At 40.2% G+C, this 288,358-nt stretch overlaps 3 protein-coding genes, 1 long non-coding RNA gene and 2 other non-coding genes across 7 annotated transcripts; 3 read left to right on the top strand and 3 right to left on the bottom strand.

Moving 5' to 3' along the window:
• Window positions 1-35,780: 35,780 nt before the first annotated feature.
• LOC121950823 lies at window positions 35,781-35,921 on the bottom strand. Its single transcript, XR_006106352.1, has one exon. It is a non-coding gene; the product is annotated as a U4 spliceosomal RNA (small nuclear RNA).
• Window positions 35,922-38,079: 2,158 nt separating this feature from the next.
• LOC121950824 lies at window positions 38,080-38,220 on the bottom strand. The gene has a single exon (XR_006106353.1). It is a non-coding gene; the product is annotated as a U4 spliceosomal RNA (small nuclear RNA).
• A 10,447-nt stretch (window positions 38,221-48,667) lies between these two features.
• On the top strand, window positions 48,668-200,434 carry plxnb2b (plexin b2b). Of its 2 annotated transcripts, XM_042496046.1 has the most exons (37): window positions 48,668-49,356; window positions 78,813-78,999; window positions 139,864-140,990; window positions 142,534-142,722; window positions 143,498-143,623; window positions 145,900-146,000; window positions 148,398-148,524; window positions 149,086-149,245; window positions 150,865-150,976; window positions 151,515-151,626; window positions 152,807-152,908; window positions 153,953-154,048; window positions 154,698-154,785; window positions 155,612-155,790; window positions 157,747-157,895; window positions 161,469-161,580; window positions 162,355-162,491; window positions 162,931-163,113; window positions 165,165-165,258; window positions 169,314-169,511; window positions 172,781-172,960; window positions 175,414-175,550; window positions 178,050-178,150; window positions 178,521-178,750; window positions 180,587-180,768; window positions 185,250-185,316; window positions 185,701-185,847; window positions 187,697-187,853; window positions 188,815-188,915; window positions 191,013-191,097; window positions 191,497-191,648; window positions 191,937-192,097; window positions 194,277-194,424; window positions 194,600-194,664; window positions 194,825-194,900; window positions 196,805-196,879; window positions 197,446-200,434. In XM_042496046.1, the coding sequence occupies exons 3-37, from the start codon at window positions 139,866-139,868 to the stop codon at window positions 197,548-197,550; spliced, it is 5,559 nt and encodes a 1,852-aa protein (XP_042351980.1). In that variant the 5' UTR covers window positions 48,668-49,356; window positions 78,813-78,999; window positions 139,864-139,865; the 3' UTR covers window positions 197,551-200,434. The 2 variants fall into 2 exon arrangements, with proteins under 2 accessions (XP_042351980.1, XP_042351981.1); XM_042496047.1 differs by lacking the exon at window positions 78,813-78,999.
• A 3,823-nt stretch (window positions 200,435-204,257) lies between these two features.
• tubgcp6 (tubulin, gamma complex associated protein 6) lies at window positions 204,258-239,858 on the top strand. The gene is made up of 25 exons (XM_042495406.1): window positions 204,258-204,558; window positions 205,169-205,974; window positions 206,156-206,319; window positions 207,525-207,738; window positions 208,747-208,905; window positions 209,334-209,455; window positions 209,611-209,674; window positions 209,776-209,885; window positions 212,486-212,577; window positions 214,983-215,122; window positions 218,685-218,834; window positions 219,420-219,501; window positions 219,998-220,086; window positions 221,281-221,396; window positions 223,524-223,662; window positions 223,775-223,873; window positions 223,985-225,857; window positions 226,587-226,748; window positions 229,324-229,492; window positions 230,292-230,433; window positions 232,857-233,051; window positions 233,642-233,774; window positions 235,035-235,248; window positions 237,268-237,461; window positions 239,048-239,858. The coding sequence occupies exons 2-25, from the start codon at window positions 205,189-205,191 to the stop codon at window positions 239,137-239,139; spliced, it is 5,700 nt and encodes a 1,899-aa protein (XP_042351340.1). The 5' UTR covers window positions 204,258-204,558; window positions 205,169-205,188; the 3' UTR covers window positions 239,140-239,858.
• On the bottom strand, window positions 239,620-273,224 carry appl2 (adaptor protein, phosphotyrosine interaction, PH domain and leucine zipper containing 2). The gene is made up of 21 exons (XM_042495408.1): window positions 273,105-273,224; window positions 270,964-271,062; window positions 269,881-269,940; window positions 268,727-268,798; window positions 267,693-267,780; window positions 266,318-266,359; window positions 266,156-266,214; window positions 265,578-265,724; window positions 264,950-265,032; window positions 264,452-264,604; window positions 262,320-262,508; window positions 262,173-262,215; window positions 261,870-261,926; window positions 258,492-258,586; window positions 256,477-256,632; window positions 256,211-256,263; window positions 255,847-256,021; window positions 254,340-254,376; window positions 253,295-253,450; window positions 242,763-242,810; window positions 239,620-242,317 (listed from the first exon to the last, which is right to left on the bottom strand). Exons 1-21 carry the CDS (start codon window positions 273,159-273,161, stop codon window positions 242,189-242,191), a joined length of 1,998 nt encoding a protein of 665 aa, XP_042351342.1. The 5' UTR covers window positions 273,162-273,224; the 3' UTR covers window positions 239,620-242,188.
• A 6,319-nt stretch (window positions 273,225-279,543) lies between these two features.
• Window positions 279,544-286,519, top strand: LOC121950682. Its single transcript, XR_006106335.1, has 3 exons — window positions 279,544-279,606; window positions 284,317-284,341; window positions 286,489-286,519. It is a non-coding gene; the product is annotated as an uncharacterized LOC121950682 (long non-coding RNA).
• Window positions 286,520-288,358: the final 1,839 nt, after the last annotated feature.

Raw genomic sequence — 288,358 nt, 5'->3', positions numbered from 1 at the left:
TTGCTGATTGATATGTTTTTGGTATGTTAAAGTGTGGCTTATTGGCTGTAATTCATACTGCATCATTTACTTAATTCAAATGTTTGTATATAGTCAATACGACACAAAAAACACACCTTTCAATATGTCAATAATGACCCATCATTACTGAAAAAGACTCAAATTTTTATGTTCTCAAATGTAAAGTAGATAAAAAAGTAAATCTTATCTTTAAATTTTAAACTAGCATGATTTACTGAACATACAACAAACTGTCCTGAAGGAACTATCGCACTCGGGAATTTTATGTAGACCTAATTTAATCATTTTAAGATAATATGATTGAGTATAAAGAAGCAAAGAGAGTCACAGATATAGAAGGAATCACATTTGTTTAAAATCACTTGATGGAATGGATGGAGAACAATGCATCATGCACCTAAAATGAAATTGCGCTGAACAAAAGTTGTCTCAATTGGTTAGTTTGAAGGCACATAAAAAATGTCCTACCTTTAAAAAAAATCTATCAGTTTATGTTTAAAATATTTTCACTGCTTTACTTCTCTGTGAGTCAAACCTTTCCAAAGGGGAACTGCAGCTGTTATCTCAAAGCCACCAGACTCTATTTACAAAAACAGTACATTGAGAACACAGGACTCTCTGGTCTCCTGCTGCCGTGGTCATTTAGTGTATAAGGTAAAGCAGCTAACAGTATTTCAAATACAGAATACACCCAGACTGATTTTGATTAAGTGGGACTTTTTTTAAGTGGCTAAAATATGTTTTGCTACAGTCCCCAGTCACAGCAGAGGAATGCTTAGCTTCTGTCACAGTAGATTTGCTTTATCAAAGGCACTAGCAACAAGCAAAGTACATAAAAAACACAAGACATAAGATAGGTCTAACCACTGTCTTTAACTTTTTATCTTTAAACAGTACAGCAAAGGTTGAAAATTACGACAGAAATTGACAAGCTTGTTGATTTCACATATCTCCATAATTCAAAACAATTGCTACTTGTTGGAGGTGCTATGAGAACGTCATAGTGATTTGGTCTATGTGTACCAAATGATTCAGCTCCTACATGTGAGAGTCAACAGCACTGTAACCATAGGCATAAAATTGTAGAGTAGAATAGACATTCCCAGTCAGATCAACAAACCATGATGGTTATTGCAGTGGACATTTTTATGTGTGTAATTGCAACCATTGTAGAGGGCTAAATTCTGTAAAAAAATATCTGTACAAACAAACCTATTTGCACTAAGTCTGGAACTGGCTGAGATTTTGCAGTAACAACCAAACAAGCAGTGGAGTAGTATGTTTTCAAATAAGCAGTGTCCTTCTTTTACAATATTACCATATTTCCCTGTTTGATTTGTTGCTTTTAATTTCATGTTTGTTGAAACATGATGAACTGTATGTATGATGTACCTGCATCTGAAAAGGAAGAGTTCAAGCCACTGCTCAGTGGCAGAGAGAGACAGCGGGGATAAACAGCGCGCAGATCATCATTTTTTTTCACATGAATTATTGAATTGAATGAATTATTCTGTGAATTAAGGGTGTACTTTGACCAACCAGAGTAGGCGATTGTTGGAACAGTGAAAAGGTTAACCAAGACAGTTTTGATGAGTTTTTTTTTGTTTCTGTCAAGTCTGAATACAGTGTGTGTATGATGACTGAGCAAGGCCATCAAGCTAACGCTCTGTGAAAGAGAGAAGCTTGAATTAATGTGTGTTTGTATTTTCTGTTTTCATAAGGAAAATATGTGTACAAATAGGCAGAAATGGAGTTATCAAACTAGTGAGTGTGACACACTTTACATACTTTACTATTTAAGACGTGAGCTCACCGTGAGCCAGAGTCATAAGAGTGACTATTTTGATCAAAGATTTCACTTCCTCCACAGTTATCTGAACTGTGGCTGACGACTTTAAAATTCTCGTGTTAATCATTTCTACCAACCAAATCTATCATTTCAGATAGATCAAATGGTCCCTGAAGCAAAATCTTATCAAATGGAGGTCTGTGACCTAATATGTATCAATTTAGGGGTCCTTAACACAAAAAAAGTTGAGAACCACTAGTCACCATAGCAACTAACAGCAATCACTAGTCATTTGATATGGTCAAATGACCATAGCAAAGAGTTTAATGTTGTTTCTATTTGTTCTATCAGTGTGACCGTCACACTAATACAACAGCATGAATAACACCAGATTAAACAGCCACATCAGTTTGTTATAAAAATCTAATTTAAATAAATTATTCTACTAATTTTCTCATTAAATGGCCCCTGTCAGTTAACTGACATAACAACCAGATCGACAAGCACATATTACATTCAGTTCCAAAGCAGCGCACACTTGCTTTTCACATGTAGCTACATAAGGTTCAGTAATTTTCTTGTTCATACAGATGTAACACATTCAAGAATAATGAGAGTTGTTTTAATTTTCTCTCTTATTCTCAGTGAATCCCAAGACCACGTTATCTGCCTTTGTTATGGAATTCTTTGTTTAATTATGAACCACTGATTAAAATTCCTCTCCCATCACAATACTGAAGCACACAGAAGCACAAAAGCACACACATACACACACACACATACAGACATGATTGCAGAATCTGACATTTCAATATCGATCCCTAGCTTCAGCAAAGAGATGAAGGATCATGGCCACAGGATAGCAGCTCATCAAGGTGAACTCTTGATAAATGAGAGTGACAAATGCTGTGACATAAATGTTAAAGGTCATGTGTGACATTGGGCACACAGTGCACCCCTCCAACTAGGAGAGTGAGCCATGTCGTTATCTCCGCTTCCAGCTCAAAGGAGCGACCAGCAGGGCAACGGCCAGCTAAATGTCACATCTGCCCTGACAATGCATGCCGACGGAGCGTGCTGACAGCTCTGCAAAGCCACAGGCTGCTGCTGCTTTGCCTTTCCATTATAAAGTACCCATCTCAGTACTGGCACACAATAGTTACTGTCATAATGTCACCTGAGTGCCTCGCCTTCAGCAGACAATGGGCACCATCACCATTCCTTGGATGGGAATGTGTGTCCAAGTGTGTTTGGAAAGATAACAGAGTGTCACCTGGACCTTTTCTCAGCGGACCAAGAGCCTCCTTCTCCCTCAGCCTTTCTCCTCTTTGTCCTTTTCTTTTAAATGCTAGAAATCCGTCTTTGCTCAGAGTTTTATGTAAGGACGTCCTGCCTCTTCTACTTCATTATTTCTCGGACTGTGAGAACAGCTATTATAAGCTGTGAAAAGAGGGGAACATGAGCACTGCTACCTTACTCTGAATGACAGATTTCAAGCTGTATGTGAGACCTGTGACTACACGGTGGTAAAGATTGAAAAACACTTGTCATTGCTTTTACTTTATGGCAGATTGATGGAAGATTGCTGCTGATTTCTACAGGCTGTTGTGGGATAAATGTGTTTTTCACACATATTTGTATCTATATAACTGGCATCATTCACCACACACATTTCTTTCTGAATTACAGGGAGGAGATTTTAAAGCCACAGGGGGAAAAGGAGAAGAAAAAAAGGAATATGACAGTTATTGAGAGATTATGCGTCATCATTGACATTTGCAGAACATTTTTATCGAGCTGTATTCATTATCTGGTGAATTACTCCCTTTTTAGCACCTAATCAGCCCGCCGCAGATTAGCTTCAGCTCATGTAAAATTTATTTCATGCTTCAGCTTCCATGGAAGCAGGGTATAAAAAACGACTCAGACCAGGGAATGTGCCACAGGCATGTAAATAAATGACACTTGGGATAGCTTGAATTTTTATGTTGGAGTGCCATTGAACATAATATGCAATTATTTAGAGATTCTATAGCATACCGTACTATTTCATCGAGTACCCTTGATGCACTTCAAAAAGTCTATAAAGATACAGGAGTGAAAAACATTTCACAGGATGTCAAAACATTGCGTCCCTTCAGCCTGTTTGGTATTCTTTCTGTTCCATGTTACCCAGACAAGTTGCACTGTGGCCGACCTTTAACTGGTGAGAGAATTAAGCTATCCACCAAGCCTATTATATGGAGAACAGCACCTTATTAATATGTTAATACCTGCCAATTCTTCCCCGCTTCACATTTAAGAGAGGAACAGCTTGACCTTTGCTGACAACCTGCCAACAAAGTCAAGCTGGCCTAATTTAAGAAAGTTGTTTAATGTCAATTGCCCTTTGATCCAGGGGAGCAGTAAAAACTTGGGGTAATACACTGATGATTGAGAAACAACTGGGAGTGACCTGTAAAACTGCTATGATATGGAGGTAGCGATAAAATGAATCCACAGCTGTCTGCCTGAAACTGTTATAGTATTATTGTGTACTATCAAACTGGCAGTATATAAAGAAATGATTTAAATCATCCCATGTGGTAATTTGATGAATTTGAATGATACGCCAATAAAAATAATTAAACATCTTAAACTCTGAAACTGTCTCAATTGACAAACTAGTTTAGTTTTGTGGAGAGTGAGTAAAAAGATTGCAGAAATGAACCTTTCATTAATCATTTATGGTAAGAATAGCACATACGTACACAGAATTGCTTTGGACCATAATAAAAACCAAAATTTTCGAATCGGACAATGTGACAATCGGCTCCCACTAATGTTTTATTATGCCTCCTCCCCGGCTTTAGCCAAGGCTGGAGGCATTATGTTTCATCCGACTGTCTGTCCGTCTAGCCCATTCTTGTGAACATGTTTCCTCAAGAACACCTCAAGGGAATTAGCTCAAATTTGACACCAACATTCACTTGGACACAACAATGAGCTGATCAGATTCTGGTGGTCATAGGTAAAAGGTGAAGGTCACTGTGACTTTGTCAGTCTCATTCTTGTGAATGCGAGATCTCAAGAAAACCTTGCAGGGATTCCTTTAAATTTGACAAAAACGCCCACTTGGACTCAGGAATGAACTGATAAGAATCTGGTGGTTGAATGGCAAAGGTCAGGGTCACAGTGACCTCATTTTGGTCATAACTCAAAAACTTTGGGTGTCCACCTTGAAACTGTGCTGGTTGTATAGATCTTCTGTGCTGTCAGGGGAAGATGTATGTGAAGCATCCATGTTTTCACAGACATGGATATAAACTTTAAGTGCAACTTGATCAGTGCTGGGAGGCACAGAGCCCTGTGGTGGTATATCTAGTTCATTGGTTTTTCATACAAACCAAATCCAAGAGAGACAGTAAGATTTGTTAGGGTCGGAACTTTGTGAATCCAAGTTATTTTGCCAATTGCAATTAAAAAATGGATGAGAGATCATCTTGCGATGGGACAACTCCAGCTGCGATACAGTGTTTGTAGCTTAAAATGAATGTGGGTCAGTGATGGGGGTCCATTCCCTTCTTTCAACCACCAGACCTCTGGCCCACTTGCTTGGACCACACCTACGTTCGAACTCAGCCTTTATTTTAATCTCAGCTACGCGTCTGTATAGTTCCATGGCTGCCTCTTTCATGGTTGTGAAGCTGACAAAATCTGTTTATAGACAGACAAAAATCTCTGACAGAGGTGTGAAAAACCACTTCTATGGTAGTTCCCGATAATATGTCTCCAAGACCACATTTTGCTATGATGACGCACACAGTGTATACACATACATACAATACCAGCTGTTGTGATGTTTTCACGACAACTACTGGAACCCAACCCTACATATCATATCTAGTATATCTAGAAAAAAAATATTCAGAGGATAAAAGTGTAGAAAATCTCTCTAGACCTAAATATGTTGAAAGCCATTATGTTGTACAGTATCTGCTTTTTGGGTAAGGTCACACATACAAACAGTGGTCTTGTAGTCCTCATTTTAACAACTAGATCAATACGAATACAACAGGGGAAAAAAATCCTTTCAGCAGAATACAGCGCAGCTGTCTTTAGAACGTTTAAGGATGTCATTATCATTGCCAAAGGCATTATCGTGTTTGGATATAGAAGAACACAATTTGGCAAACAATAATAGCACTCTCAGGACACCAAATAGACTTCATTGATCCACAGGCAAGACTTAATTACATTTGATTTTTCCCCTGTGTCTTCATGAAGCCCATCATTTATCTCCAGTGAGTACAGCAAAGAACAGTGACAGTGACCCTTCGTCCATGGTGATTTATGTCATGGCTTCACTGATGCTGTGGGATTTAGTAGTGATATTGGCAGCCAGAGTTCCCAGTGTTTGACCTCATAGAAAACTGTGCAATGGGATGAATTGGTGCCATTGGAGTACTGTTAGTAAAGTTAGCCTACATGCTAAATGTAGTGAAGAAAAAAATTCATGCTGAATTACTAAAAAAAAGCATAGAAATATTATTATAGTAAATTACCATGTTGTTTCATTTTACCTTTACTAATCAGTAGCAATTCTGGGTGTAATGATTCTCCAAGTTCAAGGTTCTGTTCAGACCTTGTTATTTTAAGAGGTCGTGGCCCAGGTGCTAGCAAATAGTGGACATTTGTGTGTGTCGCTGTTTCCGTCTTGTTTTACTGTTAATACAGACACTGTAGTGGTTGCAAGGAGCAGTTAACGTATTGTTTTTCCACATTGATAAAAGAAATAAGTTTATTTCTATGAGCTGATTACATCGATCTCATCCATGCTTGTTGAGTTATGTTGGAGGAGAACATCCTTATTCTTAATCCTACCCGCTTAGCTCTTACTTGTCGACTGTTTCTCCAACTGACCGAGAGAGCCGTCATTGGGCACAACACCAGACCTCGTTTAAAAGGCAATTTAGAGGTCTGAAACCAGGATAAGACGTGCGCTTTAAACAGAGGATTTTGGGGCAATCATTGAAAATTGCATCTTGAATGTTACACTCAGACCATCCCTGAAACAAGGAGACAAAGAATGGATGGATGTGATTTCATCATACTGCACATAAATTATATATTTTTCTTCATTCAGGGTTAAGATGACCTTTTCTACAAAGAAATTCATTGCAATATTAAAAGTTAACTATACTACTCCACTCCTGTCTGCAAAGTGCTGCTCAGGTCATCATCACCTGCCTGAAATTTCTTTCTTGTGGCTGCACGGCTAAATTTACTTAATAGTGGCGGATTTGGTTAAATTACGGAGCCTGAGACTCCAGTTTGAGCTCTGTGATTTAGACATTAGCAGCACAGAAGGGCCAGGCTTCCTGCAAAGACTCAATATCTGTAAATGATTTGAATGACTCAAAGGTCATCTTCCACAGTCTGGGTACATTCACTCTAGAGGGCGAGCGATGACTCATGCTCGGGAGTTTAATTTAGTTGACCGAATTCCGGTGGTTTTAGAAATGAGGAGTGAAGAAAAATTTTGTTTAATGTTACCATCGTCTGATAAAGCAATATATGAACTAAAAACCTCAAATGACACCACATCCACACAACGTCACTGTCTTTGTTTTTTAAAGACTCCTCAGTGAACCTGCAGCAGGTCGTAAATGCACTCACATTTCTGGGAACAGAAATGGTATTGAAATTGCAATTTATAAGCGAGTTCATTATACTGGACTGAGGCGCCTTTCACACCAGCCATGGCATGAAAAGAATGGTAGTTTATGCCACTGAGAATTCTCTGTTTGTGTCAAAGCTCATAGTTACTGACATTGGTGTTTAGATAAAGTAATAAACAGAGACAGGACTGCTGTGCCAAACTAATAGACGGTCTCAGTTTGGTAGGGTGGCTGGCAAACAGGACTCCATCTTCTCTCGTTTTTCACAATCTCCATTGTGTGCTTTGGCAGATATGGAGTATGAACACTGTTCCAACGACTGGCACAATTTCATTACACCACACAGCTGAATGTGCACACTGGTGTAAAGTTTAGACCTAACATACTCAGGGGTGAAACAAGTTTTAAGCCTTTTTAATTTAATATACTTTGACCTGGAGAGGCATTGTGAAATGTACGGCCTTCATTGACCTCTATCAGCTACTACTGGGGCCTGCATTAATATCATCAGAACTTCTCTGTGAAGATGGCCTATAGTTAACATTAAGAAGAGACAAGTTCTAAGAGAAACCTTTAGATCTTTAGAGATGAAAGAACAATATTTATTTGTTTTGAGCTCTCTGTGTTAAGAGAGTGAGGGAGTATCCTTCATAATTGAAATGTTTTTGTGGAGTAAAAGGCGTGTACTAAAACTCCAGCAAGGCTTGTTCGAAAAACATGTTGACCATTAAGTGCTCGACAAGACAAAAGCTTGCATCTGGCAATGTTAAGCTGCAGGTATTGATTTATATCTTTATCAGCTGCTAAATATATTGTGGATAATTTTGACATATTGGGCATAAGGATAATATTTGTAAATGACAAACATTTAGTTGAAATTTAGTCGTGGTTGATCTGACCAAAATACATGGCTAATCCTTTTTTTCTGATCTATACTTGCATTGTTATTTAACTTAGACATGTTAGTCCCATAATGACTGAGACCCCTTTTTCCACCAAATTAGCTCTTGTTCTTCTCTGTTTACATTCAGGATTCTTGAAGCCAGTGTGCTATCTGGTGAACCAACTGATTTTTCCACCAGTTTTGGTCTGAATTATTGTAATAAAGGATGTGTCATCATTGCACAAGGCACAACGGAAGTATATTTTAGTAGCAAGATTTCACTGATTACCTCCAAAGCTTTTGTTCTGTTACTCTAGGTATTTGTTTTTATCGAAAAACAAGCTTTGACCAACTATTAATGAGACTACTGCATGCTCTTTTTTTATCGATGACTTCTCACTTAACTTAACGTCACTTCAGGTCAAAACCTGCTATTTTGTGTCTCCAACTTTTTGGATTCCAAACCCATTTTTTTTTCAGTCAGAATGCTCTGAACGTTTCCAAATTAAGCGTGAGTACTGGAACCCAGTCCATGATACTGGAAACGGGGTAAGAGTGCCAATGTTAGGAAGCCAGCACATGATTTAGGGCTGCACAGAAAAAGTGCAGTTGCGAGTTATCGAGCAGAAGCGCTAACTTTAACTAACAGTGGTACAAGTAGTATTGATGACAGAGCATAATTCCTGTGATACTCGAGAAGCGACCCTATATACATATAAAAGAAGTCGACCAATTTTTTAAATTCTATTTATTTAAAAGTAAATGAGATAATTATATAATATAAAATAATAACTCAAAGATCGCCCATACCTACATTTATAACAGTTAGTTTGATGTTGAGTTATGGTTTGAAATATTTTAGTCATATCTTTAAAAATTCAACATTGGCCAACCTCTAATATTTACATATATTATATATTTTTATATAATAATATAAAATTGTTAAAAGGAGTGGCAATTTGTGGCTTGGGTGTTGCTATTAGGAACAATGACAAAATCGGGAGAGTGTATCTTTCAGTAATGTATTACACGAAGATTTAGCTCATGTTAAACTGCCTTGCTAGGAGCGCAACGGGAACATTTCTGTCACCCAGATTCAATTTGCTTTGCTGGATTCCTGGTTGACAAAACAATTAGTGCAGCTGCGCCACAGAGAAGTGCAGCGCTGCTGCTGCTGACATGACACTGATGAGGCATGGAAAGAGACACTGCCACTCCACAGGTTTAGCTTTGTCATTCACACAACAGCCTCATTAGCTCACCGACACTGCGTGTTTCCACTGAAAAATGGCCATTTAAAGCATTTCTACGAGGTTAAATTATAATAGAACTGTGCCATCAGGAGGTTATGCACGTTTGAAATGAATGGGATCTCAGCCCTAAATAAAACAATATATGACTTAAGTTTGAGTCAGGGGAAAAATGACAGAAATGCATTTACCCCTGCACCTATTTTTTCTTCAGTTATCTCAGATTTATCTAAATAATACCAATGATTAATGAAGCCATGAAGCAGTAATCCTACAAATCACTAGCATTAATTTTTAAAAATAAATCAACATCTGGAGGAAAAATGGGTTAATTGCAATGCTTCTCTGAAACGAAGTTCCAACCACTTTCACACATAAGCCCTGAGTGTGAAGCAGGACAATAAACACGTTCATAAATCAACCAATGAATATTTGTCTTCGTGTAATGATTACAACCTTTCAGAGATGGCTATTCTGGTCAAAAACAGCCTCCAGAAGTGGTTTGAGCCGTCAGTTTTCAGTCCATGTTGAATGTTTCTCGGATGCATTTACGCCTTTTTTAAGATCAGGTAGCTATCCAGTCTGCCTAATTTGCATGAAACAACTGAATGTAAATGGGTTTTTTGTCAGGGCTAATTGTTCCAGCTACTAATTTACATTTTAAAATCCAGTCACAAAAGTTAATCTTTTGCTTCACAGAGCAAAGCTTTGGCCTTATGGGATCCTGACACTTAAAAATCACACCAATCGATCAAAGACTGCCTGTTAAAACTAACCCAAAACATTCCCAATTTGAATTTAAATGCAGGTTGGTCAGAGACTGAAAACACATAAGCCTTTAAATTACTCCAGCAGCACTAGTCGTGTTGTCCACCGGATGTCCTTTAAAAACTCTGGCTGTTCACTTAATTTCCCAAAAGGCTTTAACAGCAGACAAGAAGCGAAACTCCCCAGTGATGGAGGCTGCCATTTGAAATGGTATTTGTTGTCCTCCTCAAGACCCATTTAAGATGTCAGCTCAAGAGCCTCAGTTGAAATCACAAAGGGAGAAGGTGATGAAGTAAGAAAGAGACCAGAGGAGTGCAACAGAGCTGCAGAATAGACACTGGCTATTGTACTGTGCTGAGGGTTTATCTCCTTAGAACCTGAATTGCTGGGAAGAACTAAAGTGTGGCCTCTACTTTCTCTGCTTAGATGAATGGTCACTTCTAACATTTAACATGAAGTAATCCTTATAAATTACAATTAATGTCTCTTAAATGCTGCCATTTTTTTCTTCATTTAACGTATACACAGATACATTTGAAAACAGCTTTTTCTATGCGTTTTCAACTTTTGTCCGTGTGCAAACAACACAGATTTGCATAAGAAATAGGTTTTTTTTTTTTCAATCTGTTCAGATCCAAAAATCCATTTGTGGTGGCAGATGGTTAAGTTGTGGCAACCCGCCACATATAAATGAATGTGTGGGGAAGCCTGGTCACACATGAGCAAATGCAGGTGAATGACCATAGCCTGCGATACTCGTGCTCAGTGTATGCAATGCAGGGTGTGACGCACACAAAAGTTAGTCTAATGTTACCTTGCTAATAAAAACTGTGAAATATGATTTCATTGGTACATTTTTTATTTTCTTATGTTCCAGGCCTGTTTCCAGAGATACTGCCAGCCAGACAGCATTGATTATCTGGGTCAGTTGGCATTTTTCATGGCCAATATCTTACAATATTGGCTGGTTAGATAAAGCAACAATTACTGTGTCCTTCACACATGATTCTGTGCTAATGGTCAGGGCTACTACATTGCCTGTCAAAGTTCACCAGATTTGATGATGCAAATTTGCTTTGCCACTGGAAGCGAAAGTTTCATTTGGCCCTTCACTCACACTGAATAGAAGTGAACGGGAAGCGAATATTCATCAATGTTAATTTTGGTAATGTGTGAACTTAGGTTGGGGGTGGGGGTGGGGGCTAGGCCTGAAACACAAAAGGTGTATAATCAGCAATTTAATATTGTCCCAAATAACTGCACTTTTTACCCATTTGAGTTATTATAGTCCCATTTGTTTAAGGACATTTTTTTGCCTTTTTTAAAAACTATATTTGCAAAACATTTTTAATAGACAAAGCTGGAAAGTACTAAGAGACTAACACATTGTTGGTTTTGGTCTTTCCTTGACCATTTGAAAAATAGATAATAACACAGGCCTTATCCTTTAAATAAACACAGTTGGATAAGACATGAGCTCAAGTGATGCCAAACAGCGTTGTGTTGTTTAAAGTCCTTGTGTGTGTCAGCTGCCACTCCACACTCTGATGCCGCTGTTCCTTCTAGCCAGTCAAAGGGGATTAGTGAGTCTGTCAAATGCCTTTGATCAACAAACAGGCTTGAAAGGGACAAGACACTCTATCTTGAATGAGCTACCAGGACAATGACAAAGCTAGTGCCAAAGCAGTCAGCTCCCTCTACTACATGCTTATCATTTGCTGTCACAGATAACATACCATTACAAGGTCACAGCACCGAGTCACTGCAGTGTGCTCGGTTGTAAATACTGAGCTTTTGAATTAGAAAGCTCCAGCTGACATTTACTCTTAAATAAAGTTGCTTTTTTAAAAATATCAGGACAAGACAGAACCTTTAACAATTATTATTTAGAACAGTTACAAGTAAAACTTTTACTGTTTTGTTGTAATGGACACTTTACTACTGAATATCTGACAATGTATCTGATAAAATTTATCCCAATTAAACTACTCGCAAAGGCTCTCAGATAAGATTGATGTGTTAAGGCTCCAAATCAGTGTCTAGTAAATGCAATAATATCTTCACACTTACACCTGCTTAAAAGATTGTAAACCTGAACAGTATGTTGCCATGAAATTCAAAGAGCATTTGAGAGACATCTATTACCATGGGACTTCAGGAGACTGTTCCTATTAAGCTGCTTTGGGAGTTTTTAGAAAATAAAAATAGACGCCTCTGTAACCTCAGTATTGCTGATAGGTTTAGAGAGTTGTTCTGATTTTGTCCTCAGAGGAAAAATGGCCAGAAGGGAAATTTACAGCCCCTTGAGAGTCAGCCTTACTGATCCTGCTTTAAGCTTTTATCTTGGGCTTGCCCTCGTGCGTTTACTTTTCTCAGAGTAATGTCGTCTGTAAAGTCAGAATAAAATGATTTGTTGTATCAAAACAGAAATGACACAGTGGCTAAAGAAGTGCAATTTTCTTTCTCTTTTTTTCTGAAATAAATCTGGGTTTAAATTGAAGTATGGTCAAATCAAAGCTCATTAAAGCTGCACTAAACTGATGACTGTCTGCTTAATGTTCAGCTGTAACCACAGACATATCCTTCAGCTCCCCCAGCTGAGAGACAAAAGGACAGAGGCTGACCTTTAACCTCTGCATATGTGACATCATTACTGCAGACAGGAGAGTCCTGCCCACAGGCGTGGACATTGACGTGTGAGGGTGCATTTGTGTCATTGTGTGTGGGCGCATGCATTTGTAGGAAAAACCTCCCTGTCCAAGCGGGGACACATTATGTCCATCATTATCTAACACGGATGAAAGCATTGCTCGTGGAGGACACAGTCTGTCTTGTTTTGCCTGAGTAACTGCTTAGACCAACCACAACAAATGTCGCGCCTCAGAGAACATCTGAGCAACTAGAACTCATTACCAGGTACGGGTCATGAAGGGCAGCTGAGTTAATGAAGAGTTTCGGGGGGTTTTGTTTTCTTTTTTAATCAGGTAAAGCCTGCAAATAAGAGGTCAAAATGTTTCTGACTTTGTTTAAGGCTCTCTTGACTGATGACTGAAAAGAGGTATATACCCCGAGACATTCCCCAGTAACGCATGCCCCCCTCGTGACGCACCTATATATGTGTGCTTGAGAAATGGCTACTTTGAAAGTAATTTTATTTTTGTGGATTTTTTTTATGCTTTATTTTATGCTTTTTTAATGTGTTATTTTTTTATTTATTTTACAATATAATTACTTAGTTATTTAAGTAAGTAATTCAATGCTGAAAAGATGGTATTTTTTTTATAAAACTGAGCTGTCTATGCAGTAGAGAGATGCACATACTTATAACATTGATGTAACATGACCAGAGACAACAGAAGAAAAGTGGTATGTCATTTGCTTTTGCTCCAAAGATAGAAAACATAAAACTATGACAATGCACTTTGCCATACTTTACCAAAAAATCTTACGTCTGTGGTTGACTAATGTGAGCTTGTCTGTTCACATTGACTCAAAAAAACAATTTGGTAGCCAGCTGATAATAAATTATCTCAAATTATGGATAAACTGTGCACTAAAATGGTTCCGAAGACATTTTGGGTGAGAAATAGGACTTGCAGTAACAGAATCTTGGTTTATATTTGATCAGCACTGCTTAGTTTTAAAGCTTAAACTCAGTTTTTGTCAGCCTCTGTTTTTACAATACATTAGGCAGTATGGCACCTACTGCCTGTTGTATCACAGCCAAACAGTGCACTAAATTATGTTTCTGAAAACAGACAAGAAATGGGCAATACAGTACAAGAATCTCAGTTTACATTTGATCAGCTGCCTTTTTTTCCGTTTGAGTATGGTTTGAGAGGGAGAGTGGGGCGGGTTTCTCTCCAAATCCGTCTCAATACTATTTGTGTCCCTGGTGACTAACATGCAAAAATGTGAAGGTACAATTTGTAGTTTGAGCAGCAAGCCTAAAGCCAGTGAAATGCGTCATTCACACATGGCAAGAAATGCATAGAATATTTGTTAGGCTGCTTCTGTAAATCCCATGTTTGCCAATAAAAAAAAAAATGGAAAAAAAAGAGCTCAATGTGATAGGCATCAGATATCAATACATCTCTGAAGAAGAGGAGAGAAAACATCATAACACTTATTTTAAACAGCTACTTTTCTCGCAGCACCATTCACAAAAATCTTCCCTATGCGTTATCTGTGACATTTCCAAACAAGTTAAAATAAATTAAATATCAGATATTGTTATTTTACCATCTTCCTGGAGGTGAAATAAGCAGGGTCACCAAGCATCCCAGTCTCATCAGTGAACAATGAAACCAGAGGAAAAAAAGTTTTGTCAGCCAACAAAAAAAAGAAGCAGCCACAGGTGTTGTAATTTTAAAATCAATATCCAAGCAGGAAAAATGAGGCACAGAGAAATTGATGTATAAAACGAGGCATCGTGGATGATCACTGGTTTGCTTTTCATGCATTTCTGAAAGGATTGTCCCTTAAAGTAATGACTTTGCAAATCCCACTTTTGGGGCATGTTTTGGAGGAGATGAGTGGAAATAAAATGATTGGCAGCAGAGGAGAGGAGGAGGAGGAGGAGGAGAGGCCAGTAGGCAAGTGCATGTTGTGTCACATCAGTGAACTAGCTGCAGACTGTAGGGCCTGTCTGCTGTAGCTGAGAGGAGTGTGTTCACAGTTCAAACACACTTCAGGGAAGCCTAAAATCCATTGACTAAGCACAGGAGTTGTGCCATTGGCTGTATTTTTTGGATACTGATAACAACTTGACAGCTGACAGAAGCTGCAATGATGAATGACAGCACATTTAAGCAACTGATTACAAACCCCGGACTTTCATGCAGGAGTCCAGTGTTCGCTTCCCGTCTGATTTTGTTTTTTTCTGCACTTTACCATGTGGCTGCTTTTCCTAACCCTAATCCCCTAATGACAGCATGTGCGTTTGTTGACGTTCTGGCACTGGTTGCCGTGTGCTCTTTCTGCCTATACATAACCACGTGCAGCCTAATCCCACCATGTGCTTGAGTTAACATCACAGTAGGGGCATCCCAGAACGTAAATAGCAGCCGCAGAAGGATACCTAGAGCATATTATGTGGATGCGGACGTCCTCTGCAAATCAGCAGTGTGTGACGACTTGGGATGCAAATGCGTTGAAACATTATATGGACAAAAGTGACTCTATTCAGTGGCATTCTTAGGATTTAAGAGGATAAGTTGACTTTCTTTGACTGCTTGTTGTGTGAGGGCCAAGTAAGAGCTGGGGTAGCTGACCTGCACTTCTGCAGTGAGCATTAATACAGTGCCGGTAATTTATATCATGAAGAAATTGTCAGACAAAGGGGAGTAAATGAAATAATCTGTACATTGAAGGAGACGGACAGCTTTAACAACATGGAGCATTCATTCAGCTCTCACTTGGCAAGTTGTGACAGCTGTTATATTCATTGTGGTAAGAAGCTGTTACAATGTCTACTGCGTTTCCCAATGAATCCTGATGTAAACTCTGTTATTTTCTCCTTCTGAGGATTCCTCCAGCCAAAATCGTTATAACACTTATTTAAATGACACTCGCTGGCAAGGCCATCTTTAGCTTGGCTGTGCCAGAGGTCTTCCAAGGGGCTCCATTAGTAGACTCCTCATAACTGTGTTTACTTTGGTTCTGATGCATATGGGGGATGCAACTTTCCCAATGCTCTTGTCTCTCCATCACATGCTGAATAAATTATCCACAAGTGATCACATTCCAGTAGTATAATTATCACTGTCCAACACCAACACCTCAGCAGTTTCTTAGCAACTGCTATTGGCACATTTTCTGCTTTCCTCAACAGCAGTATTTTCCATCTAGTTGAAACCAGACTCATTGCTCGTGCAATTTATGAAATAATGCCATAGGGATTATTCTCAATACAAATGTACATACCGTACCATACTGTAATCAAAGCTATTTTATTGATTTAACAGTTACTCCTATTCTAATGTCATAACAAACATTTCTGCTCTCTCTCTGTTCAACACATCTCTGGAAACGTTGGCTCTTGATGTGAGAGAATAAAAAAAAAAGAAAGAGATACAACAGCTCGGTGCACACTGGTTGGGGAGATGAAAAACCTCTGGACTGTGCTTGTTCATTATTCATCCACCCTTTAGAGCTGGCTTTAGAACTGCATGTCAGCATGGATGGCAGGCAAGCACTGCAGGCCACAGGCTGACGGAGTCAGCCTTGGTCTTAGTCAATGAGCTTGTGGCTCAGACGGCTGTGTGGACGGCTGCCAAAACAAACAGGAGGGAGAACAGAGCAGGGACATTGTTGAGGTTTTGTTTGGGAAGGTTTCAGATCAGTGGATTGCCACTTGGAGAAGTTAGCCTGTAGGCCTAGAAATTAAACTGAAGGCCCAAAACAGTAGGAAGTCACCTTTTCATCTTTGAATTCCCTTCACGTCTCAAGAAATGTGAAGATTAAGCGAATTAAACTGAAACAGCAGCTTTGTTAGAGAAGTAATTCTTGCACACAATATGCCAACAAACTGTTGTGTGACTGGGGGATTAACTCAATGCTGGAAAGCTATACAAAGAGAGACTGAAAATACCAGAAACAAAAAGTATTTTGTGTTTATTTTTTGGCGTACTATGTAACCATATTGTTTATTATTTAATTTATTGGCTGAAATTAATTAACAGTATCTGTTGGGAGTTTAACGGCTCAGAAACTGAGACCTCAGTGCCACTGTGACCATTGTAGGTGCAGCCAGGTTAGTTCTTCTTACATTACATGGCAGAGCTCTCAGGGTAGCTTCAAACTTTTCATTTACAACAGCATCACCTAAATTTGTTGATTAGCAGTGTGAGACAAAAACAGATTGAAAGGCAGTCCTCCTCCTCCCCACAGCTTTCAGGCAGCCTCCCACTGCAGATTCAGATTGTGCCAGAGTATTAACTAATACTGTGAAGTGTTTATCAGTGCGTAAAAGCAACAATACTCAGTCGTAGAGAAAACAGAATGATATGATATGGTAAATAGTTTGAGCCCCCAAAAATGTGCTTTCACAAGTGCATTTTAGTTAGTCCCTTGTGCCTGAAATCTGCAATTAACAGGACTTAACAGGTCAGAGTTTTATGATGCAGCTACACTGACATTTGTGTTTAATTTTTGTTTTTTATTGACACTATGCCAGTATTTGTGTGCCTTAACTGTTACAGTAAGAATTATGGCCATTGAATATTCAGGTTATTTGAAATAAATTTAAACAACAACAACAACAAAATGCAGGTGGGCACTCAAAAATAGTGACACCAATTCAGAGTCTGACCAATTGTCTCCCTTTCTGTTTCTGAGTGATGGCACTGAGTAATGGCCAGCCAAGTGTTTTTGCGTGACATATGATGTCACAGTGAAGTTGACCTTTGACCTTGTGGATATAAAATGTCATCACTTTATCATAATATTCTTTTAGATATTTTTGTTCAATTTTATCATAATTAGGATATGAATTTCTGAGTTTGTGGCCAAAAACATGTTTTGTGTGGTCACAGTAACCTTTGACCAACAAATTCTCTAATAAATTAATTGTTATGTCGAAGTGGATGTTTGTGTCAAATTTAAAGAAATCCCTCAAGGTATTCATGAAATTTAAAAATCATGAGAAATAGATAACGCAAGGTCACAATGACCTTGACCATGACCACCGAAATCTAAGTAGTTCATTGTTGAGTAAACATTTGTGCCAAATTAAAAAAAAAAAAAAAAAAAAAAAAGAATGACACAGACAATTTCACAGTGACCTTGACATTTGACCTAAGACCACCAAAATCGTTTCAGTTTATCCTCAAGTCCAGGTGAAGTTTGTGCTACATTTGAAGAAATTTCGTCATGGCATTCTTTTTTTTTTTTAATCATACTTTTTATTGTAGTTTCCTTTTAGGGCTAAAGTAACAGATCAAATCAAATAGTTACAAGCATTGTGCATTTCTCAGATTGTAACAAGAAGAAGTAATAAAATGTAAGGGAAAAGAAAAAATAAAAACAGACACAAAAAAGACAAACGCAGGTAAAAAAAAAAAAAATAGATTAAATGAATAGATAATAGTAATAATAATGATGATAGTAGTAATCATAGTCAAAATAAATAAATAGGTAAGTAAAATTTAACCAAAGAAATGAAAAGAAGAAGAAAAAGTAAATAAATGAGTGACGTTAAAAGATCTATAAGCATGTACACATAAATAGTAAAAGAGAATAAATAAATAAATAAAATAAAAATAATAATAATGACAGCAATAATAATAATAATAAATATAAGAAGGAGAGAAAGAAAAAAAAAAACTCAGGAGGTCTATATGAGCTATATGCAAAATGCAACAGAGACAAAAGGATATAATGTTTAACAATAAACCCCCACCCACCCCACCCACCCCCCACCCTAACCTGAATCAGTTCCATCTGTCTGAACCTTTGGGCTCCAACTTAATGTGATGGCTCCGAGAAAAAAAAAAAAAAAAGGGAAAAAAAGGAAAAGGATGAATGAAATAGAATAAGTTGAACTAAGCGCTAATACGCTGGAATGTGTCAGGAACGGCTATTTCTGAGAAAGAGTCGTTGTATATGTATATGAGACGCTCATAAGAAGCTGTTTCTGCCAGAGTGTTAAACCATTCTTGATAAGTAGGAAGGTCATTATCTTTCCAATGTCTCAGTATTACCCTTTTAGCGGTAGTAATAGCAACTTCTAGCCACTTCAAATGTTTGACCCTAACTTCTTTGATATTTTTGGTGACATTCAGGAGACACAAGCTTGGATTAATGGTTATCGAAGTTCCCAGGTTGTTACTGATTTTCTCCATAATCTTTTGCCAAAAGGCAGTCAGCGAGGAGCAGCTAAAAAACATGTGCACTATGTCGCCTGGACTGGAGTTACATCTCCAGCAGGGCCATCGCTTTTTAACTTTGCTGGGGTAAAATAGATCCTATTGAAGATTTTATATTGAGTCAGTTTTGATCTGGCGTCTCTCATAGGGAGGAGCATCTTCTCTACTAGTGTGTCCCAGTCATTATCGTTAAAGGTAGTCCCTAGATCTCTTTCCCACGTTGCTTTTAATCCTCCGGTGTTTAAACTGTATTTGCTCGTCATGGCATTCTTGAGATATCACGTTCAGGAGAATGGGACAGACAGACGGATGTTTTAATGTTTAATGTCTAGCTTGCTTGCCCAATTGTCGCACTTGTTTTTAGCAGTCAGTTAGCTACAAAACTTTTGTTAGACATCAATAAAACATTACCACCAGTGCAATAACTAAACATTGTATCAGTCTTTGGTTTGTGTTTTGTCAGTCAGTTCAGCTCTGCAATATTCACCCTGAAAGTGCTACATTATGTTCTGTGTTGAAATTGCAGGTACAGATAGAAATACATAAAGTTTCTTGTAAAAGTTCCCTGCAGTTAAAAAGGAAAATTGCTCCTTGAGAGTTAAGGTGATCACACATTACAACACACTTGGGTGATCATCTTGGCTGCCCTACAGGGAGGCGGCGAATAGGTGGTGATGTGCTCTAAATTTAACAGTTAGCAATTTGTCTCCGGAGGAGGCCATTTATCGCACCCGATGACTTTAACACGGTTGTCTCAGCATGGACTGGTGTTTGAATGAAATCCAGATTGTGTGGAAGCCGCCTCCTTCACTTCTTCATGTTCTATCTATAATCAAGTGTCTAGCTGCTCTTTGGAGGAAGCATTCAAACAGTAGCTGACGGCTCAATCGACACAACAGCCAATCTCCTGTTCCTGCCTCTCTTTCACATCGGATATTAAAGTTGAAGGTCTGCTCAGTCCTGTTTTCTTATCAGTGCACCATGGAAACTCGGCTTTATCGCTGTTCATGCTTATACTGACTTTTAAGAAGTCACTCAGATACACATGTGTGTGATACCAAACAATTCATCTCCTCCTGGTAAATTGCTTTTTCACAATCTGATGCAAAGCTGTTTGAGATTTTGACTGATTTCCTGTTAAGCTCTTCACCGCCAGTCCTGTTTACACAAAAGAATGACAGAGATGTCCGAGTCAGACATTACAAATGCTTTTTTTAACTGAAACCACTTGTGTCGCCTGCTTTTATCTAATACTGAATTTGACATTGATAGTTCATATTTCGCTTTGATCTGCACTGAATTGATGTTAATAATTAAATAAAATAATGTGTATTATATATAACAATTCTTGTATTATAACACTTCAATCCTAAGCATTCACCCATACACTCACCAACTTCAGTTTTTTGTAGAGCATGACAAAGTCGCAATATATGGTTTACTGTTCAAGGTTGTTCAAAGGCCAATGGCTGCATGGGATTGTTCAAAGATTCATAGGGTTGACATCCAGATTTTTAGTCAATATTCATATGCTATGCAGCTTTTTTTCTATAGCATTTCTCTTCATTGTATTTAATGCCTGTATTTCTGCTCAACTGCAGACAGGACAAGACTTACTTGGGAGGGCTCCACAACACCCACAGTGAAAATGGACTATGAGTGTTTTACAGAGGAAATCCTACTTGGAACAACATTTCCCAAAGACTGGGCCTGCTGCGATGGATCAACCTCAGGTAAGCAAGTTGGGTGGCAGTGGTTTCCACCTGGTTGGTGGTAAAAGGAAAACAGGAGGAACAGAATATTTGTGATGATGTCATAAAATATTCAAGCTTCATTTGAAAACCTCAATAGAAGCTTTAAATGTAAAAAAAATTAGATGCTCACTATAGTCAGTGCCTGAAATAAACTTTTTGACTCATTTGACCAAGATTCCTGGTAGATGAAAAACTCCACCGGCCATGCATATTTTTTACCGGCCAAAATAATAAATTGCCTTTTTTTCTTCCACAGAAAAAGTACAGCTAATGCACTGCTGTTGACAATGTCAGGGGCAAAAAAACCCAAAAAACATTTTGGTTCATACTATGGGGCCCTTTGTGTTATTGTTTCATAACCCTCATCAGTATGAGTGCAACACTACCCAGCAGCAGACTGGCAACAAAAGACATTTTAGCAAATCAGCTGATGTCCCTTACCATAAACAGAGCTGCAGAACTAGTAGCGCTTGAGACGTCAGGTTTCGAAGCACCAGTGCGAGTGTGTGTTTGCATGTGTGACACAGGAGCAACTTCAGAGCAGCAGAGTTTTGGTGTCGTTTAGAGGCGTGCAAGGCCTCTAAACGACACCAAAACGCAGCACAGACTCTCAGCATAGTTTATTCATAGACTAGTTTGTTAAAATGACACTAAAGAATAAACCTGAATCCTAACTGGCCCAGTGTCCAAAGGAAAGAACAGTGTGTTCTTTTAGAAGATGTAAATGAAGTTAATCTCTTCTTGTCTGTTCAAAGTGCTGACTTTACAATTGCCACATTTTAGGATGCTAATTTGTAATTGATCTAGATGATTTGGCACAACTCAGGCTGTCTCTCTCAGTAAATGGGATTCTCTTGAGAAGCTTCTTCAGCGTTTAATTAAAGGCTGAGCAATTAAACTTTTCAAACTCAATCACAGAAAAAAGCTGATGGACTAAACACGACCACCAGTAAAAATAGTTTCACTGTTTCACTATATATTACACTAATCCTTAAGAGTTTGTTTCAAAAATACATAAAAACCTCGACAACTGACCACATGCAAAGCATTCATTGATGGATTTTAGTTATAAATTAAATAAATTTTAGTTATATTATTACAGTGATAACATGCAGGTTATGTTATTTGTCATGATTGAACACCAAAGACGCATTTTAATGTGCCAAAGGACCCATTTTAGAGCAGATTCCCAGAAAATACATCATCAGTAATATACAAACAGAAGTATGGCCAGATGGTGTTGTTGTTTCACAGTTTGCATCTCTTACTGTTCATACTATTACCAACTGGTTTAATTTGATCCATAGGCTTTACTCAGCACGAGCATTTGTTACATAAGCATTCAGATGGGTCTGCTATGCTCCATACTTTCTGGTTGGCATTAAAGTCTCTGTCTCCACAAAAACGTAGAATCATTTCAGTGTACAGTTCCTAAACTTTGAGCAGGTTTCATTGAGATAGTTTTCTGTATTTTATCGAGTCTTAATCAAATTTTGATTTTTCTAGGGCTGCAACAAACAATTTTTTCATTGGAGATTAATCTGTCAATAATTTCCTAAATTACTCGTTTATCAAATTAGTTTCTTATGTATGGAAATCAAGAACCAGTTCTAGTTGATAACGGCTTTCAAACTGTCAGAAGCATTAGAAATTGTATGCTTACCTCTCCTTTTATCAATGCTGGCATGTTTTTCTGACAGTTACGCATTGCAAACCAAATTATGTTCAAACTCGTATGTCTGTGCTGCTGAAAACTTGCAACCAGAAGGAGTCATGGCAGAGGAGAAAAACCTGCATTAAGCTTTGCTTTATTTTACAAAGAAAGACGACAACAGTGTTTTTTGTAAAGTCTGTAAAATAGTCATTTTAAGTATGGGTAGAAACGCCAGCAATATGCTGAAACATCAATCTCCACAACATGGACTGAAATTCTGGGTATGCTGTGTATTTAACACTCTTGGGGGTGAGTGCCACAGCTTTTTAGTCAGTGTCCTAAATTAACTTTTTGACTCATAGGCCAAGGTCAGTTGCCTTTTTTAGGCAAATTATTTTCTTATCAACAGTCTAGTCAGGTCTTTTACCTTGACATGACTGCTGTCTTCCTGCAGTCTTCCTCAGAAGAGTCACATAATGTTGTTGTGACATGTCCTGTCAGCTGTTTTATACAGGTTTGGTCATCCTGTCAGGTTTGACAGTACGTCCATGCCCCTTGTTGTTCTGAAGTTTCTTGAGGACAACATCCCAGGTGTGGGACAACATGTATGCCCCCTTGTTATTTTTTTTTTTTTTTCTGTTTTGGTACAAACCCACCCAAACAGTGGGTGGCCCGCTGAAATTTACTCACCAAACAAAAAAATGCAGCTGCCTTTGGCACTCTGCGGAAGTTCATTCCAGACCCAGTTTCTAGTTGCACATTTGTTACCAAGGCTAAATATTAATGTTATAATAATGCTAGCACTACGTGGGCAGGTTTAGCAGATTATTATCAATTATCAAATTAGTTTGTATTGTGTTTTACAGTGGCAGTGTTAGAAAGGCATTTCCATTTGTCGAACAAGATTTCGCTTCAAATTCATTCAAAGAAACCTCTTTTTTTTGTCATTTTCTCTGGTCCCTGTCAGAGCCTAGCTTCTGAGATAATGTTTGCCCTCTGTGTTTAGTAGGTGGAATGAGAACCTGTCTGACAGGAGATTTGTCATGGATGTTGACCATGTACTGACGCTCCATCACTCCCGGGTCTCTGCGTGGGTGTCTGTGACCTACCAGACCCGGACGCAGACCCAGATCAGCCTGCTCTTTGGAAAATAATCACCACGCTCACCGGAACAGGTTGAAGGTTTGGACAGAAATCCAATAATAAACTCTGCCATGTCCTTCTTCCTACATTCTGGTTCCTGCATTGACATTCCCCATATGTCAATAGATCCACTTTCTGATAGAGCTGACTTAGTGGTGTTGACACTGAAGAGCTTTGTACAGGAAATGTCAAAATCGGCTGGTTGCATTGACTGGCCTTCGGCCCCCACTGTTCACATTGACACAAACAACAATTCTTTTGTTAGCAAAAGATCATAACATGCTGAGTCAGTCAGCAGAGTTAAATGGGAAAACTGTTGGAGACTTTGGAATTTCTATGGAGTGTTATTTTTAACTAATTTTATACAAGTGAAAGCAAGCTCCATTTACAGACAGGGCTGGTTCATGACATGTTCAGGATGAGTTCAAGTAAAACTGTCAGTATAACATGCCTGATATTTGCAGCGGGATGTCTTGCAGATTGCATCTGATCCGTGAAATTTAATATGAGCCTCTTAAGCAATTCAACTACTCTTGGGGCTACACAGGCTAATAAGACACCAACTGGCAACAGCAAGGACTGTGATTGGTCAGTTTTAGCTCTGTGTGTTTTTTTTTCCGGCAAGTTTCTGATACTTGTAGAGATTGTTTATGGTGAAGAGAGGGAGTAGTAATCGAGTCATTTTCAGTAACACATCAAACAAAGCTGCAATTGCAAACCTGCTCGCTGTGATTGCTGCTCTTTTTCACAGTAAACAAAAGAACGTAAACAAGGCGGCAGTCTCCTATTCAGTGACGAGACAAAGCAAGCCTTCCCATCATTGCTCTATATCATGAAATGAATGAAAAAAAATGAAAGCCATTACTGTGCAGAATATAATTAAAGTAGGATACGGCCCAGAGATGAACAATACATCCATCTGGTGTACAGTATTAATGGGTGAAATCTGACACCGCAGTGTAAATCAAAAGTGCCTTGCAGAAATCAAAGTGCATGTCTACTAAATCTATGTATAATACAAAAAAGAAGACAGACATCAGTTAATGACAAAGAAATGACAGATAAAAAACAGCATAGAGAAAAAAAAGTAAATACACGATGCTTCATCTCAAAAGTGCCAATTACTATTGGTGACCAAGATGATACAGGCCCAAAAAAAGTGACAGAAAAACATTCTTTCCTTTTTTGGTTTGTGGAACATGTGATTTCAGAATAAACACTATGACAGCCCTGAGACCTACTGGACCCCAAGGAGATCCATTTATTTGCCACCAGAGGAGCATATATGATTATGTCCTCTAAATTTGATTTGTACGGAAGGAGAGATGGATAGCTCTTTAGATGGTTTCCTAATTATGTTTCATGGGGGGGCAACACAGCATCAGTGGGAATGTACTTGCCTTGCTGTATTTAGCATTCTGTTTCAGTATGAATTATGCATACCATATAAATGTTAAAGTGGATTAAGTGCCAAGATTAACACAAATTAAATTAAGTGAAAAAATGTGTGGCGTGTAGTGGAACACTTGTCATCCTAATCTTAGACCAAATGCTGCCAGTATCAATATTAATTATTGTTTTTTGTTGTGTCAGCCTCCTATTAGATTTACTTCTCAGGTAGAAAGCATTGTCAATGCAAAGTGCACCAAAAATAACTCATTTTGAAAAAATGTTCAAGTAAAAGCTTTCTTTACTTGCCTAAAATAGATTTTAATCCACTGAAAAATAAATGACCGTACATCTGAAAAGTGACAAGTACCAACTTCAGTACCGCTGAAGTTATTTTATGTTCACAGTTTATGAGTTGTGACACTTCACTGCTTCTCTAGTAATAATGTTACTTTTATTTTGAGCATATTTTTATTTTACATGCTGTAACTGCTAGGGATGAGCCAAATACTCGTATGAAACAAGTAGCAGGCACAGATAATGTACTTTTTACGACTACAAGGATCATCGAGTGGCCTAAAATGTGTCAATATCTGTATTTGTGATGAAAGACAATCCTCATTCGGGGAGTTGAGTTCAATCCAACTCCTGTTAAAAATGATCTGAAGCTCATCCTGAAATTGCTTTGTAAGTTGTATTATAATAAATACCAAATATAGCAATTTCTGATCAATCCATATCACTTTCCAGCTTAAAATAACAACTTCTAATCAGGTCCAATCCATTTTTCTCATGCCCAATAAAGAAACTGATGAAAATGTAGTTGGTTGAACAGATACAGAAACATATAGGAGTGTACTTGTGCAGCCCTGACTACGAGTAATCACACAAATATCTAATGTTTTTGGTGAAAATGATTTAATGCTTTGTCTTCTTACAAGTCTTAAAATCAAATAAACTTGTGAATACCAAATGTCTGTAATAACAAATAGTTTTATTCGACGATAACAAAGGCGAATACATGACTGCAGTCACTTACTACAACTGGGGGGAGTAATTTAGCTAATGAGCAAAATATTCCGAAATGTCCATTTAAAGTAAATAGCATGTTTTAGGAATCATACAGTTAAGCTAATTTATTTTTACTGTCCCATCTGAAAAGTTAAGGACGATTTCAGCAGAAATAAACCAAAACTATATACAGTAGATAGGCGCAACTAGTTTTCAAATTGGTGCAACATGACCAGAGAAAACAGAAAAAGGGCTGTGACATTTACTTTATGTCAAGAGGAAGAAAATGTGAAACTACCAGAATACAGTGGGCCACAGAGGGCCAATAAGAGATGAGTGAGCCTCACTCTCAATCTAGACACACAAAGTAGGGATACTTTGTGTGTCTATTGTTAGGGACATACGAAAATATGGAAGTAGAATCTGTAGTCTGAGCAACAGCCTGAAAGCCAGCAAACATCATCTGGATAATGTGAAACTCATCCACCAGCGCATTTGAGCTGATAGGTGAGCAGAGGGATCTGGGCACTGGTAGTCAGATGGTTATGATACAAAGCCAGTTGAAAATCACCAAAGTATGCCTTAAATTTTGTACTGAGAATCTGAGTGACGAAGCACAATACACATATATTTTGAGTAAAATGTAGTATTGGAAGCTCTCTAAAGAATATCACAAAAAGTGCAACATGTCCAATGACGAACCCTTGCTTGCAATATTCGGGCCTGTTTCTTGTGAAAGAAAACAAGCGCATCCTTGGCCAAGACAGTCTGTTCACCACTTACCCCGCAGTGTAAAACACTCTCTGCAGGCACGGTGGTGGCAGGAATAGCAACGCGCTGCTTGGCAAGGACATTGAGTCTCTTGAAACAGCTTTCCTTCCTTTGCCACTAATGAAGTTCATTTTAGTTGGGAATGGCTTTTTAAGTAAACTCCAATATTTAGCTCTGTCTCTGTAGCACAGTAGCCTTTCATTAAAACAGTGCTAATAAATCGCAGCAGTGCTTAGGAACTTGAAGAAGTTTCCTAAACATCTGCACCATTAACACCACCAATCAAGCCTGTTTAAACAGACTATATTTAGAAATGTATGTTTAAAGTATGGCTTAGTTTTTACTTGGCCAAAGTCACTTGTGCAAACTTTGTATTATCTATTTTTAAAAATAAAATTTAAAAAAACATCAGGATGCGTGCCTGATAAATTGATTACTCATACATTGTGTGAATTCAGAACTTTTTCACCCTTGAAAATTCTGGAGTTTAGGAGAGTAGGTACCTCACACTCCAAGTTGTTTAACACCCCAATGTTTCTCAAAAAAAAAAAACGATGGTGTTAGATTAGTGCAAGCAACACCAGAGCCCATTTTTAGCTGGCTCTAACAAGTGGCGAGAGGAGAACAGATGAGACACAGCATGAGGGGCCATGACACAGTGGAGTCAGACGTAGTGCTTTAATAAAATCCCACCTGATGTCCCAACCTCAAAAGCCTATACCTTGTTAAATTTTCCCGGCTGAGCCCCAAGAAAAGTGGCCCATGTCTCACTTTATACTTTTCTATCACTCAATTATTGCAGAGCTTCTCAGCAGTGCTGTGACAAAATACCATCCAGGACACAGCACTTACAAAAAAGCCCTTTAAAGTCCCCCTCCAGTGTATTTCAGCATTTTTAGGAGGGAATTTCTTCAATGAAACAATGAAATCAGTAGAATTTGGTAAAGGTCAAGGTTACAGTGACCCTCTCATTCTCGTGAATCAGATATCTCATGAACGCCTTGAGGGAATGTTTTTCAAATTTCACACAAACGTTGACTTGGACTTAAGAGTAAACTGATTCGAATTTGGAGGTCAAAGGTCACTGTGACCTCATAAGCATGTTTTTGGCCTACAGTGTAAGCTGTAGGTCATACATCATCTTTCAAGCTTACGCAGGTGCTCTGTCCAAAATATAATAAATATTGATGTGAACTAACTGTTCAACTCATCTTGTATTTTACAATAATTGTAGCAATATAGCCTCAGCTATACCAGTTTCAGGACATTTTGAAGGTTTTCACAGTGCACAAGCACCTGCCTCTGACAGATTTGGCCGCTGGGAAGTGTAAAACTTTCAGCCCAGACACAAAGGACATCTCTATGCAGCAACAACAGAAAAGTCATGTTTGAGAAAGAAAATATGAAAAGAATCACAGTCCTGCTCAGTATCAGAATCAGCTTTATTGGCCAAGTATCCTTACACAAACAAGGAGTTTGACTTCAGTTAGTTTTGCTCTCAATGTACAGGAAATTAAACATTAAATATAAAAGGAAAAGAAAAAAGAAAATAAGAAAAAAGCTAATATGTACAACTCTGTGTGCATAATAGTGCAGTTACAAGTAGAGTAGTTTGGCATCTGTGCTGGGAGATGAGGTGAGAGCGACCGAATCTGGTGGACGGTGCACCTCCTAAATGTGCTTTTCTGATGGCGGACCTGGGCAACATGTCTGTCCATGCTGCTGTGCGCTGTTGCTGGCATGCAGTGGTGCGTCTCCTTGTTGCAGCAGCAAGTCAAGCTGCGCCTCGCCTCTTAAATAACCGACAGCTGCAGCAGGAGGAGACAGTAAAGAAAGCGAGAGAGAGAGAGAGTGAGTCGGTGTGATTTGTTAATTCTTGTCTAATTTGTGGCCTGTTAATCAGTAAATAATTTAAATTTATGGCTGTATCTCTGTTATCCAGGCTGTTGTAGCTGCAATCTGATTGCCATGGTATTTGTTACATCTCATTATTACTACAACGTCTTTTTCTGTTTGAAAAAATAATGTTAACCGACAGGAATTAACACTAACTGGAGGGGGGCTTTAAATTGTGAACATAATTAACATCCCACAGAAGGACCCTCTTGCAGCGGAGTTGTATGTTCATGTGTTCAACTAAAATATAATTAAACCTTGCAACATTTTCTAAAGCATTTCTACTGAAACACCACACCTCAGCAGACTGCCATTTCAAATTCAGTAAATACTCCACCCTTTTAACATTGCAGCACTCACTGTAGAGCACATTTTTTTTCTTATGAGCCATTAATAATGAAATCACATAATAATACCGGACCAGTAACTAGTGTGCCACTTTAGACAATTACCCATGTATTAGTCGTCCTTGTGGAAGCTTCTTGTCTTTGATGGGCACAAGCAATTATACTACACAATAAAACATTCAAATTGGCTTGATATGATCTTAGTCTTTGTCTTTATCAATGGATGTGCCCATTTAGACAGAGAAATGTTGCTCATTTCCTCTGACTAATTGCTTTGAGGAAGCTTGGACCTGCTATGCCGTTATAATAGGATTTCAGAGGAGCCATTTTCTAATGGATTAAAGGGCTGGTTGGTATAACTCACTGCCTTCAGTACATGCTTCTCCTTAAGTCTGTCTCATTTAAGAAGGTCAAGATACCTTAGAGAGGCTGGGACCCAGGGAAAAAACTATTTTATACTATCTAACCACTGGAGGTTTTACTTCATCCCCTGGTAAAAGTGGGTATATTCTAGAAGTGCTGGCTCTCTAATTTCTGCAAAGCTGTGGTATTACATGAAGATAAACAACGTGTGTCAGACTCGACGATTCACTGCATATAACTGGAAGTCTCTGCAGCCTTTATGGAGGATTACAAAGAATTACACCATTAGCGAGGTTGAGTGGGGGGGGTCAACATTTGGTCACACAGTAATTTCCAATCAAATCAGAATTCTTTGTGAAGTTTACTTATGATTAAAGTGGATATATAGGCACACTTGTTAAAACTACACACTATCCCAGCTCGGCCTGAGAGCAGGCAATAATCTTGTCAAAGAAATCCAATTAAAAGCACCTGGATCCTGAGGAAACAGGGGAGACTGGTACCTTTTAAAAAGCTATTTCTGAGAGCCGCAGGCTACTGGGGGCTACCAGTGCTCTGCTCCTAATAGTGTGAAAGGGCTGGGGTTCCCTTCTCTAACAAACAAAACACACACTGACACGTGTATAACTGAACATGCAAGCACGCCAATAGATAGGGACATTAGGACATTTTACAAAAACATAAAATAGAAGACTTCTGCGATGGACGTCGCAGTTGCATTGCTGTTGAATATCCTTTGTCAGCCTGCTGAGCTAATTAGACCGATTATCCCAGTTTTACAGGATACAAGAAAAGAAAAGAAAAAAGTGACTGAATTGGACCATGAGGAGTGTCTGTAAAGTCCCTACAATGGTCCATAATTAAGCAAGATAAAATGTACTGTATCGTGTTTGATTCTTGTAGTGAAACCACACTACTTCACTTATCATGACAAGGAATTTTTTTTCTTTTGTGAAGTTGGAAGAAATCGAAACTGCCAACAGAAAAAAATAAAATGTTGCTGGCTCTGTGCTGCTTATGTGTACCTAAAATCTCAGTAAGACTTGGATGCATGCGATAATGCCTTTTGATCGGGAAATGCCATTTTTACAGACATTTTACAACTTCGGTGCAACATTAATCTTTATGATGGCAGAGTAAAACAATCTAGTGTTCAAGCACAATTTTCAGGAAAATTAAGGGCGCGTCAACACGGGTGATTAGGAACAGAGATAACCACAAGAAATTGTTATAGCACTCTGCAGTGCTGTTGGCAATGCAATCATAGATCCATCCTCAGAGACGGTTTCAACAGTAGAAAACTTTTTTAACTTTTTTTAACATTCATCAGTCAGGGCCAGTGGTCACAAGGAAAATTTAGACTTCAGCTGATTTGGTTTTGTTCTTCGTTTTGACTTTAACAGATTACAGGATTGTCTGTAGCCATTTGTAAACATGCTCACCAGCAAAACTGAAAGCAAAAGCCAATCCCACTTCACTCTTGTGTGGTTTGAGGCATGCACTCTATGGTCTGGCACCTGGTTGCTATCTTAAAGCCCTGACCTCACATGAGTGCTGTGGGGGTGCACACCCTTAAACTTCCTGAACACAGAAAATATCAGGCCCCGAAGAGAGCAGCTCAGCCTTGCAGCCAATTTTTCCCAGAGGCCACTTGCAGTATTGCAACAAAAAATCCCCTGCAGTCCAGAGAGGATTTTCCCCATACACCAAAACTGTCGACAGGATACCTAGAGGGACAAACAAGATCCATAATGACTCTTTATAATATGAGGGTTTTTTTTTATCCATTGGGGTTTTATATTATCAAAACTTTCCAGGAGCCAAGAAAAGCTATTTAAAAAGTCTATGATGTCATCACAATATAAAGTCTGTGAGTTGAGCGGGAATTCATCGGTGGCTTCAGTGAGAGAAGCACCACTGGGCATATTCAGTGGGCAGAAATAAACCCTAAAGCTACAAGCTTCTTTGGCATATGCCCCAGGTGAGCCGCTCCATTGGAATGAACAGACACCATCTTGGCATTTGGTATCATTAAAATCTGTAGAAAATAGAAAACACAGGTGGAGGGCAGTCTAGAAAAATCCACCGCCAGACACTTCTAGATAACTGAGAGGGGTTACTTTTCTATGAGTCGACACATTGTATTTTTATTTTTTAAATAGGAAAATCCTGCATATTATATCTTTAATACGTGTACTTGGTAACTAGAATTGACTTTTGACTATACTTGTGTCCATCTGACAAAAATTCTATTTCATAGCAATGTTATATTCTTTTTCTTTATGACCTACCATCAAATATCTAATTCTCACGGTGTTTCAAGTTGTCACGGCAGAGTATTAGGTTAAGTTTAAATAATGGGGAAGCTTTCGGCTGTTTCTTCTGTGCAGAGCTGCCAAGCATTGAGTAAAACATACTGATCGTAACAGGTTATGCCTCTTTTATTCGGAAACATGATGGACTATCCTTTGACACCCCCTTCCAATCAAAAGAAGGGGAAGTGGAGCAAAGAAAGATTAAATAAAAAGTGGAGGAGACCAATCACCTCTGCCTGAAGGGTTTTGAAAGTAATTGAGGCTGAAATACAATCACGATGCGGCACAGTGTCAGGGTGTCACAGGAGGCAGCTAATTGGGGGCAACCCCTCGTACACCATCCAGTGATTTAGAGGAAGATGGCATTAGAGGATTGGAACAAGTTTAATTGGGTGTGTTGAATAACTTGATAACTTTTGAGGTTTCTGATCATTCGTGTGATCTCTACATTTCTGGTTATCTCCCGAGAATAATAGGCTAATTCTTCTGATCAGCTCTGAGGAAAGAGGCAGAGCACTCACATAAAGGTGATGCAACAAGGATGTCCATAATTGGCCGCAAATCAAAGCATCTCCTTTAGATTTGCACCTGCTTTTTTTAAAAAACACAGGATAGGCTGTGATGTCTCAGTCTTTGAAGAGAAGCCGGTTTTCCATTTGGAGCATCGAGTTGTAACTGGATTTGTGACAAACAGGATCAAAACAAAAGACCCACTGCAAAGCAGATTGCAAATTAGCTTTCTGAACAAAAGATCTAAAGAAACTGATTAACACTACTTTTTGTTTACTCTGATCTTGAAAATTGTCTTCATTTGTAATGTTCATTCTAATAACTTTCCATACCAGTTGTAGGGAAGGCGTGAAAGCAAGGCAGTTAACTGCATAATTTACAAATGTGGTGTTATTATTTCTGAGTGCTTTGTCGACTCTACCGGTGACATTTTATTAACAACCATAGTTTTCTCCCTGGTCTATAGTATTTGGTATATAAACCTGTCTGAGTGTATTCTACATCTTGTACACAGTATAAGGGGAAATTACTTTCTATGACGTGATGGTGTCTTCCGCCACGACTGTCAAACCTGGAAACTAAAACCAGTTCACAGGAATGAAAATATTCTCACACATTTCCCACAAGAACTGAGAGACAGAGTGAGCGAGAGAGAGAGGATACGCTGGTTTCCATAGCAATTGTCAGCACTGTCACATGGTTACCTAGGAACTAGTCCTAGGATGCTGTGCAATTTATTTGTTTATGTTTGGCAAGTCTCCAGCTGTCGCTTACATAGAACAAAGCCATATCTCTCCATTTCATTTATGACAGATAAAGAGCCGTCAGTGAAATATGAAAGATCGGAGTTTGATAGATGTCAAATGTGCTACAAAGGACCAAAAACTCCAGCTCATCTCACAAAATTTGTCTGAGTAGCATAAGTATATATCAACATATAAAAGCACTGGGTCATATTCAGGTCAAGAGGACAACAACACAGGCAACATCAGTTTGTCTCGGGCTGGTCAGTGCTCAGTGGATGTATGTAACGGAGAGCAAAAGCAAGTGCATCATGGGGTCATACTGAATAAAGATTAAATGCTAAAGCCGCGACTAATTTATGTTGATGTGAATCACTCTTCAAAGCCTTAGTTTCACCTTTGATAAAGATAACCAAATGCTCCATTTGTCTGAAAGATCCATGATCCATTTTTTTCTCTTCACAATTTGATTACCAGGGTGGAGGAAAGATCAATTACAAGCAGCTGCATCTCAATAATCACATTAAAAAGTATTTAAACCTCAGATTTATAATAGATATTAGACTACACCCAGTAAAGTCATGCAAGATACTTTTGGGAAAATACATGATTGTTTAGAACAGCCTGGTCTCACTCCTAGAGCATCACAATATGCCATTTGGACACTGCCAAAATGCCCCCAGGCACTGTTTAGCATCTATCTGTGTTCAGACAGCTGGGCTTCCCAAAAACAAAGACGTAAACCCATCTTCACCATTATTAAACGTTCAGGGCGATGGATGTAGTTTGAAGACCGTGAAAGGGTTGGGCAGGTCCAGCAAACATTTGACTTTGACTCAGGAGAAAGGTTTTGTAGCACTCGAAGCCTGGTGTTTTTCAGCTACAGACCACTGCCTTTCCGGCTGTGCTTGTTGAACTCAGTTGGGTGATTTTTATTTTATTTTTAAGCAACATCCGAGTTCTTTTCCAAACCATAATTAAGCAGTTATGTTGCCAAAACCTAACTTCTGACCCCTTCTTAATGTCGTGTTTGTGCCACTCAAAGGCAGGTGTTTTTTTAAGGACTTTCACCATCTTTTCCTAACCATAAGAAAGTGGCTCTGTTGCCTAAACCGTACCTCCCCTTCTTACCAGCACGTACTGCGTTAAGGTACGATGCAAAAGGCTTCTCTCTGACTTAAACCTAAGTGGAAAAATTCATGAGGAGGGATGAGCTTGCTTTGGTTAAGAAACATGTCTTCATAGTGCAAGACATTTTAACTTTGAGACTGTCAATGAAAACACACTCAAAACTGATTTAGTCTACAGAGACTGGTCATGATATTACAATGTCTCCAATTATAATGACTTATATGAATTTAGAAAGCTGTAACATAGTAGAACATAATATGACTAAAGGGCATTATGAGACTTGAATGCTTGAATGAGTTGTATCACAATATAATTTTAGAAAGAGCACATGACCGAGAACAAATCTACAGCTTGTATTTTGTGAGGGAGAGCTAAGATTTTGAAGGTAGAAATGACAGCCACATGACGAGTATGGACAGTGTGAGAGAGTGAGAACATTAGGTGAGCTTGCATGACGGCGAGAGTGTTAGAGGGTGTTCACGGGGTGACAGGGGCGTCGAGCTCATCTGCCTAATGAAAAGACCGACTTGATTAAACCCTCAGCCCCTGTGACTGCCTAACATCCACACTCCTTCTAATCAGAGATCACTGCAATTACTGTTCTCTACAGGGTGGTAAAACATGACTGCACAAATGTGTCTTTCACTTAAAAAGAAAATCTCATCACAGGAGACTGTTTAGCATCAACTCTTTCATGATGCTGCTGTCACCCTCTAGAGCTCCCGTTTTATGTATTATGAATATTTCTACCATATATCATGCACTTTCTATCATATATTGCAGATATTTCTTTTATTTATCACTCGGAAAGAAAACAAGATGACTTATGTTTAAAGATTTAAAATGTGCCTTCCTCTACTTCAAAGTCAATTTTCTATCTTCTCACATCCTGTTACAGAGTGCCCTCTGCTGTTGTAACAAGTACATTGCACCTTGACCAGGGTGGTGTGAGAAAATTAATAAATAACATTTCCTGTCACATAGAAGTAACTAAAAACATATACAAACATCAGCTGTCTTTAAAATGTACATCTCAAAGGTGGAAGGAGACAGAAGAAGTAGCTGCTTTGCCTATTTAGAAAAAAATGAAATATTTACTTCAAACTCTACATGACATTAAATTTAACGCTTAAATAAACTACTATAGTAACCCCTATAAGGGTACTATAGCGCCTGCAGACAGAACACAAACTGTCAGCACAAATGTCCCCTATAGAGACACAAGGTAATACTAAGTGATGCTAACTAAAGATGATGTAATGCACATGAGTAAAAATATGCTGCATAATGCCATCAAAATGTATTTGGAATAAACAGTAGCAACTGTAATCTGTATTTTAAAGTCTTAACAGTTTATGAGCCAGGGAACAAGAGAAAGGTGCATTTGTCAAATGTATAAATCCTTTAGTTGATATCATCTACTTATTCAGGTGTAGTCATCCTGCTTTGCGATCTACGTATTATTCCGATATCTTGTCTGTAATATTTTTTTGATTTTCTTTTACATATTATCAGTCTCCTTAGAGACCGTCAAAAATTGCCAATGCCGACTATATTTCAAGTCGTCATGGCGGGGTATTGGGTTAAGTTTTCAACCAGCAATAATCGCGCCTCGGATAAACCTCATGGGCTACGATACTGCCACTGCGCAAGGATGCCCGGACTCAGTCAAGGACTGACTTGTGTGTGCGGTCCGCACATCTCTCTGTTACGGTTTCAGCAGTGGGTGCGGTTTCAGGTATACGACTATTATGATACATTTATACGAATGCGTCTAAGTATATATACCATGTTACCACCGGAGAAAGGTGATAGAAACTGTATTAATACATCTGCACAGCTGTGAACAGCACGTATGGAAAATACAGGACGGAAAATATAAAGCACAGAAAGACAACACGGGCGTTTTTAGCCTATATTTAATGTGTTTGGACGTAACTTTGCCGTCAAATAATGTTATTACTTGTAATCGATATGAATTACGTCAGGGACAAACGGGGCAAAATAAAAAGTCACCTATAGCGTTAAATAAATACACAATAGTGGGAGAAGTTATGAGCGGAAATGACGTGTCCTGTGGTGCGTCTTTGTTTTAGGCTCTCCTCCACTGAATTTAACAGCAGATGAAATTACACCAGGACATACTGAAAATATACCAACTATCACGACAACAACGCTCCAAAAGAACACACACACCATACCAGTTATTATGTTGAAATACACACTACAGACAACATATAAAAATACTGCAGTGTACTCCCGGACCGCCGGACTACACTTTACACGCTGTATGTCGGTCTTTCCGAAGAGCATCAAAATTTACCGATTATATTTCAAATCTGCACATCCCTCTGTTGTAACACAGACCTACATACTGTAGACTAACTGTGAAGGACCAGTAAGCCTAAATCAAGGTTTTTTTTATTTCCTTTTTTCTTTGTTGTACTTTAGATATATAGATTCATTGGCCTGCATAGGCATGTTCTTCATTATTGTCTTAGATCAGCTAAAATATGAACTTAAATTGAGCTCAACTGTTACTGTCACGCTAGTTTGTGTGAGTTAAGGTATATTTCATGTTTAGGTCAGAGTAACTTGTAGTTTTAGTTGTGAAGATGGGACCAACAATTCGTGTTTTGGGACAGCTTTGGGCTGGACGAGATTTAAGACACTTTCCACAGAAGGTTAGAACAAAATGTGGCTGTCAGAGCAGCTCCTCTGTCTTTAGGTTTAGGCCTATTGAAATATAATTTTCGCCCACTTTTGCCTAAATATGTTTCATACAATTGATCAGATGTATAGTATCACCTTGTAGACTTCCTGTATACAACAGTGTGTGTATATGGGGAAAGTGGGGAAGAGTGCAAATGAAAACAAAGATAATCTCAAGGTGAGGTTTCCAATAAATAGGCCCATCTAATAAGCAGGCCTATGTATGAGTAGGAATATCTCGAACAAAAAGTAAAAACAAAGACTAAAAGTCTGCAGTATTGTCTAAACATGTAGAGAAATTTAAATTTTGATATGAGGCGATAGGAAGACTTACATCTGTAATTATGCAACACCACTGACCTCTTGTGGATCAATGTAAGAACTACAGAGATATGACTCGTGATCATGATTCATCTCTGTTGAAAAATCAATTTTGAATGATCAGTCTCTTCGGAGACCGTCACAAATCTCCATAACTAACTATGTTATAAACTTGTCATGGCGGGGTACTGAGTTAAGTTTCCATGCATAATATAAATAAAATAAAATAAAATAAATAAATAAAAGTAGTGATCAGACAAGCTCTACTTGAGGTCGCCAGAGTGGCAGCTTAGTTTTGGCATACCAAAATATGATAAATGCCCGCTGTAGCCTCAGTATGTTTCATAAAATTGATCAAAAGTACAGAAGACTTCCTGTTAAAAAAAAAAAAAATCATGCACGATGTAACATAAGATGTGATAAACTTAATTTATTCTGAGGGAAATTTTGTGCCACAGTTGCAGTACAAAGAGAGCAAAAGTGCCAATGTATAAAGGGCAAAAAAAAAATCAAAGATAATAAGGTGAGGTTAACTACTAATATCTAATAGAAAGGTGTATGTGTGGATTTCTAGAGCAAAAGTGAAGACAATGTATGGTTGTTTGAACCTATACAAGCATAATGGTGATATTATTTAGCAATCCCTTCCTTATATTTTATACAGAAAATATTTGATTCCATTCAGACGGCTACAACATTCCTATCATCTACTTAAATTCAGTCCAGATTGTAGTTATGTGAAGTATGTGTTATCTGCATATTATTTTCACATCGTGATCAGTCTCCTTAGAGACCGTCAAAAATTGCCATTGCCGACTATATTTCAAGTCGTCAAGGCGGGGTATTGGGTAAAGTTTTCAACTAGCAATAATCGCGCCTCGGATAAACCTCATAGGCTACGATACTGCCACTGCGCAAAGCTGAAGATGTTAGGTTAAAGACAAGGGAGTCATTCCGCAACATGCGTTATTTAGTCACGGTCCTGTAAAATTACTTCGAGACGATCACGTTATTTTTTTGCGCACAAACAACGACGTGTATTCATACTACCAAATCTGCTGCTTATGTGGGATCCCTGTTTTAAGTTTTTTTATTCATTAAAAAAAAAATTCACCCTGCCGCAATGCATTATGGGACTTACTGTCCCACATTCTCATGTTTTATGTCGAATTCGCCCCGCCGTACAGTTTTCCTTCAATAAAAGGCACTAAAACACTTCATGGCGTACAAAGAGTGACCATATAAATCCACATCAGACAAAAGTAAGAATTTTTTTTAACATTTAAGATATCGGACTGTAAAAGCCGACAGTCTACGGTGGCCCGTTTGACTGAATCCGTAATCGCGAAATCCTGTTTGAGAGCGCTGACACAAAAACATTCTCGGTATAAAATAACGTGTTGCAGTGTTACAACAGACAGCGATTCCTTTTTGGATATACATAAACGGTAGCGTAAATTCAAACACTTATTTCGTGTAACATCACTTCAAACAACAAAATCAAACGACTTCCTGCTCGCCATGGCTCCAACCCGTCCTTCGCCAAAGCAATGCTACTAAAACACCACCAGATGTCAGTATAGACGAGATAAATCTGCTCTGTATTTTTTGCCTGTGCAGGCCTGTTGATGTAAAACAACCGAATTTATTGTTACCCGTTTCCGAAAAAAACACACAATGTTAACAAATGTATGCATATGAATACAGCATGTCAACAAAAGCTATCGTTGCCACGTGTATTTAAGCACGTTCAGCAGAGTAGGCCTACCTACGTAACTTTGACAATTGAGATAATGCTTTGACACTGTTAATAACCAATCAAATACGTTTAAAGTGATTAAAAGAGATAATAATGCAACAAAAATGACTCTTTATTTGAACATAGTATGATTTGTACTGATGCTTGACCGTGTCATGCTGGCTGCCCCCTCCAATAAACCTGAACAAGCAACAGCAAGAGCCTGAACTTTTCTCACCTGGTCGCCGCTACATCTTCAGTCTAATGAAGTTAAACTTCCAATAGGAAGAATGACCGCGTTGATTCATAAGAGTTAAGTCCAAAACGGTCAGTAATTAATCCGCACAGGGCTTTCAGGGGGACATGTAGCCCAACATCCACCTTCTCAGTACCAGCTGGAAAAGATGCTCTGCGGTGATGTTGACCTGAAGTTGTGTAACAGGATGAAAAATGGTCGGACCGGAAACTGGTCGCGCTACTCTTCGGTGTTTTATTCATCTATTTTTTTTTTAGACGCGTGCTATTATGTGTTATCCGTCATATCACTGCGTTAACAAAACTTACTGAAGCCCTTTACTTTTAAGTACTTGGTCTCTTAACTATGGGGGAATAGTTTTTAAAAAATGCAGAGGAAGCCTGAATGGGTTAATCTGCACTCTTAGTAGCTGCGACTCAGGGGTTTCACCATTTTTTTTACCTGCTACTCATTCCCACTTACAACACATTACTAAATGTTACTGTGCCAGGGATAAAGTCATGTGATTTGTGACACCTTTCAATTGATTATTTAAGAAAAACGCCTAAAATCCTTAAGAGTACTTTGAGAGATACTTTTAGTACTTTTTCTCTTTAAAGAAAATATGTTGCCTTCAAACACATTAAAGATGCCAGCCTCACTATGATGACATGTTCAGGCACATGGGACAGTTAGTGAGGTAAAATGGGACAGTCATGTTTGTTTTTAAATGGTTAAATCGTTTAATCAGTTAAGTCATTGATTCATTAAATCATATCTAACAATTAATTTTTTTTAAAAAGCTGGTCCAATTTCTCTGCCACACGTTTTCTGTTCTTTTTCCGCCTATTTCTTTGGTGCCATATTGTTTACAAGTGATGTGTGTGCTTGTATGTGTGTATCAGTTATAGCTAATTCAGTGGTGGCTGACATGAACTCTCTGCATTATGTTTCATATATTTTCCAAATGTTTAAACATCTGTAACATGACAGGGTAGCGCACAATAGTATAACTCCACCTCCTGGGTTCACTTATAAAATGTCCAATTTTAGCTTTATTTTTTTCCCTCATCTTTCCTGAATGCATTAAGTACTCACTCAAAACCCTCTCCAATAAAAAGTCAGGTGTAAAATGAAAATATTTTGATTATAAGCGAAACAGTTAATACAGTTCAACACCCTGTATTATTTTTGTTGTTATGGCAATAATTACAATTAGTAATGAAAATGTTGGTGATTACATAGGGGTTACATAAGTTTTGATAAAAGTTTGACAGTAACTAGCGCTAGTCAGGTTTACATCGCCTGTTTTAAAATTATGTTTTAATATGACTTTTTTTGTGATCTCTATTATCCAGTTTAAAACATTTGTGAGAAAAGTAATCAAAAAGTAATCATATGTAACATGTTAACATGTTACATTTTTTCAGGTTCAAGGATAGCTAGAATCTGTTACCTATAACATAAAAAAAAGCCTCCCAACACTGTCACAGAGTCGCATGTTTCACAGATGCAAGAGAAAATAAATAAAGCAAAGTAAACACTTGGAATTTTGCCAAGATTAACAAAGAGTCTGGATTTTGGGATTAACAATAAAGTTTTAATGAAGGTCTAAAAGTGTTGTTTGAAGACGGATATAATAACTCAGTAACAGAAAGAGGGGCTAGACCATTCATTAATTTTTGAAATAACAAGCCTGATTTATCGGTTCATAAATCCTCCAGGAGCCATCCACCATGAGAAAGGATACTTAAATGCGCGATGTCTGATACTGTACGTGTATTCTGATTAGGCCATAAGCCCTTAGTAATGGTATGCATTCTGCACACTGTGTTTATGATATGACACAAACTGTAATTTCACTGTGTGGATATTAGAAGCTCTTTCACTTGTTGTGAAGCTTCAGTGGGATAATGCAGGTGCTTTTGGGTGCTCAGCAGATAAGCATTGGCGTGCCAGGTGTTAAAGCTGCCTGGGCTGACACATTAGACAGGGATTTGCTCCTGCCAGAATGTCAGGCCAATGAGGTTCATAGAGGTAGGCTTGGATCACTGTCAGGGACAGGTAAGTACGCAGATAAGGGGATTACACCATGTTTGCGGCAAGTAATCTCAAATGAATCCCGCCAGCCTCTGTTTCATCCTCACCTGGAAAGACTAAATTTCTTTTTTCTCAACCCATGAAACACATTACATGAACAGAGTTAAATTTGCAAGATGATCCCTTTAACCTGGCTTAAAAGGCATTTGCAGGGACATTGGGTTGTGGTCATTTAACAACTGTGACAGTAATAATCTCCTCTAATTCTCTGAGGCACCTGATTACTTTTTGTATTAGTATTTTCTTCTTTATCACCAGCTCTGCCCAGTCAAGCGACATGTGAGGTTTTGTAATCACCTGGGCCAAGCCATAAATGAGATCTGGTTTGGTGGTCCCTCACTGCAAGGCTTAAACTTGACCTGTTGCACAAATAGGACTCTGTGAGAGCAGTTGAAGTCCCTTTGGGCCGTGGCTCTCCCCACTGGTTGGCTGAGAGATGAAAATAGAGTGTAACAGATGGCTTAGCTGTTTCCGCTATTCAGCACAGGCTGCTGGGCAGCCCACATAATACCATGCCATCCAAAAGGGGCTCAGTGGGCAGCCCATAGTCTTCGACATGCTGCAAGCTATTTTCCCCCAGAACCATCAATCACAGGCCTTAAAAAAAAAAAAAAAAAAGAAAGAAGAAAAAAAAAAGAAGACAGAGAGAGAGAGAGAAAAAATCAATGTCATACTCTGGTCACGATCTAACCTATCTTACACTATGTGGAGCAGCTCTGAGTAGGTTAAGACAGTTTTGGTTTGGGGGAAATGTAAGCTTGTCAGTAAAGTCTGTAGGCTGTGTTTGTGCCAACTAGGCTGATCCAGCTTAGACCACACAGTGCAGCTTTCTCCCTATAATCACACTTTCACAGACCTTGTCAAGGACACACAACCTCTTTGAATTACTGATATTACGGGCTCAATAGGGAATGGATATGGCGCAAGCAAGCATGTGTGTATTTGTTTACCCACACAGACTGTATGTGTAATCTGGGCTACATCACATCAGCCTGGTTAAGGGCATTTATTGATGCTGAGAGTCCCTCTGTTCCCTCTCAGAGAGGGGCCACCTGGACAATACAGGATGAGCTGGGCAAACTGTGATTAGATTCTGTTATGAGCTGGGAGAGGAAAACAATGACATTTTTCTTGGGTAAACTGACAGCTCAGCCAGTGCAAGGGAACATCTGATAAGAGAAGACAAATGTCGCTCATGGTGCCTTTTAGTTTCTCCCCAAACCTCAAGGTCAAACACACAGTGATACATTAGTATTTTAGTTTCACTCTTCAGTGCCACACAGCAATATATACATCTAAATTGTTGGTAATATAGTCTGCACTTCACCAGCATCTTCAAACATCAATCTTCTTATTCAAATATTCTGTATTTCTTCCTCTCTGACACACACATGCTTGCAGACTGTTCACACCAACCCACGCACTGCTGCCACCCCGCTATTCCCAGTTTGTGGTTATTCCCAGACTGAGTCAGAATGGCACCATAAGCCTGTCTGTCCGTTTTATGCCAAACCTGATGTCTCCTTGTCACACATGCCTTTGCGGAGGATTTGAGCCTCGCTTACAGTGGCCATTGCTCGGCCGCTCACACATCCCTCCCCCCTGTGTAATTACTTATAAGTCATATTGACAGCTGGAGGCTCACTTAGCTAGGTCAGGAAGCCAGTCAAATCAAAGTGTGCCTTACGCTGTAAATAACCTCCCTCTGTCTCCCGTTGAGTCTTTCTTCACACCTTTATCATTCACCACCATGACAGTTTCCTGTGTCTGTGAGCGGCTCCATCTGTTATCTCTGCATCTTTAGGTTTGCCACTACAGTATATCTGGCAACCCTCACCTTGTGATACAATAAATAACAAGACTGATAGATACTGACAACACAGATGCATAACAAGAGCACAGCCAAGGGTATAATTGTGAGATATGATTCATGCAACCATTTTTTAAATTTCTTTCTCCTAAACAGGTGATGAGATGCTATTTATGATCAACCTTCCCAGTGCTGACTTTAGCCACCTGTACTAGAAGTGAATGTAGGGATGGGACTGTTATGCATTTTTGTATGAAAGCCAAGACCAACTGGTGTATGTTATTTACCAAATGTCATATGATCAACACAGCTTCATCTGTGAAAGTCTTATGTTGCTTAGTGAGGAATTAATGCTTTGAGACTGCATACACCATCTGATATCTGTGAAAATGACCCAAATAGCTCCAAAACTTCCACTGTACTTTCCTTCTTGAAGATCTAGTTTAAATTTAAAGGGGTTATTTGGCAGAAATGAAATATAATATAATAAGAATGTTTTCTTAAGTGCATAATCACTTAAAAATATTTTTTGTTTTTTGTGTTCTCACTGTTACCATAGAGTGAACCATTTATATCTACATAGGGAGTGTGTTTGCTATGTTGCACCACCAAAGGAACTAGCACTGGCTTTTAACTGGGCAATTTGCGTTTTGTTTCAGCTACTGTAGTTAATAGCCCATTCGCATGGAGCAGCATCAGAAAAGCACAGATTTCTCATGGGAAACTGCTTTATTCAGTGTTTTTAACAGTGTTTTGTTTTGGAAAGGAAGAGAACTCTCCAGAAAATATAGCTTTTAGTTAATCATGAACAATAAACATTGAAGGAAATCTAACCGGTAGATGTTTCAGGTGAATGCAATCTGCAGTCCTCATTGATAGATGCCATTTAATCCCACTAAATCTTACACACTGTTCCTTTAAGTGTAATACTCCTGTATATCATCTTTTGCACTGGCTTTGGGAATGTTGTTGATGAGGCTCAGATATGCCTCAGTGTCTTAACAGACTTGCTAATGATGCATGTCTTTCTAACTAGGTACTTACCTTACACACAATTCCTTATTACACTCAAATGTAGCCGTAACCAACTAAGTTTTCATAAGTCATTAACGACAAAGTTAACTCCTCCTGAAGGTAGCAGGCTGGTGTATAAACAAACATAGTTACTGTAATGTCTTTAAGAACTTAGAATTATTGGCAAACACTGTACAATAATAAACCCTTAGAAACGCCTTTATAACTGCATACAATTATATCGTAGCATGAAGAATAGGTGTGTTACCCTCCTGTTAGTTGATGAAGCAATACAAACTGCCACCAACTGAGGGCAGTCTATCCACATGGCACACAGCCTCTGAACTATGAACCTTGAATGTGATATGACCACTACATCATTATGGACAACTGAAATGCTGTGTCATAAATTAGGTGGTATAATGTGTTGATAGTCAAAACATTTTACAGTCTGGACCTGCTGAGGGACACTGTATGACAAATGGTGCTGTTTGACACCGGCGCGATAACAGATCATCACTATTCAAGCAACATAAAGGCGAGCTGCAGAAAGGTATAGGCACATTGATCAAAATGTCATCACATTCAGGCTATCTGGTAGAACAAAGTGAACTTCTTTAGTGAATTTAGAGAGCCTTGACTCGGCCTCTCCTGGCTACCGACATCCCCTGGGCTAGCATGTTCCAAGCCTCCGCATCCTCATTACTCTTTAGACAAACAGGTTTAGACATATTGAACTCAGACCCAAAACAACCCAGCTCTACCCTGCCACGTTCCACTCGCCCAGCTCTGTTTGTGATTGGGAAGTGTTTGTCTCTCTCACTCTATCTCTGGGTGTCTGTTTGCCCGACACTTGTCTGGCTTGGCCTACTTTCTCCTTGATCTCATCAGTCAGTGCGAGGACCTGCGAAGGCCATCTACCCATCTTTCTCTGTGAATCTCTGCCAGCTCCGTGCCTGTGTCAGCAGTTAGGGACTGACTCACACCCACGCAGTCTCCAGTCTTCGCTCCAGGGCCCACTGGGCAAAGGCAGCACATCTCCCCAAACAGACAGCCTCATTTGCATTCCCATAAATCACTCACAAAACTGACACCCAGCCACACAACAAGGCATGACACAGAGCCACGAAACTCAGGGTGCCAAATTGCAGTGTTACACGATATAAGGCTCTAAGGCAAAAAATAAGCTATTCATATAACCTCTTGGGCGATGATAGAGCCAATCAAGCTTGAGTACACACATATGGCCCATATCTGTAATCAAAGCAACTTTTAGCCCCTTGTTGTATGAATGAGTCAAAAAAATCAGTGAATCTCTTACTAAAAAAAGACCTTAACATATGGCTAATCAAAGCCTGTTACACATTCAGACAGCAGTGAAAGATTGTTGTACTTTCTAAAACTTAGCCTGACTAAAGAGCTTCAAAATTATACTTCTTGTGATTAACGATTCAGCCGACAAGGTGCAGTGAATGCACCAATAATTTGTGTTATAATGACTACTAATACAGCTCTTGTAAGGACGTAGTGAAATGGGGCTCAGTGAAATATAAATAAATGAGGAGTGGTTGCTCTTGAAAATATTTTTAAACCAAGCAATGTCCCCAAATTCCCTTCTCACATTAATTTGTATTCGTTTGCAAGCAATATCAATGGTTTATTTATGTTTAATTTAGCTGTTTATGCGACAGCGAAAGTGCAGTTAACGTCATTAAATTCAGCCACTTAAAATGTAACAGATTTGTTGCGCGTAGAATTCATAGTGACAGCTAATTCGCAATTATTGTCCCTATGTGGGCTTTTAGTTAAATTGCACAGTTTAAAATGAAACTTGATTTTAAAAGTACAGGAAAACAGAACAATATAATTCACATTATATTGTACATTATCATAAGAGCACAAGCACTGGAACATAAAAGTAAAGTAACAATAGTGATACCACTATTAGTTGAGATCACACTAAATCAAAGTTAAAGGATCTGTTTGTTTGTTTTTTCAAGAATTTTGGGGTTGGTTTTATTGGTTTAAAAACAGCTTCCTGCTGCTAAAGCTTCCGATTGTTGGTCAAGCTTAAAAGATAAGAAAAAATCCATTAAAAAAAGAAATTCTCTGGAGATTTTACAGACCTCTCTGTTAACAGTTTTCACTGCTGTTTCCTTCCAAAAGCTACATTTGATAAAGTAGTCCAAAGAGATGTCTGTTTATTGTCCTGCGTATACACGAGAATGTCTCCTAATAGATACATGGTGCAGGGTACTCTCAAATGTTTTTTAAGGTTTTGAGTGCCTTCAGTAAAATGGCTGTAGCTACAACTGGACACTGTGGTCATGTTGACAGCTCTGTTTGTGGTTACATATCGTTGGTTTTTAATGACAAATTCTGATATTTAAGATTATTAATTATGTTATTATATTGAAGATTGGTTAATACCCCTCCCATCCCACTCCTCCAATCAGTCAGTATTGTGTCCTTGTCTTTGCAGGGAGCACTTCGGAACAGATATCACCTGCATGGAAGGAGAATACGGACCAGATAAAGTGCCCTCTCATAGTCATAGTGAAGTATGGAAAGAGAAAAATTCCCTCAATTCTTTGAAAATCCTACCATGATGGACCACAACCCCAAAGGAGGCTTTGTCTGGTCAGTATAAAGAGGCAACACACTAGTCTTTTACCTTAAATTGAAGTGTGTGTAATATTGCTTTACTTTTACCTGGAATCATATTGAGTTTGCTTGCATGGGCATGCTATTAATATTCCCTGTATACATCATGCTTTCTTTCAGATTACACCAGCCAATATATTTGGGTTTCTCATAAATGGAACATGGTGTTTACATGCTAAAACACATAACCGGGATACTCCAAAAACCTGATCATAAACAGTTGTTCATGTACATGTAAGTGTGTCTTAAAAATGTGCCTATTTTCAGGCAATAAAATGGAAGTGAACTAAAGGTATTATCAGTGGTTTAGTTAAGGGTATATGCAAGTATATGGTGTGTATCCACCTCTTTTCTGGTTGTATAGTATAGCATATACCATATACATATAGTATACCCACGAAAAAAGCCACTGAAATACATAGAGGAGTGTATCTACGACCTACCCACCCACCGAATAGTACCCTCAGCTTATCAGCTACCACTATACCACTGGGTAATGATGTCAAATATTAATTAGCTGAGATGGGGAAAATTTGGTCTCATGACCCTCTCAGTATTTCTCAACTCCTGCACCTCTAAAGGTCTTTCTCGCTGAAGACATTTTGACTTATCACAGTAGGAAAAACAGAAAACAGTAAAATTACATGGCTGCTATTTGACTGCTTCAGTTTCAGGATCATGGTATAGTGCGTGCTGATTCACTGCCATGATGATTTACTGGAACATTTGTATACGACAGAGCCATTTTTAATGTTTTTAGAGGGCTGAGATTATGTAAGTGTTTTTCCAAATATGACAGGTCAAAATGGTCAAAAAATGTATTCCGTTATTCAAGTTCAAGTCTCAAGCTTACAGAGGGAATTAGATAAACATAAAACAGGAAAAGTTATTTTGGTGACAAAGGTCTCAGCAACATATATTTCTACTGTCTGTCTTATAAAGAAAAGCAACAGTGTAGAACCGTATGCGAAGTGTAATTTAAACAAAGACAAAGATCCACATTTGTACAATTACGCTGGGGAACATTACCAACAGCCTTAGAGGCTGGTAGGTTCAACAACACTCCAGAGGAGGACAGATTTTGTTTTTTTGTGTAACAACACAGGAGATATTGAAAATGAGTTTCATTTCTTTTTTTGTTGTCCCACCTATGAAGACATAAGGGATGTACTTGTCATTAAAATGACCACCGTTTATGTGATTGGATGGCAATGAAAATTTTGAGTTAAAATTTGAGTTTTAGAAGGGGAACCTTTTTTTGTGGTATACTTCATTTGCCGGGCTTGCAATAGAGGACAGTATTTTGTTTGAGGACTGAGCATTAGCCAAAATAACATGATTGATAACTGCAACACTATTGTAATGGTTTCTTGTAAACTCACGAAAGTTAGGCACATATTTGTGTGCTTGACACAAAATTTAAAAAAAATCAGTCAATCAGAATATTACTAAAGCACCTACAAAACCCCCCCCAAAACAAAACATACTTTTTGTATGATTTGTTATTTTCATGATTTGGGTGGAATGGCCCTTTAATTTTTCCATATATGTATCTTATCACGGATCAACAAGTTAACACACCTTGTTTTGTTGAACTGCATCCTCATATTTCGTGGGATTTTTTTAAAAAAAAAAAAACAACACCTTTTTGTAACATGACTTGACAGAATTATGTAACTATAATCTAAGGCAGTGCTTAAGTGATACTAAAACCATTATGTCTGCACATTTCCTTATTCCTCATATTGCCTGGAATGACCTGGAAGAACCGCCCCCACAGACCCCATGTTGGTTCCGGACCACACTTTGGGAACCACAGCGCGGGGCTGCTCCACCGCTCCCACCGCCCGCGGAAATATCTCAGTGCGTCGGCGAACAGACGACACAACTTGTTTCCCTTTTCCTCCACTCTCCTCGTATCGGCTACTACTTGCTGTCTCCTCGCACATACAGTTGCATCGCCGGCGGTGAATGTAGAGTGGGAGGGGGAATCATTCCTCTCCGTACCCGGTCGCTGTTGGTTCTCCTTCAGTGCGCGCTTCTCTCTCTCTCCCTCCCTCCCTTCCAAAGCTTTTCCTCTCCTCCCTCGGTACAACCTCCCGGGTTTTCAAACGCGATGACAGTCAAGGCGTGAGCGGATCCCACAGGTGTGTTGCTGCTGCCAACTGAGCCGCGGTTCCTGGAGACACACACCTGGAAATTACCATGTGACTCGGCACCTGGGCGTGGAGAAAGTCCCTGATATTCAAGCCACTGAGTCTTTTGTTGAGGAGTTGCCCGGGTCGCCTTTCAACAGGAATCCAAGTAGCTCGTGTTTTCTACGGAATAGTGCCTTTCTGAAACCTCTCACAGGACGTGCGAGGAGAGTAAAATGTGAACTTGAGTCTTTGTTTTTTCTTTTTTCTTTTTCTTTTTTTAACTATTTGACCAGAGGGCTCTACGATATCTGGACTGTTCCTGGTTGTGCAACTACTCTCTTCGCTGTTTTTCCTCCAAGGTGAGTTCCGGGAAACCGGTTGTATCCCAGACTAACAATTTCAAACCTCGTTGCAAATGAGCACTAAGTTTTGATAGTGTATTATACAGCTTATCGATTAGACATGGGGCGTAAAACCATAGAATTTGCCCGTATGAACGCTGCTCTTTTATATGTCACTGCTGTATTTATCGTGTACCACCGGAGCATAGTGTAAACTACGAACGAATGCATCGCAATAATCATGAAATGTGTCGGAGATACTTCTTTTAAAGAGGCTGAAATAACACCTGAAGCACTGCTCTTGTGCAGGAGTTGTGAAATGTGTCTTTAGTTGTAGCCATGTCTGGCTGCAAAGTTGTTCTACTGTTCAACTCAACAGCTGTGTGTTTGCAGAAAACAGCCCCCTGTGGACATGCTCTTCCCTAAACCATTTCATGTCAGGAGCATTGCATCTGCGCAGAAGCCGTGTGTCCCCGCACATAGGCAATTTCAGTGAGAAATGAGCACGTGAACTGTGTTCCTCACCTCTGGACAGTGGGCTGTACATCAACAGCTGAGGGAGGACACGAGAAGTAGTCAGCATTGCCTCTTGTTTGCTTTGCTTCTTCCCTCTCTTTCTTGTGGAGAACAAGAAGACAGAAGCACTATTCATGTCCCTGTTGAGTCTCCTGTCAGTCTGTATCTCTCAGTCCCTGGCGCGGCCCTCATCTGACCACTGTACTGCCTTGTTGTCTTTCTAAATCACCCTTTTATACCCACAGCCGTCTTCCGCCCCAGACCTACTGTACATAGGATGCTCCATCTCCTGGGGATTATTCCTATTAGATAACATTATACAAGCGGTCTCATGGTGGGGATGGATTAGTGCGGGCAGGGGGCACGTGGAGACAGGAAAAGAGGCTGCTGGTGGCAGTGATGGCGGCTGGAAGGGGGTTAGAGCAGGGGGTCAACCTCGAGTCTCCTGACTGAGCAGGGATGGTTTTCCAATAGATGCCATCTGCTCACATGGACACACACAAGCAAGTGAAGCTGCTTTCTTTCCCCTTTTTCCACCATCTCTCTCTCTCTCTCTCTCTCTCTCTCTCTCTCTCTCTCTCTCTCTGTGCCCCACAATGCTTCATTCAGGGTTTATCTCTCCCACTCTGAATAAATAGAGACACCTTATCTGCGCAGAGGAGAGTGGTGATAAATGTTTTCTCCTGCTCCCCGCAAGGGTGAAAAAGACAAGCGTACCACACTTCTTCATCATAGATGCTCTTTTCAGGGCAAGTGAATAGAAGACATTTCTCATTCAGGTCATGTCAGTGTTTGAGGATTCTGCAAAACAATCCCCAAAGCCGAATGCAAAGTCATACTCTGTAATACAGGGGAAACAGAAAATAACAAACAAAGCAGGCTTTTCCATGAATTCCCCTTCTTCTGGTAATAGGCCACTGGCTCTGGAAATGAAACTTTGCGGTGAGATGCACTGTGAGTATTTTTGGATCTGGCAAAATAGCCTCTGACCAACTGAGAAACGGAGGTGGTGAGCACTCAGCTGTTAAGCTCCTGCATGTTTTGGGTGAGCTCAAGTTCATCATGCCCTTTTTTTTCTGCTGTTGCATGATTTTCTCAGATAGTTTAAACCGTGTCTCCTGGAAGCAAGCCCTGCGTTTCAGAGAGCGCTGCAATATTTTTGAGGTCAAATGAATTTGAACTCATCCCCAGTCTCTTTTGTTTCCTTTGCATTGGATTACTGACTTCTGTCATTTTCATTTTGAAAATAAAACCATAATCCTCGTAAGCAACAAGCAATCCCTTGCCTCCTGTCTGCAGCCTGTAAACAGAAAAACGGCACTAAATGAGCTGATACATGAATAGTGTATGCTGTTAGTTCATCACAAGTGGTTAATTCTAAATGACTACTTACATTTTTTTCTCCTTTCAAAAACATGATATAATCTAAATCATCACATTGCAATGTCAGTTAGCCCTACCTTCACTTTGAATACTGACTGTTGGACAGTGTTTGACCAACATGTCCCTTCTGTGGAGTGGACTTTGTAAACTTCTTGGTCATAAAATAGGTGTGACACACACAAAAGAGACACAAACAGAACACCTGCATTCACAGATAAGTTGTCTTCATATTTATTAGTGCGTAAAAACACACACGTTTCAGCTCCAAGCCATCGTGATCCATGCCACAACCGTGCACCGTGTTCAAGATTTGGAGTTGCTATTTTTCACCATTTGCACATGAGAAAGCCCCATATGCGTTACCTTGTTCCTCTTGCTTATCTAAAGTACACATAGACTTCAGGGGAGTGTGGGCAGATGCGTGAAGGGCGTGTCAGCTTGGCATTAGACGGCTGAAGAATCTGGGGAATAGAGATTTCCCTCAGATTGGAGATAGGGCTTGTCTTTTTATGTCTCGAGGATTATCCTATGATGAAGGGACGTCATGGTGAGGTGGATTTCTGATCTAATTTCGCTGGATTTTACAGCTGCCACCCTTGCCCTTGGTCTTCACCGCCTTAACTACAACAGCATTCCTTTTCTTTATCCGCCCTCTTGCTCCGATGTGGCATTGTTTGTGTTTCACATGCCGAACCCTCCCCGCTCAACACTTCTCCCCATCTGTGCGCTTGAGATCGGCGATAACAAAGCGGAAGTACGACAGACCTATGAGGTGTGATCATGCTAATTCTCATGCTTACTCCCTCAGCAGCAGGCTATGAAGATGGGCTCTGTGGAAGGAGGTAGCAGCCAACCTGCCACCAGCTTTAAATTCACTGCAATCCAGTGCTTAACCTGCTCTGTCTGCAGGCGTCCAAGCCAAGCAATTCTGCCGCACATATTATGGTTAAGTTCAGCTCAGCAGGGTGTACTTTTGCCTCTTTAAAACAACCTTGACAAGTTCTAAACCCACACTGTCTTTCATCCCATGTCCATGACCGACCACACCAAGCACTCAACCCGTTGTGGCTATACTTTCTTCTCCACACCTCTGCCAACTCATGCTGGTTTTTCCCCCCTGCTGCTGCCCTCACTTCTACCTTTAACCATTGTGACTCTTCTCCTACACTGTCAAAGCTTGGAGCATGAGTAAGAGGAACATGATGAATATTGTAAACATGCTCACTCTCTTGAAAGAGATAAATGATTCACGTGGGGAGGGAGCTGCCTTAATTGCTCGGTTGAGAGGTTGTGGGCAGGATGTTCTGCACAAGAACGGAGACATCCTAATATATATTTTTTTTAAAGAGCACGATTGAGAGAGAGAGAGAGAGAGAGAGAGAGGCGTGATATGAGGTTTAGAGAGGTAGGCGGCTACTTGGAAAAAAAAGAAAAAGTTAGCCCAGAGGAAAACGTGATCTCCATTGCCGTTCAAAAGGCGTTCTGTGTTGTTTGCTGTCAGCAGACGCGAGGTTGCACAGCCGAGGACAAAACACTCGTGATGGATACACAATACAGACATCTGCCTCACTCCTTTCTCACCTACTTCCCCATGGCGGCCGAACTGACAGGATGACACAGACGCACAGTATCGCAGAAGCTTTTGATGCTACCTGCTCACTGGAGGCATGTCGACCAAGCTCAGGCCACTGGCGAAAGTTCACACCCAGCCAGCCTTTTCAGCCAGACTGCACAGGAGCAGGTATCTGAAAACTAATCAGCAATGATGAGTGAGGGGTCACCTTGATTCCTATCCTGGGAAATCTCAGTCAGATGCTTTCTTCTCAAGGCTTATATTGGCAGTGGAAAAGAGAGCCGAAAGCTAATTTATTTTTTGCTTTGGTAATTGAGTCTGGCACGTATTGCTATCAAAATGCTATCCATTTAAACACTTCAGAGGGAAGTTGGTCGTGCCTGCTTCAATCAGTGTAATGTGACGGGCTGACGTTTAGTCCGGCTCCTTTGCTTTATGATGAAAAGACGATTCACAGATCTCTCAGACTTTAACATATCGAAGATGAGTCGACGCTTTATTTCTGTGCAAATTGAGGGTGCCTGTGCAGGATTTGGCAGCGTGCTGATATATCTCTCTCAGAGAGATTTGAGTTTTGAAATGGACTTAGGCTTACTGTAGCTGAGGAATAATGGAAACTGTGTGGAGCCACTTATTCCACCTGTAATGCATTTTCACTGCGCTTTTTGTTCGTGGCTGAGAGTTGCTCCATGTTTAGTGCCATTTAATCCTAGCTAAGGCACCAGAGGGTGCAATTCATTTTTATCCAAGTCATTTCACAGTTAATCCTCAAACTGACCAATTTACTCCTGCCAAGATCATTTCTAATTATCACCTCTGCTTTACAGCTAATGTGATGTCCAGCTGGTTTATGTTAATGTGGTCGTTCCAATCAAGTATTGGCCCTCTTTTTTAAAATTTTTTATTTGCTTGAACGCTGGGCCATTAATTATGTAGTACTGAATGTGAGCCTCAGCCAGGACTGGCGGGTGACAGATGCATGAAGGGTCAGCGCACTGGCGGCAGCTGGAGATGAAGGTCACACCAACCTGAGAGCGCAAAGGGGGAAGATAATGTGGCAAACAGAGGAAGACATAGAGGGATGGTCTGTGAGAGTGTCACTTCATAGAAGAGATGAATTATCCTCAGTGATTTAGGTTGTGACTCAGTTTGACTCTGGACAGTCTTATTTTTAATAGATGGTGCTTTAAAAAATACACACACCTCATTGTGTCTCAACCACACACTGCTCCTTTGTTTACAAGGAGAATTAATGGAGAGAAAAAAATTAAGATCTTTGGCACTAGAATTTCTATCTTGCAAGCAACTGCTGTTTATTTATGTGCTTTATTTATACATTTTTTACTCATTTAAACCAGGAAGTTCTAGATGAGTTGCCTAATATTTGCATGTTAGAGCCCCTAATTCTGCATGGAATGAAATCTAGAATCCCATCAAAACAAAACACTTTTGTTGCATTTGCTCCTTGTTGCATTTCTAAATATTTCTGAAATTTGTTTGTCTGTGTCTATTTACATTTGAATTTGACCTTTGAAATTGTTTAGAAAAAAAGTATCTAAAATGAATGGAGCAATGTGTAAAATTTAGGGGGATTTGGTGGAATCTAGTGGTGAGGATTGCACTTTACAACCAGTTGAAACTTCTGCCAGTTAGACTTCCTTTGGTGTTCATTGTTCAGGAGGTTTCATCCGTGAGCTGAATTGTCTGCAGAGGTCTCTTCCTTTGGAACACAAATAGACCGTGTGATTAAAACTGTTGAAACGCTGAATAAAGCCGTTTCACGATACATATCAGCGTTTCCTCTATGCTGTTTGGCATGTCAGTGCCTGCTAATGTGTGCTCACCTATCTTTTCTGAGATGTGTGTCTGATGTGTGACCTTTTTTCTGATCCGAACGTTCAGGAGATTATTACCGGGAGTGAAATTATCAACAGAGGTTTGTGCTTCTCCATAACACATGTGATTTAAACCATCTAAAACACAGAATAAACCAGTTTCATGTTAAAAAATCAGTGTTACTCTGACCCTTTTTGGCCTTTTGGAGATGGGCTAGCCCAGCACCTGCTAATGTGCGCTCATCTTCTCTGATAATTTAAGATCAAGACTTTAAGGAGTTTTTTTCTAATTACGGTGGCTGATGCGTAAACATGGATGGCCCTATCTAGAGCCAGTGTTTGGCTTGTCTGTTCTGGGCTATTGTAGAAACGTGGTGGTGCAGCATCTCCGTAGACAAGGACGCGCTCAATAAATGTCTCATTCAAAGGTAACAACGCAAAGAATTTCATTTCTCCCGGTGGATCCCCCTAAATCATACACACTGGACCTTTAATAATGTTTTAAAAACAATAACGAAATCTGTAGGCAGAAGCTGCTCTGAAATAGAAATGGCACCATAAGATCTTGAGGAAACATATGCTGTCCTTATTATCTTTGGCATCTGCTGAAACCTGCTGGCAGCTGGAAATGGACACGGGGGTGTGAAGCGCTGCTGGAGGTTGGGTGTCTGTCTCTCGCTTGTCCGTTTCAATCAAAATTAGAATGCAGGCAAGGCTTTGCGAGGGAAAAGAGGAGATGTTCTTCATACATACCTGTGCCTGTGAACCTTGCAGGTCCTTTTTAGCACTCAAGTACTGTTGGTCATTATGTCTTTAAAATTAAATCTGAATTGAATGAGAGGTTTTGTTTTTAAGATGTTTCTCCTTCAGCTGCACGTTACACAAACAGGGAGTTTGTGCATCTATTCCTCTTCTGTGCTGTTATTGCATCAAGCTGGGGTAACACAGTGTATAGGCAAGGCTTTCTATACTATAGTCCATAATAAAATGGCATAATGAAAATGAAATCATTTCTCCGTCAGAGTCATGTCCTTGTCTCTGTTAAATGAGGTGGGTATCGTGGCCTTTCAGTAGCCTATGATCCAAGAGGGACCTATTAAAATCTGTTCATACAGCAATTGTTAAAGTTACACAGAATCTAGTTAAATGCCACTGGCTCTGTTGCTTCTCATCTGTAAACTGACAGACCATTTTAGTGTGGCAGTGGTCTCGGCAGCAGTAATAACACTGCCAAAGATACTGCCTTAACCTTAGAGGCTGACATTTTGTATTGACCACCGATCGCTAAAATTTGTGGTTGCTAATGTCTGAGGTGGGATTTTCTAAGGTAACAGTGAGGTTTTTACAGATACATTTGAGGATTTTTTTTCTTTTTCTTTTTTTATTGATCCCCATTGGGAAATGAGTTGCCCTGTGCAGCAGCAGAGGGATTCATCAGGGAAAACGACGAGGAGAATATAAGCAGGAAAACAAATAAAATCTAAAAACAGCAAAAATAGGCATAAACGGAAAATATGTAATAAAGCTGTGAAAATGATGCAGTGTGGTGCTTTGTCAAATTTTGACTCAATCCCATACGCCTCTACCACTTATCCCTCCGTTTTGCACGTTGACGTCTCGGGGAAGGGTGTCCTGATTCTTGTTGGGTTAGAGGTGTAGGATGAAGTTTTAGAGCTATATGGCTCTCCCAATGGAGGCTCCCAGTGGAGGTCCGAGTGCTGTGAGAAATCGTCCGCATGGTGGTATCACAAGTAACAAAAAGAAACCTTAATTAAAAAATATTAAATACAATACAATAACCATCGTATCGTTTAGTTTAATGTGGTTTAATGTAATATGGTCCTTTTCTTTATAACAAGCATAAGAATTGCCGGTAATATGCCGATGTTTCAGTAGCTTACTAGCTAGCTAAATGTTACATTGTTTTTGCTGATATGTGCATGACAATCCTGCATTTCGAATGATTTCCCTGCCTTATCCCCCCTTCTTTTGATGCAATATGATGCCTGAAATATACAGTAACAACAGTCCAGTAGTGACGTTGCTGCACTTGTTACTGCTCCTTTAATATCAGTGCAGACTAGCACTATTTTATTTTATTAAATTTTTTAAAAACAATTAATAATAATTTGTATTTTTGTAGATAAAGCTTTTTTGTTTATTTACTTTACATTTTACTTAGAGAACACAGAAACCAAAGTGATGAATAAATGTCAACTGGGCACAAAGCACTTAAAGCACTTAAAGATAAACAAAAATTATAATAAGAATGAGGATAATGATACAGGGGATCTTTATACATATATACATACATACATACATACATACATACACATGAACACACATGAACACACATGCACGCATACATTCTTTTACCTACATACGCATACTCACGTGCACATTCATTTATGTACACATTCTAATCATAAAAGAAGCTTTTTTAAAATGTGTTTTGGCCCTCTGTCCATGCACAAACTGTGCTAAATGTCACTAAAATTGAAGCTTTCGTAAAAATCTTTTTAGGGTAAAGACTTTCAGAAAGTCAGTTTTCAGTGTAGACAGGAAAAATAAACAGAGTTTTTGGCTTGTAACCTCAGCGTGTGGGCCATTATCTCCTTTGTGACGTGTCACAAAAGAGGCGTCATTTCAAGCAATGGCGGATGTGACTGAAATAGTGCTGATTCCAACCTTGCTAACAGCACTTTATACAAGTTACACATTAATGTACAGTTACATCTTCCAATATACTGAGGAACGGAGGCATCGAGAAGTGCTACGGAGGTCACTGCTCCGAGTAGCCTTCCTGTAATTGCTTTTTTCAGGCTGATGATTGGCCAACTTCCTCTTCTTCTCTGCATGGTTTTAGAGTTAGGATAATATCCCTGCCTCTTTGTTTGGCATGCTCTTGACAGCGTGATGATTGTGTTTTTGCTCTTTTCATTTTGGATGGGGACTTTTTTTTTCAGTGCTTGTGTGGATGGGATTTTTTTGAGAACCAAGTAGAGAAAAACCCTATTCACAAACATTTCTGTGTCCATGTAGACTAGGCCTCAAGTTGTGAATGAATTGTGAGTGTCCATGCTTTTCTGTGGCCATCATCAGTGTCATTGTGATAATAGCATTAATGCCATAATTGCGTCTATTTTAGGTATAAAATCATAACAGACCACTGCTGACATATCAGGGTCTTGATGGGCTATCCCTTTTCACAGGGAAATATTTCAACTTCTGCTCCTTGTAACTCTGTTCTGATGGTCAAATGGGCACTAAAAAATGACAAATGAAAAATAAGATAGGATTGGGCCTTTGTTGCACACCTCTTTGGAAAACAGGCTCATGCAGGCCATTAGCATGAGTCAGGCCTGTACTTTGGCAGTGACCTTGTTGAGTTAGGGCACTGTGGCTGACTGAAGGCAGTAGGAGTGTTCACCTCCCTGGCTTGGTTGTGATCTAACAGGAATGTAAGCTATGCCTGATCAGCCAACCATGACCCTTGTGCTAGAGCAGTGTGGAAGTATTCAGTGCCCTTGTGTTAATAACTTCCTGTTTATGTAAACATCTCCATCTCTGAACATACTGTCTAGTTCCCTTTATCAGCATAACAGAATGTCTCTTCATCCATTCTTTTGCGCTCCATAACTCCTGTTGAATCTTTTTTTTTCTTTTTTTAAAACTTTATTCTTTGTCTTTTTCTTACTCAGTGTGTCTCTAGTCTAGGTGGATATTAATCCTGGTGTTTCTAACCTGCCTGGGGCTCAGAGCTGTCTCCTGAAATGCAGATCTGTGGAGGTGTCATCATAGCTCTATGTCTTGGGTGTCTTCGCTTGCCCCCCAGCCTCGCTCTCCTATTCACGCAGCCGTGATGACATGCATTATTCCTCACTGACTCATCTGGGCAGCCTCAAAGCTGCCCAGTTTTGGTATCCCCTCTCAACTTTATATGCAAAAAAGGGAAGCTGTTAGATGTATTTTATGCTGGTGTCTGCAAATCATGTAGACATGGTATCTGCATTTTTTCCTTCCGTCTCCCTCCGCTTCCCTAATCTGTACACAGTGGGTCCAGCATGTGATGGTCACGGAGATAACTTGCGCTTCTCACATGGATTATTTTGGTCCTGTGACACTCTGTTTCCCAGTGTTCCCCTTTTCACAGATCTGTGTTTACACTCAGTTTTCAGCCTCTAACTACAGCAAATGACAGGCTTAGGAGAAATGACATCAGAGTCGCAGCCACATGCCCCTGTAAGAATGCCTAAATATTTACAGGCCCTCATAACACATGCTAGCCTACCACTCAGCCTCCCATTTGTACGGGCTGTAAGTTTTTAAACTCAGCCCTGTGGTCGCTTCCTTCTGCTGAAGCTACGTCTCTTCTACGTCCTGTTTGGGCTGGTCCCACGTCATTGATCCCTCCGTGGAGCTGGGCTCTTTAATTACAGTCATTAGCCGGAGTAGATCTGCTGCTGGGGTTAGAGAACCTTATTACCAAGACCTTGTCTCTTTCCTCCCCACACTGCGAAAAGCCTAATGCTGCTCGCTAGTGCATTTTCTGAAAACAAGCTGCAGTTACAATGTTTACAGAAAACAGGCTGCCAAATTGGATCCCCAAATCACACAAGTCTCACCAGGAGACATTTTCCCCTTCTACTTTCATCCTCTTTCAATTGGATATGGAGGAGAAGTGTGCAGCTTTCCAATAACAGATTGGAGCAAAGTGGGGTGTAAGAGGCCATGTCAGTGTGGCGCTGCTTGTTTACTGGTGGACCGGTGCCGACTGGTGGCGTGACCAGACCGGAGAAGCCATTTATCCACCACTCCAGACCTCCATTAAGATCTCTCTGTAGTCCTCCCTGTTGAGATGTACAGTACACTTCCACTGACACGTCTCTCCTCCTCCGCCTCCCTTAGCCAGTGTTTTTATTTTTAACCAAGTTCTGTTCTGTTTCACTTCCAGCCTCTGTTTTTGTCTGCCGTCAGGATGTCATCACACATTCCTCTGTGTCTGTTGTTTAATTAGTCATATGGAGTTGCTCTCCTCTTTGGGTAATGGAAAAAATTACCTTACATCTTGGTCCCATCGGGTCCTTACATGTCTCTCCACCTTCCGACTTGAAAACAAAACATTATCCCCCCCTGAGCAGTGTGCTAAAACCACACATCTGTTTTGCACATAAGATCTAAGCAAAACAGGTCCTAATTAACAAAAACAAGGGAGATTAAATATGGTCTAATTCCAAGTGATAGTCTTTTTTTCTGTATGGGAAATCTGATTAGACCGGATTAAAGTGACCTGTTATTTTGTTTATGTCTGCAGTGTTGTGATGCACAGGATCTTTGCCAGGCCTGACCACACCTTAAAGTCCTGGTTATAGTGTCCATCCAGTATTGATATTGTGGCTTCACAGCGTGTGACAACAAAGCTGGCTGTTTTTATATTATCTGTAGGATTAGTTTTTGAGATGGCAGAGATGGTGATGTGTCCTTTCTATTAATGTCACAAGAATCGATGCTTCAATACCAAGTTGATGAATCCTGTTAATGTCACTGTACTTGTTTTCCTCCAGTAACGCAGGTAGTGTAACATAGATGCAATTTTTCAGGACCAATTAGGGCGGCATATACGCCGACAAGTGCTCTAGTCTGCAGTTAAATGCCAAAGTAAGAATAAAAACACCTACCAGCATGGAAAAACAATAACACGTAGACGATGTTGTTAATAGGCTAATAGTAAGACAATTGTCAAGAAATAGTCAAAACTGAACATAATTTAATCTATAAGGGTAAACATTGCCAGAAAAAATATTCTGTATATTATACAGCCATTTAAAATAAATAATCACATTTTTCAATGACAAAATCCTAATTCAATACTGCTGAAATGTGTACAAAACATGACAACAACTCACTAAATAAAACTCAACCTTTATATCGAAAACAATATTCTTTTTTTTTTTATTATTATTTTTTGGGCCATTTTGCCTTATTGATAGGACAGCTTAAGACAGACAGGAAAGGTAGGAGAGAGAGGGGGAATGACATGTAGCAGAGCGCCACAGGCCGCTGCAGAAACCTCAGCCACTCTACCAGGTGAGCTAGTCACACTGAAAACTATATTCTTCAGGAAAACAGGTCTTTAGCTCAGAGATGTGCCCGATTATTACAATGGTATTTTCATTATAAGAAGGCAATCACACGAAATAATAATAATTTAAATGATAAGTTCAAGTGAGTGGTATTTCTGATGCTGACTTGCAAGTGTAGCAATGTTCAAGCGACTGGTCATAATCACGCAAATCCCTTAGGCATATCATGAGGGATTAATAATAACATTTTAAATTAGATTTAAATGTTTTCTTTAAAGGAGTGAATTTTTATTCTTTTAATTTATTTTTTTTATTTAGATTTATTAAATTTATTTATTTATTTATTTATTTTTTACCGTGGTATCGGATTGGATTTTGAGAATCTTGTAATTTCATTGGTATTACTATGAACTACCAGACTTCTGGGATTGTGACATGCCTAGTCCTTACTCTATAAAGCTTGGGCATTAAGCAGCAAGACCTGGCTACAGATTTCTTTTTAAAAACTAGGTTAAGCCTTGGAAAAACTGATGTGGTGCAAAAACATGTTCGGTCACGCTGTCCAGTTCCTCATGCTGTGGATCACCATTAAAGAAGTGGTGTTGAAAGGTTCCTGGGTTAAAGTGAGCTTTCAGGTGCCACAGCCTCACGACAGAATATAGTCCTACCTTTGTATAATGGCATGCACGTCATGTTGGCTGATGTTGACATTGGTAACGGTACCCGAGCTATGCGAGGCCCTATATTTCAGAGCATTATTAGCAACAGCAGACCACCCGTGGAGCTCAGACGAATAAAAATCCCATTTCCTCTCTGTCCATTGGTGGCATTAAGAGCTGAGGATTGTGCTGTTGCCTGAGTGCCAATGAAAAAGCCACTCAGTGTGTGAGCAGTTAAAGCTCTCTCAGCGCAGCGAGGGTGAGGCCTTCCTTCTGTATGCATCACCCCAGCCAGCTTGATCGATTCACTGTTTGCTCTGTCTTGTCTGAGTGTGAGCTCACACTGGACCACTCCGCCCACAGAAAATAATTCGGACTTCTCTACCAGCACAACCTGCTTCCCACCAGGCTTCCCCAGCACGCACAGATACACAAACGTACATATGTACAGTGAGTCCGCACACAGTCTGTCTTTCAGCCTGAGGGAGCTGGACAGCCCAGGCGCGAATCCATAAATTCCTCATAACACAATCTGTTGGCTGATCAATAATTCAATTCTATCTGTGAGCAAGCATGTCTGGATCCAATCTCACCTGCACCTCCCTCGGCCTTCTCTTAACAAGGTGGGTGTTGTGTCCTTGAGCCGGGCTCGGCTTATGTCTGTGCGGTTCTGCGCGTCCTTGTGTGTGCTGATTAGTTTGGTTAGTTCTCAGGCAGCGCTCGTTCGAGTCCATCGTCGTGTATCCACTTCCCCTGTGCATGTCTGTGCACGCGTGAGAGCCCCTGGCCATCATGGATTACAGAGCGCTCATTATTTCAACTGTGTACATCTCCTGTGTCTTCATAGCAGTGTGTGAATGTGAAAGTGTCCGTCTGCAGATGGGAAACTTGATGTGTGCGTCTGAGCTTATGCGTGATCTGTCTCTCCCTCCAGGCGGCTAGACGAATCAAAGGCATGGATCTCATTAAAAGGTATAGAGCCTGTGGAGAGGTCAGGGGCTAAGTTCTCTGATTAGTGGGCTCCAGCGGTCTGCCTTGGTGTTGCCAATGGGTGGGGGGGCTCCTCTCATCGGCATGCCTCTCATCCCTCTCCAGCCCACACCTGGGGGGCAGCGTGCCCAACACTCTTTCTCACCGCAGGCCTCAGTTTCATCTGACAGGGTCAAGGACAACACACACGGGCACGGACATACCCCGAGTCCCTGTTGTCTGGCTCTCTGTATTTCCCCTCCTTTCTATCACGACCTAATGGGCTGCCTACTTCCCGCTCTGTTTTTATCCCTCTTTGAGTGTTTTATCAAAGGCCACATTCAGTTTCCATCCCAGTGACAGCCTCTCTCACTGCATATCAAGCTGCAGCAATCACCCGACGAGCAACTTTCTGGGTCGTTAGTAACTCGTTCCAGGGCCCGGGCTCCTATCAAAGCCAGCGACCATGAACCAGGGATGACTTTCAGCCAAGGGCAAAGTGTGTGACTGTGAGTTAGAGAGACAGGACGCTTCTGAAGGTTGCCTGACTTTGGACAGTTTCTCCCTTTTCCTCTGAATGGTCTTTTTCTTTACTCTCGCTGTCTTGTCCCCTGTGTGCCTCTCAGTTTAATGCCCTTCCAGATAAAACAACGCCAGTAAACTTCCTCTTTGTTTCTCTCTCTCCTTTTCCAGCTGATAACCACGCTATCTAAAAGTAGGCCCTGGCAGCACTCCCTGTCTATTCACTCCCCCCTCCCCCCTCCCCCGGTATGTTAGGGTGCATTGTATGTAATCTGTAGATGGGGGGGAAAGGGTGTGTGTTTTTTTTATTTTCCTTTTCTTTCCCGCCAGAGGAGGAGGCAGCGGGAGCAATTGCGAGTGGAGGGGACTGGGCGCGTATCTGCTGACTGTCACTTCCATTAAGTGTGCTGTCCTCAACTGCCTCCCCTATATGCCCAGACCAAGCTCTCAGTAAGCCAAGGTCCCCTTTTGTTCAGTGTCCAACCTTTCTAATCCACAAACCCTTCAGTCCACAGATATGCTGTGGTAATTACAGGGTACTTTTTTTCTGTAAACTTTTCCTACACAAGGATTTAGGTCGTTTTTGAGGTTTATTTTTGTTGCTATACAGAGTTTGTCAGAGTCGAGGTTTTTTTATATATATGTTGGTGTAAGGTTTTGGCATCAACTTCCCACGAGAGCAGAGAGGGATGAAATCACAATAGTCCACACACTGCTTCACAGCTTCCGCTGCTTCGCTCCGTTCCCAGTCTCTGTCCCTCTCAGGCTCAATCAATTAATAAAGCTTGACATTTATTGGAGAAAACAAATAAAAACGCTCGGTTTGGGGATTGTCTCGTGTGCAAACCACTCTCCCATTTTTCTGTTTGTTTACATATCATTGAACGTCCTGATCCCCCGACAACAGCACTGCCAAAAACATAGGCCTCAAAGGAATTCAGTTTAACGCTGTGCAAGTGCCTTTTCTAAAGGGCAGTGCTGCGCCTCTGGTTGTCGAAGTCTGTTTAGCAGAATAATCAGTGCTTTAATTAACAAAAGTCAGTTCAGAATATCAATTATAGTTTTCCTTTATCTGCAGTCATGTCACACCGAGAAACAATTATGAGTGATTGTGAGTTTCTATTCTCTCTCACTGGTGATAATTAGTTACTTTGCTTATAAATTACACTTTTCCCCCCCGTAAATAACTTCCCGTCCTGCCCTCCGCTCTCATTTCTTGTCTGTTTTTATATTAATGAGTGGCCTTAAGGTCCCCCTGTTCTCAAATCATGAGTTTGCGAGTCTTTGAGTGTGTTTTGTTGAAGAGAGAGGGCAGTGTGTTTTCATTCAGAGAGCCTTAGGGCCCCACTAACATTTTCTCTCAGTCTCATCCCAGTCCAGACACGCTTCTCGCTCTGGTATGACAAACATCTCTGAGGCGCTCGCTCAAACTGAGCATGGATGGCGCACAATCACCTCTACGCACACACACTTCATTCAGTCACACTTTCAGTCTGACTCCTTTTCTCCCTACTTTCTGTTTATCTTTCTCCCATTGTCAAACACCCTCACACAAACACTCTCTTGGCGAGTCGAAGAAAACCAGGCTCTGGGGTTCCTCTTCTTCGCTGGCTGAGGTAATGACATGGTTGTGGCCCTCACCGCGGTGGCTGTGAAACAACAGCACCGCTTCACAACCGCACCTTTTCTGTCTGTTTATGCGGGTTGATGGAGTGTGTGTTGTCATTTGGAGGTGTGCCATCACCCGTAGCCTCCCAAAGCAGGCAATGAACAATGTTTTTGTTTCACCTCATCTCTTTTTCATTTCATCCTTATTTCTTTTCCGTCTGATTGAAACAATCCTTGTGTTTTCACTTCTTCCCTATGTTTGGAAATAATTTGTCATGCTTGATTGTCACTGAGACATGACCGGAGTTTGGATCTCTTCCAGTTACTGCAGAGTTTTTTTGTTGCATTTGCCGGTTGGCCCGTCCAAAGTGGGAAAAAGGTGCAGTGCAGCCAATTATAGCAATGGGTTTTGTGCGCAGTAAGCGTAGCGTGGTGGTAGTGGGTGTGATGGGTTTTTAATGGGACTGAGCCACAGTCACAGATGTAAAGGCTTGTTGTTGTTGGTGATTGTAATGGTCAGTATGAGAGGTGGGCTTGCAGAGAACCGTCCACTTCAGTCTGTATCTGATTGTTAAGATCAAGTACCACTCAAAGCCAGATTGTTTCCCACCACTATTTTAAATTACTTTTGCTGTTCCACAGATTTTTAATTTAAATGAGAGTGAGATTGCAGATATTTTTTTCCCAAAGCCCAAATCAAGATAAACGCTAGGGATTCATGATGTGGATGTTTTTTTTAACAAGTACAGATAATTAACTGCTTATCACAGCTGAAACCAATAACATGACAGATTATTTCACATTTTTGTATTTTAAAAAGAACTGTATAACCTGTAGTTTATACACACCTGAGGGTAAAAAAGGCTAAAAAGTAGTTAGAAAATATGGGTGATTTAATTTTCCATAGCCCTGATCTAACCAAATCCGAAATCACTTTTTTTTTTAACAAAACCAAAACAAAGAACAATTCTGACTCTTCAAGTGGTCATTTATGTTTTTCTCTTAAGGTATATCAAAAAAAGTTCCCAAACATACTTTGTTTTTTATAGTGCATTATGCCAAAGAAATGAAGTTAAATGCTTCGACATAATCTGTCAAAACAGACGTGTCAACGAGTTATACACAAGTAATTAAAGCAGAAGAACTCTCTCCTCTTCCGTGCAGAGACACTAGGAGACTAACCTTACTGCTGCTGGTGGCTGAGCTTTACACTGGGGACATTTAGTTAAAGTCTGCCCACACACAGTTAGTGACAGGGTTTACTGTAGCATGACATGGCTAGCGTTACCTAACCATTATGTATGGGTTTTTACGAACGAGTTGAGCCTTTTTGGTGTGAGTTTGTTGGCATCCTTTAAAGGCTGTTGGATGTGAGCTGCTGCAACTCTGTTAGCTTGAGCTACAGCTCTAGACACGATCCTTCAGTGCTGTGTCGAGAACTAGCAGTGACAGAGGTCGCAGTGTCGCCTCAAATCGCCCGTGTCTTGGCCAAAAAATTGTACAACCACAGACTACAACCCATGGCCAACAAGCATGTACGTTTTGTGCCTCTGTGAGAGGAAATACCTGACCACACCAGCAGATGGCAGTATTCTGTAAATGTCTTTCAAAAGGCTAACCCGAAGACGCTAGTTTGCCATCCAGCACATTAACAACACAATCCAGTGTTGAAAAAATAAAGCATATTTACCGTGCACCAGAGAACAACACAAACATCAGGAAACATTTCTGCTTTAGAGCTTCTTTCGATTTCACACCCTCTTGTTTTTAGTTGTTTGTTTACATTCGTAATTTTCATTTCTCTTCTCATGCCCTGAGCCGCCAATCAGAGTGATTCCATTCACTGACGGGCTTTGCTGTCACCAATGCCAATTCAACATGAATGCAGAAATGCAGAAAAAAAGCTGGCTAGTGCGGACGAGGACCAGTGGTGTGGGACTCACCGCAGCGACTAGGGTGACAGACTCTGACATACGGCCCACCATTGACCAACCTCTGAGCAATGGCTTGTTGTGTGAGGGTCTTAACAGCAACTGGAAGTTTACTGACCTGGTGGGGAGTCAGGGATCAGACCCTCAGAGCAATTATGTTGTTTTCTTCTGAAACTTTTCAAAATACTTCAACACAGCTGATGACACATAAGAGGTGTACTGCCACCTAGTATATCGGGTTTGTAGATGCTGCCCTTTGTTAAGTCATTTAAAGCAGTCTGGTTTTGTATATCACTATTTATTGGCTACAATTATCTGAATAATACATAATATAACTTTCCCATTATTGGCTGATTATTTATCCACCTGAAAAAAAACCCTTGTTGTTGGGGTTAACTGCATGTGCCTCAGGTTGTTTTGCTGACAAACTGTCTTAGTTTTATCTAAGCACTAAGTAGAAAAAGAGAATTAAACCAGCCTGAGTTTTCATTTCCCAAACTCATAATTGATGCACTTCTTGTTTGCTTATTCACAGTGGGGGTTGAAAGCAAAACTCATCCCCTAAAAAGTCTTCTTAGGATGCTATCTCTTGAGTAATGAAACTGTCCCTGCCTTTGGACCCGGTATGTGATTCTGCTTTTGGTTACAGGCTGTACCGTAAATGATATGGCTGGGGCCATTAGCTAGATCTTTGTCTGCTCCTACTGCTGGCCCATCCTGATAGCTTAAGTGTTTTCTGCTTATTAACCATCCTGTCATATGCTCTTTTGTAAGGACGCACATTAATCTGAATGCATGCAAGTACACATTCTTTACAGCAGCACACATTGAATCACAAGAGGCTTGATCAGCTAAGAAATGAATGAGAGAATGCCACTAGTTTTTGCTTAGCTCAGTGTAGACTATCGAAGGAGTGATTTGTATTCGTGCTGCTTTACGGTCCCCCTGCCCTGTTTGCAGTAGCCAATCTGGACAGGGAGGTTGTTATCAGAGGGCCTGAATGAAACAGCTGCCTAGCACTCTTCACCACAGCTTCGTTCAAGTCCTTCCATGCCTTTTTCAAAATGTCGTGTTCTGCCTGTTGTGTCAGACACACTGCTCGCTAATGGCTCCTGGCTCTGATCCAACCTTATCCCGCATTCTGAACCTGGCACTGGTTGCATCAGGGCCCCTCTCACAACTAGGAGACTTACCTGGATCATGCCAGCCTGCAGCCAGCCTCTGCTGGGGAAACTGTTTTCCACAGTGGCTGAGGTATTTGGAGGATAAGCCCTACCCCGCAGACAGCTCCAAGAGGGCATGGCTAGCACCTGCCACTGCTAACACGCTAATATTTAGCGACGAGAGGGTTTCAGCAAAGCCCTGTGGGTAAGCCACACCAGATTTTTCACTTCACAAACGAGCCTAGTCACATTGAAATGGCTTTTCCTCTTGTTTTGGCTCTGCCCTCTCCCTGCCCTTGACTCGGGGAGCTGCTATTGAAATCAAGTGCACGTACAGACTTGTCAGCTCCATGTAGCCACTAGCAGCTAGCCTAAGTACATCACCCTTATCTGTGATGTCACTTGCTTCCTCCCCTGTCCATGCTTGTCTGAGCTGGGTCATAAGCCACCCGCCCCTCTCTCTTTAGACCTGTCTGTTTGGCTGTAATGCAGCCTAAGCCTTTTGTTGAGAAGGGCATTAGCCTATATTTGTGGGCATGGGCGCTTTGTCATCCCGACCTGGGAATGGCTGCTCCAGATGGGTGATTAGTCACTACTGTGTGTATGTGTCTTTAGGAAACTGTGAGAGAGCTGCCGGTGACCTAAGATCGGTGTGATTACAAGAAGATGAGAGCGGGAGCATAAATGAAGATAAAACATGGGCACTTGTATTTCTTTTTGTCATGTGCTTCTGTACGTGTATTCATGCATGGGCGTGTGGCTCTGTGTTTATCATCTAATAGCCCTCATCCCCTCCTCTCCCCTGTACTCACATCCCCAATGCAATCTCATCTCTAGCTCTGACTCGGCTAGCTGGGCTTCCATCAGCGATTTTGAGTGCAGCTCTCATGCCTGTAGGCAACCGTAATGATAGCTTTTGCAAAAAAAAAAAAAAAAAAAAAGCACAGCTGTTTGCTCACAAAGTATGAGAATGAAAAGTGGAGAGGAGGAGGATGAGGAGGAAGAAGAAGAGGCTGAAAGTGTCACCAGCCCTCTTTTGTACAGCTGCAGTCTCATACAATTTCACAGAGCAGACCTAACAAAAGCAAGAACACGTGCACTATGAAAGATTAATTGGTTGCTGTTAGCTCTAACTCTCATCATCACCTGCAGAAGCGAAGGTAGGGAATACAGAAAAGGAGTGTGTTGCCTGGTGTTGGCGAGGATAACAAGGCACCAGGGGGAAAGGCGTTTTTCTCTTTCTGGCCGCTGGCTGACAAAAAGTTTCCGAAGTCGAGCACAACCAAAGTTAGAAATTGAAGCTGAGATGCTGTTGTTTCGTGCTCACCTGGTCTAGTTAGCACGCTGACGGCTCATCAGCTGGCACTGATTGCACTCTGGACATGGTTAACAGCCCATTTAGAGGTTGTGTGTGTGCATGGATGTGTGCATACAAGCGAGCAAGCGTGTAACGTGTGTGTGTGTGTGTGTGTATGTGTGTGGTACACCACTGTCCAGACACATCTGCCTGGCTTTAATTAGTTTTGCCTGGCACAGGGACCCAACAGTCTCTCTGGTGTTTAATAACAGCCTCGACAGTGGGCATTTATCAAGGTCTGAATACAGCTGAAGGATTGCGCATTCATTTGGCCAAAATCTCTTTAAAGTTATTATGTTCGTTTTATTTTCTGAAGGTGGTTGCAAATAAGCTCCCCCTTCACGCTGGGGCATATTGAAACACAGATCCTCTCTGCTGCTCATATTTTGGCTCCCTCTACTTTCATTTCCTCCCCCCGTACTCTCTCTTCTCACTTTTCCTTTTCTTGTCAGTCATTGTATTAATATGCCATGTGTCTGACCCAAATTTCCAGGCCCTTGAATGCTACCAGGGCTCTTGTCCCCCTCTGCTCCATTTGATCAGATCCATCGTAGTGAGAAGCATCCCAGGCAGAGAGACCGAGGCCATGTTTCGTCAATCAGAATCAGTAAGCGATCCTCGGGTGCAAACGGACCCACTCCTAAATGCCTCCTCCTTCAAAGTGTCTCTGTCCTCGTGTCTCCTGACTGCAGTTCTAATCAGTGCAGGATTTTCGCTGGTGAACCAATATGAGCTGACAGACACCCTCCCTTCCCTTAACCTATCTTCTCCCTCTTCTTCTCTTCCTTCCCCTCACATCTGTGAATGTTACCTGACGAGTCTCATTTGTCAACCCCCCTCCCCGACCCATCTCTTTCCGTCTGCTTGCCCCAGCCACCTGATCCCTCCCTCCTGTTGTGTCCGCCAGTGCCAGCAGAGCTGAAGAGTCTGCTGTATGTGTGTGTTTGAGTGGGCAGGGGGGTCTAAAGAAACTAAACTGAGCAGAGCCAAGGTGCATACAGGTGCAGCTCCTCTTGCCGCCCGAGGGATAGCTGTCAAAGTCTCTTCATTTCGACCGTCTCCCTTCATTTCATCCCCACTGTGGCCTTTATATGTCTTAACTCAGGTCTAGCTAAGCAGTCTTTTAGGGCAGGGTTGCCCCAAGAGGCGCAGTAACTACAGGGAGCATCCCTCCGGCTGTTGCTCCAGCTGTTGCTCCATGCTTTTTGTATTGTATGGATATTGTTTTTGTTATTATCTCTGACTTACTACAAGGACAATTTCCCCATAAGGGATAATAAAGATTTCTACAACTACTGTGATATATTGCATGCCAGAAGGGCCTAAAAAAGATAGTGAGGAATTCAAAAGCAGCAGGAGCAGCAGCTAACGTTGCCCCCAAGCTCCTCTTGCAAACTGAGTGAATGCAAATGGACTTTTTTAAATAAAGCAGAGTTCCCTAGCCATAATAGTCTGCATGCCTTGCACAATGCAGCACAGCCCCATATCCCCTCATTCAATTCTACAGCAACGTCCTTTTTGGGTGGGAATGGCTGTCTGACTCCTTCCTCTGTCAGCCCACTAGAGGAGATTGCTTTGATTTTGGGGGCCGACTTGACCAGATTAAATAGAGTCGGTCCGGGCCGCGTGGACGGGTGGCTCCCAGCCATCGTCTCATTTGTGTTTCTCATTGTCGCCTGCAGCTCCCCTCCATTTTTGTTCTCTCCCCTTCCCTTTGTTTGCCTCACGCTTCCGCTCAGTATCTGGCCAACGATTGATAAGACCCAATCCCTGACAATGCTTGGCGCGCTGCACAGGATCGGTGGTGATGGTGCTCATGCATTGTGGCAAGTGTGTGTGTGTGTGTGTGTGTGTGTGTGTGTGTGTGTGTGTGTGTCTGTTCAGGCTTTAGGAGGGAGATGGGATGCGGCTCACGTCATTGTTTATCTACCTTTCCACTTCCAGATGGCGCTCAGCAGAAAGAATGTGCTTCTTGACACTCTCTCGTTCTCCCTTCCCTCACTTCTTCCCTTCCTCCATCTCTCCTGTGGCTCACTCCGGTATATGGACTTGGTTTCAGGTCCAGAACACGCAGCATGAGTTGAGGGGGAAGGTGGTGAGAGAGCCAGGAAGGCAGACTGGGACTTGAGAGGGAGCCCTGGAAAAGTCAGGTGGTAGACTCTGAGCCATGTGTGTGTTGAGACATAGTGTGTGAACATATGTGCTAGTGATTGTACCTCCGAGACTACTGCGCTTTTTCTCTTCATGAGTATTTGTGAATCTGAATCACAATGCACGAGTGCGCCAGTGCGACAACACATTTGAAACACTTGACACATTTTTTCTTCGAGGTCATTGAATCATAAAAATCTCGTCTCGGGCAACAATTGAATCGGCCGGCCCTGGTCTTCTCGGCCGTCTGGATTGATGGACGGTCAATTCCGGCAGCGGGAGATAATCACAGCGTGTCAGCCTCCACCAATCCAAACTCTTATCTGTGTCTGCCCACTGCCAGCATGCCACAAATGACCACGGGGACATGCATTTCTCTTTATTGTTCCAAAGCCCCGAGGGAAGCAAGGTGTTTTCGTGCGTGCTGAACTTAGCTTTTGCAGGCTGCATCCTCCGCTGGATGAACACATTCACCTGAAGTGCACCTTCACCACAGGGGTACTTCAATAAAACTCGCCTCCCTGTTTTTGAAAGTGCATACACTTATGATAAGGCAGTGGATGTTTTTTTTTTTTCATTTTCCTGGCTGCCTTTTTAGATGAATTATGCTCTGTCTGAAGTGTCTGGCGATAAGCCTTTTTCCGTTACTCGAGAATCTTCCACCGTAACATGTCAATGGTATCAGGTTGTCCCATGGCACTGAGGTTTTTTTGTTATCTTTTACTTTAAAATGCCTTCACCATCAAATGTGATCAAATAAGATAACTCTCCTGAGTGTTAAGCACAACATCGGACTTTGGCAAAAGTTGCATTGTTTTCTTGCATCCGCTCCGCTGGCTAAAGGTCTTTGCGAGGCTATTTTTCCCAGCTGTGCTAATTGTGGCCTAATGGCGTGCTGTTATAGCAAAGTGTGGTAAAAAGCAGCCGGTTTGCGAGGCGGCTTGCTGCCTTTCCTGTGCGGGCTGATTACGCTGTCTAGTTAATGCACCCTCCTCGGATACAAATGGAGGGTGGTTATTGCATCAGGAGAGACAGTCAGCCTGTCAAAATCGCCCTCTCTAACAGACAAGAGAGGCAGATAAAGAGAGATGGAGTAGAGTGAGAGAGAATATATTCTGGAGAGCCAATTTCACTGAGGGGATAGAAGCGTGGTAGTGCAATTATGAAATATAGCTTTCTGTTTCAATAATGACCTTTTCTCCACAGGCTATATATAGGCCAGCGTAAATGATTCAGAGGACAGTCCATAGTGTCGTGTAGATGATGGCCTATGGATTCCTTCGGAGAGCAACAACAGTTCTCCGTGAAAAACTGTTTCTCAGTGTTGAGCGAAAATGGTGGAAATGACAGCTAGATACCGGAGTGAAGCAGTGAAGGGCATTCCACTAGTACGCTTTCCTCAAGTTGTCGTCCTTATGTTAGTCACTTCCAGTTCCTATACTTGGTGTGTTAGTGTATGAGTGCAAGCCTGTGTGTTTGTGTGTGTGTGTGTGTGTGTGTGTGTGTGTGTGTGTGCTGCTCTACAGAAGGAAAAAGGGCACTCTGGTGTGGTCTGTTTTTCTTTCACTGCAATTAATCACCCAGAGCATCACATGATTGTTTCAGCCCCAAGATTAATTTTCATATTAAAAAACTCCTTCAGCACAAGTTTTTTGCTGCAAGTCACACACGAAAGCCCAGCGAAACATGGCCTCAGCACTGCCTGCCAGTTGTGCCAAACACCCACTACAGCTCTGCTTACTATGCATCTGTCTGGATAGATACTCAAGAGGTGGTGCAAGCCAGCCAGCCGCTCTCCCTGCAGATCAGCCAAAGCTGGGGAAAAAAACTGGGGTCAGGAACTGAGGAACTCCTTTCTGACCTGCTAATATAAAAAACAGACACTGGTGGAATTTCAAAGCTGCTGTAAACCAGAAAACATGTCTGACTGAGTTAAAAGCACACAGGAACCTGAAATATTTATGCTTAACCACTTAGCAGCAGCAATTACACATGCTCATATGTATTAGCATGTTTACATGCATATTAACCAGTCTACACTCAGAGTCATTAAGAGCTGGGTATCATGTTTAAGAGTGTGCTTTGTACCCAGCAGTAGTACATCAATTTACAGTCATTCTAAATAAGCATAGTGAATCTCTTTTGCATTTATGCAGACATTGCGTCCATGCAACCCTTAACTGTGGTGCCACATTATCCCCTAAAGTCTATATTTGGGCTGCAACAAATAATTTATTGAATAATCAGTTTAATGCTTCAGCAGTGTTGACAAATACACTTTGCAAGTGCCCAAAGAGCAGAAGAACATCTTCAGTTTCACTATTTAAAAAAAATTGCAAAATTAATCAAATTTTTTTTCAAGCTGCAAATATTCTGTCATGAAATATATCAATAATGTATGTAAATAAATGTAATTAAATGACTTGCCTAACAATTTTTATTGTCTGTATTTGGACACTGATCTATAAAATGAAAAATTTACCCGTAATATTTATGTATGTAGTTTATTGGATAGGGACAATGTAAATTAACAAAGTACAACTTCAGCCTGTTACAAACAAGCCATGGTAACTGATGTTTCACATAAAGAGAATAATATATATAACTATAGCAGTTTTCTCATATGAACTCTGGACAATGTTCGACAAATCAGGTCCCTATATTGTTTGAAGTTTTTCTGGCACATATGGAGCACACAATCGGGTTGTCCTGAATAGTATTTTTGGAGGCTTTGAAGCTTCAGTGGTAGATACCTGCGGATATTTGAAGCATCAAACTGACACGACACGTAGAAACAATCATATTTCTATATGCTAATCAACCCACTGAACCTGATCCCTTTTTGGTACTTAACGCTGCTGAGGGTGTGTGTGAGACAGAGAGTGATGGAGAGGTGGCAAAAAAGGTGGAAAGTGGACTATTGCATGCAGTGTTTTTGTAAGTTAATAACAACTCTATGTGTCAGGCTGTATCACTAGATGCAAAGCGAGTGCTTTACTGCAGTTGCCAAATTGATAACCATCAGCAATCTATCTTACCTGTTCCTTTTTCTCATTGAAAAACCAATTTAATTTCTTGAAGCAGGGGTTAGTGACTACACTGAGAACAATGGCCTCTCATGTGTCCAGCACTGGCCAACTCCTTTTAATTTCTTCCACCAGTTTACTGGTAAAAAAACAAATAAAAAAATGCAGCTTTCGAATACTGATTTTGACATCTATTATCATGGCATAGATTTAGGTTTCGAAGTTTGTTAAATCCATTCTCACCTATGGGAAATACCCTGTTTGGTTTAGGCAAGGGGAGCTCCTGGCTAGAGCATGTAGGAGGCAGGACATGATGTGGATTACATTGTTGTCACAAAGATGCTAAGTAATTTGGTCATAAACAATCATATGTCTTGCAGTTTCTTAAATTTGTCTGATGAATTTGGCATTGGCCCTTATCGAGCGTTCACAAATCTCTCTTGTTTGATATTTTCATCGTCGTCTTCATGTAAACAGCACCCTGGGATGTCTTTTTTCTCACAGTTTTGCACAAATTGTCCGTTAGAAATGTCAACAATACTCCGTTTAGTTTAGGCATGGGGTGGTGCCTGAGCAGAGCGTGCAGGAGGCAGGACATGTTGCAGATTACACTGTGGTCTTGTAGCTGGTTTGTAATGTGGCCGTAAACAAAAGTATCTCTTGTCGTTCCTTAAATTTTTGTGACCATTTTGGTGTCTGCCTTTATTGGCTGAAGTCCCCGAAACTTGTCGTCTCTCCAGTTCGTCATTGTCTTTGCTGACTTTGCGTAAATGACTCCTCTTCTTTACCCTCAGATTTTTCTTTTGTAATGTTTTTGTGCAAGCTGCATGATTGAAACGTCATCAACACGCCTCCTAGCTTGCTGTCAGTTCTCTGGACAATGACCTGCTTTATTCACACATGGGTTCAGTAAGATATTACACGGACTTTGTACTAGGGAGCTTGCAGGATAAAGTTTGTTTAATGTCTAATTCAACTGATAAGGACATTTGCGTTCTCAGATACAGCTTCTCCGGGTAATGGCTATATAATTTCAACTTTGCAGTGCATGTGTGAAAGCGGTTCATATTTCTTAATATAGCAGTTTATGTTTCTTTTACTCCTAATATGCTTGTCCTGATTATTTACGGTGTGACTCTGGACTGTGACTCTGAAGCTCTCTCTTGTAGCAATTCACAGTCTAATTAGTTTGGATTGAGAGAATTGTTAAAAAAAAAATTCAGTAAATGAAATGAAACCTGTTTATTTTCCAGCCCTAAAAACACTCACATATGCACGTAGCCACACACACACACACACACAAACTGCACTGCACCCAGGAGTAGGAGAGGGGAGGCCCCCCTGCGGTGCCAGTGTACAGCCATGCCCCACTTCACACTTATTATCATGATTGCCTGCAAAAGGTGGCAGGACGCTGAGTCCATTCACTCTGTCAGACGGCTTCATAAAGCAGCTGCCGATGGTTCCCAGTGGGCCCTCATCAGTGGCAGGGAGCAGCAAAGCGCCTTAGGACTTAGCTCTCTGAAGTGACAATAGTTTTCCTGCCGACAGAGGGAGAAAGGAGAGCGAAGGGAGGGCAGAAAAACAAGATGGCCGCCCAGCAATAGGCATCTGTTGAATGCCTCATAGGGAGGTCATCGAAGAAGTAATGAGGTGAAACGCGGCAGTGGAGCAGTAGCTGTCAGTCAGTTTGGACATTGTTGGGTTATAATGAGTGCCTGTTGTGAGTGGTAGGCACCTACACGACTAGACAGCCTGGTTGAGTGTATACCACCTTTAGCCTCCTCCTCTGTCTGCCTCTCCTCCAGTAATCTCCTTCATCCTTCACTCTTTTTTCCCCTCCTCATTGAGAACTAGGCAAGTAATGCTACCCATGGACCATTTCCCGAGCATAATCCAACATCTGTCTTGCACACGTCTCTTGCTTTGGCACTAAAACCTTCACCCCCCCCCCCCCCCCCCCCCCCCCCTTTCCATCTTCCACCCCCCTCTGGTAGCCGTCACAGCCGCTGAACGATTTCCTCTCACTGGGAGGCTCCTCCGAGTCACTGTGGCAGTGTCAAACGAGGCTCCTATTTAAGCTCATTAAATGTTTCCAAGAGAATAGGAAATCAATGGTGCATACCGGTGCGCGAGAACTTTTCTCTTAATTTAATTTCCCCTCCTCCTTATCTGTTTGCACATCTCTCTCTTTCTTTTTCTCCTATCGTTCTTGCTTCTCCCCAGCCTGTCGTTCTCCTTTAAGTGGTGGTGGTGGTGGGTGTTGGGGGGGGGGCAGAAACGGTTGCCTTCAGAAACCATTTCGGACTCGTATTCGTGACAGGCACCATGGTGCGAGGTTGTCCAGACTTTTCAGTGTTGTTTAGCCCCTCACCGCATGGAGGACAATCGACTTCAAAGTTTTGCTCACACTGACCTCAGCCCCGGAGTTCCCGCTTTTGTTTCGGGCCATGCTGTTAAGGGAACAGGTTTCAACCAGAACAGAATGTTGCTTTGAAAACATGTAGGAAAGTAAAGCGTGGGGATGTTTTGGGTTGAGATGACCCCGGTTTTAAAAAACACTCCCACCTCAAGCTTCTTTGACTTTCAACCAACTTCCCCCTGTTTTGTCCATTTCTGTCTTTTTCTCATCAGAGGTTGTTGTTAGATCACGATGTCTGCATGTGTAAGCTTGGGACCACATGTCTGGCAGGGCTTTGTGCTGTGTGAAACTATGCCTGGGGGCTGGGCCCACACCTTCTCTGGAGCTCCTGTAATTGCTCTTTTGGGGCCACGTCTCTGGCTCTGAGCCCGTCTCCATCACTCTCACTCTGTCTTTTTCCCTCGCTCTTTGGCCTCCTCCCTTCTTTTTTTGCCCTCACTCTGACCCTCCTCTTTCTCTTCTCTCCCTGCATGGCTCATTATGGCTGATCCCCACCTGCCCAATCTGGGAATTCTCCCTCCACACACACACACATATAGAGCCACTCAGCAGTTTTCCGAGCTGCCTGTCGCTTGGATGGTTTGTGGTGCTATCTGCTATAAAACAGCTTTGCTAATACGGTTTGGCCGAGAAATGGAAACAATAGTGCCGTCACATTTTTTCCCCTCCAACTGGTGCATACAGACAGTTTCTCATCTCTGTTCTGGCTGTCAGAGCACCATTTTTCATAAAAACCCTGCCCCTTCAACCCCGACTCCTGCCTTTGTGTACACTATCCTCAGCCTCAGGCTCGTAACCACAGGCTTGGTCTTTTCCATTTCCATTCCAGCCCTCCTTCCAAGCTGTCACCCAGCAGCTCCACCATGCCTGTTCCCAGGCTAGGGGGCTTACTTTGAAGGATAATGGATCTGGCCAGTTGCAGCTGCTCAGTAGCAGGGCACTATCATAGGAGTTATCTAAGGGCCTGAGTGGCCTGTGATGAATGGCTGGGAGCTGTGTGTCTCCACCGATCAATAAGCCACTAGCACACAGATGAGCTAGATGCCCCCTCGCTCTCTGTTCCCCCCTCATCCACACATATATCTCCCTCTCATAATCTCTCACTATGTTTGTGAACTTTTCCCTCCAATTCATGGCCCTGGATTGGACCATTGATCTTTTATCCTTGGCTTGTTTTAAAGAAAGGGCCAGTATCTCCTCTCCACCCAAGCATGCAAGGTTTCTGACAGCACTTATTGCTACACTGGTGGCACGGCGCACAAACATTACTTTAGCCTGATCGAAGCCCCGTAATCGGAGAGGGAGAGTACGAAGCTGCTGCTGCTACTGCTGCTACCCCCACCCTGGAGCACCGTCCATCACAAGGCTGATGCAAGCGGAGGTCCCATGTGGATATACACACTTGCAATGCAGACAAACACGCGCATACACCAAACAGTCTTTCTGTCAGGGCTCATTGAGCGCAACCTGTCCCAAAGCACCCAAACAGCCCCACCCAATCTGAATAGAAATAGGATGCTGTCAGTTTACTCTCTCCTTTGTCTCATTGTTGTGCACACATGTATGTGAGGTCTCTTCACACCACCAAAGCGTGTAAATCTGTATTTCTACTGCAGAACAACAGGTGTGTCATTGCTACTGTATGTGTTGGTTTTTGATCTGTTTTTTTTTTCACTCTGCCGGCGAGGGATTTGCGATGAGAAGAGCGGACTGGAAATTTCACTCCCTCTCTCTCTCTCTCTCTCGCTCTGTCTCCCCTCCAGGGACTTTCAGTAGTCTGTATCTTCCTCTCTTCCTCCTCGTCTCTCGCCTCTCCTCCCACTTCGCTCCTCTCCTCTCTCCCTCTAGCTCTGATCTTCTCTCTGATCCACCGTTGTCTCTGTCACAAAGAGCAGATTCTCAGCCTGGTAATTGCATGTCTGCTGGCCACCACACCTGTTGCTGTCAGCGCAGCGGTGTGGGAGAGAGGGGAGAGCTGCGCCCTCTGGCCTTTATGGCTCTCACCCCCTCACCGCCACCTTTGCTGCTGGGTGTAAACCCACAGGGAGGCGGGAGTGTAATACGGCAAGTGTGTGCATGTGTGGCATCGGGTGCTCCCACAGTTGATTGTATTTATCTTTAACCTTGAGCTTCATCTCAAGCACGTGTCTGTGCAAATGCATGTGTGTGTCTTTTGAAACCTGGCCAGTGCTGACTCCCTCTCTCTCTCTCTCTCTCTCTCTCTCTTTCTCTCTCCCTAATCCTCTCCTCCCCCTCTCCTCTCTCCCCTTATCCAGAGCCCGGGCCCTTAATGAAGCTGGGGGTCAGCAGCAGTGTGCGGCTAATTGGCCAAGTTTGCCCGGGGCTCTGGCTGCCTGTGATTGAAGTGTCCAGTGAGGGCCCACTGTGCAGCCGCCGCTGCACCCTGCTCTGTTCCACTCCAACAGCCAAGACGCTCGCTGCACCCCTGTCTGCCTCTCCCTAGTGAGTAGCACCCGAGGTCATTCTATTTTCACTTACACTCCCAATACTTTGTCCACTTTTCTTTCTCCTTGTATTATTTTCACGCAACAAAGAGTCCTCAGGCTCTTACTTTTTTTAGGAATCGCTTGTCCCGCGTGTCATCCCATGTTTCTTCTTATAAACATTATCTCTTGTGCCTCATTTTTCAAAGCTTCTTTCTGTCTCCTCTTTGCAGATCTGTATTTTTCTTTTTTTTTTTTTTAGTGCTAGACTTTCATTCCTACACTTGGTCCCAGCATTTTCTCACTTTCCTTGGCTTGTACCACCCTCGCACTCTTTCTCCTCACTTGCCACAGTGGGATTCGGGCAATTACTACGGTCCCCCATTGGCCAGCAGCCCAAAAAAAAAAGCAACTTCCAGCCCCGATTTCTCTCACGATGGGCCCAACAGTCCCAGCCTTGGCCAAGCTGTATCACACTGTTCTGAGTTAACAGGAGAGGTTGCAGGCGATGGCGTAGGAGGGGTGGGGGGGCCTCTAATTAGTTGAGCCTCCACTTTCTACTCGTTAAGGCAGTCCTGGCTCCCATTGTTTGGCTGTCAGTGCAAGAGTAGAGGTAGCAGGGCGATAGTGAGCTCTGGGGAGAGGGCCGAGCAGATAGGGTGCACAGAGCACAGGGAAGGGGGTGAGGTAATAACTTTGCTACCCAGCAGATAGCTGACCGTCTCACCTGGGGGGATACAAGGGTCAACCCCCAAGTGCCACCAGTGAAAACACTTTTGTTATTGTGCTCATAGAAGTGTAACATTACTGGCTAGTAAATGGTCAACACTGTGTGTTTGTGTGTCAGGAAACAATGGTCCAATTATAAGTCAAGTCTTGGCCAACTAGTTAGGATAAGTTATATTCTGTCAAAACTTTTATTTGCACACCATTAGGTTTCTATACTTGTTTATCAAGGGCTGCAAGTAATTAAATTTGCTCTGATGCTCATTAAATGAAGATCCCCTGCAATTAACTGCTGCTATAATAGTTTTATACAGACAGCTGTAATAGCTTGTTCTGTTCATACTTGACTCAAGAGGGGAAAACCGACTATGTTTCACCATGATTCACTCTGTCGATGAGATCAATTTAAAGGTGAGGAGTAGGGATGTCAATTCATTTTGCTTTCAAAAGAGTGCCCCGGGAATGAGTTCGAAAACCCAGAAATGAGTTAACATTTTAGCACTCCCAGTTCCCTCTTCTTAAAGTCTTTGGTTAGATGCCTGAAATTAGGTCTGTGGTCAAAATAAGCTAAAGAGACTTCCAGGTTTTGTTCTATGACATAAAATATGTCAGTTATATCCCACTTGTGAATGTTGTAGCGGTTGATAACATGAGACTAAATGAGAATACAGAAAGTCATCAAGCCAAACATGACTTCACAGCCTCGTTGTGCTAGGGATGTTAAGTCATGCGATTGTGGTATAATTCATCTATAGCCTAACATTAGCATTTATTTCCTCCTGATTGCATTTACGCTTCTAAAATCATAAGTGGTGTTCATTTGTGAGGACTATCATGCTGGACAAAATGTGTAAGTATAATAAATGTGTGTTTGCCACACAGCTTATTTTCTGCAATAATCCAAAATCAAAAGAAAAAATCCCATGGAATAAGTAATAACTAGATACCAGATGTCAAGATGATGCCTTTTCATTCCAGTGAAGTTTATTTCCTGGTGCATGTGGCAAAACGTTTTTAACTCCCATGTTTACTTCCGTGGTATGCAGCCCTCTGAATATGTGCAGTAGTGTTTCTCCCACTGGTCCCTCCTGCACGTTCCTGCTCAGCTCATAGGCTACATTTTAATGACGTCACAGATTAACAAATGTAGAACCTCAATGGCTGCTTCCAGCAGATCCAGGTGGTGCACAGTGCATTAAACAGAAGAGTTGAAAAATTAACCTATAGACCCACATGCATAACTGGTCAAAAGTATTCTCTGTAGTTAATTGATTAACAGTTGATTGTTGACTTCCCTAGTAGGGAATGTGTAACTGCACGAAATTTACTTTATTTAGGTTCACCCACTTCCTCCGAAACTGTTTCTGTGGTGTCCTTTAAAACCCAAAGCACCCGCAGAGCCTCCGGACTTGCTGGTTTCTTAGTGTGCCACACTCATCCATCTGTAAAGGGCTTAGCATGACAGACAACTCCTTTTCTCACTCATCTTCTCCATAATCAGCCGCTTGCTTAGGTCATAACTCTTGTGTTCCACTTTCCATCATATTTCCTCCAGTGCTACATGCCTGCCAGCCTGCCCGCTGGTGTTAAAGATATACAAAATATAGCTCATTTGAAATGGAGGCTTCCCCAGGTGGTTGTTCTAGCTGTGCTAAATTAATAGAAGCTGGGTGGGGAGATGCTTTCTTTTCTCAAAGTACTTAAGCTACACTTGTGACCCAAAACACAGCACATTAAAAATTCACACGTCTTATTTTTAGAGTTTTCCTGACTGTTTTTATCCGTTTGTTGTTCCCACGCTTCATCCCACCTCCCAGAAGATGGTGTAAATGTCATGGTAATGACATGCTTTTTGGTATCCACGAGGATTAGGAGGTGTCAATCATTTCTCCCTTGAGGCTTTGCCTTGGCACAACCCCGGAGCAGGAAGGTACTTGGGGATGAATGAATTTGGATGCACAAGAGCAAACAAATCTCTTGTTTTTGTTGTCATATTTTACAGCTTTTTTTGCACGACACTGACCTTTTTATCTGGTGCGTTACTCTCCATACTTTGAACGTTAATCAATGCAGTCACCTATACAAATTTGCGCTCCACAGACTTGTTTAGTTTACCTTTTTAAACATGTTTCTTTGAAGCATATTGTGAAAAGAGGTAAACAAAACCAGTTAATGGATAGCGATACCTTTGACACATCATTTTTCAAAGATTAAGCCCAGACAAAATATTGTTTTTGAAAAGGCTCATTTGTTTAGAATATTACTGATGGAGACACCCTCACTGTGGCACTTTTAAAAGTTGAGTCAGGTTAATCTAATGAGGAGAAAAAGGTTCAACATCAAAAGCCTCTTATATTATATTTAAAATTAGCCAGAATTTAACTATGACTCCCCAGATATGAGAGTGAATAATTCATTTTTCATACTAAATCAAAGAGCAGATCCTAACATCTGTGATCAATGGAAACTCTGAAACTGTCAATGTGTCATGTAATCTAAAGCTCATAACTATGATAAGGTCATTGCAGGAGAAAATGCACATGTTAAAAAAAACCTCATGCTCATGCTGGGTTTGTTATTTTTCTCATGAGTGTAGTTTTCTCTGCGGTGATAGATGCATAATTCAATCCCAGATTTTAAAAATTCATCATCACCAAAGCAAGGTTTTGCTGTGCCGGCATTAAAACTAACACCTTCAGAATGTGTAAAGGCAGTTAAAAATGCCGCTCGCCCCCTCCAGACACACCTGCCAGATGATAAACTTAAATTACCGCAGGCCAACACAGAAACAAGGCCCTCATTGCCGCCCCATGTTTGGTTTGTGCTCATCGAACATGGCAAATGCCACGTCCTTGCGGTACCAAAATAATATGAAACACCTTGTTCCTGACTCATCACCCCTTCCTCCCCCGAGCTCCCCCAACTCCAACATGGTACTGCAGCCCTCCAGTTTTCCATCGCCCCCTGTGAATATCCAAGCTGTCGAGGCTGACTGGGCCGAACATTTTCTTGCCAGGGCACAGTTGGAACAGATCCGGCCTCCGGGCCACATATACCGCTCCACTCCAGCCCCTGCAAACAAAGCCTTCCCTGCGCAACTGTCATCTAAATGCTAAGCGCTTTGGATCGCTACGGTAGATTCCTTTTGTACATACTTAATCGTTTTTTTGAGACTGCTTGTCCTTTTGGAACGTGATAGCTTTACATGCTTTGCAGCTTGCTGAGCATGAGCTGCTGTTTGAGCAGAGTCATTGAATTTACTCTGAATTACCAATAGAGAAAGAGTCTTTTGTTAATCAACAAGGTGTATGATTGCAGAAATGTGTATAGACGATGCAGGTGCTTTTTGTGTGGTTCCCCTATTTTAGGATTATGGGCTTTTCTTTACTCAGAGGCATACTTTTTTTTAAGCAACCAAGTGTTGTAATGGTTATCTTTTAAATGATGGTATAAGACCTGTCTGCCAAGTTAATCGCCCATCTGCACCCTTGGGGGGGGGGGGAGAGAAATGTGGTTGTCGGGCTTTACGGGAACATAAGCTAAACAGCCAGGCCCACTTTAAGGGGAGGTGCGTTGAGAGACAGACTCCAGACGAGCCTCTCAAACAGTTTCATATCAAATCCACAGACATACAAATCTCCACAATGATCTGCCAAGTTCCTGCAGAATTCACTGAAGCAGGGCTAGCAGAATTTCACACCCCCGCCTGAGCCCCCTCTCCCCCTCTCCCCTTCTCTCAGCCATCACTGGATGATGCTTGGCAGCAGAGGGTGATGGGAAACATCTGCGAAAGTCTGTGTGTGTGTGTGTGTGTGTGTGTGTGTGTGTGTGTGTGTGTGTGTGTGTTGATGGTTGAATACACTCACCAGATAAAGAATTGTGTTTTTAATTCTATTTTGGAAGCATCTTTTATATGGAGGCATACGTGTCAATTATTCCTAACATGAATCTCACAGAGGAATGAATGAAATATGAATGTAGATACAACATGCAAACTGTTTTAGTAGTTAAAGGCTCCAGGGCTGATGTTTTTCAAATCGATTCTGCAGCCCTGTTGGCAGATAAACGAGCAGGAGCAAGTGAAAAAAAATAGATGATAATGCACTTCCTTTGCTGCTAAATTACTTCCTGTGGCTGGCAAAAGGGAAGTAAAGGCAGCCTCCTATTGGCTTCCTATTTTTACCCAGTTTTCCTTGCACTAACAATGTTGTGTTTGCATGCTGACTATTATATTGTCAGGAAAAAACGAGGAGACAATGATTCAGCAGGTCCTCCGGATGCTTCTCTGCAGCTGCCAGAGATGTGACTGCTCAGAGTCACTGAAGTCTCTTTTATTTGGGTGTGCTCAGCAATATAAATAATGAAATGGAGCCAGTAATTGGTGGTTCTTGGTAATTAGGACCAAGCTGTCAGCAAGCAAAGTTGCAGTCTGATGGCGTTGCAGCAAGGGCAGTAATTACTATTATCTAGGGGTGGTTGTTGACACAACAATAATCCCATTCTTAACCAGGATAGGGGGGCTTATGTTTACTGTCCCCATTTTTGAGAGATCCATCCACAATAATGCAGCTGACATAAATCGCTAAGTATTTGTATTTATGTCCGTCAAGTAGCTAACACCAAACCATTACTGTAAACAGAGAGGCAGACCCCCTGGCCCTGAATTTTCTGCTTGGTGACTGTGTGAAGAGCTTGTCCATATTTTTCATTAGTCAAACAGTTAGACTTTTTCCCTGCAAGCGGTGTGACGCCCAACCATAAACAGCATTATCAACCATCTCAGCAGGTTTTCTAATACCCCTGTAATCCTGTCATTTCATTCATGGATACCGCCTGGGTTATTCTGGGCCTGGAGCATATCTGCCCGCCTGTCTCTGCTCCTCTGTGTGAGAGATTGGATTCCCCAACTCCCCTCCTGCTCCGTCTTGCCACACGCACTCGCACAGGCACACATGTTTTTGCCCGAGTGTTCGCTCATCTCTTGTCAGATCCCCAAAGTGTAAATGGGATGGTCAGACCTGATGATATATAGGGTATAGAGGACAATGGCACCGTATGCCGTGTAGGGGATGATTCCTAGTTGTGGATAATAACTTGCCCCTTGCCGAAGTGAAATTCTGCTCATCTGGCTCAAGACTTACAAGCACAGCGTTTGCCCCGTGAGATGAAGAAAGTGAATTGCCTCAAAAGCAGAGCACCAGGTGACACTTCCCCTCCTGCTATCATGCAGAGTAATGAACCTGCCGGCGCCTCGCATGACTTTATGCAAGAAAGTGTGGAGCGTGATTATTGGGTGAGTGGAAGGGAGCAGCTCTGGGACGTGAGGGGTGAGTAAAGGGTAGACGAGTTGCTTGTTTTCACCCATACAGTAGCACACAAAACGCAAATTGCATCTGCTTTGAATTAAACATGTGGCACCTCGTTGCGTGAGGCGTGATGGACATTTAAACATATTGCAAGGCTGAGAAAATGGCTCTTTCAGTAGGTTATTTATGGTGAAGACATTGTATTCATTTGATTATAATAAAACATCCATTACACTCTGAGTGAACGGTGTGGGGAGGTGAGGTAGGGAGAGTGCCGCTCAATGTAATAACAATTGTGCGTGTGCCCTAAATGAGCCAATGAAAGAGCAGGTTCCTGTAGATATTAGTTCCCTTTGTTGGGGTGCTCAGATCTGGTGATATGCTTTGTGAGGAGTAATAAAGAAATATATCTGTTTTTATTGTGCCTTGGCGACAGAGTTATGTTTAGAGCTAGTATAAAGAGCTGGAACATGGCGTAAAATGATATTATGGCCCATTAGGTGGGGGCCCGAGCTAAGCGTCGCTAGCAGTAACCGAGGACTGGGGGTAATGGGGCCGCGGCGTATTGTCTGTGATCTGCTCTTTCACTTCTCGCTGATTGAATCGTCTACATCACTGGCACTCCATCTCCTGGGGAACTGGAGTAGACGAGGTGATTTTGGCTGAAGACATCACTCAGTCAAACTTGGGAGATAAGAGAATTGGGTGGGGGAATTGGAAGGAGGGCAAAATGTAAAGCAAAGGTGACGTTCAGGAATTATTGTGAGATTGTTGTGCAGAGCGAGCTGATCCCAAGGTGTATAGATGTTTCATTTTGGAACAGAAATAATCTTGTTCTTTATTGCTGCGCATAGGGTCTCTTGCAGCAAAACAACAATAAACATGGTTTACTTTAGTTGGATTTCTGACTGAAAACAAAGGAAAATATATCTATTCTCCAGCTCGCCTCTCAGTCTTTTCAGCTTGCTTATACTGCAGCACAGCTTTAACCAATGCTCACAAGGTTCTTAGTCTCCTGACCTGGCATCTCTGTCTCTCTGGTCTGAATCTCTACAGAGCTGGCCCTCTATTGCTCTGGATTTTCCCCGTGGATATCAGTGGAAGGGGTTAGAATCATATGAAGGTGCTGTTCAGTCTGGCAGAACCTTTAACGTGCCCTTCCCTTAGGACCCACTCCACATACTGTAAGCGGTCTGCAATGGTTGAGAAGCAATAAATTAGCATACCTAGCTTGAGGCCTGTCTACACCCAGGACCCTGCCTGTAAACTCAGCTTCACCTCTACTCCTTGACAACCTACACCCTTCTAGTGTTGAATAGGCGAGACATTGTGTTGAGCGGCATAGTTTATCTGCTCTCCTGCGCGGCCGCATGGGAGCTTCGGGAAGTAATCTGAACCAAGCAGGCAAAAAAATTCCAGGCATCCTGAATGGAACCAGATGTGTGTTTTTGTTCACTCTGTCTTATTCGTGCTCTTGGTTACTTGCACATAAGAAACATAGGTGAATGTGCCTCTGGGTTTATACTCACACACACATGCGTACAATAACAAAAACCCTGCAGGGCAGTCTGGCTTTCATAACAGAAGCAGATGATATGATAAGGAACAGGATCGGCCAGAAATGGCCACTGCAGGCTTGTTTATGTTAGTGTGGCCCTTCCTCCCTCACATAGATTACCAGTCTGATTGTGCTGCTGCTACATGCTTGTACATCGCGGGTTGTGTTGACCTTGATGTGAGTAAAACACACATCCTCATGAGCATTTTTGAGACAGTTTGACTCATTTGAACTGTCTAATTCTTTCTTGCATTTTTTATTTGCTTGTGATAATCATCTAAAGTGAAAGATAGTTAACCTTAGAGAATGTATGGTGCAGAAATAATAATAATAGGCTATATTCATGCTATTTATTTAAAAATTTGAAATTGATATAGAGAATACTGGACATGCCATTGCCAGCAACTGTTGTGTAATGTTTCATGGAAACACTCAGGATGTTATACAAGGGAGGAATAGATACCAGACTAATACATTGTTTAAAGCCAGAGAAAAAGTTATTATCAGAAGTTGGTGCAAAGTTCAAAAATAATTTTCTGGAAAGGAAATTTCCTGAATGGAAACCTTTGCCTATATTTTTAAGAGGTCCAACAAATGGTCCTTTTTCATGATAGATGTTTTAGACAGGTCTTAGAAGAAAAAAGCACCATTGTAACCAAAATATTAGTGACTACATCTACATGCACACTGATATTCCACCTTCCTTATTATGACTATGACATAGTTTGGAATTTGACTTTGGTCATGTAGACAGCAAATTCTGAATTTGGCCTTTTTTGAAGTGAGCGTTTTCCTGATTAAGAAATGTTGGATATGCCGATATTATTCACATTTAAAATAGCAGTTTTTGACATGTATCGAGTACATTAAAAATCTTTATCTCGATTGGGGTTTGTAATCCAGTTTGTGACACACAGCCTCTTGCCTGTTGGAATAGAATAGATAAACTTGTTTGTTACTTTACTTTGTTCACTTTTCCATATTTTGACATGATAAACAACATGTTAGTTGGAGTATGCACGGCTGAATGTAAGTGTGGATATTTGTGAAATATTCATTTTTATTAGTCATGTTAACAGCTTTGTAGGATTTCTTTTTTCATAATAAGGGCAAAAACAGGAATATCTTGTTCATGTAACTGGAGTCAGTGATGGCTCTGCTCTGTTACCCAGCAAGCTATGCCAGTGAGCCATCATGCACAAAACCAGGTTACTGGAACTGGAACACCTTAATTATTAATGTTATTAAGTTATTAATTACCCCCGCCCTAATATGCCAATATGTCTGCCAAGAAAAGCAGGTATTTACATGTCTGATTGGCCTTTGACAAGAAATTGTTGTATGTTGTCTTGGATCAAGTGTTGGTTGTGTCAATTTGAAGACCATAAAAATTAAAGTGTGAAGAAATAGTTAAAATCACCAGCTGCTTTCTGGCAGCACACCCACATTGCCTAAGTGTTAACCCTGAAGCCATGGCTAAAGCACTTAGATGGTTCCGGCAGCAACACACAAAGGCTTTTCAAATCTATTCCACGTCCAAAGACTTGTTCCTCCTTCTTCTTGGCTCAGCTATACCATCAAAGGAAGTGGTGTTCGTCGGCCGGGGTTATTGCTGGCAGGAATGTGTGACTAAGTGTTTGCGTGCTTGTTGCCCGAACATGTAGGCCCATATCAGCCATCACCACAGGAAATGACCAGCCGTTTGCTTTGAAGTCCCGGCAGAGTTTTTCATTATTCCTCCTATCTCCAGAGACACGAGGCAACAGACCCACCGCCCCCCTCTTTACAATGCTGATGTTCTGCACTCACCCTCCTCTGCTCCCCACACAGAGCCTTGCCACCAAACGCTTGTTAGAATGCAGAACAAGCATTTATTAGCATAGAGTATGGGAGTGCTGGCCGCCACAGGGCACAATCCCCACCACTACCCCCTTCACTTCTACACACCACACTTGCCTGAAAAGGCTGAGAGGGCACGTGTAATTGCATTTTCTTCCCCCTGTGCAGAAACTCAAAACCAAGATACGGGGAAATTCTAAGATTCCCCAACCCCTAGCCCCATCCTTCCACTTCCTCTTTTCTCGGTTATTCCCACTTGCCTCACCGCTCACCTCCACCCCCCTTCAAACCTCCTCTTCCTCTCCTTACGCTCCTAGCATGTCGAAATGTGTGGCGTGCGGAGATGAAATTAATTGGATCACAGTGTAGAAGTGTTCAGCCCCCCATGGCGTAACGCTGTGTGAGGCAGGATTGGCATGCGCTCGCCAGAGCTTGCTGCTAGACCAGAAGTTGCTCCGCAGCCAGTATGTGCCAATCTGGAGCCTCGCTCTCTACACACATGGAATCGAACACACTATGCTATACATTACTCTCTCTCTCTCTCTCACTCACACACACACACACACACACACACACTCATACAAAAAACAGTTGTCTTTTCTCCCGTGGTTCATACAATATATATGCACAACTTTCTGAGCAGGGCGGCAGATGTGTTGTTTATCTGCCAATAGGGCGCATGCCAAAGCAGCATGCCTGGGCTGGGTGTGGTTGAAATCTGGGTTAGGAAATCCCTTGTCGAGGTTATTACATGCAGTAATGCTAATGAGGCTTTTGCTCCAGTAATGGCATTACCAAATGGAAATGCTAACCCACATGTTCCAATCGAGCATCACAATTTACAATGACAAAATCCTACTGACTGAATATCTAGTCTACGAGCACAAGGACAATCTGGATCATGTGGATGTTAATGCAGGATTTTATGAGATACAAAACTCAACTCTAGGCTACAATTAGAAACACTTCAATGTTTTTTACCACTTCCTAAAGGTGGTATATTTATTGGGACCTTCACTAATATGATACTTGAGTGTCTGTGCTGATACCATACCTTATTGAAAATAAACCTTTTTTTTTTTTTTTTTACCCTTTTTTCATTTAACAACTGTCTAAGCAGCCCCTAAGTTGCTTTAAGTTTACGCTATATGACTGTTGTTGCATGTTGTTCCCCGTCTCTCTAAACTAGCCTTAATTTTCATCTTTCTGCCGTCAAATAACCAATAAAGGCATGAAGGTTTCCTGGTTAACATAAACAAATATTAGATTACCGAATAAATAAACAAGGAGACTTAACATCTGACCAACTGTAAGGACTAACGTATGGACACATTGTGGTCAGAGCTCAAAAGAATGGAGGTTGAATACTCATCCCTACTCAATCCCGCTCTTCTTTTATGTGTGCGGAGTCTGTCTTGTGTTGTTATAAATGCTTCCTCTGTTCAAAGGTTGCTATTTGCCCCCTTGCTGTGTGATCAGTGCTGTGTGTCTGTGGCTTTTTGACTTCTCTGTTTGGCCTTCTCCCTCTGTCCTACTGGCTGGCTTTGTCTGATTTATGACAGTCTGGAGCTAATGGTACAGAACCAGGATTTGTGTCTGTGGTGTTGTGACTGGACCGGTGCCGGCTCATTGGCCTCCTCACTTTTCTCCCTCTGTCTCTCCTGCTCTCTCTCACCTGCTCCCTGTGGATGAGGTGAGCGACAAGAGTGAGATGGCCGGTGAGTGACTCGGCTGTTGATCAGCATCCCCGCGCTCCGACTCATTCGTCTTCGCCCTCCCTCCCTTCTTTTCTTTCCGCCAGAGAAACCAGGCTGCTGGCTGGCGGGGGAGCCGACTCACCTTCAGACAAGGCCAGCAAACCTTGCCTCACCTTTCATCCCTTTTTCATCTCTCACACTCCCCCGGCCCTTCCTCGTGCACACTTGCATATACTCATTTTCCGCTCGCTCTCTGCCCCTGTGTGTCGGCACTGAAGACCAGGGCCAGGCTGCGAAGCAGGCAGGGGGCCTTGTATGTGGAACTGTGTTAATTAGCACGGGAATCTGGAGACGAAAACCACGTTATCTACCGCCGCAACCCTCCCCCTTCCTCTAGACCCCCCTCTTTTGCCTCCTCTCTCCCTCTCTACATGTCTCTGGAGGTTGCTTCCATCATGCCGCTTGCGTCGCCAGGTTTGTGAAGGATGTCGCTGCCAGCTGTCTTTTTCATGGACGGCTGCCAACCTCTCCCCGTATCTTCCGTCCGTCGTCATATCCTCGTTTATTCCCATCTCTCTCTCCTTCCTCTCCACCTCCCGTCGTTTATCTGTTAATGAACTCTGTGTCTTGAGCCTGTTTCTGTTTTCCAGCCTTGTCTCAGGGAGAGTATGTTTTTTTATTCTTTTTAGGCGAGGACAGGGTCTTATGGAGCCCTCATTGGCACATTGGCGCAGCGGTGCCAAGGTCGGGCAGGGCGGAGAGCGCCCAGGTCGTCAGACAGTCTGTGGCCACTGCTCCATGCCAGCTCTGCAATCTGTGTGTTAAGTGCAAAACAGACACTCCATTTCCCTCTCGGCCTGGCGACGTTTGCCTTCTTCAGCTGGCCCGATAAAGGTCAGAAGAGCATGGGCAGACAAAGAGAGCTTTATATCCCATCTGAACAATGAGAATCCCAATCGATCGGCAGATTCTGCGCCACCTTCCTCTCTTTCTGCCAAGCCCAGCAACATATTTTCAGCGTGGAGGCAGTCTTGCTATGGTGCCTTTGCCCCTGATTGAGTTCTTTGCACTGTGGGTGAATTGTTGCACATTCCAATTGTGAGTTTTGATAGAAAGAGATAGCAAAAGACAGAAGCAGAGCACCAGGCAGAGTCAATTATAGCACATGTGTCTGAGCCGTTTAATGTAGACTGTTGAAAGCATGGCTGACATAGCATGGCTGCATTTTTCTAGAAAGTTTTGTCTGTCTGTGTGGTTTCTTGTCCATCTGTGTGTGTGAATCCATTTGTGTGCCTGTCTTGTGTTTTAGTTGCTCAGTAGCTCTGCCTCCCCTGGTGTGCGAGTGCTGTTAAGCTCTCCTGCACTTTATTTGACCCTGGCCTCCAATGAGGTGTCATAGCAAACCAAGTGTAAAACAGATGTACGCCAAATAAAGACATGAAATCCCTCCTACACACAGTGCATGTACAGCGAGTCAGTCATTCCTTTTGTTCGCATAGTATAACTTTTGCTCCAGAGAATTTTGGCTTCATAAATTAAGCTCACTTGGCCTTTGATTATATCAATTAATCTGCACTGGCGGTGCTTGAGGAAGGACACACGGGGCAAGGCTAATTGTGCCTTTAAACCAGTTGCATACAAAGAATTTCCATGTCATTAGTCACTCTGTTACAAAACTGAGAAGGGCTTTCCTGCTCTGTTTCTCCAGAACTATTTCTTTGTTGTTTTGTTTATCTAGTTTTTTTTCTATTATATGCTTTTATTTTTCCTTCATTACCCAAATAAGCATCCCGATAGTATTCCACCCATGGTTATATAGGCTTTAGAGAAATACCCTCTCATCGATGAACCACTTTGATACCCTTGTAAGAGTGAGCTGATTCCACCATCAGGGGAATTAAAGCTGCTTTTGTACACTGAAGCTCCTCGGTGCCATGCAGAGCTGTGATAGTGCCTTCTCTCAGGAATGGGGACAGAGAGGTGGGAGGCAGCTTCTCTCTGATCTTCTGCCTCTCTCAGAACCATCTGTCTGGTTGCTGGCCCGACATTCGGCGCTGCTTCATATTAGCACTTACAAATATATACATTTCTCACATCGAGCTTTTGAGAGAAAGTCGTACCCCTTACTGAGTGATGCTCGCCAGGAGATGGGAAGCGAGAGCAGATTGGGAAGACAGGCAGAGTTTGTGGGAGCAATGCCTGCCCTTGCTTCATTGACGGGAGGGGTGGAAAGTGAGGGAGGGAGAGGTTGCACACGATTGGATGGATGATGGGAGGAGAGCTGCGGATTGGCTGTGTGATCAGGGTTTGTAATATATCCCAGACTGGCTAATGGAATATGTTTGTTTCCAGCAGCTTGATATCACAGCAAGCAACATTAACTCTGAGAACAGCCTGGTATATGTGCACATTTGTCATTTCTACTCTTGCACTGATGGAATATTTCCCTTAAGCATGCATTAGCAACAGGTTTTAACACAGCAACAATGTGAAAAAAAAGCCCTTGATACCCTCACTGAACATGCAAAGGCACGCATTTAATTTTTATTTATACCCAGTTTGCCAAATCATTTATGCTGTAGGAGATGGTGTTGCTCTGTTAGTCACAGATAGATGTTTAAGAAGTTTGTGTGTGTGTGTGTGTGTGTGTGTGTGTGTGTGTGTGTGTGGGTGGGTAGGTGGGGGGCAAACGCAAAGTGATATTCACAGATGCTAATAAGCTACATACAGTGTGGCACTCTTCCTGTCAGTTGTCAGTGCTAGGTAAGCTTCTGAGTCGTACAGCAGGATGATTTGGTGTTAAGTCTGTCTGCTCCTCTTTTTTTGGGGGAGATATCTTGGGGTGAGCAGCTTTTATCCAAGGCTTCCATTTCTCTTTAGAAGCTGGTGACTGACTCTCCCGCCCCTCCTCCTCGGTTCCTCGCTGCTGTGAAATGGAATTGCTTTCTCGTTCGTTAAAGATTTTCTTGTCGCTGCCTTGTACTACTCCAGGAGTGAGATCACTTGAAATGGCTGAAAGTTCTCAAAAACCACTGGAGAATTATGGTGTGGCAGCAGCGGCGGCATGGGGGCGGATTGGGGGAAGCCAACATAAATAAAGAAAATTGCTTTTTTTTCCCTATTTTTCTGAATTAAATCTGTTTTGGGGACTTTTTTTTGACAACACACAAATTAATTCCGGCAAGTTGTCGCTTTACATTAAAGCATGAAGTGGCCTGCTGGTGTAAGGGAACGCAATCCCTCTTGTGGTTGCCATGGAAGCAGGTGCGTTGTATCATTGGGTACCAGCCGTGATGGTTCTGCCAAAACCGCTGCCCACCTATATCCTATAGGCTTTTCCGGGGGTGAGTGGTTTCCCTTTCAGACCATCCAGTCTTCTACATAAGAACATTTTGCCCATTTTGAAATTGTCCTGGTATTTATAAAACACTGTTCCCATGTGTGGCTTACCCCAATCCTTTCATGTGATCTCTCCCTCACACTTTAAGAATCAAACAGCAGAGGATAATCTGCATGTGCTCCGAATAATCCTGCTCTGTTTAAATTATGTTTCTCTAAACAGTTGTTTGCAGCAAATAAGCCTTGTGAACTTTTTTCACACACACACACCCTCTCTCCATTCCTTCCTTTGCTCATCCACTCACTCCTTTCTCCCTCACTCAAACTCTCATCATCAGTTCCATCTGCCCCCAAAACAACACGTCTCACACCCATGCCCCGGCACCCACAGTGCTGGCGTACCAGTGCAGCGTTGCTCGGGGTGTTGTGCAGCGCCAATCTTAATCACATTGGGTGAGCACACCTGTGAAAACAGATGTCCACCGGGGCTGGCATGCTGTTCCTCTTTAGGGTGGAGCGTCTGGCTTTCCGCCACTCCTCCCCCTCCTCCTCCCTCCCCCCACCTCCGCACAGAGTTCCTCAGGTCCCCAGCAGGCAGCTCTGGCCCCGACACCCAGACAGGAAGGGCACACGGCGGCATCAGGCAGGGGGCAGGAAGCACCGGTCCCCAGGCTTTACCCCCTGCACTGTTTATTTTAATATTAGTCCTGCTTACAAATGATAATGAGACAGTAGGATCAAAGACGCAGAGCTTTTCTTACTCCCAGTAGGCCGGCCGCGTTGATATATTGTGAAGCACAAAATCAATTCTAAAGGCATTTGAAGCAGCTATGATCCTAAATCAATTTTTAGCCCTTTTTATGAGAGAATTTGATAAAGACCAGGTGTTGACCTTTTAAAAAATGAACCTCCCAGATAACGAATGGTCTCAGTCATAAGAACGGGGCTTACACAGTTATTTGCCTTATAGAAATGTATTAGTGCGGCATGCTAATTCCTCTATACGATTAAGTGCTTTATTGCAGCATTAGCCAACACAATGTTGTGTTTTGTATAATTACATCCTTATCTGATAGAAGGCATCTTTTGAAGCCTTTTGTCTAGAGGCGTTTGGAATAATGTATGCCGTTAAAATCGGTTCGCCAGATAACTACTGGTGTTAATGAGTTAACCAGACAGAATGATCTGTATTAGTGAATTTTAAAAAGGCAATAAACGCATCACTAGCCTTAGCACAAAGGGGATTATGTGATTTCTATCCAGCTGTGCTTTCCCATTCGCCGGTCTACCACCTCATCCATTTCACACTGCCAAGTCCTCCCGGCTGCCCAGTTTTATAGAGGTACCCAAGTGCCCCTCCTATGGAGACAGAGAGGTGGCCAAAACTAGGCAGAATCTCACCTGCTACTGCCCACCCACATGAGCCAGTGCATTAAAGGGTCGGTTCACCCAAATTACAAAAAAAACCTTCTCACTTAAATTTCATGGTTTCCAGCCATGCAGAAAGTTTTTATTTTGTGTATCTGGGTTTCCACCGGAGCACAGTGGAGGTGAAGGGAAGTTTGTGTGTGGTGCTCACAGCAGTGAAAAATTACTTTTAAAAAAATCAGCAGCAGTATGTCTTTGCAAAAACAGTGTCTCCATTACTCTGGATAATCCACAAAACCTGACTGTGAGAAGCTTCCATCGGAATTACTTTCTACCAAAGAAGTAGTCCCGTTAGCCCGATCAGATGGGATTTATATCTATGGGCAGTGTGGTGATATCAGTGTTACTGGTGCCAGTGTTTTTAATGTGCTCTGGAGCACATGTCCATGATTTTTCACCTCTTGCCAAGTAATAATTAAAGCCCCAATTAACTACTGTCTTCTGGCAAACTCGCTGGTCCTCCCATAAGTCCTGTCTGGGAAAACACTGCATTTTGAAGGTGTATCTCTGAATTTCTAAACATAAAGCTGCGTTCAGTGCACAGATTGTATTATAAAGATTGAGAACGTCATTTTAGGTAGCTCATATCACCCTGATGTGTGTTGAAGTGTTTGTTATTCTGATAATTTTGGTTTTATGAGTTATTAGATGCTATTAAAAGGGGGTGTGGCTTCCAACAGCCAATCAGTGTGCTTGTGATTAATGGTGCTGCGCATGATTGGTCGAATGGGTGTATGGGAGGGACCACGATTCCCTGAAGATTGCTGCTGCGTGGATTCTGACTCAAAAAGATGTCACCAGCGCAAGATTGCAGCAGCCTTATGTGGAATATTTTAACTTCATTTTTGTAGAGTGGGAGGAAGTGGAAGTGTGTTGTAATCATTGGTTCAGGGTGACAACAGAAGTAGAAAAACATTATGCAAACCTGATAGATTACTCAATAACATCTGTTAACTCATACAATCAAAACTAAAAATAAACATTACAAGGCAGACTTTGTAGATGTAATGAAGGGCCCACAATGTGGTTTTATGTATAAATCTGTGAATCTGTGGTGGTGTACCAAATTTTACATGCAGCGAGCTTCGTACATGTACACTATTGCATGTGTCAGTTTCTTTCTTATAGTAAAAACATGACATTCAGATTGAGACATTTAAGGCCTGGGTTCACACAGCATTTTTTTTTGCTGTTGTTTGTTTTGTTTCTTTCAGAAAAGCAGTGACAGGGTGCTGTGGAGTGCTTCAAAAAAAAAAAGGACTCCCAGTTTTATTTTTGATAACATTTCATTGACACAGGGTTGACTACACAGCTAACAAGCTTGTAAAAGATATCACCATATCAGTACAGAGATAAAAGCACACCACTCACCAGCAATATTCATTGTCCAGCAGATCTGCTCCAACAAATGAGCTTTTCTCTCTCTGTTATTATAGTTTTTGCTCGACATATCATAGCTCGGGTAGACATGGCGAGAATATTTTTTTCTTCTATTTTCTTGGTTACCAGGGTGAAGAGTCGGGCCTCATCTTATATATAACTGGTGGCCTAATAAGGAGCGACACAAAAAAGGGCTAAAGGGTGTACTACTCTAAAAATTGATGCTAGGTGCAACGCCTTTTCGTTTTTTTCTTTTTTTGTGCCACAATAGTGTGCCACCATATGCGCTCTTCTCATCAACAACTGAAAAAAAAATGCTATAGGTTTGCAACTGTTGACTGCTGAAAAATTATTTTATTGCAAATAATACTTGATGAAGGTGATATGACTTTCCCTGCAGCTTGTTGTCTTTTACAAAACCAGCTCCTGGAGTTTGCCATTGGCTCAAACGCTGTCTGAAAAGAATTTTATGACCCTCCCAGTAATATTATTAGTGTGAACACCACAAATCAAATTCCCTTTCCCTCCCTTCTATTGTTATAGAGGCAGAAATTAGAAATAAAAACAGAGCTATTTGCATGGCTTGGCACCACTATGGCTAAGTGAGAAAATGTTTTTTTAATGATACGTGAGAACTGACCCTTTAATAATAATTTTTGCATTAAGACACGTGGCAGACCCAGACCCATCCATCCCTGTTCCAGCCTCTGCCTGCCACTCCATCCTCTCGTCCATCCAGCATCGATCCAGGCTCTTATCTCCACTCTGATCCCTGTGTTATTTCGGGAGCATAGGGATTGCTTAATGATCTATTGACCCGATCTACCGATCTGTACAGTCGACCACAATGGACCATCTACTAAAGAGGAGCCTGCGGGGCACGCGCTCCTCTCTTGTGTACTCCCACTCAACTCTTGCCCTCCCACCTCCTCTGCAACCCGTCACCGTGCTCTCTGGTTCCTCGTGTAACCCCGGAGAGAGATTAGGTCTTAATGTGCTTTAAGCATCTGACTGTAAAGTGGTCCATGTATTTTTGCTATCTAAAAGTGCTGTTTCTACGCTGACTGCTGATGACTCGGCTCTGCTAAATCCTCTCACTATGTTTTCATTTAACTTAATGTCTGTGTGCATATGAGTTGCTGACAATGATTTGTTTAGCTACTCATGTCTGGTGTGTTTGAAACGAGATTGCCTCATTTGAACTGTGACTTTTATGCGTTCTGCAGCAGGCTTAGTCTTTGATTGAATCAAAACAAGGCACTAGAATATGATAGAGTGTGATATGGGGTCTTATTCAGCTTAGTTTCCCCCGTGCTCAACATTAGCTTCTAGTACTGACAACAGTAAACAGAGAGAGCAGACCGAGGGAGGGTATATAGATAGCCTGATGTGTGTAGGTATATCCTTACAAATGTAAAGAAACCACTTAAACACTTGCGACACATCAGATTGGATCTTGCCCCGCGTCTGGTTTGCACTGTGACACCTTGTGAGGGGCGACTGCGGTTGTTGTGACACGTTAAGCTCGTCGTGGGTGAGATCATCTGGGATTTGCAAGACACTAATAAATGACTGTGCTGTGTTAGATGCATTTGTATGGTTTGGCTGTCGCTTTTGTTATTGTTTTTGTCATGCTCGCAGCACAGCTTAGAGATGGAAAGGGGCGGCTGGTCAGTCCGCCTGCCTGTCCGTGACAGCTTCTGGACAGTTCTCCATTAAATTTGGTATGGATTTCACGGCACCAAGAGAATGATTTATAATAATTTTTGCTAATCTTTCATCTTTCGCCACCATCTGGTAAAACTGCCTCCCTGAAACAGCATTTGAGGTAATGATTAGGTATTTTAAAAAGCTGTATTTGCTTACAAATGAATGCAGTGGATTGGCTTTTTAATTTATTTTTATGCTTACATGTGGGCAATAGCTGTGGCCAAAGGCATTATGTTTTCAGGTTGTTCATCTGTCCGTCAGCTCATATGCTACACATAGAAAAACACTTTTCTGGCCATTAATCAGCATCATATCTCTGAAGCAGAAGGAGAGACATTTGGTCTGATACTGAATTGGTGACAGTAACCACTTTGAAACTGTCCTGATTGTATAGATCTTTTATGATGCTGGGTTGAAGATGGATGTGAGGCATCAATGTTTTCACAGACATGGATGTAAACTTAAACTGCTCTAGTCTGCATCTTTTTACTGAAGGTGTTGCTAAGCGAAAGGTTGTCGGGTCACCTGTAGCATTCCGACTTATCTTCTGGTACATTTAACGTTGTTTAATCACTTCTTGTTTACTCTTTGTTCTCCAGCTTTGTTGCTAGGTGCACACGAGACACAGTGTGACAGCGTGCAAAATAAACAGTGAAAGTTGTTCGGTCAAGGGCGATCTAATTGCATGGGTTCAACACTCATACTGTTCTGCTAATTTGCGTGCATGAATTATTTATGTGCACACTTTATTAATTTCTGTGCTAAATCCTGAGCACAAACTGCCAAAAATCTTTCCCCTAAAACCTGACAATTTAAGCTGCTCTCTGAGGATGAGCCACCAGTGGAATAACAGTGCTTTTTAAAGTGAGGTCACTTGGACTCAGGTGGGGAATTTCTATTAAAGTGGACTACCAAATGTGTTAAAGAATGAGGTAATTCATTTATGAGAAGTGTGTTAATTCCCCAGTAAAAATAGTGAAAGTCAGTATTTTTTCAGTTAGATTCACTTCATTCCTATCCTGATTGCTGTCTTGTTTCATCATTTCGTTAAGCTCCCCGTGTTTTTAAACAATATTTTATTGCATTTTTAGAGCTAGCTCCTCATTTTTATTAATATGACCTGTGACTCATCAGGCGTGTTAACAATTAAGTGATGGTATACACACCTTTGCATGGGGCCATGTTAATTATAGCTGAAATTGACTGGTAACTGGAAACTTCAGGTCATTTCACTGCAATTTGTGAACAGCATTAATTGGTATAACAGGTATTCTGAGATGTTTCAATGATATGAAATATGCCAGCAACATCCTGCAATTAATAATAATAACCAGCTTTGTATCTAAACAATGTTGGTAGTTTTTGTAAATGAACAGTCTCACCAAAGCCCAGATCTTGCTACTCATCTCCCAGCAAACTTTCTGTTTTTTTTTTGTTTGTTTTTTTTTTAAATTTGCATGTGTGTCCATTGTCTGTGTCCCCTCTCTTCGTACAGATGTTTTGGCATGTCAATGACCACAATGCAGGCAAAACTTTTCATGGGATCTTTTTTTCCATAGCAGTTTGTGGAGTTTGAGTTGCAAGGGAGATAATTGATCAGTTCATCCGATCACATCTGATCAGATCAGATTGCTGGATGAGAGCAGCAGCTGCTGCAGAGGTGAGTGAATGCAAATGTTTGGACCTAGCACCAAGAACGGTTAAATTTCACTTTCACTGCACCTGGTGAACTACTGCGCCGTCTGCACCCAGAGTACGCTCTGCACTCACAGAGTGAGGTGCAGTGCACAACCCAATGGATGTTTTAATGTTGTTGTCACAAAGACATGTGTGAGGAACCCTGGGCTAAAAATACTGACATCAAATGGTAAATCTCAGCAGTAATGATAAAATATGAACCAAGATTATGTCACTGTGTTGCTTTTTTTCTTTTGCTTCAAACTTTATCAGAAACACATTTCAGGTTCCAGTTTAACTGTTATTCTGTTAAAGCTGTTATAGCTTGCATTATGTCATCCACTAGTGGGAGCATTTATTGATCAGGAGCAGTGCAGTGCATTCTGTAGTTGTAGTTTTTTTTTTTTTTTTTTCTCTGGTAATAGTAACAATTTCGAAAATCTTTGCATCTTTCTAATTCATAGATAGCACGGTTTTATGAAAAAAGTCATACTTCCAGTAGTAAAATACTTCTTTGAGTGTATGAACTCAAACTGAAACATATTTATACAGCATCAGTGGTGCTGCTCTGACATTCAAGGTGTGCCCTGTCCTGCAGAGCAGACACGTTCAATGCAGATCGCAAACAGAGGCATCTGTGGGTTTGACCGGTCGCACAGATTCCATGATGTGATTGCGAATGGTGACACACACACACTGTATGTGGCATTATGAAATTAATGTGGCTACGATCGATATCGGACAACTTTCAAGCAGCTCAATTTTACACTTGCTGCAGGGAACAGATGGTACTCGCTGATAGTGTAGCTGGAGGTGGATCCATGGCGGAGAAGATACAGAGAGGGGAGACCAGATCCTCCGGAGCACAGGAGGAAGGAGAAAAGAGGTTAAGGAGCTGTGTAATACTTATTCACATAACCTGCATGGATGAATAATTCCCTAATCAGATTTACGTAATGAATAGTTAATTGCACACCAGCTCCAACTGCCTACATACACAACACATGACCCCCTCGGAGCTCAAGATTCATTTATACACAAACAGCTGCAGCACAGTCGCCGCGTACAATGATCTCTCTACTCTTGCACTGTTATCATTAACATCAATGCGTTATGTAGCTGGAGGGCATAAATTTGTGTTCACACTGTGTTTTGAAGGGAAAACATTCCAGTGGCACTCAAATATTAAAATGCACCCACAGGCACACTAATGCCTCAGCAGCTGAGTGTGTTGCGTTGGATCTCTGCTTTCTAAGGCTGAGAGGAGACCTGTTGAAAAATATTCAGGGTGAAGAAACCTGTCAGGTCTATAATTGATAGGCCTTGGCATTGCATTGATAGGACCTGGGATCTATGTGAAATAGGCCTCTCTATCTACGCCTCGTAAATCTCTCAGTCATGTCAGGTTGAATCTCCTCAAACTACATGTCCTGAGGGAATGGGCGAATATGCGTCCCAGTGTTGAAAAGCTTGTTATTGGAGCCCGTTCCTGCTCTGGGAATCCTTTTGGGCCCCTGTGATTACAGTGCCTCAGCCAGGTTGTGTTTGTGTGCATGCCTGTCACCAAGTGTGTGTGTTTCTGTTTCAGAGTATGTGCTCCACCAAGTTTTTATGTGGGTGCTGTTAACTCGTATGACTCGCTTAGAGCTGAAAGTAAGGCTGAGCGAGGGATCAGAATTCTTAAAACAAGTCCGGGCACATCTGGTTGTGATTGGCAGGAGAAAAAAGGGTCCTTGTGTTCTGGGAACTGGCAGCAAAAGCCTGACCCAACCCAGTATAACCCAGCCCAGTACAGTACAGAATCAGCCAAGACTGGGGAGAAAAAAATACCAACAGCAGGACTGCTCCCCTTCACCCCTCCCTACTTATCCTGACTCTTGGCCAATTCTCATAATCCCACAGCAAAGCCCCTGGCAACGTTTTTTCTTTTCTATATAAACACTGTTCGCCCATTCTTTCCATTTCAATATAAGGAAGTCAGGGCTGCCATGAGCCAGGTAGACCCAGAGCTCCATTACGTTTGGCGGCAACTCTTGTGTCTGGGATAATGATGCCCCGGGGGGTGAGTGTGTGCCTGAATGTCTGTTTGCTCATCTTGCCACCTTAGTAGAAGTAGGAGGCGGGAAAATTGCTATGGGCAGGCGGTCTATTGAAAGGCATTTCATGGCGGGTGCTAAAATGGGTTATTCTTCCATCTGTTTGATTTTCAAGTTAAAGGCAGGGAGGGCTCAGCGCAGTTTTGTGCGTAAAGGATGGCACACCACAGATTGAGTGTGACAGAAAAGACCCCTCCTCCCGCTTTCAGCCAAGCGTAACCGAGAACAGTGGCAATTAAAAAGTGATGCCAGCGTTTACAGCGGCCCGCCTCGAGCCATTGTTTGCCCTGCCTACTCTCATCGCGCTCATTATTTGGACCGGCGTTTTTACCTGTGGCACGTCAATGTGGTGCTGGTTCAGGAGATAGCCTGGCCGGTGTCTCCCTGGTGGCTGCAGCTGAAAACGAGCCCTGTCACCTCACCTGAATCCAGCTCTAATTCAAATGGAGCGTGTGCGTTTAGCCTTCTGAACCTCCAGCCCTCTGCTTGGACACAGAGGCAGTTAAACTCCAGCTACAGAGAGAATATCATGGCTTCTGTTATTGTGCCTTTAGTGCCGCAGGGACTATTTGCCGTCCTTATTAAGCAGGCTGACTGGTGACTGGGCAACAAGCCTGGGTGTGTGGGTACTCTCCGTGTACGTGACACTGCTCAGTTTCGGGTGTGTGTGGAGGCAGGCAGGACGCCTGAGGCGGAGCACTGAAGCCAGAGCACTACTGGTGTTTCCACACATGCCACAGATTCAGTGACCCTCACCAGCATAATGACTTCGGGGTTAATTCCCCGGGAGTGGCCCGGCGCTCAGAGAGAAGAGATGAGAAGAAGCGTGGCGAGGAGGGCGATACAGCAGGCCACGGCTGTACAATGTGCTGCGGCTCTTATTCTTCCATGTAACACAGAGTGATCTGTTTCTACCCCATCCTTTCTGATGGGATTTTGCAAGCTGCCAATAATCCACTGGCATTGTGAGAGGCATCTCTCTCCCTCCCTCTTGCTGTCTCTCTGTTTCTCATTCTCATGGATTTCTAAAGCTAAAAATAATTTCACCACAAATGGGTAAAAAGCTAAGCAGGAGGGGGGTTTGTTTTTCTTTTTTTTCCTTTTTTATCCCTAAATCATGGTTGAAATGTTTGAGGGAGGGTTTTACTGGCGCAGAGCACGAAGTGGAATTACATAGTGACAATCTCTTACTCCATCTCTGAGGCGCTGTAAGACGAGGCAGAAATGCCCATTTCCCCGCCGCATTAAGTGATTTGCAGGGCAGCATTTGAGTAGGATTGTTCATGGGGAGCACATGAGGAATCATCCATTTGCATGACATTTTCTTTCTAAAGAAGGAGAGAGATGTTAAGTGCCGTTACCGTTTTCCTCTAGACACTGTCGGGGAAAATTGTTCTCATAAATAATGTTTTCAAATGAAACGGTGTACACAGGAATGTCCCTGAATAATACCTCCAAGGCCCGTTTGCCCCGCTCGTATCTTTAGTGTATTTACTTTCCGTTGCTGTAAATCATTAGTGCTGCATAGCTGTGCGAACCCTGTCCATTAGTATTCAAAGTGCACTGTAATGAGATGTTGAGGGGGGGAGAAAGTAGAAATGGAACACGGCGTGAAAACTCTCCGTTGGATTTGGACCTTTTGATTTTCGGAAAGTCTCTCCAAATCCCACTTCCTATCTGCGGCGGCTGCAGTTAGTCTTTTGTGTGTATTTGTGTTGTGAATTGATGAGAAGGCTGCCAGTTCGATCCGGAGGGAGCGAGTGTACGTGTAAGCATGTGTGCGATGGCCGCGCGCCCCGTTGTTACATAATGATGAGATATTGAGTGTGTGACCTGGTACCACTTTATCTCGCCCTGCACAGATTGCATTCCATAATCTAATGAGACAGATATTCTTTAATGGAAATCCCGGACAGGGTCATGATTGCCATGATAAAACTTAAGGTCACACTTCACATTGTACAAAGCAGACTCCCATACATAAGCAGGGTAGTTATTGCTATGGAGAACATACTGTAATCATATGCCTCATCATATTCTTTCTCTGCTTGTTAATAAACAAGCTGAAAATTGTTGGTGTGACAGCAAAAACGCTGTCACAAAGTAATTACTAGTAAATCAGTGCATTATGAATGCATGGGGGATGGAGAGTCAAGGATCAGCGCAGACAATATGCAGAAAGTGGCTGCTTTAATTCATTAAAACTGGTTGTACAAATGAGGTCAGCACAATTTCTGGTGCAGTCTGGTTCTTGAAATATGGGCTTCAAATAATTCAGACATCACATAGACATAAAATGCAAGCTGTGTTTGTGCAGTGTGCGTAACATGGACGTGCAGAGGCAACCTTATGGAAAGTCTCACCAGACTTGGAAGTTTGCTGCAGCTGCCTGAAGATTAAAAGCCTTAATGCTGTAAGGAAGTCTTGGACATTTGGCCGGGGCCTTTGCTAGCTTTGGCACCATGTGAGATTTTTCAGCCCAAACAAAACAAAACAAAAAAAAAAAAAAAAAAAAAAAAAAAAAACAAGAGACATGATAAGTAAATCATTTTTCCTACACAAAATCTTTGTCTGCCAGTAATTCCGACATGAAGATTCTGTCAACATCACAAGTGTGTGTGGGAAACCTTCTTTTCAATTTGACTTTTTTTTATTTCAGAATGAAAGTGTTACTTGCGAAGCAGAGATGGTTGAAGAGGGGAGGCAAACAACATCATAAGTAAAGCAAATGTCAGCACAAAATGCTGCATCAGTTCGGACTAAATCCCTCCTATGGATCAACAGAGAGACGGAGATGCTGCGACAACAATACTATCAAGAGAAAAAAGTCTCGCCACCAGACGGTGAATCATCTTAATTGACGATCAACTATATAAACTGTGGGCCCTAATTATGCCTGAGTGAAAATAGATCGAGACAAACCGTGAAAGCGATACAGCTGGAGAGAGACAAGAAGAATGATTGCAGAGGGAGAATTACCATGGAGATTTGCCCTGCATTTCTTTGGCGCCTCTGCCATTGGAGGGCTGCTTTTGGTTTCAGGGGAGAGAAAGTTTTGGTTTCTAGAGTTAGAAGCTTTACACACACACACACACTCCCACTTTCCTCTGTTTTTCCTCTGTATTTCTCTCTTTGTCCCCGCCTTGCATGCCTCTGCTTGCTGGAGGGTTTGCATGCTTCATGCCATAGAGGGAACCCAGCTGCACAGATGTGTTGCCTGGCTTGCAGTTTTTAGCATTTGCCTGGAGCAGCTACCCCTCCAGGACCACCGGCCCTGATGAAGAGCTGTGGAGGCTTCATTTGGCAGCTTCTCATTCGACATGGGGCTTCTGTCCCCAGACATCGTCTCCCCCCTCCCCTCCCACCACCTCTCTCATCCTGAGTGCTCCTTTGAAACAAGGGAAGCTGCCAGGAGGGGGAATCCATCATCACTTTGGCCCAGGGCGGTACGTTTAACGTTAGCGCCCAAATGGAAAAACGTGCACAGCACAACAAGAGCGCGGGTGATGTAGGGACCTTCCCCTCTGCCCGTCCATTGAAAAACTAGGAGAGGAGTACTCAGCCCACCCTTTCGTTCTGATTATCCATCACCCTGGAGCTTGTTGAAAAATCATTTACTGTACGCGAAGGTGATTGACGACACAAAAACGGAGTCTGCATGCCTGTCTCATCAGTCCACCCCCACAGACATAATACTCTCCCTCAGAGGACAAACTCACACACACACTAGCACACTCCCAACACAATCTGAAATTGTTTCTAGAGATGTGACACTTAAAGTTCAAAAGAGGCTGCAGGGCTGTTGTAGGCAGAAAACATCACAGTTCTCAATAGTTAACACGCCTGGAGAAATGTTTCTCTTGTCACTCTTTGTCTGATTCGCTCTTAGAAATCCTCACCTAACACACAGTGGAAAAGTTGACCTGCTTGGTTCAGTGCAACGGCATCCATCACAGGGGAAAGGAATCAGACCAACGCTAAAGATAAATGGTTTCTTTTTTCTATATTTTTGTGAAGTGAAAACTAACCCACTGCCTTGGACCTAATACTGAGAAGAAATTTAGTCCAAGGCAAAAAAAAAAAGCTTTTTTAGTGGGGGGCATGTCGTCTAATCTGACCTTGGGAGTAGGCTTGCCTACTCGTTTACTGGTGGGTTTATAAAATGTTATGCGAATTAAGTGGAAACTTGTGGAGAATCCTTTCTAATCCACCGTTCCTCCTGATCAAAGGGAGCTCTGAGTTGAACTTACTTTTCTTCCCTACTGTTTCTTTTTCCCATCACAGCCCACACTGTAGATTCTTTCAAATATGCACTTTGCCCTGGCCTTGTCTGATGGTTTGAAATGCATCGTTCTGAGAAATTGGAGAGAGGGGGGGAGTAAGATAGGGTGAGAGAAATTGGACTTGGACTATCTTTTGTGTAGTAGGCGCTTTCCCTGCAAGTGTAATTGGTTGGAATGGTGAATTGAAAGAACCCATAGTCGGTCATGTGTGGGGGTTAGAAATGTGCAGACTCAATTGACTTCCAAGACTTTCTATATTCGTATCCTTACGGTGATGATGTCTCCTAAATTGCCAAGAACTATTGTTTCCCTCTTCTCATTAAGCACAGACACCCAATTTGCTGTAATTTGCAAGAATTACCAATTATTCTAACCAATCTTGCTCTCACAACTGGTAATTTGCGGTTGTCATCTGTGTGTCAACCTCTGCTCGGCTTTCTTCAGCTGATCCAGGCTTCATCTAAATAAATAATAAGGTATACGACAAGTGTGGTGGACAGTAACTAAGTATAATATCACATCAATATCACAAAGTCTGCCAAGATACAATTTAGATTTGATTCACTTCAAGTTTGATTGATATGAGATGATATCATATGATCATTTAACACAATCTGTTACAGAAGAAGCTGCCCCCCTTTCTGTTTTGCTTTTGGCCACTAATACACATTAGACAGCACATGGGATCATTTCTCTAAAATGTCAGAGCTATCTGTATCAAAGCACTGAAGGCAAACTTCTCCCAACAGCCATAAAACATGGATTAACAACAAGAACATTTAACGAAAGTATAAAATTCTGCTATATAGTAACTGTCAAGGTGATCACACAGTATTAGCTTGAGCACTTTTACATTGCACAAATTAGCCCAGTGGCTTGAAGAGTTTAGCTCAACAATTTACACATATTATTTATACTTGTTCTTAAAGTCACTGCACCTCCCAACAGAAAAGCTCAGTTAAATTTCAGACTGCATGCACATTTATTCACTATCTATATCTTTATTCATTATCTTACATTGTTGAGAAAGAGCAGCTAGCACTGCTGTAGCAGGAATCACGCAATGATACCCCCGTCTATGCAGGTACATTGTCGTTAAACACATGACGTCATGTGTACATATAACATGTGCTTTATCTTTTGATCTTTATTTTCTCTGAAATCCAAAATATTTCCAAACTGCTGTTTTACTTCAGAGTAAATGGCATTATCCTGATCATCATTGTCTTGGCTGCTTGTCATCTTCGTGTTGCTATTTAACAGTGACACAGAATTTCAAAGTAAAGAAGTATCCTAAAGATGATGATATGGATCGATGTTTTCTCTTTGCGTCGATCAAATTGTATAGCTGGTCATTAAATCAATGTTGTGAGAGTTTCTGACCAACATATCATACAGCTCGGGATAGACAGTAACTAAAGGAGCCGCAGTGATGACACCAGCGTCTTTCTCAGAAGTTCAGAGATTTTCTACAAGCGCTCAGAGCTGGCACTCAAAAAAGCACTCTTAAAAAGATGCTGGGCATGGCACATTTTCTCTGCCTCATGCAGCCACACTCTTTCCTCATTGGAAACAGTTGAAGACAGATGCTGTTAGTCAATAGACAGAAAATTAATGTGCAACTAGTCTGATAATTTTTGTAATTTTACCAAAACCTTACACATTTGCTGGTTCCAGATTCTCAATTGTGAGAATTTTCTTTGAATTTAGAATTTTCTGTCGCCGATGCAAAAACATGAATGGCCCTATCCAGAGCCAGTGTTTGATTTGTCTGTTCTGGGCTACTGTAGAAGCAACATGGTGGACTCTGTGGGAGAGGACCTTCTCTGTATGTAGATATAAACAGCTCACTCTGAGGTAACGAAAACAAAACAGTTCTTTTTTTTCGGTGATTATACACTATTGAAAACATAGTTATGAATATTATATTCCATTTCTGACAATAAATCCTACCAAAATTCTATAACCTGGACCTTTAAATACAGAACTTGTAATGGAGTATATTTACATTGTGATATTGGAACTTTTCTTAAGTAAAGTATCTAAACACTTCTTCTCACCACTGACAACAAAGACTAATTAGGAGTCAATGCGATGACGTCCACATTTTTTTTTTAAAAGGCATTAACGAAGCCAAACAACAGTCCAAGAAAAATAAAACAAAACAAGCCTTTTGAAGTGTGATATGTTGCTAGCTGGCCTACCATCTGTTTGAGCTTATCAAAAAACTATTGACACGAGCATTTTTACTGTGATGTTTTAGTCAGAGGCCTGAGTCTCGGAGGATTGTGTAAGCAGAAGGCACTGCACTGCAATCAACATTCTCAATAAGCTCCGACTTGCTTGATGCAAACTTGGAATGCTCCACTCTGTCACTGCCAGCGAGGAGGAAAAACAACAACAGTAGTATCTGTTGTGGATGAGGGAGGCCCTGCAGCCCACTCATTGTGATATGCTATCTTAGATGTGATATGAGAGACGCACACTCGGCTTTATTGAGTCTATGTGTAAGCTCTCCAGAAAAGCAAGACACAAGTCGATGCAACATTTGGTTAGAGGGATTGGAAAGATGAGAAAAGGAAGAAAAAAGAGAGGGGGGAGTCTCTGAGAAATGAAGATGTTTGATCATTTTTATTTTAAATAACAGTGCCAGAAGGGATTTTGAAAGCATATGAGTGTGTGGTGAATCAAGTGTTGACACCTGCAAGGTAATACCAGTTTCTTTTGAAAGAAATGGTTGGATTTGTGCCTGTGTCTGGAGCTCTCCCTCTGTGTTGGATTTTGAAACTACAGTATATATGCATATATGTATATAGGTATATGTGTGTGTGTGTATGTGTTTGTGTGTGTAAGATTATATATATATATATATATATATAATCTTCCACCAAACTGCATTTACCCTAGAACAAATCTAATAGGGCTAATGACTGATATTTTACCTTAAAACGCTACTCCCTTTACGAGTCATAGGAGACAAGAAGTAATTGATATGGATTTTAATTTGCTAGACCCAGCCTCTTAACATGCATTAAAAGTGCTGAAGTGGAATAGTCTATGGAAGCTGTCATTGCCCTTTCCACAGCGATGACAGTGCGTTTAGGTCTGTTGGACAATTTATTTGCCCTATAAGAGAATTTCCTCCACGCTATCTGCTCTAGCAGGTCAGGTGGAGCCTCCATGCACCACATTAAACGATAGGGAAGTAAACCTCTGCAGAATAAACGTGAAGCTTCTTCTTCTAGGCATCGTCTGTCTGGAGTGATTAGTTTGAAAGAGAAATCAGGGTGATGAGTATCCGCTCAGCTGTAAAACCCTGTAGACTTTGAACAATTTCCTCCTCCTTGAGCTGCTTATACCAAAACAGAGGTGATTAATTCTACTTCAGTCTTGCCTGTAACCTTCCAATTTCTGACCTCAAATTTGTTTGCAAGGTTTTACTCCTCTGAGGACCATTTTCCAGTCTTTTACTCTTGGTCTTTGAATAACATGAGGAGGCCCTGTACTAAGCCCTGCAGAGCTCCCAAAAACACATGCACTCCACTCTGATTATTCTATCCACAAAGGTCCACCGACATTGATTATTCCACAGCTTTTTGCTCCCGTCTCTAAGTGGGAGTCAAGTAAACTTTTCCCCAGTTGTTTTCCAGCATGAATTAAAAAGGCAAGGAAGTCTTGTCTTTCTTGTGTTATCTCAGCATTTCTGTGGCAGTAGCTCTCCCAGGCAGCCATGACAGGATATTGATGGGCCCGGTCCCCTCCGTTTCCCCTTTTGCTAAACCATCATTCCCCCCAACCCGGCTCACACCTCCTCTGCCCCTATCCCAGGCTGCACACCCTTCCTCTCTGCAGGACAAAGAGTTGAAACCCCTGGCGGAGAGGAGCTGTCTGGCTCAATGTCAGCTGTCCTCCTCCTCCCTCTCGAGACTGCAGAGTTCAGATGTTAGAAGGGGTGATTGAAAATAAAACCAAACTCAAACAGAGGGATGCAGCTTTTCTGTGTGCGCGGGCTGTTAACATAAGTGAGTGGCTGTCATGCATTTTGTTAGCATCAACACTTTTCTTTGGGCAGCCCTGCGGAAAAGGATTGCTTGTCGCAGGGAGGAGATAGTTGTCAGGGCCGTGTTCTTGCCCCGAGGATGGAGACTAGCAGGAGTCCTTCTGCCTGCCTGCTTCATCTCTAAAAAGATTCAGGATGGAGGGAGGTGCAGGGGGGTGAGGATGATGGCAGCTTCTGGAGCAGACTGCTTCCTGCAGATCTGAGCGGCGAAGTGGAAAAAAGGCACTCTTTATCAAAGCTTCACTTCAGACAGCACTTGGCGACTAGTCATTTTTACAGAGGACCCCGTGGCCCGCACAGGGGAAAACGGCCACATCAATGTTCAAGGGGCAGCAGAGTTAACGGGCCAGGCGGGAAGAGAGGAGAGAGTGCACTCCATCAGCGCTTGAGGAGATGTCTTTGTTAGCAGGTGCTACTAAATTGGACTCCCATTCTTCTGTGACTGATGGAAAATCCGTCTACTAATCACCTAATGCAAAGAGGAAATCAACAACATTAGGACCTTGTAGACCAGAACATTGTTATATCGCCTCTTCTATCTTTCTCATGCTCCTAAAGAGTAACTAAACTCTAAATCCACTTTTTTTCTTTTGTAAATATGTGTCGGTAAGTTCCTGTCCACTGTGAAAACATGTTGTATACCATGCCTGCTACAAGAAAATAGCCATTTTTACACCGAAATCCTGCAACATTACCAGGGCAAAAACAATTCATGATGCTAGCTTTGCTTTTTTCGCAAAACCGAACAGAGCTGTCAAAATATTGCATGAGAGGCATTTGTGTGACGTCTAACACAACCATCCTCTATCCCCTATCATGATGCACCAAGGCAGTAGCCATTGCATAGGGCAACACACACACACACACACACACACATATATAAATATAATTACAATTTCTTTATTTTATAACCTGTTTTACCTCTGCTGCTGACTTAAATGTGAGACAGCACAACATTGTTGCCTTGAACAGGTGGTGTAAAAGTGTAAAATCACTCCCACCTCTGCTATATAAAAATATAGAAATCAACTGTAGTAGTAGTTCATACATTTAGTGTTTGGGGCAGTTGTATTGTTTAATTATCAATGGAGCATGCTCAAGCTAACATGAGGTGTTAAATTGCTCCCTAAAAAAACAATCTGTTTCTCACAATTACAATATCTTAAATGATAAGTTGACCGTGTATGTAATGTCATAAATCAAACAACTCTGGGTCCCGTATCACCCGCTGTGACTGCATCTCAAGCCCTAGTAAAGCCTGAAACAAGCCCTTCTGATCCACGCTATGCTCTGCTTCGCCACCAGAGAACCAGAGGGAAAGCGGGAGGTCGACGGGGTCTGTGCCAGCTGCTGCGGGCCCCATGTGGGCTTTTCTCTAGTGTCCACATACCCCTGTATGTGGAGCTGTGGGCTTTGTCTTGTTTGTTTTTTCGGTAATTTCGTGCACCTGCTCTCCGAATATTTGTTCACTATGACTGTACTATGTTTCATGCTTGAGCCAATCATAGCACAGTAGGGCGGGACCTCTAGACTTTTATACCATCCATTTTAGCATTAACCAGTAGACATCCCTTAACCCTAACTTTATATTTCATTGTTGCTTATTAAGTCATGAATAATATCAGAAATTAATATATTTTCGAACAAAGTTTTCAGGAGCTTTGTGTTCAGGTTATGCTCAACAGCCTAGTAGTTCATGTGACATTTCGTAAAATATATAGGCACATGAAAAACCTGCCATCACTGAAATGGATATGGTGCAATAATCTTTTAACAGCTCACACTTTCAGACAATATGTCCTTGAAGGCATTAATAGTGTTAAGTGATGTGAAGGGGTAAAAAGAGATCTTGAGAGAAATAGTTCAAATCCTGCCTTCCTTTCCCACCATCTCTCACCTGGCCAATCGCTGCTGAAGTGGGCGTTCATGTCGGATTTTCTGTTTTTGAAAAGCTACAAAAATAGTCTGACACAGATATCGTAATTCTAACACCAGAAAAGCAACAGGGGCAGGAGTTTCAGACACTATACGACAATCTGGCAAGCACTTCAGTTGAAGCGTGACACTTTTAATCTCCCTGAGCTTTTCTATGATTGTCTCCGTACCATCACTCATCTTCCCCCCTTTAATTTTACATATTTCTGTCTCGCCACCCGTTCCTGTCCTGTCTTCATCCCCCCTGCTTGCTTTGATGCTCTTCCCCCATTTTTATCTCTTTTCCCTGCCTCATTCCCTCGGGCCCCATCTGTCTGAACTCTGTCCATTTCCACTGCTGACCTCATAAAGACGAAAGTAAGAGGATTCCACTCTCTACGGTGTCAAACGAAATCATGCTGCAGCCCCTATATAGGATAAAGAGCTTAGATATTAAACATATTACAGCTTAAAAAAAACACATACTGTATGTGACGTCCACCCTTTGGTCACAAGCTTTTTCTTGATTTATTCTTTCCTCCCCTGTGTCAATGTGACTCTCATCTAGAAAATACAAAAGCTCATGTGTCTCTGTCACCACAGACTCTGTCAGATCATTTATTTATTCATGAGGAAGCACAGCATTTTAGATAGATTAAAAAAAAAAAAACCTTCCTACGAATAAATGTGTGTCCTGCAAATGTATGTGTGAGATAGTCTTTTCTGCAAAGAGGCTGATGGGAGTTTTTTTTTTTTCTTTTGGTTTTGTTTGTTTTCCGATACAGCAATTTAATGAAAAACTCAAAGACCAGACCGGTAATCCCTGACAACAGCCACGCGATCCCCGATTTGTGATGTTGAGCATGCTGCATTGTAAACAAATCCAGGCAGCATACCGAGGCAGCAAACATGGAAAAGATCTATTAAGCTGTGCAAGGTCATTGCCCTTGAGAACATCGCTGTGTCGCCCCCTCGCTGCTTGAACAACTGTCCACTTACAATCAAATGAAATAGACAGAGATAGAAAGAATTTTCTGTTCGCTGTGAAAAGATAATCATAGGTGATTTTTTTCTTTTTATGGACAGAGAAGTAAAATTCTTATTCGTACAGAACAAGAGCTAAATTCTGGTACTTTCTGCGGCTGTCAAGAACTTATTGTTGCAGCTCAGGATTGGATTTAGCTGAAAACAATTCGTCTCTGCCATCATGACCCTCGGGTGAACCGTGTTTGTGGAGAAAACGCTTCTTCGCCCAAAGTGTGTAGCACAGATTATTTTCAGCAGCGGCGATGTCATTACGGGGTTCGGTTTGATTTGTTTTGTTAATGTTTCCCTCGGCCAAGGGAACACGAGCCAGCGCCTGTTTCTCCCGGTATGTTAAAGACTCCTGAGTGCATGTGTCCCGCCAGAGAAGCCCAATGTGTCTGTTAGCGGTCTGACACTCTGACTCACTGAGAATCTGATACTCCTAAAGGAATGACTGTGGTTACCCTGTCTAGTTTCCTGCCGCACATTCACATCACACAAACACTCTGTACTCTCTCACACCCTCTCTTCCATTTAACCTACCAATCCCCCTTTATTCATTTCCAACGCTCCTGTCACACATCAGCCCCCATCCTTCTCTGCACTTTAATTTTAACATCCTTCCCCTAGCATTCAGAGTTTGTAATCAATGTTATTTATTGTGATAGAGTTTAACTTGGCCTAATCGACACAACCCACCCACCCAGAGAGAGACTCTAAACGTGCCTGTCTCTATTAAGTGCCTCCTAATGAAAATTCAGAGTGTAAGTTGATGATCAGAGCGACTCAATGGGCATACCGCAGCGAAATGTTGATGAGGTTTTTTAAAGCAGGCTGGCATTGATTTGATCTGAGATGCAGGGGCTGCATAACTGGTGTACATACCAGTTATCGATCGGGCCATGAGAAAACATGGGAGATATTTAGGTTCTTGTGCTGCAGCATACAGCAACCTGTTTTTTATTCTTGCAACACAGATGATCTCTTGTTAGAATCACACATCATGCTTTCTTACAAATGTTTTTCTTTTTTTCTTTCAAAAATAAGAAGCCACAAGGGACCAGGGAGAGAAGATTGTCACTCATGAGAAAGCTGGTAGGTAGGATTTTAGGATTTCACTGCCAGTTGGAAGCTTAGGCCAGATGAGTTTCCCAGGAAGATTGGAACACACACATTTGCACATACAAACACTCACACGTAAATTCACATGCGTGTGCACGGACCACTTGAGCTGCCGGCTGCCAGTGATTATAAACCTTGGGAATATCTCCCACGTGTGGCCTCACGCAGCTATCAAGAGCTGCACGCCATGCGATCTCACCTCCTGATCCTTGGTCTACTATTGCCATGGTAACAATCAGTAGTTACACACCACCACAACTATGTCATCCCTCTCTTCGCTCGCTCCCACCACTCAGATGTGACTTGTCAGGGACTATTTGGGATGTGGATTGCAAGGCCATAAGCCGGGCACTTCTTCCTGCAGAGGTAGAATAGAACCAATCAATGAAATGGATCAGCTCCAGCAGATGTCTCTTATTATTAGCATAACCCTCTGTCGCACTCCCATGTGTGCATCTGTGCAGCTACTTATTTATGTGCACCACTTGATAACAGGGCGTACTTCGCTTCGCCTCAACGAACAAGGCTGAAGTCGTCCCAGCATGTGGAAATGGAGCGTGCTAGCTAGGTGTGCTGTAATCATGCCTGGAGAAAAACACTAAAGGACTCCATTTTGCCACAGCTAATTCTGAGATGCACTCCAACTGCCTCCCATTGACTGATGGGAGTGATTGTAGTTGACCTATACGGTTGTTAACATCTAACAGGAACATGCAGAGATGAAACGCTACATGCTCTGAAAAGCCGTCTCCCTTCGACTCCGCTGTAGTGCTTCCCCAGGAGACCATTATGTGCTCTCTGAAATGCGGTAAATTCGCACAGGGGAGGAGGTAAAAAGCTTTTTGTGCCGAAGGTTTTTTTTTTCTTTTTTTTTTTGTGAGAACCTGCAATAGATGTTTCCAGGATCGTTTGCCTCGCTGTGCAGGGAAGGAGCTGTTCTTTTGGGGGGATGTGGAAATGGCTTTGATGTGGTTGTGTTTCAAAGTGGTGGATCTGCTGTTTCTGTTTTACCCATGTTGTTCATCACGTCATTAGGGAAATCATTTGTAGATGTTCTCGAATAATTCTGGCTCTAAGCTCCCATGTCAGATGTTCCATGCTAAACTATAGCACATCTCCCCAGAGGGCCTGTTTCACAATTAGTTACCATAGAGCAACAGCAGCACCCACAAGACGCTTGCATTTCAATATCTCTGAGCATCCTCCATTCTTTACAGGAAAAGCAGTATTTGTGCTATCATTGCTGCACTTCAGACACTCTGCCTCTTCTTTTTATTGTGCTTTATGGCAACCAGCTGGCAGATCTGACCCTGAAGACTGTGCTTTGCGAACGTTAATCCACGAACTTGTTGCATGAACGCCACAATAATGAGTCGTGTTGTTTTAGCCTTTATCACGGAACAAATGATTTTCTTCCACTTTAGCGATTATCATCAGCGGGTGAGACAAAGAGATGGAGACAGTGACAAGCGAAGGCAGCCACCCGCTCAAGCACTCACACAAGAAAAATGTATTTAATTAGTTTAAAGATAGCAGGGGTGATCATGACATCAGCAACTTGGGAAGTTAAGCGGCGTCTTTACTTTCCCCTGTTATTTCATGAATGCAAGAACAAAGAGTCACACATCCCCCCCTGTCTGACTGTACCATCCTTTTGATTTTGGTCTAATTGGGTGCACGTTAGCCTCTGGTACAACAGATACAACTAATTAGGCTCTTGTGCGTGTAATTAAAACGATGTACCATGGCCAAGCTTCCAGCAGGGTATGTGTTTAACAAAAGCAATTAAGAAATTTATCACCTGGAAAGATCCTTTATCCATTTTTATCCGAGCATCGGGCCAGTCTGTTTGTTTTTGGAAGACAAAGGCAAAGTCTGTCCTTTGCCACCGTTTTCCCACGTCTGAAAGGGACTCTGCGGTGGCATTGGAGCTGTGGAGAATTAGGTTTGATCCTGGGAGGCTGGCACTTATCAGGAGTGTTGTGATACGCAGGGCTCCGTAACCTCCTCGGAGATTCTTCTTCCTTTTTCTCTCACTCTCTTTATATTCTCCACTCCTCCCTTCTTCCCTCCCTCACCATTAAGCCCTGTATTAAAGATTCATATGGCACCTACAGTGTATTCAGAATACGCTACGCCCCTCCTGCTGCTCTCCTCTTCCTCCTTGCTCATTCTGCCCTCTACCTTCTCCCCTCACCCCCTCCCCATATCAGTGAATTCCCACTAATAAGGATACTTAGAGTAAATCCTCCCAACTCCTCTTTCCACACCGGATTAGCGTTCTCACCCTCGGCAAAGAGAACAATCGGTTGAGAGGGGCAAAACAAAAGGCCTCCTTGTTGGTGATGTGCTGTTTTGGATCCTGGAGCTTGTTTTCTGTCTTTCTCAATATCGCTCCTTTTTCCCCCCTCCTTCCTCTGGCTTAGACAGACGGTTACTCATCCTCTCTGTCTCCCTTACCTCTTACGCTGCTCTTTTCTCTCCGTCTTCCATGTTTTCTCTCCCCGCCTTGAGCCCTCATTTCTCATTACCAGATACGCCATCCAGGCACATGTGCCCCTCTGACCACTCATGGATTTGTTTTCCATTAATAAATTCCTAAGTCTGACTGAAGTTAATGCCGTCCTTCAGACCCAACTTCATCAAACAACTGATGCTAGTAATTTCTGCTGAAGTAGATACAAGTTCCCTGAGGGCGAAATATCTTTCCCCATCACTTTCCTGGTGCATTCCCCTCCATAAAAACCAATAGGAGAGACAACAAAGTTCATATAAATGATAAATAGAGTTGATGCAGGCGTTTATCCCTCTCTGTCTTAACTCACTCCATCACATGTAGAAATGAGGCAGCTCACACTAGCCCCACCGGAGTCTTCTAGCAATTAGGCAAGTGCCAGAAAAACACATTAATCTAGCTATTATATCTAGCCTTGTTAATTTATAGTTGGGTTGGAAAAGCTCACTCATTAATTGGCTGTGTTGGATGACACACAGCGAAATTACATTTGCATAGATCATTTTTAAATTGCCACGCAACATCCAGCTGGGAGCAATGCTGAGAATAAACCCTTTGGTTTTAAGTGTTTGCTTGTTTGACGGCAGTTTAGTGATGAGAGAGAGCGGGCACGGAGAAAAGGTGTCTGAGAGAAGTCGGCGGGAGCTGCAGGGCGTTTTTAAGCTGCGCTTTTGCGGTAGCCATCTCGCCCACGTCTCCATACAAGCGGAGAAATTGGCTGTACTCAGTGGACCAGGACGGAGATAGCAAGTGGCGGGGGGCAGAGGGGGTGGCAGAACGGGCACCCAAGCAGGAGGAGAGGGGAGGGCAGGAGGGGGAGAGTCAATTCCAAAAGGACTCTTGAGTTTCATTCCAAAAATTGAATCGTCAATTTCCATTCAGCCGACCACTCTGCAGGATTGGAAATGAATGAGTGTCAAGGTGCTGGTTGTCCTGGAAATAGAGGTTAGCCCTGGAGTGAAATTCAACAGCGACAGCGTGGGTGGGCCGGGAGGTAGGAGTGGATAAGTGGTAGAGGAGAAAGAAAGGTGGTCTGGAATCAAAAGTGAAATTGAACACAGGGCCTGACCTTGGCGTGCTCGGTTTTGCGATGGCCTGGGCGATAATTCCTCTGGCTGAAGCTGCGCAGACTGGCAGCTTTGGTGTGACCGAGTACGAGAGAAGGGACGTCTGTAATTATCAGCAGAAGGCTCAGGAGATAAAGAGACTGAAATGTTGGCTTCGCTGGCAGACATCAGCGCTATCTCCCACTCAAACTCAACGCCTGTCACCGGTCATGGCTCGCGCACGTGAGCGCGTGTATGGAGGGCATCAACGTCTTTTTACAGAAGCGTGCTGTCTGCGTCTGTGTTAGCCCCCTGCCAACATAAAGCCAGACTTTGATGTTTGGCCCCCTCCACCCCGCCACATCTGAAGTCTGGATGTGACAGAATGTCAGCTCACTCACCTGACATGAAAGACACAGTGCCACCTTTAGAGACGAGGTGCAGATGCTATCGCTGACACGCCTCAGCTACGCCACACGACCGGCCCGTAATGCCACCCTGCTGCTTATCAGGCCATCTGCAACCTGATTAAAGCAGCTTATTTTTAGGCGGCGGGGGGCTAATTCCCTCTGACCTTTGTTTGTCTGCATTTGATTAGAAGCGGTGATCACACGGGGACTGAGCAATTAATCAGAAATGTAATCAAACATATAATATAATCCTTGCCATTCATCATGTGAGGAATGTATGTGTGCGTCACAACTTAATTGGAGCTCATCAGTGGCAGAGTAGGTGCAGCTCCTTTACTTAAAGCTGAGATAGGCAGTTTTATTTTGGCATCATTTGGTAAAATAGTAACTTTGAGCATACAGTATTTCATCTGGACCAAGAGAAAACTAGACTTCTGCACCTCTGCTTGGCATTGTACCTGCAACGGGAGAGTTTGGCCAATCACAGAGATCAGGTGGAGATGGACCCCCATTGAGCAGCTACAGCCACCCGAATCGTGCCAGCCCAAACCCCAGGTCCGAGGGACCAGACAGCTCTGACTCCCTGCCAGATTAGCAAACTTTCTGTTGATGCCATTATACAGGTTAGAACTGCCCCTGCCTCTGGCCACCAGCCACTGACAGCGGGAGCTGGGGGTTTGCGTTGGCTGAATTTGAGTCACTACACCTGATGATTAACAGTACATCTTCTGGGCTGCTGTGCGCTTTCCTCTCAGCAAAGCAGTCCACAGCAGCATGATTGAGGTGGAGAGACCGTGGGGGTGCTAGCCAGCTAATTCGTGTTTCATTTGTGGTCTGACAAACAAAGAGAGAGCGGGGTGGGCAAAGCATGGGCTTAGTAAATCTTAAAGTTATGTTTATAGGGTAATGGTACGATAAAGTGGCCCATTTCATAGTGTTACATATTGGTTATATTGTTCGATTATTGTTATTACTGATGTGTTAATGCGTAAGTAACATGTTATTATTGCAACTGTTCAAAGTGCAGATCAATTTTTCTACTTTATGAACTGTTGGGCATTTTATTCTCTAATAGTGCAAAAACCAAATGTTGTAGTAGGGCAACTCTGGCTATAATTGGCTCCTAAATAACAAATTTTTTTTCTTGAAACGTGAGGAAAATCATTTAGCACTGTAAGAGTATTTCACCCTGTTTTTATAATTAATAAGACACTCTTTTAGGAACTGACTTCATGTTGGAAAGAGAAAGTAGAAGGCACATAACTGCTCTAATGTCAGGAAAAATTAAACTTGGCTTTAGAAAATATTAGAATTAAATTGCTCTGCACTGAAAACAGCCTGGAATATTCTGGCCATTTGTGGTTTTTTTCATATTTTGAGAAAATAAGAAGTGAGGACTCAATTATAGGCAAAAAAAAAAAAAGACTTGATGAGAAGGAGATTTCTGCTGGGAATAAAATGCATCATTATTCAACAGGCAGCCGTGGAAGAAGTATTCAGATAATTTACTCAAAGGTCCAGTGTGCTGGATGCAGGCAGATATATTGGCAGAAATCAAATATGGTACTAATAACTAGGTTTTTAATAGTTTATGATGAAAATAAGAATCTGTGTTTTCTGGATATGTTCTATACGCAAAAAAATATGTTATGCTATTTTAACACAAATACAGACAGCACTTGTACTCTATTTATGTACATTTACAAGTACTGTAATTAAGTACATTCTACTACTGCTGTACGTCACAACCCCTCAGTGCTAAAGGTTTTGATACTAAGCCATGGGAAGAATATCCCTCAGCCTCTATACGCAGAGTACAGGTAGCTGTAATGTGTGTTTAATGTGTGTTTGTGACTGTGTGAAATGGCTCCTGCCTTTTAAGCGTCTCACTAATACGTAGAGTCCATTTTTCCAGGATTACAGGTGCTGGTTGCGGTGGTGGTGGTGGGGAGGTAGTGGGCTCTACGTGCTGCTCATTCCAATAGGCATCCATCAACAATCACTGCAGCTCCAGCTCCTTATAGCAGCCTCCCGGGGAACAGAGCAATCATGGCAGAGAAAAGGCTGTAGTCTGGACGGGATTTTGGGACTCTGTGATTTTTTTTTATTTTCCAACAATGATCATTCTGGCCAGGCTGTGTAGTTTGTGTGTGTGTGTGTTTGTGTGTGTGTGTGTGTGTGTGTGTGTGTGTGTGTGTGTGTGAAAGAGAAATAAGTTATGCTCATGAATGCATGTGTCCATATCTAGTAGTTCTATCTAGGATTAGTTGGTTACTATTTTGATTATTGATTAATTACTTAATTAATTTTTCAAGCAATCATTCTCTGGATCCAGCTTATCAAATATGTGGCTTTGTTCTTTTCCTCTGTATTTAATCATTGAATATATAATATTTTGGGATTTGTTTTGTTTTTTTTGGTTTGTTGGCTTAACAAAATAAGCAATTTGAAGATGCAACATGGACTCTGGGAAGTTGTGATGAGCATCTTTTTACGTTTTACAGAGTAAACAATTGAGAAAATAATTGGTAGTTAAAATGAAATGAATTAATCATTATCATACGCGTACTATCCAGCTTATAGGTAATACAGTGTAAGTTTATGTTTTTTTTTAAGGCTGATCAGAATTTTCCGAAGCTTTTTTTCGGCCTGCCACTAAAACATCTGCTGTCATGTATACATTTTTTTTTTTTTTTGGAGCTGGACTGTCCATTAGTATCACTATTGGAATATACATTATATATACCATTCAGTTCAAGTGAAACTCTCCTCTCATCCATCCATCTGATAAGCTCTTACCAAACTGATGGATCAATTAGCCACCCTGCATCTCAATCTCCTCAAACTGCTATTGTGGGAGAAAATTACTCCAAAAAAGTTCTGCCTGTGCTGCATTCACAAACCTGATAAAAACGTGAATGTAGGGTAGGGATGCATTGATGATAAGGGACTAAAAACAAGCAAACAGGTTGTAGGCATATCACCTGAAAACTTTAAGTAACAGTTCTTTTTCTCTATTATTGCTAATATTACTGTGATCTGCATGCTAACAAGTTGTCCATTTGGCACATTATTTTAGTTGCAACAACTAAAAACTGAAGTATGTGTGATTACCCACTATCACACAGAGTTGATGTCCTCATAATCCTCATAATGCTGGTTTTCTTTGACAAACAGCCCAAACCCGTAAAATTTGCAGAGAAAAGTAGCAAATTCTCACATTTGAGAAGGTGGAACCAGCAAATGTGTGGCTGTTTTGCTTGATAAATAACTTAAATGATCAACTGATTATCAAAATCATTAGTTTTCCTGTGTAGTAAAGGCCATTTTATTTATAAAGAGCCAGGATTCTGACAAGAAAAAATCCCAGGGGGGATAAATCTCAATTTTCTGCCTAATGGTTCAATTGACTAATAGTTCCACATCCTTTTCTTGTTTCTCTTCCCTCTCAGAGTCACATATAAAATAACACATTCTTTCTCTCACACCAACACCTCCCTACCTGTCAGACAGCCCGAATACTTTGGTAGTAGCAGGGACACGGCGAGGGGGAGTGGAGGGAGGCTGGCAGCCTGAGTGGCAGCACCACTGATCATCGCTACGATTTCAAACTTAATTAACCCGGGCGCTGCGCCACACGTCCTCCGGCCCGTCAACGGTGAGTGCCGGTTCACTATCTCCTCTGAGATCTGTGGCGATGACGGGAAGAGAGAGACGAGGAAAGGGGCGAGACTAGACAGATGGGAAGTTGTCCCACCAGCATCGCATAACTTAACCTGCTATTAAAGGATAATTCCAGTTTGTCTCAACTTGAGCGTGATTTTCATAGTTTCAGCCCTCTTATCTATCTAATATGACAACATTATGCTTACCAAAGTAACTGCTGAGATCTGGGAAGAAAGCAACACCACTACAACAAAGTCAGATGGACTGAAAAGCAAGCAGTCAGAAGGTCAGACGGGTTGTGAACAGTTACCAGGACCACTTTCTTTGGAGGGAAAATTGAAAGTGGGCACACTTGAAGTGTTAACTAACAAGCTCTCTTGTGGGATAGTAGGTCAAAGATGAAACATGAATTTGGTCTGTAAACTGTGATGGTGTTTACAACAGACACTTCAAGTAGTAATTTCACCATTAACCTTTTTCTTTCTTTTCCAAGTAAGAGTGTCTAACCAGGGGACTGTGTAAACCAGTCTGATTCTTTGTTTGAGCTTTGTGCCTCACTTTCTGTTAGCACTGTAACTCATTTACCTTATTGATTGATATGCTATTTTGTAGTATCAGTGATTAATTGTTTGGTCTTTAAAGGTATACTATGCAGCACTATGGGTAAGTGACAGTGAAATAAAAACCCAACCCCAGATTCACTCTCGTTTGTCGTATCCTCTTGACATATTTGCTCTCTTTTTTCTCGGCGCTGTCTCCCTTGGATGCTAACTGCTTACAGTCTGGCACCTGGTCACTACCTTTTTGGGTATAAACATCCTGAACACATAAGAAAAATAGGACAGGCAGAGTCTGCAGAAAAATCTGTGAGGGATTACTTCTGTGTGTGTATATACAGTGTTTTTAGGAAAATCTTGTTTAGTATATCTTGAAAATGTCAGAAAATAGGAAAATATTCTTATTGTATTGACATTTTCAAATTGCATGTTTTGTTTGACCAACAGTCCAAAATCCAAAGATTTTTAGAGGGAATCTGATAAAGTGATTTGCGAAACACGTAGCTCGCTCCTTCTTTTGTTTTTAATGTAAACTGTCAGTAAATAAGTGTCAGCCTGAGCCTTTTTTTTGCTATGTTCAGTTTACTCTCACAATGACTTAAGAAAAACAGCAAATATTTACATTTGAGGGGCTGGAAGCAATGATGTTTGTGTTCATTAAAAAAAAAAAAATCAGTTATCAGAATAGTTTCCCATCAGTTTTCTTTCAATCGATTAATCCACAAATCATTTTAGCTGCAAGGATGTTTTCACATCCCTACACTTCAGCATTTAACCTGGTAAATGTTGTTACCAACAGATATAAGACTCAAGTTGTTATAAACTAGGGCTGTGCCTGACTCAGAATTATGTCAGTCAAATCAGATTTGGTTGCTTAATACAAATACTTGACTATTCTTTCCAACAGGACATTCAGGGTGACGGCGACGATTATGTAATATAGTTAGAACACAAGCCAAGTAAGCCCTCTGAGTTAATGTGTGCTAACAAGGAATCGGAAATGTGCAACAAATTTTTTTTTCCTGACACTAGATGTCAAACGAAAGACAGAGACTGTATGGTATTATGTTCCTGTGAGCATTAAATTCACGTTTTTTACTCAGAAGGCAGAAGATAACGTTATCGCAGAGTCTAACCAGGCAAAGCCTTTCTTCCTGCGGGGCTGCCTTGGTCTCATTCAGAAATACGCTGGGTCTGGGTCTGCAGCTGCCAATACTGGAGAGCTGCATGAAAGTGAGGAACGACGATCACTCTGCAGCTAAAACTGCAGACCAAAATTTCCTCAGAAGCACCACCCCCATCCCTTGAACCCCCCCCACTACACAACTTGAAGAATCTTATTCAAATGAGTCGGCTCTGACTGATGATTCAACTCTTTCACTTTCAGGGGGCAACCCTATAATAAACACTAATTATCCTTTTAAAACCTAACCTCAAATATCTCGTACACAAGCTCTGTGTAATTCAAAAAGAGCCCATGAATATAATTTGGCTGCTAACTAAGCCTCAGCATTTTGTAACATAACAAACCCTCAAACAAACCCTCAGTTGCCCCCTGCTTGCTCGCTCTCCCGCTCCCCAGAGTCCTGACTCAGACTGTCTGTCTCTCTGCCCGTCTGAGCTCTGAGAACGCGGAAGTGCAGACTCGACCATCTCGACAGTAGGCGGGGGAGGTTTGTGTACCCACAAGGGCCTGTGCTGTATTCCCACAACCAACAAGGAATTTAAAAATACCTCAGCTTTGCTGTTTCTCATGCAAAGAGGGAGAGAACGGAGACAGAAGATTGATCTGTGACAGCGCTCTCTCTTTCTTTCAGTCTTTTTCTCCATCCTTTTTAAGTCCTTTCCTTCTTTGGCTTTTTTCTTGCTGCCTACTGTAAAAAAAATAATCCTCTCTCTTTCTCACATTTCCTCCTTCCTCTAATCCATGTATCCCTCCTTCTGTCTCCTCCTTCCCATCTTCTCCCCTCCTCTGTCATCCTGTGTGTCTGGCCATCTCATTTAAGTCAGTGACATTTGATGTGAAGTGGCGCGGGCCCGAGAGCTTATAGCCACTGACTCATAAAAACACACATGCGCAGGGAGGACTTGATGTGGAGGGAAAGGTCAGGCCTACTCTCCGAGGGCCTAATCACCCACTCTCATTGAGTGGCTTGCTCACTCAGTCACACTTGATTGAGTGTGTGTGCGCGTATGTTGGTGTGTGTGTGTGAGAAATGTGATCACGGGTGCTAGTTTAGTTGGCGTATGTAGGCGAGCGAGTCAGTGTGAGAGGGATGGATTGCGCCTCGAGAGTGGTGATTGGTGTGTGAAAGTGTGTTTTTCAGAAAATGTGCATTCCTCACATGTGAACGTACGATTAGCAGATGACCGCTTTGGGTCAGGTGACACACAAATACAAATCTGCATGCAAACACACACACATGCACAATCCTCTTGCCCAAACATGTGGTGTAATCAGCGGCCTTATCAGGGGAACTGTGGGGCTGTAACAGGCTCATTAACTTCTCCCTGAGCCTTTTTTAGAGAGGGAATTGGCCAAGACGAGTGGGCCACACTTCTGTCTAGCCCCACTTAATACAGTCTATTCTCCACTCAGTTTTTGCAGTAAGTGATTGTGCACGTCTGAGCACGTATGCATGACGATCCTCTTTACCTCCAACCTCCTCCTCTCTCATGTTTCTATGCTTATTCCCTCATTAGTCGACCTTCAGTGCCGCCCATCACAATTTAGTTTAGAGCAGCCGCTAGCAGAGCAGGGCAGCGGGGATTAAGTATTAAAGAGCGTCAGCTGCGCAGGGGCTCCTGTAGCTCAGCGTTCGGCCACCAAGGCCTGATAATGGTGTTTGTTTAGCCATTAGTCAGGCCCTGCTTAGCAGCTCTCTCCCCTCCGGCTGCAGAAACACTGATAGATGATGGATGAAGATTGTGAGGGTCGGTGGATGGAGGGATGAGTGTTGTGGAGTGGTTTCAATAGCATCAAGAACATTTGTTGAAAGTGTGTGACACTAAGTGTAAGTGTTGGAGGTGTTCAAAGCTAATGTGGTTTTTCATTAATATTTGTGTGAGGAGGAGGAGGAAGTTAGAAGGTGATCTTGTATTATGAGCTGAGGTTTTGTGTCGAGGCATACACACATTTTATCAGACTCTACCCCTTCCTGTGATTAGTTCTCGTCGTCCGACTAATTAAAAAGTAGCCCAGTCTATTTCCTTCTGCACGGCCAGCGGAAAGCACTCCTTCTCGCTGGAAGCTATTTAATTTTATGAGGTATTTTTTGTAGCTAATTTAGCCATTACCTTTTAAGCTCCAAACGTGACCTTCTCTCCATATGCCGCAGAGAGCTGGCTAATCTTTGGGCTATTACCTGATAGCTCTTAGTTATTACCAAAAACTGGAATCTTTCTGGGCCTCAGCCGACGCTTACGCCACCGCCATCACAATACTCAGTCACCATCCACACTCTGACTCATCTTGACAAGTGACAGGCACCTGCCAGCTCGCACAAAGGAACTATTGAGACTCAGTCAGTAACGTGCGTGTGATTGTCCTCCCTCTGGTCCTGTCTCTCTGTCTCTCGATCATCTCTCATCCCAGCTGCCTTCTTCCCGTGGTTACCTCTTTCACTCAGGACAGAAACAGAGTGATTTCATCTCTGACAGCTTGTACTCTATTCATACACTTGCCTACCTGTGTTCAAGGTAGGGATGCAGCGATTGTGAAATACTGTGACGATACCACTACTGCTGTTTGTTGTTGATGTCAAATAAGTATTTATTCAATTTTCCTGCCCAAAACTAAATTTTACAAGATGACATTTGAACACATCACAATGAACCTTCGCCCAGTACTCACTTTTACTGAATAGAGTTTGAAAGCATCAGAAAGTAACTCAATGCAACCTCCATTAGCTGTTGGTTCCAACTGCTGCTAACTGCTAATGTTAACTATAGATGTCCTTGTGCTGATTTCAACACAGATTTGTTGTTCACAGTCAAGGAAACATAAGGGTGCATCCTCTGACATGTCAATAGTGAGTTTACAGCATCCTTTCATCTCAAAGGTGTCCTATGGAAGATATCTGATAGCCCCAAATAACTTTCTGTTGTCTCTGGGACAATTTGACAATGTCGGTCTCCAGCCCTGCTTTTTGGCTTCCACAACACTGATGAGACATAACAAAAAACATTAGTGAATGCTGCCTTATTGGCTGATAGGCTGATGACAGTGAACAGGGCGAATATCTGTTGATACCAATGCTCAGCCAATAAATCGGTGCATTGCTAGTTCAAATAAATAGTTCATTCAATTTCATTTCAATGTCATTTCAATTCAATTTTGGGGGGAAATGTGCCTAGTTGCGTTTTTTTCTCAAGTGTAAGATTGATATTGATCTCATGTCTGTGAATTAAATAAAAAATACAACTGCCAACACATGTAAAGCTCACTTATTAACGTGCCGTTTGTTTAATGCATACATAAACATTTATGAGAAAAGAACTGGAACTAATTTTTGGCAAACAGCAGATTGGTGCACAGCTTCCCAATGTCCTGTTTCAACAGTTTCATACATCAGTAATCAGGTTACATCAGGCTTTTTCCAGGTCTGATTTGATTTTGATTTCATGTAAACAGAGTTGAAGAAACCTGATTTCTTCTGCTAGGCAATTATCTCCTTGCTGATTTCTTAATACCAATAGGCTGTTTACAAGTCTGCATGTGCAGGAGAAAGACTTCAGACATGTAATAGCACAGATGACTGCACTGAGCATATTCCATCCAAAGTCCGGCTAAAACTGAAACTAGCCTAGAGTATCCTCCAAAAATCTACAGAAGTCTGTTTCCCCCAGCTAAACATTTATTTGATGGATTCATTTCATGCTGTGAGGAGAAGCTGTGCTCTGTCCGTCTGTCAATTCACTGCAATCTGCTCCGACACAGAAACACAAAAAAAGTCACTAGTTAGATTAAGTAAGAAAAGCAAAATGAGGCATCTGATTACTGACCTGTTGCTTGTAAGCAGGTCACAACAGAACAACCTGATTTCTCTGGCTTCTCAAGTGCATGAAAAAATACTGAGTGAGGTTCACACGAGAGGAAAAATAAGTGTTTTACACCAAGTTTGGTAGCATGCACAGAGACCGCACCTATGCGCTTCGACTGTCTCCATCTACCTGCACTACAGCCAAAGATGCTGCATTGAAATTCATGACAGATGGATGAGCAAATTGTAAACTGGATAAGCAAATTGTCAGTTTGTCATTTACATTTGTGCACTGATTAAACTAACAAGACAAAGTGTTGATTGCTTAGCTTTTGGAGGTGTTGGAGACTGTATTATTTCACATTGGACAGAATCAGGCATGCTGTCTCTCTGCCTCCACTGTTTATTTTAAGCTAGGCTTAACACATCCAAGCTCCACCTCTGTACTTGACTGGAGATATCAATCTTCTCATCTCACTCTTGGAAAGAAAGCAAATATTTCCCAAAACTGCTCCTCTAAGGCGGAAGCTATAAACACACATCGGTTACATCTCCTTGTCCGCTGTTACAGAGTATCCGTTTGAATTCCTATAAGGGGGCAGGCGAGCAATCAGTCACTATAAGATCAGTATTCCCCTTGAAACCAAGCTAAAGCTGGGCACTGAGACTAAACCACATTACAAGATACCTTCATGGCTCATTGGCGTTTATGCTGGTGAAGTGAAATCATTATAACCAATAAGGTGTGTAATGGATTCCTTCCCAGCAGTCAGTCTGCCTGCCTGACTTCTTAATTGTGGCTGCATGTGTGTTGCAACGTGAGTACGTGCTGTATGTAAGTGGAGGGCGAGTGTGCGTCGGGAGTTGAGGATTGCCTCAGGGCGCTGTACGGATTAGAGAGGCTGCCCTCCAACCAGAGGAAGCAGGGATTTAAGTCTTTGTGTGTGAGCAAGCATCAAACCTGCTGAAGTGCCCTTGAGCAAGACAATGAATCATTACCTGTTTTTTAAAGGAGGTCTCATCTCTTGATACAAGTGAGGAGGAGAAAAAAGAACTTCCCTGTAGCCATCAAGCGATGTGTCACAAGGAAAATGAGTTTCTCTTAGTAGACTAAGCGATTACTTGATGGATAGAAATAAGCCAGCAACAATTTTAGGAATCAATTAATTATTTAAGTCAATTGTCAAGCAAAAAATGATTCCAGTTTCTCAAATGTGAGAATTTGCTACTTTTCTCTGAAAATTTTGGGGTTTTGGGCTCTCAGTCAACAAAACCAGCATTACATTAAGCTCTTGTAAACTGTCATAGTGAATTTTCACACGTGTTATATATACAGTACATTGCTCTTCATACACTTTCACCATATCACCAAGACACTAAGTAGTAGGGCAGCAACTAATGATTATTTTCATTATTATTATTTTCAACTTAATCGACCAGCTATTTTCTTGTTACTTAACTATATGAAATGTAGAAGTAAATGGTCATTACAACATCCCATAGTCCAAAGTGGCATCTTTAAATCTCAAATGCTCTTTAAAGATTTACCATTTTGTATTGTTGTGAAATGAATAACGTTGGGTTTTAGGGGCCATGTCCACCAAAGCGCCTTTATCTTAACTGAAAATGGCAGACACTCTTGAAGAAACACACAGCAGGAAATGCTTCAGAGCGTTTTCAAGGCGCTGTGATACGGAATGTCCACAGAAGTAAAAGTGTCAGCTCAAGGTAGTTACTTGCTCTGGGTGAAGGGAAGGCTGAAGCACTTAAAGAAGATGAAACTTCTGCTTAAGTTCTGCTTAATTTTTCAGCCCTGAACATTGCCGCTCGGTTTATACCCAAAGATAAACATTGTTCAGCTCTTGGTGACCAGAAAAAAATGCCGGACGTGCAGTGCTCAGTGCAGAAAAGATGCTCAGATGTCCAGTCATTCTGCTGGCGTTTGTTGCACAGCATAAATATGTGGTGCTCCCATTGCAAAGAATTTTGGGAACTCATTCTGGGCTTCTTTTTTTTCTGACATTTTATGGAACAAACTTTTAATCCATTTATTAAAAAAATCAGCAGATGAATTGATAATAAAAACAACCTTTTGGTGCAGCCCTAGTTGTGGATATGGGCAGCACATTTTTCATATGCAGCAACAGTGTTGGCTCTCAGATGCATATCTGTGAGTGAGTCGAGTTGATTAGCAAGCTTGTGTATGCATGCCTGCCCCTACAACTGTTTGTGTGTATTAGCAACCGTCTGGATGTGGCGGCAATGTCGGAGAAGCCATTGGCTCCTGAAAGTAGCTCTTCTCCGCCAGGCCAGGCCGTTTAATCAGGTTCTCCACATCCGCCAGCTGTGTCCACACAGCAAACAGCCACTCTGTCCCGCTGGAGAGCTGCAGCATCCAGCTGGGCGTGGGGGAGGCCAGTTAGCATTGGGAGATTAGCCCAAGCTGCTGCTGCCCAGAAACAGAGAGGTTGCGTTTGTGTGTTTGTTTGAGAGACAAACAGAGATTGAGAGATAACAAGAGACACTTGAGGTCGGCTCCTGAGGAAGGTATAAAAAGTGTACTAGTTTGTCCGTGTATATCCCTGCACACATGCACACTTATTTGTGTATTTTGTGTGTGTGTGTGTGTGTGTGTGTGTGTGTGTGTGTGTGTGTGTGTGCCCACTAGTGGTTTTGCGTTCTTGCTGCTCAAGTGTCCAGCTGGCAGAGGGGAGATAGCAGGAGCCTTGAAAATGGTGACGGAGCGGTAAACAGACACACACGCACACACACACACACAGCCTATCGGTCCTAATGAGGAACAGCGCTGTGCCTAAAGGGATGGTGTGGGTGTGTGCGGGTTACGCTCTCACCCCTGACTAGTGGTCATACATCAAAACAGACAAACACACACAAGAGGGCAGACACATGTAGACACAAGAGAAACACAAGCACACAGGCGTGAGAACTGGGACACACACTCACAGTCTAATAGGAGAGCAGAGTGTGATTCACACACTCCTTGGGTCACGGGCCAACTTTAAAGGTGTTAGCATATTTAGGCCAGAGCAGCTGGATCCCAGTGAAATGGACCTGGCCCATCAATCCCCCGCCCGGTGCCCTGAATACAATGGCTGGGCTGGCTGCTTTGGTGAGCGTGGTTCTCCCAGTCAGTCAAATTGAAATAAATGAACTGCCAACCCTGACGGCGGGGTAATTGTTCATATGGAAATTGGATTGCCATCGTCACAACAGCCTCCCATCGCAACCCGTGAAACAATTTGTGGATGGGACAAGAGCGTTTGCATGTCAAAAAAAAAAAAAAAAAAAAAAAAAAGCGAGTAGGGAGACATGCTGAGAAAGAAAGAGTTCTTTACACTCTCCCACTTCATGTTTCATCTTTTAACAAAGCCGCTTGTTCCTCACTATCCCTCCCTGCACGGCGGCGGGAAAAGAAAAGACGAGGATCCGCCCCTCGTTTCCGGCTCCTTGTACGGCTCCTAACCCACGTTGTCATGTTGTCTTGTACACACTTTATCAGGGCTTTTCAGGGCCCGTCACACAGCGAGGGACACGGCTCGATTCACTTTAGAGCATTAACCCCTCTCTCACCTCTTCTCCCTCCCGCCTCACTCTCCACCCAGCCCAGAGGCCTCTGGGGACATGCAAGTAATTTTATAGCAGTTCGCTTTTATCAGCGTATAACACTGAAAGCGGCTTCAATGTGAGGACACCCCCCCCACATCAATGTCAGACCCTGGCATCCGTCAAAGCCAGCTCTCCGATAAAGAAAGTGCTGAATATGAATGATCGCAGTATGGGGTGATATCCCATTATGTTTTCGGGGTAGGGTGTCTGTTTTTTTATTTATTATATCAGTTTCCTTTCCATATCTGTTTTAATGAGTGAGTGGAGCACTCACGCTGCTTCAAAACTTGCCAGGTCAGCAGTTGCGGTAGTGTTTGTGCATGTGATCTAATCATTACACACCCCCACACACTCTTGTTTTTCCCTTTTCTCCTTCCTGATCTCTTGCTCCCTCGTACAGGCACGCTCGTAGACTTCCTCCTGGTGGGCGTTGTCCTAGAAAGGGGGGGTGCAGGTGTTGTGTGGCGAGAGGATTGGCCGAGAGGCACGTCGACTGCCATGCTGGGCTTCAGTGCCCCTGTGTCAAAGAAACACAGCATGGCAGTTTGAAGAGAAGAGCTTCTCTGTGTGGTCGGAGTGGGATTACCTTGTCAGCACTTCAAACTGTGCTGTTGCACGTATCGGTGCGTGCACACGTATCTCTAAGCCTATGAATCTGTGTGTGTTTGTGCGCATACCTGTTATTTTTCAATTATCTTTCATTTTCCTCTGCTGAGAGCTTCTTTTCCTGTCCAGGCATGTCCGCACTTGTCGAGCGAGGGTGAAAGAGATGGCACTGTAGTTGTCAATAAAAAAAAATAAAAGGTGTGTGTGCAAGTGTGTAATGACCAGGAAGACAACAAAGCGACACACCTTCAGGTGCTATCTTCAAGCCTGTGCATGCAGTAACTCAGCAGTTCTTCACTCTATTTTCCCCTCAACAATGGAAATAAACTAGGGGTGGAAATTGCAAATCAGTTTGCTGAATCAAATCTTGTCTATCAAGTTTATTCATTTAGGAGTCGAATCACTGCTCATAATGTTCTTCAGTGAGTATCTGTTCAGTTCAGCAGCCTGCACAACTAGACCAATATAACCACTGCAAGTTTCTCTCATCTTGCTTATTGACAATATTCTGACATATCCATAGAAATACAAGATATTAGTGTCCCTAAGGGATATAAGAATAAAGACCTTGTTTTGTAAAGATATTTTAGACTGGTAGTGTTAGGTCAGTCTGAAATGTAGGGGTCAACAGATTATCTGCCTGAATGATAATTGATAATAATCAATGATAATGTATCAGCGTTTTATGTTAACTATCTCCACTATAAACTATAACTATAAAATAAGGGCAAAGAAAAAGAAAACTGAATGAAATGAATATACAATTGATAGAATCTTTTAGGGGAATTGCTCATGAACCACCTATTTGCTACAAAGTTATTGCAACATTGTCATTTATTTAGCTTCCGGGGTCTTTTAAAACATCTGAAATGAGGAATAAATGTTCTGTGATGGAACGTGCTGCAGGGGGTGTTTTAAGATGTGAGATGCGGCACCGCTTCCCATCTTTGGATGCTTGATCGGCATGCCACGAGGCATGTGGATGGTCTGCTTAGGATTCAAACTGGACCAACATGGCGGCTCATTTGGCAACTTTCTCTCATACTATGAAAGTGGTTTACACTTCATTGTCACAACTGAAACTTGAAACCAAGCAAGCAAGTGTACACTGTATGATAACAGTCAACTTTTATACCACGGTATACCTTGAGACCGGTATACTGCTGCAACCGTAGGGGCAAGTCGCACCAGATACCTCTGATTTGCTTAAAGTAGCCTACATTCAACGTTATGCAAATGCGGAGCAGACGCACCATCTCTTGAAACGTAACACAGTTCTACCAGAATGAATTGCATGGGAGCTTACGTAGAAAATGAATAGAGAGGGTGGAAATGATGGATCCTTTTGACATGTTTCCTAACGGTGCTTAGAATCATCAGTGGGCAGGTTTTTGCTAGGATGGCAAAGGCATGATCTGCCCTACCCTGCCCCACTCTGCATCTGATAGGCTGACCCTGACATTCTTTCCCCATCCCTCACAACTCTCACTCCTATTGCTGAAACAACCAACAAAGGCAACTAGTAATAGCCAGTCAGAGGCAGAGTTGGGTGGGTCATGGCTTCACTATGAGGGGAGCTCCACTTCTATAAGTACTGATTCTATTAGTGGCGATGGGGATTCAGTATAGTCAGTTCAGTTTAATGATTTGGTGTAAACATTTGTCCTTCTCCTGTAACCATAATGAGAAAAATGTTCAGAGTAATTAGTTGAGAGATTTCCAGAAATCGGGCAGTTTTAATTCATTGATTGTGTCTTTCACAGGATCATATTTTTCAGATGTGCCAGCTTCATTAGCACATGATGCGTTTCATTATTATTTATCCCGAGCCATTGGAGGCTTCATTAGCTGCAGGCTGATGCAGCACGCAGCCTCTAAATTTAGCAGCTTTTTATTTATTCAGAATAGCCACGTGTTGGTATGGAAGGGCCCACTTGCCATGTTCTCTCGCAGCAGCTTAGAGCCATGTTGAGAAAAGAGAGGTGGGCTGGTCTGTGGAGAAATGGGCCTCATTCCACCTGTGTCACCCCCACCAGACGTCTGCCTCTCCTCAGCTCTTTGAAGCCTCTTTAATTCCAGCGTTCAGGATTAAGCCCATGAAAAAAGGATGAAAAGTGATAGAGCGACAGAAGGAGACATCCTAGGAGAGAACAGGCTCCTTTGAAATATGTTAAGAATTTCGTTTGCACTGACCCACAATGCAGCATCTGAGGGAAATTTGTGTGACACTTTTTTTTTCTGATCGAGGGCTGGCTATAGGATTTGCATGAGTAGGAAAAAGGACTCTTTGAAGTCATGGATGTAAGGGGAACTGGAATTTACGGAAACCTAAATGAGCGCCCCGAGACATTGTCCTTGCATTGTACATTACAGATGAGAAAGTTGCTTTGTCACAGCATGTTTGATTGGAAGTCAAAGGAATCAAGTAATTTTCTGTCGCAGAAACCATTGACATAATCCACCTTTTGTGGAGTCTCTCTGTGCGGTCTGCATCATGGACAAGTGAATTGATAGAAATATGGATATTACAGTTTTTTTGGCAGACGGCTAACAATGGAGGTACATTCAGAGAGGCAGTCATGCTTCAATTACTGTCCATATTTACAATCATAGCCAATATTTAGACAGTATGGTCTTTCTTGTTGTGTACAAAAACAGAAAAAAAAAACCTGGACAGCATTAAGCAAACAGCTGTTGTTTGATTTCAGACATTTTGTAGATGCACACACCTACTGTAGATTTAATAGTTATTTACAGGAGCTGCTGACGAAGGTACAAAACACTAGATTTTCCTGCCTTGTGTTTTCTCAAACAGAAAATAAAAGAACTTTAAAGGTCATGTGGTGTGTCAGACTACCTGAACCTGTCTAGTCAAAAGTGTTTAACCATCAACAGCCTGTCAGATAACAGCTTATGATGAGGAAACAAAGGGCAGCTGTTGGAACATACTAGGGTTAGGTGACAAATTGAGAAGTAATGATGATAAAATCTGCATTCATACGCTGAACTACATCTCAGTAGGGTAGCACAGATTAATCAGCAGAACACTGGTATTTGCCTTATTTGCTGCCATCGGCCTTTCAGCAAATAAGATCATATTCACCGATGGCAGTGGTGGATGTTTTTCTGTTGTGTCACATAAATTTGGCACAGGTTAAAAAGCAGGGCTTGAGACTGATGGACCTCCAGCCGTTCCTGGGGAAAGTAGAAAACATGTTTGGGACAAAGAGATCTTCCCAGGAGGATAGGATGCAGCAAATTCACTATCGACACGTCAGGTGCAGGCCCCCAGGAAAGCAGCTCAGCCTTGCTTTCAGTTTTTCCAATTGGCTACTTGCAATATTGCAGCGAAAAGCATTTTCCCTATAGACCACCAATGTAAAAGACATGTCTGTAAAACTGGTGAAAAGGACACCTTAAACTTCAGACAAGGTCAAGTGTGACTCTGTCTGTTATGAATTTTTGATCCATGGAGGTTTTGTATTTGTAAAAATTTCCTCGAGCTGAGAAAAGAGTTACAAAAATCTGTCGCATTATCACAATGTAAAGTCTATGAGGCGAGCAGGAACTCCTGGGTAGGGCCAGCAGGAGAAACACTTCTGTGCATATTCGGTGGGCTGCATACTGTGGATGTAAACCTGGAAGTTAGAAATTTTTTTTGGTGTTTCCATCAGGCGAGCAAATTCATTGGAATGAATAGGCACCATCTTGGCATCCGGTATTACCATAAATCTATGGTCAGGGGAAGCACCATATTTCATCCCTGATAATGCTACATTGTGAACAACAAATCCCTCTTGACATCATCAGAGGAGAGCTAGTTAATGTTAGCTGTTAGCAGCTGGTGGCTAAAGCTAACAGCTAACCAAGGTTGCATTGAGTTACATTATGATGCATTCAATCTTTTTTTTTTTTTTTTTTTTTTTGGCATTTTTGCCTTCTTTTGACAGGACAGAATGTAAGCATGAATGGGAGAGCTTTCAGCTCATGGCAAAGGGCCATGAGCTGAAAGCGAATCCGCGGCCGCTGTGGCAAGGACGCTGCCTCTGTTCATGGCCATGGGGTGCTTGCACTGTCCACTAAAGTCTTGGGCGCCCCTTGTTCAGTCTTTGTGTATTGCGCAAGGGTAAATTATACGTCATTATGATCTGTTTTCATGTAATCGTGTAAAATGTAGTTTTTGGCAAGAAACTTGAATAACTACAGTTCCTTAAAGGAGGAATTTGTAGATACAGCAACATAAAATACACATTAGAAAGGGAATTATGATATACATAGTAAAAGACTTTTGAAGCAGTTATTTTTAAAAACGTGTTTTTCTTGTGAAAGGAGAATACATTAAAGGTTGTTTCATAAATTTGTATGATTGAATTTGTGCTCATTTAAAGAGTGTAATAAATCGCTGAATTATCTTATTCATTTCATGATGAAGATTTTTTTTTCAGTGGCACAAATGATAAAAATAACAAAAACAAAACAAACAGCCGCAAAAAACACTGGCATCTGCAACAGGAAAAATCATTAATCAACTGGTTATTATTAGAATTTTCCAATTGGTGCATTCCTACTTTTCAGAGACAGAAATTGGTACTTATCAAAGTGAAAAAATGGAGATAGAAACATAATTTAAAAGGTGATAATAAGAAATAAATGAATAAAAAAAGGTTTAAATAAGGGATGTTGGTGGAAGGCAGTAAATAAGATGTGGGTCAGTGTTGCTGGCGCCTCACAGTTTCACACCCTCAGTGCAAATTTGAAGTGTTAAATAATGATCACAGAAATGACACATGTCAGTTAACACAGAGAGTCCCGTCAAGTGTTCAAATTATTGTGGCTGAAATTGATTTTTCTGTGATTTTTGTCAATTGTGCCTTCAGTGGAAAGCCATTTGCCTTTCAGCTCTAACGTCCAACATCTTGCTGCGAAATGGCAGCCCTGCCCTAAACACGACCTAAGTAAGGCTTTGTGAAGCTCACTTTTACAGAGCAAACTTTATTACTCCGAGATTGCCTCACAGAGGTGTTCATTCAAGTCCATAATCATTTTAAGGCCATTTTTTTCTCTCACTGTCTCTCTGTGACCATTTTTGCTATTTTCTTCCACTCTTTGTCAGTGCAGCCTCACTGTTTATTTATGTTGTCAACATTTTGAGGTTGCAAGAGCGTTTTGCAATTTATGCAGTTTTCGTGACACTTCCTTGAGAACTCCAACATAAAAGTGAGTTATTGTGGCACCTCTTAAAGCTGGCACGTTTGTAATTGTCATTCAACTTAACCAGCAGATCTGCTTTTGCAATTGAAGTTTTGTTACTTTAGGGCTGAATTTGTTGTGCACATGGTGTTCTTTTTATTTTGTCCACCCCTCTTGTGTGCATGCAAATTATTATTATTCTTTGTCTGCTCCTCTTAGTTAAATCTCGATGAAGCGCTGGCTACCCCTCCCTCTTAATTAAAGCTTTAAAAACCAACCGCGCACATTTCTGTCCTGAATAAGCACAGACAGAGATTTTATTGCACCATTTCAATTTTAATTGAAATATTTAAGGCTATGAATTGAAAAGGGCACGATACATTTATGGAGTGAAATTGGTTTGCGGGGGGGAGAAGGACTGAGGCAGTAAATGGGGAGAAAAATAAAATCATCAAATCGAGTAGTGGGCACTTAAATGCTAATGGGAGTTGCCAGTGAAATTAACAGGTTCCCCCCTGGGTAAATGTCTAATCAGTGGTCTCCCCACTTAGTCCAGTGAGGGAAGGCAGGTTAACATAATAAAACACAGCTTTGGCAAGCGACCTCCTGGAAGTTTCATCAGGGGTTTTCAGGTTGACGAATGTGCCTGTGGACCTGACTGGCAAGGTGGAATAAGAAGCAGAATATGATTCGAGCTGGAACCCACATGTGAACATAGGCCCACATTTGCTGTGTGGGCAATAGCTGCTTCAAAGCCACCTGCAGTTTCATATTTACCACAGCCTGGGTAAACAGCAGCGAGTGAGGACTCCACAGGCACCTGCTGTTAGCCAGGACATGATGCTGTCTGTATTTTACAGGGATATTGTGTGATCATGTTTTCTGAGACAAAACTGTGTACTTCCTGAACACATAGCGCTGGAGGTGTTGTTGAAGAGAGAGAAAAAAAAAACGCAAAGTGCAAATGAAGTTGGAACAGATCCAAGGTTCTTAAATAGGCTTTTATTGTGTTATGGTTTGAGATCTAGCTCTCGGCCTTAATCTTTCTTTACCCCCACACACAGCAGTTTTTATTTTTTCACCAGTGATCACTTCTGATATTAAGGCAATTAAATCCAAAATAACAAGCCCTTTATAGAACTGGAGCAGGAAGTTGAGTCAACACAAACAGCTGCACTGCACAATATTAGCTCGAAGCATAGCTTGCTTCCCATGTACAACTCCTGAAGGGGCAATAGTGCCAAGTTACATGTGAACAGTGTTCAATTATAAAGATATTTCTCTGAGATTTATTGTTAACATTTTGTTTGTGGTGCTTAAAGAAAAAAAATGTGTGTGTGTGTATATAAATATGTAAATATATATATATGTATATATATATATAGCAGAAACACAATCACCAGTAATACCACTTACTCTGCTGTGAACCATTTCCATACCAACTACTTTTAAATAGTCCCAAAGTACCTAGTTCACGGGGATGACATTTTTTTGTTGGCCGACGTGAAAGTTACCGTCACTCTGTTTCCCTTGCCAAAAGCCTATGGGATTTTTTTTATTGGATTTTGGATCACTGCTGAAAAACAAGTGAGATTTCTAGGTTTTTGCTCAGAAAGATAATAATCACAAATGAACACCACTAGCCCAAATGCAATCACAAGAAGTTAAAATCTAATGCTGGGCTATAATGAACTACACTGCGGTTACATGAATTAACATCCCTACAATTAACATCCCTGTAGCCACTTGTTAGCAACTGCCTTTTTTGCTCTTTTTTTTTTTTTTTTAACATCTTTTCTTTCAAAAATTATAAAATCAAAAACTTCAAAGATTGCATGTGAGGTATTTACTGATATATTTTAAGCTGTACAGCAAAACATGAAAGTCTCTTAAGCTTGTGTTACAGACAGACCTTATGTCAGGCATCTAACCAAAATTCTCATTAAATAAAAATACTTTGAGACGATGGGAGGGAGGTGATGAAATTCTAACTGATTTCTGGGTTTTAGGGTTAATTCCTGGAGCACTCAATGCGGTCTGTATATTGTTCAGATCATAGATTGCATATAAAGATAGATGATATGTCTTCACTTTCTCCCACTGTACAAAAATGAAGCCAAAATATCATATCCTGGAAACAGGTGATGCTGTCGTGTGCTGGTGGTTCCAGAGTCTGTGTTTTAAGCTATGAGGGGAGCCGCTGTATTGAAGTCCTGCCCATAAATCAGGGCAATAAGAACTACCTAAAAGTATGCAAATCATTTTGGTTTAAAATGTATTTGACCTGTACTTTTTTTTAGTTTTAATCATGCCCCATCCACTAACATCAAGGGGGCAGGGCTTATGACCTATAGTACAGCGGTATGCTTTGGCTTCACTTTGGGGAGCTGTCATGCCATCCGTCTTTATATATAGTTTATGGTTCAGACAAGAAAATTTAATTGAAGTCAAATTCGAAATTACTTGGATTCAGAGAATTCAGAGACAGACATCTCAAATCCTTGCCAAATAGAATCAAATTATCTGCATGGCTAGATGTGACAAACGCTAAAGGAGTATGAATGGAAAAAAAGGGTATTTGGCTGTAAATTCAGCAAGCCAACTTTTCAAAGAATATTTGGGAATACACTCCTTTACTTTCGGATAGTTTGATGAGGAGATCAATACCCCTCTCATATCTGTATGGTAGATATGAAGCTGGAGCTGGGAGATGGTAAGCGCATCCTAATTTAGCAGAAAGATTGGAGACAGTTGTAAACAGGAAGTCTGCCTCTGTCCAAAAGTAAAAACATCTGCCTCTAACGCTCACTACTTTCCGTGTTATATCTCTCTTGTTTAAATCTGTACAAAAATCAAAGCGGAAAAGTGATTGATGTCTCCTGACTCAAGCCTCTCATGTAATTCTGCAAAAATAATAAGGGGGTTTGCCCAAAATGTCAAACTGTGCGTTTTAACTCTCGTGATTGAGCCATCTGTCTGGTTCACATGACCATTAGATTCCATGTGTGTGTTGTAGGTTAACCACACACCTACTGTACTCTGCAGTCTCACACTTAATGTACATTAACGTGTGCATTTAACTGCATTAATAATGAAACACCCCTTCCTTTCTCTTTTCTCCAGAGATGGCAAGCTGGGTCTCCCTCCTCCTCTTTCTATTCTGCCGGTCAGTCTCACAAGCCCAGGAGGAGAGCAGCACCATCCACATCCCGGAGTTCACCTCCGAGACCCTTATCAGCAATGTGGTCCAGGACCCCCAGACTGGTCGCATCTACCTGGGAGCGGTCAACACGATCTATCAGCTGGGGCCCTCTCTCAAGCAGCAAGCTCGTGCCGAGACAGGCCCCAAAGAGGACGCCCGGACCTGTACTCCTCCTGCCTCTACCTGCCAGGGTACAAAGCCAATGCCCAACCTCAACAAGCTTCTGCTGGTTCATCCGTCCAACGGTTCGCTCATAGTCTGCGGCAGCCGCTACCGAGGCATCTGCTCACTCCTCAATCTGTCCAATGTGGAACAGCAGCTGTATTACAGTGACAGCAAAGGAGAGAGGACTTACGTGACTAGCATTGAAGATAACGTGAACGTGGTGGGCATCATGTCCACCTTCTCAAGAGAAGGGCAAACATTCAATGTGTTTCTTGTTGGGAAGGGCTACGGAAGCCTGGACAGTGCAAAACTTATCAGTACGCGTATCCTTCAGGACTACCGTGATTGGGTAGTATTTGACAACGTCGCTGAGGCATCTGCAGTACAGACAAACCCATTTGTTTCCAAGTACCTGCATGACTTCCGATTTGTCTTCAAAGAGGATGGTTTTGTTTATTTCCTCTTTTCAAGGACACTTGATGGTACGGATATTAAAAACCTGACCTTTGTGTCTCGTGTTTGTGAAGATGACGACCATTACTACTCCTTCACGGAGCTCCAGTTAAACTGCGGCCAAAATAACCGATACAACAAAGTCAAGGCAGCATACGTGGCTTCTCCAGGAAAGGAGCTTGCGCGGGTCATGACTGAGTCAGGTTCGTACGGAAAGGTGGTCCCCTGGAGCAAAGTTCTGTTCATGGTTGCGAGTCCAGACGACGACGTCAACGACTCTGCTCTTTGCATGTACCCACTGAACTTAATCAATGAGAAGCTGGTGGACATCATCAGCGCCTGCTACAGCGACTCAGGAAAAATTTCTGGGATTTCTGCTGTGGGCATCCCCTACATTAAAGCTGAGGATGCCTGCAAAACGGTTCATCCGGTAAGTGCCTCTTTTGTGCCAGCTGATTAAAAATTGGTTGGAATAACTGCCAAAGCCCTGAGAGGCAAGATGAGAAGATCTTATGCGGGAAGTATTGGTCAAAACCTTGGTTTATCCCCTATATGAGATATAATCTCCTACTTATGGGATGTTATCTGCTATGTAGGAGATAAACTTGAAGGCTTAATGAGGTGGTTTAAAGGGGGAGAAAGTTAATCAGAATTTAACTCTTAGTGCATTAGTGATACAAAAAACATTGAAAGTTAAGCAAAATGCAGCATAAGCACAAGGTTTTACCTTCTCAGTTACCTAACTACAAATGACCACTTAAAGAGGGGAGAGAGAAAGAGATTCGAGCTGCAAACAGCTGTTTCCCATTTTACCAGTGGCTGAGAGCTTTCTTACATAGCTAAGAGAAAACCATCTTTCTTACACTGTCCACAAATTTTTGCTCAAAGCAAGGACATACTTGCCCTCATATCGTGTTCAGGTGGCGTTACGTACGCTAATATGCAACTTATGATCACGTGGGTGTCATCATTCTGTACACCTGTGTGAGAGCCGGTTTAGATAGTTAAGAATGTTTGCTGCATCTGGAATAGACTTTTTTTTTTTTCACCTTGCCTTTCAGGGTTTCTGTAAATAAGAGATGTGAGTGGAATATTTTTTTAAGAATTCCCTTTGCAGTAATCAATAATGCAGTTGTGTCACTGTTTACTTAAATGTGTGTTTACTGCTTTCTGCACACTTTTTTTTTTTATTTTACCGTTGAAAGCTCTCTTTCTGTCTCACATCTTCCCTCCTGCCATGTCTCTTTTCCCAATTCCCTCAGCTCATTCAGAATGATACCATGTAGTGATGGTGGGCAAAGCGCCATTATCTTTCATCGCTGATATCAAAACTTTTTATGATTTTTCACAAATGTACTTTAGATAACAACATAAATACAAAGCAAATGTAAATTCTGATGACTTTGTAGCATCTAATACTGTTCCCATATGTATTCAAACAGTTTTAATTCTACAGCTTCAGCCTTTTTCAACAGTACATTCATTAAACTGTAAATGGAGCAGGACACTATCATGTGCCGATATCCTATCAATTAAATCTCTAATACAGCAACACAGACTATTTAATTGCAGATATGAGTCATTTCTTGCTAAATGTGTATTAAAGGAAGAATAATTTGGATTTCCCTAAAAAACAATTTGTAGACTCATAAAAGTAGTCAATTTCAATCATCCCTATTCTGCCTTTAACATAAACTGCTGTAACTCAGATTATGACAAAAAGTGACATCCTTAAGCAAACTGCTACATAGATACATTTTATTCTTATACTGATAAAAAGCAATGACCATATTGATAACCTTTAGACTTGCACCTGTGTTACACCGGTACAAAGCTGGCCAACAATAAACAATGGTGGAAAAACAGTCCCATGATTTAACATAATTGTTTACCTCTGCCATGTAGTTTATTTAATCCTTTGGATTAAATGGTCCATGTGTCATCATCTGTTTGTTCTTCCTTTTCCTTTACAGAAAGATACGTCAAAAACCCACAAGTGTGGTGGAGACTTTCTGCCTTCCCCTCTGGCCAGCAAGCCAGACTTCGCCTTAAAGGCAAATGAGGTATGGGCTAAGTCGGGCCTTCTGACCGCTGTGGCTGTCGCTGTGGAGAATGAGCACACCATCGCCTTCTTGGGGAACACCCAAGGGGAGGTCTTCAAGGTAGAGTTGTCCGCCGATCTGTTGATCTTTTTTACTACATTTTTTTGGATTGTCAGTCCGTCCCATTCTCCTGAATGCAATTTCTCAAGAAAACTTTGAGGGAATTTCTTCAAATTTGGCACAAACATCCGCTTAGATTCTACAATGAACTGATTTAATTTTGGTGGTCAAAGGTCAAGGTCAGTGTTACCTTGCATCCATTTCATTCATCCATCCATCTATCTCAAGAACACCTTAAGGTACTTTTTTCGAATTTGACACAAAGATTTACCTGGTATCCACAAACGATGAAACTTATTACATTTCGGTGGTTAAATGTTGAGGTCACTTGACCCTACGTCCATTTCATTTTCATGAACACTCTGTCTCAAGGCCTATAAAGGGTTTCCTTAAATTTGGCGCAGTCATCCTCTTACAACAACATTGACATGTTTTACAAAAATGCTTTTCTGACAATTATTCAATGCCATAACTCAGGAACAGAAGGGAAGACATTAAGTCAGATACTGACTTGGTGACAATAACCTTGGGTGTCTACCTTGAAACTACTGAATGTATAGATTTGCTGCTGGCTGAGGAAGGTGTGTAAAGCATCCATGTTTTCACAGACATGTACGTATGTTAACTGTAAGTGCAACTTGACCAATTCACAGAGGCATACAACTGCAAGATGGCAATACTAGTTTTGTTCCCTTAAGCTTTTAGTCCTACCAGAGGAAATCAGGACTGGGGAATTCAAGACCTCTTGTGTGAAAGTGTTTTGCTTTTTCTCCAGGTACACCTGACTGCAGAGCCATACATGTATAATAAGACTCTTGGCAACACCATGGGAGAGAAGGTCAACAAGAACCTTTTCTTTGACCACAGTCAAAGCCACCTCTACATTACCACAGAGAAAAAGGTGAGTATGTCAGGGCCCTTTTGTAATACATATCATATATAACACAGGCACAGTCTTGCGAGTAGGTAACTTGTGTTTTGGCAACGTTCAGAGACCACTATAACCACTGTAGTTATGTAAAATGACAGAAAATAGACTTGAAGCCTAAAAAATGGATGCTTTGGGTTGCAGTAATGTGCGTAAACAGTAAAATACCAGTACACCACCTGTGTAGACAGCTGTAATGATTAAAATTAAAGCTGTTCTGTCACATGTCCTTGAGACACAGGAAGAGAGCATTATCATATGCTGTGTGACTAGCTGTTACTGAAAGGAAGCAATATGTTTTGTAAAGGAGAGTTTTTTTTATAGAGATTGCAACTAGATGATTGAAATTTTAATAGATCAAAGTTTAAATCACTTGCTCAGTATAATCCAAGTAGAGTATCTGTCAGTGCCACATGAATTCATGATGTTTGTGTTTTTGACCATAAATCTGTTATATATTACAGAGTATAATTAGTGAAGTAGGAAGTGCCCAGATCATGTAGAATACTCCACTATAACACTGTTTCGGATACACCAGGGGTCAGCAACATTTTTGAGAACCATTTGCAAGTGTTCTTGTCAGTCAGTGTGTCATATATCAATGTAATGTCAATCCATCGCTTCTCAAATTGCTCCATAAAAACTTTGGCTATGTCCTCACCTTTTCTTGTCTGAAGCATCGGTTTTAAGCAGCAAAGCTCCTCCCTTACAAATCACTGTTTCTTTCTTGCCATGACTTTCAAATGTATTATGTTATTCACATCCATGCTCTCATCAAGTGCAATTTTAATATGGTGACTTCTTTAGAATCCACTGTCTCCTGCACTGTAACGTTTTCACTATTTATCACAGTAGCTACTAGTGTGCCATTAATTAAGTTACCACGTGACAGATAAGATAAGATAAGTTAAGATAAGATAAGAAGTTTATTGTTATATGCAAAGTAAAAAAAAAGAATTTCATTGTATGGCTTAGACCATACAATGAAATTCTTACTTTGCTTGTCCCCTTTACACACACAAAAAAAACTTGAATAATAAGAATACATTAGAGTTAAAAAATTCAATGAAATAAAAGTGATGTGCTCTGTGCGTCGTGCAACACATAAGATGATAGTCAGTGGGAGTGGTGAAGTGTGTGAGTGGCAGTGCTGATAGTATTGTTCAGGAGTCTGATGGCCTGTGGGTAGAAGCTGCTGGTGAGTCTTGATGTCTTTGATTTCATACTCCTGTAACGCCTCCCTGACGGCAGAAGAGTGACGAGTGGCACACATGCCCAAGGCTGCTGACCCCTTGGCTACATTAGGTGGTAGCTGCTTAGGAGTGTGTTTTGTGTAATCTGAAAAGTTCTAATAACTCCAGAGTGTTGTATAGTCCAAAAGTCAGAATTAATTGAAAAACATAGATGGAATAATTTCCAAACTTCACATGGTTTTTATCTCATGAAATGTTCTGCTTAAATGTATATTTATTGGCATTTAGGCAACAAATAGAGATTGTGTTTTGCTTGCCACACACAAGGGAAGCATGCATCTGTATTATGCCAAAAATGTACCAAGCAGCAGCAAAGTGCATCTTGCTGCTATAATTACACTTTTCTGCAGCTGTAAGGCGTGTTCATGTGTTTCAGGCTGAAAGAAATTCTTTGCAACATAGGTCAACAGTCATTCAAAGCTTTACTTGAAAACTTCAGTATAAACTTTTAATGTAATATAATGACCTTCATTACAGCCCTACATATTGTATATGATGATTGCACCATATGTAACCTGATTATAACACTGAACTGTAATTTCATTTCCTTTTATTCAGTCCATTTGAATCACTGAAAAACTTGGAAATGGGTTTCCTGCCTACTTTCTCACCTCCTCACACCTGACCAATCTGACAGCTTTTAAGGGGGCTTCAGATGCTGCGAGATGATTGTCGGGCACTTTGGTTGAAGCACACTGCCACCTTAAATTAGCATCAAACGGAAGCACTCAAGCGCATGTAAAGTGAATGTACTTAAGTCACTTTCTGGGTACTGGATACAATAAACATTTAGCATGTAGACATGGGAAGTTTTTTAGTAAATGAACATGATGAGCAGACATGAGAGACCATATGTTGTGACATATTTTCCTCTACCTCTGCACAACTGCAGTAAACCAAGGAGTATTTCAATCCATAGTTTAAATGTCTCATATGTTGTGCAGTGTCTCCCCTAAGGTGCATTGTTTGATCATATTTCATGTTGTAACGCTCCAGATCATCAAGGTGCCGGTGCAGACGTGCTTCGAACAGAAAGACTGCCAATCATGTGTGGAACTGAGGGACCCTTACTGTGGCTGGTGTGTCCTGGAGGGCAGGTGAGGATCACACACACATTCACATAAACTCACACACACTTATAAATGCACACAGCGACAGACTAGCACAAACACCCACACATGCAATTCCATCTGTAAAACACAGCGGGGTATTTGTTCAGTGTTTTATTGCAGACACTTTTAGTACCCCTCGGTGTTTATATTCCATCTCCTGTTGTCCATGCAGCCGTAAGGAATTAAAGCTGTTTGTCAGCCTCATGCAGGGAAGACAGTCTGTGCAATTTACTCTCATCAGCCTATATTTATCAGGGTCTGGAGGGTAGAAGGGGCGGTATGTATCATGTATTTTACAGAGATCTGATCACTGAAAAAACAAAAACAGGAAAACAATTGTGTCTCCTAGGAAGTTGTTGATATTCTTATTCAGAAACACTGCACACACTTTACTTGGCTTTAAAGCTGCAGCGATGAGCGGACTAAACAATCGGTCAGTTGGAATTCAATCAGCAACTACTTTGATCATCTTTTCAGTCATTCTTCAAACAAAACATTTGTTGATGCCAGCTTCTCCATAGTGATTTTTCTGCTGTTTTTGGTAGTGATCTGAATATTTTTGGATTTTGGTTTGCTAGTCAGACACATGATGACAACAACATGAGCTCTAGGACATTGTGATGCACCTTCTCATTTTCCTGATGTTTCAGTCAGTACGTTTAAATGCACAGAACAGTCAATTTTTTGACCTTATTTCAAAAAAGACGTTCCTACTAAGCTGTTAATATGGCTAAAAAAAAGAATATTTCGCTCATACGGTTAAGGCCTTAACATTTAGTTTATTATGTATATTGTGAAAAAGTGGAACACTGGAGAAGCTAGCCATTTTTCTTCTTTGCACCAAAATAGGTTTATTTCAAAGTTTCCTACTGGTGGTGAACTTGTTGCACCTTGCAAACCGGCCTCCCACCTTATTTACAATGTCGGCTTTGTGATATTTGTACATATCCAGTAACCTAACCTGTTGCTCTCCAAGTCTTTTATAATCTTTTAAAATAAAGTGGTAAAAAACCCAACTGAGATGCATATTCCCCAAATTATACCAGCATTCCCCACATCTCAATCAAAAAGTGCTAAATTCTAAAACAAAAAAGGCCTAATTGGGAAAATATAAACAGAATATGGTGTTTACATGACCCACATCCAAATTCTGAATACTGTCATTCAGAATAATTAGTGGAATAACAGTGTGAACATAGCCATTGACAAGCTGATTAACTGATTTAAAAACAGATCATCTATTAATAGATAATAAAAATGGTCTTTAGTTGCAGCCCTGCTTAATTTGTTTGCTTTTTCTCTTCACTTCTACATCTTGAAAACAGTTAAAATTATCTGATTTTACACTAGAAAAAGATTTTAATTATATTGTTTACTCCTATTTGTTTGTATATTATTAAGGAGTTTCTATGTTACACTCCTTGGATTCCCTTTGTAGCACACATTTTATCCTCAGTTGTCTTTATATGCAATTAAATCTGACAAATGTGTTGTAATTATAGATTATCCATTATATTTAGCTCCTTCTCCTGTGCAATATACCAAAAATGTTAAAGTGTATCACCTCATGTTTTTTTTTTTTTTATCAATTTATACTGCACACTGTCAAATGCTGAAGTAACATTTTTAACACTGCAATAACATTTTTTTTCATTATTGGTTTACCTCAAATAATTTCTTGATTAATAATTTATTCTACAGGCTATTTTATACTCACTTTAGCTATGAAAATAGATACGTCCGTTCCAAACATTCTAATCGTCACTGCCCTAAAACGTTTCAGACAAACAAACACTGGAGGAGGTGGTGATATGTACCTTTTAATGGAGGCAGCATTGTAGACGGTGGCGTGGAGTATTCTTTTCACTATATTACAGATTTGTTCCGTCCTCCTTTTAAATATTTTAAGCATCTCCTATTGTTGTATCTTGCTTGAATTAGCGATACTGGACGAATACAGACAAAATGAATACAGACTATGGACAAAAGACTCTGTCCATCCTTGTATACATATCCAATATTATGAGCCTTGGGAAATGAAAATATAAAGTTTTTCAAACAGCCCATAATAACTTAACAAACCCAAAGTGACATCCTTAAACTGCTTGTTTTGTTCAACTAGCAGTACAAATCCAAAACATATTTTACTCTGCAAACCAGATACCAATGAGGGCATTTAATGTTTTTCATATCTATATAAAACTTAATCTTGAGAATCTACGCCGACCCTGCTTGAAGTCACTTGGGCATGAGGTTGTTATTGACAGCAGCTCATTGAAAATCTGTTAGAGTCCATAGGCTTTGTTTTTTCTGAGGCCTTGTAAAAGCGTTTAGGGGTTGTGGAGCAGAGGCTGATGGGAGTTGTTCATCCTTCGTCTGAAGGTGTACCAGGAGGTCTGAGTGCCGCCGGGCGGAGGAGAAGAATGGCTGGCTGTGGAGCCCCAGGCAGCAGTGTGTCAAGATCGTCTCCATCTATCCCCCGAACCTTTCCTGTAAAAAGACTCAGAAGGTACAGCGTTGCTGCTCTCTCCTTATTCCTTCTCCTTTTGTTCTCTGCTTCTCTCTTGCTCTGCAGAATATAACTCCTCTTACATGCACGTCACACAAACATGCACAGCCTGAGTAATAAACTGTTTCCATTGTGAATCAGAGACCCTGGGCTCTAGGTCTTCCTGCCTCTGTATCGATCGTTGCAGAAAACTCCAAACTAGCTTATTATAACCGACCTGGTTGATTGTGCTCATGGCCTGAAGATGGAGAGCCTCTCTTGTGCACTTTCTCTCTCAAGCTGTTTTCTTTTTTTTCATTCCTGGCTCCTTTTCTGTCCCTCTCTCTCTGACTCACTCTTGTATATCCACCAACAGCAATCAATCAATCAATCACCATGGCTTTAAAAGGAAACACTTCCATATGTGTGTTACTTCACAGTTACACAGCTATGTTTGAATTATACATCCAGCAGAGAAATTTCATATGAAATGATAATGCTAGCAGGTGATGGGCAAAAAACCTTTGTGAAAAACATAAGTTCAGCCACCTCCAAATCCTTTACATGTTACTTTCTGTTTAGGTAAAGATCAACATCCCCTCCCTTCCTGCAATTGGGCCTTCTGATCGTCTACTCTGCTCCATCGATACCTTTGAGAGTGAAGGCACCATGTCTGACTCCGGTCAGGTCTCCTGCGATCTGCCCAGTCCTTCGCTTATACCACATACGCCTGAGGGCCAAGGTATGGCCTTTATAATTAACATACTCTCTTTTTTTAAGCCTCTTTCAAGGCAAATGTCTGTTGTTCTTGATTATAACCAAGGTTGCATCACCAGTGGTTAAAGCAGGCAACAACTCCAGGGCCCAAGAAACCCCAAGCATGTCAGTTAGTTGGGTAAATAAGTTGCACATTTGTTAGCGGGGGGGGGGGGGGTTGTAGCCCAGGAATCATATGAATCTGTGAGCTGATTTTTTATTTTCTCTAGGCAGATATGTCCGGTCCCCCTCCCTTTGAGACAGATTTCCCAACAGCCTTACTAACTTTGTGCCAATCAAAACAGTTTGTCTAATATGGGGTGTGTTTAAGACGATGACTGACAGCTTGCTGAGCCTTCATGCTTTACACAAACGACGTGATGACTTGATCTTTGTGCCACGAGAGCCTTGTACAGGGGACACTGACAAGCAGACACCTAGCTCAGTGAAGAGGAGCGCCATGAATGCATTTTTGAAAACAGCCAAGATAGCTTCAACTGATGTTGAACTTCTTGTTGAAGTACTATTTTCAAATTCTGATAGCAAAAACGGGAACACTTAATCACAGACATATTGATGCTAGACCCTCCCATCTCATCCTGCACTCTGTTTTCTTTTTACATCAGCTGCTCAGCGCTGCCTCATGTTGTGTTGCTAAGATTAGCTGTAGGTATATGCAGGAGCGACATTATATGCAGAGGTCTCTACCTCTCTAAAACAAATGGATCAGGTAATTTTAAGCAGTAAAAACACAGAATAAAGCAGAGTCAGTTAAAAAGTCAGTATTTTTCTGCCACAGCTTTAACCAACTACAGTGACTGAAAACATTGTGAGAACATGAGATTACAAATGGTGCTATCTGGTGCCAGTGTTTGGTTTGTCCACTCTGAGCTACTGTAGAAACATGGTGGACATGAGGACCCACTCTTTATGTAGATATAAATGGCTCATTCTTAGGTAATGTTAACACAATAATTCTTATTTTTAGGTGACCAGACACTAAAGAAAACATACTTGTTATATTCCATTTCTGCCAATCTGCCCCTCTAAATCCTACACAGTGGACCATTAAGGGCTTTATTCATAGTCTTATTTTAGTTTACACGGTAAGGTACACACATCCATGTCCATCTCAGAATGAATTGTAAAATGGTAAAACAAATGAAATTCCCATCAGCCTCAACTAGACTGTGTTTTTTGCTTATTAACAAATGTATTCATGCTAACATGTGAAACTAAACTGGTGAAGTGTTAGCATTGTCCTTGTGAGCATGTTAGTATTTAGCTCAAAGTACTGCTATGCATAAGTACAGCTTGACAGAGCCACTAGCGTGGCTGTAGACTCCAAGTCTTGTTAAATTAATGCATTAATAAATATTTAGTATAAACATATTTGAAGTGATGCTCTGTCACTAATTATTTAAAGGTCATGTCTTGTGTGTCAGAATGTGCCGCCCTTCCTGTGTTGTTTTATCCTGAACTGTGAGTCTTGAATATTCAGAATAATTCTCAATGAAACCATCCCCATTCATAACTGTGTGAAACTCATATTCCACCAACAAGCCAGTGAAGCATATTTTAACCCTCCCGTTGCTTTCCCCTCAGACTTTGTGGCCGTGTCCATCAGGGTTCTGGTCAATGAGACGGTGGAGCTGGCCATGCGGGAATTCAAGTTCTATAACTGTGCTGCCACAGTGAGGAAATCAGAAAACACACCGTGAGTCAGACTCTTAATCTATCAGTTCTGCTCTGTCACTCACCGAAAATACGCAGTGACACTGAACACAGCATCAACTGACAACCTTGATGTAAATGTATCACCGTGCATGAACAGATGAGAGATCAAGGCTCTGTTTGTAAATTGTGATGCATGGTAATTTTGAATGCACCTCTTGCATTTTTTCTCCTCCTTTTATTACCAAGCCGAGGAAATTGCCTCAGTTTCCTTTTCATTAATCAAAAAATGAAAGTCGATCTCCCCATTTTTTTCTCCCTCTCCTTATTTTTTTTCCTTCATTTCTTTCATGCCAAGGAATGTGTGATGAACGAGCTTTGCTTATGTGAAGTTGCAGAGATCCATTTCGTTGTCAGCAGCATGGATTTTTTGCTGGACGCTCTTTGATGAGTTTGCATGTTTTAAGATTTTGTTTGTGTATGCGTTTATGCGTGTGCGCAACTGCCTAATTATATGTGTGTGAAAGCATTTTCTTATCTTTGGTGTTTAACTTTCTTTATTCCTATGTGTGTTTTTTCAGGTGTATGTCATGTGTGGCCAGTATGTGGGGCTGTCAGTGGAGCACACATGACCACACCTGCAGCGACATGGACGACAGCGTGGTTGGTATCAACATCATAAAGCACCGTCAGGTGAGCTTTCTCAAATATTAACACATCAGTGGAATATAGAAGATTTTTATCACTGATATACGGAGGCCAGCAAGAGCAAATACCAGGATTTCCTTTTTTTTTAAATGATTATTTGGGGATATTTGGATCATGTCGCTAAAATTCCTGTTTTTCCAGCATTTATCAAACACATATTATCAGTACGGCAGTCATCAAGGGCAAACTTGCTACAGTGGCCCAAATCATGTCCACTGGTAAAAATGTCCTGAAGCCTTAGAAACAATGACGATTCAAAAACAAACAAAAATGCTAAACAAATACAACAGAAATGGACTGCAAATGAAAAGACGTGCTGCAGAAACCTGAAACAAATACATTAACAGCATACACTTGGCAAATACAGAAATGATGCAACATAAAAGAGCAACTGATTTACGTAGATAGCATCAGCATTACACTGACGCTAGCTACTTCAAGTTGTTTCTCTTAGAGCTCCCTAGCAGACTGAAGAACTTCCTCTGTGTTAACTGGATATGAAGCATTTCTCAGCTGCATCCGTTTTCAGGGTTTGCGTGTGTTTGACTTTACATCATTTTAATATTTGCAGCATGTTTGCCAAGTCAGTGCCAGTTTACCAATATGTTTTCAATTGTTGAGCCTTGTCAACTGATTGGACCATGGGAAAAATTTCAGTGACATTGGGCTATTTTTCTACTCTGAGTTAAAGTATTTTCAGATTGAGGCGTTCAGAGCGATCTTGCTTGTTTTTGTACATGTAGGTGTTTGTGAATTGGCATTTATCTAAAGTTGCAGCACATTTCTCCCAGTGGAAATGATTTTGGCCAATATAGCATGTTTGCCCTTGACCACAGCCGAACTTATAGTAAATGTTTGATAAATGCTGGAAAAAGTGCAGCACAAGTTTCAAAAGACAAATCTAATCACCACACATGATGGGACGCTTGAGGGATCCAGATATCCCCCAAAAATTAATAAAAAAAACCTCAAATCCTGGTATCAGCTGGCACCATCTTGCGTGACAAATACTGTAGGGCGCAGGATCTCAATTTATAAGTCAGCAGATGTTTTAGCGATACACTTATCTGTCGCCGCAGATGAGGGTGTCCGTTAAGTGGTTGGCATATTTAAAATGTAAATTATTTAAACTGAGAGTATCTGGTTTGTTTTAATGCCTTCTCAGGGAGCAAAGTGTCCTCAGTTTGAGAATCCAGATCCTGTGCTGATACCTGTGGGCTACAAGACTAGTATCAGCTTTGAGGGGATCAATTTGGACCTCTACCAGGTAAAGTGGCACAGACACAGAATTTAAAGCATTGCTTTAAAACTAACAGCCTGTTTTAAACAGTTACTGAGTCTGGTACCAGGCCCACAGAGAACTGGATTAGTCACAGTTTTTAACCAAAGCACAAGGTGGCAAAATGTGACATGAAAAATATACATTTCGGTCATCAGCACAACTTAGGGACCATATAATTCAAGAGACATAACGTTTTTAACCCTATCCCTACATAAATTTTTCCCTCATGTATTACTGTTTCTAATTTCATCGTGTTTTACTTACAAAGTAAACAAGAATCTGGAGCCGAATTATTCACAGAGGTCTCCTCCTCTCTGAAACAACTGGACCAGGTGTTCTAAACCACTAAAAACACCTAATAAAGCAGTTTTACGTTACAAATCAGTGTTTATCCTGCTCTGCTCAGCCTGTCAGAGATGGGCTGCTAACCAAGCACTAATGTGTGCTCACTGTATTAAGATCAAGACCTTCAGGAGGTTATGGCAGGACCCAAATTATTCAGAGAAGTGTCCTCTCCTAAACAAATGGACCCGGTGATAAAACACCTTCACGATAAGAACAATCAGTGTTTTTCTGACACTTTTGTTGTGGTTTGTCCGTTCTGAGCTAATGTAGAAGCATGGTGCAACAAGGTGGAACTGCTCTCTATGTACATTTAAACAGCTCATTCTAAGGTAACAAAATCATGATGATTCTTATTTTCAGGTGATTATACACTAAAGAAAACATAATTGTTCTATTATTTTTATTTCTCACAATTTAGTCTCCTAAATCCTACACCTAACCATTAAAATGTCATGGATGCAGTGTTCTCATATAGGAAAGTTGCATACAGTTGAGGTAACAACAAAAGGACTCAGTCATCCCCTCCAAATTTGTCAGGGTGAGAACAGAGAGGCTTTCTATGACATAGTTTTCACATTTCTTGCTCTGCAATGAGAAAAAGAGGATCTACAGAATGATTTGCAAATAAAATCTACATAAATTAACCCACCATGTTTCTTGTTTTTTATTTCTCTGGTTCTTAAGGGTCATGTTTTCACCATCGGCACTGAGCTTATGAGAAATGTGGAGGAGGAAGTAAACTTTGAGGGTGGGCCGTTCTACACCTTCAGCGGCTTCAATGTGAGTATGGCTATTTTCTAGTTGTTTGACACTGTGTCTTGATTCGTCTCTCGACCCTCAACCGTCTTAGCGTTTACAGTGAACTGCTGATTTTGTTCCTTTCTTGAGATTTTTCAGATAGCTTATGGCCAATTTGCCCTCCACTCAACACAGGTCCTTGAACTACGGCTGATTTGTGGAAAGTGCAATAAAGAACAGCTCTGAAATGCACTGAAATCTATTGTAGAGTAGCACTTGATTGCAAATTTTCAGTAGCTAAACAGTTCATATCCAAAGTTTGTATCTATGAACTGACTTTATGCTCCAGGCTTATTAATCAAATCACCCTTTAGCAGTCCCTCTGATATTCTCTAGCTCCCTCTAATGGACAGACTCCCCTCACTGGAGTTATTTTAGCTCCATCTCCACATTGTGAATTCTGTGATTGGGAAGCTCAAACAGTACCTAGCCCCTAGCTATGTTCTTTCTCAACATTGATTTCTTCAGCTGAAAATCTGCCAGACTGGGTATAATTTTTTTTCCTTCCTTTTTTTTCTCTCTCCTCCCTTGGCATGAGGGAGCGGCAGCCCACACTGTTTGCCGAGAAGAGCTTAAGTGCCATTAATCACTGGATTCTGTATTAATAATTCATTTTCTTCCAATTTCTTAGTTTTCTTACGACAAGTCACCGGAGACCAATGTGCTCTTCTACGTGAAGGACAAGGAGTCGGGCAAGAAGATGGACAGCACGCTCAATGGTACGCTCTCTCACATTTTAATGTGGAGACCTTATTTTTAATGCCCTGTGTGTACTTTGCTGCTCTCAGTGTGGGGCCTCCATTAGATCTGAGGAAGCTGCCTTTAATCTGCAATTGGAAAATTAATCAGATAATTATTTGGTAATGACTGTATCACCAAACATGTTTTGACAGAATAAAAAGTGATTTTTCCTGGTCAAATAAATCACTGGTTCCCAAACTAGGGGTTCCGACCCCCATTTTGGGTTGCGAAAGCTTCGGGGGGGTTGAATCCCTTGATTGTAAGGGGTGTAAGAATAAAGTCTTCCCTCTCTCTCTGCCAAACAGCCTCGTCCTGCATTAGAAAAGTACACAGTTAAAAGAACCAAAGGAAGAACTGATAAAAGAATAACCAAGCATCAGGGAAAAGAAAACACTGAATTATATAAAATACTGACTGAGAGTTGGATAAAAAGATCTCAAAAATATCAGGAAAACTCATCTCAGATGCAATACACAACAAATAATCAGCTAAAAATTGTTTGTTTTACACAAAATGTGTGTACTATTTGGGTTAAATGTCCAGTTATCATATATACTCTACTGTTATTGTTATCCATTGAATATGTTATGAAATATCCTTAACATATGTCACTTTCTCAGGGGTTGTCAGTTCAGTCACTGATAAAAAAGGGGTCCCTTAAGGGAAAAAGGGCTGATCTATTCAAAGTGATTCAAAGTTGTTAGAGTACATAGACATTCCGCCATTTATTCAAAGAAAGCAACACATTAAAGTATCAGAAAACTAGTATAATGCAAAATGTGGTAATTGTTTTTTCCCCTGCAGTCACCCTGTACAACTGCTCCATTGGGAGGGAGGACTGTAGTCTCTGCAAGAATTCAGATCAGAAGTACAACTGTGTGTGGTGCCCCAAGCAGAAAGCGTGTGTGTACAAGAATCTGTGCAGTCCTGAAGGGTCTGAGGATCTAGAGAACACTGAATGCCCCGACCCCCAGATCACCGATGTGAGTGCTTACAATATTGTCATCTCTTGATTATGACCTTTGAACTGGAAACAATGCATGCATCAATGGCTTGTGACATGCAGTGAAAAGGCGGGGAACTTGGTGATTGGATTATTGATCGGAGTACTTTATTGGCCTGTCGACAGGAGTTGAAAGTCTGCTTCTCCTTGAGGGCGTGTTGAGCTGATCTGCAACGTATCTAGACTGAATCAATTTTTTATTTGCTCACTTAATTGTTGGTGCCTTATTGTCATTGAAAAAAATCAGTAATTGTGTTGATGACAATTTGGACAGAGGTTATGACCGATAGATCAACCTATAAAGTTAGCACAAAGAATTACTATCAGTGTGTGTGTTGGCAAGATGTTTTATGATATGTTTCTGTCATCTTTTCTTTTTGTTGTTCCACCACTTTGGTCCATGCTGAATTATCTCCCCAGAAGATTAATCTTACTGACTTAGGTGATCCCCTGACTTTTCCTGTAGCGCCACCACAAGGTTAAAATTTTGGGTTTTTTTTATACTTGATACAGCTACTGGATTGATTGGTACAAGAGTTTGCACAGACATTTATGGTGAATTATATCTTTTGTGAGCTGCTAGCATGGCTGTAGGTCCTTTATAAGCTGTCCACACCAAAAACAATAACTATAACAATGTCTTAATAATAACTTTAACAATGTGAGCTTCTACACTGATGAACAATAATGGGTCTCTCCGGACTGTCATCTGCCATGTTGACCATGACACTCAGTAAACTTAAATGGATTTTATTTGGCTGTCAGTGTTTCCATAGCTCACTAACATCTGGCTTTTGTATTAAATTGAAAAGGTTTCCATCTTCATTCACTACTTGGAAAAATGACTGCAGCAGTCACTGGTTTTTATCGGCTCTGGGTCCGATCTGCAGTGATAAAAATATGAAACCCAGTGAACACGCTAATTTTAGCCTCTTTTCTGGTGCAATGCAATGATGCACTGCCATAAAATACCGTCTGTCTCCATCCAATTGGCACTTCAAAATTGTTCAAAATTTAGTCTGCACTGAGTCTGAGAGAGAACCTGAATAAGCAAGCGATATATCAGAAGAAGTAACCACTCTAACCACCCAAATCCTAGTAGGTCTTTAATAATTTAATAACGCTTGTCATGCCAATAAAGCCGCTATGAACTGAACTGAATTGAATTGAAACACAAGAGGGTGTTCAACACGGCACAATTTTCGTTTAATTAAATGTTTTGCTGTTTTTTGTTGAGGCAGGACGCAGCCCTGTTTTCCAGCCGTCTGTGACGCTTTGCCACCGTTGTCATTTTATAGTTATAGTTATAGTTCTGGTGTGGCTTCTGCCAGCCACTCAAGTCAGAACTATTTTTTGATTTGGATTTTTATATACAATACACTGATAGTCTACTATGTAAAGTTCAATGCATTTTTTGTTTCATGTGGGTTTTTTTTCTAGTTTTTATTTTTTTTAATCATTCAATTTTCACTGACTGCTCAAGGTTAACTGTCATCTTACATTTACACAACCGTTAGTGACATTTGCTTAAGATTATTGTTCAGCTGTAAAATGTCTTTACTCAAACATATCTGCATCAAAAATATGTTTGTTCATGTTATTCATATACACAAAGCATTTTTCTTTGTATTGTGACTAGATTTTTTACTATCCACACCAACACCAAAAATTCAGCATCAGCTTGGCTCTAATACACACACACACACACACACACACACACACACATGCACACACATGCAAACATGACTCATAGTATGGATGTATTTCTCAACCAGGGCATTGAATATTAAACACTTTAACTATTCAGTGGACTTAAACAGACTGTGTAAATCTCTTGTATGTTCTTACTGCACAACTAATCTGTTTAAATCCATTTCAAATCCCCTCTTCTTATAAACACGCACCCCAACCCCGACCACTGTATCTCCCCATCCAGATCATCCCACGTTTCGGCCCCCTGAAGGGAGGAATCTCCATCACCATCCGGGGCTCCAACCTCGGCATCCACAAGGAAGACATCAAAAGCATCACTGTAGTCGGGGAGCCCTGTATCCATCAGGAGGAGAAGTACTCTGTTTCTACAAGGTAATACTTGCAAACTTTGATGTATTTATGCAAATATATGAGCAGCAGCAGCGGCACGCCATCCTTCTCTTGTTAGCTGTTGGTCAAACTGTGTTTGGCAGGTTTACAGAAAAAGAAAGTCTTTTTTTGTAAACTTCTGGAAAGCTTATCAGCTAAGAAGAGTTTTGCCTTTCCCCAAGGTAACCAGAGTGCACGTTTTAATTAGCTCATTATGCCACTGTATTGATCTGAGAGTCTCCGAACGCAGGCTGTTTCAGAAACAGAATCACTCTTTAAAAAGGTGAATGGCAGTGGTGGAAGAAGTACTCTGATCCCTTTTTGAGTACCAATAGAGACTGAGCACAATGAAGTCCCACCCACACCAGAGGGGGAAAACAATTCATTGCTCTCCATTGACTTTGTATTGCATGAACGTGCCTCCTTGTTACTTTCGTCTGCTAGCAAACAACAGAAGACTGTCTGAAAGCCTCTGTGTGGTGGGACGTACTTCCAACAGGGCAAAGAACCCAGAACGTTGTTTGTATAAGCTGCCGAACCGAAAAACTAACCCCTTCAAAAGAGAAAAGTGGATAAAGGAATGCTGACAAAAATAAGTACCCAATTTGGACAGGCAAAGTGTGGAGGTTGAGCTCTAAATAAGAAACACTGCATGGTTTTGGTCTTTGTTAGGTTAAATTGTAATCTTGACCTGCAATTTGATCAAATAGTTGTACATACCAAAGTATTTCACTTTTGGGCATTCAGTTTTTAGTTTTCATATAGTTTTTGTGTGAAATCGCTACAGTGAAAATGACTTTACTGTCACCAGAGACACCCTAGTGGCTGCGTCACTCCCTGCTTTTCGCAGTCACCTCACCATACCATATCTACACCACCCGCACATAGTCTGGAAATAATGGCAGTGACAGCTCTCGTACAATTATTACACGCCACACCCTCATTGTGAGTCCTAATCATAATGCAGGCCAATTTTACCATAACAAAACTTAAAGAAATAAATAAATTCACCTATCAAACTTCCATTTTCGAATTATAGCCCAGGGTGGGGGATACAGCTGATTGTCGCTATCAATTTGGCACGGTGTGAAGCAATCAGTCTGATTGCTGTAAACACATAAATACTGCGGTGACACTCTGTTGATGCCAAGATTCACTGTAAAGAACCATCGATCAGCAGGCTCATTTCATATCAGCAATAACGAGATGCTTTGCATTAACCATTTATGGTTGAATGTGGACGTGTCGAGGGCGAACGTGAGGCTGATCCATGTGTGATCATTTCCAAGTTGATTTGGGATTCATGAAAGAAATCTGCACACTGGCAGGCATATGCAGATTTTATAAATTAGAATAGTTTTTGATGTATGTACATTTTGTTATTTGTACAGTTTTATAAATGAGGTCCCTGAGGTTCTTGGAAATATGAATTTCCCAAAGCCCTAATTTAATAGCATTACACATTTGCCAAAGTTTTTTGGTGGTCTCCACATGCTGCAGACTCTCTGTTCCTCCACTGGAATAAGAGTTTTGCGAATGCATCTCAGTCACAGCGGTGTTCACTTCATACAAATTGCCTATGAAAAGGAAAACACCCACATCGTTGCCCCACAGCCACTAACCAGAACTGTTGACACCTGGCAGGATGGATCCACGTTTATGACAAATTCTTGCCCCGCCATCTGCATGATGAGGCATAAACCAGGATTTATGAGACCAGATGGAATGTTTTTCACCCTTAAATCATGCACTCCTGGAACTCATGGGCCTGCTGTAGTCCCCATCTTGTTGTTGGCTGTCCTGCATTGTCTACATCATGCTGTAGCTCACTTGCTTTAAGATTTGACAGGTTTTCCACAGCGATATTTCACTCCTTCACATCACTGTTGCAGCTGTTACTTGTCTACTCTCGGCCCACCTGTTAGCCCGAATGAGGCTCGCCATTTTATGCTGACCTCTTTCATCAGCAACACATTCTCCTTGAGGACTTTGACGTGTTTGGTTTATCACACATTTCTTAGTAAACTCCAGACACTGAAGTGTGCAAAAACTCCCAGAGGGCTCAGTTTATGCTAGAAGCGGCCAATTTGGCAGTAGAAATCATAGAAGCTGCTTAGTCTTCAGATGAACCTCTTTAGCACGTCTGCCCGCTCCAAAACATGAACAAAAGCCATTTGAGTTCAGTTTTTTTTAGTAAATTTTACTTCCTTTTTTGTTAATTATCTCAGCTATTTCACCACTTTCTCCAATTAACAGTAACAAGACACAATTCTCATGTGTCTGCCAAAATGTGTAATATTTAGAACTACCTAATGGACAAATGAATACATTTGGAAAAAGATTCCATTAAACAGTTTGTTTTCAATGGAGCAGCTCCAGGCTGGAAGTCAAAGTAGCACAGATAAGCATTTTGATTTGCGCAAGTTGTATAAGTAACAGAAATACAGACACGCTGAAACAATTGCATTTTTTTTTCTCCACATTACATTAAACATTAATCTGGAATACAAGTCGGAAGTTATTGTCTTTGCTCCCAGGACTTATTCTTGCCAAAGGTTCTACCTGGAAAAGGGGTGTTAAAGTTTGCTTTTCTCTCAGCTTGAAATTAGTCATCAGTCAAACTTATCCATTTTTTCGGGACCTTTCTTATTGGATGCATTGAAACAGTTTCTAAATTACTTGGAAGCAGGCACATCTACTTGTAGGTGTTTTTAATAATGTTTTTGATATATCATCATTTCTGTAAATTGTTCTTTGTTTTCATTTTTAATTGTTATATATATTTCATTGTCTGCAACTGTGTTTTTTGTGCTGCTCCCTGTCTTGGTCAGGACACTCTTGCAGCAGAGGTTTTTTAATCGCAATGAGTCTTTTCTTCCTGGTTAAATAGAGGTTAAATTAAAAAAAAATAAGATAGGTCATAAATTGTCGATCTACAAAAACTTAATCAGCAACATGTCAAATACTGTCAGGACCCAGACCTCACCTCAAGTGTCCAGAGTGATGTTGGGTAGGGCTGCATGATTATGGCCAAAATGATAATCATGATTATTTTGATTAATATTGAGGTCATGATTATTCATTGACTTTAGGGACAATTTATTATTACACTTTCACAAAGAGAGGGAATTGCTTTCACTTCCATGTTGTGCTTCATTCCTGCTAACTCACAAGTCTTTGTAGCAAAATAGGACTTAAAATAAGGTTCTTCTTCACCTGAATTCACTTTGTCCATATCCGAAAAGAAAAAGAAAAATTCTGCCTAAAATATAGACTAACTACAAATGAATAACCCATCACAGAGTCCAACCAAATAAAAGCAGTGTTTATGAATGAAACACTTTATTTAAGCATTAATATTGCAGTCGATCATATTCATTTAATTATAGAACAACAAAATCCTGATCACGATAAATATTTGATTAATTGTGCAGCCCAAATGTTGGGTTGGGCCTTTTTTCCTTTTTTATTTCTTTATTTATTTTTGACATTTTATAGAAAAACAATGAATAATCAGCAGATTAACTAACAATTAAAAAATGTTTTCTCCCCTTTTTTTCCTGTTGTCCTGCCCAGCGTGGTGTGTGAGATTGGCCCTGTTGACCCTCTCAGTGATAACTGGGGCCAAGTGGAGGTGGAGGTGAAGGGAGGAAAACGAGGAACCTCCTCCATGTTCTTTACCTACAGGGTAAATCCTCTTTTTCTCGTGCGCGCGCACACACACACACACACACACGCACACACACACACACACTTTCTCTCTCTCTCTTTTTTCGCTCTCGCTCTTTCTTTCTCGCTACACTGTCAGTATGGAGGCGTAGAACTTTTGACCCAGAAAATAAACACATCCAAAAGCTCTCAACTGCTTTTGTTGTTTTATGGTTTCTATTATGTTTTCATGTCCTAACTGCACAGAGCCCCTTATCAGAACATACCAAGGGCATGGTCATTTATGTGGAATGAACAAATACAATCCTAATGTATTGGTAAATTAAGCACCCTAGATGCTGTCACATTACGGTGGAAATGCACTGTACATGATAAGCCACAATGTGTATGCATTCCTCTTTAACCAGATGCCGTGCAGAGGGCCCTCTTCTCTCTCAAATAGCTACACTGTAGCCTGTTAAAGTATTAAACTGGCTTTTCATATCTCTGGCTCCGCTAAAGCTCCCCCACAGGGGAGTGCTCCGCCTAACTGTTTGCTCAGCAAATTGAGGCAGATGTGGTGCTTGTATGAGTGTGTGTGTGTGTGTGTGTGTGTGTGCACAAATGTTCCTAATAGAGAGCTGGAGATCAAGGAGGTTGAGAGGAAATGTGTGTGCATGTGACACAGAATTGTGTGTGTTGTTCTTGAGCAAGCCCGAGGGTTGGAGCGTGTGTGTGCATGTAAATCCTTGCAGATGAGTATGTATTCATGCTGTATCTTATGACCCCTCCGCCCTCTCTCCTCCCTCACCAGGACCCGATTCCCGAGGAGGTGAAACCCTCTAGAGGACCCAAAGCTGGGGGCACCCTTATTACAATTTCTGGACGATTTCTGGACACTGGCACCAAGGATGATGTCCAGGTTACCATCGGAGGGGTGGACTGCACTGTGTAAGGACTTCTTTCCTCAATAATTGTCATTCACGCCAAAGTCCAATTCCTTTTCAATTCAGTCTCGTCAGTTGATAAGTGCTACTTGTTATTCAGACATTGTGTTCTATGCAAATTCTACAGTATGCACACTTTGAAGCCCATAAATTGATTTTTTTACACCCTTGAAGCAAAAATGGAATTGACCTTAACTCTGGTGTCATGAGCAGGAGTTTTTTCTCCCCATTTGCCTTCGCTGTTGTGACCACCAGTGTTCTGTCAGACCCACTCCATGGTGACATTTTATGCAGAGGTAACAGAAAAATAACGAGCCTGAGGAGCAGCAAAGCCAGGATTTAACAAGCTGTCAGGCTGCTGCCATGTTGGCCTCTGCTGCACAGTGACCTTGTGCGACCCCCCACTCCACCAACCAGTCAGTGTTATGTCCTTGTCTTTGCAGGGAGCACTTTGGAGCAGAGATCATCTGCAGGACAGGAGAATACCGAGCAGAAAAGGTGCCCTCCGACCGTCTCACCGTCATAGTGAAGTATGGCAGGAGAACTGAAAGAGACATCCAAAGTGCCTTCCAATTCTTGGACAATCCCATCGTGACGGACCACAACCCCAAAGGAAGCTTTGTCTGGTAAGTGTAAAGTAGCATCTCACTAGCCATTTTGCCTTGTTTGCAATGCTGCTTTAATTCCAATCGAAATATGATTGAGTTCGTTTACACAAACATGAATCAGTCCATTTATAAAGCTTGTGTATGGTGTTTACATGAGCACAAAGAAATTGGGTTATTCATATTTCCTGTCTACATGTAAAATACGAGCAACCAGCGCAGACGCCTATATATAATCAATATAATAAATAGTTCAATCAATATTTGTGAAGATGAGTTGCTCTCAGAAACCAAAAAAGTAAGCATGAAAGTCATAGGGTATGAAGTTGCTCCGTAGCCAATCAATTGGAGACTAATGTTTCTCCAAAGTTTTGAGATGTTTTAAATGTTTTTTTTCTTTTTAAGACTTTAAATATGTGTAGAAAAATGTATAAATATGTGTATAAAAATATGTTGGATTCAAAACATCAGCTTGTTTTTGTGACAGTGGAGTTTCCTCCCTCACGTGCCTGGAAAGTAAAAACAGGTCAAGACTGCAGCCTCAGGCTGATACGGCCCTCTACCTGACATCCTCCCAGTTTAATATGCAACTCAATTTCATACAATATATACATAGTAGGGGGTCTGTGCTCTGTCTCTTTCAGCTAAGGGGTCCTTGGTCTGAACTTTTATGAACCCTGTCTTAGACCATAGGAGCATGGATTTTGAAAATGAGTGTAGTTCCCTTTTAACTGCTACTTTCTTCTCTGCTCCCTCTCTCTATCAATCACACACACAAACACACACACACACACACACACACAATGTACCGAGCTATTGTTATTCCTCTTGTTACTCCTCTTATAACACTGTCGTCCACACCGGTGTCAGCCTGTCAGCCTGTCACTGTCACCGCATAGGACAGGGAACAGTGGATTAAGATATACTGCCTCTTTCATTACAGAAAGACAAAACTCGGTTTCGTTAGAAGTGAGACGCTTTCACTGCCACTTTTTTTTGTGCTTCTGTTATGTCTCTTGACTGAAGCCACACCTGCGCAGGTAGTCGATGGCGCTCAATAACAGTATTCCAGTATCTTTTGGAGTACTCTAGGTAGAATATTTGTGTTTCTCATTAACAGAATAAGGGCTTATACAGGTTTCTAAAAACAGGATATGGTGTTTACATCCCCAAACACATAAACGAGGTGCTCCAAAAATCTGATCATAAACAGGTTACTCATGTCAGTGTAAATGCACTCATTTTATTGAATGAAAGTTCAAGTGGAACTGTGTTACTTTTTTTTTCATATTTTTGTCCATATCATGTTTTACCCTTCTTTGAAGAGATTTGGGAATTTACCACAACGGCTACAGGGCTTTCAAAGGCCTGATAAAAAAATAAATTTCTCTTTAAAATCTTGCACTGTGCAGCGTTTGTTTTTAAAGACGAGAAGCGAAAAAGAAAAGAAGAATCTGCGACATTGATGACAAGGTCATATATAAAACTACAGTTTGGGAAGATTGAACACTTAGAGAAGCACCTGCCTTGTTCTCTACCTTGTGAGCTTCTATCTGTCTGAAACCTTGGTAAAGGGTATTAATGCTGAGAACCTTTTAGTTTTTTTAAAGTATGATTTGTCCTCCGAGAGTTGCTGAGTGTGCCTGTTTGTGTGTGTGTGTGTGTGTGTGTGTGTGTGTGTGTGTGTGTGTGTGTGTGCAGAATATTTCCCAGTGCTAACTTCTGATTTGCTGAAGGGGATACACATGTTAGTCTTTGATGTTGTACCAAACTGCTTGATGATCGCTGAAAATGGATGCATTAGACGGTTACCTTGCTTTTTTCTGTGCAATTGAAAGCACTAGGCCGTGTGTGATTAGGCACGCCGGCTGGAACAACAGACACCAGATATGCTGCTTGGAGGCTAAACTAATTTGTTTTCATCTCCGGTGAAAATTACCCGGGGTGCAATTTAAGAAGTGTGTCTGTATTCCCGTAACTCTCCCTATGAGCTTGTCTTTGTGGCTGGGGATCTCTGTACTCAAACATGTGTTTTACTGTGCTGTATGTGTATGTCTGTGTGTGTGTTTTAGTGGAGGGAGGAACATTGACGTGACCGGCTCTGGATTTGACCTGATCCAATCCGCAATCCTGAAGGTTGAGGGAGGCAACTATGAATCTTTTGAGGTGTGTCCATTTCTTTTTCTATTCCCATACATTTCCCATTTGCATAGTAGCTGGGATGGGGTGTAAAATGTAAATTAAACAGACTGCAATAACCTGCAAATGTTTTTCAACATTGATGGGCAAAATAAATATTCAACATGCCAAAATCTTTCTCCATTACACATTTTTTCAGTGCAACTATTTAATTTAAACCAGAAGCTGATATTAACTCCATTAAACTGCACTGATAAAGAAATCATTACATTTTGATTGATAAAAAATATGTGCAATAAAATGAAATGATACAGAAAAAAGTTTTGAGGCTCTGATCCATAGTCAGTGTATTACAATCAGTAGATGTCAGTCAGCACACCCCCAGTTTGGAAAAGCAGGCTGATTTTGAGGAGAGCATAGATGACAAAGTGAAGCTGTTGATGACTTCCCGTCAGAACTGGCCATCTGACAGAAAGGTTAATCTCTTAATATAGCGTGTACTTAAACTAATATTGATTTTTTTTTTTTTTTAGGTGCCTAAAATACATTTTGTTGGTGCCCCTATACACTACATTACATTGCTTAGCTTCTGTGTCGGACTTTAGCCTGCTTCTCCAAACTAGGGGCATGCCGACTGAAGACTTCTGTATGTTGAACCCTGACTATGAATAGGAATGCCATACAACCCCACTTAACTCTAAACTAAACTCTAAACTATCCCTTTAATACTTTGGCTTATGGCTTTGTTTGCAATGCCAGCTTCAAAACACTTTCTGTATAAAGAAATTAATGTCTCACAGTGTTCAGATGGCTTTACAGCCCATTCTTTGACACGGAGAGTCTTAAAATCTTAAAAATCTTTTTGAGGTGTGCTTGTGAATCTTGAAATAAATTTCACCCTCAAAATGTGTTTAGAGTTACCAAACACTTTCATAGTGTTGGTGAAAGAAAAGAGGATACAACAATGAATGTGACCCTGTCCAAACTGTTTTCGGAGGAGTCAATTTCATAATATGTGTATATTTACAGAACACAATACATTTTGTCTTTGTTTTCAACTGAATATATGCTGAAAAGAATTTGCAAATCATTGTATTCTGCTTTTATTTATGTTTTTACTCACCGTACCAACTTCTTTTAAATTGGGGTAGCATTTATCAGCATCCCTCTTGCTGTCTTCCAGTCAGCCTGTTGATTATCCCCCTCTAACAGTCGTCATTTCTTTGCCCTCTTCACTCTCTCCTTTACTGTCTCTTTCCTACTAGTCTGGTATCAGAGAGTTTCTGCTTTTTCATCTGTTCCCCTCCTCACAGCAGCAGCACTGTCCATCGATCTCCCCACATCTCATGAGCCCACGACTATAGTGGTTATTCATTCAGACTCTGTGAGGCAGGCACACGCGCGCACACACACACACACACACTAACACACATCTCCAGTTCTCCATGCTTCCACTGATCATCGAGAGTCCATAAGCCAGTATTACTTCATCTCACTTCTTAGGCCATAAATCCCTAAAAACCTGTAAGATTGCAGATAGCAGCGCCACTGTTTCACCCTCACCAAGATATAACTATGTTCCTCGTCCAGCTTAATCAAGTCAGATTGACTCTGCCAGGGAACTTAAAGGAGTTGCACACAGCTTGCTGCCGCCTGCCCTCCAGTGTACTGGGCAGCGTTAAGCAGTTGCAATTTTGTTCATTTCATTTAAAGCGCTAAATTTAATACCAGCATTAAGGTTGCAGAAGATTATGTGAATATGCAGCTCTTCACTACTTCGCTCCCGGCCAAGTCCCCGGTCCCCTGCCACCCGGGGGGACGACAGAGATTTGAAAAGACTCCTGGCTGCCACAAACTAGCAGCAGATGTATGTGTGTTATCTCAAAGGCCTTGGCTGGTCAACTTCATAAGCTTCTCTTGGTTTAAGTCTGTCCACTGAACTAGACCCAAATATTTGTGGCTGCTGGCTTGTGGTGAAAACATGTTGATTACATTGTGGGTCAGGTTAGCGGCTCAAAGCAGCATGTGTTTTTTTTTTAACTCTGTCTTCTGTAAAGACCCTCCAACTCATGTTTGCAGTTGTAAATAGAGACTTCAAGAGCTGGTTGAAACGGCTGCTCATTATTCACATTTAGCCTAGTTATAATAAATGATATTTATGATCCCCTTAATGTGTATTTATAACTAAATTAACTGGGGCCACACCACACAAGTTCTTAGTTCTTATGAAGAGATTAGGTGTTTCTAAATATTTACACATTATAACTGAAAGTGTAACTGTTGCATAGCTAACTGAATCAAAAAATAACCTAATATATGTTAAATTACAAGACATTATAACAACAGACTAAATGATCTGTAATCACTGAATATATCAGGGTAATCACATATTGTGCAAATAAAACCAAGTCACAGTTACATATATTTTAAGAATTATCAAATAGGTTAAATATATTGCTTGTCTCCTAAACCTGACAACACTTTTAAAGACAGTTTGCCTGTTACCCTTGTATTTCCTTCCTCCAAAACAGTAGTGAACACCAGGAGCTCATGCCAGGAGCTGACTTTTCATTAAAATAAAATTATGACTGGTGTGTTAACTGTGAGCCAAAATGATCAGAGCACAAAAGGCCAGACTGCCTCCCAAGTTACTAAATGACCGATTGCTGACAAGCAATTTTGCATTTAAAAGGTCCTTTTTCAACAGAGTCCGACACAATGCTTCATTATATCCCTTCAGGGAAACTTAATAGAGAACAATGAGGGCAAAACAGAATCCCCAATCTGCATCAACCATAATTTCTCTCATCTAGCTCAACTAAAAAAAAAAATAAAACAGTCTGTCATTATTATTGAGCCTGTTTGTACCTGGTACCAACAACGTTATTTGCAATTTACCACCTCACGTCTCTCCTCACTTTTGTGTGTGTGTGTGCGCGTGCGTGCGTGCGTGCGTGCGTGTGTATGTGTTTGTGTGAAAACATGAGAGCAGAGGATGTGTGACATTTTAGCAGTAGCATTTGAACTAATATAGGGAAAACACATACATACATTTGAACAGACATTGATGGTGCCCAGATGATGTATTCCAATGACACTGAAAGTTGGGGTGTAATAACTTTGGTGAGCGTTTAATTTTTCATCCAGTGTTTTCATGAGGTCAAAAAATTCAAAAAATGTAAAAAAAAAAAAAAAAAAAAAAATTAAATTTGTGCAATACTTTAGTTTATCATGGCCTACCAGCTCTTTGTTACTTTTAGACAGAGACAGGCTAGCAGTTTACCCATGTCCAGTCCTTTAGCTAAGCTAACTGGCTGCTGGCTATAGTTTCATATTCATAATGCAGATATCAGAGTGGTACTAATTTTCTCCGCTACTTCACAAAAGTTGAAGCATTCCTTTCAACACATAACTACATAGTCAGTATACAGAGCTTCAGCAGGTTCACAGCACAATAAAAATGAATTTAAAAGGAAAAATTTACTTTTTAGCAAAATGAGATAAACAAATTCAACCAGTGTCAAACTCAACAGGATCTGCGTGACTTCTTCAAAGCATTATCTGATGTAGCCTACGCTTTTTGCCTCGTCCTTTTGAAAAACTTACACTGTGTGTAGGGTTTAGCTGTCATGAGCAGTATTGTCAGCTCTGCATCGCAACAATCAGAGAGTGACAGAAATATCACCACCAGTCCGGCTAATCAAAACTAAATAAACAAAGCCAGAGAGGAGGAATGACTCAGTGTGAGTTGTGATTCATCGGAGGTTGCTATTCTACGATGACTGATTTTAATAGAATGACTAAAAAGAGACACACCACCTTCCCCATTGTACCAACCCAGGCTTTTTCCCCACCATCCCACCCCAGAAACACTCTTCTTCACACAAAAAAACCCCATGAATTCACACTAAAAGGTCCTCAACACCCACTGTTTGCTTTTCTCTCCCATATTTTCTATTTTGAATGCTGTTATATCCTCCTTCATGTATTGTTTGGCTTACTCTATGTGTAATGTGTCAACATATAACTTTGTATTATTTTTGTCCATTGGTGATATTTTACTATCCCTCTAATACATTCAGGTCGCCCACGAGAAGAACGACACGTTCATCAAGTTTCACTCTCCGACAGTATCCCGCCTCCAGAACCAGCCCCTTAAAACCTACGTCCAGCTGGACAACTGGGTGAAGGAACTGAAGCCATTTGACTACCACCCTAACCCCAGCTTCAACAATTGGACCAAGAAGGTCATCACCGAGGCCAGCATCATCATCGTCACTGTAAGTGCATGCTGCTCAGGCCTTTTATAATGCTGCAGTATGACAGCACAGTGTTTTTGAGAAGTCAGCCTCTTTATGTGAAGGAATTAAGACAAATGGTGTTATTATTTGACTTGAGGATAAAAATGGAAAAGATGCTGAATTGCAGTTGCTGCACCACATTTAGCTCTTTAGCTGCTTATGTTATGGATGGGTTTCATTGCATATACAAATTATGCAGATAGCAGTACATTTAATATTCAAGCTCAGTGGGGTGATTGTTTTGGAAGTCAAATGAACTGAGGCAAATGCACATCAGTAGATGCATTTATTTATCCAAACTCTTATGAACATACAAAAAAATATTCTTAATGTAAATATCCATTGCTCTGAAACGGTTTTCCCAACTTGGGGGTGGTAAGATAAACATGGGGATTCATGCGATAATTAACAGGCAATAGGCATATTTCTGACAGGCAAAATTGTGACTTTTTATGTTTCTGCCATCCTTACTTTTTATTGAATGACTGGGTAATTTTACATCCCAAGTGAAAAAGGTCTTTAATCTGCATATGACGAGTCTCATTTTTGGTTATACACATACTAACAAGTAAACATAGATTTATTTTAAAAGGTCCAATGTGTAGAATTTAGTGACATCTATTGGCAAAAATGTTGTATAATATTCATAAAAATGTTTTCATTAGTTTATAGTCACCTGAAAATAAGAATAGTTGTGTTTTTGTTACCTTTTCTCATATCAGACACCATACTTCTTTCATTCTTCATCAAAAGGAAGAAGTTTCAGTTTTGCAACCACACTGCTAGATGCCCCTAAATCCTACAGACGAGAGCTTTAATTCATAGTTAGAAAAAAAAAACTTGTTCAGGATACATCCAAATATAAATGATAATGCACATTACTCTATTACTGGTGTGGAATGAAATCCTCTTTAACTGACAAGTACCCAAGTTCATATTTGAGGTTCAGCATATTGTGTGTCCAAAGTTGGGCCTAAGTTTTTTACTGTATGCAAACACCAAAAATACAAAGGTAGAAAAATAATGTAAAAAGAAGAGAAACTTTTTTTTTTTTTATAATTCTGTCAACTGACTGTATGCTAGGAAAAAATAAATCAGGAAAACATTTCTTTTTATTCACCAAATGATTGGAGTTAAATGGAAGAGTTGAAGGTCAATATTTCTTTTTACACCCCATTTTAATTATTCAGTACTTTATCCTTATTAACTAATGGTAACTAAAATGTTGCTTTGTGCCATTTGGTCTGTGAGACTCCTTAACACAATACAGAGAATGATCCATCAACATGTTCTTGAGTTCAAGTTGCTTGTTTTTAAAGGTCAAAGTACTTTTACCTTCCTTTGCAGTGAAATTGCAGTGAAATTGGCCAGGAGTCATACAAAACACACTAATACTGAGAAATAGCAGGACAGTTTCCAGAGTGTTTCAGTTCTGCAGCATCCAGGTCAAAATTACAAGTAAACAATCTAAACAATTAAAGCAAATTAACAATCTACCGACAACACTTAAATCCTGTCTACCACTTAACATTGAAATGGCAGTAGGGACAAAGGAGACATTATATCACTTGGTGCTCATAACAGCCACTTAAAACAATAATCTGAGGGTAACATTTTGAACTCTGACTGACGGGGTTGATCTTGGCACTCCAGAGGGCAAGTAGCCTTCCTGAGCACCTTCTTGGTGTATAGATATGAAGGCTGGGATTGACCCCACCGTGAAAACTTACTTTTAGCTTTGATAAGACCATCAAGCTTGTTTTTGTTTGCTAAAGTCAAGTTCTCGTACCAAACAACAATACAAAACATTATGACTGATTCAATAAAACTTTCGTTAAAAGAGTCATCACCATCATGTTTTCAAACTGTTATGTAAGACTTAGGAAATCAATTGAGGGAGACCCTCATTTTCAATGATGCCAAGCATGAATGATTGAAAAACAATCTTAAAATAAACTGATAACCAATATGCACACCAGTTAAAAAAGAAATAAAGTCATACAAAATAACAGTATCAGTATATAATAGCTAAAAGTTTAAATGCAGGATAGTAAACATGGTATGGTGTAGAAGGTTGAAAGCAGTTACAGTCAGTTAAAACAAGATGTGACATAAGTCATTTTAAAAGCCATAATAGTGGCAGAGTGTCCAAGTTTAAGGTCTATTCCATGTATACAGTGCATTGTAAGAGAATGACAATTTTTCTAGTTCAGGTTTGATGAAGGGAATGTTGAGCAACAACCTAATCTGTGTCAATTTGGAGTTAAAGGGGATGAAACACAGATAATAAAAACCCATGCTGTTCACGCCTCACAGTTGGCCAACGTCTTGGGAAAAAGCCAGTGGTGGGTGCTGTAAGTTATGAACGTTAGGGCTGAGTGGTAGACCACATCCAGTGATTTCAATTTAGAGCCGGCAGCTTTTCCATATATGACACCCCCATAATCCAAAACATGATTCTACAATTCTTTTTCTATGTAGAAGAGAGAAACAATTCTTACTTCTATACAGAAATCCAAGTATTGTTCTTGTTTGTCTGATGAAGACTCAAAGTTAAACTGCAGTACTGTTACTGTCCCCCTATCTCATAAGACAAAAAAGCAGCAAATCATCACAATTAAGAAGTTGGACATGTTTTGCATTAGTTCGTTACAAATCAAATTCTTTGTCCATCACCTAATCAGTTATTTGTCTAATCATTTCAGCTGTAGATTTGTCATATAACTTAGAACTTCTTTATGTCAGTTTCAAGGCTCCATAGGAGTCCCTTTTTTTTTTTTTTAAAGTTTCTTTGTGCAAACACACTTTAGGTAAATTAACAGGAAAGGAATCTGCAAAGAAAGGTCTGAGGCCTTTTCAATTACTCAAATGCTGGTTTCACTTAAACTAATTTCCTTATATATTCCAGACTGCATTATAGTAATTGAAAGCATGTCTGTAGACACAGAAGTGTGCTGTGGAATTTCAGAAGTGTATATTGCAATGCCAGAGCTGTGGGATTGACTGGAGCCGTGCCTACACTGTCTTAAGTAAGAAATTACTTAGAAATGTGCTTACAATGAATATAATCTTAATCTTTCTAATTACTTTGGCACTCATCGTGGAAGAGTGAAGAGCTGTTATAAACTTTCCAGCCCATTACTAATGAAAATATGATGTCTCTACTTGATGGTGCAGTAATTAATTTCTCTCCCATGGAGTTCAGTCACAACAATCTGAGCTTTACAGTTGATATTCTTCCCCTGCAGGGTCGAGGATTCTCCAAAGCTATGACGGCCAAAGAGGCTCAAGCATTCGTGGGTGATGTTCCCTGTCAAGTCAACACGCTTCAGGATGACAAGCTGTTTCTGGACCCGCCTTCCACCACGCCCCGGGCTAGCTCCCGACGGCACCGCAGGGACACCCGCCCCGAGCTGCTGGACTTAACAGTAAGATCATACAAAGTCAGGCAGACACAATGTGGTGGAGAAAACCACACTGTAAAAAACACTCAATTGCAAGTAAAAGTATATAACTATAATCAGGAAAATGTAGATATGTGAAATTATTCCATTAAGCTATTTTTTTAATAAACATCAATACAACTTAACAAGCACAAATGACCAAAAAATAAGCATATCAACAAAACTTGAAACAGTGCAGTGTTGATAACATTAATGATTCAAAGGTCTGTCAGCAAGGCTCCAGCATTTGAAGGAATCAGCAAGTGACCCATACAATAGATCAAACCTGGAAACAAAAGAAAAGTTCCTGTGGCACAGTCAAAGCAAAAAAACAAACAAACAAGATGACACGCCTTTCACCTGTAAGAAATTCATCATATTATTTAAACATGGGATCTTAAAAGCAAATACATTCCTCAGAAGTCGAGCATCTGGCTCCCATGACATGTTAACTCTTTATATAAAAGACAAAAACTCATTTCAGAAAAGCTAATAAGATTTTTTTTCATGTAAGCTGGAGCATTTTTTTATGTAGAATTGCAACTACTAATTATTTTTTTGTGGATTAATTTGATTACTTTCTCAACTGAGTGATTGGTTGATAGACTAATTGAATGGTTGGTTTGTATGTGCTACAATTACCCAGAACCCAAAATGACACCTTCACAATACTAGTTTTACCCAACCAATAATCCAGCCTTCAAAATTATTCAAAATAAATCAACATTAGAGAGGAAATGCAGAAACTCAGATTCAGAAGTCAAAAACTAAAATGTTTTGATGATTATCAAAGTAGTTGCTGATTAAGTGTCTGTCATTTGACTGACTAATTGTTTCAGCTATACTTTATTTTACCTTTAAGAAGTTTAATCTATGAGCAATGTTGGGAAAGTTACTGTCGAAATGTAATAGGTTACAAAATTACTAGTTACCCTGTTTAAATGTTATATGTTATGTAACTGTTTTAATTACTTCATGGTGTAACTAACAACATTTGATTTCTTTTCTTGGGTGACTGATTGTGGTTACATTAACTTACCTGAAAATGTTTCCTCAGGTTTGACACCCAGCATTCCAATGTTTACAGCATTTTCACCATTGCTAAACAAGATTAATACTGTGCAGTAGTGTTAGAGCTCTTCTCTGATTTCAGAGGGAAAATATTCATCAGTCTTGTTAAAAGGCATTCTTGTCCAATGGCATGGTCACCCGCCTCGGCATGGTCTGCTGGTGGAAGGCATGGCTGACTCAGGTTGCTCACAGCAATGCCCAGTGATTTGATTGGTAGATGGTAAAAACAGCACTCCTCAAAAACTGAGCGCATAGCCTGCATACTGCTAAATGAATAGAGCCTGTCTGGACACAGAGACCGCTCTTTGTAAGCCAGTCTATCCTTGACGGAGTTTCATGCAAATTTTGTCACAGAAGTTTTTTTATTGACCTTGGCATAAATCCTTGTCGGGATTTATACCAAAAGAAATCATGTATCAATAGCCAAAAGATGCAAAGCAACATAATGAACGTTATATTCTACATATATGCGTTTCATTGAAAATAATATTATAATATATAATATTTACATGCAACTCCATTGTAATTACCAACATTTTGTTTAGTAACTGTAACTTAGTTACATATTTTTTCTCAGTGAATGCAATTAGTTAATTCTCTTAAATCTTTATTTTAAACATTAGGAGTACTTTAAGCTGTCAGATAAATGTAGTGGAGTAAAATCTGCACCATTTTCCTCAGAAATACATATGAGAATAGAAGTATAAAGTGTCTTTAAAAGATAAAAATCAAGTACAAATACCTCAAATAAATGCATTGCTTCAGTAAATGTACTTACAGACACGCGCACAGACTTGCCGATGAGAGCGTGCATGCGCCATGAATCTTTACTGTACTTCTCTAGGCATGTCCTCTGTACATCTGGGGACCCCATTTTTTTCACCGGTTGAACAGTTTTCATGTAGCTACAGGCTCTTTATAATTACATTTAATTATAGCCGAGCCACAATTGTGATGAATACTGTAACCTCTCCTCTGGGTAATTCCTTCAAGTGAGCTATTGTTTCAATTCTGCGGCTCTGTGCTGCATAAAAAAAAGTGACACCAACAGACTATCAATAGGTACAGAATACCTACACAGAAAAAGCTTGATTATAAAGTGTCACACTCAATGCACTTATGCATTCGTTCAGTTAATGCGGGTCTGCCAACTTGCACATAGCCCCAGCCCACTTTAGAAATACTGAAAGGTCCTGCTGCTGCTTTAGCAGAGCTGTGGGCAATTATGTAGATTCTTCTTCATCCCAGTTTCCTCTGCAACGCTGTAGAATCTTTTCCATCGACACCTACCTGAATAAATCTCTGGCTAAAATGTCGAGAGCTTGTGCAGATAATAAGATTCTCTCTCTCACTCTGTTTATCCACAGATCAAGTTTGGGAAAGGGGAGTGGGTGGTCGGCTCGGTGGAATACGAGAAGAAGAATGATTTGTCACTCTACATCATCATCCCTGCTGTCATCGTGCCCATGTTGCTCATCATCGCCATTTCCGTCTACTGCTACAGGTAAATTAAGCTATTTCAGGTAAACGTCACATACATTATTTATTTGTTTTAAAAAGTAAACTAAGTTGGTTTACAGTTAGTGTAACCACCTCAAATAGCATGTTTTAGAGTAGAAAGGTCTAGTAGAAATATTTATTATCTGAACTTCTTGACCCTACAGTTAAATGTCATATAATACTCTGTTTAGGCTTTTTAAATTTTTTTTATTGTTATTATTTTACAGATACCTACTGTACCCTTTTTTTGCAGGAGAAGCTGTTTTCACTTGTCATTTAGCAAAAAGCATCATCCACTTTACTGTTAAATTACAAACCTGCAATATTTTCTACTAGTGGTTAACTCTGCCTTTTTCCCTGTGACTCTTTAACCCTTGTGTTTTCTTAAAATGGCTTTACCTAGCTCTGCTGTTTGCATAAAAAAAATAAGAATAATTTCAAAATCAGTTTCCCTTGAAGTACTCTTTTCCTTTTCTTCTGACCTTGTTAAAACCATAGACTGTAAAACCAAATTTGTGTTGAAAAACTGGGCTTGCAGATTTGATAAAGAGGATGTTAGTTATGTTTGGTGTCAATTAGGCATTAGAGAGGTTTAATTTCAGGATTGACCTCTTATGTTAATGAATAAACTGTTACAAAACTCAAATAACAGAAATCAGTATAGACTTATTTGGGGATTTGGGAGAAGTGGTGCTGCATAAAATGTACTGTCAACATCAATCACAGATGTACCTTTCAAAAGTCATTGGATTTGATTATTTTATTTAGTCTTATGAGTCTTAAAGACACAAATCCGAAGCATTGTCATCAAACATATTGATTTATTGATTCTGAATATATAAAACGGTTTCAGTTAGCCTTTGGTGGCATCAAGGTATTACGTTTTGATAGGTTATTTAGAAATCCTGATGATATTGATTTTAATAGTGTCAAAGATACAGATGCTCTTTTTCTATTAAACTCATACGGAGATGCTGTATTTTTTTTTTTCAACAATATTTTTATTGACTTTACATATTTAACTAACAGACACTGAATAAAACAATAACAATACTTGAGTTAGACATAAAATAAAATAATACATAGACATACTGTACTAGACATACATAACAAAAAACAAAACAGACATATCAAAAAACATATTAATAGACATAACTAAATATAGACGGGCTCAGCAGCACATTAATTTCAAAATCACTGTGCACCCTGACGGCTAAGAAATTCCATTAGAGGTTTCCACACTGTTTCGAATTCTTCTGCCTTTCCCCTTGTTATATAAGTCAGTTTCTCCATTACAATACAAGATGCCATCTCTTTCACCCATACATGTATTGAAGGTATATCCGGTTTCCCGGAGATGCTGTATTAACACATATAATGTACAGCACTCGCCACCAGAGGTCAGCTAAGAAATATGGTGACTGCCAGTAGTTACAGGAGTGTAAACAGCAGGCCACCAACGGCAGAGAGAGGCAGTGAGTCAACAACTGAACAGCGGCATACACTAATACCCTGCACTGCACTTTCCCGCTCTTATAATTAATGGTTACTGCAGTCATTTCTCAGCTACTGACCATGACAAGAAAAGTCGATGCTTTTGCAAAGTTTTGTTATATTTACCCCCAGAAGAAATATAATGAATTGTATTCCCTAAATGTAAATGTTTCCTTGTGGTATTGAAATTAGCAATAATCAATATTTTTAGGTAGTGTATCAAAGTTAAAAATTCCACGTTTGTGACAACTCTAATTAGTACTGTGTCATTTTCAGATTTTCTGTGCTGGGCTTTTAAAAAAAATGATCAGGAACAAATCTCTTAACATTAGGAAAATTAATCAAGTATTAAGCTGTTAAAACCAAGTAATGTGTTTTTCTTTTTTCTTTTTGAGTGGATAAAAGGTCCCAGTACAGCAAGTAGACTATGAAAATGAATTAAAGCCCCACAGAAAAGTAATAAAAAAAACAATATTGTGTAACAAACATTTTGAGTTTTTTTATTCTTTTAGCAAACTTGTGACCCCTCAGATTTATCCTTGGGATCCACTTCCTTTTTAAATTAATGTCATTATTTTTTAATTGTATCAGCTTAATGTCATTGTAGGGATTGTTTAAAGTAGCATCTTATCCTCTTAATTTTTCCTGTGCTTAATTTCACCTGCTCAGATGATGCATCTGAAAGACTCTCCCCCACATAAAATGTATGATTACGTTCCCAGCTGATGTGTTTGTCACAGGCAGTCATGCATCAGTTAAACTGCTGAATATTAATAAAACACCTACTACATACCAGAAACAACAGACTCGCAGTGACAGAGTCATACCAGCTCTAACAGGATATTTTTAAGAGGAGACTAAGAGGAAACACTGTAGCTGAGTTATCGGCCAGCTTTGCTGACTCAAACCAAAGTCTTTGAACAGCAATTAGACCTGAAATAATTTTCTAAAAGTTAAAATCCTTTCATGTTATGATGATATGTGTGTTGTCTTTGTTAAATCTGTTCAGGAGAAAGAGTCAACAGGCAGAGAGGGAGTATGAGAAGGTGAAACATCAGCTTGAGAATCTGGAGGAGAGTGTACGAGACCGCTGCAAAAAGGAATTCACAGGTACCAGCATTGCTGCTGTGCAGAAGCTCAGCAATATCACTAATGCCCCTCAAAGGATCCATGTTTCTAAAAAGCTATAAAGTAATGAAGTGCTTCATAGCTCTGATTACATTTCTTTGATGTATTGTACTGCAGTGAATTAAATAAATTCTCCTGCTTAACATCATGTTATCATCATTACGAGGAGCAGTTTTGCAGTAACCGTAATAGAAAACAATCTTTCACAGCTGAAATTATTTTCCCGGAAAAGCTCTCCCTTCTCTGCCTCTCGCAACATAATGATTGAGACAGACGAGCTGCACACAAATGAGAAAAGGCTGCTTATTAAAAAGGAACAAGGTGCTATTTTCTTGTTTTTATTATCTTGCAGACTTGATGATCGAGATGGAGGACCACACCAACGAGCTGAGTGAGGGACGGATCCCCTTCCTGGACTACAAAACCTACACTGACCGTGTCTTCTTCCTGCCCTCTAAGGACGGGGCCAATGATGTCATGATCACAGGGAAGCTTGACATCCCAGAGGCTCGACGGGCCACCGTGACCCAGGCGCTCAACCAGTTCTCCAACCTCCTGAACTCCAAGACGTTCCTCATTAATGTAATTACACTGCACATGAGAGAATCACTGAGTGGTTAGCTGTGGTGACAGACTGATAATGTCTGCATACACAGAGTTTACTGCAGTGTTGTAAAGGTGTTCAACATTAGAGCTTCACATCTAAATTTGTTGCATTTTCTTTTTAGCCGGGTAAGGAGAAGGGCTCTAGGAGGTCAATCAGCCGGTCTACCACTTTAGTCCAGACTGAAATATCTCAGCAACTGTTAAATCGATTGGCATCAAATTGAATATTGACGCTCACGGTTCTCAGATGATGCATCCTAATGACTTTGGTGATCCCCTGACTTCTCTTCTAACACCACCAGTAGGTTCACATTCGTGCTTTTTAGTGAAATTTCAACAACTACTGGATGAAATTTGGTGCAGACTTTCACTTCACCCCACAGGATCATTTGTAATAGATTTACTGATCCCCTGACTCGTCCTCTGGCACCATTATCAGGTCAAAATGTTGGTAGAATACTTTGGTTTATACCAAATTCCTGCAAAACTATCGAGATTCCCGTCAGCCTCAGTTGTAACTTGTGTGTTTAATACTGAAGTACCTGCTAAACTTTAGGCTGTTAGCATTGTCATTATGAGCTTAGTATTTAGCTCAAAGCACTGCTATGTCAGTACCAGGTCCCCATCTGATGTCATGCGGACCAAAAGTACATATTACTATAAACTTACAAGAGAGACATCTGTAAATGCCAGCTCTATGGGCCACACAGTGAGGAAGCAGCGCTGATCTCAACTTCTATACAGCTTCATGCACCACTGGGATACTTTCATAGAAATGATTGTGTAGTACATAACTGGAGCCCAAAAAAGATGTACCCAAGCTCCGTATTATTATTATGACATAGGTTAAGTTTACGGTTAACTGGATAATATTTATGAAATGTTTTAGCACGAAATGTGTCAAATTTGACACGAACACAATAGGTAAGATGTTTCGTGAACAGAATATTAAACCAGCTCATCAAATTAGTGAAGCCGTGTAAACATCAAACCACATCTAGAGTGTCTTTCTCTCATTTTGAGCTACTCAGAAATCACAGTACATACATACACAGTTGTGGTGTCTATTCTGAACAAACTGAACTGGCCTTATTCATCATAATGAAGAAGTGAGCAACACTATGGCTCTTTAGGTGTTTTAATAGTGGTTGGACTACAATGGCACAGAGCCATGGGTTATATCAGGCTGTGGCTACACAGGCAACCCTCCAAAAATGTGCCAGGGTATATTCATTGTGAATTCAATACACTGCATTCACAGCCCTACCTGTACTTACTTAGGTAAACTTTTATTAACAAAATCGCAAGTGAGGATTTACCTCCCACAGCTCTGGTGGTGCACACATCTGTTAGCTTTAAAAATCTGCCATACCACAGTGAGTGCACAGAAAGGTCCTTTTTATCTCTCTAAATGCAGCCTCCCTTGCCTTGATTTAAGGACTTTGTAATGTGTTAGTTAGTGGAAAACAGTACTGGAAGTAAGAAGCGGAAGACAGAGCAGAGGGAGACGTGTGAAGATTCCTAATAATCCAATATTGCTGGCAGAGAAACAGCCTCTGAGGTGTTAACTGTACATGTGTGGGTGATTCCTCTTCCACTAATTGGTATCTTTTCTTAGATGCAATATTTTTCAAGGCAGAACTGAATTTACCTTGATAATTATTGTTTTCGGAAGAATTAGTCTTTTGATTATTTATGCATATTATGTTGGATTTGCTCGTGCGTGCATGTGTATGTGTGAGGGCTTCATTCAGATGATTAATTTAGCTTGTCTTTGCCTCTTTCTTTATGTGTATGTTGGTGTGTTTGTAGTTTATCCGTACCCTGGAGCGCAGTCATGACTTCAATGCCAGGGCCAAGGTTTACTTTGCCTCCCTGCTGACGGTGGCTCTGCACGGGAAACTGGAATACTACACTGACATTATGAGAACACTGCTGCTGGAGCTGATGGAGGAATATGTCCACAGCAAGAACCCAAAACTCATGCTGCGCAGGTGAGTGAGGAGCAACTCGGTGCTGCTGCTATATACTGGTGCAGTCAGATACAATGCCAAAACAGCAGGGTCAAGTTTAATATCTAAGATGTTTTGTACTGCTAAGATATCACAGCAGATACATTTCTTGGATGCTTCTTAGTCATGCTTGCAGAGTTGTTCAAGGGTTGGGGATGTAGGTCGGTCAACCACTTTGGTCCAGACTAAAATATCTCAACAACTATTGGATGGATAGCCATAAACGTTTGTACAGTCATGTTCCCAAGAGGATGAATCCTACTGAGTTTGCTAAACATGTAGTCTGACTCACTGGATGTAGACTGTAGCTATAAGCCTGCCATTGGCTGGCTGATTTATGCTGGCATTCTTCTACCCCTCCACTACATGTATGTTAATGTCTCTAAATACACTTCGCTGTGGGAAACAACAACAAGAACCTACAAGCTAACAACCAATGTTGTGACAAAAATTTGTATTGTGAAATAAAGCATGCCTACCCTGATCTACACCAAAAAAATAACTTGTTAACTTACCTAAAAACCTCCAGATTCCATCTCATGCCCAATGTTGATCCATTTTCTGACACGGGCAGTCGTAGTTGATTTACATCTTTTTACTGCAGCAGCATATGCCAGTGACATTGACTTCACCAATGCTCCTATCTGTTCCACTTCTCACAAGCTTCTGTGATATTGTCATAATAATGTTCTGCAAGAGCCACATACAGGTAGCAAATTGTTTGTGGTTTTAACAGATCCAGTGGGATTCTCCAGAGATAATATGTAGTCATGCTTCACCTTTTAGGTTGATTATCATGTAATGTTTGTCTTTTTTTTATCACCAAAAGTTCACAGATGACATATGACTGGTAATTTTTTTTTGTGGCATTTTCTTTGGCATTTAGCGCCACCAGCAGGCTGTAGTTTGCAATTATCTAGTAGATATCTCTACATCTACTGGATGGATTTGCAGTAAATCTTGTACAGACATTCATGTTAGCATAAGCTTGTAGTTCAACGCACCACTGTCCCTGAGTAATATCTTCACAGCCAGCGTGGCTGTAGCCTTGTTAAGCAACTCTTGCACTGAGATCATTAGATGTCCTTATTTCTCAGCTCTATAATCAGAATCACTTCATATCTAAACCCTGGCAGCAGTATAATTAACCAGTTTAGGAGGACTGGGATTCACTTCAAGTTGCAGTGGACTGTTTCATTCTGTTGCCATGTTTTCTGTTGAATTTTGCTCTGACTACTGTAGTCCACTATCAAGAGCCAGACTGCTGCTTGATCTATTCCAGTCCTCTTCCTTCTGTTTCTCCTTCTGTTTTTTCCCCTCCAAGTCCAAGCACAGCGTGCTGTGTGATTCTTCTTTTTCTGTTTCCCTTTGTCATCGTATTCATCTTCTCATCCTACAGCTCGTGACACAAAAATTGGTTTTGTCCCATACTGTTTTTAATTGAGTCAAATTAAATTGACTATTTGCAAGTTATTTTATGGCACAATCCTGCATCAGGATGGCTTTTCAATTGACATTTCTAATTTAAAAAAATATAACTCAAATACTGTTCTCATTCTATTGTATGAATAAGCTCCATCTCTCAATCCTGATGAGAGCAACTCTCATTAACTGTAAATCACCTGCAGTGGATCATCCAGCCTGACCCGAATTCTATTTTAATAATTGCCCTTTTCACAGAGCAGAGAGATCAGTTGTTATATTACAAAAATTTGCTATGCCTCATTTAGAAAATTATTTAAAAAATAATGTTATGATTGGCATGAAATTATAACTTATTATTATAACTAATTAATTGGTATTTTTAGGATCTTGCCAAATCCAGCAAATGTTTCCTCTGATATTGCGTAATATTAATTGCTCAGTGTTTTCTCCCTTGGCAACATCTCCTAATTCCTGTGTTGTTTTAGCGCGTGTAAACATTCAGCTGACTAATTTGATTGAAGTAAATAGCCCTCAGAAACAAATCTCCATTTTTAGAATTCTTTGTTCCTCACCCTCTACGACACTATAATGACCGTGTCAAGGTCAAATTGTCCACTGATGGCGGCCTCCCCTCCCTCAGCAGGACCTACTTGCCTGACAGTACAGTCACTCATCGCGACTGGTGGGGGGGTTATGTGATCTGAACTGTCTGCTGTGCCTAGGCACGCTGTGACTGGCTGTTATGCAAGTACACATCTTAATTATCCCCCAATGGAGAGGCTCATTATGCTGATTAGGCCATTGTGCCAACACAACCCCCCTTTATATACAAGACATCTAATTAGGCATGCTAGCAGCTAACAACCGGCGCCACCAGTGGATATGTGACATTAGGATGGGCGATCCGTCAAATGACCACTGACATGATTTTTGTATTAAAATATCCTGATACTGACAAGCAGTGCAGAAATTTCCCCTGTTGACATTTTGTAGCTGCATGGTCTTAAGAAAGTAGTGTTTTCACGAGAATACGTTGACAGTACAACGTACAACAATCTACACTGCAGTGCTGCCGTATCACCTCTCATTCAGCTTTGCCTGTAGAAATGGAATATGTTATTTCTTTTTATCCCCTACCACCTTTGAATCAAAAGAATTTGTTCTTAATGACTTGTCTGGTTAAATAAAGGTAAGGTAAAAAATAACTAAAAACATAGACTTGAACATCACTAAGAAGATTTAGAGTTCCATAGGCTCGATTGAACAGGTTGAGGAACTCAGTGTCCCTCAGTCTGCCAACATATTAAATCAGAGTATGGCTTCTAAGCAGCGTCAGTGTACCTGAGCCAAACAATGAATGCAACAGGAATGATTAATTTGTTGCACTGCACCCACTTTCCACAATGTCTGATGTGATTTGTAGCGTTTGTTCTATGTTTTTTGTTGTTTTTGCTTTAATGTTTTATATTTTTTTATGTGCATTTTTGTGACGCATTTGTCCTGGAATGCAAGACAAATATCAGATTGTTTTTCAGATAATCAAATCACTTCAAATCACATCAAAAATCATAAAAAACATTCAACATATTTCTAAATATTTTAAGACAAATGCACCTACATGAGCTCACTTAAAACACAGTACATCAGTGAAAGCATAATATGCATTATGGCTAGGCAGTGATTATTTCTCAAGGTTTCTTATAGATTCAGAATTTAAGTTGCACAATATTAAAATACTAATTATGTACGTAACATCCTTTTCTTGTATTTTCTAATCCAGTGTTATTTTTTGCAGTACCATAGGTGTAGACTTGAGTCGCATTATTTGGACTCGAGTCAGAGTTGAGTCACAAACTGATGACTTTCAGCTGGACTGCAAAATTTTGAAAAACTTCCAAGTTTACATGGACATTAACACCAATGACTCTTGAATTCACTTGTACGTGAACCTTTTGAGTTGAAATTACTTGAAACCTTTCCCCAAGTCTCAAGTTCCTAAAAGTATGTTATTTAACCTTTGAAACCTGAGCAAACTGACTTGTTTTTATCTAAAATCATGGGAAGTGTGTGAAGAGCAGTGAGAGAACAAATGACCCCAAGTTAGCAAGAAATTAGTAAAAAGTAAAAGAAAATTACCTGAAAATTAGTTTAAAAAAATGAAAGGTAGAAAACACTTGCAAAAAAACCCAAACAAACAAGGCAAACACAGCCTCAAAAAAGGTGCTTAAAATTATATATATTTGTAATATAACCTTAAATATGTGATTTGATAATTGTAAATATTTTTTTTCCCTTTTCCTTAGACATTTTTCCCAAGCTTTTTTTCAAAAAATAATTTTATAAATCTAGTAATTTATTGCAATTTGTGGGACATTTCTTACCAAGTTGCCTTTTTCCCATGTTTTTGGAGAAATCAAACATTTAACTCAGGGTTTAAAGGTTTAAATACTTGTGAAAGGCATCTGAAAGAAGCACCAGAAAAATGATGTCGCTCCAGCTTTCAAAGGGTTAAAAAGTAGGCCCAGTTGAACTCATTCCTGAGTCAACTAACATTAATGATTTGCAGGAGCATACCCAGGAGCAGTAACATTATGTTTCTGAGCGCCAGTTGGAAAGAAATAATAACCAAAATAATTTAGTTGGTGTACAAAAACTATGCAGTGGTCAACAAAAAAAGGACTTGCAGTAAGCAAAACACGCAGATTAAAAATTACAGAGATGCAACAACTTCCAACATACTGTTTTTTAGAAATACAAATTTTTATAAGAATTCATGTTTTTATAAATGTATTATTAGGCCACTGTGTTGTTTAAATGGAATTACCTTTAGTGAAGCGCACACTTTGACTTGTTTAGGACTTGAAGCTGTAAGTGTAGGACTTAGGACTTAACTTAGAGCTTGAATGTAAAGACTTGAGACTAACTCTTGACTTGCAAAACAGTGTTTTGGTTCCATCACTTTGCATTGATACACTAGAATGGTTTAATGGTATTCTTACAATGATATTAAAAATTACTTAACTGATGTGTTTCTCCAGATCCGAGACTGTGGTGGAACGGATGCTGTGTAACTGGATGTCCATCTGCCTTTACCAATTTTTGAAGGTAACATGAATTTATGGTCACTTAAAATGTATAAAAAGTCATATTATAGCCAATTATTTTCTTAACACCAGTCAAAGGGATTCTAACCATGTGTATTTATAAATTGGCATTTTTATTCAGTGGTCATTAGTCTTTTATATTTCAAATACTTCATCGTTAAAAAAAAGAAATTGTGTATAATGACCTGCTACAGCACACAACTGTGGGCTCAGTGGATACATTTCTCCATTTCTTTCATTAGTGCTCTGTATTGACGATGTGCATTTATCTGTCCTCTAAACTGCTAATCACAACAATTAGCTCCTTGACAACATCTGAGACAACTTCCACTAAATGGCTTTGTGTGTATATGTGTGTGTTTTTGTATGTGAATGTGTGTATTAGGACTCTGCAGGCGAGCCCTTGTACAAACTGTTCCGAGCCATCAAGCACCAGATCGAGAAAGGGCCCGTGGACGCCAGAGTGAAGAAAGCCAAGTACACCCTCAACGACACAGGCCTGTTGGGCGACGATGTAGAATACTCTGTCCTGGTGAGATGGATGGACACGCACACACACACACACACACACACACAAAACAAAAAGACCTCACACAAAACACTCACACACATCCAAACCCATAAACTCAGTGTCAGAGAAACTGCACACACTGCACACTGTTTTGTGCCTGGTGAGCAACACAAACACGGACACACAGACACAGTGCAGTTGCCATGGTAACCACCAAAAAACCCCCAGGCGACTGCCCGCTTTTGTGTGACATCCATTTTCAGTGTCAATGTTCTCGGCTCGAAAAGCGACACAGCAGGCAACACATTCCAATATAGCGGTGAAATGCATGGCTTAGGTGAAAGTACTACAAGTAGGTACAAGTATAGAGTACAAGCCAGCGGCACAACCTCTCCTCGACCTTCCAACCTGCACCTGTTCTGTATCCATTTGGGCCAGCTTACGGTCGTCAGGAAAAAATCCTGTGTACCTCGCTCTGGTATCGTGTTTCAATAATGGAAGCTAATGTGAACACAGCTGTTTTCTGTTAAAGTCAGCACAAATAAAAAGGCCCATGGGTAATGGCGTTGTCGAGGACAATTATCAAATTAGCCTGAATTACACGTCTCCTGCCGTGATGGATTGCCTTCTTTGATTGAATTACAGATTGAGGAAAGTAACGTAGTGGGCTAGATTTCACAGGCAGACACAGTGTTTCCTATTGGCTTTAATTCACAGCGTGCTCTTCCCATTCACCTCAAAGATGCAGACAGGCTTCTGAGGTTGCTGTGTGCATCTGTCGAGTGGTCAGTTAGTTATGTCTGACAGAGTGAGTGAGTGTGGGAGGCGAGGTGGGTCAGACTTTGCTCCTGCTGAGCCTTGGTCATTAGCGGGCCAAGGTGACAGGAGTCCTCTCAGGTGTCACCACAGAGTGTGTGTGTGTGTTGGTGTGTGCTTACAGAAGCCTGGTTGCCATGACGACAACATCCCGACAGAGGGACTCGGTGTGTGGGCGTGTGGGTGGGTGGCTGGGTGCTCTCTCTGGCCATGTTTGAATATTTCTGCATATTTGTAATTTGTGTGAGTAGGTGCACGCTTTCTGCACATGCAGTGTTACCACATGCTGCTTGAAGGGATGGTTCAAGTGGGTTGTAAAGGGTACTGCATTCGTATACAGTGTATTACCTACTTAAAAAAAAATCTATATCAGTTTAAGTTTGCACTATACTGAGAGTATTTTCACCATTTTTCCCTCATGTCAGACAGCCTGTTCTGACGAGGAAGCCATTAACAGCTTCAATTCCCTATCTATGTGCTCGTCTAAGTCACCAGATGTCATGGAGAAAAACTATAATTTTAGCCAGCTGAACACGGGAGCTACTGGTCTACCACTGCCTTGATCAGTTAGTTTGTGTTATTGTGAGACACTGGCAAATCCAAACTAGCCCTAATGAATGCCAAAGTCACATAATAACACAAAAAGCAAAGTAACTAATTAAAGAAGTGATAGACCTGCAGTTCCTATATTTAGCAGTGGTAAATCACTGTTTTTGTCAATAGGGTCTGGCTTTAAAGAGAGCAATATAAAGGCTTTATTTTCCAGTGGAAATCACTGTGTGACATTAAGGTAAAGCAGTTGAAATACTCTCAGTAAAGCATAGGCTTAAACTGATATCGATTTTTTTATGTTGCTTAAATAGGTTTTGTTGTGGCCCCCATCCACAGTGGTAGATTACTTAACTTCCATGTCGAACTCCAGCCTGCCTCTCCAAACTGACTGCCAACTGACTGTTAATAACACACTTTCTATGGATAAGTATCCCATACAACCCCACTTCAAAAAAATCTGAACTACCCCTTTAATATGTGTTTTCATGTGTGTTTTTGCCAGACCCTGCAAGTGCTGGTGCAGGGCGAGGGTCCGGATGTGACGCCCGTCAAGGTGCTGAGCTGTGACACCATCTCGCAGGTGAAAGAGAAGATCATAGAGCAGGTGTACAGGAACCTGCCGTACTCCCAGCGGCCCAAGGTTGACAGTGTCACACTGGGTGAGTAAATAAGGGCCACCTTAGAGGAGGATGAGCTGAAGCAAAAAAATGTCCAATAATGATGAATGATGTAAGTGTTACAGGGAGTGGCAAGGATGTCAGAATGGAGAAGCTATTTCAGTCCTGACTGAAATGCCTTTTTAATTAAATCAGAGTGCATTTGTCTAAATAGATAATTGATTTTTTTTTCATTGTAACTTCATTTTATTGATTGTTTTGAAGATGATCTCTCTCTCTTTCTTTCTGTGGCTGTTGTGGAATAAAAAAAGCTTTACCGAGGCTGAGGAGTAATTCTGTGTCAGCAACACGAAGAAAGCCTTCATCCCTAAACAAAGTTTTGCTCGCTACTGTAGTGAGAAACCTTAGGGACTGACTTGAAAGGCAAAAGCTCCATAGACATTTTCCAACATCAAAGCCATTTTTTATTCCCACGCAGGCTGTAGATCTCATTCCTTTATACATTTTAGATAAGCAGAGATCCGTCTTCTTTCATGGCGAATCAGAAAGATAACCCCCTTATATTTGGTGGTAATTGTAAATGACTCATAAGTCACAGATGGCGTTGAGCTCAGGTTTGAGGTGGTGTCGGATTTTTCTAAATTGAAAACGTTGGGGTGCAAATCATAGTTTAGAATTAGATTTTAAATTATTCAAAAAATACTGATCTGTCACTTTCTAGCCAAAATTAACTCAAGCTTGTCATATGAATCTTAGGAGAGAGAGAGAGAGAGAAAGAGAGAGAGAGAGAGATGTGCAGACAGGATGGGTAACTGGATTTATTTCAGACCACATTATTACAGAATAACCTCAGGGTAAGAGTGACCCATGATGAAATAAATGCAATCCATATTGAAAGAAAGAACAAAAAAAAAAATAAGGTGACAGTTTGCCAAACATTGCAGCTCAACACCTCCACCTAGCTAGAAATAATTGATTAACTCTCTCCTCCTGCCTTCACCAGAGTGGCGCCCCGGCTCAACAGGGCAGATTTTGTCAGATCTGGACCTGACTTCCCAGAAAGAGGGCAGGTGGAAACGCATTAACACTCTGGCACACTACAACGTGAGTACTGACAAAATTTTTGTGTCCTCATGAAACATTAAAAAAGGGGAGGATTGAAAATAGCAAGGGATGTGAGGAGGCAGAGGGGAAGTAAATAGCTGTACGTGGGCGTGTGAATGGGGTTGCCTGTTTTCACGCCAATTCAGTCAGAGGCTGAGTTGTGCATCGTGTGTCACAGCGGTGTGTGAAAACTCTGTCTGCGGCACATTTACACATTAACTGACATGATATGATTCCTTAAATGTTACTTTTGTTGGGTAATTACCAGAAAACTGTTGTTTAGTGTCTATACTTTTTGCAACACTTTTTGACATGTATAAAGGTGTAAAAAACATGTTTTTTCTGAATTGCATGGTGATAACAACATGCCATCATTCATTAAAAGAATCTGGCTGTTTGCTGAGCATTTGCTTTTTGTCAAAAATAAATCCCCTGGGTGCCCTGGTGACATAAATGTTCAAGGTGCTGACTAAATAATCACAATGTCCCTGGCTCAAGTCTAGATGGGGACTTTTATGGCACGTCATCCTCCCTTCTCTCTAATTTCTTGTCAGCTGTTAAAGAAATAGCATAGTATTTTGGAATATATGTTTGTTCACTTTCTTGCTAAGAGTTAGATTTGAAAATTGACACCATTTCCATGTCCGTCAAATATATAAATATACCTAACTGTGTATATATATATATATATCCAGTTAGTTAGCTTAGCACAAAGACTTGAAACAAGGGGAAACTGCTATCATGGCTCTTAATTAGTTCTATTAAAGGAATACTTTGCCCCCTAAGTGATCATTGGTGTGCCGGTTACTCACCCTGTGTTACACCGAATTTGTGAAGAACTCTATTTTTTTTCACATGCCTCCACGGTGAATGAAGATTTCAGAAACTGAGAAAATTCTTAAGGAATTGAGGTTAATGGTGACTGCATTTAAAAATGACAAAACTATCTCAAAACATCTGTTTACAAACTCTTACACAGCTCCTGCAGTATAATTAAATTTTCATTTATCCAGTCGTATGCTCAGTACATCACAAACACATGCAAAACACAAACTAAAAAACATAATGTTTAAAACAGTGCAGGTAGAGTACTTGAATTCACCCACCACCCGAATGGACAAATTGTGCACCTGTGCTGTCCACGCATCATATTATGTTTTAGGTGAAAATGCACGTGTTTAGAAAGTACTGTGCATGTGACTGGATAATTGACACCTGGATTACACTGCAGGATCTGTGTGAGTATTTCAGAAGGGATGCGTTTATTCAGATTTGCTGTCGTTAAACATTGCCCCTATTCACTTAAGTCACAGTTTTATCAGTTTTTTGGTTCATGCATGCGGAAAAAAAACAAAAAAATCTTCCTGAATTCAATGTACCAAAGGGTAAGTAATCATTTTGGGGGAGAAGTATTCCTTTAAGAAGTGCTGACGGGCATATTTTGTTACTGCTGGAAAGAGCCAGACTACCTGTTAGTCTCCGGTCTCTGTGCCAAGCTAAGAGGTAAACCTGTTTGTGTCTATAAATCAAACATACAAGAAAACCCTTTATAGCCATTTTCCCTCACTGTTTTCTCTCATCACCTGCAATTTTTTAATTTCACACCACCAGCCAGTTGAAGGTGCCTGGACTTTTCTCAGCCCTCAGTAGGCCACAAATCTTCTTGGCACTGTATTGATCCTTGGAAAATAAAGGTCACCTGCAGATATCCCCTGCTTGCCCTGCTTTTCTGTTACTTAAATCCCCCTTTTTTAAAGGTGCTCCTCTTCCTTTTCATTCTACCTGCTGATGCCTCGCAGTTGTTCTTAGAGGACAGCCTAGCCGCCATAGATTCATTGCTTGTGTGTCAGAGGAGTGCTAATCACAGTATTTGTGGGTTCAATAATGGGTTGACGCCAAAGAAAATGGCCTGTAAATACCCCAATAAAGACCCACTGTTGCTGTCCACTCAATCGCATTGATTACGAATTAGTTCTGGGGCACTAAAAGAGACTGCTGACCTCAGTCACAGTAACTATTAAATTGAAGGTGTGTTAAGTGTGTGTTGCTGTGTGTGTGTGTTTTCTGTCTAACAAAAGACTGTTATGTGCATTCCAGGTACGAGATAATGCCACATTAGTCTTATCCAGGGTGCTTCACACTCAGCCCAACTACGACCAGAACCAGGAAAACCATGAAGAGCGTACGTGTCTCTAAATACACTCATACTGTACATGTAAACACACATGTGAAAACATAAGGTGTGAAGTGAAGAATACAATGCTTGGCTTTGTTTTTTTTTCCCCAAGGTTTTTGTCAACATCCCCACTCTCATTTAACATGCTAATACATGTTGTTTTATGTATAGCACACTTTGAGATTATGCTGAAATGATATGCACTTTTATCTCCTGCCTTTTTAATGTGCATTTCAGAATAGCTGATTGTTTAGCATTTCTCCTTGGATATTCTCTCTGCATCCGAATTTAGTTGGCAAACACCCTCCCTTTTTTCATCATCTGAATGTGCTGTGAGAGTGTGCATGAATAAATAAGGAGGAAAATTATTAGAAGTAAGTTTAAAGTGTTTTTCCTCATCTATAGGGAATGCTCTGTTGGAAGATGACAAGGTGTTTCACTTGGTGAGGCCGGCAGACGAACTGGATGAGATCAAATCTAAACGAGGAAGCATAAAGGACAAGTCGATGACCAAAGCCATTACAGAGATCTATTTAACACGACTCCTTTCTGTCAAGGTACAAAGACAGACTCATTTACTCAATCCGACATTTGTTAAGTAATTATCTAATGGTCTGACCGTGGCAAATGGCAATTTTTGCTTTTCCTGGCTTTTTCATTTGAAAAGCCAAGTTAAATTGATGACTTGTAGGTTTGGATGGAGCAGAAAATGCTCAAATACTCCCAGAAAAGCCAGAATATCTACTCTAACATTGCGTGCAAACAGCTATGTCTCAGGGCTATGATATTTTGTGGCTCTGCTCTCTGTCTCTGCCCTGTCTCACATTATTTGCTGCCCCATTCAGGGAACACTGCAGCAGTTTGTGGATGACTTCTTCCGCAGCGTGCTGTGCTCTGGGGCAGTGGTGCCACCGGCTGTCAAATATTTCTTTGACTTCCTGGATGAGCAGGCGCTGAAACACAACAATGTGGATGAGGAGACCATCCATATCTGGAAGACTAATAGGTGAGAGTACTGCAAGTCTGTATACGCATGATAGTCACCCTCAAAATGTTGTTTGTGTGTAATAGAATTTGTCGAGGAAGAATAATTCAGGTCCTTTGAAAAAAATGAAGGACTTAGAAGTTAAAAGAGGAAATCTTTCTTTGGTGGAACTTCTAACAACTCATAAACATCTGTTGGGGTGTTTTTTGGTAAGGGTTTCATGACAAAGGTTTGGAGCCACTTAAAAGGAGACCTATTATGCTCATTTCTACTTGTAATTTGGGCTTCTGTGAGCACATGTTTACATGCCTAAATGTTCAAAAACACTATTTTCATCATACTGTCTTTGCTGGAACATCTGTATTCACCCTCTATCAGAGAAGGCTCCTTTTAGTGCCTCTCTTTTTAAGCCCCCCCATCCTAAAAAAGCCCAGTCAGCTCTGATTGGTCAGCGTTTCCGGTTCCTCTGTATTTTGCCATCTCTGCACTATCAGTGCAGCTGGGAATGACTATAATGAACTATGGCACTAGACTACTTTCCACTTTGAAAAATCAATTAAAACATTTTCACCAAAATCTTCACAACTTGACATGTTCCAGCAGAAATATGTTGTGAATAAGTAAGCTTGGTTGCAGCCACATGTAGCAACGCATGCTACATAAGGTAATCTGATGCATTTAACATGCGAGCTGGAGATAGCCATACAAGAAAATCTTTCACAAGCTGGTCTCGAAGCAGAAAAACCACACTGGAAACATAGTATTCAGAACAGTCTGAAGCCTTAGGGTTTGCTCCTAGGGATTTCTTTTATATACACTGAACTTTTGGCCACGTTTGTTATAAGCTTATCAACCTTTTTTGAAAAACAATAACTTTCAAATGTATGTAGTGGAGTAAAATATACAATTTTTCCTCTGAATGGGAGTGGAGTAGAAGTTTAAAGTACCATAAAATGGGAATACTCAAGTACCTAAAATTTACTAAGTGCTAAACTAAAATCTCCACCAGGATACACACACAGAGACACACAGACAAGCACACACACACCACAAATCCTGCCGTCTGAGATACAGTAACTCTCCAAGAAATAAAACTTACTTTTCCAAGAAAGAGCTGAATACAAATGCACAATTTCAGCTCACTTAGTTTGCATTTGCAATCCCCCTGCTCCCATGTGACATTTAAGTGCATAAATTAGTGTCACGTCGGCTAAGGCTCAAGCATACAAGACAACGTGTTGCATGTAGATGCCAGTGATTGACGTAAGGCTGGCAAGAGAGCACCCACACAAGGACAGGAGATGAGCGATTTAATTACTTACTACACTCCACACCACATTCTGCATCCACCCGTTCTGTTTATCAAATCAACTGAGGGCCATGTATTAAATATGAATGTGTGTATGAGGCACAACAACAAACAAACATGGTAATTATGTCCCAAGCTAATTTAATTCTGTGATTATAGCAACATTGCTATTTTTATGCTTCTATTGTGTTCTCAGTGCAGCTTTCCCCGGAGATATTACCAAACCAGTATGAATTTTACACGGTGTGCGCTTCATGTCTCAGATGGTGGGGCATTCACACTGATCATGTTTTTGGAAACGACTGTATTTTTGGTGTGCTTTGAATTCACTGACATGAGATTCGAAAGAAGTGTAAAGACCACGAGTTTTCCTGCTCAGAGGGGAAATTAGCAAGCGTACTAGAGTGTTACATTATGTAGTCACTGCTCGAGGTTGTTAGCTTGCACACAAACTTGAAAGGTCAAAGTTTTGGTGTTACTTTAGCGTTTCTAATCACTGTTTGTTAGAGAGGACAAGCATCATTGACTTTTGCTCGGCCTAGATCCCTTTTATTATTAATAAAAAAGTCTTCTGAGGTTATATGTTTCTTTTCATTTCTTTTACACCTGATGACTCTCCGAGAGGTCAGTATCATATGAAATAGTAATGTGAACTGACAGTCCAGAGTATTGTTCTGAATAAACTGACATCTACAAAAAAGGCCTTTCTCCATCCCTGTTATTATCTCGTACTGCACGCGATTGCACCCCAGACAAGTGCTCTCACACATGGAATCCCTCCCTGACTCAAATGAATTCATAGTCGTGATTTAGTTGATGAGATTTTCCCCCAATTCTGGAGCAATAATAATGAAAACATCTGTGATGATGCCCTCTTCCCTTCCTGTGCAGCCTTCCTCTGCGGTTCTGGGTGAACATCCTCAAGAATCCCCACTTCACCTTCGACGTCCATGTGTCTGAAGTGGTGGACGCCTCACTCTCTGTCATCGCCCAGACTTTCATGGATGCCTGCACCAAGAGTGAGCACAAACTCAGCCGGGTGAGTGGGAACAGGAAGAAAAAGGGGGAGGGTGTGAGGTCAAAGAGTAAGAGGGAAGATGGGAGAACAGGCAAAGATGATGAGAACAAAGTGGGCTACATGAGAAGTAAAAGGGAGTGAGAAGAGGAATGTCATAGGTCAATCAGTCTAAAGTGCCAATGCTTTTTTTCTCTAGGACTCTCCAAGTAACAAACTACTCTATGCAAAGGAGATCTCCACCTACAAGAAGATGGTGGACGAGTAAGTCCCATCAGCACCTTACAATACTCTGTTGATCTGTTGTTTACATTTCAGTTTAAAATGCTTCTTTTAAAAGATTTGTCAATAACAATTATATAATGTAGTCATTACCACCTATTGTCTCCTCTCTGTGTGTGTGTGTGTGTGTGTGTGTGTGTAGTTACTACAAGGGCATCAGGCAGATGGTCCCCGTCAGTGATCAGGACATGAACACTCATCTGGCAGAGGTGTCGCGGGTGAGAAACACAACTGTCATTTTCTGTGCCAAATTTCTCTGCTATAAAAGTTATAATCCTTAGAGATATCAATTCCGTGTTGATTAGGCAACAGCCATGGTTACCGTGGTAACAGCAAATGAGTTTCAAAAACCTCTATCAGCAGCTACTTCACCGGAAATACAGAAGGAAAGAAACTAGTGTATTGTTTACAGTTCAGCTATTCAAAGTAGTGTTTTTATCAAAAAGTCCATCAATAATTTTCCATAATGCCACAAGTTACTGTTGATCTGTTTTCATGCTGCATTCAACAACAGGGAACAGTAACAGGAGTTGGTTACACTGCTGAGGAGGTGGAGGTGTGCAGCTCAGTGTCTGCAGCTCTTCATCTAACAGCTAATTAAGTATTCTCAAGTTCGGTGTGCATGAGCAGTAGATTAATACAGTTGTTATAGGGATGTAGGAGAGTGAACAGTAAACAGTGAGACAGATATCAATTAGATAAAATTAGTTTCCTTTTAATCCCTTGCAAAGGTAGGCAATTTACATTCATCACGGTGATGGTGGATGCCGCCACCAACGCTGCCAGAATACTTGAATTTTTAACTTTGATTCAGTACCTTAAAATATTTGACAATAAGTAATATTTTCAAAAGCTAAACATAACAAGGCCATAACATGACAATGAAGAATTTTCTTGTTTAGTGGCAGTGAACAGCAGAATGAATGTAGCAAACATTAACATAAAGAGAGAGCAAGAAAGCGCAGCTGGTACCGGTGTGTCGATTACTACAGAAAATTGGTATTATATTATATTAGTAACTGTTTGTAATATATTCAGAATTCAGAATTGTCAATAAATCAATATTTTTCAAAACACTAGAATATAGAGAACAGACTATAATCCAATGTCTTTAATAACAAGAAACCATAGTATTTTATTGATCAAGTAGGCTAGTGTGGTGATCATATTAATCTGGCAAGACAGACCAGTTTAGGATATTTCTTACTCCTGAGGCCGAGGAAAAATGTCCTAAAATCTAAATAGTAATTTACAGAAGAGCTACAGGAACTCCTAACCAAATCATATTAATAAAATAAATACCAGAGCTGCCTTTAAGAAAACTTTAAAGGTCTAGTGTTGAGGATTTAAGAGAAAATAGTTTATTATTGCCAGAAATGAGGGATCATGTTTCCGTACCTTTTTGTTAACTTAGAATTAGCAGTTTATATCCTCCACGGAGTCTGCTGTGTCGTTTCTGCAGTAGCCCAGAAAAGCCAACTTCCAACTTAAAACTCTCACTCTAGATAGGGTCTGTTCGTGTTTTGTGCATCGGCCTCCGTAGTTCTCCTACATGCTTGACATACTGACGACTTTTCAGTTCTGTGACCTCGCTGCTAAATACCACTAAATCCTACACAAAAGACCTTTAAAAGACTATTTAATCCAATGAACTGTATAAAGGAACAATAAATGATTAATCTTGTTGCTGATTCTTTTGTTAGTGGTATCTAATATTCGATGGATTTTTGTGTGTGCAGTGTGATTTAAATGTGTATTATATATGTAATTGTTTGCTAAATTTTATGATTTATAATTTATGTGTCTGAACCCAGAAAGACTAACTGACTTAAGGGCGTTGCCTAATAGTGATCCTGCAGAAAAAATGTAGACCATAAACAGTACTAAAAACTGTGTTTTATTTAATAAAAATCTCATAGATTATAACTTTGATGTCTGAGTGTAAACAAAAGATAATAATAGCAGTCTTCTTTGCAAAGATTTGTGTTTGTGTGTGTGTATTGCCTCTATGAGAAGCTTTTTTTTATAAAGAAGGACTGTGCATTACTCATTCACCTCTCTGCAGTTTTATGGTTTAGTTACATTCTCTCTTTAACCTTAAATTGTCATTTATGTTCTCCAGTCTCACACAGACAAACTGAACACACAAGTGGCTCTCCATCAGCTTTACCAGTACGCCAGCAAATACTATGACGGGGTAAGAGGCCCTTCTCTTTCCTATCACACCCAAAGGAGGCTATTCCGCTGAATGCACTACTGCCCACTATATTATTGCTTTTCCTTTTTTTCTCTCTTCACTCTTGATATGCCAGAAGAGTGATTGTATGAAATTTTAATTGAAAGCATTTCGGTGGGATGTGAATTGGAAAATTGCTCTGGGAATTGATTTTTAAGCGTCCATTGTGCATTGCCACTTGAGGTCACGAAAAGGGGATAAACAAAACCTAATGAACAAGTTGGATAAACAAATGGGGCTGTCAGTCTCCCCTAAGTGTGGCTCGCAAACAATAACAGCTTATATGACGTGACTGTTGATGTCAAATAACACCATCCTCTCCTCCCACTCTCCGCCCTTTTTCTTTCTCTTTGTCCTGTGCGCATTCTCTCACCATCTCCCCCGTCCTTGTTTCTCCGCTTCCCCGACATTGCTCTTTTGCCCCTCTCTGCCCAATTCTTTCTCCTCTTTCTCTTTGCTTATCATTTCCCGACTTCTTCCTCATTCTCCTCCATTGCTGTCCTTCCCATCTTCCATCCCACTTTCAGATCATCTCATCCCTAGACGAGGACCCAGCTGCCCAGAGTAAACAACTGACCCTGCGGCTCCAGCAGATAGCAGCCGCCCTGGAAAACAAAGTGACTGATCTCTAACCCACCGAGCAGAGGGACGGACGGAGGGAGGGAGGGGAATGTAGGATAGCGCCAGTGACTACAGGGGCTTTTTCTTTCTTTAGAGAATAAAACATGGAAATAAGGAAAGGTGAGAAGGGACCCATGTGGGCGTATATATTGTACAGCTCTGGCCTTGGAACAATTTTCTGTACTGTGGAGTAACAGGGACTAATGAAATGCAGATAGAGAGCAAAAAGGGGAAGAAAGTGATGGGTTACACTGTCATAGGTACGCCTTAAAGCTCACTTGCCAAACCTTAAAGGTCTGCGCGCTCACTCATGCTTCACTGAATATTGCTCCCACAATGCAGCGCGGTGGACCTCGCTCTGAGAATTAAGCCCCTCGGTGGAGCACTGGCACAGGCGATAATCAGATGTTCAATTTCTTTGTGTCTAGAAAAGGTTTTAAGAATTGTATTATATATTTTTTTTATTGTGCAGTCTTTATGCGGAAAGCTTTATAAGGAAAAAATATCTTTTTAAATGGATCACCTTGTGGTGCGGATAGTGTTTTTATTAGCCTGTGTGTGCGTAGATGTCAGTGTGAAGTCCAACATGTGAACAAGAGCGTGCGTTTGTGTGTGAATGTGTGGGAATGTGTGTGCACACACAGGATGCCTACTGTCAGGCGTGAGGGTGAAGGGACGCCTGCTTTCTGTCATTTGAACCCCCCCTATACCCAGTGACACACTGGAGCCTGTGCTCTCACCGAGCTTTTTGACAGAGACCAAAGGGTCCTCACAAGGACACCGGTTAATCTAGCAATGTACAGGCTCATATGACTGACAGGTCACCAGTAGTTTGAGTTAAATAATTTGCTTTTGACTCAGATTTGCTTGAAGTTGGATTGCCATTTGTGCTGGTGGAAATCGATAATAGCACAGTCTGTCTCCCTTTATTGTACAGTGCCATGATACATTCCACTTCAACTAAAGCACAGAAGGACATTTCAAAGTTATGTAAAGACATTTCAGTTAACTACTGTTTGTGGGTAATTTTCTTTGCTATAAAATTTTCTTTTTGCGCAACAAGCAACTTTTATTCTGCCATGGAGCCATGTCACTCATATTAGCCCTGCAATAATGTCAGAACACCACAAGCCACAGCAGACAGTCACATTAGCGTACTAAATGTATTCACATACAGTAGCAATTCAGCAATATGTTTGAGAGATTTTCCAAATGGACTCATGCATTGTTAGTGTTCATGATTTTTAGTGCCATTTCTTTTAGTATTACTCTTTTAATGTTCCAAATAGTTATCAAGCATTCTGCCTCTAAAGCTATGAAATAGCGCATTGCTGATGTTAATTACCTGCTACACACACAGTTGGTACTTAAATGGTATGTTTTCAACAAATTGCAGTGGTTTTAGCCTTTTGTGTGATGTTGGGCAGGTCAGATTCAATCATGTACATAACTGTAATTGAAATGTTGATTTGCTGCAGTGTCAGAGCCGAGGTGTCGACAGGGTAGGAATGAGGGTTTGATGTTTCTCGGGCCATTAAACGCCACCACGCTTCATCCCTAAATTGTAGGTTTTTGCCGTTGACAGATGATTTAATTGTACTCCCTGTATCTGATCATGGATGTGTGTAGTTGACAGAGCATAACGAGCTCCAGAGACCCCAGAATGTTAACGATTCCTGCCTTGGCTAAGAGAGAGGTTTGCACAGACCTCGAGCCTGTCTGCCTGCCTGCTGTCTCAGCATGGCACCCTGGCATCCCGACCAACAGCACTTGGCACTGCCCACTCGGCGCAGTGCAGAGTGGCACTCTGTATAATGGAATCAGCAGGGGAGGCTTTTGATCTTAATTGCATGCCGACTGCAGACTCCATCCTTGTCTCCGCTGTTGTTTACTGCTGACTCCTCTCTCACTGACAGAGTTGATGCAAGAAGCTTCTTTCAGAGCCTTTCTTTAACCAAACATGTGCCTTATTGAATAGGATGATACATATATATTGTTTCTAAATTATTCTATTGGTAGGTGATTATGATGACGATAGTGCTATAGACACAGCAATGTATTTGGACTTGTGATATTATGTGTGCTGTCTAAAATGCTAGATGCCCTGCTGCAGCCATCTGCGTGCCAATAGGCTGAAGACATTTCAGTATGATTTCTTTTCTGGTTGCAGTTTCGATGTGTGCATTTTCTTTGGGTGTCTGTGGCGTGTGCTTAGTAGGACTTTGGTGGCTATGGCAAAAGGCCAAAATGAATAAATGTAAAACAATGTGGCCAATGTGATTTGGGTTTCCCTTGAAAATGTCTGGCATTCCTAAATTAGTCTGAAATCAAAAGGGTGTTCTTCTGTAGATTGAATATAGCGCAAAATTGTTCCTACGGTGTTGATTTTTTTTTTCGCCCTGTGTTTCTAAGCTATTCCACAGTGTGTACGATAAATGACTATCTATACTCGACAAATGACTTTTCTTACTGCTGTGCAGTTATTATTTTTATTTGTTTCCTATACCATATAAATCTTTGTAAAACATGTTGAAATACTGTATTCTAACTGTATAATCCTATGCATTGAGTCCTGGGACAAAAAACAAAAAATAAGAAAAAAAAAAAGCTGTTTGTGCAGTTGTCGAGACTTTTTTCCATTTTCAAACTTGTGAATGTGCTGTAAAGATAAAAGAAACCGGGACACTCCATTTTAAGTGCAGGACCATTAATTAATGGAAGCCAACGTTTTTCCTCCCACATCCAAGGCAGCTCAGAAGATTCTCGATCTTATACCTGATCTGGTTGTACTGGATGAACTTAACTTTACAAAGGTTGTGTGTGGACGGAGCAGTTACCCACAGATTTCATCATACACTCCTCCGTGAATAAACTCAGAGACATATACGCCCTTCATATCTGCTTGTGTTTCTTTCACTTTTAGAATATTGATTTGCTTCAATTGAACACTCACCTCTCATGCATATTGCATGAGTCAAAATCACCTTGGGTGATAGAGTAACACTTGCCACAGGTAGCCAGTTTCTTGTTAAATTGAGCTGAATCCTTGCTGTAAGTCTGTGGTATTTATGCAGCTCATTACACTGCCCACAGATTCACCAAAGAGCCTTCACATAGGCAGAAGTAATCGGTGGATTTACAAAAATGATCTCTTATTTGATCCAGCCAATCAAGAACGTGGTAGTTGGGGAAAAGTAGAATTGATTACCTAGGACCCCAATAGGGGGGGGGGGGGGGGTGTCAAAAAGCCTGAAATTAAAAATTTGGTTTTGTTTGCATTTTAAAAAAAACCTTTAAGTAAGTAGTGCCATAACTGAACTAAAACTGTGTGAATACATCAGTTGAACGAATGAACTTTGTATAAAAAATAGTGGAAGCTCTCTGAGGCCCCTCTCACCCCTTAAAGGTGCAAAATGGTTTAGTCCATTAAACGTTACACCTCATTTGCCTCCGCTATGCCGGCATGCTGTCTAAAATCACACACTGGAGTGACATAATGACCCTTTTGTTCAGTTCTGTGTAAAACTGCAAAGGCGGTGGAAATAAAGGACTAGTGGCTGTTTAACACGATCTCAGTGTAAAAAGGGTTAGTGGCTGCTTTTGCTGCTGAAGCACAAATGAACACCGTTCATGCCTTTCCCCAAGAAAGGGAAATTGGGTTTAAAAAAAAAAAAAGAAGGGTAAAGAAGCAAACAGACTTAGTAAAAAAAAAATCCAAAAGGTGCTTGAGAGACATGGATCAAGAGAAGAAGGGCAGGGGGCTCAGAGAGATCTTATGCATAGCCCAGAATTTGGTGCTATGCCCCCGCAGCCAATCACTTAACAGAGAGGGCCCTGTGCTTGAACATGACAGTTTTCTCCAGATATTTGTGCACATTATGACCCCAAACTACTTTCTTGATAGCATCATATGCAACACACTCCCATGATGATGATGGCTGATGCCTTTTCCCCCAAATGCCACATCAGGTTCCTGTCACACGCCTCAGCATACAGACGAGAAGCAAAGGTCTGACTTCATGAAACGAGTTGATAATGTAAATAGCCGCACAGCATCTCTGTCATCGGCAGTGAAGGTTGAAAAATTGCTGCGAAAACATTAATTAAGTACTGACAGCTAAAAATGAAATTGGAGAAAAGAAAGATGAAAGGCAAAATTGCCTCATCTGACTGCTTAACAAACCCCGACGCAGGGTGGGGATATCAAAGACAGACCAGAGGCCTGCGCAGGCTGTCCGCTAACTGAGCAGATCATTGATGCAGCAACAGATAGAACAACTTCAAGGGCTGCTGCCAAAGCAAGAGTGATTACACTTGATTATCGCAAGCATTGCATCTTGTACACTATCCTTGATCACTGGTGGAAAATCAAAGGAAATACTGTACTTTATATTTCTATTAAGACAAGCAGCTTACATCATTTTGTAAGTCATCATTACTTGCTGCACTTGTGATAAGATTTCTAAATATCTATGCCCTTGAATGTCTAGAAATCCATGACACTGCACACTAGAAATAATGATTTTAAGTCTTTGCAGGGTTTCCTACAAGAAATTGGGTTAAAATCTGCATGTTGCTGGCTTCTGTTCTCCTGCCTGTGATGCTTCACACACAGCAGCCAGCCTCTCCTTCAGCAGGAGATGGTTGTGTTTACCAGCAGGTTGCGTTTCACTTCCACATGTTTCAAACCTTCTAATGAGATTTGGCTTTGATTTCCTCCGCCTAAGGGAAAGAGGAGGAGGAAGACTTGGTGAAAATAAAAACAATGATGGTGTGGTGTCATTTTAAACAGTTGTTCTGATGAATAATTTAAAAGCTAAAAACAACTGATTCTCAGGCTCACTAAGCTCAGTAACAACCGTGGAGCAAATTAAAATATCCTGTTAGGCCGGCTTGCATTTTTTAACAGACTTGGAACTGCATGATTTGAGAGTGGTTTGAATTTAAAGTTCTTTACACTAGAGAGACCCAGGCCATATCAGCAGGCAGTTAAATCAGCTGTGGTCTCTCTTTCAACAGCTGAGTTTAATGGACCAGCAAGAGAGATCAGGCAGATTTATCTAAAGAAAATTGTTCTCTAGGAGCGGCAAAATTACAAGCAACAAATATTAAAATATTATAAAATCCTGTCAGTGGGTTGTGCATTGTTGTGCTTTGGAAGACAATATATCTGTGCACTTCGGCTACAGCTATATGAATTAACTTGAGGTACAATAAAAAATTGTCTCCACCATTAATCTGCTCTCATTTTCCTTTAGTTTACTCATTCATTGAATAGTCTATTTAAACAGTTTTTTTAGGACACCTGTGCACAGAAATAAGCAGTGCAATTTAAGCATACTTTCATATTAACATACACAATATACATATATATCCACATTAAAGAAAACAGTTGCTAGTTGTATTTAAAACACCTGAGTGCATGTACTGGTATGGGATATTCAAAATCAAATAAGTGGCATTGTAACTGTTACAATGAAATACAAAAAAAATAAAATAGTTCTTAAGCCTAGTTCCAAGCTCAATTAAAACATGCAATGCAGCTTAAAGTAAAATGTCCTATATGTTAAACTCTTCATATATGGGTATTTACACACTTAGCCCACTTCAACTACTGACACCATACACCTCCTCTGCTAATAATCCTGTAAAAAAAAAACCCAGAGAAAATCCTTTAAAGAATTTAAAGAAATTGGATCTGACAGCTAAGAACACCTGCAGCCCATTAAAAATCACCCGGCTGTGTACCTAGTTTGTCATACCATGGTGCTGTGGAAAGATAAAAGGATAGGTTCACTTTTTTTCCCAGAGTCTGTTTTACAACAATATTCTCATATCCAGGTACACAGAAGAGTATATTTGCTGTAATCATTTCTCCTGTTCATATTGGCAATGAAAAGATCCCATACCTGACGCAACTCCAGTGTAAGAGATGAGGGACAAAAATCCACTTTACTTTGAAACACTGATTCATTTTAACTTCACTTGTATAGGCTACATATTTGCATGATACAGCCTAAACTTTGGGTATCATGGCCAGTATAGGCACTGAATGTAGCTCCAACGACCACCTAAAACTCCTCCAATGTACATTTGCGGATACAATTAATGTGAACAAAGTTAGATTAGATTAGATTAGATTAGATTAGATTAGATTAGATTACGAAGTCTTTATTGTCTCCGAGGGGCAATTTGGTTTGCAACAGCAGTCAACGCAACCTATTCACACCATAATAAATAAACAAAACAAATACAGTTGAACACATCCTGCAAGTTACTGAGCTAAACCAGTGCGTAATTACGCATGGCGCTTCGCTGGAGACTTCATGGAGTGCTGCCTTACCTGCCTGCTGATGCCTGACGACTTACTACAGGTTGGCATATTCAATCAAAGGAAATGGAGAGAGCATATTCTGCGAGCGCGTGTGTTTATAAGGCCCCGCCTTACAGATGAAAACATGCTTATTATCAGTAAATTCTGTGTGGTGTCTTGTTGATAGTGTTTGTAAAAACTGGCACACACGGGAGGAAGCTGGTTTGTATTTTTCCCGTATCACCTGAATGCAACATAGCGTCCCGTGATCGACTTGCACGATTGCCCAATCAGCGTGGTCCTTTCCCAACCCTCTTTAGCCAATCACCGGAGTCTAAACTTTCTATTGACCAATCACATTCAAAGGGATGGACTCTGATTTAGTCGAAGGCCCGCGGTAGATGATGAAAGATGAATTAAGCGTCTCAAGCATCTAGCTAACATGTAGCCACAATAACAATAACTTCACAGCATATTTACTGGCATAAGTTTACTGGAATAAGAAACCGCCGAATAATAAACATATTTGGGAGCTGTGTAGCGGACCCAACGACTGGGTTCTGCCTATTTAGCACACAAGTTCTGCAGGATAGCTTGTCGATCTGCGAGGCTTGCTAACAACAAACGTTAGCATGCACTGAGAGAAGTCACTTTGGGCTGGATGGGAAATTGTCTGAAACGACGGAAAACAAGCCGCCTCCAGAGGGTAAATAATCCGAATAAGCACTGTTTTGACTTGCAAAGGAACTGGAATGGCAGTTTCGATATTCAGTGTGATATACAGTAACTTAGTTAACGTTGGCTAACATGCTAATTCTTTAGCTAGTTACAGTTAGCTTGCTCTGATGCCATTCATTTGTTGGTCTAGTTTATTTTTCATTTAGTAAAACTAGTGATATAGACCTGTTGGGTGGACTGCGAGCATGTTTGGTTCCTAAAATCTTGCTTAACTTTTATTTTACAATTGCACTTTATAAGTGCAGTTATCTTCCATGTGCAGTTAATGTAAATATTTTGTAAATAAAACAGCTGAGTTTGCAACTTGTTTTTCACTATTTTGCCCGTTTGTTTGTTGTTTTTAAACTATTATCTACTATCTTGTTCTTTTTACTTGCTTATTTTGTACACACCTTGTTGCTGTAAGAACGCTTATTTCCCCATTGAGGGACTAATAAAGGATTATCTAAAAGTATTTTACCACATAAACTTATTCCTATTTATTATACTGACAGCAATGCAATGTTTCCTCGTTATGGTAATTCTAAATAAAACAGAGAAAATGTACAATGTTATCTCATTTTATTTCCTTGATACAGGCTGAGGTAACGGTGCCACCATGTACTCAAGCCCCAACAACTTCCTGAAGTCCAGCTGCAACAGCAGCAGCATCACTGAGCTGCTGGGTGCCCTGTGTGACTGCAGCCTGTCTGGGGTGTCATGGAAACGCCGTGCCCTGGGTGGAGTCTCAAGGGAAAGTTTCCGCAGAGCTCTCAAGAAATGTGCCTATGGCGCCCTGCTGTCTAAGCTATTTCAAGATGGCACCAAGGGGTCTGCCTCAGGACCGAGTGCCCCAGCTAATACACCGCCCAAAAACAAAGTCCTGATGATATGTTTTGACTTGCGGGTGGCAGGGTGCCGAGAGGAGGCAGAGAGGTTGGAGGAGCAGCTGGGGATGCTGCCGGAGGGAGCATCCTCCGGCCTGACGGAAGTAGACGCAGTCCTCGAGCTCTTGGTACATCTAGCTGGTTCGGCGCCTCCACCTGCTAAGTCTTTCAGCAGGGACTACATGAGACAAGAGAGGCCCGTGCTGCGAAGGCCTCGACCCTGGGGCTATCAGAGTGAGGAGCTGCAGAGACTAGAGGCCCGGGCATGGGGTCTGGTGTGTGGGGAGGAATGGGGAACTCTGGAGAGTTTGTGTGGGACTCAGAGGTTGATGGATGCCCCTCCGGGCACAGGGCTGCTGGCTCTGAGAACTAAATTAGATGTGGAAGAAAGATTTGAGAGGGAGACCAGGATGACGCTGTTTGGAGCACTGCAGCACACTCGCACTTCAGATATAGACATAAGACTGGACCTGCCTCCTGTTCCCAGTAATATTGATGTGACTGGGCTTCCTATCAGGGTATGACACTATATCTTACTCTATTATGTAAAAATATGTAATTTATTGTGTTTTGTTTAAGTTGTTTTGTAATGTAGTCAGGTCAATTTAACATGCCAGTGGGTTCATATTTGTGTTTGATTTAGGTTTAAACCACAGTGATATGCAAATGTATGATGAGGCTTGATTGTCATCTGTGCAGGTCCCGCCATGTTTAGATCAGTCTGAGGATGAGGGTTTCCAATCAGCTTCCAACCTGACTCCAGACTCTCAGTCAGAGACCAGCCCTGTTCCAGACATTGACATATGGGAAGCTCTCCGCACGTTTGAGCCTGGAAGACGCCGCTGTTGGGAATCTGTTGGCTGGTAAGTGACACTTAAGTTGTGCTGTTGAAAGGTTGATCATTAGCACAGCAAGCTACTTTCCAGAGAAAAGTTATACCAAGCTGCAGCACATGAAATACAATTACAAAACAAAGTTATTTTACTTGGAAGGGGCTGCAACTACCAATTATTTTCATGATTTATTATAGGGATGTGCATGGTAATTAGCTGACAGATTAATTAAATGTTGCTGCCTTTGCTAGTTGGCACCAATAACACTAGTCGGTTAAAGTTATTTTTAAAGTTGTCATTATTTTAACCATTTGAAACCTGAGCAAATTGGCTTTATTTCTTTTAATTTATTGGGTGAAGGCAATGAGCAGCTTAACAAGAAATGAAAAAAATATTAAAAAAAACAAGTAAAAAGGTACCTAAAAATTTGCAATACATGAAAAATAACAATGAACACTGAAGTAACCTGAAAAAAACTGACATTTTTCCCAATTTTTATTTTTATTTTTTAATATTTCTTTTATTTATGTATTTTTAAAAATAACTTTCCAATAATTTCTCTCTACTACTTTTTCAAAACTAATTTCCAAGTTCTGAAAGGGGTTTGAATGCGACACAAAAAAACTGATGTTGATCCAGGTTTCAAGGGTAAAACTATTGCGTTTACCTAATTGAAATGTGGTTGTAATAATCAGGCGTGTTTCCTAAAGATTTATTCTCCTCAAGAATATTGTTACCAATCAATTCAAATAGTTCCTATAATATATGCAATATTTGTGTGACAATGATTAACCTAATAGATTAAAATATCCAAACTGATGAACTGTTTTCTGAGTGATTCTTACTTTAGGACTAGTTGACCAGTCTAAGTTTTAACTTCTTTTGAAACAGCAGGTCAGTCAACTGGTCAGTTATTGTTGATTAACTGATTAATCTTTTAGTCTGTAAAATATCAGAAAATGATGAAAAATACCTATCCCAAGTTGACCTTTGGCATTATTGCTTGTTGAATGACTTGTAATTCAGTATTTTTTAGAGTTGTTGGGAAATTTCTATTGATTGACATAACTAGTGTAAATGAAGCAAAGCCAAACAAGCAGTTAAAAAGAACACGTGGAGTATAACTTAAAAAGTCAACAATGTATTAGAGAGCTCAACCTATAGTTACCAATGTTATCAGTTTCACTCTCCCTCTCTGGAACACGGTATCACATTTTAAATTTTTTTCCTACTAGCCCACCAGGGAAAAGAGAGTCACTCTATCTAACAGAGGGAGGCAGGGAGGCCTTCGACCAGCTCTATCGCCTGTGGGAGGGGGAGATGAGGGTGGTCAGCACTGCTACCCCCTCTCCTCTTCTCCCTCTGCCCTTGGACTCTCAGACACAACTGGTATTCGACCTCCTCAACGTCTTGATCGGAGTGGCGTCCACGACCTTCCCTCTCAACCAGGTGCATTTCATTATCTTTATTTATGATCCTCTTAAATGCAATAAAACGCAGTTGATGTGTTGTTTTAGGGCTCCGTCAGACTGAAGTGATAAACGTGAATGAAGTGATAAAAGCACTGTGACAGCTTACAATTACCAAAAAAAAAACAGAGAAGAGAAACTAAGAGCAGAATCAATGGCCAATCTGTGCCTGTGTGGCATAAACAAACCCAGTTGACTTATAAAAGCATATTACCTCAAAACTACAAAAGAAATAAAGTGACAATGTCAAGCACAAGCAGTCGCCTGACAAGATGCATTAAATGACGAGGAAACAAATGAAAATTTTCTTAATGCCAAAAAGAAAAACCACAGGAGAGCTCTTCTGTTGCTTTATTGTTTCCCATTAAGTTTTTATATCCCCAAAAGATTATAGTTATTTACAACATAAATTGAATCCTTGTTCTGTCTTTTACTCCCTCAGCACCTTTTGTTCTGGCACTCTGTCATTAACATGCAGGCTGGTAGAAGAGGTGGACGCAATGTATCATGAACAGCTGTACAATCTATCTAATACAATGCTCCTGCATCCCTTGCAACTTCTGCAAGGCGTATAATTTTAAAAGTTTTGCTGAGACTGTAAGAGAGGCGTTTATTAAACTCAAAGGTAATCTTTGAGGCTGTGCTTTGTGGCAGTGTTGTGCTGGATTGCAAAATATTGTCTGTGTTATTTCTGTCGCCCCAGAAGGGTCCTGTCTAGGAATTTCCAGTTCTCATAAAACAACCGTGGGAAGGACAACATAACAAACACTTGATTATGTATCGTGGTCTAAAATAATAATACCACCACAACCCGTGGCTATAGAAATCACTGTGGAGGTCACTGTCCGACTGCCTCAACAGAAATTCAATATTACAAGCTTCACAAAGACGGACTTTGCTGCAGGGCTGTTTTATTGGATGTTATTAGACTGTACAGTTACTCATTGTATTTTGTCCACCATCTGTAAATATGTGATCTCCTTCCCAGAGTGTTCAGTTTGACGTCAGACCTGGTGTGTGCGTGTCAGGAGCCTCTCCAGAAAGTGTCTCTCGTCTCTTGGGGGAGCTGGCCCAGTATGGCACCTACTACTTGAGGCTTAGTCGCTTTTCTCTGCAGAGTGCTGACAAAAAAGGCCTAGTCTTTCAGGTATGTTTGCATAATCATCATTAATACCATTGAGACTGCACATTTCACACCTCCCCTCCCTGCTCATACTCATACCAGGACTTTTGTTGTTGCTATTGTTGCGGTCATAAATTCAATTCAAAATATTTTATTTGTCCCGCAAGGAGCAGTTTGAGACATATGAGTTTGCAAACACAAGTACACAAAAACAATTCATTCACATATATATATATGTATATATATATATATATATATAAATGAGTTTTAATACTCAAGAGTTTATGGGTTTTAGGTTAATGGAAACTCTGTAGCCAACAAAATTCAACACCATGAAGCCAAATTAAGTAAAAAAAAACTGCAAAAGTATAAATCAAAGCTGAAGTAAAAGTCACTATTCCCATGGTTTTACACCTGCATAATAAAATAAAGTTAACATATTTTTCTCCTAGGCTTTTACAGGTGGTCTGCGTAAGTATCTGCATTATTACAGGGCTTGTGTTCTCAGCACTCCACCTGCCCTCAGCCTGTTGACTATTGGCTTCCTCTTCCGCAAAGTGGGCCGCCAGCTAAGGTGAGTTCAGACCTTTTTTCCCTTTATGTGTTAATGGTGTCAATTTCCCACTTTTGAACCTCAACCTCACCCAGTCGACAGTACAGTCGTGTCCGAGAGGACCTTGATGCAAATATCATCAGATCAAAAAAATCTCTGCTCTCTTTTAATCTTAGGTATCTGTCAGAACTGTGCTGCGTCGACGGGCCTTTGGGTGCAGGACAGGCTACCTTCCCTGTGGTGAGTACTCTTTTATCTGCAAACTGCAATATGTCATCCGTCACTGCTGTGTTTAGCCTATCAGATGGGATGTCAGCTCCGTGCCATGTGGCTCTCCTCAGGGTGTTAAACTGCTGTCCTACCTGTACAATGAGGCACAGAATAACTGCAGCAATGAGAACTATCCGGTCCTGCTGTCGCTGCTGAAGAGCAGCTGTGAACCCTATACACGGTCAGTGACTACGCTTCTTATACTGGCATGTGTCCTCAAAACAAAATGATACAACCCAAGGACATGACTTTACTTCATTCATATGCAGAACTTGCTCTATTGATCTGTTTTTCAGGGATCGTCAGGACTGAGAGCCTGTTTAGACTGAGTATTAATATGTGTCTTAGGTGATCAAATCAAAAGAAGAAAGCTCTGAAGCCCTTTTTACTCAGAGACCCCACCATAGGGCCACTGTGAAGTCCCCTCTTTATGCCACTTTTTTTTATTTTTACCCAGAACAAACAACGGCAGCATCGTCTGCTTCAGTGTGTGATTTTTCGATAGCATGTCTGCATGGCAGAAGAAAAAAGGGGCGTGACGTGTAACACAACAGCATCTGTCTTTAGTGTAACATGTAACATTTACAATGACAGCCCTGTAAACAATAACAGTGGCATTAAATGCCAATAACAATCTTTTACCATCCCTGTATATGGCAGTTGATCCTTACCCTCTGCTCAGAGGGTAAGGAGGTACTGGACCTCATTTCTTTCCCATTTTGTGGACATTTTCAGCCACTGTTCTTGTTTGAGTTAACTGCTGCTAGTTGCTTTTTAAATCTCCTGCAGTCGGTTACACACATAACATGTATTCAAAACGTCACAACTGTCCAGCCCATGGTGCCGTCCTTCCAGCTGTCCCTTTTATACAGAAACTGTTTCTGCACTGTTACTAGCTCCAATGCCAACTTAAAGATTAGACAACTGTCACCCCATTTTGCAATCCCATGTCTTACTCAGAGTGGTGAGGTGGCAGAACGACATGATATTCCTGCCTTGGGCAGGCTTAAGTCTGTCTGTTCACAGCCGGCATTAGAGTGACCACTTGTGATATGATCTTACCTTCCTGCTCTATATGCAAGTAAATGCATACATCATTTCCACTCAAAAGGTCCAAAAGCATTGTTGTTTTTAACTGGCGGTAGATTTGCCATGCTATACGCAGTCTCACAGCTGTTTATATTTTAAATTGGGTAAAATTGCGTTTGATTGTAGACCTGCGCACAGTGCATTGATTTGCTCAGCCCCTCCGCGTCCCGCTCTCCCCTCCCTCTGCTTCCCTCTGGTTCTGCTTACTATGAGTGAAGTGCAACCCGGCAGTCACTGCGCTCCCCTGCTGCTAGGAGACCACTGTTGCAGGAGTATGCGCTTCATGCCGGGTACTTTTGAGAATCCACCTGCCCACACAACTGCCCTATTCACACAGGACTAGTTCTAGCAGGGGACCTAGTGCTTTAAAAATTAAAACCCCTCCCCCCACCACCTGTGTTTCATGCGGCAGATTCGCTCAGGATAAGCAAATCTCTATTTTGCTCAAATTTACTGACATTACCCCCCAGATACGATGCACACAGTCATTTAGAAATCCATTCTGTAAACACAGAATAACTACACACTGTTAACCTGTGTGGATTAAACAAACAATTGATTCTGCCAAACACTGGTCTCGTCATCCATTTCATCTTTTGAGATTTCACTCCACAGTTTGAGTTTGCTTTTTATGCCAGTGGGTCTCTTTACTGTGTAGCCAGATGAGCCTCCTGCACCCAAAATGCTGTCAAAACTTTCTTTAATAATTGCCAACGACGCCTCTGTAACTTTTGTCCGGGAAAGGGGCAGAATCAAGGCACTGAGAAAAGAGAAAACCTAAATATGACCCCAAATCACAGAGATGCAGATTCTACTAATGCTGTACTCATATTATTCAGTTCAATTTAGTTTTATCATAAAGCCCAATATCACAAATCACAATTTGCCTCAGAGGGCTTTACAACATACGACATCTCGCTGTCCATGGACCCTCACAGCAGATTGGGAAAAACACCCCCTAAAAAAACCCTTTAACAGGGAAAAAAATGGCATCACATGATTTCTGGTAGATAATTAGTTGTAGAATTTTTACTTGACAAATTACAGACATTGCAGATTCGTTCCGAATTAAGATAACAAATTACCAGAGGTCCCCTGGTAGTACTAGTCCTGTGCGATAAGGGCTAAAATGACTGATTTTTTTAGGACTGTTTAACAGATGCTGCTGTGTTAGCCGGTGCTAACTGGGCAGACATTGAACTGACAGTTTGCATGAGAACGGCGACTGCAGGGACGGTCGGCCAGTGCTGCGTCTAACCTGCAAAGCGGCAGCTGTAGACATTTGTTTTTGGAGTTTGAGTGGGATTAGCAAGGAGGTCAGCTGAATAGGTGGGGCTTTTATTTGGCCCAAGACACTGCTTAAAGAATGTGGTCTGAGCCATTGGACCTCAAATCCCATTGACAACACAATCTGTACTTTGAGCTTTCAACTTATGATCCAATCCCCCAAGATGCATGTTAATACCAGACAGGGTTGGAAATTAAGTTTTTGGCCACCTGCCACTGTGGCTGATGGATTCCCCAGTCTACCAGCCTTGTAATAGGTTACCATTGTTTTTCTGCCTCGTTAGTTAAGCAGATCTAGCAGCAACTTTTATATTTTACTAGTATTTGGCGAGTGGCTTGTACTAATTTCCAGCCCTTATTCAAGGTGTAAACAGGGCCTGACAGTTTTTACTGTGCTTCACTCAGGTTTGTGTCTGACTGGGTGTATAGCGGCGTGTTTCGGGATGTTTACGGAGAATTCATGATCCAAGTCAACGAGGACTATCTCGGCTTCAGAGGTGAGATGACGTACTCATGCCGTCTTCAGTCAGCAGGTTCTGAAAATGAAAAGCCTGCCCGACAGATTGTCTCGCAGAAAAAAATAGATTTCATTACAGCCTTTATTGCCTAGTAGGATTTGTCCTTGTGTCTATAAAGGATGTCATGAAGTTATTGGATGATAATCAGTGGGAAACAAAATCAGCTACCACAGCTTTGGAGACCAGAGCCATCTCTGCTCTGTAAGCCACAGGGACAGACTCAAATAAATAATGTTCCTTTATTCTCTTCAGTTGGTGCACCATGCTGGCTGAAACAAAACATTTTCAGAAGTAAATGAGTTTTTTCTTACATTTCTCTCCTGTAATTGCCCTTGACAAATCTGGACTGGCTGAATTATTATACTTCAGTCCAATTAATGACTTCGTTCTTTAAGGAGAGCAGAGAGTTGAGACAGAAGGAGATGATCCTCTCAGGGCACACAAATTCAGACCTGTCTGTACTGACTGACTGAAGATTTCACAGTATTGTACTGTTTGATATAAAGACATAGTTATTGTTACTGCTCAAGTGTAAAAGAGATTGGGGGTTCCAATTAGGGCTAAGATTATTTTGAATATCAAATGAACTGCTGATTACCAGATTAAATAGAAACAAAAATAATTACATTTACTTAATATTAGATCAAGAAAGCATTGAATTCTCATATTTCTGAGCCTAGAACCTTCAAATTGTGGGTCTTTTTTGTTTGTTATAAAAAGGTATGTGAATATCAACAAATGGACCAATTGTTGCAGCTTTAGTTATAACAATGAAACAGTATTGCATATCATTATATTGACACTAATAGTAATAAAATGAGACATTTTTTCTGATTTTGTGAAAACAAAATCTGAACATATTATGACAGAGCTGAAATGATTTTTTGATCAACAGAAAATTAGCAAGCAATTATACTGATAATTGATTTAGTTAAAATACTCAACTCTTGGTGCCACCTTTTCAAATGTAAGCAGACAGTACACTGACCGGCAAATCACAAGGAATGGATTACAGCCACTGATAGGAGCACAAATTGTGCATCAGTTGTAACCACTATTTTCCTGTCTTATGTTTCCGATTCACAAAGGCACTTTGCTAATGATATTACAGCGCAAAACATGGCTATTAAAGTTTGCAGCTAAGTGCAGTTTACCCTTTTTCTGTGTAAATGCAATTACTGGTGCACAGAGTGTAAATGCTGTCGTTGCACCAAGAACACAGTAGGCAGAACAACGGCAGAGAGAAAAGAAAAAAATTTCAGACTGTGAGCTACAGGTTCTGACGGAGGTGCAGAGGCGTTCCTTAAAACTTCAGGCAAGGAATTGAAATGTGATAGAGAGAAACCGTAGGGATTTAATATCCCTGTCTGTCAGTGCTGTTGATGTTTTCAAATGCATACCTTCAGACTGTAAAAGAAGATGGCATGATTTTAAGCACAGAAAAAAAGAAAACAGTATCATTCAATGTGCTTCAGTTAAAAACAACTCTGAAGATAGTTTTAATTGTAGCTGCATGTGGCTGATCTGTTCTGAATTCTACAGTTTTTGCCGTGTGGCTACTTTGCACAGAAAGGGTGGGTGGCGCAAACTACATTTGACAATGTGGCTCTTAAAAAATGAATGGCCTTTTTTTCCTACATTTATCTGAATTTTATAAACAACAATTAAGAAAATTATTGGCAGATTAATCAATATTGAAAATAATTTTAGTTGCAGCCCTGTATTAGGAAGCTTTTAGTAAGCAAGAATAATCTTGACAAAAGCCTGTTCCTTAAATGAGTACATGCTGTTACTGCCTCATTTTGGCAGAACTCCATAAATATGGTTTTATATGAATCATTACAGCCTGTCCAAATATTGTATGTCATGCAACACCCCATTCAAGGTCAGACCATCACCTCGGCTTTGTCTGGCTAAGAGGTTCATTTGCTCATCGGCTACACCTCATCAACTCCTGCAGTGAACCTCTGCACTTCTCGCTCCCGCTTTTTGGAGGACACACAAATGTCATTGTTCTCCTCGAAGTCCGTCGGCCAGGGAAGCAATCAGCGGCTAAGCTTTCTTGGCAAGCCGCAGGCTTTCTGTAAAGAGCTCTGGAAGCTCAGTGCATTCATGTTCTCTTATGCTTTTTGCTTAGGATCACTGAGCTAAGCGCCAACAATTTCCAAGTGTTAATTCAAGCGACCAGAGTTTTGCCATGCCCCGTAAGTCATACTAATAAGGAAAAGTTTTAGGCCCAGTGCTGGCTGAGTATTACTTCACCACTATTTTTTTAACTTAAGTTGTGAATGTGTTGTACTGTTATTGGAGACATAATGGAGCAGTAAAACTACTTGGTCTAAATTGTAGAGCAGCATCTAATAGGCGTCTCTGAATCTGTGCAGACAAACACTTCTGGGTCCAAGGCTACACTCTGATCTCAAAGGATGTGGAGGATTGTGTGCCCATCTTCCTGAGACACATTGCCAATGATGTATATGTCTGTGGAAAGACCATCAACCTCCTCAAGATCTGCTGCCCGCAGGTGTGTTTTGCACATTTAACACATTCATGTATGCAGATGGTGGATTTTATGCAGCTGAATGTTGTGTAAAGATATCGATGCATATAACCTAAATTAAGTCTTAATTTATTCAGCACAAAGAGAATCTTTGTTTGCTGTGAATACATTAGGCATATAAAACATTAAACCGTAAGATTATCCTTACCATATTTGATCTGTTTTTCTTGCTGTTTCAACAACTGCGATGGCTAAGACAAGCACACATCGGCTCTGCCATCCACAAAATCCACAGTTATCCACCTGCCACAACATGCTTCTACCAATTTAAAAATCCATACTGCCCAAAGGAGATGGGACAAAGAATCAATACTGCAACATATGGGGACACAGGCTCCGGCAAAGCGTTATCAATACATGTGCATCAGTATGGGGATAAATTATCTTGTGGAATGAAGGCAGAGTGTTTTCATAATTTATTGCAGACATTTGAACTCTGAACTGTACATCTGTCACTGCCAGTTTAAGTCATGCTTTGTAAAACCAGAATCAGCTTTATTGGCCAAGCACGTGTGCACATACAAGGAATTTGAATACATGCAAAGAATAGATATACAGCTAAAAACAAGGACCACAAAGCTGGACATAGTGAAAACAAACACTTCTCTACGATAAACATTTGTGTTTGTTTGTGAGGAAACATGATTGAATTCTCAATAACCACGTATGTGCATGTATCCCACCATTGCTCCGCCCTCTTTAAGCATGCCAGAATGAGCACAATCACTCACAGTTACACAAACACACACAGACCTTACCTCTTTGCCAAATTTTAGCATCCTAGGGCAAAAACTGTGGCTGCTAAAGCAGGAAAAATGTATATGAACCAAACAACCGACAAACCAACCAATCAACTGGTAAACTGAGCTGTGGAACTGCTAGTCACAGCTAAAATAACTTATTATTTTAGAGAATATTTCCCTCTTTTGTGACTGCGCACTCATAAGGTATCTAGGAGTGAAAAAATTAGTCAATTAAACAAGTGGTTTATGTAAAGAAAAATAATTGTCAACTATTTTGAAAATGCTAACCATACAAACCAAAATACCCACGTGGGTGGGTGTTAATAATATCTTGCATTTGATTTGCATTACTTCGCTATGCATTGTTGATTGATCTGCTGGATAGAAAAAAATAATAATAATAAAAAAAGAAAATGCTTACCATTCCTTGGTCCTAAAATTGTGAGGATTTACTGCTTTTCTCTGTTTTAAATGTAAACTGAATATTTTGGGTTTGGGGTTTGGGTTGTAATTGGGCAAAACAAGACATCTGAAGATGACAGCTTGGACTTAAGGAAGTTATGGGTTTTTTTCAGTCTGTTCTGATATTTAAAAGACAAAATAAATTGTTTTTTTTTAAATTGTTAAATCAAGAAGAAAATAAAGATCATGGGATTAATCAGTAGTTGCAGCTCTAGATGGACCAAATGATATTAAGGCTGCAATTAACTATTATTTTTTATTAGCGATAAAGCTGCAATTTTTTTTCTAGGTTGTTTGCTCTTTAGAACATCAGACCAACAGTTTATAAGACATGTTGAACCAAATGTCACATTTTAGAAGCAGGAACAATCAATTTTTTACATTTTTGCTTAAAAAAATTACTAAAATGATTGATCAATTATCAAAATAGTTTCCTCTATATTTTCTTTCAATGCACTAATTGATTACTTTTGATTGATTACTTGATTGTTTCAAATTAAAATGATACTCTTGCATGTTTTAGGCCTGCCTGTATGGTGAAGCCATTGATACTGTGAACTTATCACAATTAGTGTAACATTACTGTGTGATTCTCAGCACTGCTGCCTGTAAAGCACCTGCATAAAAACCCGAAGCCTAAGAGTTATTCTTATGAATGGACTCCCCACTGTGCTTGATAGCAACAAGATTATCATGCCAGACTAATGGAAATGGAAGCTTTGGAAGTTTTTATGTAGTGTAATTTTATTTTATTTTCTCTCTGCTCTGTGACTCTCTTGCTGATTCACCAGCACATTGTGTTTTTTATGACTCGACCTACCTGACCTGAACCGCAGGGCCCATGCTCCTGACTAATTGGCATTCTGTAACTACACTGTTTCTCTGTATAATTTTTACTGGTGTTGGGGTCTGTTATTCCTGGACAATCTGCAGGATGGCTATGAAAACATGTTTTTATTTATTTTAATTAACCTTTATTTAACCATGTAAAGTTATGCATTGCAAAAGTGAAAAGTGCTAATGCGCAAATAGCTATCCACTTGATTTGATGTGGCCAGAGATGATGTGTTTTGAACAGAGTACATTGTGGCTGATGTTTTGAATGAAACGACCAATTGCACTGCTGGTTTGCAGTGTGGGTTCAGCTGTAGAGTTTAGTTAGTTTTTCAAAAAGATTCCCCACAGACAATACACTGCAAGGCTAATTACTTTCTTCTGCAGCTGGAACTACCCTGTTTCTGTTTCTGTTTTTTTTTCTTCTTCTCTTTCTTTTTTTTATACAAAAGGTATTGGAACTTTAACAATGAGTCAACCAATTAGTTGTTCAACAGAGAATGTGTTCAAGCAGAAATACAGAAATTTCTGATTTTGGCTGTTTCTCTGTCTAATATGATAGGGTAGACACTGTTTACTCAGGATGTTTCTTTTTTCATTGTGATTTAATCTGTGGATATTTTTTCTTGATTAATTGATAAGTTGTTTGGTCTGTAAAATGTCAGAAAGTGGTGAAAAATGTCAATCAGTGTTGTCCCAAAGCCCAAGAGGACATCCTGTCCTTTTTTGTCTACAGCCCAAAGAAATTCAGTTTCCTGTCTTAGAGGAGTGAAGAAATCAGAAAGTACTGGCATTTAAGAAGCAGAAATTAGAGATTTCATAAATTTTCTCAAACCGATTAGTAGATTATGAAATTAGTTAGCGATTTATTTAATAGTTGATAACTAATCGATTAATCATTGCCGTTGTAATATATACTCCTTCCTGAGGTTTAATAGACTGATTGATTAATCAATCAATCAGTCAATCAAATGATGCTGAGATTAATCAGAAATTGTGAAAATGATGAGTTTCAGCCCAAAAAGGAACTTTGGAGTCCAAGATAAATTCAAAGAAAGGCTATTTTTAAAAGCTAAACAATGGCCATTTTGAAGAAAAAGTTAAGTGGGAATTGTGGGGAGGCTTGATGGTTCACCTTTGAGGGAGCTAATTTGTACCATGGGCACTGAGTTGCGAGGAGGATGAGTACGTTTGTAATGTAATTGGTTTGTTTGCAATTATGTGTATGTTTCTCTTTCTTTGTTGTTGTTTCCACCCAGGACCACTTTGGAAATAAGTGTATTTAGCAATGCTATTAAGTGCTTTCCTCTGGGATTTTTGTCATTGTACTTCTTTGAGTGTTGTGCTTTATATTCCTAATAAAAAACAAAATAAGATGAAATAAAAAGTTCTAAAAAAAACACACAATGTCACCGACATAAAACATCATCACTAAAACAATCAGCCTACTTTTTAGCACTAACTCTCTGTTAACTTTGTGTCCTCAGCACTACATCTGCTGGTCAGAGCTGCCGGTGCCTCGCATTGCTGTCACCTTCTCCCTCCAGGAGGTGGAGGAGATTGAGAGGGACTGTGCTGTGTACCGCGGACGCATGGAGAGGGTTGCTAAGCACAGTGCCATCAGCAGGGAGGAGCAGGTACTGAGACACATGCATATTGTTGTAATGCAGTAGCATCTTGCCTGTGATGTCTTTTTACACGTTCTCTTCTAAGGTCTGAGCTTATGCTCCTCACCTGACCAGAGCTTTGGTCATTAACAAAAAGAAAGATATATGAGTATGTTCTTATGTTGGCAGACATGGCAGTCAACATGGTGTATTCTCTTAATAAAGACACCATTATGTCTCTGCTAGCTAACTTTAAAAATCAAGGATAGCTTAAACCTTAGGAAGAGAAGGCAAATCTGAAGTAAGACAAGTCATTACGCAGGAATTCTCACTTTAGACAGAGAGAGGAGTTTCTTTTTTTACATAACATGATCCATGATGGTGACACTGCCCCTCAAGTACTAAGAATTTCAGCAGAGAGTCATTATAATGATGCAGCTGAAGTCTGGGGCTTGCATGCTGCTTGATTTAGTGTAACAGCCTGATGTGTATGACCTATATCGTGTGTGTGCTGCCGGTAGTGCTGACTGGCAGAGGTGTGGAGGAGGAGAGGTGAGCCACAGGGCAGCCGGATAGATCTTTGTTAATGATGATTTCTTGTCTGTCTATTGTAAGGCCCAGCGAGCAGAGCAGGCACGCCAGGAGCTGATCAATCAGGTCAGAGAGTCAGCAGCCAAAACCCTGGAGAGCATCCGCGGTTAGTGTTACACATTCTCTCACACACACACACACACACACACACACACACACACACACACAGACACACACACTGCGAGTTTAATTTTATATACTGCTTGATGTATATGCACACCCCCATATAACCCTCAGCTTCTTGACTCTTGAATGCATAAGTTTCCTCTCCGGAGAGCAGCAGAGATGCACAGAGGTAATAGCAATGAGGAATGCTTTCGAATGGCTCACAGCACTATGGGCTGTGAAATCTAATCATTGCTCGCACAGTTTAGCAAACTCCTCACATCATTTATTACTCCAAAAAGTGTTTGGGAGGTGTGGCGAACAGTCTGTCCTGATGCTCTGTGCATGTCTTGGCATATTTGTGTGTGTTTGCATGAGGCAGATGGTGATGTTGTTTTGTGGGTGTGTTTGTGCGTGTGAGAGAGACAGAGATGTTATGTACTTTACTATGTGTGGGGCGGAAAGCAGCTCACCGTTATGTCTCTCGGCTCCTGTAGGGCGCCAGGTGTCCCAACGTCTGGCTGAGGAGGCCAAGAAGAGGGAGCGTTTTGAGGAGCTGAAGCAACACCTGGAGCAGGAGCAAGAGGTAGTAATGTGTGAGAGAGGGAGACTAAAGAATTTGTGTGAATAACAGTAACAGAGATTTAAAAGTGTGTTTGTGCATGCATGTGTTGAAAAATATGTGAGAAGAACGGTGATGAGTGTGTCTGTCACAGAAAGAAAATATGGCATGTTAGATGGAAAGAAACCAAACCCTTATTTTTAAAATTTTATAATGATCAAGTGTTAAACCTGCAATAACAGATTTTTTTGGGCCACTTTGAGGCTGCAGAAACAAGTTGTGAGCATGAAATTGCCTTTGATGTTGATATGGGAAACTTGTTAGCAAACAGTTACTATTCACTCATCTAGAAGATATAGAACAACATCATTACTTTGGAGTTGTGTTGTCTCTACCAACCTCTGAGGAAAATATCTGTCTCTTCAGCTGCTAAATGCTTGACTATAATCATCAGCTAGTCACTAACTGTGTCTGCTGTTTGGTGCTGAGCAGGAAGTGTATATTGGGGTTTTTGGAATGTTTTTCACTAAAAACAGCTGCCTACTGTGGCCAATTATGGTGCTAAAGTGAACCAAAACACTAAAGTTGTGGGCTTAACAGTTGTACAGCTTAACAATGAGCTAAAAGGATAGACTGTAAAAAAATATCACCTATTGGTTTGTGGACGCCTGTTTTGAAGTTCAGCATGTTGGCCATTGACATCTTTAATTTTTGGAGCTAGAAGTTATTAGAGGTGACCATATTTGAACAAGGTTGGAGCTGTACATCAGCGAGGAGTGGATTTGACTCAGAGACTGTAGCGTTGCCTTGCAGACAACATGTCTCCTAAGAGGCCCTGCCCTTAAAAATTTGTTACTTTAAGCCTTATTGAATCGTAAACAGGTGAGTTATAGAATATTCACAGGGAAATTAGCCAAAGAGACCAAGCCGTTTTTTGTACCAGACTGTAAATATGTTTAGTTCTGCTGTATAGTTGGGCATTTTAACACGGGGTCTATAAAGGTGACTCCTTTCACGTTGTCATTTTAAACATTGCTATTGTAATATGCATATTGGTTTTAGCTTTACTTTAAAATCAACACATCTCTTAAATCAGAAATGGCTGTTTGGGAGAATGTAAACAGAAATTTGGATTCAAAACCACCCACGGCTTTTGATGCCCATTTTAGAAGCAGAAAGCAATGGTGTGTGTGTGTGTGTGTGTGTGTGTGGCACCAGTGGCGAAATGTAGCCAAGAAGAAGCAGGAGGAGGATGACTTCAGCTTTGCCAGAGAGCTGAGGGACAGAGAAAAGAGACTACAAGCCCTGGAGGAGCAACTGGAGCAGAGAGCCAGGTCTGACTGCATTTACAGCCGCTTGTAGCGACAAACATGTTTTATTGATGATTGATTAATCTCTGTTAAGATTTTATTTGACTAGAATATGTTTACTGGCTATGTGCAAACATGATGGGGCATCAGTTCCATCTGTGCGGGATATTTCAGGAGGTGGGCTTGTGCCAAACTTCCACACAGCTGGGGTAACGGCATGATGCTACAGCATGAGCAAAATGATCAGAGCTTGTAAAGCGAGCACAAGTGTATTTCAGTAGGATTGCTGAAAGTTGTTATTTAGCCTAGTGTGGTGCTGGAGCTCAGAGCTGACCCTACACCTGTCCTGTACAGCTTTTCACCTAACAGGTGCAGGTGTCACCTAATCTTTCAGTGGCGTCTTTAACCATTCCTGCCATTCAGCAATATTTGTTTCAAAGTTTCAAGATTTAAGTACCTATAAGATTTTGGATGTGCTGTGACAATATTCCATTCTTTCATTTAACCCCCCCCCCCGAACCCCCCCCCACCGCACCCCCCCCAATTTCATATTTTACCGGCCTTTACTGATTAATTGATTATAAACCATTAAAGTGTCCGACAGTTGCTCAAAATTGAATTCAGAGCCATCACAGATCCAGAAAGCACATATCCACACAGGCTTTTTGCAGACCAGTATGCTTATCAGAGTCCCTCATGAGCACATGCACATGAAAGCTTATCAGCACAGAGTAGAAAGAACACTGATTGCTGGATGATCTGCACTCTAATTTAAATATAAATTATTCAGTATTCAAATAAGACACATTATTTATAGTATGATAGAATATCAGACTTGTCTGCAAAAATTACATCAGCCAATGTGTGTATAGGAATAGCAGCAAATGTTAATCCTTGCTGTCCTTATCTATGTTGAGTACTAATATTAAGATAACTGGAGCAAATCTACCAGATGGAAAAAATCCCATAAATAAAGGTTTTATATTTAGTTCTAAATAGCCATGATTCCACGGTGGCTACAGGTACTTAAATAATCTTAGAATTTCATAAATACACATTTACTAATAAAAGGTCTTAAAAAGTATTAAATTGTCTTCAATTCAGATTAGGGTTGCATGCACAAAAACAATCATATTTGCAATTATTTTAGGAAATATTGCGATTGTGAGATCAGTTGTGATTTTATTACGAATGATAACTGCATTGTTAAACTAATGTCTTAATAGCCAGCCTGTTAGTTTATGAAAACTGGAAAATGCAAGCGTAACGACAAGAAGAATGATAACTAAAACTGTGCTGCATGTTGAAGGTGTTTTAAAGTTTGGAAAATGATGGAGACCAAGGTGGCAAAATCACACATGCAGAACCTGAAGTTATATATATGTTTACTTGGAAAGAGTACATTTTCACTTCTGGTGTGTATTTCCATTTCAGATTGGTGAAGAAACAGTCAACAGATGAATTGCTGATGAAAATAATCATTAGTTGCAGCTCTCCATGACAAACGCTTATCTTAACATGCATTAAAGAATACTTCACCAACAATATGATCATTTGTGAATCAAGTAGTCATGCCGTGTTCCCTTGAGTTCTGGGAAAGCTAAGATTTCCATCATGATTGATTAGGGAACTCCTTTAACGGCAAAACTATTTCAATACAGCCTTGTACAAACACTCACATAACTACTTCATTATAATCTAAGTCTCATTTATCCAGTCATATGCTTAGTGCTTCCCAAACAAATGCATTTTCATTAAAAAAACAAACCCTAGTTTTGGAGTTTGGCTTTGAAGAGAAATAGTTTTACTTTCAGCTCTGTTTAAATTGTGAAAATGCATGTATTTGGTAAGCACTGAGCATACAACTCAATAGGAGTCGTATGCTTAATACTTATAGTATTACGCTGGATTATACTGCACTGTGTGAGAGTATGTTTAAGAATGTGATATAGTTTTTCTGTTTTTGAACATGGTCCCCTATGCATCAATAAATCAATATGTAGATGATTTCAAGGTAACATGGCATGACTAATTGATAAACAAATCTTCATTTTGTGGATGAAGGATTCCTTCAACTGCAGGTTGCTCTGGATGAAATTCTCATCTAAACTATTAACTTGCAACTTGTGTTTTACTACACTCACATTGTAGGAAGGAGCTGATAGCTCAGTACAGCCGTCTGTCAGAGGACGCAGCTCGCAGAGAGAGACGGGCCATGTGGCGGGTGCAGCGAATGAGACTCGACGAAGCCCGGGCTCAGTTCTTCATGCATGACAGGCAGCAGACTCAGGTTTGTAATAAATTAATATAGAAAACAAACACAGAGGACAAGGAAAAGATATTAAAGAGATTATTTAAGGTAAGGGAAAATGTTTAAACCAAAGCTCTCATGTTGTTTTCAGGCACTTCTAGAAAAATATCCTTTAGGGCAGAAGAGACCACCTGTGGAAGCACTGCCACCTGTTCCCTTAGCACAACAGACTTCATCACAACCCACACCGGTATGACAAAACATACTGGTTTTTGAACATTAAACCCCATTTCTTTCCTCTGATTTATGCTCTTCAGAAGTGTGTACTATATAGATGTCCTCATTTGTCCCCTCCTAACAGGAATGTTGGGACCTGTCTGAACAACAGCCAGCAGAGACTCAAGAATCTGATGCTGTGTCACCACCACCTGACCCATCCTCTCCCACCCTCGCTCACCCTACAGTAGACCCTGCCCTCATCTCTGAGAACATTGACATCAATGATTTTCTCCCCAAGTCACCAAATCCTGACAGTCAGCAGGTGGACAGCGCCCTACAGGAGATCGGCTCTGACCTACCTGAAGCGTGTCCTACAGCACAACTGGTAGACTATGACTTCAGTGCCCCCTTTAGTCCGCTTGAAGGTATCACTGGCCGAGCCTCATGCCAGCCCCGGCCTCGCTGGGGACCTGCAGTCCAGCCTGACTTGATCCAAAACCACCCATCTTTTTCTCATATCCCCATAGGAGAAAACATATCTCAAGTTCAGGAAGGTCTTCCCAAAGCCAGCCCCTTTGGCCAAGCAACCAAATCCAGCTTTCCTTTAGGTCAATACACCCCAGAGGAGCCCCAAAATACATCTAAAGAAAACGTTTATGGATATCCCTCTCAAGCATCGGTGCAGCAAGTAAATGCGAGTGGCTCAGTGGCAGAAAACAAGCAGGCGGAAATTAAATCTATGACGGAGCATACGACTGAAATGGGGGATTTAGAAAGTAAAGTAGAAGTAAATAAAGACAAGGGTAAATCTGTTGAGCCTGAAAAAGACAATGATTTGATTGCATCGTCCACCTCCCCAAAGCAAAGTGGCAAGAATATTGGTCATCACAAAGCATTGATAAGTCTGTCTGACTGTGGTGGGATTGATTCTCCTAATGCAAGCACTCAGGGCCGCTGCTCGGATGCTCTTAATAAAGCTGATGATAATATTTCTTCGCCAAACATTCATATCTCCAGTATTCACCTAAAAGCTGGAGGGCTGGTTTCAGATATTGTTGCCCAGCAGCCTTCACTTAGCACCCTTGGACATTCCTCTGATGCCCACATAAGGGTCCGAGAGTTTGTATCGGAGGTAACTGGTCCTCTTCAATCCCGCAATATCCATGGCCACGCCTCAGATTCTCACATCAAGATTGGAGAACATGTTTCAGAAGTTGATGCTCCTCTACCTTCCTCCAGTGCTCACGGTCACTCCTCTGATGCACACATTAAAGTTGGGGAAAATGTTTCAGAGATCTTTGCTCCTCTTCCTACTCCAAATGTCCATGGTCATGCCTCAGATGCTAACATCAAAGTCGGTGAGCATGTTTCAGATGTTGTTGCCCCTCTGCCCTCCCCCAGCATTCACGGTCACAGTTCAGATGCCCACATTAAAGTCGGAGAAAACGTCTCGGATGTTTTTGCACCACTTGCTGCTCCCAGCATCCATGGTCACTCCTCTGATGCAAATATAAAAGTGGGCGAGTTTGTGTCTAACATACCCGAAGCAAGACCTCGTTGGAGTAAACATGGGCATGCCTCCGACTGCATTCTGCAGCCAGGCTGCGTGGTTTCTGGAGCTGAACCCTCCTTGTCTGCTCTACCTGGAAGCTCTTATGGTCACTCCTCAGACTCAATGTTGGCTACTGGATGTGTAGTTTCAGGAGAAGAACCCAACCGTTCACCTCTACCAGGCAGTGCCCATGGACACTCGTCAGACTCTGCGTTAACCATCGGATGTGTTGTGTCCAAAGCTGAACCACTTCCATCCCCACTACCGGGCAGCGCCTATGGCCACTCCTCTGATTCGACGCTAGGAATGGGCTGTGTGGTGTTGGGGACGCAGCGACAACCCTCTCCACTACCAGGCAGCACTTACGGCCACTCATCAGATTCTTCACTTGGAGTTGGGTGCATGGTGAAAGGGAAAGGCATCTTAAATCAGCAGAAGCCAGACGACAATGGAGACAGTAAAGGTAATGAATTGTATTAAGTGATGCACAGTCTTCAGTTGTGACTCACAACTTGGCGGAACTGAGGGAACACTTAAGTGCCACTTAGTGAGCTCAAGATAGTATAAGATGTTATGAGCCTTGAATTTATTTGCATCACTCTTATATGTTCTGTTTCTTTTTTAAAAAATTGATTTTTGTTGCATTAATAAGACACAACAAAATAACTTACATAGATGGAGGAGAGGATCTTGACAGGTACAAGTAAAGAATAAATTTAATCATGATTCAAGACAGGAGTGCTTTCACTCTTAAGCACATAGTTCTTCATAAATACTTCTATTTTCAATTGCTCTTCAATTGCTATAATCTTGTACTTGTCATAAACCAAATTAATTCTTTCTCTCCACCATGCAATATTTTTGAGGTTATGACTTGGAGAAGATTAGCGTTTGGAACGTTTCAGCAAGGATGCAAAGATTTAGAAGTGCAGTTTTGTAGGTTTTGGACAGTCGCAAAATTTATAGGTAAAAGGCCCCTATGAAGTCAAACCCCTCTATCATAAGTCAGATTAATCATTCTGTTTTGACATTAAATGAAGAGTTTTAAAGTGTATTTTTCTTTGTTATCCAAGCTGTTGTCAGGGGCTTAATGCTGTCTGTAGGCTTCAATATATCTTTTTTTTTATCATTATTAAGTGTGTTCTCTCTATGTTAATGTAATTGAATGTTATTGTTTGACATCTCTCTTCAGGTTCAAAGTCAGACAGCCCTGGTGAGCAGCTGGTTGAGTTCACGGGGTCCTGGGCAGCCGGCTTTGGTTTGTCCCCCGGAGAAAAGTCTGAGCAGGAATACCTCTTGGCTTTGTGTGCTCAGTATGAGGTGGAACAGTACGAAGACTGCTACAACCTAATGGGTTAGTTGACAACATTTGACTGGCCAAAGATTATTGGTTTCTTTTGCACATGTGGGCAATGCGATTGCCTAATGCGAAGGGAAATGTGGGCAGTGAGGCCACAGTTACAGGTGCAGTGTAACTACAAATAATTGCCAAAATATAGCATCTATGTAGAAAACAGAAGGGGATCCAAACACAGAACCTTGAGGAACTCCCATGTTTTAACTCTGTCGGAGAAGAAATGTTACATTAAAAATCAGAAACCTTTAAATACAAGATCAGTTAGTTAAGAACAGTGAGTGAACAAAGTTATTACAATTTTATGATTTAAAGGATCACAAGCTAAGCTAAACTGTTTAATTTCCAAAGTTCAAGTTTTGCATAAGGTTGTTTTTTTACTCTTAGAAGTGCCTTTTCAATATCAGAAGCAATTCAAAGGAGCTATTCCAAAGCACAAACAAAGTAAAGCAGGCACTGTAATCCAATCATAAATCAAATGAACAGAAGTTAATTATTTGGCTCAAAAACTGAATAAAATGAAATGATTTTGTTGATGGTCGTCTGCTTGTAACAAATGACCAAAACAAGTGCAGGGAATTAAATACAACAATTCTGCTCAGACTAATGCTTTTAATTGATGAATTTGGATGAGACTAAACATGTAAAACAAGGCCCACAGACAAAAAGGGCTGTAGCCTACAGTACAGTACTAATCTAGTAAAAAAAAAAAAAAAAGAATAAATGGGCTCTCCTGGTCTTCTGAGAGTAGCCTGTAGTCTTAATGAAAAAATATGAGTGTATCTATATGGCTGTACAGTATCAGAGCCTGTTAACTCCCTGATGCCTCTGAAATAACTTAATGAGAAATGAAACATCTTGTTAAATAGAGCAAAACGTCACATCAAATAGAAGAGAAATGAAGACGATACACCTTACAGCGACAGAGCTTACTTCATATAAATTAAAACATGCCCTTTTACATGTTCAGGACTAATGCATTTCTAGAGGCTGTTAAATATTTACTCCATCAGGTTGTGTAAAAACCTGTGATATTTCATAGGGGTATTAAGTCTTGGTTTGTGTTTGGGTGGGATGCATCATGGCTCGTTGAAGTAATATCCTGTCTTTTTCACTCTGCGTGTCATGCTGCTATTATTCATGCCAGCTTCCAGGGTCTGCGTGAAATCAGTCAGCCGAATACATCTTCCACACTACTGATCAAAGTCAGGAGCCCTAATTATTCAGGGAGTGTTACTACAAATGTAGAAGGTGGACAAAATAACTGTGCTTTTTAATGCATTTACCCTGCAGTAAATACTATCCATTCAGCAGGTCTTATGTTTTGTTTTGTTTTTTTTGTTAAGCGTGTCAGACAGTTGTTGATTCCTCTGTTTTGAGGAGATGAATCAGCGTTTAAGATCTTAGTTTTAGGGCTGTAGCTAACAATTATTTTCACTGTTGATTAATAGTTTATTTCATAACATTTTTGAAGAAAATTAAAAGCGTTAACATATCATATCACATATTCAAATGTCAAAGATATTCAGTATTATACCTGTGAATATTAAGAGAGTGTGACTTTTAACCTTGAGAAGGTGGAAGACAGAAATAATCAAATATCAAAATAGTTGCCAATTAATTTAATGAATTCAGTCAACTAATCATTTCAAACCTACTTAGTTAAATCATTTAGTAAAAGGGATAGTTCATATTTTAGAAGTTGGTTTGTATGAGGTATTCAGCTATTATAGTATAGAGAAGAAGCAGAAACACTGACAGAAACACAGGCAATGCACTGCTGTGAATGGGGGACGCTATATTAAGAATATTTTCACCGCTTTACCTTGCTGTCAGACAGCCCTTCCCTTTGGCACCAGGTTTTCTCCACTATAGAATCTCTGTATGCCTTCGCATTTCTCTCTTTTGGCTTTTTCAGCGTCCCTCTGCAAAAGTTCTTCGTAAAGGTGTCCTCTTGTCTCCACAGGAAAAGGCATTTTATAGTTGCCGTCAAAATCTGGCTTTTTTTGTCTCCTTGTGTTTGTTGTCGACTACATAAACTGCTTAATGTCGGACACAAACAGCTTATCGATGGCATAATACAGTGCGCGGCACAGCTGCTCTTATGTGTAGGAATATGTTTGTTCTAAGGTTGGGAAAATGTAGCGCCAATGGAAAGAAGCTAAAATATTTGATAGATTGCATACACGTAAACTGATATTGATTATTTTTAGGTGGGCCTTTTTTAGATGACTAAAATATGTTTTGGTGCAGCAGTGCAATACTGAGTTTCGATGTCAGTACTCCAGCCTGCTTCTCCTAAGTGACATCTACTGTATTTTACACACTGACTATGGACAAGCACCTTGAAAAACCCCACTTCAAAAATATCAGAACTTTCCCTTAAAAACAAAATGTAAAATTTATTTTGCATCATCCACTGCAGCAAAAACATTACTTAGATTATGCTTTGACTTTTTATTTTTAATTTGACTGTGCATACATGATCTCTTTGCACTGTTTGAAGCTGCACAGCTTTCAGTGGTTGTGAAAGTGACATTTATTCAGCAAACATGCCTTTCTCCCTCTCACACAGCTTCGTCCCCAGAGTGTCAGCTGTTGAAGCAGGTAACTCGGGGCCCTTGGGGCCTTCCTATGGACCACACATTTCGCAGAGCCACAGACACCACCGCTGTCCAACTCAGCGAGATGGTTTCCCTGCCAGTTCTGATTAAACAGGCCGTCACTACTCCGCTCATCACACAGTGAGTTTCTGTCTGCGAGAAAGCTGCTGGAGGAAGTGTCTGTTTTGTGTTAGCGAGAGATTACTAACATCACATTTGTAGGCACATAATGAGGTATTGTTTACAAGTATGAGTTTTGAGTGCCTGAGAAAGACGTGTGATTATTTTACCTGGAAGCCAAAAACTGTGTTTAGGAGAAATGCAGGTGCGAAGCTTTCACTGATCTCGTCATTTTTCTGCTACTTTAGGCCACTTAAACTGTAGTTGAGTGCACATTCTGCGCTGAAGGAATAATTTAAATTCTTATTACTTTCCATCTTTGTAGGATCCTTTTTCTGTTTGAAATTCCATCAGAACTCCAGACAAGCTTGTCAGTCTTCACCTGCAATGTTTCTGCACACTGTGCAGTTTAACCTTTGTGTGTAAAGAAATGGCTTTCTCATCCCTCAGAGAGGCTGCAGTATATTTAGTGTTGGAATTCATAGCTCTAAATTTTTAGTGGCACAATTTTATTCCGTGCTTAGAGTTTCCCAGAGATTTTCAACTCTATTTTTATATCCTCCCTGCTGACTTTTCGGTTAAAGAGAGTCTCGCCTAACTCCCACTGTTGTGTAAATGTGAATTGCTTTGGAATAATTTGAAGCAATGGGATAGAGGAAGTCGTTCAGAAAGTGAAAAACGCCGGTGTATTCCCTGAGCTTTCTCAAGAGCTGTTGTCCTCACAACATAATGAATATGCAACTCAGCATAGTTTTGATTCTTTTGTTAAAACTTTTCTTTACCTATCATGGTCATTCTCTTTTCCCTCTTCCACCCTCAGTGTATCTTTGGTGAACAAGGCAGTGGTGGACTACTTCTTTGTGGAGTTAGGGGTGGAAAAACACTTCGAGGCGTTGCGCCACTTCCTGCTGATGGAGGATGGCGAGTTCGCACAGTCCCTCAGCGATTTGCTCTTTGAAAAGGTGAGGCTCTTTTAAAAGCTTTGCGGTCTTCTCTATGTGGAAAATAAGGGTGATCTATTGCATTTTTGTATTTATGGCATTCAAGGAGAGGACAAGAAAGGACATCCTGGAACAAGGCCAAATCTCCTGGTCTCCCCTTAAATGCAATACATTTAAAACAAACACTTCTTGTTTTTGATTGATCAGCACTGCATGCATTAAGTGTTATCTGCTTTTAGCCTGAGAAACCCATTTGAGAGCAGGTGCAGGTAACCTTGTAAACTCAATGATTGTATGCATGAAAATCAACATACACACTGAATAATATCTGAGGCACACACCAGAACTTGAGCACACAGAGTTAGCCTTTATTTAAAAATGTATGTGCCATAGTTGGAGGGCAGTTCTCTAGAGGAAGTTACACGACTCCCATCATTCCCTGGTGAACGCCGTCTCCCGCAAAATGTTATATGGAACGCTAGAGCCTGTGTGTGTGTCGCAGCTATACCACACAAAGCTTCAAATAAAAAGATTTTAGTTATGACACGTCCAAGCAAAACTGACCTTCTAAAAGCTACTTGCAGTGCTTTTCTCGTAGTAATGGACTGAATAACGATGTGTCGATTGAAAGGGGCTGCTCGTTATGAAGAACCCACAGAGGAGTTTCAGTGCCTTTTGTCATTGTTTTGGTTTTCAGCTCAAATATTTCCCTCAGGACTTAGACCAAAAACAGAGCTAAAGGAGAGAGGATACTGGACTGACATTAATCAGGTGGTCAGAAATACAACTCTAAATGGAGGATAATGGTGGATAAAGGGGTGGGCAATATATCAGTTATACTTTTTTTTCTTTTTTAAGCCACTGGTTTCAGACTTGCTTTGGTGTTTTGGTTCTCTTGCACGCTCCCTGTCACAGACACAAAAAGAAAAAAAAAAACTTAAAAACATGATACATCGCAGCACTCCGCTACCCATTCAGAATACTTTCTCCTGATTGATAATGTGTAAGGAGGCGAGGTGTGTCTCTTTTTATCTGCAGGGCTCCAGACGATTCAACCATGGAGCACCAGTTAGACTTGCAAATATTATTAACTAATGAACTGAAGAGCTGTTCGTTTGATTCCTGCTCACAGTGAATAAATCCTCAAGTTTAACAGTGCCACTGTAGCAATTTAATGTTAACAGCTAAATGTTGGCTGGAGGCTTCAAGTTCACAGCAAAAAACATCAACACTTACACAGTACTTTATTTAACCTCACCGTAACATTACCTCATTTAACTTTTATTATAACAAGACTTTATTTCACTTTGTTATAAAAGTACTTCATTTGACTTTCTTCAAACAATATTTGATACTACAATACTACAATACTACAATATACTGTTAAAATTTAACTTTATTTTAACAGTACTTAATTTACCATTATACTAATTACACTTTATTATAACAATACTTTATTTACGTTAATTATAACAGTACTTTCTTTAACTTTATAATAACAATACTTTATTAAACTTTATTGTAAGAATAGTTTAAATAGTACTTCTGTATTTAAGTAGTCTACACTTAATTCAAATGTGGTCTCAAAATATTGAGACATATATCATGTTTGCAATATAGCTTAAAAATATCACATCATCTATAGGTCATTTTGACTAAGCTAATAAAATATATATGCCATATTTTGTTATCTGATCATCTTTTAAGCATATTGGCACCTTTTTGGCTTGCTTGGTTAGCCAGCAGTCGTGTTTCTGGCTACCTAGTACATGGAAGTTCAGTAGAGTCCTGAAGGGACATATCTGCCTCTTTAGCTGCTAAATGCTCCACTATGTTCATCAGCTGTGTCAGTCTGCCTTTAAGTTCTGAGGAGGTAGTGAACAGTGTCTTTTTAGAGCTTTTTCACTGAGAAAATCTGCCTGCTGTGGCTGAAAAAAGACAAATTAAACTGATACATACTGTAGATGTTACATAAATATGATTTACTGCCACTTTAAACTCAGAAGTATTTTTATATCTGCTGTCTCTGTGTGCCTGTTGTGCAGCACATGATGCGTCACTGCTTAGATTCCAAGACTGCGTATGTTAAGCCCAAGCTTCCTGGCGTGAAATAACAAGCACAGCCTTCACTAACACCTTGGTGCTGTTCTGCTGAAACATTCATGTACATCTGTCTCCTGAGACCCATGAGACAGAAGGTTTTTGTTCCAGCCAAACACTACACCAGCTGATCTCAGTGATTAGCACACCTTCAACCGGAAAGCGAGCTAATCATCGCAATCAGCTACACGCAGCGTTTGTTTGGGATGAAAAGCTGCCAACTCTTGGGCCTTGATAGCACATTTGAGAAGCAGAAGTGTAGAGGTACAGGTAGTCATCCATGTTTGACCTTGTGTGTATTTATTTGACTTTATATATTGATTGATTTATATGTCTCCACTCAGCTGGGCAGTGGCCAGACTCCCGGTGAGCTGCTGACCCCCCTGGTTCTGAACTCCATCCTCAGTAAAGCCCTGCAGTACAGCTTACACGGGGACACACCATTAGCTGGTAACTTCACCTTTGCCCTGCGCTTCCTCCCGGAGACCTTCCACCCACACGCCCCTGATTCTCTGAACTGTCTGGAGCTACGCTACAAGGTGAGGCAGTGTGTTTTGATGGAGAGAGTAACAGAGTGCGTACGCTTGCATGAGCGCGCTTGTCTCGGCATGAGTGGCAGCTTGAATGTGACAACCTGTCATGTTTTGACAAACTGCTCTGGGTGTGGAAAATGAGCTTATCACGCACTTAAATGGTTGAACCTTGTAGATTGATTGGAGTTGAGTCTTTTGGATGACATGCACAGTGACTAATGCTGCACATATTGTCCTCCGCTCTTGTTCTGTGTTCTTCACCCTCCTGACTGTGCCCTCTCCTGCTGAATCTCCATCTTGTACCTTTCCTGAACCTCCTCCCTCTCTTTCGATATCTTCATCTCTCGCTTCACTTTTTTTTCCTGTGCTCTCTTGCCATACATCTCTTCCTCATCCCCCCCCCCCCCTCTCCCTCCCCCCTGTCTTTCGTTCGCACTCCTCTCCCCCCCGTTTTTCAACATCTCTGCACTCACACTTCCCCCCTCGCCTCATTCGTCACTCTCCCTTTTACGTTTCTTTCACACTCTCGCACTTTTAACGCACTTCTTTTTCCCCCCTCTTCCCCCTTGTCTCTTTTCCTTGGTGTCATCTCCCAGGTGGACTGGCCGTTGAACATCATTATCACAGACAGCTGCATGAACAAGTACAACCGTCTGTTCTCGTTCCTGCTCCAGCTCAAACACATGGTGTGGAGCCTCCGCGAGGTCTGGTTCCACCTCAAGAGAACAGGTGAGAAAGGTGGGAGCTGTGTTTTCAAGCCGGGCTCAGACTCCCCTGTACTGAGAAGGAAGAGTTAAGATTCTTCCTGTTGTGCTTCAGCTGTTTATAAAATATTCATTAAGGGGAATGCTGCGATTCCTTTATGTTTTATTTATACAAAGCACATCTCATAGCAGTGGGACTTGTTGTAAAACAGTGTGCTTCAGTGGGTTAGATAGTATTGATCGGTGAAAGCCTGTGCACGGACTACTTAAATGGTTATCCTGAAGGGACAAAACAAAGTATTAAGGTATTACAGGGATGCAAACTACAGAGACTGAAACAAGAATATTACCGATCACCAGGGAAAATGTGGATGATTACTACAGGGTGCATTACGTAAGTTCCAGCTACCCAGCCCAACCGCATGGGGGGGGGGCATTATTTCACCCTTTAAATGTCGGTCTACTTCTATGTCCATCATAAATGAAGGCAACTCATTACTGACAGCAGAGCAAAAATACAGCCGGTCAAAATGTCTTCTGATCTTGTCGTGTGATGTTTGTGTATTGTTTACTTTATAGCTTATTTAGCTCAGTTTTATCAACACCACAGTAACAGGAAAACAGTCACATATCGCGAACTGTGAGCCTACAGTAACAGTTTGGTTGTCATTAGTTACACTACAGATATTTAGTGTATATAGCCAACATTAGATGTTACTTACCAGTCTAAAAGAAATGTGAGTTCAGCATCAAGTCGCATCCTTTTTACTCTACAGGAACTGTCCCCAGTGTCGGATAGACACACCAATATTTACTCTAGTTTTGCTTCTTCGTATGTCACTTCTTTTCTTTGCCATGGGGCGTTCACTACAGCACATCGGCATCTTGAAACTAAATGTCAAAGGTGTTACTTCTTCACACTGTGTTGATAGGGTTAGTTCACTTTTTGGACTAAAATTATGGCCAGATCTTACAAAATGCGCCTTTAATACGGGACTCAGAATGATTGTTTTTTTTTAACATAAAAAGAATAAAAAGAAGACTTCACTCAAAGAAAAAATGCATGATACAATCAACCAAGGTCTGTTTGTATCATATCTATAGCTTTAACCATCGTTTTCTCTACTATTTGCGCCAAAAGTGAGCTCAAACTGCTGATAAACAAGAAGAAATTGCACTGGTGTGATAAGATACAGAAAAGCAGCAGATCTTCCTATTTGAGCAAATGTTTATTTTCAGTCTCTGCAGCACTGATGATGACTTGTTCCCATCCTGTTTCCCTCAGCGCTGGTGAAAGGTGCAGGTCGCTCGGTGCAGTTCCATCAGCTGCAGCTATACAGACATGAGATGCAACATTTTGTAAAGGTGATACAGGGATACATCGCCAACCAGATCCTGCAAGTGTCCTGGAGCGAATTCACAGCCAAGCTGGCCACCGCCAGCGACCTGGACGCCATCCACCGCACACATGCAGACTACCTCAACAGAGCCATCTTCAGGTGAGGGCTGGCACTGCATGTGTGCCTCTTAACAGTGTTAGTTGCAATATAATGTTTACTGTTATCTCTGTTGCACAAAATATGGGATTTTTCTTCAATTTATTGCATTTTAGGAAAAGACTTTTGGAACAAGGTCAAATGTCCTCGTCTCCCCTTGAATGAAATGCATTTTAAACTTTCCAGCATCTTGAGTGATCACAGCTTTCAGTATTCAGTGTTATCAGTTTTTAGCCTGTGCACCCCATGTGAGAGCAGGCGCAGATAACCTTGTAAACCCAAAGATCGCATGCATAAACTACATAAAATGAGTACACGCTGAATACACCAAAACATATCACCTTGGTACACAGAGCAGATGTAAAAATGCATGTGCCACAGTATGGAGGCACTTCTCTCCAGAAGTCACTCCACAGTTATGCATCTGGTGCAACAGTCCAATAATGATAATGCAGCGGTCTGGCTATTTGGCCATGGCTTAACAGATTCACATTAAAAACAATTTAATTGTGTCATTATTAGAAGATTCAACGATGCTGTTATAACTTACATTTATTGAGATAATTTGAGCAAATGAAAAACAATGAAGAACGATGTTGATACATGACTTACATCTTAAATAGTTTTTCAAGGAAAAATGCCACATATTTGATGGTTCCAGGCTCTCGAATTAGCGCAAATTTAAGGACTTCAACCTGTGCTCTAGGATTTTTTATTTTTATTTCTCATTTTTTTATTTATAGCCCAATTACAGTATTTCCATGTAGTATACAGAGGTATGCAGATTAAAATCTAATGGAGAGCACAGGTGTAAGATCACTCATCAGTATCAGCACATATCCTGAGTTGAGGTATTGGAGTTAATATAGGATGCCTAAATTTGACCTTTTTTTTTCTTTTTGAAATGGCTCCTGTTATTTTAGATGCTTTCAGGTTTGTATTTCGTTTTAAATGGACAGGTTAATCATAGGTATTGATAATATGGGCATGGTCTAGTTTCAGGCTGGTTTCAAGGAATTTTTAAAAGCAAAATAAAAATCAAATAAAATCTGGTTGCAGCTAAGCAAAAGTAAATATTTTCAGATTTCTTTGTCAAAAACTGAAGATGTTCAGTTTTCTATCACAGAAGACTGATGGTAAAAAAACCAAAACAACTGATTTAAATGTCTTATAATGGGCATTTTCACTATTATCTTTATTGACTGTTTGATCTATAGAACATCAGAAAATAGTAAGAATGCAAAACCTTGTGAAAACAAGGTTTTGTCATTAAATGTTTTGGTTTTTATGATCAGCTGTTAGGAACTCAAACATATTAAATGTGCATAAATGTAAATATCACAAATTCTCATATCGTAGACAGTGAAACCATAAACCATAAAATGCATTTGCATCTTAAAAATCCACTTTTTTTCTTTCAATCAATCAATCAATCAATTATTCCAGACTCAGGATCCATGTAAAAAAGACAAAACATCACATTCACTAGAGACATACACAAACACAGTACATGAGTGACTCATTAAATCAACTAATAGTCCCAGCTTTATATTAAACAATAATTAAAGATAAATTACTTGGGGCAACTTTTTGGGCCCCCTTCACATACCAAAGTCAAAACCATGTGTTGTAACAGGTGTTCTGCAAAGTGTTGTGAACTTTAAGATAGAACCGCAAAAATGCAATTTAAACCATCATGATTTTGGGGCAGCAACATGACGAAATGCAGAAAAATTCAGGGGAGTGAAATGATTTCTTCAGGCTCTGTACAGGCACGGCAAGCTGGAGTGGAACTCTCTGCACCCATAATTTCATATAAAATTAATTCAACCTCTTCGTAACAAGTTAATTAAAATTCCAGCTGGATGTGAGGCTAACTTTTGAACCCGATGAATGATTTAATCTCATTAAGAGAGGTTGTCAGTATCACACTTTTCTGTGTAGAATTTCAGCCCGTCTGAAAAAGCCATTTCAAAGTTCCTTGTCATGTTTCTTAAACTTTGCACTCTCTCGCCTCCCCAGGGGTTTGCTGACAGAGAAGGCAGCTCCGGTCATGAACATCATCCACAGCATCTTCAGCCTGATCCTCAAGTTTCGGGCGCAGCTGATCGCACAGCCCTGGGGCAGCCAGCAGGGGGAGGCAGTGCACCCCAGCTTCATCGCCATGCAACAGTCATACAACACCTTCAAGTATTACTCTCACTTTCTTTTCAAAGGTAAGCATTTCATTCAGCTGTAGCTCAGACTCCTGATTATAAAGCCAAAGGATGTGTTATTAAAATATCCACTTGACATTCAATCAGTAAATTATAAACAGTAATATCAACAAACAAGCTGGGGGTAAAAGCAACAAAGAGCCTTGATAATCTCACCCAAGTTTCTTAAATATCTTTCACTTGTAATTGTATGACACTGTGAAATGTTAAAATGTTATAAAATGTAGATTGTCTTCTAATTTCAAGTTGCAACGCACTTAATTGGGGGTTGCTTAATTATAGAGCGTGTGTTTTTAAGCACATTGAATCTTCTCTAAATGAAAGGGATTCATTAAGTTCTCCAGGCTCATTTTAATGGTTGGGAGAGTAGTTTTCTTTGCAATTGTAAAGTATTAGTGTTGTTGCTGTAATAAGGAAATAAGTAAGACGTTTCTAAGCTGAGGTCAGGCTCATCTTCGATTAACACGAGCCGACAATGGTTAGTCAAGCGTCCGACTCTAGACGTAATCATTTTGGAAATGATGTCAAAAATGCTACAATGAAAGGAGTCAATTTTATAGTGATTATATGTTTAACACGGAAAAACTATAGCTTAAGCTGCTTGTTTTATATTGAAATATTGAAGTTTATATTGAATATTTAATGGAGCTGAGCAGCTATGTGTTGTCTTAATTAAAGGTTTTGCTGGCTTGTTTTTCCTGTTTATGCTCATATTTAAGAGATACCTGCCTAAAGCGATTTCATTGTATGTGATGCGAGTAGAATCCACACAGTTTTAGTCTGTGAAGCACTTTATGAAGTTTACCTGAAGGTAATGTGACTCTGTCTGTGAGCAAGTCTATTCAAGGAACCTGTTGACGGTTTGTACATCAGTTACTCACTGTGTGTTACCTCGAGTTTGAAAAGAAACATTTTTCTGGCGCTCCTCCACAGTGAGAAAAGTATTGATAAAGGGCGAACGCTCTTTATTAATTGAAGTAATCATCTGCATTTCACAACAGCAAAACGATCTCAGAAGATCTGTTTCCAAGCTCTCTTATCACGCATGCTGTAAAATCCAAGTCTATTTATCCAGCTGTAGCTCAGTGCTTCCCAAACACATGCGTTTGTGTTCAAACGTAAGTGCACACTGAGCGTATTCTGTCACGCTGCTCAGCCGTGTAAGAGGCTGTTTGTACTGAAGTGTTTTAAATCGTAACGTTTTAACTAAAAATAAATGCATTTGAGAAGTACTGAGCATGTGATTGGATAAATGAGACTGAGATTATACTGCACAAGTTGTGTAATAGCTTGTAAGCATGCTTTAGTATAGGATTATTGTTTTTAAACCTGGACCCTGATTATTTCATTTTATGAAGAACAACTTTTTTTTTGATTCTTCGTTCACCATGGAGGCATGTGAGAAAGTTTTCTTAGTGACACATGATGAGTAACTCATACACAAATGGTCATTTTGTAAAGTAATGTATTCTTTTCCCCTTTTATATTTTCGCAGATAATTTCCTAACACGCACAGCATTGGGATAGTAAAACAGGGAATTTTTATATAATAAGTCTAAGCGCTGTATGTTTGTTTCTTCTCGCAGTGGTGACCAAGCTGGTGAACAGAGGTTACCAGCCTCATCTAGAGGATTTTCTTCTTCGCATCAACTTCAACAACTATTACAAAGACTCCTGAGCAGTGTACTGGTGTGTATGTTGCACTTGACATAGTACAGGCACATACTTGCTCGATACTTATCGAACGCACCATTGTGTACAATGACTGTTTACATTTTTAGAATCCCCACTTAGTGTTTATAGGACAGAAGACAGAATCAGACATGTATACCATAAATTCAGTTCACGGTGCTGCATGGATTTGACATTTAAACCCGTTTAGGCAATCAATATGCAGGATTTGAGCTACATGTCTGTGTGCTTGATTAATGGCTGTACTGCTCAAATTGTGTGCTGACAAAGTTTGTAATTGAGATAAAGCTGATGCCTCCTGTAAAGTCTCACACTCAGATGTGTCCCCAGCTATGTAGATATTAAGTGCATATAAATTAAGTGTTGATTATATGTAAATACAAAAGCTAAATGCTTTGTTAAATAAATACTCTACTCCGCAGTGCTGATGTTAGAGTTCTTCTGTGATTCAAAGAAAACACATTGACTTGAGCAAGAAAAAAATTACTTACATTTATTAAAGATTGCATGTTAGCATTGGTATTAGAAAACTAGGACAAATTAAGTGCAAAGCCTTATGGGTAATGGATTCTGTCAAGATCAGCCATTTACAAAAAGACAGAGAGTGGGGGGAGAAAATGCAGTCCTTGCTATATTACTGGAATTTATTTTCCTCACAATGAGTACCCAGATTTCTCCTGACGGTGCATTAACTTGCAAAGCAAATATATATCAAGACTATTCAGCACAGCTGTAGTGCGTGTAATGCGCTACAGAACGCCACAATAAGAGGATTTTGTTTTTGACAGGAAGTTGGAGAAACTTTTCTTACCAACTGAGCCGTCAGTCAAAGGTACAACACAAGCATCAACGTGTGTTGGTCATCAAATGAAAAAAGATTTCAGACTTTTGACGACTGATGCACTAAGAACGTTTAGGTGGCATTTTTGTAGTTTTATTAACGGTGTGATTGAAGCATTTCAACCAGCACCTGAGGATGGAGGGTACAAGGTTATTTGATGGACAACATTTTGTTTTTACCAAATGATATGCATTTACATCAGGAAAGAGGAAAACATGGTTAACCGTTACAACTTCAAACAAAAGTAGGATGTTAGGGGAAATGCACATATGCGCTTTCTGGTGGAAAGGTCGATGAGAAGATTGATAGCGCGACAGTGTTTATCCATTGAATATAAAGCTACAGCCCCCCCCTCAAAAAAACAAAAACAAAAACATTTCCACTAATAATAACAGTTACTGCAAAATACTTTGGTAACTGGGCATAGCTACTGACAGCTGCTGGAGACATCAAAAGCATCATCCTCTTTCAGTTTTAGTCGCCCGATGGTTGATGCACTTCCTTTGTGCTGTAAACCGAGCCCTCGTTTTCCTAGAAGATCGTATCCATTTGCAGACAGTTAAGCAAATACGTGCATTTCCCGAATATCAAACTATTTCTCTGATTACAATAAACGGCGTTAGGAGCAATCAAACAGTCTGAAATGATTTAACCAGTAGAGCAGGCAGCCATTAATGAAATATCCACACTTAATCAACGTGAAACGACCTCGAGTTCTGATGAGTGGGAAAAGCAAGCAGCACTGGTCAACAATGTTACTTTCACGATCAACATCAAGTCAGTGGTTTTGACCCTGTCTGTTTTGCACAGTACAAACACATATCACATTCACACAGTGCACCACACGCTTCCACTGTCCATTGAGATTAGTGTTACAGCTCAAATTGGCTGAAATGGAATAAAACCGCACTGAGGGAAGGCAGAATTTCACAGATCGATCGCTTTCCCCTCAGTTTTTCTGTTTAATATTCTTATGTATCAGCAAAGAGCATGTTGTTTTTCAATGAGTTCATTATACCACACTGTGGTCGGCCTACATGCGTCACTGAAATGTTTGAGTGATTTACTATTATTATTTTTTATGTATTACAGCTTAGTGCTCAGTATCAAGATTTTAATCTTCTGCGAAGGGACTGAGAGAGAACTCCATTATTTAATCATGCACCGCAGCAGTCCTAGCTTTTAAAAAGTAAAAGTTTTTAATGCAGCCAACTCTGATTAAACATTATACAGACACTCGGACGGTTGATATTTACATAGACTTTCAAGAAACCTAAAGCAAAGTACCAGATTTACTAAAGAATATTTGGGCTGCTCGAGGAGGACCTTGCATACAGATCTTAATAAAGATCATCCTAAACTTAATTCAGTTTAGAGCGAATGCCTAAGACAGTGGCAAGAGTGCAGAAAGAACAAATTTAGTTGAATCACTTCACCAACTGTGTCCGCTGCTTCGGGACACGCATGCTCACGCAGAGTTAAAACAGCAAGCAATGCAACAGTCGCTTCTCTGCAGATAAAAAGAACGGACATGATTTCAAACTATTTCATGTCTTAAAATTCTAAGATCCTTCAGATGTCTCAATTAGTGCATTCTGTAACCAAGCATTATGAAACAAATTAACCTCGGAAGTGCGATAACCTTTTTTGTACAGAAATAAACAGGAAGTAAACAGCAGAGTAGTTGCATAAGAGCCTTACCGTACGTACAAGTTAACATGTAAAACAAAGTTAAGGAATAAACTCTCCAAACTATGTAAACCTAAACTGAAGAAAAGAATTCACCATCCTCTGTTAGATGGCTGGGGATATTAGAAAACAAGTAAACACAATCAAGTCCTATATGGTGTCCCTTTTGAGTGCCACCCACAGTGGCGTAAAACCAACTCCAAATCCAAAGACCCATGTTACAGTCTGACCACAGAAAAGCAGATCTAATGGAAGCACTCATAAGATGTGCTTTTGGGTCCAGGCAGCCCCCTGCCAATGTCTTTCGCTTTCATGACGGCAAAAAACTGTAGATCTAGTAACGCAGGGTAAGTGGAAGAGAACTAAACTCTATTATGGGTGTTACGGTACCAGAGTTAGAGCTAGCGGGTCACAATGTCCGTCATCCAGAGAAAGCCTTCTCTCCTGGGCAGAAATTGGACCGCCGCCCTGGTCTTGGTTGTTTTTCTTGTGGTCTTACCTGGGACTAGGCTTCGGACTCCAGGTCTTCTTCTGCTCCATTGGTCGAGTCACCCGTCTCAGGCTCTAACAGCAGGAATTTGCCATCATTGGTTAGAGGCATGTTCTTTATCAGCTGTGCCAAGGCCTCTGGGTCCTTAAAAACAGGAAAATAAAAATCATTTTTTGGTTTGATTAAAATCCTAAAGTTGTGAAAGTTCCTACCTTCCTACCTCACACCTATGCCCTTATGACTGAGTTAGGTAAAATGTTTGATCAATTTAAATCATTTTGGTTCTGTTTAGCTTCATCTATATCTCCAAGTGGGTGTTGGGATTTTTTTAATTTTACTTTGAGTTTTTTGTCCGTTGTCTTCTGTTGTGCCACTAAAACACCTATCAAGATTCAGTGTTGTGACTCATCACTCATGACTTACTAATGTGGCTGGGTTCAAATTCAGCAAATGTTTCTAAGTGAAAGCATGCTTGGAAAGAAAAGGAAACCAACATTTTTAAAAAAAAAAAAAAAACAACAACAAACAAACGAAACTAGCAATTGGATTTTGAATGCAAGAAATCCTTCTGTTTCCATGATGATGATACCTTCTTGGCCTCTGTTATCTCCTTCGCCAAACTGATGGTGTAACATATCTGTGAAGAAAGACAAAAAGATTCAAATTAAAAAGAAATACCAAGGGGAAAAAAAATAAAAAAAAACATAGTAAAGTATGTCAAAAAAGTCATATTATAAAAAAAAAAATGAAAAAAGTCATAGTATCGCACAAAAATTACCTTGAAAAAAGTTTTACAGTAATATATCTAAAAAAAAAAAAAAAAAACTCATTCTTATTATGTCAAAAAAAGTCACAGTATGGCAAGTTGGAATAATGGAAATGAAAATAATCTTGATAGAGTATGTCAGAAAAACTAAAATAAAAGTACAGTGATAAAGAAACTCATACCATAGTATGTCAAAAAAAGTCTGAGAATAGCCTGTCAAACAAAATGGTAAAAACCTTTTCATGTCAATACAATTTAAAAAGTCATAGTATAGCATATTGGTAAAACTAGCACGTCGGAAGAAAAGGGAAAAGTCATAGTATATTATGCTAAAAAAAGTTAAAAGATAAAATGGTGACAAAAGTCATACTTTACGATATTGAAAAAAGTCATGTTTTTCACCACACTATACTTCCATTTTTGAACATTTTAAACATTCTATGCTATGAAGGGTCTCTGCATGCTATTCCACGTGGTTTTTTTTTTTTTGGACATGTCATATTTTGAAATTTATCCTGATACTATAGTATGGCACTGTCATTTTTTGACATGCTATATTACAGTGTATTTTTTCAACATCCTTTGCAAAGGCGTACGCTATTTTATGTGGTTTAAAATGGATTTCAGCAGTTTTTAGGAAATGCCATTTTTTGACATTTTTGTCATACTACAGTATTGCCTTTTCGGTGAATTTTTCAACATGCTATTTTAAGGTCATTCTAGCAGTTTTTGGGACATGCCATTTTTAAAATTTGTTGCCATACTATAGTATTGCCTGTTTGGTGGATTTTTCAACATGGTACATGGTACTTTTGCAACATGTGTGGTTCAAAATGTGTTTTTTTGGCCATTTTTGCAACATCCTTTGCTATGGCGTGTCTCTGCACGCTATTTTGTGGTTTTTCAAAATGGATTTTAAGCAGTTTTTTGGACATGCCAGTTTTTGAAATTTTTTAGCCATACTATGGTATTGCCTTTTTGGGTGAATTTTTTGGTGATATGCTATTTTAAGGTGTTTTTGGCCATTTTTTGCATCATCCTTTGCCATGGCGTGTCTCTGCACGCTATTTTATGTGGTTTAAAATTTTTTCAATACTTTTTTAGGACATGCCATTTTTTGAGATTTTTGCCATACTATAGTATTGCCTGTTTTGGTGAATTTTTCAAAATGCTATTTTGTGGTGTTTTTGGCCATTTTTGCATCATCCTTTGCTATGGAATGTCTCTGCACGCTATTTTATGTGGTTTAAAATGGAATCCAGCAGTTTTTTGGGACATGCCATTTTTTTTTTCATACTATAGTATTGCCTTTTTGGTTGATTTTTTCAACATGCTATTTTAAGGGATTTTGGCCATTTTTGCAACATCTTTTGTTATGGCATGTCTCTGCACGCTATTTTATGTGGTTTAAAATAGATTCTAGCAGTTTTTGGGACATGCCATTTTTTTTTTTAGTTTTTGCCATACTATAGCAATGCCTTTGCTGTGAATTTTTCAATATGCTATTTTAAGGTGTTTTTGGCCATTTTTGCAACATCTTTTGTTATGGCGTGTCTCTCTGCACGCTATTTTATGTGGTTTAAAAGGGATTTTACCAGTTTTAGGACATGCCATTTTTTGAGATTTTTGCCATACTATAGTATTGCCTTTTCAATGGATATTTCAACATGTTATCTTGTGGTGTTTTTGGCCATTTTTGCAACATCCTTTGCTATGGCATGTCTCTGCGTGGTATTTTATGTGGTTTCACAGGGATTTCAGCAGTTTTTAGGACATGCCATTTTTTAACATTTTTCCCATACTATAATATTGCCTTTTTTGTGAATTTTTCAACATGTTTTTTTGAGCTGTTTTTGGCTGTTTTTGCAAGCATTCTTTGTAATGGCATGACTGCACACTATTTTATGTAGTTTAAAATGGGTTATAGCAGTTTTTGGAACATGCCATTTTTTGAAATTTTTGCCATACTATAGTATTGTCTTTGTTGTTAATTTTTCCAACGCTATTTTGTGGTGTTTTTGGTGATTTTTGCAACATCTTTTGCTATGGCATGTCTCTACACACTATTTTATGTGGTTTTAAATTGATTCCAGAAGTTTTTTGGGACATGCCATTTTTTGACATTTTTGTCATACTATAGTATTGCCTTTTTGGTGAATTTCTCAACATGCTATTTTAAGGTATTTTTGCCATTTTTGCAAGATCCGTTGCTATGGCGTGTCTCTGCATGCTATTTTTTTGTAATTTCAAAGGGATTTTAGCAGTTTTTAGGACATGCCTTTTTTTGACATTTTTGCCATACTATAGCATTGCCTTTTCAATGGATATTTCAACATGTTATCTTGTGGTGTTTTGGGCCTTTTTTGCAACATCCTTTGCTATGGCATGTCTCTACACTTTATTTTATATGGTTCAAAATGGATTTGAGCAGTTTTTTGGACATGCCAGTTTTTTGAAATTTTTGCCATACTATAGTATTGCCTTTTGGGTGAATTTTTCAATATGCTATTTTAAGGTGTTTTTGGCCATTTTTGCAACATCTTTTGTTATGGCGTGTCTCTGCACGCTATTTTATGTGGTTTAAAAGGGATTTTACCAGTTTCTAGGACATGCCATTTTTTGAGATTTTTGCCATACTATAGTATTGCCTTTTCAATGGATATTTCAACATGTTATCTTGTGGTGTTTTTGGCCATTTTTGCAACATCCTTTGCTATGGCATGTCTCTGCGTGGTATTTTATGTGGTTTCACAGGGATTTCAGCAACTTTTTAGGACATGCCATTTTTTGAGATTTTTGCCATACTATAGTATTGCCTGTTTGGTGAATTTTTCAAAATGCTATTTTGTGGTGTTTTTGGCCATTTTTGCAACATCCTTTGCTATGGCGTGTCTCTGCACGCTATTTTATGTGGTTCAAAATGGATTTGAGCAGTTTTTTGGACATGCCAGTTTTTGAAATTTTTGCCATACTATGGTATTGCCTTTTCAGTGAATTTTTCAATATGCTATTTTAAGGTGTTTTTGGCCATTTTTGCAAGATCCTTTGCCATGGCGTGTCTCTGCACGCTATTTTATGTGGTTTAAAACAGTTTTCAGCACTTTTTAGGACATGCCATTTTTTGAGATTTTTGCCATACTATAGTATTGCCTGTTTGGTGAATTTTTCAAAATGCTATTTTGTGGTGTTTTTGGCCATTTTTGCAACATCCTTTGCTATGGCATGTCTCTACACTTTATTTTATATGGTTCAAAATGGATTTGAGCAGTTTTTTGGACATGCCAGTTTTTTGAAATTTTTGCCATACTATAGTATTGCCTTTTGGGTGAATTTTTCAACATGCTATTTTAAGGTGTTTTTGGCCATTTTTGCATCATCCTTTACTATGGCGTGTCTCTGCGTGCTATTTTTTGTGATTTCAAAGGGATTTTAGCAGTTTTTAGGAGATGACATTTTTTGACATTTTTGCCATTTTTTTCAATATGCTATTTTAAGGTGTTTTTGGCCATTTTTGCAAGATCCTTTGCTATGGCGTGTCTCTGCACGCTATTTTATGTGGTTTAAAAGGGTTTTCAGCACTTTTTAGGACATGCCATTTTTTGAGATTTTTGCCATACTATAGTATTGCCTTTTCAATGGATATTTCAACATGTTATCTTGTGGTGTTTTTGGCCATTTTTGGAACATAATTTGCTATGGCATGACTTTGCATGGTATTTTATGTGGTTTTAAATGGATTCCAGAAGTTTTTAGGACATGCCATTTTTTAACATTTTTCCCATACTATAATATTGCCTTTTTGGTGAATTTTTCAACATGTTTTTTGAGGTGTTTTTGGCTGTTTTTGCATCATTCTTTACCATGGCGTGTCTCTGCATGCTATTTTATGTGATTTCAAAAGGATTTTAGCAGTTTTTAGGACATGCCAATTTTTTTTACATTTTTGCCATACTATAGTATTGCCTTTTCAATGGATTTTTCAACATGTTATCTTGTGGTGTTTTTGGCCACTTTTGCAACATCCTTTGCTATGGTGTGTCTCTACACACTATTTTATGTGGTTTCACAGGGATTTCAGCAGTTTTTAGGACATGCAATTTTTTGACATTTTTGTCATACTATAGTATTGCCTTTTTGGTGAATTTTTCAACATGCTATTTTGTGGTGTTTTTGGCTGTTTTTGTAACATCATTTGCTATGGCGTGTGTCTGCACAGTAATTCATGTGGTTTCAAAGGGATTTCAGCAGTTTTTAGGACATGACATGTTTTGACATGCCAAATGATGGTGTTTTTGGAGGTCTTTGCAACTTTCTATGCTATGGCGTGTCTTGGCAATTACCAACTATCAAGATCACTGCGCTCTGAAAAAGCAGGGTTACTTGTGGTTCCCAAAGTCTCCAAAAGTAGGATGGGAGTCAGAGCCTTTAGCTACCACACTCTTCTTTGATGAAACCATCTTCCAGCTTGGTCAGGGAGGCAGACACCGTTTACACTTTTAAGGGTAGACTGAAGACCTTCCTCTTTGATTAAGCTTATAATTAGGGTGAGCTCAGGTTGCCTGGAACCGCCCCTAGTTTGGGCTGACATAGGCTAATCTGATGAGGGAGTTTCTATGATACACTGAGCTCCTTCTTCTTTCTCTTTCTCCCTCAATCTGAAAACGCTCACGTGTTTCCTGCATTACGCTAACTCCGTTGCATCTCTGGAGCATTCCTGTTCCCTTGTTTCCTAGATTTCCCGGACATGACTGCAATCTTGGCTGTGCCTGATCGCAGTAAAAGCCGTGCTGATGCTGTGACCCTGCCTTTGGTCGTGCTCGTGCTGCGGCTGCACTAATACTGTATCCCCGGCTCACCCTGATCGTGGTATTGGTTTTGCCATTGCTGTGATCCTGTCTGAAGTTATACCTGTGTTCGTGCTTCACGCAACCTTCTACGGCCATTATTATGAGCCACACCTCCACTATCAATATACGCATGGGACTCTTATCAACACCCACAATATTATCATAGAGTGCATTTAGTAATTTTACATCTATCGTTACTGTAATATGATATGCGTCTGCCTCCATTATTGCTGTGCATCTCTCCCCCTCTCTCCCCCACTCTCCCCCTCTCTCCTTCTCTTTCCTTTTTGTCATAATTGCAATTCAATTGTAATTTACGACATCTATTGCACGTCTGTCCATCCTGGAAGAGGGATCCCTCATCATTTTCTGCCGCACTTCCTGAGGTTTCGTCCTCGTTTTTCCTTAGGTGATGTGAGGGTCTAAGGGCAGAGGGATGTCGTGTGCTGTAAAGCCCTCTGAGGCAAACCGTGTTTTGTGATAATGTGTTTTATAAATAAAATTGACTTGATATTGACTTATGGTGTTTTGGGCCTTTTTTGCACCTTGAAATACTCTGACCTATGTCTCAGCAGGCTATTGTAGGTGGCTTCCAGCTCTTTTTAACTGTTTCCGTCAAACTAGGACAGTTTTTGCCATACTATAGTATTGCATTTTTAGTGTTTTTTTCAACATATCATTTTGTGGTGTTTTTGACAATTTAGCAAGATCTGTTACTATGGCTTGTCTCTGCACTTTATTTAATGTGATTTGAAAGGGATTTTAGAAGTTTTTAGGACATGCCATTTTTTGACATTTTTGCCATACTACAGTATTGCCTTGTCAGTAGATTTTGCAACGTTAATTTGTGGTATTTTTGGCCATTGTTGCAACATCCTTTGCAATGGTGTGTCTCTGTACGCTATTTTATGCAGTTTAAAGGGATTTCAGCAGTTTTTTTCGACATGCCATTTTTTGACGTTTTTGCCTTACTATAGCCTTGCTTTTTGGGTCGTTTTTTCAACATGCCATATTATGATGTTTTTGACTGTTTTTGCAACTTTATATACCATGGTGTGTCTCAACACACCTTTTCATGCAGTTTGCAGTTGTTTTCAGCTCTTTTTGGGACATGTCATTTTATCTCATTTTTGCCTTACTATAGCCTTGCTTTTCAGGTCATTTTTTCAACATGCCATATTATGGTGTTTTTGGCTGTTTTTGCAACATTTTATGCCATGGCGTGTCTCAGCACGCTATTTTATGCATTTTCCAGCTATTTCTACCTGTTTTTGGGGCATATCATTTTTTGTCATTTTTGCCTTACTATAGCCTTGCTTTTTGGGTCGTTTTTTCAACATGCCATATTATGGTATTTTTGGCCATTTCTGCAACATTTTATACTGTGGTGTGTCTCAACATGCCTTTACATGCAGTTTGCAGGTGTTTTCAGCTCTTTTTGGGACATGTCATTTTTTGTCATTTTTGCCTTACTATAGCCTTGCTTTTTGGGTCATTTTTTCAACATGCCATATTATGGTGTTTTTGGCTGTTTTTGCAACATTATATACCATGGTGTGTCTCAACACGCCTTTTCATGCAGTTTGCAGGTGTTTTCAGCTCTTTTTGGAACATGTCATTTTTTGACATTTTTGCCTTACTATAGCCTTGCTTTTTGGGTCGTTTTTTCAACATGCCATATTATGGTGTTTCTGGCTGTTTTTGCAACATTTTATGCCATGGCGTGTCTCAGCACGCTATTTTATGCAATTTCCAGCTATTTCTACCTATTTTTGGGACATGTCATTTTTTGACATTTTTGCCTTGCTTTTTGGGTTGTTTTTCCAACATGTCATATTATGGTGTTTTTGGCCGTTTTTGCAACATTTTCTGCCATGGTGTGTCTCCACACGCCTTTTTATGCAGTTTGCAGGTGTTTTCAGCTCTTTTTGGGACATGTCATTTTTTGACATTTTTGCCTTACTATAGCCTTGCTTTTTGGGTCGTTTTTTCAACATGCCATATTATGGTGTTTCTGGCTGTTTTTGCAACATTTTATGCCATGGCGTGTCTCCGCACGCTATTTCATGCAGTTTCCAGCTATTTCTAACTGTTTTTGGGGCATGTCATTTTTTGTCATTTTTGCCTTACTATAGCCTTGCGTTTTGGTTCGTTTTTTTAACATGCGATATTATGGTTATTTTGTCCATTTTTGCAACATTTTATGCCATGGCGTGTCTCAACAGGCCTTTTTATGCAGTTTGCAGGTGTTTTCAGCTCTTTTTTGGGACATGTCATTTTTTGTCATTTTTGCCTTGCTATAGCCTTGCTTTCTGGGTCGTTTTTTCAACATGCCATATTATGGTGTTTTTGCAGCGTCTCATACTATGGCGTGTTTCTGCACTCTATTTTTTATGTGGTATGAAACGGTTTTCAGCAGTTTTTAGGAAATGCCATTTTTTGACATTTTTGCCATACTATTGTATTGCCTTTTTGGTTGATTTTGCGACGTTATTTTGTGGTATTTTTGGCCATTGTTGCAACATCCTTTGCTATGGCGTGTCTCTGCACTCAATGTAATGTGGTATAGAATGGTTTTCAGCAGTTTTTAGGAAATACCATTTTTGACATTTTTGCCATAGCATTTCCTTTTCGGTGGATTTTTCAACATGCTATTTTGTGGTTTTTGTGGCCATTTTTGCAACGTCCTTTGTTATGGCATATATCTGCATGCTATGTTTTGTGGTTTAAAATGGATTCTCGCAGTTTTTGGGACATACCATTTTTTAAAATTTTTTGCCATACTATAATATTGCCTGTTTGGTGAATTTTTCAACATGCTATGTTAAAGTGTTTTTGGCTGTTGTTGCAACATCTTCTACTACGGCATGTTTCTGCGTGCTATTTAATGTGATTTCAAAGGGAGTTCAGCATTTTTTAGGACATGACTTTTTTGGCATTTTTGCCATACTTATATAGTATTGCCTTTTCGGTGAATTTTTCAACATGCCATTTTAAGGTGTTTTTAGCCATGGTGTGTCTCTGCATGCTATGTTATGTGGTTTAAAACAGTTTTCAGCTGTTTTTAGGAAATGCCATTTTTTGAGATTTTTGCCATACTATAGTATTGTCTTTTCGGTGGATTTTACAACATGCTATTTTGTGGTGTTTCTGGCTGTTTTTGTGACATCCGTTGCCATAGCATGTCTCTGCATGCTATTTTATTTGGATTAAAATGGTATTCAGCAGTTTTTTGGACATGCCATTTTTTGACATACTATAGTATTGCCTTATTGGCATGAAAACATGCTATTTTAAGGTGTTTTAGGCCGTTTTTGCAACATCTTATGCTATGGTATGTCTCTGCAGGTATTTTGTGTGGATTAGCATGACTTTCAGCAGTTTGGACATGGAAGTTTTTGACATTTTTGCCACACAATAGTATTGCTTGTTTGGTGGATTTTTCAACATGTTTTTTTGTGGTGTTTTTGGTCGTTTTTGCAACATTCTTGTTATGGCGTTTCTTTGCACACTATTTTATGTGGTTTAAAATGGTTTTCAGCAATTTTGGGACATGTCATATCGTGACATTTTTGCCATACTATAGAATTGCCTGTTGGATTTTTCAATATGCTATTTTGTGGTGTTTTTGGCCCTTTGGCATGCTATTCTATGGGGCTTCTAGCTGTTTTTAAGTCTTTACGGGACATGTCAAATTTTTACACTTTTTTGCTATACAATGGTATTGTATTCTTGGTCATGTTTTAAAGATGCCAAATTATGGTGCTTTTTGCCCTTTTTGCAACTTTCTATGCTATGGCGTGTTTTGGCAGGCTATTCTAAGGGATTTTCAGCTGTTTTAGCTGTTTTTGGGACATGTCAAATTTTTCCTTTTTTTGCCATACTATAGTATGGCATTTTCTGTCATTTTTTTCGACATGCTATATTATGGTGGATTGGGCCGTTTTTACAACATTCTATGCCGTGACGTGTCTCAAAATGCAATTTTACATGGTTTTATGCATATTTCAGTTGTTTTTTGGGACATTGTTTGACATTTTTGCCATACCATGGCATTTTGGGTCATTTTTTTGACATGCTTTATTGTGGTGTTTTGGGCCGTTTTTGCAACATTCTATGCTATAACGTTTCTAGGCATGCTGTTATATGTGGTGCTGTTTTTTGGATGTGTCATATTTTGACATTTTTCGCCATACCAAAGTCCTGGATTTCTGGTTGTCAACTATGGCAGTGTTTCCCATTAGTTACAATATCTATTTCATCCAAAATAACAAAACAAAGTCACTGTTTATTATGCCGTAGGTGGCACAAAAAAGTCCTAGTATAGTATGTCATCCAAAATGGAAAAAAAAGTCATAGTTTAGTATGTCGTCCAAAATGGCACAACACAGTCATAGTATAGTATGTTGTCCAAAATAGCGATAAAAAGTCATAGTATATGCAAAAAAAATGCTTTTACATATGTCATAGAATTGTATGTCTTAAAAATGTCACCAAAAAGGGCTTTGTCATCAAAATCTCAAAAAGACGTACTTTATTATTCCATAAAATACGTCCCAAAATATGTCATGTCAAAGTCTGCCATAAAAATCTTAAAAAAGTCATAGTATAGCATAGTGTAGCATGTCATAAAAAATGTGACAAAAACATATATATCATTATCTCTCATTAAAATCTAAAAAGAAGTCGGGAGTATAGCGCGTCATTAAATAAATCTCACAACAAATGCCATTCTTCACATAAAAATTCTCCAAAAAAAATTAAAAAAGGGTCACTAAAAACAGAGTTTTTTTATGTCATAAAAAATGTCAGAGGTCATACTATAGTACACAAAATCTTCACAAAAATTGTCTTTGTAAAGGATGTCGTAAAAAATTCACAAGTCATAGTATAGCTTGTCGTAAAAATGTCACAAAAGATAGTGTCATAAAAAATAAAAATAAATAAATAAAATCATTTTTTCAGCGTCATAGTATGATATGTCATCAAATATTACAGTGCAGTACATAAAAAAATCTCAAAATAGTTTACAGTGTAATATGTCACAAAAAAATTATATTATAGCATGTCATATTTTTTCTTACAGTCATAATGTAGTATGTCTGTATACTATTTTTTTTTAAATTATAGTGTCATAAAAAATCTCAAATTAAAAAGAAAGTCATAGCACAGTATGCCATAAAAATGTCACAAAAAAGTCATCTCAATGTCATATGGTGTGTATTAACAAGCTATTAAAATAGTCAGTCAGAGGGACAATTTGCATGCTAATGGTTGTCATTTTAGATCACGTCATATCTAGCAGGAAAAACTATACAGAATCCAATGTGCCTATCCAATGAGTAAATTTAAACTTTTTCGTACAACCTCTTTATACATATTTAAAATAAGCTACAAAATGTAATACCTCAGGGAAGCCATATAATTGCTTTACTACTTCTTAAGAACTGGCAGGACACCCTGATGTATATTTGTGCATCAGAAAACATCAGTGTTTGGTGTATCAACCTTTTCGCCCTCTGTGTTGCTCTCAAAGATGAAGGCGCTAAACGAGGGTTCTCCCTCTTCTTCTCCATCACTCCAGTCTCTGCCCTCAACCACAAAACCCATGAGCCTCCCGTTCTCTTGGTGGGCAGCAAACTGACACACTTCTCCAAGCTGGAACTAAGAAATGATAAAACAGATATTTATGAACGTGGCAAGAGTTATATTACAGTATAGACATGACTAGGGCTGCAAAAGGTTGGTAAATGTACAGATTTTCTTTAAGGGAAGTTAAGCTAAGTTATATTTCGCAAATATAGAAATCCTATCTTTGAATAAATATTCTGTGCACTCCTCCATCCTATGTGCAGATGATTTGCCAGAATCCCATTAAATAGAAATTCAGTGAAATTACAACTGCATGCACAGTACTTTCTCCCATCACATATGCGGCCCACGCTATTGCCAACACTACTGCACTGCCTGAGCCAAAGGACTACATGTATTTATGCAAGTTTTTATTATATTACTGGGTTGAGTTTATTTTTTTTATTGTAAACTCAGTTAACCAGCAGATTGTAGCCTAAAGCAAAGCACAGTTTATAACTTAACACCTTCTGCTAGTTTTTGCTTGTTTGCTGTTATCATGTGGGATATAACTTGATTGAGCATGCTAATTGAGGACCTTTAATTAATCTATTTCTATTCATTATGTATTTAAAAACATTTTGTTTCATAAATTAGTTGCTCTATTTAAACTTTAAGTTCACACACAGCCCATATTGTCAATGGAATTTACAAAGTACCTTTCCCCTTACACACCATATGGCACATTTCACATTGTAAGTATTTTACAAGTTATATATATTTTTTACAGATAAATGGATTATGTCTGCATCTAACATAGTAAAGAGAGCCTGAGAAGCTAACTCCTAGAATTCCATCTTATTCCTATTATTTCCCATAAATTCCCATGGAGTGTAACTGAACATCTTTACAAAAAAAAAAAAAAAATTAAAAAAGAGAGCAGTCCTTAACTAATACTGACTTGATCTTTTGTCATACTTACACTTATTCTTGTAACTTGAGTCTGAGGGTCAATCAACCTATTGTGGAGACAAAATAAAGACTTTTACAATAATATGAAAATAGCAGCTATAAATCCTTGACATCAGGTTTGTCTCTTTTGTTTTTTTGTAGTCTTCAGTTTGAACATTGGTTACAAAGGGCAACATCTCTAGAAAATGTGAAAATCAATAATCTCTCACAAACAGCTCAACAGTATGTTTTTGTTGGATAAGCAGCGTGCTTACAAGAGTTGTAAGTTATAAGTATTTATGTTTGGTAATGCTGCTGAAAGGGAGTGTCCTTGCTTTAAGGTATTTTTTCTTCGTGACTGACATTGAGCACATCAACTTTTCCAGTGGCACTTGCATGTAATTGTTAGGTCAGGATTTCCGAGTAGCATTTTTTGGGTACAAACACATAAAACTTGACAAAATTGGATAAATTAAGCAAAAAGAATTTTACATACAAGTAGAGAAAATTTTAGCTTTAAGATGTAATGTCTAAAGATAATGTTCGCATATTGTGTTGTGCAGTGGGGGAGGCTACAGGATTTCAGAATTATATAATTGTGATCAAGGTCCAAAACAGACAACCACAATTTTTTAAATTTGAACCAAAATTAAATTAATTTCCAACTGGTAGCAGAAAAGATTTTGAGACTGTGTGAAAGACCATATTCAAACCACTCGAAAAGTTTACGAATATTATGGAAGAATGGTTTCTCTCCTGAAAAACATTACTAAAAAGATTGCTGACAAAACAGAAAGTTTTCTCCATACTTTTGGCACATGGCTATAAAAAGGTAGAATATTTTTGTGCATGCAAAACCGTAATAGGCCCACGGACGGACTCTATTAAACTAATGACATTAACATAACATCACTATTCTTGGCAGACAACAATATGTCAAACATTTTTTGGGGCATTTTCTATCTACATTAGGGATTGGCATGAGTACTTGGATTGGATATCAGTATTCATTTAACATATAGAGTAATCAACCTTTCTTTAGCTTTGTAAAAGAATATCAATATAAACGGAAACTTACTCTGTGCTATATTCAAAGTTCACATCTTTCTGATGGGACACAGTTATGTAATTGCTACCGTACTACTGCTGTAACCACGAATAATGTTCAGCGCTTTCAGTGAGACATCACTTGATCTAACGTTACAGGTCATATGACAACCAGGCATTAGAGTGATGTTTCCAATGATTTTGATAAAATACACAAAAAGAATATGAAGTGTGACCTATGTAATATACTGTATATCATAGCTTATCTTTGTAGTCTGTGCAGCACAAAAAGACCCTGACCCTAATCCCTACCTGCAATTTTGCCTTAATGTTCTTGAGTTGGAAATTACTTCAAATGCCCATCCCTAATCTATATTGCTGGAAAATTTCTGAATGTATGACCATCTCTACATGCTGAGGTCCAATCTATTGTCTTTGTCTGTCTGAGGTGGTATTCATGTCACAGTTAATAAATATGTGTCAAACTCTACCTCAGGCTACTGCTGGTGACCATAAGGTGAGACTCGGTTGTCCTGAAGATGTTGTGAATGGCTCTGGCAGCCAGCACCTGCCTCATGGCTTCATAGATCACTTCCTGATTGTTGCCACAGCGCACAGCCATAGATCCCTGGAAGCGCACGGCAAACACTTGCTGCAGGAGGGAGTCTGCGCAAACATACAAACATCATCCACGTCAGCAGCATAAACATTCAAAGAAGCACAGGAACACTGACGTAGGAGAGCACACTTCAGGTACACAAACACATGTACATAATAATGTTAAGCTGAACTCATCAGCCATTCACACAAAAAATGTGGACTAATACCTTGCACTAGAAAGAGGAAATTGGTTACCGTCACTTTCTGTTGAACAGTCATCATCCGTTTCTCCAAATGGATTTGTGCGTCTGCCAGGAAGGGAGCACACACATCAGCAAAACAACAATTAGACCTCTGCACTGAAACATTAAGAAGCATTAAGCTTCCTGGAAATTGCATAATAACCACTACGAGGCCAACAATCAGGATATTAGCATCATCACGCACTAGTACAAGTCCTTTCTTCCTGTCTCGAACAAACATGCACCCACACAAACTTCCTGCCCCGGTTGTTCCCTCACCTCCCTCCAGCCCTGTTTTGGTCCTGAAACTCGGAGGCTGGCAGCATGATGTCAAACTGAATAGGTGTCCCAGGGGCTATCAGGTCTTCTGGCTCTGGAGCAGCTCCTGATTTCTGTGAACCACCACTAGCAGCATATACACCTCCTGGCTTCGCTCTGCAAGAACGACAAAATGAAGACAAGTTCTATTATCGAACAAGTAAACCCTAAAACATCCACTACTCAACATAAAGGACAGGTCCACAAGCTTTAAAGTCTATCTTCATGAGTAAGTTCAGTATTTATTAACCTGGAACCATTTTCTCATGTTTTGGTGTCTAAGTGACTAATTGGAACAAAAGACACAGGTTCGGTATTGAGTGAGCTGGCAGCGGCAAAACAGGCTGCAATGTAACCATCTGTAGCATGTTCGCAATGTCATTGTATGTACTAAATGTGCTTGTTTTTACCACTGATGTGTTCAGATTGTTATTTTAAGTGTCTGATGCAAAGTATCCCTACCGAGATATAGATATTTTTTTAAAGATTGAGATCCTGGAATAGCTATTGCCAAACCCCTCACAAAAACAAAACTAACAAATCAGGTTAGACGTGGAAACATGCTGGCTCTATACATGCTAAAAGTACTACTTAAATGGAGTCTGGTGGAGTCTGATGATGGCAATTTTGAGGCTGCTTCTGGTTATACAAACAGGTCCATCTCTGTAGGGATCCTTTCCAGAATGTTGTCAGGAACTTTATTAACATTAACATTAATCTGAGCCTGTCAGTCACAAAAACAAGTACTTTCAGTAGACGTTAATTGAATGTGCGAACATGCCCTTACGTGATTACATTGCAGCCTGTTTTGCAGATGCTGGCTGCAGCTTTCTCTCTATACTGGACCAGTTTCAATAATTGTTGTTCCAATTTATCACAAAAACATAGGGAAATAGGGTGCAGGTTAAGAAATGCCAAACTTAACCTTTAACAAAATATAACACAAAAGAGTTAATTATTTTTCCTGTTCACACTGGCTTACAGATTCTTTCCCAATGCAACTCCAATGTAAGCCAGAGAAGATAAATATTATAGTCCTACACAGAAAATTTTGTAATAAAAACTTTAGAGTGCATTTTTGAATTGAGGGCCAAATGTGGATTTTGTCCCCCATCACTTAAATTTGAATTGCATTAGGAAGTTTTCCCTTCACACTGACCAATAATGCTTTCAGTGTACACATGGACATGTAATATGTAACTTTACACAATAATCTGGTGTGAAAATTCAATCGACTTTTTAAGTAACGCTAGGTGTAATGACCATGTTTAATGACCATGCTAGTAACCCAAACATGCTAAGGTGTGCATCGGAGTTGGAGCAGACAAACAATAAATTGTATCTATTCCTTGCGCTTTTGTGGGTTTTTTTCTGTTTGTTTGTTTTGGAAAGACTGGAGCAAAAGCTCTTATACTAAGACTTTGGGTAGTGGTTTCTTTTTCAATTACAGTCAACTTTAAAATGACGAAAAATTTAAAGCTGGACAGACCTGGCATGCCCAGTTATCGTTGCTGAAATGTAACAAGATGATCACTGTTCAATGGTGCGTTTCAGAGAATGGACAAGTAACAATTTATTGCAAACTGTCAGATTTGGTGGAAGAGACAAAATGCCGACTGTCTTTTTCTCTCAATGATTATCATCTTCATTATCATAAATCACTGAGCTTTAGATCCTCATTCCCTTCTGAGGAAAACTAATCATTTCAAATTAACAATTACTTTACACATCAAGAAAAAATACATGCAAAGGAAGTAGTCACGTTTACTGTGATGCACAGATACATGGAAAAAAATACTGACAAATAGAGCCAAAACTAAAACAATGCACAAAGCCTGACATATACAGATCAAAAAGGCAGTGCAGCGTAATCCTCAGTTTTAAAAATCAGTAAGACTCGCCACTGTAATAGCATTTAATTATAACCTTATGGAGAGGGTGCAGCATGTAGTGTTGTGACAAGCAGCTTGCCTGACCTGTCAGGGTTGGGTGAGCCCTCTGGTCTCTTCTCAAAGCTGGTGATCGGGGTCACTGCTTGGATGGCAGTCTGGTTCAGTCGGATGGCCACAGCCTAACAACAAGAAACAGGGATAACTTAGAATTTCTGTATCAGCAGGTGAGTCGTAAGTAGAACCAGAACAGTGTGTAAATATGCCAAAAATGTTTAAAGCATCACATTTTAATCTTTACTCTCATCTCTCACCAATTCTCTACATTATCTCAACCTCATTCACTAACCGTCAAAAAATTTATTTTCTGGTTTAGGAGTTTCTTTTTGGGGTAAAGAAAATGATTGAATGTTTTAGGTCCAAAATGAACATTTCTAGCCATACCTGGATACAAGCATATATCATTAAATGTAAGATTTGGTGAGAATCCTACACTTACAACCAGTAATATGAAATAGTATATTAGTGTTTATAGCCATGTCATAATATTAAAAAAAACAAATATAAATAACAAAGTAGTCCTTAAATCATTATAATTGGATTGTAAGTTCAAAAAACAAAAGAGTAAAATTGAAAAAACAAAGTCAATTTATTATCCATATCCATTTAGTTTTAAAAACAAAACCTTTCACTTATAATGGAGTATATTGTAAATCAAGAATTTATTGGAGTGCAAGTTTACTCTGTATTGTGTTGTTTTAATCTTATTAGTGGCAACAACAAGAATACTCAAATTATTAATTTATTATTTTCAATAAAACAAAACAAAACAATAAACAACATAGTGACAGCGGAATACAGATCGCCAACTAACTGTTTGTTTGCATACAAATGAGGGTAAATCCATGCAGTTTTGCACAGACACCCACACTAGGAGAGAATGATGGCAAATGTTCCACATTGATAACTTCCACAAAAACTAGATAAACTAAATAAGCTGTGTCTAAAATCACTGTCTATTTGCTGCTTTGTGCACTATACTTATCAGCAATACTCAGTAGTTTCAATAATGTGTAAAAGTAAACAACTATTTCTTAAAAATCCAGAGATGATAAGTATGTTATTTGCAGTTATGCAACACTACACTTGTCAGATTCTGATAGTCTAACTACCAGGATCATTGACATGTTTCTGTAATCCCTTTTCCGCCACAATTAGCAAGTATATGTAGGGGTTTTTTTAAATGTGGAAAAAACACCTACGAAATAGAGGGTGTCGTCCCAGACACCCCTGAAAACAGCTTAGTCAACAGTAGAAAGCAGTATGGAAGCCAGAGAGAATGTTGCAAGATTAACTTTTTTTTTTTTTTTTTAAATATCTGATACTTATTCATTGTCTCTTTCAAATTTGGTGCTGACTAAGTAAGAACAATGTTTGAGCCCTCCATGGACTGAGAAGAACAGAATTAGTGGCTAAGACAACACAGAGCTGCAGAAGTTTCCGATGGTCTACCCACAAAAGGGGCAAAAGCGAGTGTGCCCATGGGAATGTCATGTTTCTGTCACTGCTGATCAAAGCTGGAGCAGATAAATAGCTGTGACTTCTGCCGTCATTTGTCCCGAAATGTTTTGCCAAATCAAGGGTTTGATGTCCCAAAATAACCAATAGAAGCTTATCCATGCTTTTATTTCCAGTAGAACAAGTGCTGCTACTTGTATACACTGCATGGTTTAGGCGCAGAATATGTTTCTGTTACATTTATAAACACTATATAATACACTTACAAATATAAACTGAGTAGGGAGATCTATCTATTAGATCTATGGCCTCAGGACAGCTAGCATAGACCAGAGTCCAATCTGAACATGGTGATGCAGCACAAAGATAATTATTCTGCATGCAACTGGAACAAACTGCCAGCACATCTAAGATGTGCCCCTAACATAGCAATTTTTAAACCCATTTTTTTTTTTTCATGTGCATATCATTGAGTTCCAAAACTTACATTTTGCATTTTAATTATGGAACTAGACCTCAGCAGAACTCAAGATACTTCCATTTTTCCTAATTCCATTTTTTAGTATTTTTTGTCTTTTTATATTACTTGTATTTAAATGATATTCATGTAGTTTAAATACTATTTTATGTACCTTGTACTGTCTTTTAATTAAATGTAAATGTGGATGCGCCTTTTGTCTTTATCAATGTAAGCTTCCCGACACATCAAGCCGACGGTGAGCCATTGGTCAGTGTTGGGCTGTCAGTGAGCTCCTGTCGCTCATGTCTTGGTGGTATGTCCCACAGGACTGGCACCATCTGGCCCTTGTCAGCTTTTTTCAGTGGAGCCTATCAGTGAATGAAATCACTCTGCTTGGCAGGTCAACTCAATCCATTAAAAGTGAAACAAAAGTGAGGTAAGTAAACACACAGGTAAATGCAAGAGGGCATACAAAACAAACATTTTATATAAAGTGAAATTTGGTCTAGGTTTAATGATCACTATTTTAAACGCTATTAGTCGCAGAATGTCAATAGTTGATCACAATTAATCACATTTTTAATCACATGTTTTCAATTATCATTATTTTGCATTTTAAAACTGTTTTGAAGTAATAAACTGCATGGGACTGATATGAAGTGGGCAGGTCTGTAAAGGGGAGATTCATGGGTACCCATAAAACCCATTTTCATTCAGATATCATGAGGTTAGAGGCTAAGGGACCTCTTTGAAATGGATATGCCATTTTTCCATAACCACAATTTAGCCTAAATTTGTAGCATTATTGAGCTCCCTCCCTGAGAAAGTAGCCTGATATGGTTAGTACCACTGAATTGCTCATGTCTTCTAGTTTCCACTTTCAGATGATACCAGTATCATCACTCTAGCTTTTAAACTCAGTCTGGTACAGCCTCTACCAAACAGAAACGCTGGCCGGCAATAAATGTGATAAAAAATAAATAAACAAATAAAAAGCGATACGTACACACCTTAATTGCATTGCAATTAACGCATTAACGTTGACAAACCTTGTTTCAGGCCATTGAGTTCATTTTGTAGATGTTTGTGCTACTGTTCGCAAGTCCATGTTCAGCATCTGGATGTGTTGTTGTGTGTGCTAACTGGCTAACTAGCAACTCGCATCAGTCCTGTTTGTCTTCTGGATTTCCCTTTTTCAATGACAAATACAGACTACTTCTACCTGCTGGTATGAACAGTTGTTCACTCTCATGCAGGGGCAAAACACTTCATGTCTGGGCCCTAAAGCACAGCTTTTTGTACAATCTGAGCCACAGACATAAATTTGCTATTGCTATCGTAACATTAACCACTGCAGACAAAAGCCAGATGTTAGGGTTTTTTTGTCCGGCAGGTAGGGCTTAAGTTTGATTCTTAGATATTTAAACTAAGCTGGAGTCTTTTTAACTTGCAGTGTGGTTATTAAAGTGAGTGGGAGTGTGCATTACCTCCGGGTTGTCAGTCAGGTAGATCTGTCTGGAGATGTTGTTCACAGTGCAGATCCACTGAGAAAGAAACAGAGATCCACATTAGGACTTCCTCAGGCTTGAGCCGCTTGAAAAGCCCTTGACTGATACCAGCTCTGACAGGCCAGGCGGATGCGTCCAAGCAAAAAACTAAATATGAAAACTATGCCGATAAGTCTGGACAGCTCCTGCATTGTCATATGACTGATACTTGCAACAGATGTCTTTGGGATGATGTAAAACAATGGGGAAGACAACTCTTTGAAGAATCTCTTTCATACTTACTTCTTCGTACTCCCTTTTGCTCTCTGCTTGTAGAATCATTGACCTGGAGGCATTAAGGACAATGGAGAGCATTAAAGAATACATCCAATATCTCAGACATCTTTATGCGTTATTCTCATCGTCGGATATGTAGAAAAGTGTACATACGTTTTGCCCGAGGGGGAGGTAATCTGAAAACAGTAGCGTCTGTCCTCGCACTCTACAGCCATGACAGAACTGTTGTCCAGGTCCAGCACCATGCCACCCGCCACCGCACCACGTGGCTGACACATGAGGTTCCCTCCCTGCGTGAAGAAGTAAAGGCGATCCCAGGCTGTGGTCACCAGGCCTGTTTTACTGGAGAAGCAAGAGAAGATGCAGAGACAGTAGGTGAAGGTCAGCACAAAAGGTTGAGATTTTGAAAAACTCACACTATACACGGCCTATTCATTAAAAAACTCACTTTCACACTCTGCAGATGCACCACCAATCCTGCTCATTAGAAATATTAACATACAAACTCCAATATTATGGAAATTATGTTTCATTAGCGCAACCAAACACATCATGTGTGGTAGGGATAATTATTTAATGATACCGATTTTTTACAATTTAAGCCATATAAATTAAACTTTTTTCAAATAACTGTAAACACATTTCGTACAATACCAAATTTTAATGTAACTGCTTTAACAAAACAGCTGTCTTGAGTAAAACCTCAAAGTGTTACTTATATATATGAAAAAAGAACTTCTACTTGAAAAAAGAAGGACATGCTGAAGTTTTACTCTGAGCTGGGGGGGCTCAATCTCGGAACTCATCATCTTTGTTTGATGACAATAAAGTACACTTATGCAGATATCTGTGACTAGAAGTTAGGGACGCCGTGTTATATCTGCACGTGAGGATGAAAACTACAGTTCAAAGAAATGACCGTCTAACCTAATATCCAACCAGGACTCTGATTAATACATATGGTAAAACTAATTAATGCGCTTTGATCTGCACTTTGATACGGACTGAATCAATGAGGAAATGAAGCAGTGTGTGTATCTTTGTCAGAGGGAGGAGACAGAGAGAAACTCAGGGTTTGTTGAAGAAAACCTGCCAGCAAGCAGATTAGCTTCACAGAGTCAGTTACCACGGTAACTCACAATTTAGGGTACCACTCTTTCTGAAACTGAAAACTCAGCCATTCTCATACTAGGATTAACTTAGTCAGAGTTTTCACTCAACGCGCGTTCTGAAACGGGCCCCTGCTCGACATGAGGAGACTCACTACACTGAGGGGTTTCCTCCTGCAAATCTCTGACTTTCATGTGGCAACCCCACTAAAAATTCATTTTTTTCCTCACCTCTAGAGCCTACATTTGCTTTTGTATTTTCCTTGAATAGCTGTTTTGTTTTGGTTTTGAATTTGTTTTGGCTATTAGTGTGCATATAAATAATAATGAAAAAAAACTACAATGTTATTTATCTCAGACTTACTCTGTTTCAAAACAAAGTGACACATGTATGACTCATTTAAATTGCTCATCTGTAAGCCTTCCTCTTGTATACTCTGTTTGAAAAATACTCACAGATAAATTTCCCTTGATTAATATCAAAGTGAATGGCTCATGCCACCGTGGGTGACACAGACTCTTAATATTGAGAAACCATTCGAAACAGCAAATGTTCTCTGGACTCAGCATTTGACAAGCATTTTGAGGCTGCTGGCAGTGTGTGTCATTAAACAGAATGGCATTCTGTGGAAACCTTTTCGCTGGTGTCACAGACATTTGTCAAAGACTTTGGATGTATATGAGCAAGAGACAGAGTTTGACAGCTCTGACATTTCACTAAATCACATTGCAGGCTACGCTGCAGTTCTACCCCCTTAAGCCATTAAGGAAGTTTCCCTTCTCATACATCCACTCTGCAATAAGCTGACAGCGCACACTGTCAACATGTTACCTGACCCACCCTGTCTGCAGTGACAGACTTATTGTTTACTGTGCCCGTGTGTGTTTTCAACAACTTTAGCAAGAGAAGCAAAAATCTGTCCCGTGTTTTGTTGATTATTTTGAGATTCAAAACTTAATGTAACCACTGTACAATCATTGCATTGTCTATTGAAGCAGACTTAATTACCTAATAAGTCATTAACTGTCACGTTATATAAAACCCTGGATATTCAAAGTCTGTTCCTCGGCTGTTTCTCTCTTCAAGTGTTTCCGTAACATATTGACTAGCAAGAAAAGCTACGTGAATAGAAAGGGAGATTAAGATAGGGCCGTAATGAGTGCAATTATTCTTACTTTCTAATGTTGAGGAAGCCTGCCTTCTGGATAAGCGTGCGATTGACAGGCTCAGTGTCCTTATCTGGCATATAGACTGTGTCTTCCACAGACAGAAGCTCCCTCTGAGACACACGCATGGCCTCTGCCTCCGTGTCCAACTGGGCCTGGATACTACACAGGAAAAAAAAGTTTGAAAATAGGCAGTATCCACCAAAATGAAAATAGATTTTTTCCTACAAATTGAGTAGTAAAATACAGAATTTTCAGATATGGATGCTTAACATTATCATTATTGTTATTATTATTATGTAAAATCACAGTTGCATTGCCTGAAAACGTTGACCAAAATATTGAGAATTTTTGGAGAATGAGTGTGTTGCAAAATATCACAGTAAAACTATTTCTGTCTAGGGTCATACACCACCAACTACAGTACTTTATATTATTATTACCAAAGCTGTGGTTCATCACATTTACTGTGCACATGAAAGTAAATGTCAATGATAAAGCCTTTACCTTTGGGTCATGTTGGACACAGAGGTGAGAAAGTTGTCCATCTTCTTTGACACCAGCTCAATGCCTTTCTTGAAGAAGCCGATCTGAAAGATGAGACATAATATTCAGAAATTAATCTTGTGGCATGGTCTACAGCTGCACTTTTATGCAATAGGAATTTACAAAAAATTATAACAATCACTTAATCACACAAAGGGCTGCAATGACTGATTATTTTCTTTCAATCAGATATCAATTAATGTGCCCTTTATTTTCTCAAACAATTGTTTTTACCATATAGAGTAAAAAACACAGTAAAAAATACTTAATTATAAAACAATAATTTTCTCTAAATAATTCTCTCAAAAAATCCTCGCAAGTGGATATGTTGATACATTTGCTGTTAACCAACTTATCAATTTATCAACTACTTGTTGTAGCTCCAGTCACACGCTTACAGGCTTAGGCTTTTAGTTACAAGAATAAAAACAAAATAAAAAATTCCAGTAGTTTCTACTGCATGGACACACTGTCCTAACTACTGACTACTAACTAAATTACTTCTAGTGAGGAAATTGCTTCTCATTTTTGCAATACTGGATATGATAATAATTCTGGCCATGTTTATTGACCAGCAGCTGCTCAGTACCTGTGCCTGTGTGTAGCCAAGCATAGGTTCGAGCATAGCTACTCTCTTGCGATACTGCAGGGCGTTGAGGGCGCAGTAATACTGCAATGAGGCCTGGTGCTGCTTCCTTCTAGTGTAGGCAACCTCCTTCACCAAGTCTGCCTTCATCTGTCCAGACAGAAGAGTGTTAAACATGCAAATATGTATACGTAAACGTGTCCAGCATTAACTCACTATCAAGCTCTGCACACGCACTCATACATATGCAAACACTTATTCTCACACTCATACAAATAAGCAACACAGTCGGATTATCTTGTACAACCAAGAAGACATGCTGACACATTCAATAAAAGCACATAAAAGAGGAATCTTATCTTTGCAGCCATGACAGTGCATGGTGCCGTTACAGTTTTACTAAAACAATACAACTGGCAGGAGAGGAACATTTAATTCCATCTATTTGTGTTTCAGATGCTAATAAAATACTCACACTGCATTACCAGAGCATTACTGCACCTTAAGGTATTTTATAGCTTGTGATCAATGAGAAAAAAGCACCTTCAGTGAAGCCAAAAAAAGCCCCTCTCAGCACCTACCTTCTCATTTTCCTTCTTCTTGGGCAATCTGCTGTATTTGACCATAGCTGCTTCATGCTCTTTAGCAGTGGCGAGCGAGAGAGGACACAGGACATGAGGATCAGATCCTAACTGTGAGATGTAATTGTCTTCCTAAAAAGGCTATGATATGTATGTACTTACCATCTGTGGCGATGCCATGTATTTCCTTCAGTGTGCTTATCTCTGAAACATTCAATGTACAGTAAATTTAGAAAGATTATCTAGAATAAATCTACATCTTTAAAATTTGCATTACTGCTTGAAGTTGATAACTCAAGCTGTCAGCTGACAAAATGGATGTACAAGCAAAATTCTATATATTTTAGAATTGTTACTGAACGACACACGTTAGCTTTGTTTTGAAAGCGTTTTATAACCATCATTAACAGTGGCGTTTTTATGCAGAAACATGCTGAGGCAACCACATTGCACAGATACAAAATCTGACAATTACTCAAATTAATTAATAATGCGCTGTTTCACTTTTCCTACGCAGTGAACCCAGATGATTATGAGCACACCTGTTCTCCTTGGCTTGCTGATGCGCTACTCAATTCGCTGTTAACTTTTAGGTAGTTAACCTGGCTATGTTTGCTCTTCCGATTAATCAGCACAATTTTACCACTTTGTCCTGCAATTTTCATGTTTGGTAATCCTCTAAAGCTGCTTGAGATCCTGAAAGCCTGTTCTCGACCAGTTACCATTCTCCTGTCAATCATACTACACCAGTGTACCAGGCACTAGGGACGCCAAAAAGCATCCTCTCTGACGAACAAATTAGCAGTTGGTCATTTTTACCTAGAGACCAACTCGTTAAACCTCATTATTTTTCACCAAGTGTTTGGCTCATAAAAATATACTGCAGCTGTTGGGCACCCAGGTGTTTAATGTCAAATTTTCCTCATTGAACAAAGAAAATAATCAAGGTCGTTATCATGCCCGTAGTTACCGAGTCTGCTTCATTTCAGTGTGCAGGTGCGTAAAGGCATGTGTGTGCGTGGGCCCGCTTTGGTCTGTGTGATGTATGTCGTCATCCAACAAACAAATCCTGGCTGGAAAAATATCAGTAACGCATCCACCTACTAAGTTCCTTTTCTGAAACTTTGGAATGAGACAATGTTACCAGCCAATATCCATTGCAATAATCCAGAATTACATACATTTCCAAATCACTTAGTGGTACCTTAATCCACATTTTCCTTGTTATGAGCAGGTCAGGTTTTTCCTGTTGCATTTAAGGACAGAATATCTATAATAATGAGACAATAATGTGTTATGATTGGGTCTGGTGGCCTCGGGTTTTGGCCTAACCATCAACAGCAACGTTCCAGTTTGAGTCTGACTGGGAACCTTTGCTGCCTGTCATTCCTTCTGCCCTCATTCCTGTCATCTCTCCAGGTCAACCTGGATAATGGCAAAGTACTTTAAAGATACAAATGTATTACATGTTTTCCATGTGTGTGTGTGTGTGTGTGTGTGTGTGTGTGTCTGTGTGTGTGTGCGTGTGTGGTCCTACCTGTAAGGTCTTTCTCTCGGAACTGGATCAGGGGGAACACCATGCTGTCAGCCATCTGGTTGGCTAGCTCAGAGTGGAGCGCGTTCAGCTGGACAAAACAAAACTGATTATACAAAAATATCAGGCGCTGCACAAGGACAGAAACAGAGGATGTACCCTCGCCAAACATCTTGAGGGAGTTCAATTTATTTTAATATGTACGCCGACATTTGCTGCCAGTTATTCCTGTAGCAAGCTGGAAAGTAACATTATCATGTAAAATGGGTGCATAACAACAGACAATGCCTCTGCAACATCATAAAAAGCCCATATTGTGGAACAGTGCAAGAGCATAATAAAACCTTCTGTTTGCTCTGATATTGGAAACAGAGCCACACACGAGCAAATCCTACTATAATTCTCTATGCTTATCAACTAGCTACACTCCGGAATCTAACAAGCTGACATCCAGTTTAATCTGAACGATTTAGCGAGTGCTAAAGTTCACAGGATTAGGTGCAGCAATGGGCCTAATTCTCACCATGAAATGAGTTCCCCTCTGTAAATCATGAGGTAAAGGTCACACAAACAATCAGCCCGTGTCCTCTGAGCATGTGTGTGTATGGATTGTTGTGTCCTAAATCCTGTTGAGAGCTGACTGGGCATGCTTGCGGACCCCCATGGCTAAGAGTGACAGGCCCATCTGTTTTGTCTATATACCTGAGCCTACACACCTCTCCTTCATCCATCCATCTATTTACCCACCGCTGCCTCCCTCCAGCCATCCATCCGGTGCGATAGGCATCATATCCACCTCACTGCTCCTCTTTTAGTGTAGGTATACAATCAGTTCCGCTCTTACAGGGAGGATAATACTCAGGTCTTTTCATTGAAGTTATTTTCACCAACGTGTTAGGGAGGAACAGGTGCAATATCCTTTGTAACATGATAAAGAACCAACTACCGATTGTACGGTAATTTATCATCCCTCTCTTCTGCCGTGAGTACACACACAAATAAGTATACACACATAAAACAGCAAAACTGCAACTCACCTCCCCTACAGTTTTGGCAAAGTTCTGCAGCGTGGTAATTACCTCTTCGTCACCTTTTCCAAGGGCAAAATTCTACACAGAAGGAGGGAGGGGGAACAGCTTTAAACCATGAAACTGCATCATGTAGCATAGATCTAACCTGTACTAGGTGCCAAATAGTTTTCAAAAAAGCCTGTTCTTCTAGTATTTCTGGCATATCCCTTCCCTGGGATAAGGCCAAAGATGCTAATAAACCCATTGCTAAGATGCTGAGTTTTAAGCCTTATTTAAATGGGCTTAAAAGTGCATCTATTATAGGTCAATGCACATTTTCTTTCCACTCTGCAATCCAGAATGTCTTCAAACAGAATCAGCGGATCCACATTTTTCTTTTACAGCATTATTTAATGGACCTGTTGTGTTGATTTCAGCAACTACTCTATTTTAGTCCTCCACAGCTGCATGAAAAAAAGAGATTATGGCAGATTTCTAACTAAGAGGTGCTTCTATGTTTATTTAATGCACAGACATTTCATTGAGACACACATACAAAAACAAGATGCGGCAGACATGAAAACTCAAACATGGAACAAAAGTCCAAAGCAAACTAATAATACTGATTGGTGTGTCTTTTTTGTTGCAATTATACAAAACTGTTTTCCAAAACCTATATTATTTTGCTGTTCAACTGTTTTTTAATATTGTTTGTTGCCAGCTGTCTGCCATATTGTTTCCTGTGGAATAACAGCTAAATTACCACCCGTGAGAGCGATTAACAGTCCGGTGCAGTGCAGTGCATTCTGGTAGTTGTAGGTGATCTTTCTCTTGAGCAAAAGCAAATGCCACAACCCTTTTTCTGTTTTCTCTGGTCATGTAGCACCAATATAAAAAGTATTTGCATCTTTTTACTGCATAGATAGTGCAGTTTTATGTATGTACCATCTTTGCAGCATTGAAAAACATCTTCGAGCTCCTTGCTTTCAGCAAATGGCAAATATTGAATACGACTCTGACAAGCATATTGACAATTTTTGTCAGCTATTCTGTTGTTTGGACTATGGCAGCCAGAAAAAGAAAATTCAGAGAGACTGCAGTAAGAAAATTAACCTGAAACAGTAAAAGCGACAGGGACATGTCACTCCCATCCCCAGTGGAAATTTTGCTTACATACTTACTTTCTTCTCATAATCCAGAAGTTGCTGTGAGAGCTGCTCTGTGGCCAATCCCATCTCACTCTGTAGGAGTCAGATAGAGGGAAAAGCAAAGTTAATAGCATTGCTCTCTGTAGCTTCTGTTGTTGTCATTCTCCCTCCAGCCCTTGAAGGAACAAAGGGAATTGTTTAAACAACAGGTGAATCACAGTTCAATTGGAAATTCCTTTGAAAAAGCCCAAGGTAATGGGTCATTGAAAAGCCAACTCTACCAGTGGACTATTATTGGTTCAGAAAAGGTCTGACATCATGTTACATAAGTTGTGGATGTTGTCGGACAAAAAAAGGAAGCATTTATTGTGGCTGCAACATTTGAGTCAAAATTGTCTACGCTCTGACAGCACAAGAATAGATTCACAGTACTCACTGCACATCACACTTGAGTAAATTGTGTTTTAAAGCACAATGCAATGCCAATTAAGCTGCAAACCTGGTTTCAGCTGTCTCAATAAGAGACTTCAGTATATAACATTTCATTAGTCAATTAGCATTTGTGAGGTTGCAAATGTGGGTGTATAATGTCACAGTGTTTGTTCATTTAAAAGCACAATCTTCTCTGCAATTTAACAATGCAAATATTTGACCCAACTCATCTTGAACCAGGCAAATTACAGTAACTCCTGTTCAGATGACAAAAAGCACCCACCTCATTCGCGCTGCAATGAATAAACAATTAGTTGCAAACTATAAAATCAGTAAAAAATATAATTAATTGGTTTGAATGTTTTTAAATAAAAAGAGTGAAAGAACTTACTTACACGTGACAGTAAACTGAATATATCTAAATTGTGTACAAAAGACATTTGAGGATATCATCTCATGGAGGTGCTGATTGGCATTTTCAACATTGTTTGACATTTTACAAACCAAAAAACTCATCACATTATTAAGATAATAATCGGCACATTAACTGACAGTGAAAATAATCATTATTTGCAGCCCTATTCCTCATCTATTGAGTCTAAATACATATGGCACAGAGCCACATGCGGCTACAGGAGCAGTGTCTGCATACGTATGTACATCTGTTTGTGTTGTGTTTAGTACCTGGGCTCCAAACACCCGCTGCATCGATTGTAGCAGCTGGTTGGTGTAGTCTGTAAGCATACCAGCATCTTCCTCAAACACACTGAGCAAGGAGCGAGTCTGTGGAACAAACAATCATACACTCTTTTGGTGAACATAACAACAGCTAGAACAGATGAGAGAACAGTCAAATTAAGTCTATGTGAAATAATAGTCACATGAGCAATGAAACAGGTATTTCTTCCTGTAATCATTGATCCAGTTTAAAGGTCCAGTGTGAAGGATTTAGATGTATACACTGGCAGAAATTGAATATAATATAATAAGTAGGCCTATGTTTTCTTTAGTGGACAATTACCTGAAAATAAGAATCCGCATGTTTTGCTTTTTTTTTTTTATCTTAGAATGAATCATTTGTATCTACTACATAGAGAGAGGGTTCCTCATCCACAGAGTCCGCCATCTTGCACCGCTATAGTTCTACAATAGCCCAGAAAGGACAAACCAAATACTAGCTCTAGATAGGGTTGTAAACACACTAATTTTTAATGCTAAACTGCTTTATTCAGTGTTTTTTCCAGTTTATATCAATATGTCCATTTGTTTTGTAGAGGAATAGACCTCTGCGGATAATTTGTCTCCCACTAAAAACAATGAACACTTAGGGAATCCTCACCGCAACGTCACACTCAGCAGACAGGAGATTTCACGTGGTTGCAATCTGAAATCCTCACTGCTAGATGCGACTATATCGCACACACTCCTTTATAAGATCCCCTCTGACTGCAGTTCCAACCTAGATCATGGGAGCTGTCATTACATGAACAAATACATTCTCAAGTTTATCTGAAGTTCATATGAAGCGTCAGCAGTCTGAGTGGCTAAGTGGCTATCTTGTAAATTAACAGCATTTTTATTACAAACTTCCCTCTACCTGAGTTCAAACATGTAAGTCATAAAAGGGATGTAAGAACATTGCTGGAAGTGGAAAGACTACATAAGACACTGAGTCAAAGAAATGAGGGTAGCTGCAATATGCAGAGGCATATGGAAAGTGCAGCTTTGAAGTGGCATAATAATTTTACTGCAGGCTGGCTATGCAAACTGAGAAAATCCTGACTAGGTGTAGGTTTTTTTCATGAACAGGTGCAGCAAGACACACAGGAGAGGAACACACCCATCGGCTAAAGTTTGTTTACAGTTGACTCCAGGTTGACTTTCACCAGAGAAGGATTGAGAACCATTCCACACCCAAAGGAAATTATTTGGAACAATGTCTGTGTTTACATTTTACTTTAGAAAGACACCAGGCCCATTTCTTCGTGGGAGAAACTGCATTTTCAGGGATAAAAGCATCAAAAGAGAAGTACCCCACGCCCCCCAGCATTGGTTGCACTTAAGCAGAATCATCAAAGAGGTCAGCACTTTGTAGGAAAAGAGTGATGCAAGGGACAGCTGTAATAGGCTATATTATATGTGCATAATAACAAAGGCGGCCGTGTATTTCATTTCTCTACCACTGACATCCATGCATGAGGCCTTGTGCTCTGTTAGCAACTTTCACACTGCACTCCAGACCTATAAGCATCGAACAACATATGGTATTCACTACTGACAGCTGACACTGCTGCCCTGTTGCAGGGTATTGACTAATTCCAGTGGCGTCCGATAATGGAAACCCCTCCCATACCCTGTGAATCAGGCCCAGTTCGGCTACAAAGCAGGGTCTAGCCTCACAATGCAACTTCACGCAACATTGTTAAAATTAAAAGATTGCAGGAGAGTGATTCTGGTTGAGCTATGGTCGTGACATCTTCCAGAGTATATTGTGTTTAAATGTTCCAGATTATCAGAGACAGGAGCCTTGTGACGACCTAGCTTTGCAAACAAAACAGAGGCACATAAATGCCACATAAATTATGACAAACTTTACAAACTACGACACTGTTTCCAGCGGTAAGGTGCAGCCACTCTTGACAGAGGTTTACAGTATATTGCCATTACAATGTGTCAAATAGCTGGGAGCTGTCATCGTTTTGAGGAAACCGCCTACAACAGGAACAAGACATTGTTTGGGCTAGTAAGCTAACTCCAGCGCTCCTAATGTCTTTTTGTTTGTGACAGTTGTGTCCTCAAACGTGATAAAACCCACACAGGCCTACCTGAGGACTGTCCTGCAAAGCGTCCTCCAGGAGCAGTTTGTGATGTACGGCCGGCATCTTGTTAGCGGTGGAAGAGAAGGAATGGGAGCTTGAATTATTTAGAGCGTTGACTCGGCTTCCCGTGAGCCTCTGCGCTGGTGAGAGGAACACGTAGGAGTTGGAGGCGGGCCCGGTCTGATCTCATCCCAGAGCAACTAGTGACCTGTAAAAACAGCTGCACTTTATCTCTAAAGTAGATCTTGGTATGATTTTATGTTTATTCACTTCTTGTGAAGTTGTGGTGTGTTTTATGTATAGGAGCAAAAGTATAAGGCAAATATTGGACGGGCAGGTTGAAAATGAAAGCAGATGTAGGCTCGGTCTAATGTTTTCACCATTTTAGTATCAACAGCGACCCCATGTGGACAAATGGAGAATTGCGGAATTTTAATTACAAAATAGGATATGAAAAAACTGTTAGAAAAATGACTGATTGCGCAACATCACACCATCACAATATAATACAATTTTGAAGAGAGAAACAGTAGCTAGTTGAACAGAGCTACTCTTATATATTGTGTTAAAAACTTTTACTGAAATATAGTCTGGGCATCATAAATAATGCACTTTAATTTACAATGTAAAAATACTTTATTTCAAGTAAAGGTTCTGCTCTAAAAGGCCTATTTTAAAGTATAAAAATATCATCAGTAAAATGTACTCAAAGGATTCAAAGTAAAATTATTTATCATTGAGGCAGTTTGGTCCCCTCTATTGTAATAGGCTATTTCTAAATATTATATTTTCTGGTTGTGATACTAATGAATTGATTTTGATACAGAAGAGCCCAAGCAGAAAATACCATCAAATGGTAATTCTGCAGTAAATTAGTATGCAGTTTGACATGGGAAGATGTGTCTGAAAATGTAGCTCATAAAAAGGAAAATGAGATTTGAGAATAAGACACTCTTTCAAAAGTTAAGCCTATTATGGAACAAATAGGCAACATTGGAAGAGGGGGAGGCACTGATGTAATACATTTTGAGCATCAAACAATTTCCCGCATTCTGGTGATTTTTTTATACATCAATTTGTCTCTTTTCTGCATCAGTATATAGTATGTTGTATGGGGGGGTACACATGCTCAAATTGATCATTGATTATTAAATAATTATGTCATTGATTTTGAAATAATTCTATAGTCTACAAAAATACAGAAAATAGCTCTGATTTTCCCTAACCCAAGGTGATGTCTTCAAATGACCTGATTTATTGTTTAATCCCAGAATTATTTCTCTTCACATGGAACGTCAAGTATGTATTCAAGAAGTATTTAGAAACCTAGAATTACCTGTCAATTTCTGGGTTTTTTTGAAGGTATGATTAAAATAAATGCAATTAAAAAATAGTTGAGAGGTAGCACATGAATTTTAAAATCACATCTACTCACTCAATCCTGGAAGTAGTCATCATCTAGCTCTTGTCTTGTTTTGTCTCAGCCACAATTGCCTAATTATAGGCTGAGCACGTGATGTACCGAATATTGTTGGAGCTGCTGGTTCTCTAATTACTTCACACTTCCGACAGCGGCTGCACACATCCACAGAAAATAAAAGCTTGCTTGACTCATCCCTTCCTGGGTGATAAAGTGAGCTATTTTGCTCTCCAAATGTCGGATATTCTGACCCACTGTGATCTTTCTTCTTTTACTTTCATGTAATAAGATCTAATTTACACCTGCAACTATAGTGTAGTTTGCCCTGTAAAGCCAATGGTAACACAGCTCCAATATAACAAGATGACACCTCTTCCTTTGGAATGATTAATTTATTATTAGAACCTTTATTTAAACAGGGCAGGCCATTCAGAGCAAGCTCTCTTATAAGGACGCCCTGATTACATTACAAGTAAAAACGACAATAACACACTGTAATACACAGACAAAATATGAGAAGTGTGGCTGATACTTAAGTGCGCATTAAAAGCAAAAACACACAGTAGGCACTGCATACATCAACAAATACACCAAAACATCAACATATAGGACAACATCAACTCAAGGAAAACACATGCATTCACTGTGCTCTACGTCCGTCAGCAGAGATTTAAATGGTTTGAAAGGAAATTTGTGCATCTAATTTTAAGAGCTGCTCAAGGTTGTTCCACTTGTGTGGGGTATAATATAATATAATTAAAAGCTAATTTCTCAGTTTCAGTACTGACACAACCAACTTTCTCGTACAGTAATGATGCGTCATAAAGCCATCCATACTTATAAATCTAAGGGCAGAGTGATAGACTGCATCATGTGGCGTGGGGGTAGAGGAAGAAGAGCGCATATAATTTATGTCACCATGGTCCATAACAGATAAAAATGTTGAACAAATTGCTTTCATGCTTTGTTTCTGTAAAAAATAAAGATAAAAACGCCAGATAAGAGTGTTTAAGAAAACCAAGTCAAGTGCTTGTTCATGTCTCAATATTTGTATACTGTCTTAATCATTTGGCAGTTTAGATTTGAGTTGAGTTTACTGTCAATCTACAAACAGCACATTCTGACTCTGTTGTATTTGCACTGATCCAGTTCACAATGAGTTTAGGTGACCTTCGCACAAATGACATATACCTCAGCAATTTTCTAGTGGCTTTATATAGATATTGAGTGATATTGATATTGGTGTAAAAGTGACACAATATAATGTTTTATTAAATACACGTTGAAAAGTAAAACAAATCTTTTTTTAACAGCTTTTTACCACTCTACTATATTACTATTATACTGTTGGTATGTTCAGTGTTGTTCTGTTTTAATAGTTCACCTAATGTCCTTACTTTTGCTTCATTTATCTGCGTTAACTGTCTTGTGATGCACTTAGCAACATCTGTTTTGAATAAAAAGAAAATAATAATAAGAATAACGTTGATAATTATTATTATTATTATTATTGTTAGTGGTAGTAGTAGTAGTAGTAATGTGTAAAGTAATATTCTAGCTTTGGAAATTAGTTTTTTGCATAAATGGATTAAAAATGGTGGTCACATTTCGGGGTGGATCTCCCTTGAAAAAGAGCAACATTTTTTGAGGTCTGACACTTGTGTTATGATGTCAAAATTAATAGCTTATGATCGGGAAATCTGACAAATAAATAGCCTACATGACTAAGTAAAATTGTAAGTCCCTGAAATAAAAAACAAAAAACAAATCAGTCAATATCTGTATTGTAAAATAAAATTGCTAATGGTGATAACATATTGACAAAACTGGAGTCAAACAAGGATTTTTAGACTAGTAGTATGTTGTTTCACTTGTATTTTTTGGCCATTCTTTAAACCAGTATTAGAATAGTTGAGTTTGCCACATATATTTTACCACAAGACAGCACTGATAGCTTCTTCAGCTATCTGTTGGGTAAAACTTAAAAGCTTTATAAAAAAAAGTTTACATGTCATGTAGTTGCTATAATTCTATTAAAGATATAAATTCAAGTGGTTTAGGGCATGCTGACACTACAAGGTGAAAACATGTAAAAACCTCCATTCTAATGCAATCTTTAAACTAATATAATGTTTTATAGCCTTTTATTTATAGTAAAACTGTAAAAAGAACTGAACTATTGTGACTTTCCTGCTTCCAGTGCAATCTGATCAATTTTTAACAGCAATTTCATGTTCTAGGAAGAAAACTATAATCTCAGGATAATGTCATTTAAGAAATCCTCAAATGCATACACAAAAAAGGTAACACTTAAATTGCCTCACTTATTTATTTTCTTTGCTACGTGACATTTTAGGTATCCATAATGGTATTTGTTGTGACCTGATAATGTAGGCAAGCCGTGACAAGCAATGCCTCCTCATCAAGCTCCCAGGCAGCCTGAGCAGGAGCACATTCTTTCCTCCCCAGTGGACTTGTGTAGTTTAATTGGTGAAGTTGTGGCTCTAAATTAGATAAGGCATTGCAGTTCTGACTTTGATAATTGTGTTTGCTGGCGCTGCTAAGTCTGGCCTATAAAAAGAGACGCTTGTCAGTGGAACTAACCTGGATTTCACAAAGCAGTGATTCAGCTGATTGGGGAAACACTCTCAGGAGACAGTGGAGAAGAACTGTTTGAGTGGAAAAGCTTGTGACTGGGACAGTACATCATACAAGTACATGGATGTTCCTTTCTTATCCTTTCTTCCTTGTAGAAAAGTAGAAGTACTTTATGTGGCCAAAATGTACATTCAAAAATTGTATTATAATGTTAGTATGCTCTCAGAGGTAATGCTAACATGTTTATGTTTAGGTGTAGGTGAGGGTGTAATGCTTATTATGTTCATCATCTTAATTTAGCATGATAGCATTTGCTAAACACAAAGTACAGCTGATGCTCATGGCGGTGTGATTGGTTTTGCAGGTATTTAGTCATAAACCAAAGCAAAAACTATTTTCAAGTCGCTGAAAGGTTGAGGTTGAGTTATCGTGAGGGAAACATGAATGTGTGTTTTAAATTTCACAGCAAAGTTGCTAGGACACAAGTGTGTGTTAAGTGTAAAGGTGGTGTGACAGAAAAAGTCACCAAATAAGTGGAATTCATCCAGTAGTTGAGATATTACAAAAAATAAAAATAATAAATAAATAAAATAATTGTAAAAACACCAATTTGTCTTTTTATGTCAGGTTACATGCTGGACTGTTCACGGCTCTCAGCAGAGACTCCATGAAGACACAGCACTCAGCCTGTGATATACGTAGATACTGGACCCCGAGATGGCACCCTTTCAGTCCAATGAGAATTTCTCGACTGGTGCATACACCAAAAACTTTCATTCAACTGAAAATAAAAATATGCGCAGCACTGTTTCTCCTGCTTGTCCCGCCACCACAAGTTGCCTGGCACATGGACTTTACATCATGATGACATCATGGTTTATTAAGTCGATTTTCTTGTTTCAAGAGAAGTTTTAGAAATAAAAACCCTCCATGGATCAAAAGAGTCACAAATGACCTTGACTGCAGTTTGAGGTGTCAACTGTTTTACTTTAATATTGCAAGTGACCACTGGGAAAAATTGGAAGCAAGGCTTCTCTGGGGCCTGGCCTGGCCGAGAAAAAAGCCTAGCAGATAACCCCCAGGCCCCCAGAAAGTCTGAGGAAATCTTGTGAGGCCATTGGGCCCAAAAAGACTTTTTCCCAAAGACTAACATTGAGAAAGAGATGTCTGTAAATCAGTAAATACACTTTTCTGAGTTTTTTTTACATTTCCCAATAATGTTGAACTATTCCCTCAAAGCAGATTAAACCGTATCTAATCTCATACATAAGTGGAAAATCAACTTTTTCTGTACAAAATGTATACCAGTCGAGACTTTCCAGGATTTTGTGATACAGCATGATTTCATTTACTTAGTAAACAGCATCTAGGAAGAGCCTGTGGAAACAATAATAAGCCTTTGTGGCCCACAAAAAAAACATAGAAAAGAGAGGAGAAATTCAGACTTTTGTTACGAGGCTTTGTCAGAGACAGAGCATGTGTCACTGAAAACTTCCCAGAAGAATTTTAAAAATAGTGACTCTCAGCCATGCTCACATCTTAACATCATCTGATGACACCACTGACTGAATGTGAGAATTATTTTCACCAGTGCTAATGCAATGCATCCTGCCATCTTAACGCCACTCACATGACCGCAAGGCACGAAATAACGTCACAACTGAAGAAGAAGAGAGTGAATTTGGATTTATTGGGGTCATTTTTAAACTGACCTAAACGTGACCTTTGCCATTTTGTTACAAGGCTGTGCAAGGCTTTTTCAGCTTGTGTGTGTGTGTGTGTGTGTGTGTGTGTGTGTGTGTGTGTGTGAGAGCATAAATGAAGGTTCTCTATGTTTCAGCACACAAAGACAGTTTGAGGATTTTACAGGATGTCTCTCTCTCTCTCTCTCTCTCTCTCTCTCTCTCACACACACACACACACACACACACACACACACACACACATAGGCTGATATATTGATGCCTTAAATGCATTTAATTTTTTTCCCACCTTTATATAAAATAGGAAGCTCCCTATTGGTCGAGTCTCACCCCACCCTCCGCCTCCTTTACCCTGGTTTCCCGGGAAACCATGTCAGGGTGGAGGAAAAGAGCAAATCATATGAGGGCATAGCATCTTTCTCTCCCCTCTCTCTCATCCCCTCTCCAAGCGTGTGTGTGTGTGTGTGTGTGTGTGTGTGTGTGTATAAAAGCTTGTCTCTCCATGCTTTCACAGTCTCTCAGCTCTCCATTGCTTTGCTGGGAGGATAGGCGCAAGACTGAGGAGAGGGGAGGGGGGACACGACTGAAGGAGATCCCTGTGTTATAGTGGGAGACATTTCTTTGACCTTCCTCCTTACTTTCTCCCCCTCTTCTTCTCATGTGTTTTGGGTCTCCGTTCTTCCCTCCTCCTTCTTCTTCATAAGCGTCTCGGCTCTGCTTGGACGGTGGCTGCATCGATGCAAAATGGGTTGTGGCAATTCCTCTGCCACCAACACCTCTGGAGGGGGTGAGTGTTTGTAAAGAAACTGTGTATCTATGTGTGTGTGTGAAAATCGTTAAGTGCGTGGGAGAGAGTTGCCACTGTATCTGCACCCAGGGGAGAGGGTGTTTTGAATGTAAATGAAGTGTGTCAGGGTTACCCTTTGCATTCAGCGTATGTCCTCGGATGTGTTCATGTGCAAGTGTGTTTTTGTGTGTGTGTGTGTGGCTCTCAGTGTTTTGATTCCAGTCATGGATAGCCGTATATCATCATGTATATTTTGGTCTCAACATTACTGTGAAATTCAAATTTTTTCTTTTTTTTTTACCGCCTTTCCAATGTTCATCAGTTTGCAGCATACTGGCTCCCGCTCTGAAGTGTGTGTATGTGTGCAGTGGTCTCCTGAAGCTATGTGTGGAGGGTCGATCATGAAGGGTTTCCCATATTCTAGTAAAAGACACCAGAGTAGCAGCATCAGGGATGTACCGCTATCATATTGATGACACTGAAACTGTTCAAACGATGTCACTCTACATTAACACAGAAGCTATACATTCCCTCCCTTGGTGTGTTTGCACTGGTTTCCATGGTTTGAGCATGAAAGACAAGCAGCTTTAGTGACATTCACATGCCTTTGTCTCCCCACTTGACCAATCCTGGTTGTGCCTGTAAGCAGGGGGTTTTGAAATAGTCTATCAATGGGCAGGTTTCATTCATAAAGCCTTGAGGACACACTTGAATGGAGAAAAATATTTTATCATGAGGTTTTACTAATAATCACACAGAAATGCTGCTTTATTATGGATTGTCCTCAGATAACACATCTCCCTCGGTAGATTTATCCTGACACAATACCTGTTTTAAATTATACTGAGCAAATCTCTGGGCACCACAGTCAAATTGAGGTAATAATTAGATTGAAGTATCTGCAGGATTACCTCACCACTGCTGCCCATTAAAGCAGAATGGTGTGTGTTTGTGTAAATGTGTGCCTGTGTGCTTGCAGGTACCTAATCAGTGCTTGCCAGGCTTCCTAACAGAGCCACAGAAAGCATCTGGGAAGCACGACCCAGTGTTGTCTTTAAATCTGATCTGCTTTGACGTTACAGTGTCTGCAAACAACATCTCAGTAGGTGTCTGAGATTGTTGCGAGTGTGAGCAGCTGTGTTCATCTCTGTGCAGCAGGTCTTACCCATTTTTTTTCTCTTTCTTCTTAGAGGTCAGCGTTCAGCACAATATCAAGGACGTATGACATCCTGTCACTTTGACAAATGTGGATGTATTTGTACATGCCAGCTGACAACTGTCCAGAGTCTCTCCACATAATTATGTTCTGTAAAATTGATATAGAAGCACCCTGCTGCTCCTATTTTAAAATATTTTAACACAGGATGAATAATTGTCTCACTACACATAATATTAATTATTGTAAGTTTTAATAGAAGGAATTATAATTGCTAGAAAACTCTGCACCTATTTAAGAAGTTAAAGATATCCCTATATCTATGTAGGCTCCAACTACAGAATATAAGGTGTTATGACCAATTTATCAAATATGTATATACTACTTATACATGCTACACAGGGGTGTTAAGATAAAGTGTTCCCACACTTTCCTTTTCTGTCAAGTTTAGATAGCAGTGTGTCCTATTTTATATTATCCTTAACTCGAGATTACAATTGAGCCGAATACTCGAACGAAAGGTACTTTTTACTATTATAAGTGTAATCTTAGTTAAATTTGTCAATATCCGTACTTGTAATGAGGGTAGCATTTGGGTAGCTGCGTTCAGTCAGTTATTCTTGTGACCAAAATGGATCTAAAACTATAGATAGATAGATAGATAGATAGATAGATAGATAGATAGATAGATAGATAGATAGATAGTCTGTCATTTGCATTACCATGTTGCTACAGAATGAGATAACCAGTACTAGTTTAGATAGGGCTATTCACATTTTCATGTTGGCCACTGATTTTTTAATGTGACAGTTTATTCAGTGCTTTATTCAGTGTTTCCATAGTTTTAATCACCTGGCACATTTGTTTTTGAGAGGCTGAGAATTTGACTTCCAGTAAAAACCTCCTGAATGTTTACATCTTAAGTTATCAGCGAAAAAAAAAAGGTGAGCACAAATTAACAGGTGCTAGGCTAGTGGCCCATCTCTGACAAAACAAGCAACATCGGAGAAACACTGATTTGTGACCTAAAACTGCTTTATTTAGTGTTTTCACCCATTTTAATCACCTGTTTCGTGTCTTTTTTAAAGAGAGGGACACTTCTGCAAAGAAATCGGCTCCTGATTAAAAAACCCTGAACAATGAATACTGAAGGAAATTGAAGGAAAAAAAACAGTTTCAGCTGGTTGCAATCTGCAATCCTGACCACTAGATGCCACTATATCCCCCTAAATCTTACACACTGCTCCTTTAATGCGAGATATTATTTTAATTAGGTACATTAATAAACATTTAGACCTTAACGACCAATTACATTTAAGAGCATTATAAAGCTTTTAGTAAATGTCTATTTTTATAAATGCCTTATAGTAGGGTTGAAGCAAAACTGTAGCTTCCAGGAAATCTTCTAGTCACACAAGAACTTTTCGATTTCAAGCCTCACATGACCGCATGGTGCACTCTAAATCACATTGCTCATCCTTAGTCTTATGCACCCAGATGTGCGCCATTGGATATAAATGAGCTTTTGTCAGGATACTGAATAGGCCCCTGTGTCATATCAGCAGACCCAAACATTTACCATGAAAGTCCCTCCTATTGCCTTTTACAAGGATGAAATTTCCTGTCTTTCTGTGTAATGATGTGAATGTGAATCTCGATTTTGCTGCCCTTACATCTTATTCGTGTAGTGTTCTTTTTGAAGGTACATTTCTGCATTAGTATAATAGGGTACAGCATGAAGAACCAATTGAAGAGCAGAGTGGAGGCTTTTGTTCCCCTGCTGTTGATACTGTATATTTTCAAGCAGGATGTTAAATTACTCTCTTACTGGATGAATTGTGGTCTCATTTCAATTTAAATCAAGCTTAGTGGACTGCCTGTGGTTCACCAAAGAATGAGCTTTTGTTGGACAATTAAAAGAGTCAGCATTGGGGTGAGTATGACGGGTGTCACTGGGGTGGCATATTATACTGCCTACATACATGCCTTATATTAGTTTACAGCATGTTCTCTGTTACCCTCAGAGCCATTTTTTAAATAGAACCCTATATAACCCCATTGCAAACTTAGGCTATAAAATAATAATAAAAATAAAACTTAAATAGTAAAAAACAAAACAAAAACATAGAAATGAAATTTGGATTAAAATTAACTAAATATATCAAAGACAAATCTGCTCATTCTGAAGAATGTCAATAGATTTTCCCTTGGCAATCTTTAACGAGCACATGTACATCCATAATCTTTAATATGTGCACAAAGAAAAAAATATCTATACAATGTTTTTTTTATTTTCAGTTCTTCATTTATTGAAAAAACGTGACACATTTGGACCACATTTTGGTCTTCCTCAGGTAAAACAGGTACATATCAAAGATCTAAAAAAGACCATTTGTGATTGAAACTTTGCATGGTGCAGCTTAATTACCAAGCTGATGGGTAAATTACACAGTAGCCATGCATTATTTTACAGTCTTAATGTATGTTAATATGCAAAATAAGTAATAGCCAAAGATATCATGTAAATGTTGTAGAGATAAAAATGTTAGTATAGTATATCCCTCTAAAAATATCACAAGGAAAAATAGACCCGACTTTCCAAATGTTATGGGACAAAATGGATTAAATCCTGATATTTACATTTGGGGGTTATGGCGCTCAAAAAATGTACCCACTGATTTAAAGATGTCTCTTTCTCAATATAAGTTAATGGGAAAAAGTCTCTTTGGGCCCAAGTACACAACATGACAGACCTGGGAGTTGTAATTCCACTGTGTGGCCACTACAGAAATTGACTTCAAATCCTGGCACAGTAGGGGCCTGGCAGGGAGAGGGACAAAGTCTGCCTCGGTCAGGGTCAATGGATTGGTCAAACAAATACAGGACTTTGACCAAGGAGACTGCTGTTTGTGCCCCATATAAAACCAAAAGTCAACATTTGTCATGTATCAAACGCAAGTCAATTCATGTACCTTACTGTAAGATACACAACAAATATACTTATTTTGACCAAAACCACAATCTTTTCTTAAACCTAATTAAAGCACGGCAGTTTCACAACGTTAACTATATCTTTAAAATTGCTACTGTTAACAGTCTTAAAAGTCATAGTGGGATTTATGGGCAAATAATCTCAATTTTGCAGATTGCTTTCCATCTGTAGCTATGGGCAGTCTACACACTGAAGTCTCACATATCTGGATTAAGACAGAAGGAGATACATGGAAATTTCCCAGGTGGTCTCATTTGGAGCTCTCCAAAGCTGCCACACCTTCCAAAACTAGCTGAAGGACCACATCTTCACCTTTGTCACTCTGAGCAGTTTAACAGAGTGTTAACAGTGTCATCTTAAGTGTAAGTCATTAATTGACTATTGTGGCATGTTCTGAAATGATGAGCAGGGAGCTGTTAGATAAATCGTGTTTTGAAGTCTAACGTATTACAGAGTGCTAGCTGTTAGTTGTCTTGGCTTGACTGTCTTTGTTTTGAAGTAATACCCATCTCTCAGTGCTTTTCATAATGAAAATTAATTGAATCTTTTCATCTGTTTTCAGGGCCAGCAGAAGTCTCCAAAGATGTGTAAGTACATCAGTCATTTTCTATCTTTTTGAAGTATTCATGAAGCTCATCTTCTTTGGCCTTTGTATGTTCAGATCACTTTGTGAGCCTTAATAAAGAGCTTTATACTGACCCATTTAATATTCATGCAGTATTCTCTACAATGACATTACAACAAGAATAATAATAATAATAATAATATTAATAATAATAGGTCTGACTAACAAGCACTTCAGTGCACACACCAGAACCCGACAGTGAAAAAGAAAGATTCTGTTATTATTTAAATTACTGGTTGTTGTACACAGCAATAACAAAGACCTATATTTTCCTGTATTTTATTAATCATTAGTTGAGACACAAAAAATGAAGATTTGTTTTTATCCTTCATTATTAGACATTTAGATATTACTGATACGGCCTTTGCACATTGAAAACATTACTGGTACATTACATTACTTAACTTACTAATGTTAAGTTTTGCCACCCAACACTTCCGTGTATTGTTTTTCACATTGAAATTATACACATTGTCTTTGGTATATATTGAAACAATGAGGGAACTGGCATGTTTTTTTCATATAGATAGAGCAGTTTGAATATTTAATTTCAGATCCCTTTCAAAAATGAATATAATTGAGAATACAACTTAATGTTTATATTGTAATATTATTTCAGCTCTTTGGAGAAGCGCTTGTACAAGACTTGGCTCTTTAACTGCCAATTTTGTTGCTTTGGTTACAGCACATGCAAAAAACTGACATGAACATTATCTTTTGCTTGCTTTTATGATAATGACTGAAATTTTTTTTCTTTAGGATATGCAATACAAATCTGTTTTGGAAATGATTGTATTTGTATGACTGAGTAACCGCTTTTTTTTAGATACTGTATGTTGGCAGAATAAGGAGTTCTAATGATCCATAGTTTGATAAACGCATTACAAAATTATTTTCACTGCAAAGCTGTCTAACCTTTGCTTAACAATATACCAACATAGAAAAACACAGTGTTCACTGTATAAACAGAAATTGACAATCAATGGTGGAATGTAAAATATAAAAAAAATAAAATATAAAACTACAACTTAAATGATAAACGATTTGAGAATTAATTGGCACCTTTTTTGCTAATCATTTAAAGGTAATTGGATGACTGGATTTGCAGCTTCTCCTTTTTAAAGACATTTATTTCTTCTGGCTTTAGGAAATTCAGTTCAGATGTTTTTCTGTGAAATGCCTTTTAGAGGACAGGTTGTCCTTTGCCATGAACAGTTCACTTTTTTTCTGAGCTATGGGAATGGCAGCATTTCCAAAGCACTTCCAGGAATCAGTGAGTGTGTATGTGTTTATGTGGACATGTGTTAGTCATGTTGTGGGGACATATACGTGTGTGTGTGTGTGTGTGTGTGTGTGTATGTGTGTTTGTGTGTATGCTCCTTGATAACCATCTGAGCAGCCAGCACAGGACCCATGAGAGCTGACAGCAGCACACCAATGACTCACTGAGGCTAATCACAGATTCCTAGGACTGTACCACACAGTAAAATATAACACACACACACACACACACACACACACACACACACACACACACACAAACAGAAACGCACACGCACACACGCATGCACATGCACGCACAAGCACTCACACAAACAAGAGATTATTGGTACGTGAACACAAGATTGAGGGAATAATTCACTCCAAAAAGTGAAAATAATGTTATTATTTTTGCTTGCATTGATGGAAAAGTAACAAATAGTGAATACAGTGTCAGCCCCAGATAAAATACAAATTTAAAAAATCAAACAGACAACAGCAAAAACCCTGAAAACTGAGGTCATTAAAAACTGGTTGTTCAGTAGCCTGGGCCCACATCTAAAACAAAAATGGGTGGTTCTGTCTGATTATCAGTTGTTCAGGATGCACAGATTGGGAATTGGCAAAATAAAGGGAGCTGAAGTGTGCAGACTTCCCTCTGTTCAAAGAAATGGCAGAATTCCCATAAGTGCTAATGCTGCATACCTCCAATGTACTGAGCGAACGCACCTCCACAGTCTGCTTTTTAGTGCTCATCAGTGCATATGTTTATTTGTTATTGAGATTTTATGTCCTCTGTGCTCCCATAAGAGCTGACCTGACCTGTGGTTCTTCTCTCAATCAGGACAGAAGATCCCTCGGCAGACGATGAGAAAAGAAGGTATTTTCGCAATTTCAATATTTTTTTTCAATAAATTATTGGCTTTTTTGTGGTGCTGGTGGGTGCATTTAATTATATCATTAAAGCTGTGTAGTATGTTAATTATACAATACAGTTCTTTGCTTTTGTAGCATACAGATGTAGATTATATAAAATGCAAAAATGAATAGGCTTTTTTCATATAGACGACATTTTGACAAGCAAAGGTGTTAATAATAAGATAACCTAAATGATGCTGAGTTGCATTTAGCTGCTTTGGTTTCAGGGTCTTGGTATTGCGCATGCTAGCTAACTGTCATACTGTTAACTTACTGGGACATTTCAGTGGATAAGAAGTTATAGTTATTCTTTATTTTAAGTTATGGTTACTACCAATTATTGTCCATAATTGTCAATAACCAACCCAGTCAGCATAAAAATATCTGCATGTTATTATGTAGTAAATGCACTGAAACTTTACATTAAAATAATGCTGTGGTCAATGTGTGTTTAGATTTATGCATAAAAACTACTTAGTTAAGGTTAGGAAAAGATGTTTCGGCTAAAACTACCCAGTTTTGGGGGCAAGATCCCAGCTAAAATGCTGCAATGTCCCTGTAAAAAAAAAGCTTTTTGTTGCATTTCAAAAGAGCAGCTGTAGACAGGTGACTACAAAACACCCACACCAAAAAGTATGCGAAAATAACATCTTTGTGGTTTGCAGAAACATACAAGGCAGACATTTTCTTCTTGCAGTTTCAAATGACAATTATGAAATCTATACATAAAAACAGATTAGTTTTGGTACAGTGGGTAGTGTCCTTTGCCAAATCCTTCATTTCTCTTTTTTTTTGACAGATGTGATATCTTCCAAGAACACTTGGAAAGATATAATGAGCTAATGCTTTGCGAAAAGCAGAAGCACCACAACATAATTCATCCCCTACTTTTTCTTTTAATTGCTACCTTGTTCTCCTCTCAGGAATTATGGTGGCGTTTATGTAGGTCTACCAGCAGACCTGACCACTGTGACTGCCAGTCAGTCCAAGCCAACACGTAAAGGTAAACATCCATAACGCTGAACTACACATTTCATATTCTGAAAAATTGATGAGCATCTTGTAGAGACAGAGCTCGGGGCGTAGAGAGAAATAATCCTTGGTGGCTGAGCCATCACCCCGTGAAAACACGCGTCTGTCTGCCTACAGCAGCTTCTATTTGACCTTTATTTTTAATGAATCTTAATGAGAAGCATTGCCATTATAATTACAGTTTGGCCACTCAGAGTTGTGAGAATAAATATATAGATCACAACCTTTATTTTGATGATGTCAGATATAATAGTGGAATTTTTATTTCCCTGTTGTGTGTTTTTTAATCAGCATGGGCCTCACTAATCATAGTAGTGTTATTCTCAAGTGTTGCATATTACTGATATCTACAACAGCCTTATTTGTTTGCTTATTCAAATATATTATGCAGTGGTATTGATTTTATTGACCAATGTTGATATAACCATTCATGCCTGGGAGATCATACCCGATGGCAGACACAATTGCAAATTAAAGCAAGGCTTAAAGGAAACCAATCTAAGCGCAACTTCAGATTTAGATTCAGATTCAGATTCAGAATACTTTGTTGAGGGGGGGCTAGGAAATGTTACAGTTGCTCTTATAGACATACATTAGTTATAAGAAGTATGAAAGAAAAAAATGCATTTTGCTACACCATAAAATATATACATATAAATATGGAAATATCAAAATATTTAATAAAATATCTAAATATTTGAAAGACACAAAGAAATATATGCAATATGTACAAACATGTGTATCGCACTATAGGTGTGCTTAATATTAA

The sequence above is a fragment of the Plectropomus leopardus genome, chromosome 11 (assembly GCF_008729295.1).
Source record: "Plectropomus leopardus isolate mb chromosome 11, YSFRI_Pleo_2.0, whole genome shotgun sequence".
NCBI lineage: Eukaryota > Metazoa > Chordata > Actinopteri > Perciformes > Serranidae > Plectropomus > Plectropomus leopardus.
This window is presented reverse-complemented; position numbering and strand designations above follow the sequence as displayed.

Bases quoted from the DNA above. Each gene is read 5' to 3' on its own strand.
- plxnb2b (XM_042496047.1), top strand. From the start codon at position 139,866: ATGGCAAGCTGGGTCTCCCTCCTCCTCTTTCTATTCTGCCGGTCAGTC. The intron at 154,049-154,697 runs GTGAGTATGGCT...CCAATTTCTTAG, and splicing joins ACACCTTCAGCGGCTTCAAT to TTTTCTTACGACAAGTCACC. The intron at 162,492-162,930 runs GTAAGGACTTCT...TTGTCTTTGCAG, and splicing joins GGAGGGGTGGACTGCACTGT to GGAGCACTTTGGAGCAGAGA.
- tubgcp6 (XM_042495406.1), top strand. From the start codon at position 205,189: ATGTACTCAAGCCCCAACAACTTCCTGAAGTCCAGCTGCAACAGCAGC. The intron at 219,502-219,997 runs GTTAGTGTTACA...CGGCTCCTGTAG, and splicing joins AACCCTGGAGAGCATCCGCG to GGCGCCAGGTGTCCCAACGT. The intron at 237,462-239,047 runs GTAAGCATTTCA...TTCTTCTCGCAG, and splicing joins CTCTCACTTTCTTTTCAAAG to TGGTGACCAAGCTGGTGAAC.
- appl2 (XM_042495408.1), bottom strand. From the start codon at position 273,161: ATGCCGGCCGTACATCACAAACTGCTCCTGGAGGACGCTTTGCAGGAC. The intron at 264,605-264,949 runs GTAAAGGCTTTA...TTTCCTGTGTAG, and splicing joins GTGTCCAACATGACCCAAAG to TATCCAGGCCCAGTTGGACA. The intron at 262,216-262,319 runs GTATGTACACTT...TAATGCCTCCAG, and splicing joins ACCTCCCCCTCGGGCAAAAC to GTCAATGATTCTACAAGCAG.